We start from the raw sequence: 223,895 nt of genomic DNA, 5'->3' as shown, positions 1-223,895 counted from the left end.
GTCTTTAGCGTCCTTGTTTTCCCTATTCTATTCCTCACCATAATCCTTAGGAGAAAATGGTTATCTTCTCAAAGGAGCTCTTCCCCTACCCCTACCCCTGGAACCTGGGGCCTGGGGCCCTGACCTTGACCGGAAGGGCAGTTTTCACTCTCCCTTTGACATAAATGCGTCCAGGCCCACCAGGGCCAGAGACGGCTCAGCACTTGAGGTTGGCCAGAAACTAGGTGGACAAATTTCCTGTGCTTGTGGTGTAGCCGGGGAGAACCAATCAGCTAGTGTTAGGCCCCGCACCAAACACTAGACGTGCTTTACCGGACTTGTCCTTGCGGTAACCCTCATGTGACTATTACTGTTCTTCCCACTTCCCGGTATGAAAAGTACAGCCTTCAGAAGTTTGGCAATCAACCCAAGTCACACACCTAATGTACTCCTTTCCTATTGCTGCTGCAACATACTACCCCACACATAGTGACTTAATCCAAATTTATTGTCTTAGGGTCCTGGAGGTCAGAAGGTAAAACAGGTTGGTGGGGCTGTGTTCCTTCTGAAGGCTCTAGGGGACAATCCATTTCTTGCCTTTTCTAGCTTCTTGTGGCCACACACATTCCTTTATTCATTCCAGTCTCTGCTTCCATCCTCATGTCCTCTCTTAAAAGGACCCCTGTGATTACATTGGCCCACAGGATGATCTCGCCATCAGAATCCTTAGTGACATCCACAAAGTCCTTTTGCAGCATAAGGTAACATATTTGCTCAAGGTTCCAGGGATTAGGATGAAAACATCTTTGCGGGGCCATGATGCTGCCAACTGTACCCAGAGTGGCCAGAGAAGCCGGAACTACGACCCAGGCATTCAGATCCCAGAGCCCTTGACCACCATATTGTAGGGTCTCCTGTCCTGGGTCCCCTTCTCATACCTTACAATGCCTCCGTCCCATTCTAAGATCTCAGATCCCCGTTGCAGAGACAGGGTAGTTTCGAAACAACTGGAGTGTTATTGCAAAAATGGGGATCCCACCACTGTGAAGAGCAGTCAGGTAGTTCCTTTAAAAGTTACATGTGGGGACACCTGGGTGGCTCAGTGGTTGAGCACCTGCCTTTGGCCCAAGGCGTGATACTTCAGTTCCGGGATCGAGTCCCACATCGGGCTCCCTGCATGGAGCCTGCTCCTCCCTCTGCCTGTGTCTCTGCCTCTCTCTCTCTCTCTCTCTCTCTCTCTCTCTCTCTCTGTCTCTGTGTCTCTCATGAATAAAATATTTAAAAAAAATAATTTAAAAAATGTTTTAAAAAGAGGGATGGGGTTCTCAACTGTGGCCCCGTCCCCCACCACTTGGCCTGGCTGAGTGGGCAGGAGGCCCTCAGTCTGCTCCTCTCCCTGCTGACTCTCAGCCTTTCTGTCCAGACCCCTGGGTGCCTTATTTCTTGTTTTTCATTCCCATTATGAAAGTAAGACTCTCCCCTGGTGGGGAGGGGGAGGCGAAACTTCCTCATTAAAGAAAATCTGGCGGGGATCCCTGGGTGGCACAGTGGTTTGGCGCCTGCCTTTGGCCCAGGGCACGATCCTGGAGACCCGGGATCGAATCCCACGTCGGGCTCCCGGTGCATGGAGCCTGCTTATCCCTCTGCCTGTGTCTCTGCCTCTCTCTCTTTCTCTCTCTCTCTCTCTCTCTCTCTCTCTCTCTCTCTGTGTGACTATCATAAAAAAAAAAAAGAAAGAAAATCTGGGAAATTCCAAGCCACTAAAACACAAAAACCACCATTAGAGCCCTCAAACCCAAGCAGAGCAATGATGGGGAGGCCATGGCCAGGCGTATTTCAGGTGGGTCAGACCCCTGAGACTCGGATCCTGCTCCCAGCCCTGAACACCCACCAGTGTGTGACCTTGGGGCACAATCCCTGACCCTCTGTGCCTCAGTATCCTCTTCTGTAAAATGGGTGTATACATAGTATGCCCCTTCTCAGGGCAGACTGAATGGAATAATTCATATAAGCACTTCCTTGGCCCAATGAGGTGTTCTAGAAGCATGCACTGGCTGGCCGTGTATCACTCACCCAGTTTGTGGGTAGGATTGCCTCCAGCCTTCTGTGTATACATTTGGCTCACCTGCCATGCTTGCACTGCTTAGATCACTTTACCCTGGGCTTTTCCCAATCAACATGGGCCAAGAGCACCTTGCAGATGACCCCTGATTTCTGCAAACCTGATCATCATCCCGCTTGCAATGCTAGTGGCCACTCACTGAGGCTTGCTTTTTTTTTCTTTTCTTCGCCAATTGTTCAGAATCCTACCACCACTCACATGCAATGGCCTTGGGGGCTGTGTGTGTTGGGGGGGTGTTTTCTCCTCAGAGAGGCTTATTTTTTCTTAGGGGACATTTCCAGGGGACGAATCTCCTTCAGCCTAAGGCCAGTCCACAAATCACCAATACTGTCTGGTCATCCATGCATAACCTTCCCTTTTGCTTTTTTTTATTTATTTAAATTCAACTAATTAGCATACCATATATTACTGGTTTCAGAGGTAGAGCTCAGTGATTCATCAGTCTCATAACACCCAGTGCTCGTCGCATCATGTGCCTTCATTAATGCCTGTCACCCAGTTACCCTGTGTCCCTAGTTGCCACATTCTCATCTGCATTGATGAGGAGCCCAGACTCCTATATCCCTCAAGAGCTGTGGACTCATGGCTTGAGAGATTTCTTTTTGGGAATGGAAGCATGTTCCAGGGCAGCCCCACTCCCAGCTTCAAGTCTTGGAGGTAAAATTTGAGCCTCTGTTATCAAATGTGCAGGAGCTGAGGGGGAGGATAGCAGGGCATGGGTAGAGAGGGACAGAAGGCTAGTTCAGGGCTCAGGAGGGTGGAGGTAAGTGGGTTGGGGCGCACTTAGTGGGTTCCAGTGGGCAGAGCAGGGACAGCAAGCCACCTCCTGCTTTGGTGAATAGTTTTACAGACACACAGCCGCACCCCTTACCTGTCTGTGGCTGCTTTCCCACTAGGACAGCAGGGCTGGACGGTAAGGGGCAATAGAGACGTTATGACCCACAAAGCTCAACATCTTTACTATCTGGGCTTTCAAAGAAAATATTTGCCAACATCTGGGACCGAGGACAGCTTCCGTGCCAGGAAACAGGTGAGGAAAGAACTAGGTAAGCAGAATGTGGAATATGAAATGTCTTGTCAGGGACACTAGGGAGGGGTGAGGACTATGGCAAGCTGGCAAGCTCATGGCAGATAACGGGCTCATCAGCCATGGGCTAGGCCCAGAATTGCCAGGGCTTACGTTCTATAAGACACACTGGAAATCTAGATGCTCCTGCGAACAAGAAAAGAAGCGTTAGAGGGTGAGCACGTGGACTCAGATCCCACCCTGCCTTTTCCTCACTAGGTGACCGTGCACACCTGGCTCAGGCTCTCTCTGTAAACAGAAGGTAGTAACCGCACTGCCTTCGTAGCACTGGGATGATTATTAAATAAGCTACCATCCCAGGGCCCCAAGAGCAATGTTAAGCACAGACTATGCATGGGGTAAATATGTCCTAAATCAATCTTTTGATTTTTCAATGCTAGCGATTTAAAACTGTGGCACCAGCAATGGGCGGACCAAAGACCATGCACGGATGTTCTGCTTTCCAGCTATGGGTCACAGGTTGGCTTCTCCACACAGAGGGGTTAAGGGATATGATGAGTTTGGAAGTCAGAGGGACCAGCTGAAGCCCGCTTGGCCCAGTTAGGTGACCTTGGGCAAAGGAACTGCCCAGAGGCCCTGGGCTCTTTCTGTAACATGCGACCAGGGTCACTGTAAGGATTTAGGCTAAGGTTCAGAGAGGACCCCCGGGGAGCTTACCTGTCCCTGCCCTCAGCTCCCTGCTGGAGAGGAGCCCACCCCAGCCCCCGTGAGGGGAGAGGGGTGGAGTTCAGATTCTTCAGTTAACTGTCAGCCTGTGCCTCCCCCTCACCACACGGACAGCGTCAGTCAGGACAGGGCAGCCCCCCGAAGCTCCCACAGAGACCCAAGGCCATCAGGTGCCACACAGAAGTTGCTTCTGTCTTTCTGTCTGTCCCCGTGGGTGCAGACCCTGGGTTTTGCCAGGCTGGCCACATTCTGCGGGGGGTGCAGGGAGGGGAGTATCTGAGCAAGGATCCTGCCTGGGCCATGGGTGGGGATGGGGAGGAACAGATGCGTGGGCTTGTGCATCTCAGGAGGGGGTTCAGGCTCCCCTGAAAGGCAGCTCCTCCAGGTACCTCACACCAAGGCCCACGAGCCACGGAGCCGCGGAGGATGGGTAGATCAGAGGGTATAACGTGTGACAGTGCCCGGAAGCAGAGCTCAGGAGCCAGAGTCCAGAGATGAGAATTCAGGGGGGGCCCCCTCTGGAGCTCCAGTGACCCCCTTCTCCCCACTCACCTGAATGACAGGCATTGCTGTGCCCTTGGCCCCATGGATCCCCTGAGGCAGTCCCCCTCCCCCGGCTCATCAAGACCCTCCAGCCCCAGGACCCCACCCTGCGAGATGTTTGATTATGTGGGCATCGAAGCTGTGCTGGACCAGTTGAAGATCAAGGCCATGAAGATGGGGTTTGAGTTCAACATCATGGTGGTGGGTGAGTGAGGGGTAGGGCCTCACAGGAAGGACCAGAGGATGGAACCTTGGGGGCCTGGGCATGTCACTTCACTCTTCCCATCTGTAAAGTGGGTCTGATAACAGTCACAGTTGAAAATCTGTAAAATGCTGAGGCATTAAAAGACAAAAATCACCTGTGAAGCCCCAGCCAAACCCAGACCGAGCAATAAAAGGGGAGACTGTGGCAGGAAGTGGTGAACACCCAGACCCAGATCGTGGTCCCAGCCCTTAACACCTACCACTGCGTGACCTTGGGGCCGGGTTCCTTACCCCTCTCTGTCTCCTCTCCTCATCGGGCTTAGCACAGAGCCTGGCGTTCAGGAGGTTCTCTGGAATTGCATTTTTATAGATGCAAAATTAATTTCACTTAACAAAACACTTTCTTTTCACAAAATAAACTAGATACAACAGAACATGAGATGCCAGAGTGTGTAGCACCAACGAAGAGTATTATTCTGAGGCGGTGCTGTCCAGTAGAAACAGAACAGGAGCCATATAACGTAATTTTAAAAATTTCCAGGAGGGCAGTCCTGGTGGCTCAGTGGTTTAGTGCCGCCTGCAGGCCAGGGTGTGATCCTGGGGACCCCGGATTGAGTCCCACATCAGGCTCCTTGCATGGAGCCTGCTTCTCCCTCTGCCTGTGCCTCTGCTTCTCTCTCTTCTCTCTGTGTGTTCTCATGAATAAATAAATGAAATCTTTATTAAAAAAATAAAATAAAATAAAATAAAAATTTCCAGGAGCCACCTTTTAAAAAGTGAAGAGGAACAGGAGACATTAATTTAATTTTATTTTTTTTAAGATTTTATTTATTTATTCCTGAGAGAGACAGACAGAGAGGCAGAGACACAGGCAGAGGGAGAAGCAGGCTCCATGCAGGGAGCCTGATGTGGGACTTGATCCCAGGACTCCAGGATCACGCCCTGGGCCGAAGGCAGGCGCTAAACCACTGAGCCACCCGGGGATCCCCGAGACATTAATTTTAACCATTTATTGTATTTAACCCAGAATATTCCAAAATACTATCGTGACCGTGACACGTCATCATCCACATAAAAAAATTGTCCATGAGAACCTTTGCTTTCTCTTTGGCACACCCAAGTGTGCAAAATCTGGTTTGTATTTTCCACTGATGGCACGCCTCAATTGAGCTTTGCCGTAGCAGCCACGGCAGAAACCACGTGTGACCCCACTCCCACCCGGTAGTGCACAGCACAGCCCCTGATGTCAGTTTCGCACACAAAGGTGTGTCCTGCATTATGAGGCAGGCCACTCCCTCCTGCCAGGTGTGGTCCACAGAGTTTGAGAAGCTCCTACAGCAGGGAGAGTGGACCATCTACAACCACAGAGAGCCCGGGTATCTGACCACATAGTGTCACGCAAGAGAAGCCAGGTAGGAGAGAGCTGTGTGATTCCCTAGGATGAGGGTGAGCAGAACCACTCCCTGCTGACAGAATTCAGGAAAATGACTGTCCCTGGAGGTGGGGGCTCATAGTTACAGAGCTGGGGCATGAGTGGGCTTGGGGGGACCTCTGTGTTCCATCTCTGATAGGCTGCTGTTTAATTTGTGAAATGTGGGAATCCCTGGGTGGCGCAGCGGTTTAGCGCCTGCCTTTGTCCCAGGGCGCAATCCTGGAGTCCCGGGATCGAGTCCCACATCAGGCTCCCGGCATGGAGCCTGCTTCTCCCTCCTCCTGTGTCTCTTCCTCTCTCTCTCTCTATGTCTATCATGAATAAATAAATACATCTTTAAATAAATAATAATAATTTGTAAAAAATAATAATAATAATAATTCGTGAAATGTGTTGAGCTGCTCATCAGCATGAATGGATAAACACAGCATGGTCTGTTCACACGATGGAACATTCTTCAGCCATGAAGAAGAAACAGGCACCAATGCCTGGTACAATGTGAGTGAACCTTGAAAACATGCTAAGTGGAAGCACCCAGACACAAAAGGACAATTTTTTTTTTTTACAAATTGTTTTTTTAAAGATTTTATTTATTCATGAGAGACACAGAGAGGCAGAGACACAGGCAGAGGGAGAAGCAGGCTCCCTGCAGGGAGCCCGATGTAGGTCTCGATCCCAGGACCCCGGGATCACACCCTGAGCCGAAGGCAGAGCTCAACCACTGAGCCACCCAGGCGTCCCCAGCAAAAGGACAAATATCACATGATTCCATTTATATGAAATGGCCTGAATATTTAAATCTACAGAAACACAAAACATATCTGTGGTTGCCAGGGGTGATAGAGTGAATAGGAGAGAGAATGGGAAGGGACCGCTGATGACCATGAGGTTTCTTTTGGGGTCAACGCAAATGTTTTTGTGTGTTAAAAAACAAAATTCAGGGGCACGTGGGTGGCTCAATCAGGTGCTCAACTCTTGATCTTGGCTCAAGTCTTTTTTTTTTTTTTGGCTCAAGTCTTGATCTCAGGATCATGAGTTCAAGCCCTGAATAAAAATATTTTTTTCTAATTCAAACTAGTAAATTCGAAGATCTAACTGGCTTTATTACATGATTCTTTTTAATATTTATTTATTCATGAGAGAGAGAGAGGCAGAGACACAGGCAGAGGGAGAAGCAGGCTCCATCCTGGGACTCCAGGACCACGCCCTGGGCTGAAGGCGGCACTAAACCGCTGAGCCACCCGGGCTGCCCTATTACATGATTCATAAATCGGGCAGCAACCCATCCAGCAAGAATAGAGGAGTTCCAAGGAGTTGTGCAGCATGGAAGTTATTTTATAAGGGGGTAGGGGGCAAGGAAGTTATTAGCAAAAGGAAAGATTGTTCCAGGCAAGGTTGCTTTCTCTTAGGAGACAAGCAGAGGGTCTTAGGTGGATTAGCTCATCTTCCTTTGAGGGATGCAGAGGCCCAGTTGACATTAACGGTGCTGACCCCAAACTTCCTGAGCTACCAGTTAAGACTGTGTTTCTGGGGGAGGTGGGAACTGCAGCGGGGTAGATGCTAACTAAGCCTTTGTTTGAGGACTTGGCCTAAGTGATGCCATTTGGGGTCTGCGGTCATCTTTATAACAGGAGCTTGACAGAGCTTGTGGGTGCACAGCACTGCAACTATACTAAACAACACTGAATTGTCGGCTTTATTTATTTTTTAAAGATTTTATTATTATTAAAAAAAAAGATTTTATTTATTTATTTATTTATTTATTTATTTATTTATTTATCCATGAGAGACACACAGAGAGAGACACACACACACAGGCAGAGGGAGAAGCAGGCTCCATGCAGGGAGCCTGATGTGGGACTTGATCCCGGGACTCCAGGATCACACCCTGGGCTGAAGGCAGGCGCTAAACCACTGAGCCACCAAGGGATCCCCGAATTGTTGGCTTTAAATGGTTAACGGTTAATTTTTTATCGTGTGAATTTTGCCTCAGTGAAAAGGAGGGGTAAGCCCTGAGGGGGACCCTGAAAAGTGGGGGACCCGCTCTTCTGTAAGTATGTGATGCTTAGAAAACTGTTCACCTTCTAAAATGATGTAAGAGCCTGAAAAGCGTGGCCTCAGATGTCCACCCCCGTGGCTGTCCTCTGGTTACCCCCAGGACAGAGCGTGTCCTCTGGTTACCCCCAGGACAGAGCGGGCTGGGCAAGTCCACGATGGTGAACACCCTCTTCAAGTCCAAGGTGTGGAAGTCCAACATTCCAAACCTGGGGACGCCCACGCCGCAGACGCTGAAGCTGCATTCCGTGACGCACAGTGAGTGGCTTCCACCCCCACCCACTCCTGCCCACCCCACCCCACCTCACCCTGGCCAATATCTCCCACTCTGCTTCCCCCCCACCCCCAACAGTCATCGAGGAGAAAGGCGTGAAGCTCAAGCTGACAGTGACTGACACACCTGGATTCGGAGACCAGATCAACAACGACAAGTGGTGGGTCCCCAAGGGGGTGGGGTGTCGAGCCCGAGGTCGTCCCTCGCCCTGCGCCCACCCCACCCCCCCGGCCTCTGGGAAACAACCTAACCTGGCTGTGGCATCTTTGAGCTTCAGTTTGTTCGTCTGTTTAATGGGTGTGTGCAACCATCCCTCCAAGATTGAGGGGAGTTAAATGTGCAAAGGTCAGCACTTGCTGCCTGGCATGTAGTAGGTGCTCAGTAAAGGCTACGGGATAGCAGGGACTAGAAGCCCAACTCCAGTCAGCACCACGGGGTTCGACCACTTTCCAGCTATGTAACCTGGAAATGCTCGTGGCAGCTCTCTGTGCCTCAGTTTCCATCTTTGTAACTTGGGGATGATGGCACACATCTTGCAGAGTTGTTCTAGGCTCTCAATGAGAGCCAAAACCTGTGAGAGTGGTCAGTAACACACACACACACACACACACACACACACACACACACACAGAGTCAGGACTGGCCGCATAATCTGTGGGGACCCAGTGAGACAAAAAGGTGAAGACCCTTGTTCAAAAAGTATTAAGAATTGTAAAACCACCACCACAGAACATTCAACCAAGTGCAGACCCCTCTAAGCTCGGAGCTCTGTGGGACTGCTCTGCCTGTGTTCCCAGGAAGCCAACCCTGCACACAGTGCCTCACAGAGCACTTACTGTGTGCGAGCTCTGTTCCAGAACCGGGGATACAGCGATGAACAAGGCAGACGGACATCTCTGTCTACATGGAATGTACATCGTCCCGGGAGGGGGGCAACGAACACAAGAAATCCGCTATATACAGCGTGAGCCTAAACTCTATCATCCAAGCGGGACCGTTTCTGAGAGTGAAAGGGGTAGGGAGCTGTAGGGGGATCGCAGTTTTAAACGGAGAGATCAAGGAAGACCTCCCAAATAAGGAGACAGTTGGGCAGACTGCCAGGAAATGAGAGAATAAGCCATGTGGCCATGCAAGGGGAGAGTATTGAAGGCAGAGGAGAATGTGCAAAGGCCCTGAGGTGCGTTTGTTCTCAGAAGGCTGGTATGGCTGGCCATGTGTGAGCGACAGGGAGAGGAAGAGGGGAGGGCAGTCAGGAAGCAGCAGCGGGATGATGTAGGGCCTGGTAGTGCCACGTAAGGACTTCGGCTTTTCTTTAGCCACTGCCCACTGAGCAGAAAAGGGATATGCTCTGACTCCTATTTTTAAAAAGCTCTTTTGGGGTGCTGTGCTGACAATAGCCCATCAGGGGAAGAAGGGACCAAGGGAGAGGACTCATCCTTGTGGCAATGGGGCCGAGCGCCCGCAGTGCTTTGAACCAGGCTGTGACAATTTCTCTTTTAATACCACACCCCTGCAAAGTAGGCACCCTTACTGATCCCATTTTAGGAAGAAGGAAGCTGAGGCGTCAGCTTGAGAATGGTAGGGGCCTCTCTGATGATTCAGGGGAGTAGGAGGAGGGTGCTTGGGAAACCGAGGGCCTTAGGTCGTACAAGACTAGAAGTCCTGCATCCCAGGCCAACTGGGGTGATTAGTCTTCCCAGCAAGGGGCTGGGGCGGGGCTCCTAGGGGTGGTTCTGAGGTCAGCCGGCCGTCTGCTGCCCCAGCTGGGACCCCATCCTAGGCTACATCAATGAACAGTATGAGCGGTACCTGCAAGAGGAGATCCTCATCACGCGCCAGCGCCACATCCCCGACACCCGGGTACACTGCTGTGTGTACTTCGTGCCGCCGACTGGGCACTGGTGAGATGGCAGGGCCAGCTGGGGGAGGGCCACCTGCCTGGAGGAGGGGAGGAGGAGGAGGAGGCCCCAGCTCGGGCTGCAGGCTGCGGCTGGCACCCCCTCGCTCAGACACTCGCCGCCACCGCCACCACCTCTGCCACCCTGCCTGAGCAGCCTGCGGCCCTTGGACATTGAGTTCCTACAGCGGTTGTGCCGGGCCGTGAACGTGGTGCCTGTGATAGCCCGAGCCGACAGCCTGACCATCGAGGAGCGAGAGACCTTCAGGCAAAGGGTGATCTGGGCGCCCAGGGCGATGGGGTCGGTGGGGGCAAGGAGGAGGCACAGTGCCCAGGATGAGATGAGGTCACCCGCGTCCTCAGATCCAGCACAACCTGAGGAGTCACTGCATCGAGGTGTACCCACAGAAGTCCCTCGATGAAGACACCAATGACCGGATCCTTAACAGCAAAATCCGGGTAGGAGGCCATGGTGGGGTGGGCAGGCTGATGGGACTGAGGCTGGGTGATGTTGTTCCCACTCATCCTTTCCATCTCAAGATTCATCTCTCTCTAACAGCTTGGGGCGGGGTGGTGGGGAGTTCACATACTCCCAGCAGGTATGACTCTCCATATAGCCACAAACTTAAAAAGTGAGCAAGAAATAGGTCAAATTGACAACCCACAGAATGGGAGAAAATGCTTGCAATGATATATCTGATGGGGACTTGTATCCTGAACATATAAAGAACTTCTACAAATCAACAACAAAGGATAACCCAATTTTGAAATGGGCAAAAGTGGTTGTGGTTTTTTTGTTTTGTTTTTTCTTTTTTATTTTTGTTCTTTTAATGTAGGTTCCACATCCAGTGTGGAGCCCAGTTCAGGGCTTGAACTCATGACCCTGAGACCCGGAGCTGAGCTGAGATCACTTGTTGGATGCTTAACCAACAGAGCCACCCGGGCACCCCTGGGTAAAGGTTTTGAATGGACGTTCCCTGAAAGAAATTGAACAAATGGCCAATAAGCAGGTGGAAAGATGTTGGTTCGCTATCGCCAGTCCTAAGAGAAACACAAATCCAAACCATGAGATACCATTTCATGCCCACAAGGATGGCTGTTATCAACAGGACAGGCAACCCCACGTGTTGGTGAGGACCTGGAGAAGTTGAACTTGCACAGCGCCGCTGGCGGGAGTGTCAAACAAAATACTCCCACTTTGGAAAATAATCCCGCTGTTCCTGCAAAGGTTAACCGCTAAGTTACCAGAGTACCCAGCAGAAGTTCCACTCCCCAGAGAAAGGAAAACCTATGGTTACCCAAAAACGTGTCCACAGATGTCCGTGAGAGAAATATCTGTGATAGTCAAAGAGTGGAAATGATGCACATGTCGATGTGGATGAACGTTATCTGCTATATCACCGCAATGGAATATTCTTCAGCCTTCAAAAGGAATGAGAACGTGCTACCACCATGAATGGACGTGGAAAATATCAGGCTAAGTGAAAGAAGCCGGATGACAAAAGGATAAATATTACATGATTCTGTTCTGAAGTGTCCCGAATAGGCAAATCCTATAGATTCAGAAAGTAGGTTAGCGGTTGCCAGAAGCAGGGGTGGGGGGTGAGGGAGTGGGGGTGCAGGGGATGGGGAGTGACTGCTCATGAGAATAGGGCTTCATTCCCAGGCAGAGAAAATGCTCTGGAATAAGATGGTGGTGATGGTTGCACAGTCTTGTCAACTGTGCCTTTATTTTATTTATTTTTTTAAAGATTATTTATTCATGATAGACATAGAGAGAGAGAGAGAGAGAGATTGGCAGAGATACAGGAGGAGGGAGAAGCAGGCTCCATGCCGGGAGCCCAATGTGGGACTCGATCCCAGGACTCCAGGATCGCGCCCTGGGCCAAAGGCAGGCACTAAACCACTGAGCCACCCAGGGATCCCCTCAACTGTGCCTTTAAAGCCACTGTACCCTTGAGAGGGTGAGTTTTGTGGCACGTGAATTTAATCTCAACAAAGCTGTTTCAAGACAGGAGAGAGGCAAAAAATAGCTAATGTCTTCTTTTTCTCCAAATCAACTAAATTCCAACTCCAAGCCCCCACCTTGCTGTCCTTGAGGTGCATCCACTGTCATTCTGTCTGTATCCTGCAAAGGACCCTGGTGAGGCCTGGGATTCATCATCCGTTGACCCCAGGCCTTGACTCCCTCCCCAGCAGGTAGATCCTACTAGCCTGTGCTGCAGCCTTACCCCGCCTCATGGCCATTCGCCTTTGTGCAGTGAGCAAACCTCACATCTGGACGTGGAGGCCCAGCTTCCCATTTGGTACCCAATATCTCCACACATTCACTCTTTCCTGTCCCCACTGGTGCAACAAACAGAATTTCCTGTGAAACATTCAGAGAGCCTTGACCTTCACCAACTTCTGCTTTTGGGTCCTGGGGCCTGTGAAGGCAGCCACCCAGCCACAGCTGGAACAGAACTGGAACTACAAGGAAAACCAACCCAACACCTCAAAACCATCCAGATGCCTAACATTCATGGAGGGGTTGCTACAGGCTGATGCATAATAAGCGCACAATAGATATCTGCTGTTGTTAGCATCAACTTTGTTCATCGTTACCAATTAATTCTTGGAAACAAATACAGACCCGGGGTGGCACTTTGGGGTTTAGGAATGTGAGTCTCCAAGTCTGGCCACAAGTGAAGTGAACAACTAGAATTTGCAACAAGGCTCAGCAAACTTTTTTTTTTTTTTCAAATGGCCAGAGGATGGTAAATGTGTTAGACTCTGTGGGCCAGGCAGCCCTGCACGATCCCTGCCGTCTGCTGTGGCAGCACGAAAGCAGTGTAGACAGGCTAAATGAATGGACAGGCTATGTGCCAACATTCAGGAAAACGGGCACGGGCCCGATCTGGCTCATGTGCCGTAGGTTGCCAAGCCCTGGGTTACAAAGTTGTGTCTCTTAACCCTCATGAAAACTGATGATGGTGATTGCAGTTCCTGTTTCACCGGTAAGAGATGGGACACCAGCAAGATGATAAGATTAATGTGATTCAGGGTAACCTTCCCAAACATTTACAAAGCCCTTGTGTATGCTATTCTGACTCCCACTTTACAGATGAGGAAATTGAGCCATTGATCAGATTTGGTGTCTTTTGATTTTTTTTAAGATTTTACTTTTATTTTTAGGGATCCCTGAGTGGCGCAGCGGTTTGGCGCCTGCCTTTGGCCCAGGGCGTGATCCTGGAGACCCGGGATCGAATCCCATATCGGGCTCCTGGTGCATGGAGCCTGCTTCTCCCTCTGCCTGTGTCTCTGCCTCTCTCTCTCTCTGTGTGTGACTATCATAAATAAATAAATTGAAAAAAAAAAGATTTTACTTTTATTTTTAAAAGATTTTATTTATTCATGAGACACAGAGAGAGGAGCAGAGACACAGGCAGAGGGAGAAGCAGGCCCCATACAGGGAGCCTGATGCGGGACTCCATCCCAGGACCCCAGGATCACAACCTGAGCCAAAGGCAGATGCTCAATCACTGAGCCACCCAGGTGTCCTAAAGATATTATTTTTGAGTCATCTCTACACCCAACATGGGCTCAAACTCATGACCCCAAGATCAAGAGTCACACACTCCACCAACTGAGCCAGCCAGGCGCCCCATGTCTTTCGACTTCAGATCTCTGCTCCTACCACTTTCTCTCCCTACAAAAGACAGTGTGCCTCTCCCACCCCACCACAGCGGCTTCTTTCCCCGCCACCCAGGCAGGGCCAACCCTTCTGTTTCATATCCTCCTGCAGGACCGGATCCCCTTTGCCGTGGTTGGGGCTGACCGAGAGCACCTGGTGAATGGGAAGTGTGTCCTGGGCCGGAAGACCAAGTGGGGCATCATTGAAGGTTAGTGCAGGGACCTTGCAGGGAACGTAGGTGAGGGTGGGGTGAAAAGCCAGGCACATCGTACTGCCTTTGGCGCCCTAAGAACCCATCACAGGGCCCAGAGTGGGCAAGCCCACAGTCAGGAAACAGACAGACGTGGGATCACGTCCCTCTTTGCAGCTGGAAGGCCTCGAATAAGTTACCCAACTTTTTGCACCTGTTTCCTTGCAGTAAAATGGGCATCATGATAACAGGAATATCATGGCCAGTCGCCTTGGTGCGGTGAATGAACCACACATCTGCACATGGAAGTGTTTGGACAGGGCAGGCCACCACTTTGCACAATGCCCAGCACCCAGAAGATACCTTGTGCACTCACCAGAATTTACTGTGGGCCTACTATGTGCCAGGCAGCCTATATGTGGTTTCCGAGAGCAGGACTGACAAGTTTCTTGTCCTCATAGAGCTGATGAGACAGTGATAGGTGGGAGAAAGTGGGGTGGGAGACAGGGCCACGTGAGGGAGCTGAGGGGGAGACTGGGAAGTGAAGGAGGAGTAGCCAGGGCTCAAGCCCCCAACTTATCCATATAATTACTAAGAGAATATAATATACACGATGCATACGGTATATAATGTAATACAGTGATTATCAAGTGTACAATACTAAATGATTAGTGGATCATTGACTCAACTATTGGTAGGGAGCCACCTGTTCCAGGCACTGGGGACAAAGCAATGAATGAATGAGTGAATGAATGAATGTGAGGTGAGATCAGAGCGGGGATTGTGGGGAAAGGGTTGTGATGGACCCTGAGGGTGCGCAGCATGCAGTGGGCACTGACTGGGTGCTCATCAGGGGCAGGGCAGGGGGGACAGGGCCAGTGCTCTGTGTCCTGTCTTGCAGTGGAGAACATGGCACACTGTGAGTTTCCCCTCCTGAGAGACCTGCTCATCCGGTGAGGGCGCAGGGAGCCGGGGGGGTGGCATGCAGGGACCCCAGGGGGGCTGCTGTGGCAGCCGGGGCTCAACCACTGCTTGTCTCCCAGCTCCCACCTCCAAGATCTGAAGGACATCACCCACAACGTGCACTACGAGAACTACCGTGTCTGCAGGCTCAATGAGAGCCACCTGCTGCCTCAGGGGCCCGGCTGGGTGAACCTGGCCCCGACCCCAGCAGGCCGCCCGGCCACCCCCCAGTCCTCGAAGGTGTGCCAGCAGGCCCAGGATGATGCCAAGGACGAGGCGTACTGAGCATCAGGGCATCCGGGTCCTCAGGACTCCTGTGTCCTTGGCAGCCCCCAGCACACACCTGTGTACCAGAGCATGTATTAAAGTTCGACGTTGCTTTTTTTTGAAAACCTGTGCTTTGAAAACAAAAGGCATCCTATAAATGATTTCTTTGAGCTATCCTCCAATAAAAGTCTGCTTCTTTTCTTCAATAACTGTGAGACCCCAGGCCTAAGGGGGTCCTGAAGACCTGGGAGCACCTGCCACGGACCACCGGCCCCTTCTGCCCCAGAACCAGAGCCAAGTTCCAAATCAGGCTCTGCCCTTGCTGCCGACCCTCCTTCCTGGCACAGGGTTGGCCCTGTGTCATACACCCTTAAAAAGTCCCCATCTTCAGCTATCTTCCTCACACACTGTGCCTCCCCTTCCTGTATTCCTCTTTGCCCTGTGCTGGCAGACCAGCACAGACCAGCACAGACCAGCACAGACCAGCACGGGGAGGAGATTGCTGTCTCTGCTCAAGCAGGCAGAGGAAATGCATCCTTCCCTCTGCCTCTCTGCTCTTTTAGAGCTCTCAACAGGTGGACGATGCCCACCCCCATTAGGGAGTGTGATCCTCTTTGCTCAGTCTGCGGAATTAAATGCTGATCTCTTCCCGAGGCACCCTCACAGAGGCACCCACAAATAATGTCTTGCCGGCTCCCTGGTCATCTCTTGGCCCGGTCAAGTCGACATCTAAAGCTAACCATCACGGGAGCTAAAAGGTGCCTCCTGCACGATGCCCTCCTTGACTGACATACTCACTGCCCACTCTATATGTATGACATGGTTTGTTTTCAGGCCAGTGTCCCTATCAGGCTGGGAGGTCTTTGTAAGTAAGGATAGAGCTATATCGGCCTCATCCTGCACAGGACGGCTGTTAAATGCACAAACCCTAGAGCGCCTGCCTCAGAGCCATTTACCCTACAAATTCACAAACCTGCCCACCGGCCTTGAGGAACCCCCGGGGACAGTGGGGACCCATACCATCCACACCCAACATCTCAGAGGCGTGTTGCCGCACAGGGACAGAGCACATTCCTAAAGTTAATAGTAGCCACAGGCAATCTGGCGTTATCTGCAACACACACCCTTGGGCTCAGCAATTCACGTTGCTTAGGGGGGTGCCTGGGTGGCTCAGTTGGTTAAGCGTCCAACTCTTGATTTTGGCTCAGGTCATGATCTCAGCATCCTACGCTCCTGGCTCGGTGGGGAGTCTGCTTCTCCCTCTCCTTCTGCCTTTCACCCCTCCCCCGACTTGCACTCTCTCTCAAATTTTTTTTTTGATCAAACAAATTTCATTTTATGAAGAAAAAGAATGAAGTAAAGACAAACACTGGGCAGTCTGGGTGGCTCAGCAGTTTGGTGCCGCCTTCGGCTCAGGGTGTGATCCTGGGGGCCCCGGGATCGAGTCCCACATCGGGCTCCCTGCATGGAGCCTGCTTCTCCCTCTGCCTGTGTCTGTGCCTCTCTCTCAATCTGTGTCTCTCATGAATAAATAAATAAGATAATAATAAAAAAGACAAACACTGTATGATCTCGCGTATACGGGGAGTCTTTTTTTTTAAGATTTTATTTTTTAAAAAATTTTTTTAAAGATTTTATTTATTCATGAGAGACACAGAGAGAGGGGCAGAGATACAGGCAGAGGGAGAAGCAGGCTCCATGCAGGGAGCCTGATGTGAGACTCGATCCCAGGACTCCAGGATCACGCCCTGGGCCGAAGGCAGGTACCAAACCGCTGAGTCACCCAGACGTTCCTTATATGGGGAATCTAAAAGAACTGGATTCATAGAAATGGAGTAGACTGGTGGTTGCCAGGGGCTGGAGTGTGTGTGGGAACGGAGATACAGGTCAAAGGCTACAAACTTTCAGTCATAAGATGAATAATGTCTGGAGATCTACTATATAGCATCGTGATTATACAGTTAACAAGACTGTATTGTATACTTGGAAGTCACTTAAGAACAGATCGTGGGGGCACCTGAGTGGCTCAGTAAGTGAAGCATCTGCCTTTGGCTCAGGTCATGGTCTCGGGGTCATGGGATGGAGCCCCACGTCAGGCTCCTGGCTCACAAGGAGTCCGCTTCTCCCTCTGCCTCTCCTTCTGTGCTTGCTCACTCTCCCTCTGTCAAATAAATATGTATAAAAAATTTAAAAAATAAAAGAACAGATCTTAAATGTTCTCACCACACTCAAAAGAAGATAACTATGTGAGGTGACAGATGTGCTAATTAATCTTATTATGGTGATCATTTCACAATATATATGTGTATCGAATCATTGCGTTGTACATCTTAAACTTATACAATGTTACTTGTCAATTATATCTCAATAAAGCTGGAAGAAGAAAAAAATTGAGACAGCACTATAATCATCCCTGTGTTAATTCTACTAGCAGATCTTGAGACAGCACTATAATCATCCTTGTGTTAATTCTACTAGCAGATCTTTAGGGCCCAATACAGATCTAAGGGTTCAGCAGAGAACAAAAGCAAGTCACTGCCCTCAGGGGCTTGCCTGTAGGTGGGACAAGATCCTAACAAACAAAACAAATACATAATAGGGGCATGTTGAAGAGTGATGGGTACTCTGGCACCAAGTAAGGCATTGAAAGGGTATAGGACAGTCCAGGGTTTACGATCGGAGGAAAGGGTTAGGGAGGCCTCACTGGGAAGAGAACATTGCGTAAAGATGTGAAGGAGTAAAGGAATAAGCCACAGAGATAACTGGCGTCCTAGCATTCCACACAGAGGGAAAAGAAGCCACTGCTAGTGCAAAGGCCCTGGGGCAGGAGTATGCTAGACACGTTCAAGAAATTGCAAGGAGGCCTCTGTGGCTGGAGCAGCATGAACCAGGGGACAGGGAGAGCATGGGAGGACACGAGGACGGGGAGGTGGCAAAGAGCAGGTCCACAGCCTGTCAAATTTGAGCCCCTGACTCTGTGCAGATACAGACTGATTGCCTGAGGACATGATGAGAGGAACACAAGGAGCAACAGAGGGTAGAGCAGATGGCAGCAGAGGAGACATGAACAGCTCTGTGAAGATTCTGATGACCCTGGAACAAATGGTTGCTTCTGGGAAGGTCAGCTGCGCTGGAGGTCAAGAGTGTGAAGAAGAGGGATCCCTGGGTGGCGCAGCGGTTTGGCGCCTGCCTTTGGCCCAGGGCGTGATCCTGGAGACCCGGGATCGAATCCCACATCGGGCTCCCGGTGCATGGAGCCTGCTTCTCCATCTGCCTATGTCTCTGCCTCTCTCTCTTTCTCTCTCTGTGACTATCATAAAAAAAAAAAAAAAAAAAAAAGAGTGTGAAGAAGATACTTAATTTTTACTCTGGTCTCCTTTTGTACTGTGTGAAATATGAGCTCTTGCCCTTCCCCGAAAGTTAGGATCTGCAGCAATCTAGGATCACCAGTGCATGCCAAGTTAGGATCTGCAGCAATCTAGGGTCACTAGTGCATGCCAAGTTAGGATCTGCAGCAATCTAGGGTCACTAGTGCATGCCAAGTTAGGATCTGCAGCAATCTAGGGTCACCAGTGCATGCCGGTGGAGCACTTCCTCTGATGACTTTACCTCCAACTCTGGAAGCTTTGTGCCCAAATCACGGTCAGTGCAGACGCTTAGTTATGTACCCAAGTATGGCCACCAGCTGGGTGAGGGCTGAGGCCTCCCTCATCTGACACCTCATGGGATTTTCCAGGCCCAGCAAGCGAGGGTCCTGCCCCTACCCCCCATTTAAACATTATTTATTTCTTTATTCATGAGAGACACAGAGAGAGGAGCAGAGACACAGGCAGAGGGAGCAGGCGGCTCCATGCAGGGAGCCCACTGATGATATTGTTTAAAAAGCACATTCAAACACAGTTCAGGGGCGTCTGAGTGGCTCATTCCGTTAAGTATCTGCTTTCTGCTCAGGTCATGACCCCAGGATGGATCCCTCGATCCCAGGATCCAGCCCCACGTCAGGTTCACTGCTCCATGGGGAACCTGCTTCCCCCCTCTCCCATTGGCTGCCGCTCCCTCTGCTTGTGCTTTCTCTCCGTTAAATAAATAAAATAAATAAATAAAATAAACAAATCAAATAGATAGAATAAATAAATAAACAAACAAATAAATAAATAAATAAATAAATCTTTCTTAAAAAGATCACCATGCTGGTCATGAAGATCAAGGCAGCCTCTCTTGGTAGAATTTGAATTTCATGAAAACAAGCGTCTCCTGACCTTTTCGGTAACCCCTGCGCCCGGCAGGTGGGAGGACTCAAGAGGCTTTGGAAAATATATATGAACGGTTGTGAACGCGTTACAGCCTCAAACGGCTAACGTCCCCATTCACAGATGTGGAAACTGAGGCTCACTGGTCACGAGGCGCTAGCCAGGCCTCAGGAACCTGGACACTCCACCCTCCAAGGCCCTCGCAGAGTCGTTTCCCACGAAGACACCCCCCCCAAGGAAAGGCAGCACCCCACAGCACCCCAGGGGCACCCAGGTTTCCGCGGGCTCGGCGCGGTGCGGGGCACTCTGGGAAATGTAGTCCGGTCCGCTTTCCGGCTCCGGCGACTTCCGCTTCCGGCAGGCACGAGCTTCGCGCGAGGCTTGGGGGGAAAGACGCGTGGGGACCGCGGGAGGAGCGGCGGGGGACCCGGGGGGCGTTTGCGTGGAGGGACGCTGGGTGCCGAGCTTGCTTAGTCGGCGCCTGCTGTGTGCGGTGGGCGTCGCGGCCGCCGGGGCAGAGGCGGGACTCTAACCTGAGGCCCCTTGCTGGCCTCCCGGGGCGCGCCCCAGGCCGGTGTTCGGCCCCGGAGGACGAGGAGAGAGCGTCCGGTGTGGCCGCTGAGGCCGACTTTAGGCTGCCTGTGGTATAATTCGGGGCTTTCGCGGCTCTGGAGTCAAAGACGCAGGTTCCAGCCCCCTGTCTGCGACTTCCGCTTCCGGTCTGCGTGACCCTTCTCGGGTTCAGTACTTCACTCTGGGGGCTTCGGGGGTCACCTGGAGACACCAAGCTGGCCCTATTGTTACTAAATTAAGAACAGAGCAAACGTACGTTTCCAGGTGCTCAGGCATCGGTGGCCAATGTCTTTATGACAGAAAGAAGCCCGCGGGGCGCCCGGGTGGCACGGTGGGTCATGACCCTGGAGTCCCAGGAGGGAGTGGGCATCGCGCGCCCTGCTCAGCCGGGAGTCCCACCTCTCCCTCTGCCCCTCACCCTACTGGTGCACATGCTCTCTAATGAGTAAAGTCTAGAAAGAAAGAAGGAAGGGAAAAAAGAAAGAGGCAGGACAACCTTGGGGCTCTGCATTGACCTGGAAGGTGGATGGAGGCAGTCTTGGCATCCCTTGAACAGCTTCTGCCTTTGGAAAATGAGAACCCCAAAGGGCACTTCCGGCTTCTGGAAAGCAGTCTTCCTTTTTTTAAATTTTAATTTAAAATTTTAAAGATTTTATTTATTCATGAGAGGCAGAGAGAGAGAGAGAGAGGCAGAGATGCAGGCAGAGGGAGAAGCAGGCTCCACGTCCTCTTGTCTGACAGTGCATTTGCCCTGGAGGTGGTGGCAAAGATTCCTTGACCAAACTCTACTTCGGCTCCTCTGAACCCTTCTCAAGGAGGCCTTGACTTTTAGACTTCTGTATTCACTTCTGGTTTGCCCAATTTTAGCAAGAATCCAGCTAAGTCAGTTCAGCCAGGACTCCCACCGTCATATCTGATGGGGTTGCTCACCGTCCAGCATCCCCCAGCATCTGATCAGGCTGGCCTGCCCTCAGCAAGAGTCCTACTAGGTTAGTTTAGCCACAGTGCCTCCCCTTTCCTCTTACTAATTTTCCATCCTCCCCCAGCTGGGCTATATAAAGCCCCGCTCTTCCTTGTATTTGGAGTGGGGCCTGGTATCTCTCTGTCATCACGCACACCCCCTTGTAGTGTTCCTGGCACCTATCTCTGGTTGGATAAAGCCTGCCATGCCATTGTTTGACAAGTGGCATGAGGAACTTTCTCCTGAACAGTGGCTGAGAAAGAAGTGCATCCCCCAGCTGTACCTTTCTCACTCTCTGTGTCTGACTCTCTCTCTCACACAGGCTGCCTCTCCTCTGCATGGTTGGCTTCAGTCCTCAGTAGGGCTAAATAGATTTTTGAAGGAAGCTGGACATTCTACCTCTCTCTTCCCTTAGCTTTGGCCTCCTGCCCTCTTGGAGAAAGCCATTGAAGAGCATTGAAGCTAAGGAGATTCTGGCTTCCATTATGGCCCAGGTGAACTACTGGTTTTTTGTTTTTTGTTTTTTTTTTTTCATCTACTTTTTTAGAGAGAGAGAATGAGGGGAGGTGCAATGGGAAAGAATCTCAAGCAGACCCTTTGCTGAGCGTGGAGCCAGGTGTGGGGTTTGATCCCACAATCCATGAGATCATGACTCAAGCCAAAATTGATAGTCAGATGCTCAACCAACTGAGCCACCCAGACACCTAGGAACTAATGGTCTTTTTGTAAACACTCTCCACCAAAAAGAACTGCATCACTCTCTCCCCTCCTCCTACTGCATGTTTCTTCATAATATTATTCACCACCTGTGTAATTTTATTTGTGTGTGGGTGCCAGACATAGCCCAGAAACGTGTTGATGTATTTTTTTTAATCTCACAAGATTTACTTACTCATTTTTTTTTAAGATTTTATTTATTCATTCATGAGAGTCACAGAGACATAGGCAGAGGGAGAAGCAGGCTTCCCGAGAGGAGCCTTTACAGGACTCGATTCTAGGACCTGGGGATCATGCCCTGATCCAAAGGCAGACACTCAACCGCTGAGCATCCCTCTCACACAGGATTTAAAACCAACTTGAGTTTACATTCAAAATTAAAGGAGTTTTCATTTGAACATCCAGCTATCAGATGTCTTCAGTCAGACATCTGGTTGGCAGCATGGGGCTCACGTTCCCCTGTACTCCCCATGTCCCTGACCCCAGCTTCCATCAGCAGCTGCCGTTGTGCCAGCACTGTTGTTTCTTGTAGTAGGGAGAAAATCTCCATACTCGTGTCACTTTCCTACATGACAGTACAAAAGATGAGGGACACTTACTTTAAGAAAAATAGGAGAGAACAAGTGTCTTTGTGGATAGCATGAATATTCCAGAATGTTAGGTATGCAAACTGTTGAAAGGCCAGTCTTGCCTCCCTCCGTGGCTCTAGTCTGCAGCGGGTGATGGTCTAAGGACCAAGGAGAATCATGTGTTATTCCAAGGACTGGCAGTGTTTAGGGGTCTGGCTGTGTTCTCTGGACTGAATTGTATCTCCCCAAAACATAGGTTGAAGCCCTAACCCCAATGTGACTATATTTGGAGAGAGGGTCGGTAGGAGGTAATTAAGGTTAAATGAAGTATACGAATGGCACCCTGACCTGATAGGATTGCGGCCTTACTCAAAAGAGGGACCTTATTAAGAGGGATCACTCTCTACCTTGTGAGGACACTGTGAGAAGGTAGCAGTCTGCAGGCTGGAAGAGAGCTCCCATGAAGAACTGAATCCACTAACACCTTGATCGTGAACTTCCAGCCTTCAGAACTATAAGAAATATGGGTGGTCTAAGGCTCCCAGTCTGTGGTGTGCTGTTACAGCAGCCTGAGCAGATGAAGACACTGTTCCCCAAAAGGAGTGTGTGAATCTTCACCCCATTCTGAGTGATGCCTGGGCAGACGACAAGCAGGAGAGTTTAGCAGCTGTCATCCCTAGGAGTAAGGATTTCCAAGCATGCCTGGTGGTCCTTGAATTCCCTTACATCCCCCACACTCCAGCCTCCTTTATCCTGGAGGGAGCTCTTCTCGGAGGGATGGTAACGCTTTTTTTGCAAGGCTGTTCTTACTTTGCCTTTCATTTAAAGGCCTGCTGGCTGTAGAGATAAGACAAAGTTTCAAATGCTGGGTGGTTGAGGGTGTAAACAATGGCTGTCTCCTGCCTCCCGTTCATCTCCTCTGTCTCAAAGTTAATAATGGAACCAAAACACAGGCCAACTCCAAGGAGAGATTTCCCAGCATTCACAGCAAGCACTCTTTGTCCATTATTCTTTGTGTTAGTGAAAATTGTAACAACACTAATGTTTACTAACTGTTCTTAGGTTTCACCCTAGAGTCAAGTGTTTTAATATACTAGATCATTTTTTTTTATTTTTTTTTTATTTATTTATGACAGTCACAGAGAGAGAGAGAGAGACAGAGACACAGGCAGAGGGAGAAGCAGGCTCCATGCACCGGGAGCCCGACGTGGGATTCGATCCTGGGTCTCCAGGATCGCGCCCTGGGCCAAAGGCAGGCGCCAAACCGCTGCGCCACCCAGGGATCCCTATACTAGATCATTTAATCCTAGTAAGAATCCTTTGGGACACAGGTACTGTCCATCTCCATTTATACCGCCATTATGTTTATGAATCAAGTTTGTATAGGGCTGGGCAGCAGAGGTCAGTGTCTGAAGGACAGATTGCTCCCACCCCTTTATTTAGTCATTCAGCAAATATTTACTGAGCAACAACTATGAACCAAGCAGATCTGCCCACTGTGTTTAGAAAGTCAGAGATGGTATTATGGCCCCAAGTGGCCACCTTGAGGCAGGACCAGAGTCATTCTAGAAATCTTTGAGATGTTTGTTCTAAGGCAAGGCTCTGATTACCTGGCTGGTGTTCAGGAGAGTGGTTGGGGCAGCAGGCTCTGCAATGGACCTGCCTGCGTTTGACTTGGCTTTTCCACTTTCCTAGCTGTGTGGCCTTGGGGAGGGCTGTGTACACTTCTAGCCTCAGTTTACTTAACGAAAACTTGGGTCATAATGACATCTATATGGGAGAGTCATTGTGAAGATGTAAGTAGCACAGCAAAAAAGAAAAAAAAAGAAAAATCCCATGGACTTAGGAAGTGCTTAAAAAACATTAGCTTTTATTTTATCAGCTCATGGAAGTCTTAGAAAAAGCATAGGGGTACCAGGGTGGCTCTTGGTTTTTGGTTCAGATCATGATCTCAGGGTCCTGGGATCAAGCCTTAGGCCACAGGCTTGGGCTCTGTGCTCATCAGGCAGTCTGCTTCAGGATTGTCTCTCTCTCTCTCTCTCTCAAAAAAAAAAAAAAAAACAAACAAAAAAATTGTAATAAAATACCCATTATCAGTTTTGGGGCATGGTAGCTCTGATGATTCTCTTAGATAATTTAGTCAAATTACCTAAACTATTTGATTTGTATATTGAGCTTTTATTTTTTTATTTTATTTTTAAAAGATTTTATTTATTTATTCATGAGAATACACAGAGAGGAGAGAGAGAGAGGCAGAGACACAGGCAGAGGGAGAAGCCGACTCCACGTAGGGAGCCCAATGTGGGACTTGATCCCAGGTCTCCAGGATCAGGCCCTGGGCTGAAGGTGGCGCTAAACCGATGAGCCACCCGGGCTGCCCTTTATTTTATTTTCTTTTTAAGATTTTATTCATGAAAGACACAGAAAGAGAGGCAGAGACACAGGCAGAGGGAGGAGAAGCAGGCTCCATGCAAGGAGCCTGACGTGGGACTTGATCCCAGGAATCCGGGATCATGCCCTGAGCCAAAGGCAGATGCCCAACCGCTGAGCCACCCAGGCGTCCCGTATATTGAGCTTGTATTTCTCAGTCATTTGGACATTGAGAAATTGGTACCAAAGATGACAATTTTTGGAGGGCTTGATTGTACACCTTTTCCCCTATCACAATAAGACCAAATGTGAGCTGAATCAATGCCTTGTATGTGGTGATGGAACTGTGTCACCATCTGAAGCCATCTTCCCCTGTCTTCAGAGAAGGGTACATGTGTGCTGCAAGCTTCTGTATGAGACTACAAGCTTCCGTATGAGGCTGCCATTTAACTCAAACTGTTTTGTAGACTCCATAAACACCGTGAAAACAAGTTACAGTTATAAGTATAAATATAAATAGTGGTATGCGTGTATAACTATAAATACTTTAAATACTTTTCATTCAGACTGTGAACAATGCTTGGGGCCCTGGTGGACCTATGGATCTCATACAGGAACTCTGCAGCATCAGGCATCCAAGCCCCACACACTGAGACCCATGTACTGCATCTCAGGGTGGGTGCAACTCATGAAGCTAGAGTTGATGCTTAAGGAGCATTTGTTATGCATTGGATATTGTCACAGGTGCTTTACAAACATAATCTCGGGACGCCTGCGTGGCTCAGCAGTTGAACATCTGCCTTCGGCTCAGAGTGTGATCCTGGAGTGTGATCCGGGATCAAGTCTTGCATAGGGCTCCCTACATGGAGGCTGCTTCTCCCTCTGCCTCTCTGCCTCTCTCTCTCTCTGTGCCTCTCATGAATAAATGAATAAAATCTAAAAAACAAAACAAAAAAGAAAAAAACAAACAAAAAAGCCATAATCTCATCTAATCCTGTCCCTCAACTCTGAAGTTGGAACTATGGCAATCCCCATTTTACAGGTGAGGAAGGTAAGGCATACCTAGTTGATAAGTGGCAGAACCAGGATTTGTATTGGTTTGGGTGTATGTGGAGGCCCAAATTTATCCTGATTTACATTTGTTAGGGACTACATGTTTGTGTATCCCCCAAAATAGAATTATAACCAAAATCCTAGGGGCACCTGAGTGCTCAGTCAGTTAAGCATCCACCTTTGGCTCAGGTCACAATCCCAGGGGCCTTGGATCCAGCCCCACATCAGGCTCCCTGCTCAGTGAGGAGCCTGCTTCTCCCTCCCTCTCTGCCTCTCTTCCTGCTCATGCTCTCTATCTCTCTCTCACTCTCAAATAAATAAAATCTTTTTTTAAAAAAGACTGAAACCCTAAACAAACACAAAATCCTGAGAAAAACAGAAATTCATCCTAACTTAAATCTGTTGGTTGTAGTCACTGAAAATTGCCCAGAGAGGAGAGGGCCACAGCTATGTTAGCCAGACCTTGGTCACTATAGACTCGCTAGCTTCTGTAGATATGGTTCTAAGGAAAGATGCCCGGTCCTCACAGCTAACCAGGGGCAGTCAGAAAGGGGAAGGTGTGGCATGGCTTTGAAAACGCCACTGTCCCCCCCCACCACACACACCTCTTCCGCTCCCCTAGACACAACCCAGCACATTCTGCAAGCATGATTGTCCCGTTCTACAGAACCTGCTGATTTTCCCTCAGATTCCCCACCAGCCTCTTCAACTTTCCTTTTTCCCTCTCTCACTTTATTTGTCCTATCTTCTTGCTCCCCTGCTACATGCTGCCCGTGACTTGTTCCAAGTGCCCCCTTGGAACATTCTCCTCCCAAAGCAAACTGAGTGTCTGGCCTCTTGTTTTGGACTTAAGCACCAGTTCTCTGGAGAGATCTACGCTTCAGTGTTAGTTCAGTCTACCATCCCCGTCTTCCTGTCTAGCAACCCCCTGCTGAAGGAGAAACTGAGGCATAGGTGGTCCTTCCTGTCTTCAGGCTCCACCACAAGGCTGTGGAGACCTGGGACACTCCTGAAATCTGCCCTTACAGATGCCTCCCACCCAGGGAGGGGTAGTGTCCAGAAATTAGTCATAGGCAGCCCAGTGTCTTGTTCTGCTCCATGTGTTCACAATGAACGCTGATGTTGGACGTAGTGGGGGAAATGAAACATGAAAGAGAATGGAGAGTAGGATGGGAAGAAAAGCTAGTGGGAAGACAGGGTAGGGTGCTAGGTCTGGGGATGCCAGAGCTGAAGGACTCAGGAATCTCCTGGTGATGATGTTAACAACAGTGATGATGTAAATGGAACACTCAGGATGTGCTGGGCAGGTAATTAACCCTCACCATGACCCCTTACCTGCTTAGAGGGCCAGGGGCTTAGTGTCCCCCAGACTGGACAGCAACACCAGGGACCATCTGTCTAGGTCACCGCCTGTTCATAGTGCCTGCTTGGTACAAAGCAGAACTCAATAAACATTTTTTGATTAGATTAACAAATAAAAGAGATAACCAATTGGTACCAAAAAAAAATTGGTACCCAAGACGCCCTAAGCAAGTAACTTTCTGGGTCGTTTCCTACTCTCTACAATTAAGGAGGTAGACCAGATGGATGCCTGGGTTCCAACCTCATCCCAGCTCTTCACTTACTGTCTATGTGTGACCTTGACCGAATGTGTGCCTCTTTTCTTCATCTATAAAATATCGCTAACAGCACCTACCTCCTACGGTTGTTGTTGTTGTTGTTTAGATTATTTATTTATTTATTCATGATAGACACACAGAGAGAGGCAGAGACAGAAGCAGGCTCCATGCAGGGAGCCCAGTGTGGGACTCGATCCCGATCCCGGGACTCTAGGATCATGCCTGGACCGAAGGCAGGTGCCAAACCGCTGAGCCACCCAGGGATCCCCTCCTACGGTTGTTTGAAAGATGAACCGTTAATTATCGCAAAGTACTCAAAACAGAGCCTGGTCCATACAAAGTACCATGCAAATAGAAACGTAAATTCACAAGCCCCCTCCCACCGTGTACTTTTCCCAGGCCAGACGGAAAAGAGGAGAAGAGAACCGCCCAGCACCTGCGGAGCCTCGGAACCCCTGGCGTGCTCCCTGCAGGTGCAAGGACTACTTTACCCACAATGCCCCCGCGTGGGCCCGCCCACGCGGTTCAAGGACTACTTTGCTCCAATGCACCGCGTGGGCCCGCCTATCCAGACTCAGTCCCACGCTCGACAGCCAGTTCCGCCAATGGCGCGAGGACTACATTTCCCACAGTGCCCCGGTGGGCCCGCCCACAGCGGGTAGAGCCAGTGGCTCGCGAGGACCCATCTCTGTGGTGCGTTGTGCGGCTCCCGGTTCCGCGCTGTGGGCTGCCTTTCCGCTACGCCCCCGCGCCTGGGGTCCTGCTCTCCGCCTGGCCTGCCGCGCTGCCGGTGAGTGCGGGCGCGGGGCGCGGGATCCCGGGGTCCCGGCCCGAGTTTCCATCCCGCGCCGGCCTGGGCCGCCGCTCACCCTCCAGCGGGGCACGGAGCCGGGAGACGCAGCCCGGCCGGAAGTCCCGGCCCTCCCCGGACCCCCGACCCTGGAGCCTGGACCCTGGAGTTGGAGGGGCCGTCGTGAGCATCCCGGGGGTGCCCGGCGGGCCTTGGGGGCTTGCCGATCCAGTCCGCGTCCCCCTGGGCAGAGGGGGCCCTGGGTGCTCCCATCTCCAGAGGGGCCAAGCGTGATCCTGAAAACCGCGTTCTTCGAGCTCGGGCCCCTCCCGTTCCAGGCAATGAACAAAACCCCTTCCAGATACTCCAGATACCCCCGTTTAGCGCCCTCAGCAGCCTGTGTGTGGGGATAGCATTCTCTCTGCTCCTTGAATGAGGAACCGAGGCCCCGGGACTTTGAGCAACTTGCCCGGGAATCAGCCGCGGGTGAGCAGCCAGGACGCTTTGATTTAGCTCAGCTCTTTTCCTTTTGTCAATGAGGGTGAGTTGGCTCTGGGGCGAGGACAGGGCCTTGTGGGTAGATGCTTATCGGGCGTCACACTTCACTCAGATCATCTTACTGTTTCTCCGCAGAGTCCTGAACACATCATTTCCAGTGTCGCAAGTTTGACCCCTGAGGCACAAGAAAGCAAGGCCTGCCCCGGACAATGGCGGCCACACCCGGTCTCGATCCTCCACCGCCCCTGGAGCAAGACGACATCCTGATCGTGAAGGTGGAGGAGGATTTCTGCTGGGAAGAGGAGCTCTCCCAGGAGTCGGAAGACCCCAGCCCTGAGACCTTCCGCCAGCTGTTCCGGCTCTTTTGTTACCAGGAGGTGGCCGGGCCTCGGGAGGCCCTGAGCCGCCTTTGGGAGCTCTGCTGCCGCTGGCTGCGGCCAGAGCTTCGCACCAAGGAGCAGATCCTGGAGCTGCTGGTGCTGGAGCAGTTCTTGATGGTGCTGCCCGGGGAGATCCAGGCCCGGGTGCGGGAGCAGCAGCCGGAGAGTGGTGAGGAGGCCGTGGTCCTCGTGGAAGGGCTGCAGCGGGAGCCCAGGAAACAGAGGCAGCGGGTGAGGTGGGGGGCAATTTGGCCCTGAGGTGAGGAAATGGGGCCCCAAGATCTCAGGGCCCTGTTCCTGAGGTCTGCATTTGGAGATTCCTTGGGCTCTGGAGCTACAGCCCACCACTGTGAATTGAAAAAGGCAACTGCAGTTTTTCTCAGCCTTGGCTAATGGGTGTAAGCCTGTTGATTGAGCACACACAGCCCCGCTAGCCCTCTCTGAGCTGTGTGATTTAGATCGTTAACATCATCCCAGCATAGCTCAGACACAGGTTTCCATGGGGGCCTGTGGGGTAGGCTGGAGATCTTCCCAGGCAGGGCCCTGGAGGTTGAAGAGATGCCAGAATGAGGAGGAGCACTGGGAAGAAAAAGCTGTGGCCGGTGGATGCCCTGGTCAGAACCCACACATGTCCCCAGCCTCTGTAGAGCTGTGCCATCCCATGCTGGTCGCTACCAGCCACATGTGATTTTTGTAGTTAAAACTAAACAAGGGATCCCTGGGTGGCGCAGCAGTTTGGCGCCTGCCTTTGGCCCAGGGCGCGATCCTGGAGACCCGGGATCGAATCCCACGTTGGGCTCCCGGTGCATGGAGCCTGCTTCTCCCTCTGCCTATGTCTCTGCCTCTCTCTCTCTCTCTGTGTGACTATCATAAATAAATAAAAATTAAAAAAAAAAAAAAACTAAACAAAATAAGGGCAGCCTGGGTGGCTCAGCAGTTTAGCACCGCCTTCAGCCCAGGGCCTGTTCCTGGAGATCCGGGATCAAGTCCTACGTCAGGCTCCCTGCATGGAGCCTGCTTCTCCCTCTGCCTGTGTCTCTGACTCTCTCTTCATGTCTCTCATGAATAAATAAATAAAATCTTTAAAAAAAAAAACAACTAAACAAAACGTCAGATGTAGTTCCTAAGTCACACTGGCTGCATTCCAAGGAGTGGGAAGTCTTATAAATTCCTCTTGTTTAGATTAGATTAGTTTTTGCTGATTAAATATTTAGCAGACATGGACAGTTGATCTTTCTCCCTGTGGTTGTGCCACTGGCTACTCACTGCTTTTCTTTTTGTCCCTCAGGATAGACACCCCCCCCCCAGAGTTGATCACCATGTGAGTTGATTGCAGGAAGCAAACCCTGTTATCATGGTGGCCAGCAAGAACTCGGGATCCCTTCTCAGCCTCTCCAGCCTCGGTGTTCTTGTTTTTGTTTTGTTTTTTAATATTTATTTATTCATGAGAGACAGAGAGAGGCAGACACACAGGCAGAGGGAAAAGCAGGCTCCATTCAGGGAGCCCGACGTGGGACTCGATCCCAGGACCCCGGGATCCCGCCCTGGGCCGAAGGTAGACGCTAAACCACTGAGCCACCCAGGGATCCCCAGCGTTGGTGTTCTTACCATGGCTTCGCTCTGTCTCTGTGCACCTCGTAACCTCTGGGGACTGTCTCCTCTCAGAGGTGTGGAATGTGGAGCCTAGCGTAGGGTTCCCTCACGCTGGTCTCACAGTTCCCTGGGGATGTCTCTTGTCCCAAGTACTGCTGCAGAGCTCAAGTTCATCCTATTCACCTTCTGTGGAATTGGGATATAGATTGTTTCAAAGCACTGGTAGGTGACTTCAAAAAACAGAGCACACACAAAAAAAACAAAACCACAGCACATGTAGTAGCGTAAACTTCCGAAAGGAGACCCGATTCAGGGTGGTGCTGGCCCAGAGTCTGTTGGGAGCACCAAGGAGGGAAGGGTGAATGTGACAATGGCACCAATGCAGTGTGTTGGAGAGAGACCATGGAGACTCAGGGACAGAGCAGGTCTCACTTTGTCCCGCTTGGGAGCCTGAGCTCTTTCCAGCTCACATTCCTTCCCTGCCATGTCTGGAGCGAGGACTCTGGCTTGTGGAGGGCCGTGGGGGTAGGAGGGGGAGGAAGCCCTGGTGGGGAGTGAGGTACAGCTGGGCGGAGCCAGGGAACAGGAGGATGGCCAGGGGTGCTTGAGACGAGAGTGGTTGGGAACCCTGTGGGTTTTCTCCCAACCTTCTGGGAGCTGGTGGGCAGATTCCTCTCTGCATGCAGGGCCTGGAAGTGCTCCCTGATGATGTACTGCCCCACGGAACAGGAGAACAGTGCTTGAAACACCAAGAGGAGGCCAGGCCAGGGGACCTGTCTCTGGAGGAAGGGTCTGGATGCTCCAGCCAGCAGTCCCCAGCCCAGCGGGGCCACAGACCAAAGAGGGACCCCCAGCTCTGGCCAAAGAGGGGTGAGTAGCCATCCCTCTAGGTGAAAGAAGCCCTGTACGGGAATGAGCTGGAGGGAGGGGGGTGTCCTAGGAGGCTGGGCCTCTGCATGTGGGAAGGACAGGTTCCTGCCCGGAAGCTGAGCGGAGGTGGGGAGTAGTTGCGCCTCTGGGCCTTTGCTGCTGTGTGCACAGGTGGGCCGTGCAGCCTTCTCTGGCAACTCTCTGCTCTCTCCCCAGGCCCAGCGGCCTCTCAGCATCAGGAGATGGCAACAGGATCGGCCACGTCCTTTGTTCCATCCCGGTCCCGGGTGAGTGGGCGTTCCCAGTCTGCAGCGTGTGTGTGTCCGGTGCTGGGTCCAGCTTTCATATAGTGGCTCCCTCTGGAATGGCCCTTTTACCCTGACTTTCTCCTCCGAAAGTCTTCTCTTGGATGCCATCTGGGTATGAGGTGTGTCCCGGAGGATTGGGGGGCTTAAGGGTGAGCTGGGGCAGTTGCTTCAAGCCCAGCTGGGCACTAGACTCTTGGGACTTGGGTAAAAATATAGATTCTTCCCCCAGCCCTGGTCTGGAATCAGACTCTCCTCTGCTTGTTTGTTTAAATGACAGCTTTATTGCGGGGCACCTGGGGAGCTCAGTCTTGATTTCAGCTCAGGGCATGATCTCAGGGTCATGAGATCAAGCCCCACGTTAGGCTGTGTGTTCTGCAGGGAGCCTGAGATTCTCTCTCCCCCTCTGCTCCTCCACCTGCTCGTGTTCACTCTCACTCACTCTTTCTAAAACAAACATCTTGGGATCCCTGGGTGGCGCAGCGGTTTGGTGCCTGCCTTTGGCCCAGGGCGCGATCCATAAATAAATAAATAAAAAATTAAAAAAAAATAAAAAAAATAAAACAAACATCTTTAAAAAAATAACAGCTTTATGGAGCTTTAATTCACATACCAGGCGGCTCAGCCATTTAGAGTGCATAACATTTAGCGTATTTATAGTTATATAACCGTCGTCATAGTCCTCAAAACATTATCCTCCCCAGGACACCCCATACCCATTGGCAGCCCCCCCCCCCAACCCTCTTCTCCAGTCTCTGGCAACCTACTTTCTGTCTCTCTGGATTTGCTTCTTCTAGACATTGTTTGCTTGTTTTTTTTTTTTTTTTAATTTTTATTTATTTATGATAGTCACACAGAGAGAGAGAGCGGCAGAGACACAGGCAGAGGGAGAAGCAGGCTCCATGCACCGGAAGCCCAATGTGGGATTCGATCCTGGATTCCCAGGATCGCGCCCTGGGCCAAAGGCAGGCGCTAAACCGCTGTGCCACCCAGGGATCCCAGTTTGCTTGGGTTTTAATATACTCTTCAGGTCGGCCTGATGCTAGATTTGGGAACCACTGACGTAGAGGCATCCCGAAGTTTCCAAGACACCCCACTTGGGTCCCAGGGTTGATTTGAGCTGAGGCAGGGCATGCCTGACTCGTGCCCCTGAGGAGCGTGGGCCCTGGTGGCTGAGCGCACAGCGGAACCAGCTGCTCCATACAGTGAATCTGTCCACACTGTCTTCTGGCCCAGCAGTGACAGTGTTCTCCCTCCCAGTAAGCAAGACTGAGCCATTCTGTGAGCAGAACTTGAGGAGGAGGCATGGAGGACGGCATATGGAAGGAGGGAGTTGGGGGTGGCAGGCAGGACCTGCCATTGTGATACAGGTGGTAGGGGTGGCGAGCGCACCAGGCTGGCCCACGTGAAGGGGCAGCGGCGTGGGGCTGAGTGGGTGCCGTTCCAGCAGGCGCCAGTGACCTTGGAGGACATGGCAGCGTACCTGTCCCAGGAGGAGTGGCAACGCCCGGACCCGACTCCGCGGGACTGCAGCTGGGACGTGCTACCAGAGAAGAGGGGTAATGTGCGGGAAGCCACTGATCCCTGCTCATCCGTGGCATGTCTGACATGGATCAGTCTTGTGGGGGCGGGGGGGGGGGGGCTCCTTCCTAAGGTTGGCTGTGGCTGGCTCAACATTTCCCAGCAGCGGGGTGTGGGCCACAGGGACCCAAGGCCCAGTATCTTCCATGTCTCCCCACAACTGACAAAGCCAGTTCCATAGCGCTCAGACTGCAGTGGCCGAGTGGTCACGGGGAGCATCTTGAAATAGGAACTCAGCCTGTGCCCAGGTTGGTTCGGGGGGGCCAGGGGCACTGCCTGGAGAGTCTGCTCAGCAGCCAGCTGAGTGCAGCCTGCAAAGCCAGGGTTGCTGGTGACCTGCCACTGGCCCAGCCGCAGTGGGGAGGGTATGACCGCTCACCTCCTCCCAGGCAGGTGGGAGTGGACCACACGGTTGGCCCAGTTTCACTGTAGCCTCTGTGCTGCCCAGGGTCCCATGGTTAGAGCTGCTCTGGCAAGGCCTTGGCCATCCACAGCCTCTCCTTCCCCCCACCCCCAGTTCCCCCCACCCAGCACTATTCTGCTCCTCTGCTCAGCTTGTCTTCACGCTCCAGATACCCATTCAGCCCCTGAAATGGGTTCTGAAGGAATTGAGAGTCCTTTTTTTTTTTTTTTTTTTAAAGATTTTATTTATTAGAGAAAGGGCACGAGCAGGGGGAAGAGGGAGATGCAGACTCTGCTGAGCAGGGAGCCCAGTGTGGGGCTGGATCCCAGGCCCTGAGACCATGACCCGAACCGAAGACAGACACTTAATCCACTGAGCACCCCCAGGCGCCCAAGATGTTTCTCTGTATCAGTTGAGTTTCTTCAGAGAAACAGAACCAATAATCGTGTAAGTTAAGATAATTTATTTTAAGGAATTGGCTCATAGGATTGTGGAGGCTGGGAAGCCTAAAAGCTGTAGAACAGGCCCACAGGCTAGAAGAAATTCGAGTGAGAGTTGCTGTTGCAGTCCTGAGTATGCTCTCTGCAGGGCAAGCCAGCTGCCTGGAGACCGGCAGGATTTCTATGTTGCAGTCTTGGGGCAGAATTCTTCTCTGGGGGTGGCTTCCAGGTGGCTCAGTCAGTTAAGCCTCCAACTCTTGATTTCAACTCAGGTCATGATCTCGGGGTTGGGAGATCAAGCTCTGTATTGGGCTCCGTGCCAGGCATGAAGCCTGGTTAGGATTCTTTGTCTTCCTCTGTCCCTCTCTGGGAAATCTCAGTTCTGCTGTTAAGGCTTTCAACTGATTAGACGAGGCCCACCCACAGCATGGAGGGCGATCTGCTTCATTTACAGTCAACTGATTGTAGATGTTAAGCAGATCTAATGGTAACCTCCTCAGAGGTCCCTTACCTGGTGGTGGTGCCATTGTTTGGTTGAACGCCAAAACACTGTTGACATTGGAGCTCCTGTGATTCTGTGATGATGACACCTTGTGAGCCTTAGGATGTTCACCAGCATTCCTGGCATCTACCCTATAGATGCCGGTTGCAACACCTCTCCCCACATGTGATAACTAAAATGTCTTCAGACATTGCCACGTGCCCTCTGACACCCACCATTGCCCCCAAGTGAGCAACTCTGGCCTAGAGCTTACAAGTCCACACTCCAGAGCCCACCTGTGACTTACTAGCCAAGTGACTCTGGGTGAGCTCCTCGTGCCTCAGTTTCCCCCTCTTGTAATGGGGCAGTCACAGCACCCACCTCGCTGGTGTGAGGGCTTCACAAGCTGCTGGCCATGGTTCACGTTCATCTCCATTCAGGGCTGACTGATGCTCCCCTGCTGAGTGCTCTGAGGCTTGCTCTCATGTTTTCCAATGGGGCGGCCGCACGGCCTGTGCCTTCTCTCATTAGAAGTGTCCCTCTCCCCGTGATAGGCCTCAGGCACTGTGCTTTCTCTGTCTCAGGGCTTGGGCTGCAACCTGAGGATGGAGAGGACTCCAGGAAGCATGTGTCGATGAGCAGGGAGCGGGACCGAGAGCCGGTCAGGGGCATGACCAGGCCCGAGCAGCCTCCAGAGAGAGGAGGACCCCGACGAGTTGAAAAGCCCTACACGTGCCCCGAGTGCGGCAAAGGCTTTAGTAAAACGTCCCACTTAACGAAGCACCAGCGCACACACACCGGGGAGAGGCCTTACAAGTGTCAGGTGTGCGGGAAGGGCTTCAGCGACCGCTCCAACTTCAGCACGCACCAGAGAGTCCACACGGGCGAGAAGCCCTACGCATGCGCCGAGTGCGGGAAGCGCTTCAGCCAGAGCTCCAGCCTGGTCATCCACCGCAGGACACACACCGGGGAGCGGCCGTACGCGTGCGCCGAGTGTGGGAAGCGCTTCAGCAACAGCTCCCACTTCAGTGCGCACCGGAGGACACACGCAGGTGAGAAGCCCTTTGTGTGCTCAGCCTGCGGCAGGGGCTTCCGCCGGGGCACCGACCTCCACAAACACCAGCGGATGCACAGTGGGGAGCACCAGCCGGGCCAGCAGAGCCCCCCCACGGCGCGGCTCCAGGAGGCCCCTGGGCCGAGGTCCAGCCACCACTCGTCGAGCTGTCCGCTTCCGAGGTCCCTTTCGGAATATCGAGGTCAGAGTTCATGAAGCTGCTGGAGTTACTGTCTTGGAACTAAAACCCTAATTTGAAGGCATTTCACACCTACCCCACTAGCCCCTGGTGTGGGCCCAGCCCGCAGCTGTGGGATGTTTCAGGTGCCCATGCTGAGGGAAGAATCCAAGCACTGGGTTTGGCAGTGGCAGCTAGACATGGAGCAGGTGGCCCTGGGTCCCGCAGCCTGGGTGGCTCACCACAGGGATGATTCTCAGTTCAGGAGGCCAGAGTCCGAACTCAAGATGTGGGCCGAGCTGCTTCCCTCTGGAGGCCCTGATAGGAGAGACCATCCCATGCCTCCCTCCTGGCTTCGGGTGTTGCCCGTGTTCCTGGTTTGTGGCCGCATCACCCCCATCTCTGCCTCTTCTCTGCTCTGGTGTCCTCTTCGCTTATAAGGGCACCGTCGTTCAGTTTAGGGCCCCCAGTCCAGAATGACCTCATCTTAATTACCTTAATTACATCTGCAAAGAGCTTATTTCCAAACAAGGGCCTATTCTGAGATTGTGGGTGGACATGAAGCTGGGGACACTTGTCAGCCCATTTCACAGAAGCCTCCAGGGCTCCGCTTCTGTTGGCAGCTCCACACCCCAGGCTTCCCTGGTCTCCCACCTTCCCCTCCAGCCTTGCCACACTTTCAGTATATAGGCTGCAGGGGCTGTTTCCGTACCTCTGTGGGGGCAGTGGGGTGAACGGGGGTCACCGTGGATCCATGGCTGTTCTGAAGGGTGAATGCCTGGTGTGGGAACGCTTCCCTGATACCACATCTTTCAATCTCCCCCAGCCCGTGAGGCGGCCTGTGGATTCGACTGGCCTTGCCCTCTGCCCCAGGCAGGAGGCCAGGCTTGCCTTTGCTCCAGCCTCAAGTGGCCAGGACAGAGGCAGCCTTGGCTGCCCCACTTTGTTGTGGACAGGCCTCTGACCTGTTCACATCCACTCTCTCCAGGGAAGCTGAGGGGAGCCGTGTAGAATCCTTGTTCCATTTCATCATTACTGGAGTCTTGGGGCAGCTGCTAAAACCACTCAGTTTTAGTATTCCGTGCAGGGAGTGTGGCAGTTTCCCAAGGTGGGCTGGCCTGGGACCTTGTGCTGTGCTCCGTTCTGTTTGTCACCCAATCACTGTAGATATTTTCTACCTTCCTGCATAACCCAGGTTCCAGGGTACGTGATCTGTTCTCAGTTCCCTTAATAAACAAAGTCAGTCCTCCTGCCCTGTGTGTTTTCTGGGGAAGGGGGCCACTCAGTTGAAGCATGCTTCATACCTCCTAGGGCAGCTTCCAGAGCCCTTGAGCATGCCTGGTGTTGCTGACCACTCACCTTCCCTATGCAGCCGGGAGTCTGCAGGTTCGCCTGTTACGTCCAGGTTGGTGCTGGAGGTGGCTGGCTGCCCGCTTCCTGGCCTGGGACCTGGGCCCATTAGTGCCTCTTCCAGAGTATTCTCTCAGCCAGTCCTAGGACAGGGCTTTTGTGACTCTTACTATAAATGGGAGACTGAGGTCCTGAATGCTTCTAGCACCTTGTCCAGGCGACAGAACTGGCTTTGAACTTGGATCAGAATGCCTCCCACACCATCTTGGCTTGCCTTTAACGGTCATTTACCCACTTGAACTTGGAACAAAAAGTTTATTTTCTGTCACTGTTTTTATCCTAAATGAACTTACTGGCATTAAAAGGGGTAAAGATGGGGAAAATGGGTTTAAAGGGAAAAAACTGGCCATTGCTCTGGACAGGCTGCATGGGGGGCGGTGGGTCCCATTTAGTCTGCCTTTGCCCAGCGCCTGAGCCCCGGCCGTGCTGCACATGCCCTAGAGCAGAGGGTGAGGGGCTTTCACAGATGGGCAAGACCGGGAACCTGGGGGACAGCCTGGCCACCTTCCCTGCAGGTAGGCCCAGCCAGGGCCTCCTGTGGCCTTGGTGGGAGCTGTCTTGGACCTGGCCCCTCATTGTTGGGCGTGGGCGCTGGTGCTCCCATGGCTGCATCAAGTGGGGTCCGTGGCCCGCTTTTGGCTGCCTGTGGCTGAGGCCGAGCAAAACCTGCCTTCCCCGGTGCGGGGATTTGGTGGAGAGAGACCCTTGCCCACCCTCCACTCACGCAGCAGATGGTAACTCCAACTGAATGTCACAGGGCATGTCAGCACGTTAAAGGCTTCTAGGAGCAAAGCCGTGTGATACTTCTCAACTCAAAATTTTTCTTTTTTTCTATTTGCCTAATCATGTACCACTTTAGGAGAAAAGCTGCATTTGACCCTGACATGGATCCTGTCCTTCGGGATCCTATCCGCAGGCTTTGCAAAAACAACAGATCCAGCATATGAGCCTGAGTGACCCCCCTGCACCATCGTGTGGGGCCTCTGCACCGTGGGGAGCGGGCCTTCCCTGAATGTGACACTGCACTTCTTACTTCACTCAGGCCTTTCATCTCAGATGCCAAGGACCCTGCCAAGCTACTGAGCCCATGTCACAGGTGGACTGCTCTTCCCATGGGGCAGGCAGGGTGGAGCAGGGTGGAGACTGAGAAGCAGAATCTCAGAAACGAGAACAGAGGTAGCCACAGATCAGGGCTTCAGTCTGTTGGGGGTGCAGGGCTGAGAACAATAGAAAGGACTCTGAAAATGGAGGGGCGGTGGGGGATAATGCTCGCAAAGGAGCGGGAAGGAGGTCATACACCAGGCGGGCGCCGCCCTGTTCTGTAGGGACAGTTTGGGGTCAGGACACTCAGTAATCTTATCTCTATGTTAAGGTCAACTCCACCCAATGTTTGGGAAGACCCTAAAACAGATGTGTGCCTTTGTATCTTGGTTAAAGAAAAAAAACAACAATCTTCACCCCTTTATCAAAGAGTCTATTTGGGGTGTGTGTGTGTGGGGGGGAGCGTGCGTGGTTTCATTTCAGCCCATGAAACAGCAGGCATCCAGGGACCCAGAAGATGAGGCTCAGTTCTCCAAGATCCTTTCAACCCTGAGATTCTCTAAATATGTTTTACTTAAGTTTTAGTTTTGAAAAAGACCTTGCATGATGGCAATACCAGATGCACACGAAAGAGGAGAATGCAGACGCAGGAGAGGCAAGCACCGGCAGCCCTGGTGTGTCAGCATAGACCACGGTCTCCGTGGGGTCTGCTTCCCGGCACTTTCAGAGGAGCTGTCGTCATGGTCTGTGCACAGCTGTGTTCCGGCCTTCTTGCTCTAAATGCACAGAATGACCTGACCCCCAGCCCGAGGGTCCCTGTGCTGCAGAAGCACCTTCTCACGGGAACGAGGGAGAGCCAGGGGCCTGGGCATGTGGATGGAGAGTGGAGTGATCCCGCCCAGCTCCTCAGATCCCAGTCCTGGAGGCAGCTACAGTTGGCCCAGGGGAGGCACCAGGGTCTCCCTGGCTGTCGTCCCCTAGCACCCTGGGACTGCCCCCTGGGCATCTGGCCTGGGTGCTCTGCTTCTCAGCCCACGGTGGTACATGTGGCTTCCTCTTGGTTCTGGAGGTGGCTGGATCTTCAGGTACCTGAGCCTTCTGGCTACCAGGACCCGCAGCAGTAGGCAAATTGGGCTGAGCCGTCCCCTTTCGAAATTCCCTGAGCTGCTGGAGAAGCTGACTTTTTCCGGTACAGTCCCTGTGACACAAGAGAAACCACCTCAGCCAACACCAAGTGGAGCTAGACCTCCCAACGCGAGGAGGCCAGAGCGCTTCCAGAAGTGTGTTCCCTGGTTCTCAAGACAGGGAGAGATTTAGGCCTCTCAGCTTGTGCTGAGGGCATGTCAGCATGTTGAAGGCTTCTAGGAGCAAAGTGGGGCCTCTGCATCGTGGGGAGCGGGCCTTCTCTGAATGTGACACTGCACTTCCTACCTCACCCAGGCCTTTCATCTCTAGCCAACAACCATCACTACCCGATCCCGACATCGCTTCACTTCCAATGCTATCATTAGTAGGGAGCAAATCAATTTGGGGAACTGTTTTTCAGAAGGCAAGGACTAATCCCCTCTCAGGAGCGAACTAAGGTGTCCTTGGTGTGTTGGGAGGACAGCCGTCCCGGCTGGGCCCCAGGTGGAGTACCACGGGCCACCTCCCAGACCACTCCTAGGCCCACACGTGCTGGCCCCCTGTGGGTCAGACAGAGATGAAACACAAATGTTAAATGTGTCCGGCTGAGGCCTTGCTGTGGAAAGCAGAGATGGGACGTCCCCGGGTGGTGGGATCCCCTTGGTGCTTACCGTAACCCTCGGGAGGAAGGACACTCCCACTTGGCTGGGCTCTGCTGGTCTCTGAGAGCTTCTGTGTCCTCTTCCTCTTCCTCGCTGTCAGAGGAACTGGAGCTGGGGCTGAGGGAAGAGGAAAGCTGGCTTCATGGGATGTTGACACAAGGCCACTGGGACTTTCTGCCAAGTAGAGGGACATACCCCAGGGCAATGTACCCAAGTCCCCACTCTGTTTGCTTAGAGCTCCGCCTGGGTTCTTCCCTGCCTGCAGGGAGAGCCTGCTGGAGGGACCCAGTGGGATTGTTGGCCAGGCTCAGCTCCTGGCCTAAAGTACTTTTCCACTGAGCGGTGCCCTGGGACCGGCCCACACTGGCCTTACTCCCACCTGTCCATGCCCCTGCTCCTCCTGAGGCCAAGGTGACCACTGCAAAGCAGGGCTGTCACCACTCCTAGTACCTTTCCAAGGCCCCAATGTCTGATGGCTCTGAGGGCCGCAGATCAATGAAGATGGTAGGAGGCTCTGCTGGGCTCCTTGGCTGTGTGCCCTTGGCCAGTGTCAGGCCCAGCTCAGCCTGGAAGCCCGGTTCCATCGGAGCAGATCTGAGATGAGAGAGTAAGGCTTTCTGAGTCATTTCTGGGTAATTACCCGGTGTGACCTGAGCTAGGGCCTGTAGGAGCACCTGCTCTCGGGCTCTTCAGAACAGCCCTCCAGAGTGCCAGCACCGTCCATCAGGACTATCTGGTGGGGATTGAAATGTTCTAGAGCTGTGCTTCCCAGTGTGGTGGCCACTAGCCACAAGCAACTATTTAAATTTACTTATAAGCTAATTAAAATTATATTTTATTTTAAAATAAATTTTAGGAATGCCTGGGTGGCTCAGCAGTTGAGCGTCCACCTTCAGCCCAGGGCATGATCCTGGTCCTGGGATTGAGTCCCACACTGGGCTCCCTGCATGGAGCCTGCTTCTCCCTCTGCCTGTGTGTGTGTGTGTGTGTCTCATGAATAAATAAGTAAAATCTTAAAAAATAAAAATGAATTTTAGGGGCGCCTGGGTGGCTCAGTCGGTTAAGCATCTGCCTTCAGCTCAGGTCATGATCTTGGGGTCCTGGGATGGAGCCTGCATTGGGCTTCATGCTCAATGGGGAGCCTGCTTCTCCCTCTGCCTCTGCCTCTCCTCCCACTTGTGTGTGCTCTCAAATAAAGGTCTTAAATTTTTTTAATAAAATAAAAATAAATTTAAAAAATGCATTTCCTCAGTTGCATCCAGCTATGTTTCAAGCATTCAGTAGCCATGGGTGGCCAACCAGTGGCTATCAATTGAACAGTATGGGTCTAGATGTCGCTTTTTTAAAATACTTATTTGAGGGAGAGACAGGGTGTAAGGGGGAGTAGGGAGTGGGGCAAGGGGAGAAGGAGAGGGAGAAGGCAGCGTACTCCCAAGTGTGGAACCCAAGATCATGACCTGAGCCGAAACTAAGCGCTGGTTGCTCAACCACCTGAGCCACCCAGGCACCCTAGATATTTCTGTTGGTCACTGGGTCAGCAGGAACAGAAGCCCATTCATTGGCTCTCAGATTCCTAGAAACGAGTGGAACAACCAAAGTGTGGGAAACTAGGTTTTAAGGGATCCCAGTGCCCTGTGCCCACCTCTGCCCCTCCAGCCTGTCTTTCCCACTACAGATGGGGCCTTTCTTGCCTTCCACTCCCTTCCAGAGGTGGGGAGATTGGAAATTCTCAGAGAAAGGCTCTGATTGGCCTGGCTCAGGCCAGACAGCAGGGCTGGCCTCATTAACAGCCACCAGGGGGGCAGGGCCTGCTCCAGGACGCCAGTGGATGGAGAAGGGAGGGTCCCCATGGGGTGTGCAAAGAGCAGGTGCTTTGGGGCTTGAGTCCCAGCTCTGCCGTGTAAGGCCTGGGTAAGTCTACCTGAGCCTCAGTTTCCCCATCTATACAATGGAGAGAATAGCAGCAGCTGCCCGATCAGAGTCTTGAGATGAAATGAGAAACAGACATCAAGCGCCCCACCCAAAGAGGACCTGAGCCGAGCAGCCCCGGTCAGTTCCACAGAGGAGAGGAGTCTCACCTGCTGCGGGCCTCCTGCGGCTTGGTGTCCTGGGGCGCGTCAGCGGGCACCTTCCAGGCAGAAGCGCCTCTGGACTGTGCGGCACACAGAAGGGTGAGCTGGTCCATGAGTCTGTCCTGGGTGTTGGGCTGGATGCGGTCTGATGGGAGAGACGGCGGGGAGGCTGCTTAGTGGGGACACCCGCTGTTTGCTTACAGCCGCCTGAGCCTTAGGGCCCCTCGGGCTCCCTCGTGTGGCTATAGCTCGCCGTGCGCCCCCCCTGCCACTCACAGCGCTCCCGCTCCTTTTTTTTTTTAAGAAATGTGTTTACACAAATCACTTTTTTTTTTAAGATTTATTTTTATTTATGAGAGAGAGAGAGAGAGAGAGGCAGAGACACAGGAGGAGGGAGAAGCAGGCTCCATACAGGGAGCCCGATGCAGGACTCGATCCCGGGACTCCAGGATCATGCCCTGGGCCAAAGGTGGCACTAAACTACTGAGCCACCCAGGGATCCCCGCTCCCGCTCCTTTACCTCGCTTCCTCACCCCAAGTCCCACGCGGCGGAGGGAACCACAATGAACAGTTTTGCGCTGCCTTCAGCCCAGGGCCTGATCCTGGGGACCTGGGATCAAGTCCCAGGTCAGGCTCCCTGCATGGAGGCTGCTTCTCCCTCTGCCTGTGTCTCTGTCCCCCACCCCCTCTCTCTGTGTCTCATGAATAAATAAATTAAAAAAAAAAAAGTGTTCACTTAAAAAAAAGCAGCAAGATTATCCTCTATAGATTTTTTTTTCCACTGAACAGATTTTCTGTGTCAATACACATAGATTCGCTTCACCGAGCTTGAGAGCCTTCTTCTCCCCAATCGTAAACCGTGCCATAAGGAACGTCCTGGAGTACCCAGCTTTACCCACTGGGGTAAGCTAAGCAGGTAGGGCAGGCCCTGCCTGGAGGAGGGAGGGTTTCTCCACACGCTGTAAGGCGTTAGAGTACAAACCCCTGCTGAAACAGCACCAGGGCTGGTCAGCCAGGTGTGGGGGGGGGTGCTCTGGAATTGGAGGCTGGAACCCCAAACGCTGCTCTTTGCCTCAGGCCAGCCTCCACTTACCTTTGTGGCTGGAGAGGGGAGGAGGAGCTTTCCTTTAATTTACAGAACTGCCCAGAGCAAGGTCAGAATGCAGCCAGTAATCCCAGCCTTGGCTTTCTTTTAAATGGGGAGGGGGGTGGAAGCGGCTCTGCTTCGGGCTGGCTGAAGGAGCACCAGTCACAGAAGAAGGTCCAAGGAGGTGGGCAGGAGGGAAAGGTGTCACTCAAAGGTCGGGACCTGCCTGAAGGTCCCTCTCATATCCCCAGAGCCTCAGAACCTTGTCCACTTCCTTGTAGGGGGTCATATATATAATGGGCGAATGAGTGAATGAATGAATGGATGGATGGAAGTTTCCACGGACTGGCATCGGTGTGTTCGGGGGTGTGAGGGCTGAGCAGTAGAGAGGATGTGGTTGGCTGCAGGGCTGACCCTATTTTATTGAGAGGGCCTAGAAGGAGCTGCTTGTGGGGATGCACTTGGGGCCTGGCGTTCAAGGTCAGACCTCGGCCCAGGCGGTCAGCTGCCCACCACGTGGCTCCGGGTGCGCGATCTCCCCTGTCGCCTTCTTGCCCTGCCAGACTCTGAAGGATGTGATCCAAATCCCACTCTTCAAGTTCCTGAAATAATTAAAGCAGTGATTAAGAGGCAGCCGCAGGGGCCTGGTGGTGGGAGTGCCCGATTCCACAGCTGCCGACCAATGGAGGCCATCGTGGGTTGTCGTGGGTTAGAAGTCAGGGACTGGGTGCCTGCCCACCTGGGCAATCTCTCCCCCACACCTCCGTCACAGTGGGGGAGAGGGGCACAGCACCTCCTGCTGTCTCCTTCCTATGCCTTTTTTGAGCAATACTTTTGTTTTTGGCATAAATGCTGTTTGGCCTGGAAACCCGGTGTTTTCTTAAAGCTCTCTAGGCCCATACAGGTTTAAAGTCTTGGGAAGCTTCAACGTGTTGCTCTCTTAAGGAACTGATTGTTCTGGGCCGGCCCCTATCACCAGCCCTATCACCCTATCATGGGAGGACTTGTAAGAGAGCGCTGGAGGCGCCTGGGTGTGATGAGAGGAGGGAGGAAGTGAATTAGGAGCTTGTGGACTCTCCTGCAGCTCCTTGCAGCCCTAGAGGTGAGTGAAAACAAGTGCCTCAGACCAAACAGGATAGAATGTCTTATTTAAACAGCAATTGGTAAGAATGAAATTGGGGAAAATGACCTTCATGCACAACGTGATGCCAGTTTTCTCTAAATTGTTAAGAAAATCATCAAAATTTGCAAATAAGGCAAAAAAGAATTGTACAAAGTTTAGATGTCATGCTGGAGCTTTTCTGACGAGCCCACCTCCCTGTGGTGGGGAGCGGTAATTTGGTTTCTAGGGTTGGCCAGGGTCCACCCACGGTAGGACTTTGTAAAACTGAGAACACATGCGGTGGTTTTCTCTGTCCCGTAGAGATGATAACTCCAGAGGTAACAAATGGCTTTGTTGACTTGCAGGATGTTGATCAATTGTGTACTTAATGTGCAATTTTATCTCAGCATTCCTTTCTTTCTCCCCAGTGTTTTACAAAATCCCAGTTTTCCATAGTCTCTCTGAACTGGCTTTATCATCCTGCTGGTTCCCTCATTAATGAGCTAAACAGTGTTAACGGGTGCTCACACTATCTGTTTTAACAAAATTTGTTCTAGATCTTATATGTGGTCGTCTGTCTTTATAAGCATGCTTCAGATTGGTGTTCTTTCCTTTTCTTTCTTTCTTTCTTTTTTTTTTTTTTAAAGAAGGCTGGAGTCTCTTTGCTCTTCCTTGTTCTTGTAACCTTTACCTGAGCTGAGGATGGTCTGTCTGCCGGGACCACACCCACCCTGGGACAGGCAGACAGGCATGATCAGCCGCTGGAGGACCTGGAACCTAGGGGCCTAAGGTCATTGCTATAGACTGTGTCCCTCCAAAACTCACAGGTTTAAATTCTAACCCCCAATGTAATGGTGTTTTGGAAGTGGGGCCGCCGTGAGGTGATCAGTAGGTCAGGAAGGTGGAGCTCTTATCAGAGACCCAGAGCCTTCCACCGAGGCCAGGCCAAAGATGCTGACTATGAACCTGGAGAGAGGCTCTCACTGGACATCGAATGTGCTGGGCGTTGTGGTCTTGGGACTCCCCCAGTCTCTAGAACCGTGAGAGATGATTTCTGGGGTTTAAGCGCCCCTAGTCTATGAGAGTTTGGCACAGCAGCCCATAGACTGGGACAGGTGTAGAGGGTGGGCCTCAGGTGGGCCTGTGGAGGACAAGCTCATGGCCACTTCCTCCAGCTTCCTGGAGGAAGCTCAGGCCAGGGGGGATGCCTACCTTGAGGGAGAGCAATGGAGGTCCTTCCCGAGACCCCTCTGGGGGCGTTTCTGGTCTCAGACCTGCTGCTGGCGCGGCACAGGATGCCCCCTCCACTTGACTTTGGCCACTGCAGGCTGAGTCCCGGGTATCCCGGGTAACTTTATAGAGTATGTCCTTCTCAATCATCTTCCTTCTCTCCTTACGGAGGGCTCTGCGGCCTATGGAGTCTGCACCCCAACAGGCCCGTAAGGCAGCGCTGGGGGGCTCTGTTTTCAGGTTGCCTTCCCAGGAAGAGAAGGTGGCTTCTCCCTGGGGCCCCCAGGGATGACTCTGGGCCCCCTGGTTGCCTTTCCGCCACAGGGGGGTGTCCTCAGGCATTCGAAGAAGGGAAGTGGCCTCCTCACAGCTCTCCACAGGCCCTCCAGGATCCCCGCCTTGTAGGGACGCAGAAGCCTTTGTCCTTGTGCCCCACTGCCTCTGGGGTTCTGGAGTGAATCCCACAGGTACCACGCCTGGCTGTGGGAAAACAGGTGTCTTCAGCATCCTCCAAACCTTACTTTAGGGAATTTTTATGTGTGTGGTAAAATATGTAACATAAAACTTGCTATTTTTGCCCCTTGTAAATCCTACAGTGGCACTAAGTGCATTCCTAATGTGTAACCATCACCCTTCTATTTTCAAAGCTTTTTTATCACCCCAAAGAGACTGTACCTTCCCACGCCCCAGCCCTTAGTAACCTCCGTCTACTTTGTCTCTATGGATTTGCCTATTCTAGATCTTCCATGAGTGGAATCCTACACTGTTTGTCCTTTTGTGTCCTTATTAGCTTCGTGTTCCTAAGGTCCACTGAAGTTGTAACATGTGTCAGTACTTGATTCCCTTTCATGGACTGCATGGTGTTCCAGTGTATGGATAGAGCACATTTTGTTGGTCCATTTTGTGTGTTGTGGACATTTGGGTTGTTTCTACCTTTTGGCCATTGCGAATAGGCCACATGGCTATTGAGGGGTGACAAGAAGAAAGCCAGGACCTTTGACTCCAGAGCAAGCCCACAGTCTCTGCCCTCATGAGTTGGTGCAGGCTTTCCTGTCCCAGACGGGGGAAAAAAATTCTCCAGAAGAGTTGCTGAGGTAATTGTAGAAATGAAGAAAACACAAGATGAAGTTGTGTGGACATCGCTGCTCCCAAACTAACCAGAGCTCTCGGCAGCCCTGGGAATTTCTGTTTGGGGTTATACTTCAAGGATGGCTGAGTGAGTGGGTGATGTCTGTCATGGTGATGGGTGGGAGACATGCCCTGACTGGTTCTGTAAGACGACTCTGCGTCCATGCTTCCACTGAGAAGTGCAGGCTGCTTGGCACATAACCACTCTGTCCAAACCAGCACTAAGAGACTTGACCAGACTCTACAAAGGCCTCCAGCAGCAGGCGGCTAGGAGGACCCCAGCCCCCACTGAAATGCCTGCCCGATCAGGGAAGCTCAATGCTGCAGGAGAATTTAGGGTCTCTTCCAGCCAACACCTGACCTCCCTTTCTTAGGGCATTTACAGAAAAGGGTTTATTATTGTAAGCATGTGTCTTACAGCCCAGAAGCATCTGCAGGGGGCCTCGGAGCCATTCCTTTGGAATGTTCCCATCGGGAAGGACCCGGCCTGTCTCCCTTCTCCTGACTTCCATACCTGCTGGGGACACACCTGGCCCAGTCCCACCCACGCTGACCGGCTCTTTGTGATCCTCACGACTCTGACTCTAGCGGGCCCCGCTCTCCCCCTCCCTCCTCCTCCCTGTAAAACCCCAGTCAGCTCTGCACAAACCGGAGCTCAGCTCTGTCCCCTGCTGTCAGCTGTTAGGGAATAAAGTCTGCTTTCACTGCTTTGTCTGGCTGGCTTGGTTCCCCTGGTTAATGCGCCATTCCCCTGGTTAATGAGTGACCCTAGTTAGTCATAAGAGTCACAGAGGAGCCAAGCTAGTCTCCTGGAGCTTTTAAGAAGAGCCCAACAGGCCTAACCGGATGGGACCTGCCCAGTGATGAAAGCCTATTGATGGGTTCTATTTATAAAAGCAGCAATTAATTTTAAGCATCAAACTATTAATTTTAGATAGAATTTTTGGTCTCTGGGAAATGCGAATAGAAGAAGATGGAAAATTTGCCCTGATGGTTGGCAAAAACTAACTAGACTATGATGCTTAGTTACAGAATGTGCTGTGGTGTTTTCTAATTGTTTCTTGTGTTCACCTCATCTCTCAAGCTAGGAGTACCTTCTTACCTCTGAATCCCTACTGTCACCCTTATTAAATCAATAAAATTTTAGGGAATTCTAGGCTTTTAACCTCTTTGCCCCCCACTGCGGTTAGGGTCCAGTGAGCATAGACACCCACACCCATACCCCAGTCTGCCCACAGAGTCCCCAGAGCCTGCTCCCTACAGACCTCAGGAGACCCATCGACCGCAGCAAGCCAGGCCCTGGCAGGGTCTTCAGTCAGCTCCTCTGACAAGTCTGGGATCAGGGCAGTTTGATCTCGCTGGAAGATGAACAGCTCCTCTGTCCCGCAGTCCGACTGTGGACAAACGAGAGGACTTTGGGATTACAGGGCAGCAGGCAGAGCCGAGGGCTTCAGGATCCACCTGCCCTTGCCCTGAGGCTCTGGAGTCATCTGGGGAGATCAGCTTTCTCCCAGGGGCCCTCACCCTGGCTGGTTCCTGCCACTGATTTAGGAAAGGACTCGCCCCTACAGCCTTGTGAAGGGGAGATCCAGGGCTCCCAGTTCTGCATACACCCGCCGCCCCCGAAGACTTTGAATACACCAGGTGCTCAGTTAATGCCCGGCATTGAATGAACAGGGCAGCGAGGAGGTAGCTGAAAGAAGAGCCCAGCTTTCGCTCCGCCCTACAACTTTTAGCCAACACGTAAATGACACAGAAACTTGGTATCTCTAAGGGGAGAGGGGACACTTGGAGTCCTCAGCTCACCGCGAGGATATCTGGAGGTGAGAGCAAATGGAGACATGACAGGGTGTTAGGGTCACGTTATCCACTCTGTTAGCCTTGCCGAGCACTGGAAGATACCCGAGGCCCAGACACCTGTGCTGTGTTCATCTTTGCAGGTATCCCAGGTAGTACCCAAACCCAACAGGCTTCGTCTATCCCCCTTGCGCTTTGCTTAAATGCCTCGTTGCAACCTGTGTTGTGTGGCACCTGCTACTAAGGAGCTCCTGCCTGTGCCTTGTTTACCTTTCACCATCAGTAGGGGCGCAGTGAAGTCCCCAGCATCCACCACGTGGAGACCCTGCTGCACCCATTAAAGGCTGAATTCAGAGTCACTTTTGTCACCCAGTATTCTCCATTAGGTGTTCAATGTTAGAAACTAGAAACACAATTACCATCATAGTGAGGTGGGGACTCCCAGGTCTGTAACGTTACAAAGGGCTTCTTGTTCTTGAAGAAGCAAAGTAGACTCCTTAAATGTTTGTTCAATGAATGCATGCTACCATTTCGATGCATCATGATAAGCTCTTAGAAGAATTCTCTAGTCATGGTTTGGGGTCACTGAAATGGCCTGTGAGGATGCTGAGTACCAGTAAATGTATTCAGAGAACAAAGACTGAGATTATGACCAACACAGAAGCAGACAAGCTCCAAAACTGTTCTTGGGTCAGCATCATGTTGCTATGGGAAGAAAGGGCAGTCGGGGCCCAGGAAGACATAGGAAGAAGGTGGTTGCTTACCAAGGAGGAATCTGAGTCCAGAGATGGGAGCTGCTCCCTGACGGCCTCGAGGATGGCATCCCAAGGCCCTATCTGGGAGGCCCAGGGAGGTGAGGACTCCGTATCTTTGTCCTGGTATGCCATGGGGGCCCAGGCTCGGGGATGCTTCTCAGCATGCCATCATCCAGGCAGCCCTGCAGGGGACACAGGGCGAAATGAGAGGGCCCGGGGTCAAGGGTCAACAGCTCGGCCGGGTAGGGGGAGAGGGCTGCCTTTTCGAAGCATCTACCACATCATGGGGGGTGAAAACAGACTGTGTGTGCATTGCAGGCAGAGCCCACAGCTACACAGCTGACCCTTGAACAACACAGGTTTGAACTGCACCGGTCCACTTGTGTGCACATTTTTTTTCGACAAATACAGTTCAGTACCGTAAATGTATTTTCTCTCATGATTTTCTTTTCTCTAGCTAACTTTGTGTGGGAATACAATATAGAATACACTTACAAAATATGTGCTAATCGACTAATTATGTTACTGATAAGGCTTTTGGTCAATAGTAGCCTATGAGCTAATGTTTTGGGGGGAGTCAAAAGTTGTATGTAGAAGGGTGCTGGCTTGTTCAGTTGGTAGAGCATGTGACTCTTGATCTCAGGGTTGTAAATTTGAGCCCCATATAGAGATTATAGAGATTACTTAAAAATCTTAAAAATAAGATCTTAAAAGAAGTTCTTTTTTTTTAATTTTTTTTTTATTTATGATAGTCACAGAGAGAGAGAAGCAGAGACACAGGCAGAGGGAGAAGCAGGCTCCATGCACCGGGAGCCCGATGTGGGATTCGATCCGGAGTCTCCAGGATCCCGCCCTGGGCCAAAGGCAGGCGCCAAACCGCTGCGCCACCCAGGGATCCCCTTAAAAGAAGTTCTATGTGGATTTTTGACAGTGTGGGGGGTTGGCAATCCTAACCCCTGTGTTGTTCAATGGTCAACTATATGTAGATATATACAGTGATATATAATAATACATATACATATGTAGGTATATGTATATGATAAATAGAATATGTATATATGATATGTAGATTATATTAACTTTATATCCCACAGAACATATACTATTATCTATATTTTACAGACTCAGAGAAGTTATATTGTTAGTAAAAGACAAAGATAGAATTTGTATCAAAGTAAGAGGCGATTTCAAACCTGACACACTTTACTGCCCCCTTACAAAGGAGCAGACATGTTGGAGTCCCCAGGAGATATTTTTGGGGTCACCACTTGAATTAATCCCTAATGCCCGGGGCACTTAATCAGATCCCTCTCTCTTTTGTGTCCCAGAGTCTAACAGGAGAAGGCCTGGTCCCTGAGGGGTCAAGACGGGGGTAAGAAGGTGGGAGGATGGTACTTGAGAGCCAGTGTCTGGACATCCCTTGCAGTGCCAGAGGCTGCTGTGCCCTTGGCCTGTCTTTAACTCGAGGTCAGGGCCCCCATCAGGGTGGCAGCCACAGATGTGAGTGGTGGGGTCCATGCATCTTCTGCACTCCTGGAAGCCGGAGCTGGAGCTTGGTGAACCCTGAACTGTGAACAGCAGGGTGGGGAGGCACCTCACACACACATCAGGGGAGGTTTTTTTGGAAACGGGGAAACCTAGGTGGCTCAGTGGCTGAGCATCTGGGGGGACACGTGGGTGGCTCAGTGGTTGAGCGTCTGCCTTTAGCTCTCAGGTTGTGATCCCAGGGTCCTGGGATCGAGTCCCACGACGGGCTCCCTGCAGGGAGCCTGCTTCTCCCTCTGCCTCTCCTTCTGCCTCTCTCCCTGTGTCTCTCATGAATAAATAGATAGGGACGCCCAGGTGGCTCAGTGGTTGAGCATCTGCCTTTGGCTCAGGGTGTGATCCCAAGGTCCTGGGATCGAGTCCCACATCAGGCTCCCTGCATGGAGTCTGCTTCTCCCTCTGCCTGTGACTCTGCCTCTCTCTGTCTTTTTTTTTTTTTTTTAATTTTCTTAAATTTTTATTTATTTATGATAGTCACAGAGAGAGAAAGAGAGAGAGGCAGAGACACAGGCAGAGGGAGAAGCAGGCTCCATGCACCGGGAGCCCGATGTGGGATTCGATCCCGGGTCTCCAGGATCGCGCCCTGGGCCAAAGGCAGGCGCCAAACCGCTGCGCCACCCAGGGATCCCTCTCTCTGTCTTTAATGAATAAATAAATAAAATCTTTAAAAAAAATGAATGAATGAATGAATGAATAAGATTTTTAAAAAGAAAGAAACGGGACTCTGAAGGACAGATTGTGGGACAACAGAAGCACCAGGTACTACCAGAAAGACTCTAGGTTCTTTGGGCAGACAGAGCAACTAGTGAGGGAAAGGCACTGGGGGCAGCAGGAAGAGCACATATAGCGGCTCAGAGGCTGAAAACTGCCCAGCTTGTTGGCGGAAGGAGGTATCCGTTGCTGGAAAATGCAGTGAAAACTGGCCAGATCGCGCAGGGTCATCCAGCAGCCCGGGGGTTCACGCCTAGAGCTAAGCCCAAGAGCTGGTCCAGCCTCCTCCGAATCCTGGCGCTGCCTCCACATCCGTTTCTTGGCTGCAGCCCGTTGGCCCCGCCCCCAGCCCCGCCCCCGGGCGGGCGCCCCGTCGTTATGACAACGAGACGCCAAAGGCCTCCCGCGTCAGGGTTTTACATTTTATTTTATTTATTTATTTTTAAAATATTTTTTTAAATTTTTATTTATTTATGATAGTCCTAGAGAGAGAGAGAGGGGCAGAGGCACAGGCAGAGGGAGAAGCAGGCTCCACGCACCGGGAGCCCGACGTGGGATTCGATCCCGAGTCTCCAGGATCGCGCCCTGGGCCAAAGGCAGGCGCCAAACCGCTGCGCCACCCAGGGATCCCTATTTATTTATTTTTTTAGATTTTTATTTATGATAGTCACACACACAGAGAGAGAAAGAGACACAGACAGAGGGAGAAGCAGGCTCCATGCACCGGGAGCCCGACGTGGGACTCAATCCCCGATCTCCAGGATCGCGCCCTGGGCCAAAGGCAGGCGCCAAACCGCTGCGCCACCCAGGGATCCCGGGTTTTACATTTTAAAGCTGGGAAACAGAACACGTCGCGCGTATTCCCACCCACTCCCACTCCCCGTTTCCCGCCGTCCTGCCCAAATCCCGACCTGTACCTTCGCAGCCGCGGCAGGCCCGAGGCCGCTCACCTCGGGCCCCCGCCTCCCCTCTCTGAGCGGTCCTGACAGGGCTATAAACAGTCCCCAGTGCGTCCCTCCGGTCGCGTCCGCCCCTCGTGCCGCGGCCCAACTACTGAGGCTGCGGTCGCCTTTGGAATACCCGCCCTCGGCAGAGTTCGATTCCTGGGCTGCCAACCGCACTTTTGCCCCTCCGCTGCTCTTTCGCGACTAGGCGCGTCCTGCCTCTCCTGGGACGGGATTGGCTCCCCCGGCCAGCGGAGGGGCGGGCCAGGGCGAACTCGCCCTGTTCATTGGCTGCCGCGGGCGTCACACAGCGAGCCCGGCGAGCTGACCGGAAGGCTCGGGTGCGGGACGGGAAGAATTCCACGGCGCCGGGAGCTGCTCCGCGGCCCGGCGAGCGTCCCGGCGTGCTCCGCGCCTCCCGCAACCACTTCCGGGGCGGGAGCGGGGCTGCGGGGTCCGGGCGCTGCGGCGGCAGCCGGCGCGGAAGGAGTCCGGGCGTGCGTGGCGGCGAGCGGGCCGGCCCGAGGGAGTGCGAAGGCGGCGGCGGCGCCCCGGGGCCCAGCGCAGGTAGCTCGGGGGCGGCCGAGCCCCCTCCGCCCACCTGGTGCTGCCCCCTGCCGCGCGCCTGCGGGGCCCGGCCGCTTGCTCGCCGCGGGGGCTTCTGGCTGCACTTCCGCTTCTGCAGCCGCGCGGCGGCGACGGCGGAGCCACGTGCGGTGCGGGGTTACCGGACGGGGGCGGCCGGCGACGTGGGTGCAGCAGTCGGGGCTCGGGCTGGGTCCCCGGGTCGCCGCGACGAGACCTCTTCCCCGTGCTTGTCTGGGCTGAAGGAACCCGGCCCCCTGAGTGGGGATCCGGCCCTACGGACGAGCATAAGCGTTCTCCGCAGAGCAGCTACCCGGTCGTTGAGGGTGCGGCGTGGGGCGCGCTGTTGGGGGAGGTGGCATGCGGGTTCGCCCTGCCCGTGCTCCTCTGGCCGGGTCTGGTTGTGATCGCCACCCTGCAGGCTGTCAGCCGCCTGGGCCTCCGATAACGGGAGCGACCTCGTGGGCTCCACCCCGGAGGACGGAGACGCCCACAGGAGGCTTGGAGGGTGTATCGAAAGGGTCCCTGAAGCGCCCAGGCTCTTTGGGCTCTTACCCTGCATCTCCTGACCAGTACTCCTGAGGTTGGAGTTTCTCACCTGCAGAATGAGAAAGCTGGTTGATCTCCGGCTCCGTGCGTGTCGGCAGGTGGTGGTACCAGAAAGCAGAACTTTGCGCTGAGCTTGGTTTCCTACAGGCCCACCTCAGCTGTGTGACCTGGGGCTTGGAAGCGTTCTTTTAGTAGAGACTGAGATCCTAGTGGCACGTGTGAACTGCTGGGGCACCTTTGGGCCGTGGGAATGGATGTGACCTAAGTTTTCTCCTTTTCTCTCTTTTCTATTCTTGCTTTCTTGTTCTTTCCCACCCATAGTACAGTAGGAGACACATGTTGCTCATGGACCAAATATTCTAATAGACTAATGGCTTGGCATGAATTTGGTTCGATATCCCAGGATAAGTGGCTGTCATGATTGTAGGCTCTTCGTCCTGGTGTTGTTGCATCTCTGGGAAAGTTCCATCACCCCAGGAATTTACCAGTCTATCCCCCCCCATCCCTGCCCGCCTTCCTACTTTTTTATTTATTTATTTATTTATTTATTCATTCATTCATTCATTCATTCATTCATTCATGAGAGACACAGAGAGAGACAGAGGCAGAGAGGGAGAAGCAGGCCCCTCACCGGGAGCCCATATGAGACTCACGCCCTGACCCGAAGGCAGACGCTCAACCACTGAGTCCACTTTCAAGGAATGTGTAGGTGGATTCCTACTTTGCTGAATACCACTCACATCCTAGTTTCCGTGCTGGGACTTTCTTTTCTTTCTTTCTTTTTTTTTTTTTTAAGATTTCATTTATTTATTCATGAGAGAGACAGAGCGAGAGCGAGGTAGAGACACAGGCAGAGGGAGAAGCAGGCTCCATGCAGGGAGCCTGATATGGGACTCGATCCTGGGTCTCCAGGATCACACCCTGGGCCGAAGGCAGGCGCCAAACCGCTGAGCCACCCGGGCTGCCCATGGGACTTTCTTTTTAAGATTTATTTGTCTCAAATTTTTATACAGTAAAATTCACTCATTTGGTGTTTGGGTTTATGAGTTTTAATTAACATACAAAGTCAACATACCCCACCAGTCAAGAATCAGAACAAGTATATTACCCCCAAATTCCCTTTTGCTGTCCCTTTGTGGTTTCCCCATTCCTTACCCCTGATACCACCCATCTGTCCTCTTGCCCTTCACTTTTTTTTTTTCCCGGGAATGTCACATAAATGGAATCATACAGTGGGTAGCCTTTGAGTCTGGCTTCTGTTTAGCACATTGTGTTTGAGGTTCTTTTTTTTTTTTTAAGATTTTATTTATTCATGAGACACAGAGAGAGAGAGAGAGAGAGGCAGAGACAGAGGCAGAGGTAGAAGCAGGCTTCCTGCAAGGACCCCGATGTGGGACTCAATCCTGGGACTCCAGGATCATGCCCTGGGCCAAAGGCAGGCACTAAACCATTGAGCAACCCAGGGATCCCTGTGCAGAGCTAAATTTTGATAGAACTCCAAGTCCAGGGTTCTTTCCCACCACACCCAAGAGGTGATTTGGTCCAGTGACCCAATTAGCATTTTTTGACTGCCCATCCAAGAGGTTGTCGGCCTTCCTGAGTTGTGGAGAATTCCCTTTGCAGGACTGGGGCCTGAGGAGTAATGGAGGCAAGTACACAGCCCAGTGCGTGACTCACCATATGTGCTCCTCTTTTTCTGTCTGGTGGCAGTCTCACTAGTCTCAGCAAGATGGAACTGCCCAAACCTGTACTTATATCATGAAAATTTTCTTTTTTCTTTCTCTCTTTCTTTCACTTTTTTAAAGATTTTATTTGAGACAAAGAGCGTGCACAAGTGGGGAGGAAGGTCAGAGGGAGAGGGAGAAACACGACTCTGCTGAGCAGCGAGCTCGATGAGGGGCTTGATCCCAGGACCCTAAAATCATGACCTGAGCTGAAGGCAGATGCTTTACTGGCTGAGCCACCCAGGTTCCCCAGTGAAATTTTTCTAAGTCTGTCCCAGGAGTTTATTGCATTGACAGTTTGCTAGGATAGTGACATAGCTGCCTCCTGCAGGTAGGAGTGTGACCATCCTGTTTCACTCCCTGGAGCCACCAGGAAGGAAAGACCTAACCCCTGGGTTTCCCTCCACAGTAATGTCGGAGCTCAGCGATGAAGCCAGTGAGCCAGAACTCCTGAACCGCAGCTTGTCCATGTGGCATGGGCTGGGTGCTCAGGTCAGCCGGGAGGAGCTGGCCGTCCCCTTGGATCTTCACACAGCTGCTTCCATCGGCCAGTATGAAGTGGTGAAGGAATGTGTGCAGCGGTAAGAGATCTTAGGAAATGTTCCTTCTGCTTAGATTTGAGTACCATCTCTGTGGCTTCAGATCTCAAGTAGAGCTGTCAGTAAGCTAATGGGGCCTCGCACACAGTCGTAGACATTTCATACGCATCAGTCAATCCCCGTGTCTCAGTTGTCAGTAATGATTTATGCAGGACATAATAGGTCAGTTTTTATTCCTCCGAAGAGATGATTTAAATTTTTTTTCATGGGCTTCTGAAACATTTCAGGCTTTCTTTAGAATCATTTTATGGTTTTTACGAATTGCAGAAATGTTCAAACAAAACTAAAATAAAGTTAGAAAGTGAGGTCCTGTGGCCTTCTTTCCCAAGAAAGGTCGTTTTTATCTCTCATGCCTTCCTCTCCCTTCTAGCTTCTACCCTAGAGGAGGAGGTGGTGGTGGGGGTTTCATCTTCCTCTGGGGATTGCCACCTGCAGTCTTATACATGTTAATGTAGTTTTGGGAAAAGGACCAATCTCTTCACCTCCACCCCCCTTGCACCTACCTACCTCCTTGTTTCAGTGTTTCATTGATAACTTGGAGAACCCATCTGTGTCCATACCTTTTTCAGTTCCTAGGGAGCCAAACCAAAGCTTTGTTTAAGCCTCGTGTTTCTGGTTCCCACGTCTTAGCCATCACTTATAAATATCTGGCCAATTGAGTACAAGTGCAACTCCGTAGTAAGGAATAATCTGTCGTACTCCTGTATCAGGTGGTCTTAGGAATGTGTAGCTGGGTACACAGGCACATTCCCAGTTACAACTCTATTCCTCTGACATTGTTGGGCGTTTTAAACCTTTGGGTGTGCTTTTTAAATCCACAGTCCAGAATGGCTCCCCAGGGCAGAGGGGAAGTATTTGTGCCCTGGTTGGGATTGTGGCCCTAGCTGTCACCAAGGCTTGCCCACAGTAAGCAGAGACCGGGGATCTGAGGGGAGAGGAGGCATCGGAAGGAGGATTGGGCCCAATTGGATATGTCAGAGCCTCAGAGATGCTCTACCAGGGACTTGGCCCTTCTCCAAGTGGAATGAGCGCTCCATCAGTGGACCTCATGTGGCCAGAACGAACGGGCTTCTGTGCACTCTCCCAACCAGTGGCTGCCACTCTTTCCTGGGATAAGGACCTTCTGGAATGGCTGCATGGACATCCCAAAGTCAATAGAAGTTGTCAGTGGATGAAAAATAATTGTCTGGTGGGTGTAGCTTCCTGTGTGCATACCTTTGAGAGGCACAGACTGTCATCGATGGCCACTTGTTGCCTCTACTGGAGGCAGGGATTGTGCCTGAGGAAAGGCTGTGGGACATGACCACCTGGAAGTGGATGTTCTTTCCATACCCCAACCCCAAACCCCAGACTCTAGGCTGGGAAACCCACGTTTGTTTGTTTGTTTGTTTGTTTGTTTGTTGTTTGTTTTCCTGTGGGAAACGCTTTTCCAGAATTTTGATGGAAATCAATGAGAAAGATAGGATCCTCTGGTCAATGATTTTCCAGGAATGTTTCTGTAGGATGAGGTGACAAAGGAGAAGTATTGTCCATTCTCTGAATCCCTTCCCCTTTCCACTCAGCCCCAGAAAAGCAGATTCTGGTCTGTTGGTAGAAGACAGTCAAGGCTCCAGGTCACTTACTTGACTCTGGCACTCCTGACAGTCTGAGCCAGATCCTTCTCTGTTGGGGACCTGTGTGTGTGTAGGCTGGTTAGCCACATCCCTGGCCTCCACCCCCAAATGCCAGTAGGTTTTCCTTCCCCAGTTGTGACAACCTGTAATGTCTCCACACTGTGCCAAATGTCTCCTGGGGGGCAAAACCACCCCTGGTTGAGGAGCATCTGTGTAGCTGGGGGTAGGAAAGAATTGCTGACCTAGGGGTAGGAGGAGGGGCCGATGATAATGGGCAATTGGGGGAGGATGACAGCTCTGAGGACTTTTCAGAGGCAGCTGTACAGCAAACAACGGTTTCCCCACCTGCCTCCCCTGCCCTGTGACGTCCAGGGTGGCAGGTAACTTCTGCTTCTGGCTGTATTTCCCGCTTTTTCTCTTGGTTCAGCCTCACTGCTGGCTTTGGTAAACCTCACATGTGAGATGGTTGGACACATCTAGCATATCTTGCGTTTGTTTAGGAGAGAGTTAGATTTGAATAAGAAGAATGGTGGTGGCTGGACCCCACTGATGTACGCCTCCTACATTGGACATGATACCATTGTGCACCTGCTGCTTGAGGCGGGGGTGAACGTGAATGTGCCGACCCCAGAAGGGCAGACTCCGCTGATGCTGGCTTCCAGCTGTGGCAACGAAAGCATTGCCTACTTTCTCCTCCAGGTGAGCTATGAGGGGACTTAGGCCCAGAAACCTGAGGGGCTCCTGGCTGCTCTGGTGGAGCTGTGAACCATTGTAAACATAGTGTGTGTATGGATGCGTGCTCGAGTAATCACTTTGGTTCTTGCAGTGTGACAGCCTGGAGGGCACCTGCCCCACACACGGGAGCTGAGGCTGTAATGAGCATTCTGTGTTTTCTTGAAGCAAGGTGCTGAGCTGGAAATGAAGGACATTCAAGGCTGGACTGCCCTCTTCCACTGCACCAGCGCTGGGCACCAGCAGATGGTCAAGTTCCTGTTGGACAGTGGAGCAAATGCCAACGTGAGGTGATTACCAGGTCTTTAGTGGTCTCTCTGACTCTGAGGAGGGCAGCTGGGGAGGCAGCCATGGGCCAGAGTGCAGGGTAGCCCCTGCCTTGGGCAGAGGGAACAGGTCTGCCTGGGCCAAGTGTGGTAAGCTTGGGGATAGTCCCAGCTTTTTCCTGTATCTGTCAGGGGACACTAGGTGTAGCACTTTCAGTGCCCTGAGCCACATATTCTTTATCTGAAAACTGGGGATAGCAATACGTATGTCATGGAATTGTTAGGGAATTACACGTGCTGTCATATATCACAGCCTGGCATAGTGAATGGCACTTGATTGACGTGCATTAAATGCTAATTCCTTTTTCCTTATGGGCTTCTGTCTATATCGATTGAGGTGATGCTTTGAAAGCAGTCATGAGTTTTATAAGCTGGAAGGGGTGTTGTCTAAAGTGTGTCACGACAATAATCCCCTTTCAACACAGCGAGTACCAACCCAGCATCCAGCTGGCACAGTGCACACCCTGGGGGAAAATCATCCCTTGTAAGATGCACCAGAGTTTCACATGCCACTGAGAAAGAAATGCCACTGATTAAAATGCCACTTGCCAGGGATCCCTGGTTGGCTCAGCGGTTTAGCACCACCTTCAGCCCAGGGCGTGATCCTGGAGTCCCGGGCTTGAGTCCCACATCGGGATCCCTGCATGGAGCCTGCTTCTCCCTCTGCCTGTGTCTCTGCCTCTCTCTCTCTCTCTTTCTCTCTATCTCTGTATCTCTCTGTGTGTCTCATGAATAAATACAATCTTTAAAAAAATAAAAATAAATAAAATGCCATTTGCCTATGGATTTTAAGATAATTTCTGACTTCAGAAAGGTGAAAATGTGAAAATGGTGTGTCTTAGCCTGGATGCAGCCCAGGATTTAGCCTGGTTCCTGTCTTTTAGACCAGCGTGAGAGAAGTGAGGGTCAGGAGGCATCTGCAGACAGCGCTGAGTGAATCGGAACCAAGCACAAAAATAAGTATTAGATACTAGGCAAAGTAAGGACAAGGTAGATGGTTATTCTTGGAGCTTTTGGGAGGATTCCTGGAAGATACTGAACTCAAAAGATTGGATCTGGATAGGTGGACAGGAGACACTGGCTTTCAGTGCTCAGTGAAAGGCAACAGCTGCTTTTTTGCTTGTAATGAAAATGGAGATTTAAGAGATGGCAGGTGGAAGAAGTTTAGAAGGAGTGAAGATCAAGAGACAGATTGTCTTTAGGAAAAAAGACTAGAGCTGATGGTAGAATCAGAAGAATTTATGAACCTGATGTGTTGATGTGAACTTTTCTTCCTGTTTCTGGCAAGAGGGAGACCTCGATGCTTAGGGATGGGTGACAGGCCAGCTTGGTTTTTGGTCTGCAGCAGGAAAGCTGCTGCCTGGCTGAACTCTTCTCCACTAATAGTCTGGCCTGGCCTCTCTCTTGCAGGGAGCCGGTGTATGGATTTACTCCTTTGATGGAAGCAGCTGCTGCTGGCCATGAAATAATTGTGCAGTATTTCCTTAATCACGTAAGTGACCCTGTTTATTACCTTAAAATTTAGTCACAGCGGGTGAGGAATCCTGTCCCTGAAGTATGAGCTAAAACAGAATTTTCTGCTGCATAGAAATAGCTGCTCTACATTTATTCAGCACATTTTCATTGTATCTACTGATGCCAAGTGTTGAGTGGTGCTCAGGGATACAGTGGTGAGTAAAAATAGACACCTTTCCTGTCATAATTTTGAAGATGCTATTATTTGAAAAATATGGAAAAAAAATATATTTTTTAAAATTTTTATTTATTTATGATAGTCACACACACACACAGAGAGAGAGAGAGGCAGAGACACAGGCAGAGGGAGAAGCAGGCTCCATGCACCGGGAGCCCGACGTGGAATTCGATCCCGGGTCTCCAGGATCGCGCCCTGGGCCAAAGGCAGGCGCTAAACCGCTGCCCCACCCAGGGATCCCTGGAAAATATATTTTAAAAAGTAAATAACACTTATGATCCATGACTTGAAAACATGATGTAGAGTAAGAATGCTGAGATTTTCCTTCCTTTTCAACCACCCCCTGTTCCTCCCCAAGATGTCCATGTGGTTTGATAAAGAGACAGCCCAGGACTTCTCTGCATAGGAAGGTCTATCTAGACAGGTGCAAACATGAGTGGGATTCTACTGTGTATTTATTTTCTCCAGCTTTTGGAAAATCGCTTAATATGCCATGGGGTTTTTTTCCTTATATGTTATCCTATGTATAGTCCGAGCCATAATTTAGTCAGTTCCTTATTCGAAATTTAGGTTTCTGACATTATACAGTTATAAACAGTGCTCCAGGGACTTGTCTCTGTAGGGTCAGCTTCAGCATGCATGCTGGTATACCGTATCACTATAGGAGGGATTGCTGGTGTTCACTTGTTACATTTAACAGGCCCTAATAAAAAGACAATTAAAAAATGGTGGGGATCCCTGGGTGGCTCAGCGGTTTACCACCTGCCTTGGTAAATAAATAAATAAATCTTAAAAAAAAAAAAAATGGACAAAGGATCTGAGTAGACATTTCTCCAGAGATAATTTTTAGATGGCCAATAAGCACATGAAGAAATGCTTGACATCATTAGTCATGTGGGAAATGCAAATCAAAACCACTAGGGGCGTCTGTAATATGAAAGGATAGTAATAAGAGTGGGTGAGGAGGTGGAGAGGTTGAAACCCTCACACACTGCTGGTGGGAGTGTAAAATAAAATGATGGAGCCTCTTTGGAAGACAGTCTGACAGTTTCTCAAATAGTTAAACATAAAGCTACTATATAACCCAGCCATTCTCCTAGGTATATACCTGAGAGAACTGAAAATAGGTCCACACAAAACCTTACAAATGTCCACAACAGTGTTATTCGCAGTAGTCAAGAGATGGAAACGCACATGTCCAATAACTGACAGATGGATAGGTGAAATGTGGTATCTCCACACAATGGAATATTATTCAGCCATAAAAAGGAATGGAGTTCCAACACCTACAATATGGAAGAATCTTGAAAATATCATGCTCAGTGGTAGAAGCCAGACACAAAGGACCACATATGATATGGTTCTCTTTATACAAAGTGTCCTGAATAAGCAAATCTGTAGAGATAGAAAGCAGATTAATGGTGGCCTAGGGCTGGCAGCAGAGGATGGGGTGGGAAGGGATGATGAGAGTTGGAAATATTGGGGAGAGAGTGGTGGTTAAGAGGTACAGGATTTCTTTTTAGAGTGAGGAAAGTGTTCTGAAGTTGACTGTGGTGATGGTTGTATGCCATCGAATTATACACTGTGAGTCAGTGAATTGCATGGTATGTGAATTATATCTTAAAGACATTAAAAAGTTTAGTGGGAGAAATAGTAAGTCCTAACAAATTCCCACTGGAAAAGTTGTCTCTTTTGCCTTCCCTCCACCCAGTAATATGCCCACTTTTTCATGTTTTACCAAGCTCTGGAAGTTAGTTGTCTTAAGTCTTTGCCAGTGTGATGGGAGAAAAGTGGCATCTCATTTTGGTTTGTACTTACTAGTGAGGTTGAACATTTAAACTACAAATACATTATTGGCCATTTATGCTTATATTATGATCTGTCTGTATTTTGGGGAGTCAGTTTATTGGATAGTTTAGCATAATAAAATGTTAACATGCTATCTTTCTTTGAAAAAAGAATTTGGAGGGCTCCTGGGCGGCTCAGTCAGTTAAGTGTCTGACTTGGTTTCCACTCAGGTCATGATCTCAGGGTGGTGAGATTGAACTCCGCACCAGGCTCCGTAAGCCCGCTTGATACTTTCTTTCCCCCTCTCCCCATCCCACCCCGTGTGTGCGCTCTCTCTCTCTCTCTCTAAGTAGATACATAAATGAAGCAATATGCCTGGTCATAGACTCTAAGAGAAAGAAGAAGAGAAAGAATTTCGGGATGGTACCTTCACATGGTAAAACTAGGCTCAAGACTGAAGGGGCACAGGGCCTGCCTGCCCGCTTTGCCTTCATCTCCTGATCTCACCCCACAGCTGCTCCCCAGCTCGCTTTTACTTTCTTTCTTTTTTTTTTAACTATCCGTCGGGGAGATTGTTCTATATTAGTGTATGTTAATCTCTTTTCTCTCTCTTTTTCGTGGCTGCACAGCACTTCCATGTAGGGACGAATCAGAGATTTAATAGTGGTCTGCAGATGGAAGTAAGTCATTGTCAGCCACTGGCTGTCACACACAGTGCTGCGGAGACTTTCTGCATATACATCTCTGCACACGGGTGTGACCACCTCTGTCTACTTCAGTACTGAAGGTAGAATTTTGTGTGGAGTGTAAGTGCAGTCTTAACATAGGGTTGCCCACTTGCCATCTGAAGAGTAAATTGTACCAACTTATGCTTTCCACAGCAGCAAGAATTATGAATTTTAAATTTGAAGTACTTTCAATGTATAGAAGATAATACTAATGCAACCCACACGATCCCAAAGTGACCCCTAAACAGATGTTGATCTGCAGCTTTCCTGGCCCTGATTTTATGCTTTCATCACACACTGTGTGTCCTTAAGGAATGAACAGGTTTAATATATTTTAAAGATTTTTTTAAAAATATTTTATTTATTCATGAGACACACAAAGAGAGGCAGAGGGGCAGGCAGAGGGAGAAGCAGGCTCCATGCAAGGAGTCCAATGTGGGACTCGATCTCGGGAATCCGGGATCCAGGCCCTGAGCCAAAGTCAGGCACTCAACTGCTAAGCCACCCAGACATCCCTATTTTAAAGATTTATGTAAATAACGTGTCAGACTGTATGTGTCATTCAGCACAGTGCTGATGCATGGGGCATAGTTCACTCATTTTGACAGCACTCTGTGCATTGAATGTTTGAGTCTTTTATATTTATCCATTCCTCTTTTAGTGTATCAAGTTGTATCCACTTTGCTATTCCTGACAGGGCTGCAGTTCCCATTTTAACTTGTTTTCTCAAGCCTGTGTGAAGGAATTTAAAAGAAATCAGGATGTATTCTGAATCAAAGCAGAAATTTTGGTGTGTAGGGTGGGTGAGTCTTAGCTTACTTTCCTCCATAGTCATCCTGATTTATATCCTGATAGCTCTCTTCTCCCATACTCTCAATAACACTTGGTACCTGGTATCAGATGAGCTGTCTCCTATTGATTTTTGCCTTTCCCTGATTTCTGGTGAGGTTGAGCATCATTTCATTTACTTATCAGTCATTTGTTCTCCTTTGGTGCAAATAATTATTCTTTGAAGTAATTCTACTTACTTGGACCAAGCACCCCTAAGACCTCACATAGGGTCAAGAATAGATAGGTAAGAGCTCAACTCTGTTAAAAGCATAACCTTTGCTTCTGAGTTTAGTATTTATTTATTTATTTATTTATTTATTTATTTATTTATTTATGATTTATTTATTTGAGAGAGAGCATGGGTGGGAGGGAGAGAAAGAATCTTAAGCAGACTCCACTTAGTGTACTCAGTCTCTTGACCCTGGAATCATTACCTGAGCCAAAATCAGGTGTTGGATACTTAACTGACTGAGCCACCCATGTGCCCCTAGAATTTTATTTTATTTTTTTAAGATTGTATTTATTTATTCATGAGAGGAAAGAGAGAGAGGGAGGGAGGCAGAGACACAGAGACACAGGTAGAGGGAGAAGCAGGCTCCACGCAAGGAGCCTGACTTGGGCCTCAATCCCGGGTCTCTAGGATCAGGCCCTGGGCTGAAGGCGGCACTAAACCGCTGAGCCACCGGGGCTGCCCTATATTGGATTTCTTTTGGAAAATTTTTAAAATTTTGGAATAATTTCAGACTTAAAGAAATATCAAAATACCAAGAATTTGCATACCTTTGCTCAACTCCCCGAATATTATCATTTCATCTCATTTTCTTCTGTTAGTCTTTATTTGGATAGTAAGTTGCCGACATAATGCCCTCTTCCTCCCTAAATACTTTTAGTGTGTATTTCCCAAAAACAATTTTCCCTTTTGTGATGACATACAGTGATCAAATTCAGGAAACCAACTCTGAGATCTCCCTGCAGCACTAATCATGAATCGAAGGTGTTGGACAGTTTGCCATGATTGCTTTGGGGTGGGCGTTGGGGGGAGTGGGTGGCTGATGGGCCACGTCCGTCCACTGCTGGGGAGGCCGTGTGGCTAGCTGTGCACAGATGCTCCTCTGCTCCTCATTTCCTGTAGATTTCCTCCTGCTCAGTCAGGGCTAGACCTCAGGAGGCCAGAGGGCTGGATCCACTGGTCTTCCGAGCCTGGTGCCATTCCTGGAGACAGAGCTGCAGGAGGCTGGGCACCCTGTGCTCTGCAAAGGCAGGAGAGGGCTGTAGCTGCCTCCCTTGCACCCCATTCCCTTCTTCCTGGTGGGGCAAAGCTCTGGCAATTCCATGGAGGCAGGATGATCTGGGCATGATTAGGTCTCTTAGGGGAGAGCTGAGCTGATGGTCTGGCCTCCATGTAATGAGTGTGTCTGTCATCCTCTTGGGCCACGGTCTCCAAAGCTTTGATCAAGCTCTCCTGTCAGAATGAGTTTTATGTTATGTACATTATAAAATAGGAAGGAAAAAAAATGTGAAGGATGAATGAACAGAAATTCTAGTATTTTCTTCCCTCACCTCAGGGACCTTGTTCTTGGTTCTGTTTGCTTCCTCATTGACTCACTAAGAAATGGTATTACTGCCCCCCACTCCCCCACCTTTAAAAATTATTTATTTTAGAGAGAGAGAGAAAGGAGCACATGTGGGTAGGGGCATAGGGGGAGAGAGAGAGAGAGAGAGAGAATCTCAAGCAGACTCACTGCTGAGTGCAGAGCTCAACTTGGGGCTTGATCTCATGACACGAAAGATCACGACCTGAGCTGAAATCAGAAGTTGGATGCTCAACCGAGCCACCCAGGTGCCCCTGCTTTTTTCCCCCTTTAACTGTAAGGTCGAGTCTTCTGGACTTAACAGATGACAGTAAAAGATGGTGGTGTTTGCTCTGCTTGAAACCTTTAGGTTCTTTCTCCCAAACTGAAACTAGAAATTCCCCCCTCCCCCACCATCCAGTTTTATCGAGATATAACTGACAGACATCTCTGTACATTGAGAGTGCAGCGAACTGATTTCACTTACATGTGTTGTGTAGTGATTATCACACATCTGGTGAGTGTCCGTCACAGACACAGATGTAGATTGTTTCCTTGTGAGGAGAACTCAGGATTTACTCTCTGAACCACTTCTGTATTTATCACATGGCAGTGTTTACTGCGGTCATCATGTTGTATCTTACAACTGGAGATTTATGCCTTTTTTTTTTTTAAGATTTTATTTATTTATTCATAGAGACACAGAGAGAGAGGCAGAGACACAGGCAGAGGGAGAAGCAGGCACCATACAGAGAGCTTGATATGGGACTCGATCCCGGGTCTCCAGGATCATATCATGCCCTCAGCTGCAGGCGTCGCTAAACCGCTGTGTCACCCGGGCTGCCCAAATTTATGCCTTTTGACTGCCTTCATTCAGTCTCCCCTTTCAGACCCTTCTAGAAATGATTTTTGAAGGCTGAAGGCTTCAGAGCTGATTTCTAACCAGAGCTCTTGAAAGTGGGGTATTATAGAAAGTAAAACTCCATTAATATCTTGTAAAAATGCAGTTTTTCCCCTTTCAGAGGGATGTGTGATAATCACCTTCTGCACAGGCTTAACCAAAATTGTCAGTTGATCATAGGTTTTCAAAATAGGGGAAAAGAGTGCATAAGTAAATATTTATTATACAGTGATATATCTCTGCTATAAAAGAATTAGAAAGTACAATGAAGTAAAAAGAAAGCCACAAACTATTCATAATCCCACCACCCAGAGATCACATGTTAACACCTTGTCTGCTATCCTCCAGGTTTTTTAACAGATATTTTAAATCAAAGTGGAATCCTGTTATACAAAATGTTTTGTAATATGCTTTTTTTTTTTTTTCTCATCGATGTCCTGTGCACCCCCATCCATGTTAATACATACACCTGGGGGTGCCTGGGTGGCTCATATGGTTAAGCGTCTGCCTTTGGCTCAGGTCATGTTCCCAGGGTCCTGGGATCAAGTCCTTCATCGGGCTCTCAGCTCAGCGCCTGTTTCTCCCTTTCTGCCTGCCACTCCCCCTGCTTGTGCACTGGTGCGTGCTCTCTCTCTCTCTCTCTCTGTCAAATAAATTAATTAAATCTTAAAAAAAACAAACAAATATACACTTGGGCCTGTCATATAAATGGGGGAATACAATTCCACTTTAGAAATACGTTCTCTCTTGTTTCATTAATTCCTGATTTTAGGTTCTTGGCTCTCATGATACTAACTGCTGATGGGAAGATACTAAATGTCAGTGTATGTCTTTAGTTATTTCTGAAGGTTAAATCCCTAGAAGTGGAATTGCTGAGTCAAAGGGTATGTGTAATGTTTGCCGGTTTGCCCTCTGGAGCACTGAGACCCGGTGGTCCCTATCAGACCCCAGACTGCTTGGTTGAAGCTTTTAAAATAGAAAGATTATTGTCTTTTCTACCTTCAAAGTAAGCATGCTCATGGTAGAAAGTTTAGAGAATATAGAAGATTAAGAAGATGGGAAAATCCTTTCTTATTGCTTAGATATTATATTAACAGTGTGGGCACATTTGCTTCCAGTGTTGTATACATTTTTGTTTTGTCATGTTTTGCTGTTGCTGTAATATAGGTACAGTTTTGTATCATGGTCCTTTTTTTTTAATCTTTTAAAAATATTTTTTCTAGGCTTTTTTTTTTTTTTAAAGATGTTATTTACTTATTTATGAGGGACACAGAGAGAGAGAGGCAGACATAGGCAGAGGGAGAAGCAGGCTCCATGCAGGGAGCCTGATGTGGGACTTGATCCCAAGACTTCAGGATCACGCCCTGGGCCTAAGGTGGCGCGCTAAAACACTGAGCCACCCAGGGATCCCCTTTTTTAGGCTTCTTGAATACAGTTGACATATATCATTGTATAAGTTTAAGGTACACAACATAATGATTTGCATTTTCCTTACATTGTGAAAAGAATATCACAGTAAGTCTAGTCAACATCTGTCACCTCTCATAGTTACAAATTTTTTCCTTTTTATAGAGCTTTTTAAACAATGATTTAATAAATTCATTGTGCCTTTCCATGAATCTGTAAAAGTGTATATAAGTAAGTTCTGAAGAATATTTTAAAATATAAGTTATCTTAAATCCTTAATAATGGTGATATTGTGGGGAAGTCCTATAACTTTTGAATGTGGACAGGCACCCCTCATTTTATTGTGCTTCACTTTATTGCATTTCACAGATACTGCGCTTTTTACAGGTGGAAGGTTTGTGGAGACCCTGCGTCGAGCAAGTCTGCGGGTACCATTTTTCCAACAGCATTCATTCACTCTGCATCTCTGTGTCTCATTTTGGTAATTCTTGCAATAGTTCAAACCTTTTCATTATTGTCATATATTTTTTTAAATAATTTATTTATTTGAGAGAGAGAGCAGACAGAGAGCATATGAGCAGGGGGAGGGACAGAGGAAGAAACAGACTCCCCACCGAGCAGGGAGCCCAGACTGGTGCTTGATCCTAGGACCCTGGAATCATGGCCTGAGCCAAGGCAGACACTTAACCCACCTGAGCCACCCAGGTGGTGATCTGTGATTGTGACTTGCTGAAATGTCAGATGATAGCATTTTTTAGCAATAAAGTTAATTTTTTTTCTTTAAGCTCTATGCTGAACATGGGGCTTGAACTCGACCCTGAGTTCATGCTTTACTGACAGCCAGGCAGGCGCCCCAATAAAGTATTTTATTGCTTTAAGGTATAGGTATTGGTTTTTTTTTAGACATAATGCTGCTGTACACTTAATAGACTGCAGTAGAGTATAAATATAACTTCTATACACTGGAAAACCAAAAACATTCATTTGTCCTGTTTTATTGCAGTATTCACTTTATTGTGGGGTCTGGAACGAACCTGCAGTGTCTCTGAGGTGTGTTTGTACAGTGTAAATATTTTCATGAAAAAACATATTTAAAAAAAACCCTATGAAAGTAATATAACCTACAGGCTTAAAAAAAGCCAAACACTAAAATTTAGATGCTAATCAACCAAAAATTTAGAAATAAGCATTAAAAAACTTCTAAAGTGGGGGATCCCTGGGTGGCGCAGCGGTTTGGCGCCTGCCTTTGGCCTAGGGCGCGATCCTGGAGACCCGGGATCGAATCCCACATCGGGCTCCTGGTGCATGGAGCCTGCTTCTCCCTCTGCCTGTGTCTCTGCCTCTCTCTCTCTGTGTGACTATCATAAAAAAAAAAAAAAAACTTCTAAGTTTTCTTATATTGCCTCTCTTCCCCCAATATTTTTTTTTAATTCTTTTTTTTTTTTTTTTTTTTTATTTATGATAGTCACACAGAGAGAGAGAGAGAGGCAGAGACACAGGCAGAGGGAGAAGCAGGCTCCATGCACCAGGAGCCCGACGTGGGATTCGATCCCGGGTCTCCAGGATCGCGCCCTGGGCTAAAGGCAGGCGCTAAACCGCTGCGCCACCCAGGGATCCCTCTTCCCCCAATATTAACAACTATGAGTAGTTTTCTACAGAAATGGAATCCTGCTACATAAATGCGTTACATCTACTTCTGCAGTGTGCCTTTTTTTTTTAAGATTATTTAAGACTATTTATTTATTCATGACAGAGAGAGAGAGAGAGAGAGAGAGAGAGAGAGAGAGAGAGGCAGAGGCAGAGGGAGAAGCAGGCTCCATGCAGGGAACCCGACATGGGACTCGATCCCAGGACTCCAGGATCACGCCCTGAGTCAAAGGCAGGCGCCAGACCACTGAGCCACCCAGGCACCCCCCCCCCTTTTATTTTTTTTTTAAAGGTTTTATTTATTTATTCATAGAGACACAGAGAGAGAATGAGAGGCAGAGACACAGGCAGAGGGAGAATCAGGCTCCATGCAGGGAGCCTGACGTGGGACTCGATCCAGGGTCTCCAGGGTCTCCAGGATCACGCCCCGGGCTGCAGGCGGCACTAAACCGCTGCGCCACCAGGGCTGCCCCCCCCTTTTAAAAAATATTTTATTTATTTCTTCATGAGACACACACACAGAGAGAGAATGAGGCAGAGACACAGACAGAGGGAGAAGCAGACTCCATGCAGGGAGCCCGATGTGGGACTCAATCCTGGGAGTCCAGGATCACGCCCCAGGCCGAAGACAGGTGCTAAACCGCTAAGCCACCCGGGGATCCCTGTAGTGTTTCTTTAAATGTTAGCAAAACATCATAGGCATTGCCACATCAGTACAAAGAAACCTGCCTCATTCTTTCTGATCCAGTCCTTTATAGTAATGATATACCTTAGTTTATGCAGCCATTCACACGTCAGTGGGTACATTAGTTTCCCACTACTTTAACAATTTACCATAAAGTTGGGATTAAAACACAGAAATTTATTTTCTCACAGTTGTGGATGCCAGAAGTCTAGAACCAAGGTTATCAGTGGGGCCACACTCCGTCCAGAGGCTTTGAACTCCTGTTGGCTCCTGGTGGTTCTTGCCTTGTGGATGCGTCACTCCAGTCTCCACCTGTCTTCGCATGCTTCACATACTGTTTTCCCCATGTATCCGCGTCGTCTTCTCTTCCTCATAAGGACACCTTATACCTTACATGTCATAAAGACACATATTATGGTCCTTTTAGGAACTTGGTTATACCAGTTATCTGTAAACACCAGCATTTATGGCAGTAGCCTGGCTGGCTCCAGCCCCATTGACACGGTCTCCAGGTTTTCGTTATTGTAGATATGTTCTACTGAACACCTGTGTCATAAAAGCTTTCTCTGTTATTTGGGGTTATTTCCTTAGGAGAGAGTCACAGAAATGGAATTTTTGTGCTGAATAAGTACATTTTAGGGCTTTGGATAAAAATTACCGGACTCTTCTTCAAAAGGATGGTGCTCTCCTCATGGTTATGATTTTTAAAGGTGGCTTCTCTAGTGCATCTTTTGTCTTCAGTGTTCTCTGTGTGGAAAGAAATGGAGCGAGGCGGGCTTGCCCGGGTGCAAGGGGTGAAGGCTGGGCTCTGGCCCTGGCGGCCTGCGGTGTGCCTGCCTCTCCCTTAGCTAGCTGCCGGCCTGGCGCCGAGGCTGGGGAGCTGCCCACAAGCCCCTCCCCAGTGCCCCCCACCTCGTCCTTAAGGAGAGTGGGGGCCCTCCCAGGCTTTTGCCTCTTTCTCACGCAGATGTGGGGTTTCCTGGGCCGTGAGGAGCCCCCTGCACTTCTTAGCTGGGGACCAGAGTCCGCGTCCAGGGAATGAGAGTTCCCACCTCTTGAACTTTCATGACATTTCACAGGGAGTCCGAGTGGACACAAGAGACCACAGTGGGGCCACAGCCCGGATGCTGGCCAAGCAGTATGGACACATGAAGATCGTCGGGTTGATAGATGCTCACTCGCCTTCTCTGCCCAAGAACCTCTATCGGAGCCCAGGTACCTGCTTCTGCGCCGCTGTGCCCTCTGCTGCTGGGAGAGGAGGATGCCCCTGCGGGCTTTAGAGGTGGCCTCCCCGCAGCCTTGCCAGCAGACCTCTGCCTCCCCCGTGACTTCACTGCACAGTCAGGGTTGAGGCTCACGGTCCCCTAGGAGAGAGACACGTTAGGACGTAGAGTGTGCCTTCCAGGCTGAAGGTGTGCACAGGTGGCACCCACGGGGAGGTGGGATGGCTACCTCCCAAAGGGGATTGCTCAGGGTGGTGGTTTCTTGACTTTGCTTGCAGTACTTATTGCCATACAAAATATTTTAATTTTTTATAGTCAAATTCATCAGTCTTTTATTGCCTTTAGATTTGGGGTCACTGATCTTTCCCCATGCCCTAGTTATACAAGAATTTGCCCATTTTCTTCTGGTGCTTCCATGGTTTCATTTTTTTACATTTAGATCTCTGATCCCTTTGTACTTTAGTTTCACGTGTGGTGTGAGGGGTGGTGTTTTCAGATGGCTTCTCTATTGTCCTGGCTTCATTAAATTATTTACCAGTCCATCTTTGACCTAGTGATCTGAGAAGGCTGTCTTTGTCATGTAGTCTGAATTTCCCTCTGTGCCCAGGTCCGTTTCTGGCCTTGCTCTTCTCTTCCCCAGGTCTTTCTTCCCCGGTCCACTCACCGGACCCACTCTGTGCTCAGTTTGCAGAGCCTTTCTGTGGCACGTTGGACTGTCTGGTGAGGCCAGTCCCCCTGCATCTGTCCCTTTTCGGTGTTAGCTAGTACTGCTGGTGAACGTCGACATCACCCGGTCTAGCTGCTTAGAAACTGTGTTCTGGAGACTGGCAGATTTATAAATCAGCTACCCCTTTATGCTGTGGACTCATCCTGGACTCGTCCTCTGTGGCCACAAGGGATGTCTTTTGTTCAAGTGTACTTTTGTGTCTGCTGGAGGGTTTAAAAATTTTCCTCTAGACGTTGTGCCTATAACTTGTTTTTTCTTCCTAAGCATCTGACTTTCTTTGTGGCTGTTGTAAATGCGGTTCCACTGCCTTCACATCCTCTGCCTGCCTGTTGTCTGTGATGTGAAGGCTACTGGCGTCTGCTTGCCACTTTTGTATTCTGCTCTACTGCATTCTTTCATGGCATTTACTGATTCTCCAGGGTTTTCCAGATAGGCTACCATACAGTCTGCCCGTAGACATAGATTTACTGCTTCTTTCTTTTCCTACCTCTGATTTCTTTCCTTTAGTTGCACTGGCTAATACTTCTCCTAAGGTGCCGAGCATGTTGGGGACGGGGCATTCACGTGACCCTGGCGGAGATGCTGTCTTAGCTGGGACGCCGGCGCTAAGGGTGAGGTGTGCATGTGTTCCGCCATTAAGAAGGTATCTGGCATTTTCTGTATTCCAGAGTGTTTTTTACAGGAATACGTGTAGAATTTTGTCAAAGGCTTTATCTGCATCTATGGAGACGGTTGTTAATTTTCTCCTTAGCTCTATCAACAGAGTACATTAGTGAATTTTCTAGTAATGCAACTTTACGTTCCTGATATAAATCCCACGTGGTGTATTGTTTTCTTAGTGTGGTGTTGGATTCTATTTGCCAGTATTTTACTTAGTGTTTCCGTATGGCTATTGCTGACTCATCAGGTGTGAGAGGATGTGCTGGGAGGTTCTGATTTGTGGAGTTGCCTTTGCCTTGGTTACCTGCCCCTCCCCCCCGCCCCACTTGTCCTTTTATTCTTGACAACTCCTCCATCTTCTGCCTGGGCAGGACCACAGTCTCCTCCCAGTAGATCCCCGAGCACATGGGAGCAAGCTGAGTAGGGAATAGAGAGGATAGGTGGCCCAGGGTCACTGGTGGCGTTTGGACCCTGGGTCAGTCACTCCCTTGCTCGCAGGCAGTCACTGACCTGAACTGTCGGTTCCTGCCAGTGAGCTGCTCCCCCTCCATAGCCTGACTCCTTCCTGGCCTCGGGATCGTTTGTTATGGACTCAGCTCACAAGGGGGCAGTGGGAGGAGAGGCACCTTCAGAGTCTGAGCCACAGTGTACCAGCAGGAGAACAAAGTCTCATTAGATGGGAGCCTTATACAAATATATTCACAAATTTTGCCTTCCAGGTATGATGAAATAAGGAAAACTGTGAAAAGCTATAAGATGGTAACAGCTGTGAGCGCACTAAGCTCTTAGGCTATGACAGGTGGTGATGTAAAGTGCTTCCCCAGGCCTGGCCCACAGTTGGTATATGCCCCTTGTTTCCCAGGAAGTGTAGGTGGAGAACACACAGTTGTTAAGAAGCTGTGACTGATGTTGCCATATGTCTATGAGGAGACAGATCTTACTTACCATCTCAACTTAGAACAAAATTTATTTCTTTTTTTAAATATACATACTAGTTATGAAAAGTTCTGGAAGCCAGGCAAAGAGAAGAATAAGAATTAAGACTCTCCACTCATGACAACCTTTTTCAATTGAGACTCATGCTTAGTAAGCTTGCTTTCTCCCTAGATCTCCCCGTGGCCCATCTGAGCAGTGGATTGGCTCCTTATGGCATTTCTTTCTAGTGAGGTCCTGGGAAACACATTTTTTTTCTTCTTAATATGAGAAAGACAATTATGATGATTTCATTCCCATGTACTATGAGGATTAGTAAATTAGTCCATCACTGAACAAAATATCTTAATTCTGGTGTTTGGCCTGCAGAAAAATTTGAAGATCTAAGCTCTTCAGATGAATCCTGCCCTGTTCCCCAGAGACAGAAGCTCTATCGGAAAAAGGGCCTCAGCATCCATGAGGGGCCCCGAGCCTTGGCCAGGATCACAGCTATCGGACTTGGAGGCAAGATCCAGCAGCCTTGCTGTGGTGAGTGCTCCCACGTCCTGCTGGCTCTTCGGTAGTGCTCCCTGAGATGTGGCCTTGATGGGGACTGAACAGTCCTCGATTTCTGAAATGTGGGCTACTGGGTGGGGGCTGCAGCTCACGGATTAAGAATTGATTATGGGGTGGGGGGGCACCTGGGTGGCTCAGTGGTTGGGCATCTGCCTTTGGCTCAGGTCGTGATCCAGGGTCCTGGGATCAAGTTCCACTTCAAGTTTCCCACAGGGAGCCTGCTTCTCCTTCTGCCTGTGTCTCTGCCTCTGTGTGTGTGTGTGTGTGTCTCATGAATAAATAAATAAATCTTAAAAAAAAGAATTGATTACAGAGACTGAAAGACAATCACTGGCTAGCTTCTGGTTCATCCTTTGGTTTTCCTTTCCACGGGTCATGTTGCAAATAGAACTTTTCCTCTAGCAGTGGAAATATATCAAAGCTGCAATTTCATTCATCATGTGGTAGGTCAGCTAGTGCAGGGAAAATGTTGAGGTCTGGTCTCTGTCCCCATCTCCAGCTGGAGTTGGATGTGTCTCGGGCAGGTTGTTGCTCTCTTTTCTCAACGTGCTGGACTTGAGAATTGTCGGATGGTACACTTGGTGGTGGGCTAGAAGTCAGTTTGTTCTCTTATTGTCAGCACTTCACATTGAGTGCAGTGCGCTTGGGGAGTACAGGGGGTGCCAACACTCTTACCCTGGCCTGACCAAATGATCAGTGTTAGGTGTGTTACATTGTCTTTGACATCTGTCACCCATTAGTGGCTGGGTCAATCCTGCCGTCTAGCAAGCCGGGTGGATGGGCCCATCTCGTGAGCAAGTACCCCTGGGCTTAGAAACTGACTTTCCCAGGGTCCTCTTGGTGGCTCAGTCAGTTGAGTGTTTACCTTTGGCTCAGGTCATGATCCTTGGGGTCCTAGAATCAAGCCCCATCTTGGGCTCCCTACTCAGCAGAGTCTTCTCCTCCCTCTGCCCCTCCACCTGCTGGTGCGCTTTCTTGCTGTCATAATTAAGTAAAACCTAAAAAAAGAAAAGAAAAGCAAAAGAAACCAACTTTCCCAGTTAGAGGAGACCGTGCTTTATTCAAGAGTATACAAGTAACTTGATTCCTTCCCATGACCCTTGGAAGGAATCTTAGCTGGGTTGGGAGCTCCAGGCCTACCTTTTCCCATCAGCCACAGAGGGGTGGGCTCCCTGGGCCACTGGGGAAGCAGCTGTGGGCAGGCTGCTGCAGGGTGAGAGCATGGTTGTAAGCACGTAGCTCTGGGGCACTCGGCCGGATGGCTCTATTTTGAGTGGCAGAGTCTGTCTCTTGTGAGGAGTCTGTGCTGCTTGTCCCACCTGAGGCATAGGGGGGGGGGCGAAGGAAGGACAGGTCTACCCAGGGTGAGGGGGGTCATTCACTTGCGTTGCTGTACAACAGCTGCTTTTAAAAATGGAGTTCATGGGATCCCTGGGCGGTGCAGCGGTTTGGCGCTTGCCTTTGGCCCAGGGCACGATCCTGGAGACCGGGGATCGAATCCCACATCGGGCTCCCGGTGCATGGAACCTGCTTCTCCCTCTGCCTATGTCTCTGCCTCTCTCTCTCTCTCTGTCTCTGTGACTATCATAAATAAATAAAAATTAAAAAAAATTTTAAAAAAATGGAGTTCATTCAAGTTACCAAAATAATCTGGTCAAAGCCCATTTATACACAAGTCTTTTTATGTCCCCACAGCGGCAGAAAAAACGTTCACCAAAGAATCATGCTAATTGTTCCTTAGTTGCGCCGTTTCATATTTTTGGTTTTCCTCTTATACCTTGTGATATTTAAATTCTCTATATACGCATATGTTCTCTTTGCCAGCAGTGAAAAAAATTTTTGAATGATAAATAGCATATGCTGATCGTAAATCTTGATAACTTCAGAAAGGTATAAAGAAGAAAATAAGTTCCACGTGAGGCCACAAGCCAGTCTCTTTTATGCAAATAAATGTACTTTCTGTGGGGGAGGCAGGGACAAAGCTGGAATTAAACCCCCCGGTGTGTCTTTTCTCCCTTTCTCTTGCAGGCAGATGCGTTCGGAGGTTATGTCACTTGGTGTTACTGCTGTTCATTTTAGCCCAGGGCCACCCACCTCCCTGCCCAGCCAGGTCTCTGGCTGGGGTTGACTGACCCGAGGAGCAGCGCCCCTCGAAGTCTCTGTGAGAAGTCACAGGGAGCACGGGGGCTGGTGTGTGAGATGTTGCCAGCTACAAGGAACACTTAGTGGTCTGGTTTTCCTTGGGCTCAGGAATCTGCCAATCCAGCTAACCGTTTCCTGCTTTGTCCACTTGGAAAAGCAACAGCATGGTGTGATGTGGGGGCGCCAGGTCAGACTGGGTGCTAGTCCTGACCCCTGGGCCCTTGCTGTGGGACACAGACTGGTCTCCATGCCCCTCAGAGTCCTTTTCCTCACCTGCAGACCGCGTGTGTGTGCCCAGGTTGCCGTGCGAGCAGATGGGGTGACAGCCAGTTAGATCCGATGCCTAAGTCCCAGCCTTCCCTCCTGCTGAAATTCCTTTGGGGCAGTTGAATTTGGAAGGAGGAATTGGCTGCCCCTCTTGTGCTCATGTGGGTTTATGTCCCCCACTCTGTCCACAGAGCAGGTGCCTCCACAGGGCTATGTCACCTTCCACAGCAGCGATGAGAACCCACTGGATGTGGGGGGCCTCTGCTACAGGGATGTCACGTCCCCTATCAACGACCGGGATGGGGACAGCAGCAGCAGCAGCAGCCGGGGTATGTGTGTCCTGCCCGCCTATGCCCCAGCCCTCTACCCCCACAGCGGGAGCCCAGGCCGTGGGAGCCCCACCCCCCCCCCCCCCCCGCTGGAGAACAGGGGCGGGGGGCAGGCTCCAGAGGGAACTGGATTGGAGACTGCTGAGGTGCAGCCTCTGGCCCACGGCGCCTGGGTGCAGGATGTGGGGGGAGTCGTTCCAAACAAGGTTGGCTCCTGGACCGGTAAGCCCTCAGGGAAATGTCTGTTGTGTTACATGTATCATTTATTCACTAGCTGTTTACTGAGTGCCCAGTGTGCCAGGCACTGCTGTAGATCAGTGAAGAAAACAGGCAGAACTCCCGTCCCCGTGTTGGGGCAGGAGGGCCCGCAACGGGAGAGCGCAGTGAGCTGTTGAATATTGACGAATGCAGTAGGTGCAGACTCTGGGGAGTCCTCGCCACTGAGACCTGGGGTCAGGTGCACTTGTCTTCCCCTTGGCAGAAGAGCATGCCTTCTGTGCCAACCTGGGAGCCGTGAGGCGCAGCAGCAGCAGTGAGGGCTTGATGAGAGCCCCAGGAGTCAGCAGTGAGGCCTCTCTGGAGAGCAACGAGGTGAAGCTTCTCTTTTCTTGATCTCCCACCTCCCTCCCCTTTCTGGGTGTTGTGCCCCTCTTCAAGAGGGCAAGTTTGGTGACAGGTACCTCGTGCATGTCACACACAGTCCTTGGCCACCCTCCGTGAGCAGTGCTTGGATCGGGGCCACACAGACCACAGTGCAAATCACCAGGGAAGCCTCTGTGTGGCTGGTGGGGCAGTTTCACAGCAACAGTTTTGTGGCAGAGAATAGAGTGGATGCAGTTACTTTAGCTCTGGGCCCCTTAGTATTAACTTCAGACATCTTTCTCACCACAGGATTCGGATCATGCCTGTAAAAGTTCAGTTCGCAAGCAAACTAAAAGTTATATGAAGACCAAGAATCGTTACAGCAACAGTGACAACCAGTGGCCTACCAGCACCGGGACTTCTGGGGCAGCCTGTTCCCCAGGATGCATTCCTCAGACAGAGAGGGCCCCCTATTCAGGACCTCAGGTAAGGCCGTCTGTGAAACTGGCAGTTACCCAGTGAGAAAGATGACACTCTTCATGCTTCACGAGGCCTTTACGATTCAGAGAAAGCTGTGGTCATGGTTTTTCCCCAATGATCTATGGAAGCTACTTGGGCTGAGAGGATTCCTAAAGGCTAGAAGTGCCAGTTGCAGGCTTTCTGTTCCGTCGCTTTCCATAGGAGGGACCTATCTCTCCCCTTGGTTTCCATACTTGACTCAGCGTCCCTGAGCCTGGGGAGGAGAAAAACAGAACCAGCCTTACAGAGCTGCTTTCAGAAGTCAGTGACAAGATGCACCTGAAGCAGAGATAAAGTGGCATGTAATGGAAATTGCCATGTCTGCCTTCTTCATTTTGGGTCACTCTGGCTAACCAGCTTCTCAGGGATTGCAGGCACGGCACGGTAGCTCAACTGTTTATTGAGTTCTCCTGCCCTCTGTGGGCATAAGTGGTACAAAGATGAAAGAAGTAATTTTTTACCATTTATTTGTTAAAGTCACAGCTCTGCTGTTCACTAAGCCCCTCCACTTTTGCTGGCTTCTTGGCTTCTCCTTGTGGCCCCTCCAGGGAGCTCTGTCCACTGCCTATGTTCCCGGCTCAGTGAACAGCTACACCTTTCATTTCCTTAAACACATGTTGATGGGAGAGTGGGTGGTGGTGGTGGTATCTTAAGGCTGTTTCAGAAAGTAGGTTAAGGAAAATGGCAGAGTCAGAACCTTTGAAAATTTGCCCTTTATTAAAGGCAATAAAAAACCTGGCAGAAATGGTCAGAATAATTTTTTGAAAACTCTGAATCAACCAAAGGCTTGGAGCAAGCTGGAAATGTTTATTTAAGAGAAGTGGCTGAATCAGTAAGAACTGTAAACCTTGTAGTTAACTTGCCTTAGTCCCATCCTCACTCCAGTGCCAGGGAAGCTGTGATAGCCGCTGGAGGAGCAGAATGGAACTGGGTTCTTTTACTGTTTCATTCTCATAGAATTGGCATTATTGGATGCATCTGAGGTTTTCCTAGGAGACCATGCTTACAAAACTATTTGATTTGACTGAGAGCCTGTCTACCCAGTATAACAAAAGCCCTCTCCTTGGAATCTGTGTGTTGAAAATAATTATAGGCACGTGTTTTAACTTTGCAGCTGCCTGAGGTGTTGGATCATAGTTGGGGCAAATAAGATTAACCACAAAGCTTAAAAGGAAGAAGTAGGGAGTGAGATGTCCATAGGAGCTTTGTAAAGCTCTGACATAATCCTAGGAACCTGGGAGGCCACACGCTTGCTCAAGGCTGTGTTCTGTGTATAGTCAAGAAAGAGTTGAAAATACACCTGTGTGAACCCTGAGACTCTAGCAAGTAAAGGCTAAGGGAAGGACTGTCATCTATCTGGCTGAGTGTTAAAGATGTGCCCCCTGAAGCCTACAGAGTTACTCGGCAGAGAAGGGAGACTGACTAGTCTCAGGTGTTTAAGGAAATCTGTCCAGTCCTTAGCTGACCACTAAGCTAGCCAAGGAGAGACTTCTGTGGCCACACGTGAGGGAGAACACAGACTTATAGAAAAGGCACTAAATAAATAACTTCTTTAACAAGCAGCAACGACAGACTGTGGAGGAGGAGAATTGCTTTGGGGGTGCCTGGCTGGCTCAATTGGTGGAACATGTGACTCTTGAACTTGAGCTTGTAAGTTCAAGCCCCCTTTTAGATGTAGAGATTACTTAAAAATCTTTAAAATGTCCAATTTTCAACGAAATGACAAGATGTACAAAGAAACAAGGAGGTATGGCTGTCGACTGTAAAAAGTCAAATAACAGAAGCAGTGCCCGAGGAAGACCAGCTGTGGGACTTCCTGGACACAGACTAGACCGGCTTTTTCAAATATGTTCAGTGAGCCCAAGGAAACCCTGTCTGGATAGAGAATATCAATAAAGTGATAGAAATAAAAACAAACCAAACAGATTCTATAGATGAAAAGTACAATGACTGAAACGATCGTGGCACGAGAGGGCCCAAAAGCAGCTGGAGGATGCAGAAGGACCCACAAACTTGATGTCAGTCAGTTGAGATTATCCCATCTGAGAAGAAGAATGAACAGAAACCCGTGAGACACCATCAAGCAGCCAGCATATGCATAATGTTGTCCAGAGGGAGAGGTGTAGAGAAGGGCAAAAAAATGTTTCAGAAATAGACCTTCCCAGATTTGATCAAAAACATGAATCTGCAGCAGCTGTATGAACCCTAAGTAGGCTAAATGCAGATCCACACCTAGACCTAAAGAAATCAAACTGTCCAGAAACAAAAGGAGAACCTTGAACGGGTGAGAAGAAAGGAGTCTTTACACACCAGGAACCCAGTAAGATTGACAGCTAATTCCCCATTAGAAACCACGGGACCAGGCAGCCCAGATGGCTCAGTGGTTTAGCGCCGCCTTCAGCCCAGGGCCTGATCCTGGAGACTGGGGATCGAGTCCTGCATTGGGCTCCCTGCAGGGATCCTGCTTCTCCCTCGGCCTGTGTCTGTGCCCCCCACCCCCATGAATAAATAAAATCTTTAAAGGAAAAAAAAAAAAAAAAAACGGGACCTAGAGGACATCTGATGACCTAGTCAAAGGAATGAGAAAAAATGAGATACAGAATGCTGTATCCAAGTAAGAACTATCCTTCAGAAGTAAAGGAGAAACTAAGATGTCGCACTGTCGCAGGCTAACAAAGCCAAGAGAGTTTGTGGCCACCGGACTCGCCCTCCAAGAAACTGACGCTGTCCAAGCTGAAGTGAAGACACAGGCTCAGAGAGCCTCCGGGCTACCCATGCCGCCTGAGGGCACAGAGAGGGGGTGGCCGGGGCTCTGGGGGCCACCAGCACTGTCCCACTGCGGAGCTTGGGGGCTGGCCGGGTTCACCCGGACGGGGCCGCCCGTCCTCTGACCTGTCCCCGCCCCTGTACCCTCCAGGACCTCGCCACGCTGCTGGAGCAGATTGGGTGTCTGAAGTACCTGCAGCTGTTTGAGGAACAGGATGTGGACCTCCGCATCTTCCTGACCCTCACTGAGAGCGACCTGAAGGAGATTGGCATCACGTGAGTGCAGAGGGGCCCTTCGTGGCCGCACCCCCATCTCTGGCGTGAAGCTGAGCCCGCAGCTTCCCCTTGTGTGGGTGGAACTAGCTGCCCTGTCTTGTCTGAGGTTCCGCTTGCTTCCTATAGCAGCGTCCGCTCCAGCCCTCCAGCTGCCCCTGGCTTAGGTGCTGGAGGGCTGGGTCCTGTGGCTTCCCCAGGCTGGCCTGAGCCCCCTGTTCAGTGAGAACAGCAGCTGGGCAGGGGAGGCCAACCCTAGCTGGGGTCACTTCTTAGAACTGTTTGTCTTCTGCCCTAGGATCCTGGGGGCCACTCTCCCCCTTCCAAGCTGGGCCCTTTCTTAAGGGACCGTCTTGGTATAAGGACAGTCCGTGGCATCTCTACGCACACAGCAGACGTATATACTTCTCTCTATCCTCCTCGCAGGTTATTTGGGCCTAAGAGGAAGATGACCTCTGCCATTGCCCGCTGGCACAGCAGTGCCCGTCCCCCCAGCGATGCCCTGGAGTTGGCCTATGCTGACCGGCTCGAAGCTGAGATGCAGGAGCTTGCCATCCAGCTGCACAAAGTATGAGGGGGCGTGCAAGAGAGGGGTGTGGAGACGCCTGCAGTAAAGGACAGCATAGGGGGTGAGCAGGGAGAAGCAGCCAGGACAGTTAACGGCAGAGAGCATTACTGCTGTGCAGGAGGGGAGACACACGGGCATCTGCCTGCGAAGAAGGCTCAGGAAGGGATGGGGACTCGGGGCAGGAGCTTAGATGGACACAGAAGATCAAGGGAGAGGGCAGAGAACAAGCAGCAGGCATGGATGCTACAGGGCTTGAGGGAAGGGGCCCAAAGCAGAGGCGGCTCCGTCTGGAGACACGCATCCCCTTCCTCCGGCCCAGGAGAGCGGGAGTTGAGAGCCAGTGGGGATGGCAGAGCCGACTGGGGCTGGCAGGACCCAACCGAGGTGGCCCTGGCCTTGAATCCCCCTGGCTCACTCATCCGCCCCATCTCCTCTCAGCGCTGTGAGGAGGTGGAGGCCATGCGAGGCCAGGTGTCGCAGGAGCAGGAGCTGCGGGCGGTGGTGGAGACCTGCCTCCTGGAGCAGGACGGTGCCCGTGAGGACGTGCGTGCCCAGCTGCAGGAGACGTGGGCCCTGGCCCAGGACGCTGCTCTCATCTTGGACCAGCTGCGGTGAGTGGGCACCTGAGCTGCCCCGGGCCTGACCCTGAGCCACTGCTGCATCCAGATGCTTCAGCCAAGGGTTGGTTTTAGGGCCTTCTGGGGCCACTCGCTGCCATCCTCTGTTTCATTCTGGCTTTTCCTTTCTGCAGGGCAGACCCAGGCAGCAGATAGGGCCCCGCACATCTGCACACTGGTCTCCAAAGGCGCCTGGTGTGCTTGCCCTGAAGGCAGGGCCCCCTGACAGTCAGGGAGATGGGGTATCTGTGTCCCGCTGGGGCTGTGGGAGGCACTATTGTCCAGCCTCTCCCCTCACCAGCGCTTGGCCTTGTGTCTGGCAGAGCCTGTCAAGCCGAGCTGTCAGCCAGAGTGAAGCAGGAGGTGTCCACCCGAGGGCTCCCCCTGGCCGCTGCCCTCCCCACAGCTGGTAAGAACCGTGTTCTTGCCCTGGATCACGTAGGTGCTGTCCTAGGCCTCCAGTTCCAGCTCCTTCCTCCACACAATCGCAGATCCCAGAGCGAGGGTGCCCTCTCTCGCCCATGTCCTCCCCGTGGTGGGGGGCAAAAGCCCTTGAGCCCTGGCTGACGCTGCTGTCCACAATCTCAAGTGATTTCTGCAGCCTATAGTTGGGGCCGCCCCAGGACAAAGCCTCCCTGTAGGCCAGGGCCCCCCCCCACTTCCACTCCCGGGGCTGGACCCTGACTGGCAGCCAGTGCTTTGGAAAAACAGCTGGGAGGACACACTTTGGTGTAGTGAGTCACGCAGGAAGCAACAGCTGGGTGGGTCCCCTGGTCGCGGCAGCTCAGGACAGAGGGGCAGGACCTATGGTGACCACATGTACTCCAGGCCCACCTGGCTTTCTGTCCCACAGACTCCAAAGGCTGGCAGGCCTCCCTGCAGGCTCTGAGCCTCCCTGAGCTGTCAGGAACACTGGAGGATCGAGTTCAGGAAATGGGTGAGTGTCCAGGAGGGCAGCCAGAGGCCTCACGCCCACTGGGGGCCACAAGCGGGGGAACAGGGGGAGCCCTGCCTGGTCAGCTCCGACCCTGGGGGGGCTCTTGCTGTGTAGCCCGCTTCCCCTCACCGCCAGGCATCCCTAGGACCTTCCCTTCTCACGCTGGCAAAGCAGGAACTAACTGTTCCCATCCTCAGGGCGAGTGCTATGCTCAGTGACCCAGAGCTTGGAGAAGCTGCAGGTGCTGAACGGGAAGGAGAACTGGCGGGAGCCTTAGCTGGGAGGGACGGTGAGTGTCCCCCGGGCCCCAGGCCGGGAGAGCAGGGCACCCTGGGCAGCGGTGAGCGCCCCCTTCAGGCTTCTCTTTCCCTTCTCAGACTCCGACGTTGGGTGACTGATCCACCCTGAAGCTGTGCCTGGAAGACAGGAGGGCAGAGTGTGGGCGCTGCCGTAGGCCGGGCCCCACTGGGCCAGAGGATCAGGCCCCAGGAGCAGCCGGCAGAAGCAGGACAGGGCTGGGGCCGGGGCAGCAAGGCCCACACGGAGGCAGGACGAGGGCCTCCAGCCCAGAATCTGGGGGTGAGTCCCAGAGCGGGCAGGGCCCTGTGGAGAGAGAGGATCCCCATACACCGCAGGTGCCCCACGGAAAGGACTGGGCGCCTGGGCAGCATATTGTCATTTGCTGGAAAATAAAATGTGAGATTTGCTGGTGAGGGGCTCCGTTCTGGTCCCATGACACAGATACTGGCTGACAGACCAAGGGGCAAGCCATGCCGCGACCCCCACTTCAGGAACCTGGAACCTAGGCCCCTCCGTCAGGAGACCACCATGCTCAGAGCAGGGCCGACAGGGTGACCCCCTCCTGCCCGGTCTGGCCCCGCAGCTAGGGCTGCCTGTGCTCCGATTCTACAAAAGCAACTGAAGAGTGGCACACACCGCAGCCCCAAGGAAGGAAGAGAGGAACAAGGTACAGCTATTTTATTTACAGAATGAAGCGCCTTTGCCCGCACGTGCTGGCCACTTCATCGAGGCTCTAAGGTGGAACAGACGCTCAGGCAGGGCCGGAGCACAGCTTTCCTTACCAGGCCAAGCAGGTATTGTGGAAACTCTGTTAGCTTTCCAGACATATAGGGCCACAGGAGAGAGACTGCCAGTGCTGACCTTCCTGTCCGTGGCGGCTCTGCTGACGTCATTCTCCACACTCGGCCAGTGCTTCCCCATGTCCTGGAGCTGCCTGCAGACTGTGCTGGGAATGGAGAAAGGGAGGCTTTCAAAGCCGAGGAAAGCAGTGACTAGCTGGGCTCAGCGCAGGTGCAGCCAGAAGCCCCAGAGGCCTGTGCTGGCGGCACCACAGCCACCCCAGGGAAGTGACGGCACGTCCACCTGGGCTGGGAGGCCTGTGTCCGCTCCATGCCAAAAGGAGCTCTTGGGCCTGGCTCCCACCCTTAAGGCCCCGGGGTGGGGGTGGGGGGGAGAAGAGGACCTCCTGCCCCCATACACCCAGCCCCAGGCCTGTGACCAGGACCAGAGATCACACAGAGCAGCCAAGAAGGGCCTTTCCTGTCCTCTTTCAACAACTCCAGCTACATACAGCTGGGCCTTATGGCCCCAACTAACCCTGGGGACCAAGCCCCAGTGAGGTGAAGGGGCCTTGAAACCTCACACTCAGGTCACACACCATAGAAAAAATTAACCAAGTAAGGCTAACAAGCACCAATATTAACAGTAGGACATCCTGAGCTGAGCCAGCTTCTCGGCCGCGAGGCTGGCTGGTGACAGGACTCCGGGCAGCTCCACAAGAATAAACCGACTTCTCAGGGGTCTGTGTCCATCTACCCACCCCGATAAATGGGTGATACCTCCACCAACCCGACTCCTGTGGAGGAGAGTTTGAGCCTTAGGATAGGAGAGGATGTCCTGAGCCACAACTGACCAGGGTGGCTTCCCGGTAATCTGGCTGCCACCCTGTGGCTGCTCCGGGCAGTGGAGGATGAGATGCCCCCTTGCCCGGCGCAGCCAGGATATGGTGTGAGCGCATGCACGGGAGACACTCTCCCAGGAGTTTAGGGCAAGAGACACGCCACATAGACTCAACCTCAGGAGGAAGACGGGAGGAGCTTCTCCAGGGCTTTCTTCTGCTTCTCGGTGGCAGCAGCCAAGGCCTCAGCCAGCTTCTCCTCGGGCATCATGTTGAGCACCTTGAGAGCGAAGAGCAGCTGGTACTTGGCGGTGCTGGTAAAGGCGTTGCTCAGGAAGTTGGGAAAGCCACCGACTCGGTCCTTCTGGGTGTAAAGGGGGACTCGCACAAGCCCCAGCACCTGCACGGAGAGGAGACCGGAGTGGGACCGGGACCCCCACCCATGGTTCGGCCCTAGCAGAGGGGCAGCCAGGTTGCAGAGGCTGTAATGAGAGGCCCTGCAGGGTCTGGTGAGGCGGCAGCCAGCGGGGCCCTGGGAGCGGTGCGGCCCCTCTGCCCCAGGCGAGTGTCAGAGCCGACCCCATGCACCTTCCGCCCTCTGCTGCACTCCAGTCCCAGCCCCCGTCCGCTGGCAGCCGCTGGCAGGAGGCCCCCGGCTCACCCCCATGCTCCCCCCTTCACAGGTGCCTCCCGCCCCCCCCCCCCCCCGAACCATAACAACCATGAGATCCCGGCCCAGGAACCCGGCCCGTCCCCCCGCCCCCCGCAGGCACCACCCGGCCCATCCCCCCACCGATCCCACTCCCCACTCCCAGGATTGGCAATGGCAGGCAGCAAGGCAGATGGAACACAGCCCCGAGGGAACCCCAGCCCCGGTCCCCCGCCCCGGCCCCCCGGCCCTCTGCCCGCCCTGAGGCTGCACAGCGACACCCCGCCCAGCCCGGCCAGGGGACCCTCCGGGGGACGTGTTACCCATCGGTGCCTTCCGCGGGGCCAGAGCCAAACCCCGGGGCGGGGGGCGGGGCCCGGGCGGCGGCCCCACCTCCAGGCCGTGGTCGCGCGAGTGCACCGCGCTGATCTCCACGGCGTGCAGCTGCTCCAGCGTCAGCTGCCGTGCGTACAGGTGCGCCACGACGCGGTGCGGGCCCTCGGTCAGGTGGGAGCTCAGGTAGTCGGCCTCGGTGAGGCGCAGGCAGCCCAGGCCCAGGCCCAGCACCCGGTTCAAACCGTCCTCCAGAGACCAGAAGCGCCGGTCCACGAAGCCCCCGGGGAAGCCCAGCAGCCCGTCGAAGCGCATCTGCATCTGCAAGGAGCGCGGGGTCACGGGCGCGGGGGGAGCGGCGCCCCGTCCCCGCCGCCCGCCCGCCGCCCGCCCGCGTCCTCACCAGCACCGAGAAGCGCATGGGGATGCGGCCGAACAGCTGCCCGGGGTTGGCGGCGTACAGCATGGCGTGGCACGAGTGGCTCCAGCCCGGCCCCAGGCGCATGGCCTCCACCCGGCTGATCTGCTTCAGCTCCGGCACCGCCGCCGACATCTTGACACGACCCCGCCGCGGCCGGAGCGCCGCCGCTTAAGTGCATGCGCGGCCCCGCCCCCGCCGCGCCCGGCCAATCCGCGGGCCGCCGCGCCCCGGCCCCGCCCCCGCCCCCCGCCGCGCCGGCGCGTCGTTGCGGCGCCGAAGGGGCGTGTGCAAAGGGCGGGGCCGCGCTCGCCCCCGGCCCGGGGACCGCGGCGCCCGAGCTCCGCCCAGGCCAGCGGGGCCCGCGCATCCTCCCAGTCGGACCAAGTGCGGTGCAGGTGTCAGGGCGCCCCGCGCCGCGGCAGGACCGGGGCGGGGCCGGGGCGCCAGCCTGCAGCCCCGTCCCGGCGTGCACAGCAGGAAGCCCCGCGGGCGCCGCCCATGTGGGGGGGGGGCAGCGTCCCCGAGGGGGCCCGCTCAGGGCCGGCCCAGACCTCTGCTTCCGGCGCCCAAGGCCGGGCAGGGGCCGGGCGAGCGCTGCGGGGACCCACGGGCCCCGTGGTCAGGCCTCCCACGGGCGGCTGCGGCTGGCGGGGGCAGGAGGCAGAGGGGAGGCTCCGCACGCCCCAGCCCCACGCAGCTCTGGCCCGTTGGCGGGAGCGCAGAGGGCTGAGCACCTGCCTTGGGCTCTTGGGCTCCCGGCTCAGTCCTGGGGTCCGGTCCTGGTCCCGGGTCCAGGATCAAGTCCCGCATCAGGCTCCTTGCAGGAGCGGCCTTCCCCCTCCGCCTGTGTCTCTTCCTGTGTCTTTCCTGAATAATATATACAATCTTAGGGAAAGAAGTGCCGAGGGAGCCGCTGCGATGCAGGGCAGAGGATGGCAGCCTGCTTCGGGGCATTATGGACCAGCTAGCAGAGGACAGCGGTGTCCCCACTGAGGCCCTGAGTCGGGGAGACAGTGCGGCCCAGGCCTCGGGCACCAGCTACTTTCCCTCCTGGGGGCCGCTCACTGGGCCGGGGCCTCTAATCCATTCCGCACGACAGCCGGAGAGAGCCGGACAAAAACCGCTGACTGTACCCAGAATAAAACTCCGTCCCCACGAGGCCCTGCGGCACCTGCACCCCCACCCCTCTATTCTGACACTCCAGCGACCAGAGCCACCAGGGCTCAGCGGTCACACAGGCTCACTCTGGCCCCAGGGCCTCTTTGTGCACTGGCTGTGCCGGCTGCCCAGGCACCCTTCAGTGCCCAGCTGAAACGCCTCCTTGGAGAAGCCCTCCTCCACCACCTGGGAAGCACCCCATGTAGCTCCAGCATGTCACCAGCTGACTTCCCCAGTCACCAAGCCTGGGGCGGCTCGGATTACCTGCTCAGTGTCACTGCCTAGGACACAGACTCGCAGTGGCCTGCACCTTGCCTGGGTGGGCCCTCCCGTGCCCCAGCACAGCGGGTGCCCAGTAAGGATCTGCGGGAGGGATCAGCGACCAAGACGAGGAGCCCGTTGCTCAGAGGGCGGGCCGCGTCCCCAGAGTGCGCTTCGCCCCGACCCAGAGTCGGCACAATGACCACCACAGCTGTGATAAGCAGCAGCTCGCGTGCCTCACATACCATGTCATGCACGCTCGCCCTCTTCAAGTCACGTGTCACTGACCTCACACCCAGAAGTGGGGGCCGCGGCCACACGTCAGAGCTGCCGTGAGCCACTCGCTGTCCCGCCTCCAGACCAAGGAACTGCAGACGTCCCTTGGTGCAATGCGCAGAGGAAAGAGCGGACAAGATATTGCTGCAGGATTTTATTACTATAAATATACAGTAAAAACGAACAAAAACTAGCCAATCAGAGTACGTCAAATGATAGCACATGTAGTCCAAGACGGGCCAGTCTGCATCCCGGCCTTCAAACAGATTACCGGCACCAATACCAAGGGCGAGAGGCCGGGGTTGGCGGGGGAGGAGCTGGGGGGGGGGGGCGCGGGCACGGTCAGCCCACGCATGGGCCTGCACTTGGGGCGTGCACTCGGGCGTGTGCCCCCAGCATATACGCAGGCGGGGAGGTGGGGTACGAGTGGTGGGGAAGAGCTGGCCTGAGCCCGGAGAGCTGCGGGTAGGCAGCGCTCTGCTCCCAGGCTCCCCTGGAGAGAAGACGAGTCCTCTCCTGCTGGTTTCTCCCTGGCACCCAGCCGGACGAGCCACAGGGAGGGTGCTGGGGCGGGGCACAGGACCCCGCGGACTGCTGGCTGCCCCAAACCTGTCCTTCCCAGGGAGGCTCCTGAGGAAGTGGCCCTCTGCATCCCCGCCCCAGGGAGCTGTGCAGCCCCAACCACCCGGCCAAGGTCCCTGCGGGGCAGCTGCTCACCCGCTGCGCCAGGCTGGCTGCCCCCTTCACCTGTCTGTTGCCCAAGAAGTTTTGCTTTAAAAACAAAAGCGAGGTCACCTCAGATGGGATGTGCCATGTGCCTCCCCCAGGCAGGTCCACCAAGGGGACCCCAGACAGGCTAGGTCAAAGAGAAACCAAGTAACGTTCCAGGGGTAAAGAGGGAGCGGGGACTGCTCAGATCCCTCCCTGGGGCACTAGCCCAGCAGAGGGACCTGCCACGTGGGCACTGCCGCTTCAGAGAAGGTGCGGGAAAGAGAGGGTCGGGCGCTCTGCCACCGACGGCGGCAGACGGCCTGTGTTCAGCGCCTGTGCCCCTGGGTCGGGGGGTGGGGGAGTTTGGGGGGCAGCCCCGCCCCCGACTGGCCTGGGAAGGGGAAGCAGCAGCAGAGGGCACAGACAGGCTGCCAAGGACACAGGCGCGCGCAGGGGGTTGGGGACAGGCACTGTTTCCTTCACTGAGTGTGACTCAGCCCCCACTTCCTTCCGTCTTCCAGCAACAAGGCCCCTGTGACATCTCCCGGGAGGATAACTCCTCACCCACCAATACACTTTTCTTCTGAGAATTTGGGTTGAGTTCTTGGGATGTCAGGGCCCCAACAGCTGGGGTGCTCGGAGAAGCTGATCCAGGCTGCAGGTGGGTGGTCAGCCCCCAGGCCCGGCCACTCAGCCAACGGGGCGGGCAGGGGAGACCCCAGAACAGAAAGCTGCTGTCCTTCATCTTGTACCATTTACAAATACATCGACTGTAGAAAAAGGAATTTGTCAGAGGAGACCGTCCAAGGTGCTCTTCAATCAAGGGTCGGATGGCCCCTTGGAGCCAGTGGCCACGCAGAGCGTGCAAGACTGGAGAGGCCAGGGGTCACGTTGGAATCTGGTGGCCCCTCAGCAGAGTCTGGGGAGCTAGGCGCTCCACGCCGCCAGCCTGGCCAGGCTCTCAGAGTGGGGTCAGCTCAGTGGCCCCAGGGTCAGGACTGGGGCCACCAAGCACAGGCCGGGGTGGGCCAGTGGTACGGAGGCTGTGGGGCAGCTCCATGGAGGTGGACCATCCTGCAGGCAGGAGCAAAGGGAGAAGCGGTCACGCTGGGCCAAGTCGCCCACCTCATCCGTCCCGCTCAGTGTCTGCCGACTGTGCCCCCTCTTCCCGGGGGCAGGGCCACCCAGAGCCCCGGAAGCGCAGCCCCAGCGGAGTAAGGGCGGCCTGTCTCTCTGGGAGCACATCCAGGGCACTGGCACCAGCCAATGCCCCAGAGCAGAATGTAACAGGGTGCCGCACGTCCTGTCCCTGGGTCTCCCCCTTGCCTGGTCCGGGCTTCTGGGGACGCGACCAGCGCTGTGGTCACCACTGAGGCCGGGACGCAGGCCCTGCGTGCGCGTCATGCTCAGAGGGCCCCCGGAGCCCCTCCCGCCTTCTTCAGAGGCCCCTTCCGCCACGATCGCACTGCTGCCGATGCCTCGGGGCGCTCTGTCCCTGGACCCAGCGTGCACCCCAGGGCGTGGGTGCGGCTGTGACACAGGCCTGCAGCGGCGAGCAACCAGCACAACTGTCAGGGCTGCAGAGGGACGGCTGCCGGCCGCCCGCCCCTGGACACGGGCTCCGTCACATAGCAAGCCAAGGAGCGGAGCCCTCTGCCACCTGTCACCTGTGACACAGACCCTGAGGGGGACGAACTGTTTTCTTAGGGTCTGTGGCTTCGTGCAGGGCGTCAGCTGTGCTATGCAGCCCGCAGGCAAAACCGCTCTCTGCAGCTCAGCCTGACCTCTGTGTACTGTCTACCTCTGGAAGTTTCACCTAGATCACAACACTCAACATCCACTCACATGGAGGTCAGGCCGACTTTATAAAAGCATTGGGCCGTATTTGAACAGAGGGGAAGATTCGTCAGATGAAACATTCAAGGAGGACAGGAGAGGTTTGTGCGGGGACACAAGAACAGCTGTCATGAGTGGACAGACACCGAAGCTCAGGACGGCTGGCCTACAGGAGGGCCACACAGCAGCCTGGGGCGCGTCTCCCAGCAGGGCTGCCAGGACGGCCGGAGTCCGGCTGCAGCGGCCCAGCCCACACGCGTCTGGGAAAGCACGGGCCACCGAAGGCACCAGGTCCTCCATGGCCAGACTTCCTAGAGCCGCTACCGTCATACGAAGAAGGGAAGAGGGTCTTAAACACACTGGCCGGTTTTGCTGGTGCTCTTGGAACCACCTGCCAAGGTCACCCAGGTGGAGGGCATCTCCTGCTCAGGCCAAGGGTCAACCTCACATGGCCTCCTAACAGACTGATTTCAGCATGTGCTGGTGTTCTGGAAGGTTCCACAAGCAGGCTGGGGAACAGGCTAATCAGCAACGGGGGGGGGGGGGGTCTCGGCAAGGGCTAAGTCACCATTCCTGGGACTCTAAAGGCTAGAATAGAAAAGTGTGGCTGGGCCACTGAATCCAGACAGAAAAAGTCCACCGATGTCAGATCCCCCAGGACCACCTCTTCGGGGTGAAGGTGTAGCACGTTTGGAGAGCTCTGGATTCAGAATCCAGGACCCCAGGGAAGACATGGATGTGGAAGAAACCCAGAAAAGGGGCAGGAACCCCCAGGAAGGGAGTAGGAGAGGGAGAGGCAGCTGGTCCTGCTCCAGCATGGTCAGGGACGCCCCTCAGAGCCACCCACAACACGTATGAAGGCGATCACGTACCAGCTTACTCCTCTATACCAACAGAGCAGGAGTCAGGCCCCAGGGCTGTGCGGAGGAGGAGAGAAGCTCAGTTAGCAAAGCACTCACACAGACAGCACATCCCGCAGCAAATGCACTGCTTCAGGACGAGATGCCCCGGGGGGACACGTGAGACACAATGCCCACACAGACCAATGTGCCGAAACAAAGGAGAACTGGGCCACGGTGCAATGCAGAGGCGCTCAGCCCCAAGAAGCACTCACAGGGTAGGGCCTGGGGTGGGCGGGGCTCACCTGGCGGAGGGTGGACCCAGGGAGGGGCCCCCGCCCCCCAGGCTCGCCGCTTCCAGCATCCAGGTTCCCTCGCCAGACCTCCTTATCCCCCCATCCACAGTAAGGACGGACCTAATGTTCGCTCAACTGTGCCCATCCACCAGGGACAGCCGTGCAACTGTTACCAAGAATGAACACACCCGTGTGCTCGTTCCCGCTCTTGAACACATGCATGTGGGAAAGACGTTTAGGATCTCTGCTGAGCAAGAGCCAGTAGCAGGAGAAAAGGTTCTGGCACGGGAATAAAGGAAGACAGGTACACATATGCTTGTAAAGGTGTGCACATCTGTGAGGACCCCGGCCTCCCCCTGCCCCGCCAGGTAAAGTCGGCAGCGCTCGTGAGGACCAGGCTCTGGATGCTAACCCACGGGGCACCCGTGCAGGGGGCACAACCAGGTGAGTCGCAGGCCCCGGAGCTGCCTCCTTATGCCCCGTGGCTGGACACTGCCTTCTGCTGCCCCCGAACACGGATTTCCGCCTCTCTTTTATCACCTGCACAGCCAACGTGCTTCCCGCCCCCTCCGTGGAGCTGAAGGTGGCCACGTCACTGGCCTAGGGTAGGGGTGACAGAGCCAGAGAGCCTGGTGTCACCTGTGGGCAGAGTCCAGCGGCTGCGGCCTGTCCTGACCTGCAGACACGCCGGCAGCGTGGGGGTAGCACTGCCGGGGGGCGGGGGGGTCCAAGGTGCCTCCTCAACCATAGAACCACAACTCCCACTCGTGGTTCTAGGAAGTCCGTCCTATGGGCTCTCCCCATCCCCCCAAGCTTGTAATTATAAGGAAATCCTTGAAGTTCCTTGAAAGAACTTACTGGAATTGTGTTACTCTATGGAATACTGGTCCTAGGCATGGCTTTCACCCATGGGTCTCTCTGAGTAGGCCCCCGAGTGCGGATGAACATATGACCCCGCCTTCCTACACCTGGTGACGGGCCACCCTCTGGGCTATAGGGACCCTGTCTGCACAGGCCACTGCTTGTCCAGCTGGGGCGGGTGGGACAAGAGACACCTTCACACCAAAGCACATCACAGCCAGGCCCGAGGCCCAGGTCAGGTCACCGGGAACTGAGCAGCAGTGAGTCCTGGGGCAGGCGGGGGGCAAAAGTCTTCCTAGCCACGAGGCAGGAGCCTGACTTTCTGAGGGCACCGTGGCTATTTATCTTGATATCGGACCTTAGACGGTATCTTAACAGGCAGCAGGCACAAGTCTCAGAGCCCCAAGTCCTGTCCCCCATCTCTGGAGCCTAGTACTTCAAGCTGAGGATCTTGACCCTGAGGAGCAGAGCGAGGAGCTGGGGGCGGGGGACAGAGGCCTCTGGAAATTGGGCCAGAGGGACAACTGGGTGGCTCAGTGGTTGAGCATCTGCCTTCAGCCCAGGGTGTGATCCCAGGGTCCTGGGATCGAGTCCCGCATCGGGTTCCCCGCAGGGAGCCTGCTTCTCCCTCTGCCTGTGTCTCTCCCTCTTCCTCTGTGTCTCTCATGAATAGACAAATACATCTTTAAAAACAAAAAGAAAAAAAAAAGGGAAAGGGGGCAGAGCAATAAGACCTCTCCCCATTGCCCTTGGGCCTTGCAGGCGCCTGGCCCCACCCGTCCTCACAGCACCGGCCTGGGATGCGTGGCTTCACCTGCACCCTGTGAGTGCTCATCGGCCCCCCAGGCAGGTGGTAGAGGGCTGGGGGCCAGCGTCAGGCCCTGGAGTGCAGCTTTCTGTCTGTAGCTCCCTGGGCAGAGGCCCTGCTGCTGGGGCACCCAAACAGGGCCTGCTGTACCCACGGACGAAGGAAGAGTGGGAGATTCCAGTGGGACTAGGTCTGCCCACCGGGCCCAAGCAGGAGATGGAGAGAAGGACCAGCCTCTCCTGCCTTCCCAACACAGACCTGGCTCCGGGGTGCAAAGGGGCCTCAGACGCAGGCTCTTCACCAAAGAGCCTCAGCGGAGGGTGGGGGGGCTGTAGAGCCAGGGCCTGGCTGTGCTTTGGGGTTGACAGAAGGAATATGGGCAAAGCCAGGGAGACACCTGGGCTCCCGACAGGCCAGCCCCTCCCTAAGCAGTCAGAGCAGACCCCTAGCTCCACGGGGACAGTCACCGCACTGCCCCCTGGCCCAGTGGGCCCCAAGGTCCATGCGGATGGTGACAGTACACCACGCTCCACCCAGTTCAGCTGCCGAATGCTGTTACCTGGCAGGTAGATATCAGCTGGCAGGCGGGGCTGGCCATGGCTGCAGGGCTCAGGGCTGCCGTCCTGTAGGACATTCTCGATGGACGGCACTCGGCTCCCTGCAGAGGAGAGGGCAGGTCAGAGGCCCAGAGGCAAAAGGTGGCCACTGACCCTCTGGTCAGGACCCCCAGGAGCCTGTCTTTCCTGCCTAAGGGCTCTGCAGCCACTGGGGGCCAGACCCTACCCTGACACCCTCCTCCGCCCTCTAGGCCTGAGAGGCAAAGGTTTGCTCTTCTTTACTACCCTTCTCTCCCAACTCCAGCTCGGGGCTTCTGTTTTTCATTATAAACACATTATATACCCGAGAAATGGTAATAAGTTTAATATCTCCTGTTTATCCTTATCCTTCCAGCTGGGCCACACACCCTGCAGGGGGCAGCTAGCGTGGCCACCTCACTCTCACACAGCTGTGCCCAGGGCTGCCCAGGGTATCCTCAGGGGGAGGTCCCCTCCGCAGAAGCGGGGCCTATGCCCCGTGACAGGCACAGTGGGGAGCCACGCAGTCTGGGCACGTGCTCTGCACAGGGAGGCAGGCAGGAGTGTCGGGAGAGGCTCAGGCCCAGGCTGAGGTGGGGGAGCTCAGGCCTAAGAGGCAGGATGTGAGGATACCCAGACCAGGCACCCTGCCCTGGGCACCAACACTCACACCCAGACCCAAGGCCCCAAGGCCCAGCAACCTGCAGGCAGGCCCCACATGCTGGGGGCAGGGAGCCACTCCCAGGGTGGACGCAGGTCACCTCGGTACAATGCTGACTGGGGAACCTCCTGGCAAGGGAGTGGCTGCAGGTTACTTTGGGGTCCTTACCATGCTGCAGGCCTGGGAGCCAGCCAGCCAGCCAGCCAGGGCTACTTCCTGCCTCTGTCACCTCCCAATTAAATGGCTTTGGGCCTCCTGCCACCCCAACCTGGAGGAATGACTGGGTCGGTGGTGGGATGACACCTCCCCAGCCGGGAGACGGAGCACCTCATCATATCCCACAACCACTGTGAGGTCAGGTGGGGGTCACGCCCCACACAGCCCAGTGCCCACCAATGGTAGCTGGACTCAGGCCCCAGCAGGCTACTCTGTGCTAAACTCTCCACTCTCCACGGAGAGGTGCACGGCCCCCTCCACGGGACACAGGGACACACGGAGGAGGGGCCTGACTGAGCTAGGCACCTGCACCCCACTGTCTAGCCTCTGGCCTTAGGAGGAACCCTGGGTCTCTCCAGGTGCCAGCTGGGCAGCCCGTAGGGGACGTGCATGAGCAGCTAACCGCCACTACTACGTGCTGGCTGGGTGTGGAAGGAAAACCAGGAAGGCCGGGGGCTGTCCTCTGGGAGGTCCTGCAGTAAGGAACTCATGACCCCCAGGAGGGGAGCCAGTGCGCTCTGAAGAGCTACCCTCCAGAAGCCTCTGGCAGAGCCGCCTGAGGCTCTGCTCCTGAGGAGAGGGCTTACCTTGCTTTAATGCCGCTGCCTCGTCCGCCTCCTCCGTTACGAAGCTCTGGGAAACAAGGACAATGTGTGGCTGCAGCTCTGGTGCTGCTGGCCCAGGACTTCCCTCACAGCAGGAGCCCCAGCAGCCCCCGAAACAGGACCCATCCCACAGATGAGGAAACCAGCCAAGGTTGCTGCCATGCGAGCGAGCGGTGGAGGGGGGCCCGGGGCACACCTGGCCACAGGTCTGGGGGCCCACAGACAGGCGGCGGGGCCAGGGTGACGGTGGGCCTCACCTCGGGGGAGCTGCTGAGCGCCAGGCCCGCCCCACTCAGCGGGGGAGGGGCATCCGAGTCCTGGGACAGCTTCTCTTCATCCTCTTCATGGATGGGGGACGACGGAGACCGCAGGGTGCTGGGGACAAACAAGACGGGGTGGAGGGCATGTGGATGATAAACGCCAACCCACCAAAGCCAGTGCCACCTGTGGGGAGGCGGGTGCACAGCAGGACGCCAGCAGGCACAGCGGCGGGCTGGACCTGGAGGCCGTCCCCGGTGCGTGCTTGCACGGGCCTGCACACTGCTCCGTGTTTCCAGAGGAGAGCATCACGATGGTACCCCTGGGGTGGGGGGCAGCAGGAGACACCCCACACTTCTTTCTCTATCTGGAGCGGCCCTGCCACATGTGTAATCACAGGGGCCAGGCCTGTTTTACAGAACGTCCGCCTTTACTTTTCTTAAAACCAGAGCACACAAGAGAGAACTAGAGAATATTAACCTAAACAAAATAAGTCAGAGAAAGACAATTATCCTATGATTTCCTTTATGTGTGCAATTTAAGAAACAAAACAGATGAATGTAGAAGAAGGGAGAGGAAAAATAAGATAAAATCAGAGAGGAAAAGAAACTCTAAACCCTAGGAAACCAGCTGCAGGTTGCTGGAGGGAAGGGAGTGGGGGGACAGGGTAACTGGGTGACGGGCATTAAAGGCACGTGACGGAACGTGCACTGGGTGTTACAGGCAATGGGTGAGTCATCGACCTCTACCCTGAACCTAATAACACACTATAGGTTAACTAACTTAGATTTAAATTTAAAAAAAAAAATAAACAGCACATGTGAAAAGAGGCTTAACACAGAAGGCTGGTCACCTGTCTCGCACTGTCCAGGGGGATCGTGACTGGACCCTCTGCTTCTCAGGCATAACTAGGGCAACATCATGCACCTGGTTTCGTGGCGGCCCAGGTTTGACTGCCACTGGTGCTCACAGCAGGATGTGCCCACGTGACCAGCCCCCAGAAAATCCTGGGACCCTGAGACTCCAGGGGCTCCCGCCATGTCCAGTGTGGCCTGGGACGGGGTGGGACTCTGGGCACCTCTGGGCTCCACCAGCGCATCTTTCCAGCTGCTTTGCTCTCTCTACTTTGCTATAACTTTTATCCATAACCTAACCTGCTACTAATTCTGTGAGTCATTCTAGTGAAATCACCCAAAAAAAGTTCTAAAACTAAACCCACACATACACCTGCTTTGCACTTTTTCAAAAAATCAATCAATCAATCTATGGGGGGGGGGAGATCGCATGAATGCATGCAAATAGAGAGGGATGGGGAGGGGCAGAGGGGGGACAGAGGAAGAGGGAGAGAATCTCAAACCAACTCCCCACTGAGCCCAGAGCCCAATCCTAGGACTCAGAGACCATGACCTGAACCGAAGTCAGACGACAAACTGAGCCACCCCAGCGCCCCCCGGCTTTGCCCTGCCTCCGTGACACCACACACTTCCCCAAGCCCCGCCACAGAGCGGGTGGGTGGTTCCCACGTACCACCCTCAGAGGGAATCCTGGCATCAGCCTCACCTGTCAGGGGATCTGCTCCTCGGCTTGCCCTTCTGGTGGCTGCTTTCCAGGATTCGATCGATCCCAGCAAGTGGACAACTGGCCTGGGACAGGCCATCCGAGACGCCTGAGTAGGTGATCTCCTCATAGAGGGGGGCTGACGGGATGGCTGGGGAGATGGCCCGAAGGCCGTTGAGCGCCTCCAGCAGGGAGATGGGCTCGTAGCCAGGTGGGACGCTGTCAGAACTCTGCGGGGACAAGGGTGGGTGAGGGACAGGCCGGCCACACTCCCTGCCCGCTGCCCTGGGCCACAAAGCCCCAGACGCTGGGCTTGTGCCCCAGGGACGTTCTACTCCCCAGAACCTGCCTTCTGACCATCTCCTGTCCACTCCACCTTCCAGGGATCTAAATCCCCGTCCCTCAGAGGGGCGCCAAGAACACCGCAGCAGCATCAGACACCCTCCCCGGGTTCCCTCGGCCATCAGCCGCAGCACGCAGCCTTGGATGCCCACTCTGTGCCCCAGATGAAGGCAAGAGGGCACCTGGGAGCCGTCCCCACCCCTGGTCTCAGCCAGCCCCTACCTGGCTTTCTGTTCCTGCCTGGCACAGGTGGAGAGTGAGGGGTCAGAGAGAGAGAGGAGGCTCAGGAGCAGGTGGAGAGCAAAGCCATGCCGAAGGCGGGAGAGGCCAGTGGAGCAGCGTGTGTTCTAGACCAGGGAGGGCTTGGCCCCGCGGGGAGCTTTGCCCAGCACAGGCATCTGGCCCAACTTGAGACCCTGTGTGTGCCTGAAACAAGTGTCCACTGGAGGTGACGTGTGTTTCAGGCGCTTCTAATGGGCACCTCTGGTTCAGACCCAGTCTTCCCCTTGCTGGGAGTGGAGCAAATCAACAGACTGAGTCCTGCTTTAAAGTTAAGGTGGGGAGACGCCCGGGTGCTGAAGACGTGAGGCCCCCAGGCCACTGCGCAGGCGGGACAGCCCCCCCCCCCCCGCCTCGCTCTCACTAGACAAGGCAAGGGACCAATGCCCGGCAGCGCTCCCACTGTGAACCCCCGCCCGCCTGCCCGCTCTGCTGGGAGGAGGGGAGAGCTGCCTTTCAGGTACGACGGAACAGCCTTGCGGACCAGGAAAGGCAGAAGAGCCAGGCAGAGCTTCCCCGAGTGCCCTGGCCACCTGGCCCGTGCTGCCCTGCATCCGCTCCCAGCCTGCCTTCCACTGAAAGGTCAGTAATTTCTTTGAACCTCCTCATCCTCCAAAGAGGAAAAAAGCCTCTCTCTGGGTTAGCCCTCCCGTGACCTCCACCTCTCTAAGTTCTGCTGAGGGGCCATGGGGATCAGTAGAGGCTCCAGGCAGAGTCCCCCGCCTGCTCCCTGAGATGCAGGGAAAATGCAAGGAAACCAAGTCCTTGGCCCAAAGAGCTAACATCCAAGGTGGACAGAGCAGGGGATGCAGGATGACAAGCAAGCGCGAGGAAGACTGTTTGCAAAAACTAGCAGCAAGGTGAGTGAGTTCCACCTCCAACATCATTCCACTGCCAGCAAGAAAAAAAAGGGAAACGAGGCCATTGGGGACCACGGGCAGAAGCAGAGCTGGCGAGAAGGGGCGGCCCGAGGCCGGCGCTGTTGCCGCCTGGCAGCGGGGATCCAAGACACTGGCTTTTTGCCGACAGACCTTGAGCTTTGCTTGTTCCACAAAACTCCCTTCCTGGGCAGGGACGCCGGGACTGGGGAGAGTGGATTTGACAGATTAAATTAACCAAACACGTTAGCCTGGGGTGAAAATGATTTCCCATACTTGTCATTGGTTTAATCATCAGGGTGCAGGACAAAGATGTGGCCACAGGGCCAAACACACTTACTGTTTCCCTTTTAGGTTTCTTGCTGGCCAGTGAGGCGGGGTGCGCCTTTGATTTTTTAAAGGGACACTGTCAAGATAAAAATCATATGTTTTACAACTGCCATCCCCCAAACCGCACTGGAGCTGGCTGGCTGGGGAGTGTCTCGGGCTTGCTGGCCTCTGGGTATGCCGTGAGCCTGTGCCTGGCAAACTGAACCTGCACATGAGGTCTGGGGACCTGGCCAAGTGCACATTCTGTAGGGCCTGGACCTGGGCATCTTTGCAACTCCCAGAAGTGATGCCGCTCGTAGAGCCCATCCCTGTCCCACTGGCCACCATCGTCTGGGTTACCCCGAGAAGGAGGTCCTGGCCAGCACAGGCAGGAGGCTAGCCAGGTGCTCCTCACAAGTGGGCCCCGCTGGGCACGAGAAAGGGACACCCCACCCCGTACTTCTATGAGGTCTGCCACTGTCTCATAAACTCATCACCAATGTCCAACTCCTAAAGGAAGCTGGGGAGAAAAATCAGCCCTAAATCACCCCCATTCCTCAATGACCGTAAAGGTCTCACTGAAGAAAATTTGGGTTGTCCACGCCACTAGGTGCAAATTGCTCATTCAGGAAACATGGTGGAGAACCAGAGCCCGTTATTTGGCTATCTTAACCCTCTGGAGGGGAAGGCGCCGGCCCTCTGGAGCATGGGAAGCTCACAACCCAAACCCAGGGCCGCCCTGTAGTGTGAGAGCCATCTTGGCACTCTCTGGATAAGAGGGACAGACATGGGAAGGTCAGGCCAGACGCTCAGACTCCAGGGCAGAGCCTGGGAAGGGCACACACAGGCAACAAGAAAACCCACCGTCCACCCCTGAGCACCCCTCCTCTCCCAGGAACAAATCACATCTCACTGCTAACTTCTCTCTCTACTAAAACTGCATGGCTGGAGAAAATGTTCCGTGTTCCTCAGTCAAGCCCAACATTAAATACACTGGAGGGCCGTTTCGGGAGTAGTAAGCCCTGAGGCCAACAGGGGCCCAGCAGGCAAAATACACAGTGTGGCTGGCCTGGAAAAGTGGGGTGATGGGGACCCCACCTCCGAGGCAGCCTTGCATCAGCTTGAGCTGCAAGACCAGACCTTCAGATTTTGAAAGAGAAGCCAGAAATCTGAGTCTTATGGAAAATTTCCAGCCTTTTAACACTGGCCCAATATTCACACACACTGCACAGGCCCAACACGGGACACTCACCGGCTCAGCGCAGAAGCCCATCTTGCGGGTGTGCGAACCACAGGGTTTGGGTCCTTTCCTTCTGAGAATCACTGAATCCCAACATCGGACTCACCGGCAGACAATGGCTGTGGCCGGTGGGGGGGGGGGGGGGCTGGGAGCTCAAGACCTGGGCCAGCCCCTCCTGTCTCTGCTGTGCCTCTCTGCCGTGTCTCAGCACCTACTTTTCTAGTCCCATCCCCGTCTGTGTCTCCTCTGTGTCTCTCCTAGTGCCTCTCTGCATGTGTCTCTCCCCATGTCTCTGTGACTATGTCTCTGCTCATCTCTCTACATGTCTGTCTTTGCTTCTCTTTCTGTGTCTCTACATCTCTCTCCATCTTCTGCCAATGTCTTGACCCAGACAGCCGTCTCTCTCCCTGAAGCCTGAGTCTGTCTCCCCTCCTTTGCCTGCAACAAGCTCACCTCGCGGTTTCCCAGGAAGCAAGTGAGGTGGGTGGCTACCAAGGCGCTCTCCTGTGTCCAGGCTGGGCAGCCCCCCTCAGTGGACAGAGAGGACAGGTCATAGTCACCCACTGGGTGAGACCTCACCTCCTAGGACCCATACGGTGGCCCTGGCTATCTGGCCTGGTAGAATGATGGTGACAGACATTCAAACTCAATGGAGGGTTGCGTGCCGTCAGATGGCCTTTGCTCTCGGGAAAAACAACAATACTCTTAGGACCCGGGGCTCCCTGGGCCCAGCCTGGGTCACCCCATTCGGCCAGATGAGGACGGAGGCCCAGAGAGCCGGCAGGCAGTGAGAAGCAGACAGCCTGGGCATGCCCTTCCTTCTGGCCACAGGCCCAGGGCCTCTGACCAATGCAGCCCCACTGGGAAGCCGAAGCTGTCCTAACACCAAGGGTAAAGCCTGAGGGCGTCCGGACTGAGAGACTGAAAATGGGCAGGGGCTTCCTGCAGAAACCCCCCGTTCTCTGGCCTCCACCCCACAGCACAGAAGAAAGAGGCACTTACTGAATGCTCATCGTGGTCCATGCTCTGGGCCAGGACAGGGCTGAAGGAGACGGGGGACAGGGCTCCCGGCTTCTTCCTCACTGCCCGGATCTGCAGAAGGGCCCGGAAAGCTGTGGCAGAGGGAAGGGCTCCCATCAGGCAAGGGGCAGCCAGTTCCGGAACCACGGAGGCCGGCCACCCACCCACCCACAGTGGTCCTAGAACAAGCCACATTTCCAAATCAGAGGCAAAACAGAGTGATCACCAAACTGCCCCAGAGGGGAGACAGGGGAGCCCAGGAGTGCACTACCCAGTTCAGGTGGAGCTTCCAGGGCAGCAGGGAGGGTGCCACCAGCCTCGCACATGCCAAACCCGGGACTACACCCTTGACTGTGGTGGCGGCATCACTCCTGGCGACCGGGTATTTCCTCCCAGAAGTTACACCAAGGACAGGTAAACATACGTATGCGAATGTCCCTGACGGCACAATCTCTACACCACAAAACCAGAAGCAGCAAGAATTGGGAAAATAAATTAGGACCAAGCTACTGGTCACCCTGATCAGTGTCCCTAATAAGAGTGTAATGCTAGGGTACCTGGGGGGCTCAGCGGTTGAGCATCTGCCTTTGGCTCACTGCATGATCCCAGGGTACTGGGATCGAGTCCCACATCAGGCTCCTTGCAGGGAGCCTGCTTCTCCCTCTGCCTGTGTCTCTGCCTCTCTCTCTCTGTGTATCTCATGAATAAATAAATAAAATATTAAAGACAAAACAAAACAGCGTAACGTTTATGAAAAGCACAAGGTCACACACGGTAAACAGCTGCACACTGTCCCAGCACCTGCTAGTGACACCCACATCTCTAGCGCTGATGGTGGCTGCCCCAGGCTGCAGGCCTCAGAGACAAGGGCCCTGGCCCAGCTCACCCAGCCCAAGTGCCCCCCACACCTGCCAGGGGCCCATGCCCTAGCCCATCTGGGCCCCTGGGCCGTCACACCATGCCGCACCCGAGAACACCAGACACAGAGCCCCTGGGGAAGGCTGGCATTCAGCTCCTGCTCCCAGCCTGTTCCTCACCCAGGAGAGGCTACCCGGCCTGCTGCCTGTCCCTCCAGGGCCAGCACACAGGCCCTCTGCGGCCTCCCCTGCAAGCCCTGAGGTCTCATCAGGGCTGGACTCTGGACCGCCCAAACCCCACGGCCTCCCCCTCCACTTCCACACGCTCGGCCTACCCTGCAACCCCTGCACACAGCTCACCACTAGTTTAGACCCAACCCTGCCCCTTACCAGCTGTGACCCTGGACAGGCTCCCTCTGAGCCCCAAGATACTGACGAGACAAGCCATCCGGCCACACAGCCGGATGCTGGTACAGGAGCGCGGGCTGAGGCACGGGTACCCCCAGGCCGCCCCCGGAGGCTGACAGGCACACCAAGGTGTGAAACAGCATGAAGACTTTCTCCAAAAAGCCGTCAGCATCCGACAACTGAAAACCCCTGGAGTCCAGGGCGGGCTCTCCCCCCCACAGCCCGGCCCTTCCCACTGAGACCTGCCCACTGGCTGGACGCTAATTTCGATCCAGCGGGATCTTCTGCCCCGAGAATGTCTGGATTCCTTCCACTGGAGGACGAACACCTGATTCAGAATTAACTTTGAGAAAACATCTGGAGTGCTCCTGGAAACGAACTCCTGTCGGCTGTCCACCTCACCAGGACTGGTTTTTTACATCAAAATATTGTCCATGTAACACTTAAAGGTGTGATTCACAGGCCACTTTCTGTCCCGTTCCAAGTTCATGGCAAGCACCTGCCCTGGCACCGTTCCCGCCGTTAACTCCCGAAGTCTAATGTTCGGGGATGTGAGCCGCACACGTGCCAGCGCGGTTGCCAGGGGTACCGACCACCTGCGCCAAGTACACGTCCCACTTGCTATGCCCGGGGCGGGAGGCGACAGCCCGCAGCCCCCTACCTAGCCCTGGCCCCACTCACGCAGCCGGCAGATGGGGCAGTTGCTGGCCTGGTAGCGCAGCGTGTCCGCACACGAGTTACACAGGCAGAGGTGCCGGCAGGGCAGGATCAGCGTGTCCCGCAGGTCCGACAGGCACACCACACACTCGTTGCTGTTGTCGCTATTCTCCTCGTCCGAGGGCTGTGGGGACACGGAGGGTCCAAGTGTCAGCGGGCTCCCCAGGGCCACAGGCAGAGGCCGGGGCAGGGAGGTATTCCCATCTTCAGGGGACACGGCACAGAGCTCAGACCCGGCTTGTGCCTGCCCCCAACACACACACCAAACCAAGAAAACCCACGTTTCCTCCTATTCCCCAGAACCATAGAGCAGCATGGAAAGGCCCACAGTACAGGCATGTCTTACAGAGGGCGCCCACATACTGGGTTGAAACTGAAAAAAAAATCAGACAAGTCCACCTTGTCTAATCAAAATGAGTGTCTGGATCAAGAGACGACAACCCTGTAAAAGAGCAAACTACAGCCCCACCAGCTGTTTCTGTAAATCAAGTTTTACCGGAACCCAGCCTTGCCCCTTGGTTTCCAAACGGCAACGCTGCTTGTGTGCAATCTGTAAAATCAGGGCACTGAACAGGCATGACAGACGCCACACGGCCACTGAAGGTGACAACACATACCACCAGGCTGTTTGTGGAAGGGGGTGCTGACACATGAAGCACACAGAGAACACGCCGAGACTAAGGGCCTGACCAAAGTGCCCTGACTTCCGGCTTTCAGCCGGTCCCAGCTGTCACAGAGGCTTGCGTGTAAGACTTCCAGAAACTTTTAAGAGATGGCAGTGTCACTCGTGCCTTTCAAATGATGACAAAGGCACAGGCCGATGCTCGCCAGACCACAGCTCCGTCAGCCACGCGCTTTGGCCACAGGTGTGCAGAGGGCTCGGGGCTGGGGGGCTGGGGGGCGGGCCGCTGGCGGGGGCCACTAGAGCTCACCCTGAGGGGGTGGGAAGGGGCCCCACACACCAGGCTGTCCCTGCCCACGCAATGGCTGGCAACCCAATGATGCTAACAAGCCAGGGAATTTGTTGGAAAAAGAATAAAAGGCCCCATAGGCTCTGTTAACTCTTCTATTTATTCATTTATTACTATTATTATGATCTTTAAGTAATCTCTACAGCCAACGTGGGGCTCAAACCTACAATCCCAAGATCAAGGGCCGCACACTCACCGACCCAGCCACCCAGGTTGCCCTTCTCTGTGAAAGCCTTTGAAAAGTTAAAGAAACCTGGAGTCTGGGGTCCTGGGGTCCCCTGGGGAGGGCACACAGGGGACTAGCCCACGGGGCCAGGGCCAGGGCTGGGGGTTTCAGGCAAGCCCCTCCAGGAGTCGGCTCCCGGGCAGGTGGAAGGGAAGATGAGAGTGAGGTCCACCCACAGTCCCAGCCGAGGTCACCACCAGCGCAAACCTTGGTCTCCTGGTTGTTCTTGTTCTCGATGCCGTAGATCTCCTGCAGCAGGTAGCTGACCCGGTCCACCTGGAGAACACAGAGGTATCCGGGCACTGGCCGGCCCCACTTGGGAGCCCCGCTGCACCCCCCTGGCCCAACACCATTTCCCAGGGGCCAGGCCTGGGTCCCAGAGCAGGTGTGGTTTGAAATTCTGCCCACCTGCACCTCAGCGAGTGGGCCCGGGGCCAGGAGGTGCGTACCCGGGCCAGCCCAGCCCAGCAAGTGACACAGGCAGAAGGGCAGGGGCTGGGGGCCCAAGGTTCTGCTCACCGAGGGGCATGGAGCCAACCTCCACTCGGGCCAGGCAAGCACACCCTCTCCACCTACCCTCCCCCTCCCCAGGGAAAAGTCACTTTGAACCACCCATCACAGCTGCACGAGAGTGACCAGTGACCACACATCACCGTGCTCAAAAGTGGTCTGAGCTGCATTTCCCACCTAGCCCTAAGGAGGTCGAACCCTCCTCACTGAGCTGGGCGAAACTTGGGGCTACGAGTCAATACTGGGACGTGGCGGGCGCACGCATGCACAGAGGGGCAGATCCGGACTTTCCAGAGCCCAGATGACGACTCTGGACAGTAAGTGTGTTTGAGGGTCTTTAATATCAAAAGGGGTCACAATGTTTCTCCTACCAGACTTACAATTTGCTTCTGCTTTAAAGGTTTCACAGAGAAGCTGCCATCGACGTGCTACCAGGGAGAAAGACACAGAGTTATAAGCTGGTACCACTTAGCAGCCCTGCCTGGCAGGCTGAAGGCCCTTCCTCAGGCATTCCACATCCACAGCGGAAGGACGGGGCCCGGCCAGGTCTCTCCAAACGTGGCCCTCTGACTGGGCCTTGAAACTACCGGGAGCACCACCTGACCCAGGTAACCCAACTCTTCGGGCAGTTCTCAAGCTCAGTCAGGTTTATGACCACTGGGCAAGTTCTGACAGGGACCAGAGCCCCCCAACAGCAAGCAGCAGTACCTGGACAGCAAGAAGTGACACAGCCCACTTCTAACCCCAAACGGCTTGGCTTCACTGAGAAGACTGTGCACACGCATATGTATAATGAAAGCCCAAAGTCCTAAAAAGTCTGAGAACTAAAGAAGGTAAACGGTGAATGTGCTGGGTGGCATCTGGGGAGACACACCGTCCGAAAGCAGTTTCTCACTGGGCTCTAAACTGGAAGTGCAGACGGAGTTTGCCATCACCCGCCCGCCCCGCTCACCACAGAAGCACACAGTACAGTTACCACCTCTTCCGACAAGGCCGGGCTTGGGGAGCGCAGCTGGCGAGGGAGACGCCCAACCTCTACCCTGGGCACTCAGCACCACCACAGCCCAGGGGCCAGGGGAGCACGGGACACATGTGCCAAAGGGGCCTTGGGCCCAGCTGTCCTCACTCCCTGGGAAGTCTGGAAAGATCCAGATCACAGGCAGGAGCTGGGCACTGCCCTCAACACGCTCCAGGCTGCGCGTGGACACACCGGGCTGAGGAAACGAGGGGTCAGCAGGATGCCCACGTGTGGTGCTAAGTCCAGAAGAAGCAGCCTGAGCCTGGTTTCCTCCTGGGGTCCCTGATCCTCGTCCAGCCAGGCCACACGCTGGTGCTGGAAACACTTTACAATCTGCAGAGTGCAGGCCAAGGTCAAAGGGCCTTGGGGAGTGGGGCTGTCAGTCATGACATTCTCAAGCAGGGGATGTACCCCACCACCTCCAGCAAGGGGCTCGGTGAGCAGGGGATCTGTTCCCAACACAGCCAGGCACTCGCTTGCTGCATGAACACACAACTGCCTGGCCCCATGAACAGCAGTGACTGGCAAATGGGACCGTCCCCAGGCCCCACGACATCCTAACGCAGAGACAACGGTGGGGATGACCATTCTCATTGCACCCCATGTAACATGGCCACGAGCAAGAACAGCTGGGGAGACTGGGGACTCGGGTCTGCGTGGAAGAAAGGGCAAACACCCAAGTTCAAATACGCATCAGGCTGAAGGTAATGTGAATTCTTGCATGTAAACGACCTTCTAGTATGTGAGGCACCCCCAACTCAGGGACTCCAGGAGGGCCTGGAGGTCTTTTCTCTCTGCCCCTCTGGGCACACCAGATACCCTTTGAAAAGCCTTCCTCAAGGCACAGCCCCTTGGAACCCAGAGTAACTGGAGAGCCCGCCACGTGCCCTGAGCCCCTGGCACTAAGCCCACCTGGCCCAGCCTGGACCCCAAGTTCAGACTTCTAGTCTCAAAACACCACCCCTCTGCCCATGCTCCCTGGTCACAGGCACAGTAAGGGGCAGGACGGCACTTACCTTTTCAAAGGCGGCCAAGAGCACGTGGGCGTGGCCAGTCACTTCCACAACTACCGGAAGAGAGAGGAGGGAGCGGTCAGAACTGGCCTCAACCCCTCTTCTGCCCCCTACCCTGAGCTTCTCTCTTTCTTAGCTGCTACTTCCCAATACTCTCAGCTGGAGAGCCCAAAACCCATGGGGGGATCGTCCTCAGCTTGCCTTCCTCTGCCTGGGGGGACATTCAGACACAGTTGAGAAGCCAGGACTCGGCTGGGAGGGGTCCTATGCCCTAGGCCGGGGGGCCCGCAGCCTACAGTAGCAGCAACAGAGAGACCCAGCAAGCCTGGCAGGAGAAAAGGCCTTGAGCCAGCCCATCAGCGTGGCCTGACGTGCTGACAGCCACAGCTCCCGGCCCGCCCTGCTCTGTGCCCTTCTCTGCTGTCTTCCATCATCCCACGGGGGGTGGACGCCAGAACCCAGCAGCCGGCCGGCTCCGGGCTTGAACCCATGGCCCCAAATGCGCTAAGTGGGCTGAGTCAACGTCTTTCATCACTTTGGGAATAAAGTCCTCCCTGCTGAATGAGGTGAGAAGGGTCCACACCCAGAAGGGAGATGGACGAGGAAAGGCCGCTCACCGTCTCCTTCATCCACCACGGCCTGGATGACCACTGGAAACACACCTCGGTCCAGGTCAAAGTTCAACTGAGGAGAAAAGGAGGCGAGAACAGTCAGACTGAGCTGGAGGGAGGAGGTGCCGTGAGGATGGCATCACGGCAGAGCTCACGAAGACAGACGAAACGGCGAGGGAGGATAGCCAGCTGCACCTTTTTTTTTTCTCTTTTGGCAAAATAGGTAAAAGTGATTAAAATGGCAATTTGTGTAACTGAGCGGCATCAAGTACATCTGTAAGGCCAGGTTAACCATCACCACCATCCAGAGCACTCTCCTCATGCCCATGGGAACCCCAACCCCATCACCCCAGCCCTCCCCACGGGGTCAGCCCCACTCTACTTTGTGTCCACGGATTCACCTGGTCTGCACATTTCACAGGAGCAGGACCTCCCAGCACCTACCTTTCCTGTCTGGCTTCCTTCATCATGTACCATGTTTCCAAGGCTGCCCTCGCTGCACCCCTCTGCTGCCCATCCAGACCCCACTCTCCAACCTGCCTGCCAAGGGATGCCTGGGCTGCCCCGCTTCAGGTTTCCACGCACACCAATGGACGGCATCTGAGCTCCGGGCGACCCGGTGTTCAGCCTTGCGAAGAAACATGCCTGGCTTGTCCCCACCAAGAGCAGAAGGCAAGTGGCCACAATGTGGCGCGCAGGTGAGCACAAGAAGAAACCTGCTCGCACTTTTCCTACTCTGTGGCTCCAGGCTGCTCCCCGGCCAAAGGCCGCTCTCCTCCCCACATCTGTCTACCTGGGCACAATCTCCACATCCGCCTCCCAGCAGGGGTCACAAGCCAGGACAGGACCCACAGGGCAGAGGAGACCAGCTGAGGACACCCCAGGCAGGGCTGCAAGAGGAGGCCCAGAAACTGCCTCTGGGTCCCAGATTGTCAGTGGGAGGAGGGACCAGGAGGGGCCAGGTACTGGGATGGAATCTGACTCCACCACCCAAGCCTCAGTTTCTCTGTCTGTGAGATGGGGTAAAAGCGGTACGTTGTGCACGTGGTAGCTGGGAAGACACACAGTGAGCACCAGCCACGCAAAGCTCCGCACTTTCAGGCGGCAGAGCTGAGGAGGAAGGTGGTCTGGGAGGGCCTCACAGAGACGCACAAGGCATGGATTCCCAGGAACGCAGGACTCTGCATGCAGGGAGGCGGACGATGTGTTTAGGCCCTCCAGGCCCCTGCCAGGCCTCATGCTTGCTGCAGCCTCAGGGTAGAGGGCTATAGTACAGAAATCCAAACTCTGAAGAGGGAGGGGTCCCTCACTGCACTCCTGCCTTGTTCTGGGGTGACCCGTGGGGCGTGGGAGAAGTGACCACCTGAAACAGGAGATACGGTCATCCACAGCTACCCAGGGGACAGGGGCCCCTCTGTGAGCCTGTTTCTGCCCTCCCCACCCTAATTCGGGGCACGGGGGGGCATCTTGCCACTACTGCCCTAAAGTTATCCTGATAATGTCAACGCTGGGGGACGTGCAGGCACTGCCCTTATGAGGGCTGTAATTCAGCCCAGGAAAGGGAGGGTTCAGGTAAGAGCCTGACGGGGAGCAGAGCTGTGTGCACAGAGCCCACCCCACGCCTGCACTTCTGGCCAGTTGCTGGACCACAATCCCCAGTGCTGCTGGGGGGTGGAGGGCACAACGGAGTGCCCTGAGAAGCCACAAGTGACTTGCATTTTCTTCCTCCCTTGCACCCTGAGTGCAGCCTCAGCACCAGCTGCCGGTTGGTGTTTTGCTGGTGCTTGGATAATAGACACCGGTCTGAGGAGGCATGCGCGGTGGCTCCACCAGCAGGCAGTGACCCCAGCCCTCCTCTTCTGTCCTGCTGGCACACGGGGCTCACAAAAGACAGACCGTGTTCAGTGAGCACTCTGCACACCTGACCTCATGCACCTGCAGCCACCCTACAGAGAGGGACTGTTTCTACCTCCAGTGGGCAGATGGGAAACCAAGGCCCACAGAGGTGGCACAACTTGCCCAATGCTTCATGGAGACAGAGCAACGGGCCAGGGTCACCTCCAGGCCTTGCCCGCCTATGTGCTCCCCGCTCCTGGGAAAGGCCATGCTATTGCCCCAGACACTCTTGGTGCTTCTAATCTCGAGACTGCTCTTTTTTTTTTTTAATTTTTATTTATTTATGATAGTCACATACACACACACAGAGAGAGAGAGAGGCAGAGACACAGGCAGAGGGAGAAGCAGGCTCCATGCACCGGGAGCCCGACGTGGGACTCGATCCCGGGTCTCCAGGATCGCGCCCTGGGCCAAAGGCAGGCGCCAAACCGCTGCGCCACCCAGGGATCCCCCTCGAGACTGCTCTTAACCAAGTCTGAGCAAAGGTGCAGATGGCTAATGTCTAGCATCCAGGAACCCTCTTCAGGTGGCAGCACCCCAACTTTCCTTGGGGAAAAATTTGGGAGCGACCTCAGTCCTACCTGGATCCGTGTGGTCTGGCCAGAGGACAGAGTGCACCTGCCTCAACTGGGAGCCAGAGCGAGAGAGGAGAGTACGCAGCCTAGGACAGACCCAGGGGACCCAGGCCAAGACTACCTCGCACCCCGAGGTCTGCAGAGCGCCAGCCTGAGGCCAGCAGTGATGGAGCGACTCTGTCCTGACAACTTGGGCCTCAGGAGGAAAGCCCAAGGCATCCATCCGGCCTTTTCAGAATCTATGCCAATAAATTCCTGGTTTTCCTTTCTAAGTCATACTGAGGTGTGTTTTTTTCTGTCACTCAACCAAAAGTCCTGACACAGATGCCATTTGAAGGCTCTGCGGCAGCAGGCTCACTCGCACCTCCCTCTAACAGCTCAGTGACCATGTCCAGGGAGCCCAGGGCAGCGTCCTACCTTCCGTATTCCTTCAACTGACTCAGCAAAGCCTGAGAGAAGATCAGCCCTGGCTGGCCCAGTTTGAGGCCAGAAGACCATGACAGACAAGAAGGGTAAATGACCCCAACCTCCCTGGGCACCAGGGCCCAGGCTCTGCACTGCCCTGGAATGTCCAGGCACGCCAAGCCTCCACCCAAGGAGCTGTCACCCCTCACCTGCCACCCGGTGACCCTGCCCGTGCACCCGCAGCTGGTGCCACAGCTGCATCCCACAGGAAGAAGCAGGGAGTGTGGGGACTCAGGGAGCAAGGAGCATCTCCCCTAAGATTCCTGCTCCCCAGAGCTCAGCACCCAGGTCACTCGTTGAGCTAAGTACACTGGGGGAGGACAGAGACTTCGCCTACCCCACAGTCTGAGGGAGGCATTCATTTTTAATACGGGAAGAGAGGCTTTTCTTTTTTTTTCTTTTTTACAGATTTATCTGTTTGACAGAAAGAAAGAGTGAGAGGGCGTGCACACAAGCAGGGGGAGCTGCAGCAGGAGAGGGAGCAGCAGACTCCAAGCTGAGCAGGGGACCTGATGTAGGACTCGATCCCAGGACCTGGGATCATGACCTGAGCTGAAGGCAGACATTTAACCGACTGGGCCATCCAGGAGCCTTTAGATAGGCTTTTCTTAGGGAAAAGTGGCTGCCCAGGTCAGGAGAAAGACTGGCAACAGCCACACCCAGGCTTTCCAGCTCAGACCTCACTCTGCCCCGACACGAGCACGAGTGGGAGCCTCGTGTCACGGGACCCTCGGGCTCTCCCGCTACAAGGAGCTTCCAGACGAGGATCTTTGCAAGCCATAGGCCAGATGGACACCAGGAAATAGGGAAAAGGCAAAGGACAGAAGAGGAGGGGGATGTGGTTCTCACTAAAATAAATGTAAGCTTGTGATGGGTTTGGTAGGGAAAACCAGCAAAGAAGCCACTCCAGCCACTAGGACATCTCTAAGATGTCCACAGCATGATTTAGTAAATAAGTTATGCACCTGTGGGGACAGGTGGTATATGGGAAATCTCTGCTTTCATCTCAATTGTGCTGCAAACCCGAAACTACTATTAAAAAGTCTTTAAAAAATAAAATTAAAGTGGGGGGGGGGGGCAGCCCGGGTGGCTCAGCTATTTAGCGCCGGCCTTCGGCCGAGGACATAATCCTGGAGACCCGGGATCGAGGAATCTAGTCCCGCATCGGGCTTCCTGCATGGAGCCTGTTTCTCCCTCTGCTTGTGTCTCTGCCTCTCTCTCTCTCTTTCTCTCTCTCTCTCTCTCTCGTGAATAAATAAAATCTTAAAAAAAAAAATTAAAGTGTGGGGGGGTGGGTAGCTCAGTTGGCCACTCAGTTAAGTAGCTGACGCATGATTTCAGCTCAGGTTGTGATCTCAGGGTCCTGAGGGCTCAGCAGGGAGTCTGCTTTTCTCCTTCTCCCTCCTAGTCTGCTCCTGCCCCACTCTAAAATAAATAATTTTAAAAAATAAGTTAATTAGAGCAGGCTGGGTAGCTCAGCGGTTTAAGCACCCAGGGCGTGATCCTGGAGTCCCTGGATCGAGTCCCACGTCGGGCTCCCTGCATGGAGCCTGCCTCCCTCTGCCTGTGTCTCTGCCTCCCTCTCTCTCTCTCTATCATGAATAAATAAATAAAATCTTAAAAAAACATAAGTTAATTAAATTAAAAAGCAAATCACAGCCAAAAGAAATGAAAACATACATCCACGCAAGAATTTGTAGACAAAAATTTGTACAGCGCTATTTGTAACCACCCAAAGCTGGAGACAACCTGAATGCCCATCCCACTGACAGACATACACAAAATGTGGTCCAACCACACAGTGAACTATTATGAGACACAAAATGGAACAAAGTACCAGCACCTGCTACAACACAGATGAAGACACGGTGCTCAGTGACAGAAGCCAACCACAAAAGGCCACATATTGTACAACCCTGTTGCTATGAAACATCCAGAACAGGCAAATCCAAAGTGGGCGATAAAGGAGATGAGCAGCGGCCAGGGGCTGGATCCAGGGAGGGCTGGGGAGTGCCTGCTGATGGGCACGGCGGTTCTTCTGGGGGTGATAAAAATGTCCTGGAGTTCAGTGATGGTGATGGCTGCACAAGTCTGAATACAGATCTTCTTCAACTTACAATAAGGTTACATCTTGAGAAACCCCTTGTAAGTTAAAAACATCAGATGTAGAAAATGCATTTAAGGCACATGCTCAGAACACTTACAGCAGCCTGCGGCTGGGCAAAATCACCTCACACAAAGCCTATTCCGTAAAAGAGCGCTGAGCAACTCATGGAATGTACTGGACACCGTACTGAGAGGGAAAAACAGAATGGCAGGAGAGACGGCCCTGGTCAGTCTGCCAGTCGCCGATGCTCGTGACCGCGGGGCCAACCAAGCCATGCACCGCCAGCCCAGCAGAGGAGGCAGCTTCAAAATTCGAAGTACAGTTTCTACTGAGTGCCTGTCACTTTTATACCATCGTGAAGTTGAAAAATCACATAAGTCGAACCATCTTAAGTCAGGGATCATCTATCTGGTAAATAACCCCAAACTGTGCAGTTTAAAGGGTAAATTGCAAAAACAAACAAACAAACAAATAAATAAATAAAAATAAAAATAAATAAAGGGTAAATTTTGCAGTACGGGAATTCTATCTTGGTGAGATGCTTAAAATAACTACAGGATAATATTTGTACAGCACGACCACATCTTTACAACAAACAAATGCATGTGGGGAAAAAGTCTGGAATATATACTCTAAATTGTCAGAAGCGGTACCTCTGGAGAAGGAGATTCAACTGGGGGGTGTTCTGCCTCACAAATTCTGTATAGTTTGCACATTTACCACAAGCAGGCATTACCACTGTGCATCTTTAAATAGGCAAGTCCATCACTTCTCGGCCTTTTGGCTAAGATCAAGTGTAAATAGGCAAGTCCAGGGGAAATGGCTAAAGGGTGGCTGGCCTGGGGACACCTAGTTGTGTCTGGAGATGTCCCTGGTTCTCACACGGGGGAGGGGGAGCTCCTGACACCTGGCAGGTAGAGGCCAGGGGTCCTCGACATCCCACAGTGCATGGGATGGCCCTCACCACGGAGATGGCCCGGGCACCAAGGGTCGACAGCACTGAGCCTGAGAAGCCCTGGTTGAGGAAAAATCTGGGTTTGGTGCCTGACGTCTGTCAGGCCTCTAACACCTGCCAACGTCCGCTTTAGCACCTCTAGCAGGCAGCAACACCGTGAGAGGATGGAATGACACCTCGTTCTCCAGAAAGCTTAACTTCCGGGACCTTGTATCTATGGCAAGGCTTAGCAGTTTCCCAACTACAGTATAACTGATAAAATTTCCATTTAAAAATACATGTAACAGGGTGTCTGGCTATCTGTATTGGTAGAGTACGTGATTCCTGATCTCAGGGTCGTGAGTTAAGCCCCGACTAGAGCCTACTTTTAAAAAAAAAAAAGAAAGGAAAGAAACAAGCAAATAAACAAACATACACGTAATAGGGGTGCCTGGGTAGTACAGTCAGGTGAGTGACCCACTCCTGATTTCAGCTCAGGTCATGATCTCAGGGTCGTGGGATGGAGCACGGAGTCAGGCTCCATGCTGAAAACTGAGCAGGGTTTCTGCTTGGGATTCTCTCTCCCTCTCCTTCTGCCCCTCTCCTACTCGCACTCTCTCTCCTTCTCTAAAAAAAAAAAAAAAAAAAAAATGTTTAAGATTTAAAAAATTTATTCATGAGAGACACAGAGACACAGGCAGAAGGAGAAGCAGGCTCCCTGTGCATAGCCCAGTGTGGGACTCGATCCCAGGACCCTGGGATCACGCCCAGAGCCAAAGGCAGATGCTCAACCACTGAACCATCGAGGTGTCCTAAAAGATTTTTTTTAATTTAAAAAAAAAAAAAAACATGTAACAGAAGGGAAAATGGGAGTGATCTCTTAATGGGTGCAGAATTTCCTGCTATGAGTGACAAAAATGTTCTGGAACTACAGAGATAGGCTTTCAGGACAATGCTAAATGTCATAATGCTAAATTTTACGTGTATTCTATTGCATTAAAAAAAAAAAAAGAAACATAAAAGACGAAGTGAGCTGATTTTGAGAACACACAAGCTGAGGTGATAATCAGAGAAGGCAAAGACAAGGAAGGAGTCCCAGGATAAGTCCATACCAGACAGGCCCGAGTGGCCACCTACCACACCCTCTGCGCCTGCCACCACTCCTGCCATGCCCACTGTGCCACACGCTGACAAGCTGGAATGTAGGCTCCTGATGCTCTAAGGGAGGACAGGGTATGCCCCATGTGGTACTTCAGACTGGCAGAGGAGCCAAGTGTGCCCCCAGGACAACTGACCTCACTGGGAGTTGGGAACCCAAACTGCAGGCCTGATTCAGCACATCTGCAAATTTGCAAAATGCCAGCCAAGGGACTATACTATGAACAGAGGTCACCAAACGGAAGTGCAGCCTCAGCCCAACCCTCCCCACAAGTGACCACAGGATGGGGGCACCCATTTGTCTGCTCAACCCCCTTCTGCCCACCCAGCCCCCTCCTTTGGAGAGCACCTTTCCCCCATTCCAGGATGGGGGCAGGACCACATGCACATGCTGGGTATCCCAACCGGGAGCGTGTACACACAGGGATGGAACCATCTCATGGAATGGACTGGGGGCGAGGGGTCCCCAGGGACTGGCTGCTCGGCTTTTCCTGTGACTCTAACGGCCCCATCCTTCTTTCAGAAGGCTTTCTGACGTGACACAGAGGCAGCTTCTGCTGCTTGCCATCGAAGCACCCTGACAAGCAAGCACACACACGGCCAAGAGCAAACACCATGGCGTGGACTTCACCTCCCAACACAGTCCACGATCTTTCTTGTCGCATATGTGAAATACAGTATCTGTCTGCAACAACTCTTCCAAGCGCAGAGGGGGCTTTCCACGTCAGTCTGCACAGTATACACAGATGGCTTTCACCTGCTCCAAGGCTGCGTGGCATCCCGTCATAGAAATGAGCCACGGGGGGATCCCTGGGTGGCGCAGCGGTTTAGCGCCTGCCTTTGGCCCAGGGCGTGATCCTGGAGACCCGGAATCAAATCCCACATTGGGCTCCCGGTGCATGCAGCCTGCTTCTCCCTCTGCCTATGTCTCTGCTTCTCTCTCTCTCTCTCTCTGTGTGACTATCATAAATAAATAAAAAATAAAAAAGATTAAAAAAAAAAAAAGAAATGAGCCACGGTGCCTCACTTTATATACACATGTATGTGGTTCCCTAACACAAGGGAATAAGCAATCCCCTCATCGTGACATACAGGTTGTTTCCATTTCTTTTGCTACTACAGACAAAGCTTCGATCACCATCCTTCATGTGACATAACTACCGTCCCCAGTGACAGAACCACAGGCTGGAAGGGATCCTGCCCCACTGCAGTCTTGTGGCCCTCCCAGGGCCCCGAGGCCGGGTACAGGAGCCTGTAACTGCTGCTACCACGGGACCCAGACCCCGCTCTCCGGTCCAGGCTCCACCGAGCCACCCCCGATGCTCGTCCAAGCAGACAGGCCACAAGCGGAAGGGAATTCGGGAAAGGGGTTCCTGGCAGAAGGTTACCTCGTCATCTTTCCACTCGGAGAAGTCAATCTTGAAGGAGGGCAGAGAGAACTGCTGGCTCACCCCTCTCTTGTAGTGGACGGTCTCGGACTGCAGGGCGGGGCTCCTGGGGCTGTACCTGGAGGGGCAGCAGGGAGAAAGGCGCTGACACTCTGCGGGAGCAAACAGCCACCGCGCCCGGGCCTCGGGGCGACCCCGAGCACAGGGGCCTCTGACACAGGGGCTGCCAGCACTGGCCCTTGGGGACCGAGCAGAAATTGGACATGCGGGACCCACACTTCCCATCTCTTCCCGCAAGACTGAGGTGCCCCGTGGCAGGGCAGGGCCCTGAGCCCACCCCTGGCCTCGGGGGCCTCATTCTGCTCGCTACCTGCCCTGCCCGGGCATGCCTGGTTACAAGTCCTCTGGAGCCCACCCCTGCCCCATAACGCCTTTCCAGATCTGGCTACATCTCCCCCTCTGAACAAACACGGTGTAATAAACCTGTACGCAAAGTGCAGTGTCCCCCAAAACTCACCCTCAAGTCTGCTCCCTGCCGCCTGCTTCTCTGCACCAGCCACAACCCACGCCTGAAAGCACGGGAGTCTGCTCTCCAATATTTGAGCGGCAGGCCACCCACGCCTGCTCCCTCACTGCTGACGGGCAAGTCGTCCCAACTGCCACATGCAGAGGTGCATGTAGGGGCTTCACTGTGGGGCTACACTAACTGATTCCATCAGGCCCCCCACTGGTGAACACCAGTCTCCAGCATCTTGCTATTCCAAATACTGCTCCCAGGACTCTGTTCTACATACATCTTTGCCACATATACAAGCACATTCCCAAGATAAATTCCCAGAAAAGGAACAGCTGGGTCAAAGAGTGCTCACTCTTTGAGAATTTTCAATTCTGAGCAACTCTGGCTTCTCACCATTGGAGAGACCATTGGACACGACCCTGACAAAGCTCCCCCCACCCACCCCACACCCACCATTCCCGGGGCTTCTCTTAGACAAAAGACTCTGGAGAGCCTGATGAGAGACTGGGGGGATGGGGGTGGGGATGCTCTTGTAGGCACAAAGAGAGAGGGCCCCTCCACCTGCCAGAGGCCAGAGGCCCTTCCTTCCCCATGAGAATCCAGGCCTCAGCCTGCAGTAAAGGCAAAGGCTAGGCCTCTGCTGCCCTGCAGACCTGGGCTTTTTCTCTGGGACCTCAGATCTGCCCCCTTTTTCACTTGTCAGGTAGTAGGGAGGGGATCAGGGAAGGGGCAGAAGGGTCACCTCCCCTGCAGCTCAAGCACAAACAGAATTTCCAGGCTAAGGCAAACGGGCCTGGGCACAGGCTTCTGGGACCCAGAGCCTTCCTGCTTCTCTCTGTTCTGGTGACTTCTGTGCTCAAACCACCCAATTCCAGCAAACTCAGAAAGGAAGCAGGCTCCCAGCCACTCCTGCCAGGTCTCAGGAAGGGGACAGAGCAGCATCTTCCCACCGCCCGCCCCAAGGATCCAAGACAAAGTCTTCAGGGACAGCCATGTCCTTTGCTCATGTGTCCTCTCAAGCATAGGGCACCTCTTACAAGCCCAAGTGTGACAGAGACAAAAGCTGGGGGAGTGTGGGGTGGGTAGGCTGCTCGCCCGCACCTGCCTGCCTGCCTGCCTGTCCCGTGCCCCTCTCTGCGGCAGCCCCAGGCCTTCCCCACAAGCCAGGACCCCTCCCCTGCGGCAGCCAAACTAGAGGCAGAGGCCACAGAAACTTTACCCCAACTGCTGTGGCACTGTGGCCTTGCCACATGTGTCCTCCCACCTCCTGGTCAGGGGCCAGAGCAAGTGAGCATGGCCGAGGACAAAGGGCAGGGTCACAAGGAAAGAGCCAAAGGGCACTGGGAGGGTTGGGGAGGGACCTGGGCACCCACACCAGTGACAGCACCAGCAGGGTATCGCCTCACCTCTGGGAGGCAGGCCCCTGGATACTCCTGGATCTTCTAACTCTTGGCTTATGGTAAGGACACATTTGTAAATGGCTTGCATCATTGAAAAAACAAAAGTAATCCAACGTTTGGGCTAGTGTGGAGCCTCACAGAAGAAAGTGTAGGAAAAGGAACTTTGTCCTCTGAGTGCTGCTGGGAAGGGTGCGAGTAGTGGGGGGATGGTAAGGGCAGCCCCTAAGGGGCCCAGGCCTCCAGCCCAGGGAGCCCCATGGAGACCAAAGTGTTCCCTCCTGCAGGGAGTGCTCCCCACAAAGCCCCACCTCTGAGTCTCCTCCAGTAGCAGCAGCAAAGTCCTCAAAGGAATCCCTAGGGGGCCGCTTTAGTCCCCCAACCCCAGCTCAGGAAATTAAGGTACAACCAGGCCAGGGCCAGCACCCGAAGCCTGAGCTTGGACCCCAGATCCAATTTGGCCCTCAGGTGGCTCTCTCCCCAACAGGACCCGAGTGGGCGCATTGCTGCTGGCCTGAGTCTCTGGTGGTCCTGAGGTTGTGGATTTCAAACTTTTGAGGTCAGCAGGATGCTTGTCGCAAATCAAACATCCGGAAGCTCAAACGCACAACACAGACAACAGAAGCGCAGAAGCACGGCTGCCAGGGCCAGCCCCAGCCCCCCAGCCCCAGAGACTCACACGGCCGTCCCGTTTAGGAACTCCTCCGCCGCCTGGCAGTATATGGTGATGGCCACCCGGGCGTCGGCATCAAAGGTGAACTCCAGGCTGTAGAGGACGCGGGGCTTCTCGCTGTCCTCGGAGGGGCTGTCGGCACCATCTTTGTACCTATCAGGGAGGCGGAGGGACAGGCAGTAGGTCACTGGCCATGCCTGTACGTGTACACCGGGCACAGCATGCGCATCCCCGCACCCAGGGCCCTTGGAGGTGGTTGCCTGGAAATGTAAGGCCCACTGCCTGGTAGACAATAAAGCCCAACACGGCAGAGCTCTCCTTCCCTCATTGTCCGCCCACAGACAGGGAGGAGTCCTCCTGGTCTAGAGACAGCCCAGACATCTCAAGCCTCCCAGGTTAGAGCAGTTTCTCAGGCTGCTGACATTCGAGACTGGATCATTCTTGGCAGCAGGGCCGTCCTGTGCGCTGAAGGGTGTTGAGCGGCATCCCTGGTCTCTGCCCACCACAGGCCAGCAGTACCCAATCCCCTAGCTGTGACACCTAAAAGCATCTGCAGACTGGGACCAGTGTCCCTGGGGGCACAGTTGCCAGCTGAGAATCCCTGGTTTAAAAAACAGAGTTTTGGGGCTCCTGGGGGCTCAGTTGGTTAAGTGTCTGCCCTCAGCTCAAGTCATGATCCCAGGATCCTTTGGTTGAGCCCTGCATGGGGCTCCCTGCTCAGAGGGGAGCCTGCTTCTCCCTCTCCTCCTTATGTTCTCTCTCACCATCTCTCAAACAAATAAATAAAATCTGTTTTTTTAAGATTTTATTTATTTATTCATGAGAGACAGAGACAGAGAGAGAGAGAGAGAGAGAGGCAGAGACACAGGCAGAGGGAGAAGCAGGCTCCATGCAGGGAGCCCGATGTGGGACTCGATCCCGAGTCTCCAGTATCAGGCCCTGGGCTGAATGCGGTGCTAAACCTCTGAGCCACCCAGGCTGCCCTAAATAAATAAAATCTTAAAAAAAAAAAAACCACAAAAAACAAAAACTGGAGTTTTACAAGCAGAGCCCTGCTGGCCCTTTCTCCCTCTACACCCCATACTAGGAGCAACTCTGAGACTTGAGAGCTGCCTGTGGCCTCTGGCTCTCCACCCGAAGTTAGAGACTGGGGTCCCTCACCACTGCCCCCTCTCCCAGGTATCAGGGGCCCTAAGCAGGCTGGGGCAAAGCCTTACCTTACAAGCCGCAGGGAGTCTTTTCGGATGTTCACCAGGCTCCTAAGTGTCTTCACAGGCTCATGCGGGGCGGGGGTGACGTACGGAAACTAGGAGGGAAAAACCCAAAGCAAAGCCAGGTGACTCCCTAAGGTGTGGCAGGGATAGAAAACGGGGATAATCAGAGCAACAGTCACAGCTCTGTACTCCCCGGGCCTTGTGCTCATTCACAAAGGAAACCACAGGCCTAGAGCCATCTGAAAAGTTCCTGCCTGTGATAGCGCCCTGAATGGAGCTTTATCAGATGCTATCACTGGGAAAACAGAGGGGAGGGCCTAGGGGATCTCTCTGCATCACTTCTCACCACTTCAGGGGAGTCTACGAAGGTCTCAAAGTAAAAGTTTGAAAAATAACAGATTTATGGAACGTTTGTTAGGGCCGGGCCCTGCATGCAAGCTGAGGCCTCAAAGACGAAAGGTGAGGTTGCTTTCTTGCTCTCAGGGACTCGGGAGGCTGGGGAGGGCAGCACGCCAGGCCCTAGCTCCTTGCTTCCCACCCACTAAAGGATCAAGATGTCATGTCAACCAGTTGCTCTGTTGCTAAAACAGCCTAAAGACTGGTCCACCCTACCCCCTGCCAGGCCCATGGACTCCCCAGGACTCAGCAGCCTTAGGGAACAGAGTCCCACGTCTCCTGAAAGACAGGGCCTTCTGCTGGCCCCTCACCCACACTGGAGACCATCATTTTGAAGTACAAAACCCAATCCTTTGCTTAGCATCCCCCTCTCCATGGGCCCTCACTCAACCCCTGCTCTTTAGCCTCCATTTACAAAATGTTCTCTTCTTCATTGTCGGCACTCCCTGCAAGAATGGGATGGGATCTGTCCTCCACCCTCAGCCCCTGGAAGAGTCCTAGGCACACAGCAGGTGCCAAATGTGTGTTGAACAAATGGACAGCAGTGTGTAAGCGTGCACTTCTCTGACGTGACTAGTGAAAGCAAACACGTTAAAATGTTTTACTAGCCATCTGCAGGTCTCCTTTGGGTCATAATTCTTGCCCATTGTTCTACAGAACATGGATTTTGTTTTTTCTTTTTAAATAAAGTCACCCAAGAGGCCTGGGATCAAATCCATAAACTTCCATAAGCCCATAGCCTGGATGCACTGGGTTCTGCAGCAGCAGCCCTGTCTCCAGTGACACCTGCAGCCATCCTACCTCTCTGGGGGAAGTGCCAGGACATGTCCCTGTACACACATGCACATGTCCTGCCAGCAGCTCTGTCTGGGACTCAGTGTCTGCTTGTCCTCAAAGCTGGCTATAGACAGCGGAGGGAAGGCACCTCACTGCCGCCACCCCACAACCCTAGCCCCAGCAAGACCCACCTGGACCCACCTGTACTGGACGATTGCCCAGGAAATTCAGATCCATGTTTTCTCCAAAGAGGTAACCTTCAGGGTGGGGAGTGTCAAATTTCTCGCCTCCCATGAAAAAGTGCGAGGCAAAGTAGTTTCCTGGTAAAGAAAGGAAACACGGTTATAGATTATGAGGCTCGACACACCCCAGGGGAAGTGTGTGATGGCCAAGAGGCTCAGCCCTGAGAACAGCTTCACTTGGAGAGAAGCCTCACAGGCAGTCCCTCCCACTCTCAGCTCTAGGCTAGGCCTCAGCCCTGAAACATTGTCAAACTCTGCACCCCAATACCCGTCCTGCTCCCAGACTTCCCCTCCCTGCTTAGGTGTGCATCCCGTCCTCTGTTCCATTATCTTTCCCTTCTGTACCAGCCTGAGTTGCATCCTCCTCAAGGATTTGTCTCCATTCCTCCCTACGCCTACATGTGTGACCTTAGTTGGAAACAGGGTCTTTATACATGTAAGCAAGAAGTCAGAATAAAGTACAAAACCAGTAAAAATATAGATACCTATAAAAGTTGGTCAACTAACCCACAAAATAGAAGGATGTAAAGTATGACACCGTATACCTAAAACGTGGGGAGCAGAGGAGTAAGGAGTGAGTTCAAACTTCAGTGACTGTCAACCTCATACACACTGCTATGTGCAGAGGATATCACATACAAACCAAATAGTATCCACAAATCACAAACCACTAATAGATACGCAAAAAATCAAGAGGAATCCAAGTATCTCATTAAAGAAAGCCAATTAATCATGAGAGAAGAGAGCAAGAGAAAGAAGGAATGGAGAAAAATAATAAATCAAGTAACAAAATGGCAATACATACACACCCATCAACAATTACTTAAATGTAAATGGACTAAACACTCCAATCAAAAGACAAGGTGTGATGGGATGATGGATAAGAAAACATGACCAAGCTGTATGCTGAGCCTCCAAGAGACTCATTTCAGACCTAAAGACACATGCAGATTGAAAGTGAAGGGGTAGGGATCCCTGGGTGGCGCAGCGGTTTGGCGCCTGCCTTTGGCCCAGGGCGCGATCCTGGAGACCCAGGATCGAATCCCACATCGGGCTCCCAGTGCATGGAGCCTGCTTCTCCCTCTGCCTATGTCTCTGCGCCTCTCTCTCTCTCTGTGACTATTATAAATAAATAAAAAAAAATTAAAAAAAAAAAAAAAGAAAGTGAAGGGGTAGAGAAGAGTTCATCATGCAAATGGTGTGAAAAGAAAGCCCAGGTAGCAATATTCACGTGGAACAAAACAGACTTTTAAACAAAGACTGTGAAAAGAGATAAAGGACACTGTATCACCCAAGATGGGAGCACCCAAATACACAATAACAAACATAAGGGAAGTAATTAATAGTGATTAACCCACTTACATCAATGGGCAGATCATACAAACAGAATATCAACAAGGAAACAGTGGCTTTGAATGACACACCGGACCAGATTAATCTGACAGATATATTCAGAACATTCCATCTTACAACAACAGAATACACATTCTTTTCAAGTGCACGTGCAACATTCTCCAGAATAGATCACGTTAGACCACAAAACAAGTCTCAACAAAGTCAGTAAGATCAAAATCATTCCATGCATCTTTTCTGACATTATGAAACTAGAAGTCAACAAGAAAAAAATCTGGGAAGAACAAATACATGCTACTAAACAATGAATGGGTCAACCAAGAAATCAAAGAGGAAAAAAAATACATGGAGACAAGCGAAAATGAAAGCACAATGGTCCAAAATTTTTGAGATGCGGCAAAAGCAGGCCTAGGAGGGAAGTTTATGGCAATACAGGCCTACCTCAAGAAGCAAGAAAAATCTCAAATGAGCAACCTACCCTCATGCCTTAAAGAGCAAGGAAAAGAACAAATAAAACCCAAAACCAACAACAGAACAAAGGAAATAAGATTAGAGCAGAAACAAATGTAATAGTAACTTTCAAAATAGAACAGATTAATGAAACCAGGAGCTGGTTCTTTGAAATGATGGACAAAATTGATAAACCTTTAGCCAGACTCATCAAAAAAAAGCGGGGGGGCAGCCCGGGTGGCTCAGCGGTTTAGGGCCACCTGCAGCCCGGGGTGTGATCCTGAAGACCCGGGTTCGACTCCCACATCAGGCTCCCTGCATGGAGCCTGCTTCTCCCTCTCCGTGTCTCTGCTTCTCTCTCTCTCTCTCTCTCTCTCTCTCTCTGTCTCTCATGAATAAATAAATAAAATCTTTTTTTTTTAAATTATTTATTTATGATATTCACAGAGAGAGAGAGAGAGAGAGAAGCAGAGACACAGGCAGAGGGAGAAGCAGGCTCCACGCACCGAGAGCCCGATATGGGATTCGATCCCAGGTCTCCAGGATCGTGCCCTGAGCCAAAGGCAGGCGCCAAACCACTGCGCCACCCAGGGATCCCAATAAATAAAATCTTTAAAAAAAAGAAAGAAAAAGGAGAAATAACAACCAATACCAAAGTATATGATAGATTATGAGAGAATATTTTTTAAAATTATATGCCAACAACTTGGACCACCTGGAAGAAATGGATAAATTCCTAGCAACATACAACATCCCAAAATTGAATCAGGAAAAAACACAACATTTGAATAGACAATTACCAGCAATGAAATTGAATCAGTCATCAAAAAACTCCCAACAAACAAGTCCAGGACCAGAAGCTTCACAGGTGAATTCTACTAAGTATTTAAAAAAGATGGGACGCCTGGGTGGCTCAGTGGTTGAGCATCTACCTTTGGCTCAGGGCTTGATCCTGGGGTCTCAAGATCAAGTTCCATATTGGGCTTCCTGCATGGAGCCTGCTTCTCCCTCTGCTTGTGTCTATGCCTCTCTCTGTCTCTCATGAATAAATAAGTAAAATCTATAAATAAATAAATAAACGTCTATTCTTCTCAAACTACTACAAAAACATAGAAAAGGAAGAAAGCCTTCCAAATTCATTCTATGAGACCAGCATTGCCCTGATAGCAAAACCAGGTACAATGCAAAAAAAAGAGAACTACAAGCCAATAGCTCTGATGAACACAGATGCAAAAAAATCTTCAGCAAACCAAATCTAACAACATTAAAAAAAATTATTCACCATGATTAAGTGAATTTATTCCTGGGATGCAAAGATGGTTCAATATTCACAAATCAATCAATATGATACATCACATCAAAAAGAGAAAGGATAGAGCAGCCCCGGTGGCGCAGCGGTTTAGTGCCGCCTGCAGCCCGGGGTGTGATCCTGGAGACCCAGGATCGAATCCCGCATCGGGTTCCCTGCATGGAGCCTGCTTCTCCCTCTGCCTGTGTCTCTGCCTCTCCCTCTCTCTCTCTGTGTCTCTATGAATAAATAAATAAAAATATTTTTAAAAAAGAGAAAGGATAAAAACCATATGATCATCTTAATAGAAGCAGAAAAAGCATTCGACAAAGTACAACATACATTCATGATAAAAGCCCTCAACAAAGTAGGCTTAGAGGGAATATACCTCAGCATAATAAAAGCCATATATGAAAAACTACAGCTAACATCATCTTCAATGGGGAAAACAGAGCTTTCCCCAAAGATCAGGATTAAGACAAAGATGTCCATGCTCACCACTGCTATTCAATAGAGTACAGGAAGCTCCAGCCACAGCAGTCAGGCAAGAGGAAGGAAGAAAAGGCAGCCAAATTGGTAAGAAGTAAAACTTCCACTATTTGCAGATGACACGATCTTATATATAAATGCCTAAAACTCCACCAAAAGCTACTAGAACTGATAAATGAATTCAGTAAGGCTGCAGGATACAAAATCAATGTAGAATATCCACTGCATTTCTATATACTAACAATGAAGCAACAGAAAGAAAAATTTGAAAAATAATCCCATTTACAATTGCACCAAAAATAATAAAATACTTAGGAATAAACTTAACCAAGGAGGTGAAAGGCCTGCACTCTGAAAACTGTAAAACATTGATTAAAGAAACTGAAGATGTCACAAACAAATGGAAAAATATCCCAGGGATCCCTGGGTGGCTCAGTGGTTTGGCGCCTGCCTTCAGCCCAGGGCGTGATCCTGGAGTGGAGTCTTGGGATTGAGTCCCACATCAGGCTCCCCTCATGGAGCCTGCTTCTTCCTCTGCCTGTGTCTCTGCCCCTCTCTCTCTCTCTCTCTCTCTCATGAATAAATAAATAAAATCTTAAAAAAAAAAGTTCTTTCACACTGTCAGCTTCTTTACACTTGAAAAAAAAAGAAAAAAAGAAAAATATTGGAGAGATTCAGATTGGAGAGATTTGGGAGAACAAATAATGTTAAAATATCCATATTACCCAAAGCAATCTACAGATTTAATGCAATCCCATCAAAATACCAACAACATTTTTCATAGAACTAGAACAAAAAATCCTAAAATTGGTATGAAACCATAAGAGATCCTGAATAGCCAGAACAATCTTGAAAAAGAAAAAGAAAACAGAAAGTATCACACTTCCAGATTTGAAGATACTAGAAAACCACTGTAATCAAAACTGTCTGGTATGGCACAAAAATAGATGTGAAGATCAATGGAACATAACAGAAAGCCCAGAAACATATCCATGATTATATGGTTAATTAATCTTTAGCAAAAGAGGCAAGAATATGCGGTGGGAAAGAGAGAGTCTCCTTAACAAATGGTGTTGGGAAAACTGGGCGGCTACATGCAAAATAATGAAACTGGACCACTTTCTTATACCTACACAAAAATAAACTAAAAATGGATTAAGGACCTAAATGTGAGACCTAAAACCATAAAAATCCTAGAAGAGAACACAGGCAGTAATTTCTCTGACATCAGCTATAGCAACATTTTTCTAGATATGTCTGAGGCAAAAGAATAAAAGCAAAAAAAACTCTATTAGAACTAGACCGAAATAAAAAGCTTCTGCATAGCACAGGAAACAATCAACAAGGGATGCCTGGGTGGCTCAGCGGTAGAGCTTCTGCGTTTGGCCCAGGGCGTGATCCTGGAGACCTGGGATCAAGTCCCACATGGGGCTCCCCGCATGGAGCCTGCTTCTCCCTCTGCCTGTGTCTCTGCCTCTCTCTCTCTGTGTCTCTCATGAATAAATAAATAAAATCTTAAAAAAAAAAAAAAGACAATCAACAAAACTAAACGACAACCTAACAAATGGGAGAAGATATTTGTAAATGATATATCTGATAAGGGCTTAATACCCAGAATATATAAAGAACTTACACAATCCAACACCAAACAAAACCAAATAATCCAATTTAAAAATAGAAGACATGAGCAGACGTTTCTTTAAAGAAGACATCCAGATGGCCAACAGTCACATGAAAAATGCTCATCATCACTCATCATCAGGGAAATGCGAATCAACACTACCATGAGCTATTACCTCATACTTGTCCGAACTGCTAAAATCAACAACACAAGAAACAACAGGTGTGGATGAGGATGAAGAGAAAAAGGAACACTCGTGCACTGTTGGTGCGGCCCCTGTGGAAAACAGTACGGAGGCTCCTCAAAAAGTTAAAAATAGAACTACCCAATGATTCAGTAATTACAGTACTGAGTCTTTACCCAAAGAACACAAGAACACTAATTCAAAGGGATACATGCTCCCCGATGTTTAGGGCAGCATTATCTACAACAGCCAAGTATGGAAGCAGCCCAAGTGCCCATCGACTGATGAAAGGACAAAGGTTATATATATATATGTGTGTATGCACATGTGTGCACACACACACACACACACACACACACACACTGGAATATTACTCAGCCATAAAAAATAATGAAATCTTGCCATTTGCAATGACACGGATGGATTTAGAGTATAATGCTAAGCAAAGTAAGTCAGTCAGAGAAAGACAAATACCACGTGAAAAAGAAAAACAAAACAGAAGGTATCACACTTCCTGATTTGAAGATACTAGGAAACCACTGTAATCAAAACAGTCTGGTACTGGCACAAAAATAGATGTGAAGATCAATGGAACCGAACAGAAAGCCCAGAAACATATAATCAAATAATCTTTAGCAAAAGAGGCAAGAATATGCAGTGGGAGTTAACCACGTGAGTTAATTCATGTGGAATTTAAGAAACAAAACAAATGAACAAAGAAAAAAATAGACAAATCAAGAAAAAGACTCCTAACTGCAGAGAACAAACGACCAGAGGGGAGGTGGGTAGGGGTATGGGGATGACAGAGCACACTTGTCACAATGAGCCCAGGGTCACATATGGAAGTGCTGAAATCACTATATTCTGTACCTGTAACTAATAGAACACTGAGGATTAAGTAACTGGAATTTAAATTTTGAAAAAAAGAGGAGGTCAGACTACTAGGGGACACTAAATCCAGTGACCAATGTCTTCACTTGAGAAAGGGATTCAGACACAGACACACACAGGGAAGAAGGCAGGGTGACGACTACACGGTGAGGCGAGCCTGGAGCCCCAGAGGCTGGGAGGCAGGAAGGACCACCCCCTAGAGCCCTCAGAGGGAACCAACCCCTGGGACACCTTCACCTGGGACTTCCACCCTCCAGAACAGTGAGAATAAACTCTGTTGTTCTAAGCCACTCACTTCGTGGTGCTCCAGCAGCCGTGGGACACGAACGCGGTTCCCCGTCCCCAGACTAAGTCCCGCGACCCCACACCTGAGCCCTGAGTACTTTCTCACTGTGTGGAGCTGAGTATCTGACACCCCCACCATGACAAATGAGGCTCTAGGCGGTTCCCCATTATGTCCCTGGCACACTTAGGCACTAAATGCACATTTTTTATAAAAATAAACGAATAAAACATTCAAAGAAGAGAGCTCACAGCCTTGCTAGGGAAACGTTAGAGTAACGCCTCTCCCAAGATTCCTAATCTGACACTCACCCCCATTTCTCTCTGGCACGGAGAACCCCAAGAAAAGTCAGGTGGCCATGGGACCCTGTGAATTTTGTGGACACCTAGGCCATGCATCCCTCAGGCACAGCAGGGCACACCTGGGCACCTGAGCCCACAGGGGTCCTTCCTGGAGCCCCCAGAGGGAATTCTGGGCCCTTTAGACTACAGTGCACGCCCTGCCTGGATGCGTGTGCCCTTTCCGCAAACCACAGCCCTGGGTACGGTGCACACGGCCACAGCTGCCCAGGCAAACAGGCCCAGAACCAGGAGTCCAGCCCGGTGACTCTGGCTTGCAGGGAACATAAGCAGGAAACACTAGGCAAGGGCATAACCCCAGCGCCGCACACATGTGGCCAGGAATCAGACAGAGCCAACCGCAGTGAGAGAAAAAGAATAAAGTGGTGACTAGTTAAATACTCCTGATTTTATGGGACACCAAGCAGCTGCAAAAGAGAGTCAAACACACTTGGATACTCATGTAGGAAGATGGTCACGGAATATCTGTTATTAAAAAAACAAGCTGAAGTGTTCAGGATCCCACCTGAGAGGTAAGTGCACAAAGTCAGATGTTGTGAGTACACACAGAGCGGTCAGCCTGGACACACACAAACCACAGCCGAGAAGTCAGTCGGGGCTGGAGGCAGCAGGGACAAGAGTACAGACATGCTGCCTAATGCTAGGTCTTTCTATGGTACATGCACCTGGGCCAACGTGGAGCTCTTAATAAAAAGACTGAGAGGGATGCCTGGGTGGCTCAGTGGTTAAGCGTCTGCCTTTGGCCCAGTTCGTGATCCCGGCGTGCTGGGATCGAGTCCCACATCAGGCTCCCTGTGGGGAGCCTGCTTCTTCCTCTGCCTTTGTCTCTGCCTCTCTCTGTGTCTCTCATGAATAAATAAATAAAATCTTTTCTTTTAAATAAATAAAATCTTTAAAAAAAAAAAGATTGAGATGTGGGGAAGCACAGGGACCCCTCCAAATTCACCTAGGATCTGCACTCAGGGCTGCTGCCCTGGAAGCATCAGTGCAGTTTAATATGCAAAGACTTTGAAGATGACCTTTCCTGCCTGTGGAGCAGGAACAAGGTGCCCACGGCCTGGCATGCAGTCGGTCCCTGGTCTCTGGATCCTGGCTTTTTTTTTAAGATTTTATTTATTTATTCATGAAAGACACGGGGGGAGAGAGAGAGAGAGAGAGAGGGAGGCAGAGACACAAGCAGGCTCTATGCAGGGAGCCCGACGTGGGACTAGATCCCGGGTCTCCAGGATCACACCCTGGGCTGAAGGCGGCGCTAAACTGCTGAGCCACCCGGGGTGCCCTGGATCCTGGCTTTAATCTTGGTTGGCGTGTGGCCCACCCAACCTCGAGCCCAAGTCACAGGGCAGGCAAGAGGGGCCCTAGCTGGCAGCTCGAGGGAGAACCCAGCTCAGAGCCACCTGGTCTGCTAAGATCGTGGTGAAGCCACACACCACCACGCACAGCACAGCCACTGGGGAAAGCCACGTGCCCTGGCTGCTGTGCAACAAGTCAGGACACAATGGCACAAAGAGAGGGGACAAAGAAAACCAGTGACCGCCCACACTGGTCAATGAGGTCCAAATGTGGATGGTGCCTGGGCCCCTGCCCTGTCCAAGCAGACTCTGAGGCAGGATCCAAAGTTGGCACAGCCTTGGTCTAGAGACAAGGTTCAGGAAAAGGCAGGATCTGGCAGGGGAGCCACCCCCCACCCCCCACCCCAGGCCTTCCAGGCAGCAGGCAGGACCCTAGCCTGGGACTCCTAACCTCCTCCTGGGGGCTCTTCAAGGACCAAAGTACATTATGTCCAAGTTCCCCCAAAGCTTCCTCCCTTCAGGCAGAAAGTGGATGCAGCAGCTCTCCTCCAAGATGGTACTGGTGTCTCTGGGCGGCCCTTCCCATGACCACCTCAGGCTGACCTGTAATTGGCAGCGTACAGCAGGAATGACCCAGCAGGGCTTCTGCGGGGGGTGGGGGGGGGCTGCCATGCTGTGAGGACACTCAAGCGGCCCTACGGGGAGGTCCTCGTGCCAGGCTGCAGGGAGACCCTCCGGGGAGATCCTATGTGCCAGGCTGCAGGGAGACCCTCCGGGGAGATCCTAAGTGAGGCCCGCTCAGCTAAGCTGTCCCCAAATTCCAGGAACACAGAAACTGGGAGAAAACAAGCACTGAGTGTTAAAAATGCTAAATGTTGTTATCAGCAGGAGACAACTCGCAGAGTGGGCTTCTGAAATCCAATCTGAGCTGAGTAACCCTTCTCTTTCTCAGTTCCTGACCCTGACAGCTTCTGTCACCATGCTGGTCAAAGCCACCAGCATCTGCTGCCTAATTACTGCGATCCCCCCCATCCCGGCTCCCCACACTCCCACGGCCCCAGCCTGCCTCCCACATCCCTCTGCTAGAAGGCTTCTCCTCCCTCCTCATCATACTCAAGAAAGTTCCAAACTCCTCCTCATGGCCTGCACAGCCCCCACACAATGCAGACTGGCCAACCCTGTTCATGCCCCAGGGCCTTTGCACTTCCAGTTTCCTCAGGGTTTGAAATTCTTTCCCAAGAGCTGTGCCCATATCCTTCATCCACGAACTTCCTTCTCAGCAAGGTCTTTTTTGATCACTCCTTTTTAAATGTGTAATCCTCAACCCTCCATTCTGCTTGCTGACCAACCTCTCCACATTTTCTCTTCTCTGCTTTACATTCCCCTACAGAATATTTTTTGGCAAAAATCTTAGAATTAGATGCTTCTGCTCTATCAAAACCGTTAACTTCTATCTCCCCCACAGCACAGCATGATCCGATGGGCTATGCACAGGAGGCCCCCACGTCTTAGCTTTAAGCTTCTCTGACTGCAGAGGTATAAATGCTACAATCTAAAGCCTCCTGATGAAGAGGCAATAGTGAGTACTTTTTTTTGGGGGGGGGGCAGGCTTTACCTGTATCATTTACATTTTCTATAATTAGCATTACTTTTGAAACAAGAAAAATAAATTTAAAAATATGAGAAATACGGTAACATCACAAAACTGGAAGCAAGTTCTGGAAAGGCCACGGTATTGTCCACCTTAAAAGAGTGGACTCTAGGTGTGTGGGTTATACCTCCATAAAGCTGTTCTTAGGGAGTGGGGGCACTTGAGTTGTCAGATGGGAATTCATTACTAAGTTTTTTGATATTAGACCTTTATGTGAAATTTTTTTGGCAAAAAAACTTGGAATTAGATGCTATTGCTATATCAAAACCCTGTTAATTCCCACCTAGTTATTTACATGACTCGGTTTCTCAATGTCAAATGGAAACTAGAACCAGAGCTCCTGCTGACCTGATCTCACGCTAGCCGTGCGTTATATTCTACTGTGACGACAGGAACCAACCGGGGAGGAACGGAGTCCACTCACCTAACACACACACCTTTTCAGTATGTTTTATGTTCAATGTGTATTGATGTTTTCTATTTATAAAAACTGAATGGGCACATGGGTGGCTCAGTGGGTTGAGCATCTGACTCTTGGTTTCAGCTCAGGTCACTGATCTCAGGGTCATGAGATGGAGCCCTGTGTAGGACTCCACACTGGGAGTGGAGCTGCTTAAGATTTTCCCTCTCCCTCCATCCACCCCCTAGCTCCTGTATGCACGCTCTCTCACTAAAAACAAAACCCCTCCCCCCCAAAAAACTGTAATATTTGTTTTGATTAATATTATTTTACAATGGCCACAAACCAGAAGAAAAATTCTCATTTAAAGCTCCATGGTCATGAGATGTTTCTTTTCTTAGGTTTTTTTTTTTTTTTTAATGATTTTTTGAAAGAGAGTGAGCAGGGATTCCTGGGTGGCTCAGCAGTTCAACACTGCCTTCAGCCCAGGGTGTGATCCTGGAGTCCCAGATCTGACTCCATGCATGGAGCCTGCTTCTCCTTCTCCCTCTGCCTGTGTCTCTGCCTCTGTCTCTCATGAATAAATAAATAATAAAATCTTAAAAAAAAAAAAAATGAAAGAGAGTGAGAAGGAGGGAGGAAGCTGGGGGAAATGGAGAGAGAGAATCTAAAGTAGGGATCCCTGGGTGGCGCAGCGGTTTGGCACCTGCCTTTGGCCCAGGGCACGATCCTGGAGACCCGGGATCGAATCCCACGTCGGGCTCCCGGTGCATGGAGCCTGCTTCTCCCTCTGCCTGTGTCTCTGCCTCTCTCTCTCTCTCTCTCTCTCTGTGACTATCATAAATAAATAAATAAATAAATAATAAATTTAAAAAGAAAAAAGAATCTAAAGTAGACTCCCCGATGAATGTGGAGCACAATGTGGAGCCCAATCCCAGGATCCCGAGATCATGACCTGAGCTGAAATCAAGACTTGGACACTTAACTGACTAAGCCGCCCAGGCATCCCCCACCCACCTCTTAAAGTTTTATTTATTTAACTCATCTCTGCACCCAACCTGAGGCTTGAACTCACGACCCTGAGATCAAGGAAGTCATGACCCTCCTCCAACTGAGCCAGCCAGGTGCCCCGAGAGATGGCTCGAGCTCTAATTTCAGTTTACATGCACAGTTTGGTTACACAGACATATAGGAGGGTGATTATCAACGGGCATCCACACCTCCCATCTCACTAGGTAATGACGTAGCAAGCAGACGGTGACAGTCACCAGGTGGGACCACACGGCAGTTAGAGGAGTGAGCCAGTCTCCACGTCCCAGCACGGAGCAGACGCACCACGAACCAGACTCACACGGGGCGGCGGGAGACCAAACCACACGTAAGGAGAGGCAACGTGGAGGGCAGCACAGGGGCCACGGGGACAGAAGGGTCACGGAGGCGCCACCTGAGAGACACAACATGGGCATGGGAAGCGAGGGCTCTGAATGGAGGGTGTTGGCGCTATTCTCTGGCCTTTCCTAAGGTTTTTCAAACGCTCACATTTTTTAAAAGGGAACTTTTAAAAGGAGGAATGTGTGCAACAGAGGACCAGGGAGAGGCGTGTGTGCGGTGCGTGCATGCGTACCTGGGGGCATCTGTGTGCGTACACACAGGTCGGGACCAAGAGGAGCAGCCAAGCTCTGACGAGGCCGGAGGGGAAGAGCGAGAAAACACGGCGAAGGGCAGGCACAGAAGGCAGGCGGGCAGGGAGGGGGAAGAGAACCCCCACCTCTGAACCCCAGATACGGAAGACATCGAGGGGCACAGATCCTAGCCCTATTCTCCGCGGGTGGCAGGACACTCCGAGGTCACCTGAAGGCTGCCAATCCCGAGCCCCCTACGTTAACCCCATGCGGGGCCTCCCCCTCCAGTCACAGAGGGAGGGCAGCCCGTGTCACCTCCCAGCAGACCACAAAGGGCGGCTGTTCGCACACAATGAACGAGCCGTGAGGGATCCCGATCGGACCCAGACTGGCTGAAAATCCTTCTAAGGCCACATTCAGAAGGCCTGCCAGAGGCCACAGTTTTGGCCTCCCAGTCCTGGCCTCGCAGCACAGACACTCGAGGACCTCGTGACCTCAGAAGGTTCACCCTCCTCTGTGCCGGAAGGATTCAGACTCTGCCCTACTTACAGGCATCCAGGTGACCCAGATAACCAACAGGTGGCCAGCCACCAAAATAAAGACCAAGGGAAGGCACCTCCCTTGGAGGCCTCCCTGTGTCCCCACACATGGCTCGGTTTCCTCTACACATGTGCATCAGATGCAGATGGACACGTGTGCTCGTCATCCTTTACAGACGAGGAAAACTGAAACCATGAGGCTCCAGTTAGAGGCTGCTCCAGCGACGGCCGGTGGCGGTGGTAAGGCCCCGTCCCTTCCTCACAGGCCACACAGCGAGCCAAGCAGGCTTCTGGGGTGGTTCCATCCGTTCCACTTTCCAACGTCTGGTAGTATACACGGTGTACCTCAATCATCACTGACAACCCCCAAATGCAAACACTCTCCATTATTTAAATGAACTAACCCTGCTAAAGAGCGAGGCCCCAGGACATGCAAGCTCTCCAAAGCACAGAATGATCCACACCCAAATCCTCAGACTCCCCCCAGAGGAGGACTGAGGGGAAGAATAAAAATGGGACCTCGAAGCTCTCCCAGAAGACACCTGCTCCACTTACTCCCTCCTTAGCTACACATTCACAAAACCCAAGTTTCATCAAGAGACAAAAGTTTGGGATCCCTGGGTGGCTCAGCGGTTGAGCGCCCGCCTTCAGCCCAGGGCCTGATCCTGGAGTCCTGGGATCAAGTCCCACATCAGGCTCCCTGCATGGAGCCTGCTTTTTCCCTCTGCCTATGTCTTTGTTCCTTTCTTTCTTTATGTCTCTCATGAATAAATAAATAAAATCTTAAAAAAAAAAAAAAGAGAGAGAGAGAGACAAAAGTTTGGGACCCTGCTACAGATCAGATGTTTATGTCTCCTCCAAACTCACACAGAAATCTCACCCCCAATGAGATAGTACTGGGACCTGAGGCCTTTGGGAGGTGACCAGGTCATGAAGAGGTGCTCTGGAGTCCCCTAACCCAGCCATGTAAGGACAGTGAGAGACAGCTGTCTATGAACCAGGAAGAGGCTCTGGCCAGACACTGAGCAGGCACCTTCATCTCGGACTTTCCCGCCTCCAGAACTGTGAGAAATAAAGGTCTGTTGTTTATAAGCCACCCAGACTGTGGTGTTGCCACAACAGTGCACTAGAACACACCCCCTGAGTCTGAGGTCCCAGGTCTGAACCTTTGAGAAGCATGTGCACCAAACCAACCAACCTATGGGACACCCACAACAGAAAGAAGCTGGGTGGGCTCCAGCCGCCTACACCACCAGGATAGCCACCACCATCACCGCCAGGGCTGTGGGGGCAGCTCTGTGGCTTCATCAACTCCTGGTGTCACCCAAGACCTAAGTGAAAAGCCATCACCAGGTGGTGCAGCCTACAGCAGGGGCTCTTCAGACTGCTATTCTGGGGGGAGGGGGGGTCCCTGAAGGACCTCCTTACAATCCTGGAGTGATAGGATTAAAACACAAATTGGGATGTTTGTACTCAACCCCTGACCCCTTCAGAACCCCTGACTCCTTGTGGGGACTCAGGCCTGGCACACAGCAGCCCACCGTCCTTCCAGCCTCGAGTCTGTGTGTGCTTGTAGATGATGCAACATACGCAAAATCGGTTCTAGGTGATACAGCCTCCCTCCCTGGATTCCAGATACTTCAGGCCAGGGACATTGATGCCATCCCCAGCAACAAACATCCCCATGCCTCAACCTAAGGGCCAGGCACCACTCACCGCCCAGCAGACTAGTGACTCTGCTCTGTGCTGCCCACCTCGCCTAGCACCACCCTCCTGGCCCATCTCTCAGGATTCAGGAGCTTGATAAAAACTGGCTGAATGAACAGAGGTGGAGAGTGGATGACATACCTATTATTATTTGGTAGTTGAGGGAATGGGAGCACAGAGAGGTCACATGACCCGCTCAAGCCCCAGCATCAGCCAGAGGTGGCATTCTCCCTGAAAATCCGTGCTGACCCCAGAGTTGCACACTCAAGTACACAGTCCACTGTGTGTTCTTCCCACACCACCAAGCAAGTCTCCAACTCTCAGTGCACACTGACCATGTGGCCTAAATTTAGCTCAATCCTGACACTATCTACCTGGGGACAGCATCAGATCCCACAGATTAAGGGCTCAGCCCCACACCACTGCCCTCTCCCTTCAGATGCCAATGGCCAAGTGGCCAATTGGCTATAAACTGGACATTTCCATGACCCCCAATTAATTTGCTAGCGCAGTAGGGGCACCTGGGTGGCTTGGCTGGTTCAGCATCTCCCTTCAGCTCCAGTCATAATCCCGGGTTTATGGGAGGAGTCCTGCATTGGGCTCCCTGCTCTGCCGGGGGAGGGCTACTGCTCCCTCTGCCCCTCCCCCCTGCTTGTCTGCAATAAACAAAATCTTTTTTTAAAAAATTGCTAGGGCAGCCCTAGTGGCTCAGCAGTTTAGCGCCACTTTCAGCCCAGGGCCTGATCCTGGAGACCCGGGATCGAGTCCCACATCAGGATCCCTGCATGGAGGCTGCTTCTCCCTCTGCCTGTGTCTCTGCTTCTCTCTCAGCATGTCTCTCATGAATGAATAAATAAAATCTTTCAAAAAAACTGCTAGACCAGCTCACAAAACTCAGGAAAACAGTTCACTTACTAGTTCTCCAGTTCATCATAAAAGGTAAGACTCAGGATTAGCCAGATGGAGGAGATGCCCAGGACAAGGCACATGGGAAGGGCGCAGGGACTTCTAAACCCCCTCTGAGTGCTCCACCCTCCTGGCCTCTGCTGTGGAGGGTGGAGCCTCAACACCACCCCAGAAGCTCTCTGAACCGAGTCCTGTGGGTTTTTATGGAGGCTTTGTCATATAGGCATGGGTGATTAAATCGCTGGTTGCTGGTGACCCTCTCAACCTCCAGCCTCTGTACAGGCTGGGTCCAAAGGCAGCCAGGACCCATCCGTAGGTGCTTTCCAGAATCTCATTAACATAAACTCAGGTGTGGCGGAAAGGGGCTTCTGAGCACCAAGACTCAATTTCACTCCTACCACTCATCGCCAGGAAATTCCAAGGCTTCTAGGAGCACTGTGACAGTAACGGGTGAAAACCAAACATTTATTTCTTACTTTATAAATCCCAACATCCCTGCTGGGTAAACCATGACGTGACTAAAGACCCTGCACAATCCCAACCCCACCCCTGCTAGGACACACCACTGGTCCTGGGACACTGGGTGTGCGTCCCGCTCAGCCACCCGAGTTACCCATGCTCCAGTGGAGGGGAAGGGGAGAGCTGGGCAGACGTGTGCAATGGCTGGGGACAGTTCACTGGCGCCACAGGATGAAAATTCTTCTCATTCTCTAACAGGACAGATGTTCCCGGTTACCAGCTTCCTGAAATCCAGCTTCTCACTAAGCCCCAGCTGGGCCTGACCAATGTGAGATGAGAACATCACAGTCCCCAAAGAGTGATCTCAGGGAAGAATCTTCAAGCTCATGAAACTCCCAGCCAAGTGGGAGGCCTCCGCCTGGGAGCAGGTTCCAAGTCAGAGAGAAAAAGCAGACACTAAGGGGGTCCCCCTACCTCTAATTACCCTGCGCCCTGACTCCCCCTGGGCCGAGGTCCTGCAGGTATACAGCACAGTGCTTCCAGGCGCAGCCTAGGTGACCTAGTGCAGCCTAACCTCTGTGGGCCTCAGCGTCTCATCTGCAGCATGGACACCTCAGAGAAGAACACTGACCAGGACAGCTCAGGATGTCCTGGGGATAAAAGGATAACACAAAGGAGCCTTGCACAGGTGAAAAGACACCTGATAACCATTTGATTCCCAGCCCTGCTCCAGCGTGAAAGTCTGACCACAGTGGGACCCTATTAAACAAAAAGCCTCAGTCCCCAACACGATGGAGGGAAGAACTTTAAGCAAAGATTCTGGTTCACTGAGTTCCAAAGAGGCTGCAGTCACCTTTCTGGGGGGTGGAGGGGGTCCTTCCCTTTCCTGGGAACAGCCTCCAGTACCCACAGGGATGGGCCCCAGCTGCTAGTGGACCATGCAGCTCCCATCCCCTGGACACAGCTGGCTGGCCAAGGTGGACACCTGACTGTGGCTGGACAAACACCTGGATTCTTTCTCCAATGGATCTGGACCAGAGACCAAAGGACTTGGTGCTTGAGGGCCCCAGATGGGTGACAGTCAGCTCTGGGCAAGTCACAGCAGAAAGATGCTGAGCCCAGAGGGGACAAGGGGCTTTTGTGTTCTGATGGCGGCTTCCACTTCTTGGCTCCCCACCCTTGGGTTCCAGAGACCCACCCTGCACCAGCCTTCCAGTACATCCTATCTCCTGCTTAAGCTAGTCTGCATAAATGCCATAGCGACAGCCAATTTCCAAAGAATTAATAATGTAATAAAAAGCACTTAGAAAAGAACTCCTGCAAATCAGTGAGAAAGGAGACAATCCAGAATGAAAAATATGCAAATGATTTCCAGACAGCTTAGAAAAAGAGGGAGAAAAATGAATGGTAATTTAAATATGAAAAGGTGCCCAACCTCACCGGTCATCAGGGAAAAGTAAATTAAAACTCAAAGAGAAAAAAATAAATAAATAAATAAATAAAACTCAAAGAGATTTCCATGGCTAAAGTTAGAAGAAAACAAAAAAAAAAAAAAAAAAAGGAGAAGAAAACAACAAAACAAAACATCCACACCTGACATTCCCAGGTGCTGGTGAGAGCACACAGGCAATCAGAGCTCTGCTCTGTGGATGGCAGTGGCCGGGGATTGGCTCCACAGCTCCAAAACACTGTCTGCAAAATCTGCTGTAGCCCAACACATGCCCCCGAGGGCCCCAACACCACTGCCAGGTGCGAACGTGGACCCAAAGAGACAGGTACATATGGGAGCCCAAAGCCACTAACAACTGAGAGTGGTGGCTGCCAGGCGCCGGGAGCAGGGGGGACGGGGGGCGGGGAGCAGTCAGTGTTTAAAGGGCACAAAGTTCCAGTTGTGCAAGAGGGAAAGAGTCCTATAGAAATGACGGTGGATGGCTGCACGAGGTGAAGGTACTTTATGTCACTGAACTGCATGCTTAAAATGGTTAGGATGGGGGGATCCCTGGGTGGCGCAGCGGTTTGGCGCCTGCCTTTGGCCCAGGGCGCGATCCTGGAGACCCGGGATCGAGTCCCATATCGGGCTCCCGGTGCATAGAGCCTGCTTCTCCCTCTGCCTGTGTCTCTGTCTCTCTCTCTCTCTCTCTCTCTATCATAAATAAATAAATTAAAAAAAAATAAAATGGTTAGGATAGATGGTCATTGTTATGTGTATTTGATCACAATTTGGAAAAACAGAGACTCAGAGAAATCTGACTCAGGAGCACCAGAGCAGTCACGGGAGGGTCCATGGCAGCATTTTCCGGAAGAGCCCAAACTGGAAATTCGCCCGCCACCCCTCGACGTGAATGGATGAAGACACACGGCATCAACAGAAACTGGATATAAAAGCAGAGACCAAATCGACTGACTACTGCCCCCAAGAACAGCATCAGGGCCTCCCATCACCGAATGTGCAGCAAACAGCAGCCATTTATATCAAATTCAGAAACAGGCAAAATCACCTCTGGTGGAGTGGGAGGGGGTCTCCCATGGAGGAAGGAGGCAGAGATTGGGAAGAGGCACCAAGGGGCTTGGGGGGCTGCTACTGTTCTATTCCTCCAATATATTCACTTTGTGATCATCCATCAAGCTTATGCTTTGCACATTTTCTAAATCCATGCTACACTTCGGGGATCCCGGGGTGGCTCAGCGGTTTGGTGCCTGTCTTTGGCTCAGGGCGTGATCCTGGAGTCCTGGGATCGAGCCCCGCATCAGGCTCCCTGCATGGAGCCTGCTTCTCCCTTTGCCTCTGTCTCTGCCTCTCTCTCTGTGTCTCTCATGAATAAATAAATAAAATCATAAATCAATCAATCAATCCATGCTACACTTCAATTTTATTTTACTTTCACGTAGATAGTAAATATATATACATATAATCCCTGACTTCTAATGGTTCAACACACAAGTTTTAGACTAATGATGGTACAAAAGCAATATGCATTGGGGATCCCTGGGTGGCTCAGCAGTTTAGGGCCTGCTTTTGGCCAGGGCGTGATCCTAGAGTCCTGGGATCGAGTACCACATCAGGCTCCCTGCATGGAGCCTGCTTCTCCCTCTGCCTGTCTCTGCCTCTCTCTCTCTCTCTCTCTGCATCTCTCATGAATGAATAAATAAAATCTTTAAAGAAAAAAAAAAAAGCAATATGTATTCATTAGAACCCATACTTCAAATTTTGAATGTGGATCTTTCCCCAGGCCAATGATCCGTGGCAGGATCCTCTCGGGATGCTGGGCAGTGACCAGAGCCCCAGGGCCCAGTCGGCAATGCAGTCACCAGGATAAACAATTCCTACCACCATTCTGCACCCAAACAACAACCATTATGTTTTTCACTTTCAGTACAGTATTCAATAAATTACACGAGATATTGAACACTATTATAAAGTAGGCTTTGTGTTAGATGATTCTGCCTACCTGTAGGCTAAGTGTTCTGAGTACATTTAAGGTAGGTGAAATTAGGTTACAATGTTTAGTAGGTTAGGTGTGTGTGTTCAATGCATTTTCAACTTCTAAATTTTTTTTTAAGATTTTATTTATTTATTCATGAAAGACACAGAGAGAGAGAGAGGTAGAGACACAGGCAGAGGGAGAAGCAGGCTCCATGCAGGGAACCCGATGCGGGACTCGATCCCAGGACTCCAGGATAACGCCCTGGGCCAAAAGCAGGCACTAAACCGCTGAGCCACCCAGGCATCCCCCAATATTTTCAACTTAAAATAGGTTTATGGGCACACAGTCCCGTCCTAAATTGAGGAAGATCTGTGTAGGTGTGTACACACACACACATTTCTTAAACCATGAACCGAACACGATTCCGTCTTCTGATTTCCCCCAGAGGTACCCAGGGAGTGTGGTCACTTGGGGTATCATCTGGGGCAGGAGCTCTGGATGGCAGACGCTGCAGTTATCAGAACAGGGGCCACTGGGGCCACCTGGAGGGGGCCAGCAAGGTGGTCTGCCCACCCTGCAGGCGCCCAGCACCCAGGACCAAGCAGGAGGGTCCAGGACCAGACAGGAGGAAAAGATGGAAGAAACAGCCTCAAGACTTCCTTCAGACACAGAGGTAGGAAGATGTCCCAACAGCCACTCCCCAATCCTTGTGCCTCATCACCTGGCTCAAGGACTAAGCAAATCAACTGATTTTGTGTTAGCACACACTTCCACCCCATGCACTTTTCTGCAAAAGGCAGAGGGCATGGGCCTCTCTCCTGCCCCCCACTCCTGTCCAGGCGGGATGGCCACCCCCCCAGGTACAGCCAGGGGCTCACCCGGCTCCTCCCCATTCCTGAGGAGCCGGGCAGCACAGGAGCAGTTGCCAGAAGTCAACAAGTGCGTGGTATGTACTGAGGCTGAATGCGGGTGCCTGTGACACCATCCGTCCTTTCATGGGACGCCACTTATGGAACAGCACAGAGCCGTGAGGCTGGGTGACTACACACCACACAGAAACGCGCACAGGAAACGCCAAATGGAACACGGCCCCATGCAAACGTCTGGTACGGCAGCACTGGGTTTGGGAGGAGAGGCAGGCAGCAGTGGTCTCTGCCCGCCAGGGTCATCCAGGAAATACAGGACATCCTCCAGGAAACTTCTGGGCCTGCTGAAAAACAAAAGTTGGGCAGGGCGTGGTCCCACCCGCCAGTTCTCAGGGACTCCAGGAGTCGGAACTGGAAAGAGGCCTGAGGAACCAGAGGTTAACCCCAGTGAGTCAGGGAAATGGGGCCAGAGAACAAGCTCCTGGCTCAAGGCCACAGAGCAGGGCCAGACCCCGGCCTCAGGGCTGGGGATCCACCATGCCTCTACCAGCTGGGGTAGGGGGCACAGGACTCTCCCCGGCCCACCTCCTGTGCTCAAGCAATCCTCAGCTTTCCATGTCTGCGGATGGGTGGGTCGTAAACACAGTAAAGGTCACCCCAGCCATGAGAAAGACGATGCACACACACTTGCACACACACCTACAAGCACCTGCGCCCCCTTTACCCTGGGCCCCTGGGCCCTGGCTGACTGGAAGGCAGCAGCCACCTCCCAGGGGGCGACACGAGGCCCTGGGGCCCTGCGGCCTGACCCGCACGAGCCCAGGCTTCCTTCCCTGCGGCGCCAGGCCCGCGGTGGGCAAGCCCGACAGCACCCAGGGCGGGCGGCACCAGCTGGCTGGCAGCCAGGTTACTTTCACGTCAACAAAAAGTTATGGTTTCTCCACGATCCCCAGAGAAACCATGAAAAGTCCCCAGGGTCCCTGGGCCCTGACACTCGCCCAGAACTGAGTAAATGATGCTGCAACTCCAGAAACAAGCACACAGCTCCCGCCCCGTCACAGGAGCTCCACAGGGAGAGCCACAGGCCTGAGCACCCCGCGGCCCCCAGCCCGGCCCCAGGGGCAGGCTCCTACACCCCGAGACCCAGGGCTGCCACTTTGGGGTGGGGGGCTCAGATGCCCACCCTGCGCAGCCCACTCAACAGGCTTCTTGTTGCTTTTGTTTTTACAAGACGTGCAACAATAGAAGCTCGGAAAACACAGCTTACCTATGCAGCAATTACAATAAACCCTAAACCAACTTAACAAGAGCAGAAGCACAGAACGAGTTCTCACATGTGAACAGCACAGGTGACACGGGAAGCTGAGTGGCACACGCTGGCAATGAGGGTGCAGGTCTCCCAGCCTTTGTGCAGGAGGAGCCCCTTTTCCCCACCCCCCCATCCTATTGCCAACCCCCCGGCTCAGCACCAGCTCACACCCTTGGGACAGGGATGCCCCAGGGACCTGGAATCCCCCCGGTGATAGAGAATGTTCTCTCTCACCTGGAACACCAGCCTCAGCTCTTTCCCTCAGATGCCAAAGAAATCAGGGAGCGAGGCCCTACTCTGCAAAGGGTAAACCCCAGCACAAGTGTTCCTGAGATGCCCCTGGACTGCCAGCGACACAAAAGCACACACCAGAAGTCCTGCACATGGCAGGAGAGCCAGGAGTCCTCAGACCCCCACCTGGCACCCCAAGGACAAGATGCAGCCCAGTCTGAGCAGCCCATACACTCGGGAGATGCACTCGGTCTCCTCCAAGGCCTGCTGCACAAGCATTTGTTAAAAGGCTACTACTGTACACCAGGCTCAGTTGCTGCGTGACAAAAGGCTGTCTGATTTCCAGTTCCTCTACCAGAGGACAAAAGTTTTGGTGTCACAAGTATATGGCAAGGCTCTGATAAGATAAAGGAGGGGAACATACTCTGAAACGCACACATGCAAGTACAAAAGGTTGAGGCCTGGGCATATTTCCCCACCCCACCCTTCCCTGCCTGGGCTGGTAGGTCACATGTCTGATTGCCTCTCCTTCTGACACTTCTCCTGGGTGACATGGGCCCAGCATGACCCCCTCAAACACCAGGGCAGCCAGCGTCGCTCCGAGACGCACAATTAACAGTAATAACAGCACAGCAGTAGGAGGTTTAAGTGTGGAGCAGCTGCCCAAGGCCAGGGTCTCTGTGCAGGCACCTACTGCACTCCAGGCTCCCCCTGCATGTCCGCACCTTCTCTTTATGAGCTCAGCCATGGTGGCCCCGCTCGTGCTTGGACCCTCGGCTGAAAACTGGCCAGCTGTGTGATCAGGGCAACGGAGTACAGAAATCAACCCTCACATTTACAGTGAGCTGATTTTTTTTTTTTTTTTACAAAGGTGCAGCAGCAGCTGGATGGGACGAGAATAACAAATGCTATTGAAAAAAAAAACTAAATATCCACAGGAAAAAAAAGACCTCATAGTTTTACCTGAAACTATACCTGAAAACATTACCTCAATACGGCTCACAGCACTTGCTTTAGCAGCACATATATGAAAATTGGAACAAAATGGATCACAGACCTAAACGCATTAGCCGAAACTATAAAACTTCTAAGGAAAAAAACATAGAGGGGCGCCTGGGTGGTTCAGCCAGTTAAGCATCTGCCTTCGGCTCAGGTCATGATCTCAGGGTCCCAGGATGGAGCCCCACGTCAGGCTTCCTGCTCAGCAGAGTCTGCTTCTCCCTCCCCCTCTCCCTCCCCTTGCTTATGTGCTCACTTTCACTTGCTCTCTCTCTCTCATGCATGTACTCGCTCTCTCTCAAATAAATAAATAATATCTTAAAAAAAACAAAAAACAAAAATTCTGGGACCTTGGCCTAGACAAAAATCTCCTAGCTAGAACTCCAAAAACATCAAGCACTAAAAAAATGAATAAACTGAACCTCACCAAAATTTAAAACCTTTGATCCTCAAAAGCCACCATTAAGAAAAATGAGGACAAGCCACAGACTAGGAAAATATATTAGCAAGTCACAGAGCTGATAAAGGAACTGTATCATTGCACCCAGAATAAGGAACTATTATAACTCAGTAAGACAATCTAATCTTTAAAAAATGAACAAAAGACAAAAAGAGAAGTCTAGCAGTTGTGCTCATGCTTCTCTCTCCCCATCGTGTGTGCGCAAACATACATACATACACACACACACACAGTATACAAAAGGCTAATAAGCACGTGAAAACATGTTCAATATCATCAGGGAGGATGCCTGGGTGGCTCAGCGGTTAAACGTCTGCCTTCAGGTTGGGCTGGGATCCTGGAGTCCCAGGATCAAGTCCTGCATCGGGCTCCCTGCATGGAGCCTGCTTCTCCCTCTGTCTGTGTCTCTGCCTCTCTCTCTCTTTCTCTGTGTCTCTCATGAATAAATAAATAAAATCTTAAAAAAAAAATCATCAGGGAAATGAAAATCAAAACCACAATGAGATACCGCTTCACACCCATGAGAGAACAGCTGTAACAAAACAGACAACAGCCAGGGGCACCTGGCTGGTTCCGTCAGTAGAGCACGCAGCTCTTGATCTCAGGGTCATGAATTCAATCCCCATTGTGGGTGTAGAGACTATTTCTTTAAAAAAGGTAGACAAGGAATCCCTGGGTGGCTCAGTGGTTTAGTGCCGCCTTCAGCCCAGGGTGTGATCCTGGAGTCCCTGGATCGAGTCCCACATCGGCTCCGTGCATGGAGCCTGCTTCTCCCTCTGCCTGTCTCTCTCTCTCTCTCTCTCTCTCTCTCTCTGTCTTTCATGAATAAGAAATAAATAAAATAAAATAAAATAAAATAAAATAAATAAAATAAAATAAAATAAAATAAAATAAAATAAAATAAAAGGTAGACAATAATAAGTGTTGGCAAGGATGTGGAGCACTGGAATCCTCACACATTGCTGATGGGAATGTAAAATTGAAGCAGCCATGATGGAAACAGTCCGGCAGTTTGTCGTAAGGCCAAACATAGGGACGCCTGGGTAGTTCAGCGGTTGAGCATCTGCCTTCAGCTCAGGGAGTGATCCTGGGATCGAGTCCCGCATCAGGCTCCTCGCAGGGAGCCTGCATCTGTCTCTGCCTATGTCTCTGCCTCGCTGTGTCTCTCTCATGAATAAATAAAATCTTAAAAGAAAAAAAAAAAAAGGTTAAACATAGAGTCACCATATAACCCAGCAATTCCCTTCCTGGATATATACTAAAGAGAATTGAAACTGGCCACACAAATGTTCATGAACGTTCATAACAGCATTACTCATTATAGCCAAAAAGTGGAAATAACTCAAATGTTAAGCAGTAAATAAATAAAATGTACTCTATTGTACAATAAGGTACAGACACCTGTTACAACATGGATGAACTTCCAAGACATTGTTCCAAGGGCAAGAAGCCAGACACAAAAGAGACCATGTGTTATATGATTCCTTTTACATGAAGTATCAAGATTGGGCACATTTTAAAGACAGAAAGCTGATGAGTGTAATGGGGTGAGGGTGGGGCACTGACTCACTGCAAATAGGCACAAGGAAATTTTGCAGGGTGATGGAAAGGTCTAAAACCCGATTGTGGGGATGGCTGCACAGCTCTACAAATTTACTGAAAGTGTTTACAATGGATGAGTTGTATGGCACACAATTTCTATCTTGAGAAAGCTGCTTAAAAAATAAAACGAATAGGGATCCCTGGGTGGCGCAGCGGTTTAGCGCCTGACTTTAGCCCAGGGCGTGATCCTGGAGACCCGGGATCGAATCCCACGTCCGGCTCCCGGTGCATGGAGCCTGCTTCTCTGCCTCTCTCTCTCTCTCTCTCTGTGTGTGTGTGACTATCATAAATAAATAAAAATTAAAAAAAAAAAAAAGAAACTGGATATTTTAAAAAAAAAATAAAAAAAAATAAAACGAATAAACACAATAAAAACAAAGCAAAAGCTATTAAATTTGAACTAGGTACTGTTGGCAGTACATGCTCAAAGTTCCACAAGCAAAAGAAATTTGGACAGGAGATTTTAAAAGTTCTCACCACCAAAAAAAAAAAAAAAAAAAAAGAAAAAGAAGAAAAAAGAAAAGTGAGGTGATGAGAGTGTTAACTCACCATATTGTGGTAATCATCTCCCCATGTGTACAGGTATCCAATCATTAGCCTGTACACCTTAAATTTATATAACGTTACATGTCAATTATGTCTAGACAAAGCTGGAAGGGACAGTGTAAAAAATGTGTTTAAAAAGTCAGCATCCATTTTTTTTTCTCTTCTTGATATCATCAACATTAACAGAGATCTGAAAAGATAACTTTCTCATAAAGTGCTTGAATGGTCCATGGGCCATCCCCTAAAAATCATCTGAAACTCCCCTGGGGTCCCCAGTCCACTCTTGGGTACCCACAGGAAAGTACTGCTAAGGTCATTTCTGCCTGGACTGACCCTCCCCCCTCCCTGAGCAAGGTGGCCTGAAGCACAAGGAAGCCAAGAGGACACCTGTTGGACTGGACGGGTCCAGGAGAGCCCTGTCATGGTGCTCTAAGGTAGCCCATGACATTCACCTTGGGTGTCAGTCTCAATCGATTAGTTGTAGCTGACCGGGGTGTTTATTAATGGATTCTGAAACCAAGTCTGGGCTTGATGACAAAGAGTGTCCTGAATGATCAGCAAGGTCTACCACACAAGGATCTGAAAGCAGTGTCATAACAGCCTTGCAATTGTGGTTTCGTCAAAATGCCCAAGTGAAGGGACATCAAGTTTGCCCTAGTCCCGGGTTATATAGGAGATGCCACATTAAACTTTGTTATCTCAGCCGTGTCACTGCTAGCTATTATGTCTGAACTGGCCACCTAATTTCCTTTTTAACCATCGTGATACCAATTACTATTTTATGAGGACTTTCCATCCCACGTACTGTTCTGAGTACTGCATAAGGATCGACGCATTGTACACATGAGGAAACTGTGGCCCAGGGGGCAAAGCAACCTGCCTAGAGTCACTCAGCCAAAGACAAAGCGGGAGAACATCAGAGATGGAAGAGGATGAATTCGAACAACCGCTTCAACCAGATGTGGGGATGTCAGCCCACTGGCCTCCAGGGGATCCCCACGCCAGGCTGGGCTGCCCTGCACTTATGCCTGGGACACGGGTGGGGCGACAGTGCCTTCTGACTGCATTGTCTTCTGACAGTTCCAAAAGCCCGGCTAGTCTCCACCCCTCTATCCTCCCAGATATTCCCCTTATTGGGCTTCCAAGATCAGGACAGAGCAGTTCTCAAATTCGAGTGGATATCAGACTTGCTGGAGAAATGGGTTTAAATGCAGGTTCCCAGGCCCCAGTAGGTCTGTGGCAGGGCCTGGGGAACGAATGTTTAACAAGCTTCCCCACGGGACACCTGGGTGGCTCAGCAGTTGAGCATCTGCCTTCGGCTCAGGGCATGATCCCATGGTCCCCAGATCCAGTCCCACATTGGGCTCCCTGCACGGAGCCTGTTTCTCCCTCTGCCTATGTCTCTGCCTGCCTCTCTGTCTCTCATGAATAAATAAATAACATCTATAAAAAAGAAAAAAACAAGCTTCCCCACTAGTGGGAGTGGGCGGTCCTGGACTTCCCCTGATGGGTGTCCCAAGGCCTCCCTATCAGACCAAATTCTTCAAAAGCCAGGATCAGGAGACCCAATCAGAGAGTCCCCCTGATGTCCAGACTCCCTGTCCTTTTTCTTCTTTTCTTTCCATGGCAGTGACCCCGTGAGCTGGAGAGGGAGAAACTCAAGCTAAAGTTCTGGGTCAAGCCACACTCTTTAGAGGCGCCCAAGCTGAGCAGCGAACAAGCCAAGGAGGAGCAGCGGCGGGAGTCGGATTCCTGCTCCCAGATGCGCCTCCAGCCAGCTCTGAGACCTTGGGAAAGTCACTCCCTTGCTGCTCAGGGTCCCCCCCTGCCACAAAATACAAGACCGGAGAACCAGGTGGGTCTCCTGTTCTCCAGCAAGGGCTCCCAGCCTCTCCCCCCACGGATACGGTCTCCTTGGGCCCAGCGCCTCTCCCCCCACCCCCCACCTACCCACCCAGCATTCACATGCACCAGGAGGTCACAAGAAAGCTAAGCCTGTGTCCAGATGGCGCGGCGGGGCTTCACACTGAGCCACCAAAGAAAACCCCAACTGGCGACGGGGCGATGTCAACCCCTTTGACAATGGCCACTTTGTAAGCGCAGGCGAAGCGCCGGGCACCGGGCTAACTCCTTGCCCCCCCCCCGGGGGGGGGCTTCCTGCTGAGTCTCTCCGGGTGCGGCCGAGGGAGCCGGCGCGCAGGAGCGAAGTGACTGCCCCAAGGTCACCCCAGCGGGACGGGGCCGACAGCCCGGGGCCCACCCACGGAGCGGGCGGGGGGGGGTCGCGGGGAGCCCCGGGCCCAGCAGAGGCCCCCCGCCCCCCGCGGGCGCGCCCTGCCCCCGCGCCCCGACCTCGCCCCGCCGCCCCGCCGCCCCGGGGCCGCGCCGGCCGCTCACCGGACTTCGGGGGATAGCGATAGGCCGAGTTGGCCTGGATATCGATGTCCTCCACGCCCGCGATGCGGCGGCTGAGGATGGAGCCCATGGTGCGCGGCGGGCCGGGCCGGGCCGGGGCCGGGACGCGGGGGGCGGCGGCGTCCTCACGCGGACATGGCCCGGACCAGGCCACACGGACGCTCGCCCACGGCCGCGGGCTCCTCGGCCTCGGAGCCCCAACCCCCAGCTCGGCCGGGGGCCCGACGCCACGGCGGCCCTCCGCCCCCCACCCCGGGCACGGGGCACTTCGGGAAATGGAGTCCTCTCGCCACGGAGGGCGGCGGGCTGCGGCGCAGGAAGCCCGCCTGGGAACTACATGTCCCAGAATGCCCTGTGCCGCGGCCCTGGGAAATTGCTGACCAGCGCTCCGGGACAAACCAAGTGGACCTGAATCACGAGGGGGAGGAGCCGTCCCCCGCGCCGCAAACTGGCTTTCCCTCTGCGTTCCAAGCACGGCACTAATGATCGTGATTCCTTAGCTTCCTAATCATCTGTTCATGTGTAGGCTCTTAGAGGAACCCAGCGCCTTTCGTTTACCGTCTCTATGAAATATCTCCCTGAGCCACCGCGGTTCCCCCCCGCTTCCCAGGGGTTATCTCCTGCCCCAGCCAGGAGAGGGCACACCTTTACCTGCCACCTGGTAATTGCTGGGGTGGAACCCAAGCGGACCTGGAGTTGGGGTTTAGAGGAGCTAGGCGCTTCTTTTAGACTTTTCCAGAACTCGGGGCTTTAAATTAAATTATTAATTTAAATTAGAGACATAATTTTAAAGGGACACCTGCGTGGCTCAGTGGTTGAGCCTCTGTCTTTGGCTCAGGTCGCGACCCCGGGGTCATGGGATCGAGTCCCGCATGGGGCTCCCTGCATGGAGCCTGCTTCTCCCTCTGCCAATGTCTCTGCCTCTCTGTGTGTGTCTCTCGTGAATAAATAAATCCTTTAAATCTTAAAAAAAAAAAAATACAAAAACACACACAAACATAAATTTACAGCCCCACCGACCTCTCCCCATTTTGCATATAGAGAAACCGAGACACAAAGAAGGGACAGCTGCACGTCAGGTGCTGAAGGCAAGTTTTATTTTTTTTTATTTTTTTAAAAGATTTTATTTATTTATTCATGATAGACATAGAGATAGAGGCAGGCTCCACGCAGGGAACCGGATGTGGGACTCCACCCCGGGTCTCCAGGATCACACCCGGCCAAAGGCAGGCGCCAAACCGCTGAGCCACCCAGGGATCCCTGAAGGCAAGTTTTAAAAATTGGCCAGGGGGATCCCTGGGTGGCTCAGCGGTTTGGCGCCTGCCTTTGGCCCAGGGTGTGATCCTGGAGTCCAGCGTCAGGCTCCCGGCATGGAGCCTGCTTCTCTCTATGTCAATCATGAATAAATAAATAAATCTTTAAAAATAAATAAAAAAATAAACATTGGTCAGGATTATAGGCTTGGAGGTTGCAATGTACTTTCCTGGCTTTTGGCTCATAAAATTCTGAGCAGGCCAAGTGGAGATTGTTTTTACCTGGTCTTCAGTTGAGAAACTGCGGTTCTGAGAAGATAGTGGCTTCCCAGGGGATCCCTGGGTGGCGCAGCGGTTTGGCGCCTGCCTTTGGCCCGGGGCGCGATCCTGGAGACCCGGGATCGAATCCCACGTCGGGCTCCCGGTGCATGGAGCCTGCTTCTCCCTCTGCCTATGTCTCTGCCTCTCTCTCTTTCTCTCTCTGTGACTATCATAAATAAATAGAAATAAAAAAAAAAAAAGAGATAGTGGCTTCCCAAGGCAAGCTTGCTGTATCAAAAAAGCAGTCAGAGAGGGCAGCACCTGGCCAAGGGTCTCAAGTGGTAAATGAACCACATTCCACATTAAAATGAGTCCTGTGCCACTCTGGGGGCCAGAGTCCAGAATACAACCTTCTGTTGTCAGGGAACCTGGGAAGCCAAAATTAATAAAAGAGGTGAAAGATTTATGTGATGATGAGTAGAGTCCAGGTCTTGGAGGAGCCCGATTAAATCTCTGCTTCACAACCAAGATCCCCATTTGCTGAGCACCTACTATGTGCAGGACATCATGTTGAGGGCTTTATACATAGTCTCATTTAATTTTCTTTTTTTTTTAAGATTTTATTTATTCATGAGAGACACACACACAGAGAGAGAGAGAGAGAGAGAGAGAGAGAGAGAGAGGCAGAGACACAGGCAGAGGGAAAAGCAGGCTCCACACAGGGAGCCAGAAATGGGACTCGATTCCAGGTCTCCAGGATCACACCCTGGGCCGAAGGTGGCGCTAAACCGCTGAGCCACCCGGGGATCCCTAATTTAATTTTCCGATGTAGCTTTTATTTTCATTCCCAATTCACAGAAAAGGAAAGTGAAGCTGTGAGAGGTGAAGTACCCTACGTAGACTGCATAGGAGATAAATGGTAATAAAGCTGAAACTTGCACCAAGCCATTCCTTTTACTGTTATACTGCCTTCCCACCCCAGAAGCAGAAACATTCCCATGAGCTAGATTTCATGTCTCTTGCCACCAGAGGGGCCTAAACACTCCCCCCACCCTGCATGATCCTTCTTCTCTTATCTTTCTGTTAAATCACGTAATACTTGCATGTATACACACATACATATACCAACACTGAATTCAATTTACTGACCTCCCTGCTTGGGGGGAGGCAAGGATAGTAGAGACTCTGATGTTCTCGTTGAAAAACAACCCTAGGAGCGTGTCCTTCCTATAGATCCTGGGGCAGGGCAGTTGTTTCCATGGGCTGGATGTTTGATTAAACATTCCTCTTAACAGAGCTCTGGACTTGTTCTTCTGTGCTTGTCCAAGTCCCGCTGGGAGACAGGCCCTTTCTGATTTGTTATTAGTTCTACTGTCAACATTTGTGCTGATTCATTTATTTATTCAACAAATATTTATCATGCAGCTACTATGTAACAGGCAATGAGCCAGGCTGCGAGCCAGGCAACTGGGATCAAATGGAAGAACCTTAGATGTGGATCATGCAGGCTAGTGAGGAAGGACACTAAAAATGGTAACAGGTGCATAAATACCAAATGTAGTGGCTACTATAGGACAACAGAGGTGCAGTGAAGTAATAGGAGAAACTTAACTATTGATAGGGGGGTGTCAGGGAAGAGGTGACTTCTTCCGAAGAGGTGACATTTAAGCCAGGGTTTTTTTTTTTTTCTTTAAGATTTTATTTATTTATTCATGAGAGACACAGAAAGAGAGAGAGAGAGGCAGAGACACAGGCAGAGGGAGAAGCAGGCTCCATGCAGGGAGCCTGATGTGGGAATCAATCCCTGGTCTCCAGGATCACACCCCGGGCCGAAGATGGTGCTAAACCGCTGAGCCACCAGGGCTGTCCTAAGCCAGGATTTGAAATAGAAATAAGAGCAAACCAGGGGGCAAGCAAACTCTGAGGGGCTAAGCCAGTGGAGGTTCCAAGCAGGGGAAACACTATGTGCCAAGGCCCTAAGGCTGCAAGGAGCTCAGGAAGATCCAGGGGCTCAAAGGCCAGTGTGGTTAAAACCAAATGGGGGAGGCGGGTGAGTATAGGAACAGAGGTCAGGAGTGACATAGTGGCCAGATTTCAAGTCCTCTCAGTTAGCCAGCATTGGCCTAGACACTAGGCCCAGTTCATGGGTATCTGGGGTGAGTCCTTTGGGTCCAGACTTCTTCCTGAAGCTCCAGAACGGCTAGGATCCTTGCCTAGTTATTTTTGTGCTCCCAGAATCAGACACCCAATGATCTATGGAGTATTTGAAAGAATGGAGGTGGAAGGGCGCCCGGTTGACTGTCAGCAGAGCATGCAACTCTTGATCACAGAATTGTGGGTTTGAGCCCCAGGCTGGGTGTGAATATAACTTAAAATCTTAAAAAAAAAAAAAAAGGAAAAAAAATGGAGGTGGGAAGGAAGAGCCAGGGCATCCTGGGAACACTGTGTTATGGCCCCCAACTTTCCTGAACTTCAGGTAAGATGTGAGCACTGCTAGAAATACCTTTTTGTCTCTGCCCCCATCTCCTGGTCCCAGCTGTCAGGCCCTATCTGAGCTTGCTAAGAAATCCAAAGTCCACTCTCTAGCCAGGCTGATCCTGGCTAAAAACAAGATTGTTTTTTTCTTCCCTGCTGCCCCTGGGAAAACAATCAGGCTAGGGGTGCCATGGGGGCCAGAGGAATAACCTTTGCTCCTGCCAGCCTCGTCTGCCCCAACCCAGCCAACCTGCCGGCTTGAGAGTGCTCCTTCTGAGCTGGACAAGCCTGGGCAGGTAACCGAATGTTGCTGGATCAAGGCAGGGGGAAGGGGCAAGGGACTTCCTGTTTCCCTGAACCAGAAAATCCCCTAGTGGGCCCTGCCAGGACAATGCCCTCTCTCACTGGCCAGAAACACCCTCATGGCCTACGAGTGAGTGCCCATTCTCCACTGGCTCTGAACACTGGCAAGAGCATAAGGGGGATTGGATTCCAGCCTGTTTCTTCATCAGTCAAATGGGGCTTGGGTTCCCTAGAGTGGTCCAGATGGAGGCAAAGAGGTGAGTACTAGAAATGGTACACGGAGTGCTAGGCCCATGCTGAGCACTGCGTGCCTATTAATCCCCTCACTGGTCCTGGGATTGTGGGATTGTTCCACGCTCCTACCTCGGCTTCTACAAATGAAACAAGGCTCAGGGCTGCAGTAGCTTATCCAACATTAGTCATTAAGCAGCAGAGTCAAGACTCATACACAGCCTTGTCTGGTTCCAGAACCCACTTCCCTTCCAGGACGCCCTGATGCTGTCCCAGTGTAACAGTACCTCTTTCAGGGCCACCAAAGCAGCGGGCTCATACTAATCCATGCTTATGATGCTTTGCTAAGGAGAAGAACCATTCTTTTTTTTTTTTTTTTTTAATATTTTATTTGACACAGCGAGTGCACAAGCAGGGGGACTCGCAGATGGAAGGCAAACCAGCTTCTGGCTGAGCAGGGAGCCCGAATGCAGGCTGGATCCAGGACGGCGGGATCATGGCCTGAGCCGAAGGTGGACACTTCACCCACCGAGACACCTAGGTGCCCCTGGAGGAGCCATTCCTGACAAGACCAGAAATCTCCTGACACTATCAGCATTTGCAAAAAATGGCAGAGCCTACATGATCCCAGGTGGCTTAAGAGACACCAAAACCTGACTTCCTGAGTGGACAGGTTACTTCTGCCCCGGCTGGCCGAGGCACCCACCTGCAAGAGAACAATGGAATCTGCTGCCTGCCAACAGGACAGGCCTCGGGGACTCTCGCCCTCAGAGGCTGCTTTAGGGTCTCACTGCGCAGGGTCCCCCCTCCCATCTGCGTGCCCCAGCCCTGCTCCACCATCCTGGGACTCCTCAGGCCCTGTCCACCAACCAGTCTCCCATTATCCTCCTCCCACTCGCCAAAGCCAGAACCTCTGGAAGGGTTAAAGGAGCCAGGAAGGGCTTCCCACACACCCCTCCAGTGTGGCACCAGGCCCTCCATCCAGGGCAATTCTAGTGTGGCGCAGGGTGGGGGGCACTCCACTAGAATCAGACACAGACCAAACATCTCCGGATCCGGATTGGCCCCCTGGGCCACCTCCTGGACCCCACACTAACCCTAAAGCCAACAAACGACCGGAAGACAAAGACCTCCCAATGAGTTTTCACCCCAACCCCCAGGGCCAGTGTCAGCTTCCAGAGGGCACTTCCCCTATTTCTACCTGGGATTCGCCACACATGGTCCCAAACCACCCCGCCCCGCCTGCGCCCCCCAGCCAACCCTTCTCGGTGAGCTCTCCGCAGTAACCCCGGCCGGGCCAGGGCAGGGCAAGAGAAGGGGCCCAAAGAACAGTTGCCCAACGGATGAAACCGGAGCTCAGGGAGCTCGAGGAACCAGGCCAAGGTCGTTCGGATGGGGGGGGGGGGGTGACGGAGCCAAACCTCTCCCCGCCTCCCCGCCCAGGATCCCGCTCCCAGCCCGCCCCGGCCCCGAACTCCAGACCGGCGACGTCACCCGGAAGCGGCGCGTGCGGAGCTGTAAACACAACCCGCGACCCCCCCCTCCCCCGCCCCGAGCTCCCCGGTCCCGCCCCCGCCCGCCACGTGACGCGCCCCCGCCGGCCCGGACCCAGCGCCCGCCCCCGCTGCGGCCTCATTGGGCGGCCAGCTTTGTTTACCTTATATGGCCAGGTCCTAACACTCTGCGGCCACCCATTGGCCGTGGCGCGGCCTCACTCACTTGACGTCATTCGGGACCGAACGATGCAAATAAACCGGGGCATTCTGGGAATGGGAGTTCGGGGGGCCCCGCCGGAACTGGCTCCGCCAGGTCCTGGCGCCCGCACCCGCAAGCCAAGCCTTCCGGCCGAGCGCACGGGAATGTGCGTGGGAAAGTGGGAGCCCCGCGGGGAGGGGACCCCCTCGCCGGCTTGTTCCGGACACCGGCCTGTCCCCAAACGCTTCTCGCGCCTATTGAGTGCCCAGCGCCAGGCCCGCATGACGAGTGGGCCAAGTGAGCTTGTGCTCGGGGCGTTGGGGAACCCGGAAGGCTTCCTGGAGGCGGTGATATTTTGCAGAGCCCTAAGGGGCACATTCATCCATCCATCCATCCATCCATCCATCCATTCATTCATTCATTCATTCAGTGCAGGAGTGTTTACTGGCGCCTACTGTGTGCCAGGGCTCTGGGGCCGTGCGCCCTCGTGCTCACGATGCATGCCAGGACTGCCAGGGCCCCCCGCCCCTAAGTGTGCGCCCGTCCAACGCGGAGGCCCGGCGCAGACCCCGCGGACCACCGCCCGCTGGCGCCGCCGGCCGGGGCCGCATCCCGACACACCTCCCTGCGCCCCCCGGCCGGCCGCGGCGCGGGACTACATCTCCCAGCATGCCCCCGCGGCCCCGAGCCAGGCGAGGCTCGGTGAGTCAGAGCCGCACAGTAAATATTTGTATTAGCCGGAGCCGGCTCGCTAATGGTGGACGCGTGAGGCGGAGGAGCGCGGCGGCGGGAGGCAGCGGGCATCGCGGCGGCGGCGCCATGTCCGTGAACATGGACGAGCTCAAGCACCAGGTCATGATCAACCAGTTCGTGCTGACGGCGGGCTGCGCGGCCGACCAGGCGAAGCAGCTGCTGCAGGCGGCCCACTGGCAGTTCGAGGTGCGCGGCCGCGCCGGGCCGGGGCCGGGGCCGGGGCCGGGGTCGGGGCCGGGGTCCGTGCCGCCCGCCGCGCGTGTGCGGGCCGGTGTGGACACGTGCCGGGCGCCCTCGGCCCGGGGTCCCCGCGCGCACACGCGGCTTGCGGGGCCGGCCGGGCGTCTACGCGGCCCCCGGAAACGCCGCCTGCGCGGGGTGGGCGGGAGGGGCGCCCCGAATCCCCGCCCCCCGCCCGCTCTCCCCGCGGCCGGGATGCGCGGACCCCCCCGCCCCGCTTTTGTTCGGGTAACGGCCAGGGTGGGGCGGCGCCGCGGCCCGGACGGACAGCCTGCGGGCGGGCGGCCGGAAGGAGGACGCCCGGGGCCGCCCCCGCCTCGGGAGCCGGGGCCGGCGGAGGGCAGCCCGGCGGCGCCTGTGTCCACGTACATGTGCACTTGTATTTACGCACGCGCCACGCTACGTGTGGGCATGTTGGCGTGTGTGTAAACACGCAGTCCACCCGCGCGGGTGCGGGCCGAGCGTGTCCCCCGGACGCACGCGTCGCCGTTCTGCAGATGGGGCCCACGCGGGTACACACCCGGGTGTACGGCTGTGTGTGGGAGCCCCGCGCTCCCGCTACGGCCGTGCGTCTGTGCACCCCGCCCCAGAGGCGTGCCCGGCTGGCGCCTCCGGTGCTGGCGGGGGAATCTGCCTGCACGGTGCGCGGTACGCGGTGCAGGGTGGCGTTCACACGGGCGGGAGGTGCGGCCGCCGCGGTCAGGACCCCACCCACTGGGCCTCCCTGACCCGTAGGCCACTAGTGCCCACAGCCTGTGCTGCCAAGCGGCCACCTGGCTTTGCCCAGCTCAACTGCCCCAGAAATAACCCAGGGTGGCATCTAGGGAAGAGGCCAGAGTCCTTGAGCTCCACCCCTCGCAGGTGTAAGGTCACTGCCCCGCCAGGGCCCCGGAGTCTGGTTTCCTGATGGGGAGCCATCCCAGCGAAGGTGTTTGGGCCTGCTGGGGGGGGTTGGCGGGGGAGAGGAGTGAGCCAGGGGCCTCTAGGGCGCAGTTACCGTGACTGGGATGGGGATCAGAATTCCAGCCCAAAGGTTTGGACAGCCTGGGGAAGCAGTGGCCTGCCCAGCCAGGGGGATCTTTGCTCACCAACTTCTACCCAAGCTCTTAGGAGGGCTCGCTGGCCCTACGTGGCCCTCACACCACAACATGGGAGGCTGCTTCCCCCGACCCTCCACCGGCCTCCCCTCCTCCTGGCCTGTTTTCTCTACACCTCCAGTGTGGGAGTTGACCTCTAAAGAGTGAGTGGCCACTCCCACATGCCCCCCCTCCCCAGGGCCTGCAGCCCCACCCTGCAGGAAGCTCCCTAATCAGCCTGTTTGTCTCAAGGGCTAGATGTAGCAAAACTTGTAAAACCACATTCATGGCCGTTTGCTTGAGTCCCGCATCTGCATGCATGGCTCCCTCCCAGCCTGGGCTGGGCAGCCGGTGTCGTGTTGGGTGGGAAGAGCCTAGCCTCTCAGGGCTCTCAGCCTGGCACCTGCTGGGCTGTCTCTCAGTGTGGGTTAGTGTCACTTTGTCATGGGAATTAAAAATGTAGCTTTGAGGATTGAAATACCTGGGGGAAGACTCTGTCCGCAAGAGGGGCAGGAGCTGCCTGCAGACTTAGGGGCTCTGGTGGCCCCCTGGGGTAGGAGCCATACAGCTCTGGGCTCCCTGAGTCTCCGTCTCACATCTGTAAAATGAGGGACATATGGGTACTAGGGAGGTTCACTTAAGGTAAAAATGGAGTGTGAACCCCCAAACCCTAGGTCCTTGTGTGAGAGTGAGTGACTGGTTCCTCAGGGCTGCCCTGCCCTCTGTGGCCTCCGTCCCCCACCCCCCAAGGCTCACAATATACAGGTTGAGGGTTGACCCAGCCAAAGGCCGAGTTTTTGGGTCAGAGCTCTGTGATTCAGGTGTTAATGAGGACAGGGCTGCAGGGGAAGGGGGGCCTGTGTGTTTTAAGTGGTGGTGCTTTAAGGCAGCAGAAGGTGCTCACTGGGGTGCTCATTCAGGTGGCCTTTGGATCTGCACTTGGGAAGGAACGGTTTGGGTGTGTCCCCTGGGGCTCCCAGGTGGGAGGGAGTCCTGAGGAGTTACTTAGACTAGCACCCACCCCACCACATTCCCACACCCATTCAGGGACACTGGGGTAGGGCATCTCCAGCAGGAAATTCCCAGAAAAATTCATTTGAATGTAAAAAAAATAACAAAATCCCAGGGCAAGCTCTGGGAGCCAGTGTGGGTGTCTGTGCTGGGGGCAGGGTGGGGAGTGGGGGAGGGATTGGGCAGGGAGCCTAAAGGGATGGCAGTGGAGGGGGCCGGGGCCAGGGCCTGGCAGGGCCAGCAGACCCTTCACACACTCTCACCCAGCACTTTCGCAAGAGCAGCTGGCTCCCTTACTTTCCTCAGCACCCTTCCTGTAGCCTCCTTGCCAGGACAGACCAGATGCAGCCCCTCCCTGGCTCCCCGAGCCCCCTCTTGCCGGTCCCCCCGGGGCCTCCAGACCAGCTTGTCTGACACGGGCCTTCTCAGCACCCTGGGTGCAGACCCCTTCCATCCTCCTCCCGCTCTGTACCTTAGGGACATTCCGGGGGAGGCTTGGGTGAGTGGGGCACCCAGTGCCAGACCCAGACCATCCTTCTTAGTTCTGGCTCTCCCAGCTGGAGCGTGGATCTTAGGTTATCCCGGCAAGGGATGGGTATCTGGAAACCACTGAGGCCCTTCCCTGGCAGGCCCCTGTGGCAAGCCAGGGAGGGGGGCAGGCGGGTCACAGACTTAGCATCTGGGAGTCTTTGCTGTGCCCTGGCTCATGGAGGAGGAAATTGAGGCTCGGGGAATTGCCACCCATGGAGTTGGTGACAGTCCCGCTAGGATCTCAATCAGAGGCTGGCATCTGCTAAAGGCCTTTCCCTGTGAGAGCAGGAGAGGGTGCTGCCTGTCGCCTCCTGATGTCACGGTGACTGCATCAGGTGTGTGCGGTCTGGAGGCAGGCAGCTTTGTGAGCGGCTTTACCACCCTCCACACCTGCCCGGGAGTCTGGTGCCTCCTTAAGGGGTGGCAGGCGTCAAGGGGCACGTCCAGGGGCATGCTGCCTCCACTCCCTTCTCCCACTCGTAGCCAGGCCCAGGGCCTCATTGAGCCCCAGAGACTCTGGAAACAAGGGAGGCCCTGGGCCCCAGGGGGCCTGAGGGTAATGACATCTGGCCTTCTTTCCACAGACAGCCCTCAGCGCCTTTTTCCAGGAGACCAACATCCCCTACAGCCATCACCACCACCAGATGGTAAGTGTCCCTGCAGCCCCCCGGGGCAGCTCTAGGGGGCACTCCCGGTTCAGAGGTTCGGGTGGGGGGGGCAGCCGGGCTCCCCGGAGGGAGGAAGCCCAGTGGCTCTGTGCAGCAGGGGCGGGGCCTGGGGGGGGTCCTCCTGGGACACTGCCCGTGGGTGTGCTGGGCCCGACCGTCGCAGCTGGCCTATCCTCCGGGAGCCCCAGCTAGTGGACTGTCTGTGTCTGGAGCCAGGGTGCAGCCGGGAAGAAGAACAGAAGCTTCCGTCCTGGGAGGCAGCAGGAGGCGGGGCCCTCCCGGAAAGGGGGCTCACCCCCCCTCTCTGTTTCCCCCCCCACAGATGTGCACTCCTGCCAACACCCCCGCCACGCCCCCCAACTTCCCTGATGCCCTCACCATGTTTTCCCGTCTCAAGGCTTCCGAGAGCTTCCATGGTGGCGGCAGTGGCAGCCCCATGGCCACCACGGCCACATCCCCCCCACCGCACTTCCCCCACGCCGCCACCGCCAGCTTCGCCACCCCGAGCTGGCCCGCTGCCTCGCCCCCGGGGGGCCCGCAGCACCACCAGCCGCAGCAGCCGCCCCTGTGGACTCCGGCACCCCCCTCCCCGGTGTCAGACTGGCCACCCTTGGCCCCCCAACAGGCCGCTTCAGAACCGAGGGCCCACCCTGCAATGGAGGCTGAGAGATAAGGGAGGCCCCTCCCCCCCTCCCGGAGGCCAGGACCCTGTGGGGCGGGGGAGAGGATGTCTCCGCGGGCCCCCTTCACCCTCTGTCTGCACCCCTGTTCCCCGGAGCCCTGGAGGGGAGAGACTGGACCCTGGTGCCAGCACACAGGCTGCCCGCGCGCTAACGTGGAAGCGCAGGCCCGGGGCACCCGCCGTGCATGGATTTGGTTCAGAGTCGTCTTGGTGCTGGTGGACAGAACTTCAGAGAACAAGCAGCCTTCCCCAGAGGACTTGCTCGCCCTGCCCCACCCCAGGGGGCTCCGGAGGAGAATCGCCACAGCAGCGGAGACTTGGCTGGCTCCTGCCTTGGAGCTCCTTGGGGGCCCTCAGGCCTAGATCCCCACCCTCGGGAATGCAGAGCCTTCTCCGCATGTGTGTGTGTAGCTGTGTCTGTATTTATATGTATGTCGCTCTTCAAGAAGCAACCTAGTTCATGGGGCAGCTGGACTTTGCATGTTAGAGTGTGCCCCCAAGCCCCTTGCCCTCCACCCCTCTCCCCAGGGCCCTGTCCCTCTCTCCTACCCCCTTGTCAGCCAGCCTCGCTGTTCCCTGCAGAGAAAAGAATTGTGGGAAACTCCAGGACTCTTCCCACCCATCCCCCAGCGCCTGCCTGCTGGGGCTGCCTGCATGCCTCCCCCAGAGCCCAGGGGTACCTCACACCCTTTCCCTTCCCCCTTTTAACAAAAGAGAAGAAAGAGTTCAAACCACCACCAGGCTCTGTGGTCTTGCCTCGCATCCTGAGCTTTGCTGCCAGCTGGCTCCATGGGGAGAGGCAGGGCACCCCCCAGTCCCACCTGGCTCCACACTACACTGCTTCTGTGTGCTGCTGTCTTTTCAACCACAACATGGCTCTGGAATCTTCCTGCCCATCCAAGGCTCTACCCGTGAAGTTAGTTTCTGGCCCGTGTTCCCAGAATCCCTCACTCCTGCCCATGCTTCCCCCCGTCCACCTGGACTGATCCTGACCTTCAGGGCTAACAGTTGCCTTCAGTTTGCTAGGACCTTTCTTTGTGTCTTAGGGTCCCCATGGCTGGCTGCAGGCTGGACTCCCCAAGCCCAGCCTCCCAACAAACACGCCCGGTTGAGCAGGGCCCTCCCCCAGGGAGGCACAGATAGCCCGCCTCTGTGCAGAGCCAGCGAGGGCTCATGACAGGAACAGGACGAGCCCAGGGCAGAGTCCAACCTGTGGCTCAAGCCTTTGGTCACTAAGGAGACTGGCAACCCAGGGGCGATAAGACCCTGGGCTGCTCCCGACCTGGGCTGGGGCAGACACCTGCTCTCACCCCAAGGGAGGAGCCAGGGGTGCTCCACTCTGAGTCCCCTCCCCTTGGCTGCCCTTGATGGGGAAGGGGCTTCCTGTGGCAGTCTCAGCCTTGTACCCCTTGTGAGGGGCTGAGCTTTGGAGAAGGGGGGAGGCCAAGGTCTCGGCCCAACCCTCAGAACCAGCAGACCTGACAGGAGCCCACCCGGGCACCCAGCCCATCAGTCAGCACCTTGATCTTTTGCAGGTGGTGCCTGGATCAGAGAGTTTCTTGTTTCAGAAGGTCTGCTTAATGTGTCTGCGCTCCCCACAGGCAGCCGTGCCCTTGCTCCTAGGGATGGGGCCTTCTGACGAGGATACTCCAGTGGTGTTGGGCACCCGGGCCGTTACCTGGCTTCCCCAGCTCAGTCTCCACCCTGCTGGACCCTGCATGGCTCCGGGGGCCACTCTGCTCTCTGGCTATTACTGAAGACCCCCCTGCCAGGCCCCTGCTGCAGCTGCTGCTTCTGGAATTGTGTGCTCACCTTGAAATCCCCCTTCTAGTGGCCTCCCCGAGGAGGTCCAGAGGGGGAGCACAGCCCTGTGTGTGCTCCTCATGGAGAGGGGAGGGAGTGAAGAGGGGCAGGGTAAGGGGGAGGGTATCTTGGGCCTCCTGACTCTTCACCACAGTCTTCTGATGGGAGAAAATGCTGAGGTAACTGCCACACAGCCCCGTCAAGGGGCAGGAGAGATGCAGAGGCAAGTATGCGGGGGGCGGTTATCTGCCCTGTAGGGGTGCATGTGCCTGGGCTATCCCAGGGAGCCCATGCCTGGGATGGCTGTATGTGTCAGAGACTGGAGACTACCATCGAGAATCTGCACTCGTGGAGAATGAGGCTCACCCCTGGGCAGACCACTGGGTGGCCTGTAAATGAACCACAGTCTTGCTACTCAGGCATTTGTCAGAGGGGCAGGTCCTCAAGCTCCACATTGAGCAGTGTTCCTGCACAACATCTCTGCTGAGTGCTGATCTGATGGGGGTGAGGTGCATTTCTGTTTCCAGGGGGCCACCGGGCTGGCTTGGAAGTGTCAGGTGGTCACATCAGGCTGGAAGGACTTGGGGTTCCTATAGGTCCTGGTTTTCTAGCCTGGGCACTGGACATTTGAAGCTGGATTACTGTCTGCTGTGGGGAGTCCTATGCACTGTGGGATGTCGGCCAGCCTCCTGGCCTTCCCACGAGATGCCAGTGCATCCCCTAGTTGTGACAATGGAAAGTATCTGGACATGGCAAAATGTCCTCTAAACCCGGGGTTCCCATAGTTGGCTGCACAGTAGAGCCCCCAGGGAGCTCCGTAAAAAGACAAACCACAGACTCCCAGATCCCACAGCATCAGAGTCCCTGGGGAGAAGCCTTGATGGTATTATTTTGAACGTCCCCCAGGATATTGGTGGATCATTAAAATAAAAACCACTTAATCATTTACCTTGAAGGGTAAACAAGAGAATATCAACTGTATGTCAAAGCTGTTGCGCAAACAGCTCCCAAGTGATTGTGATTCAAGACCCCCTAACCTGTAGAGTATAAAGGACCCCTGGGTGCTTGAGGCAACTGCTCTGGAGGAGGGCGCAGGAATCGGGCTTTTCATCAGTGCCCCAAGCAAGGTGGGAACCAGAGCAAGAGGGGTAGAGGGCAGGGCTGGGGCCTCCTAGTACTTTCCAGCAAATGCAGAGGCCCTGCCTGGTGTGCTGGAAGCCCCTGGTCTGCGCATCTCACCAGCAAGGGAAAGGCTGCAGAAGCGGGCCAGGTGAACTGGAGGGGAAGCCAGAGGTGAGAACGGAACCTGGAACCTTCCTCCACTTCTCTAAGATCAGGAGCAAAGCTGAAGGAGTCCATAACTGTTACACGTTCAAATGTAAACTGGCTGGAAAGCAAAGGTGCTGGTGCATGAACAGAAGGGAACAGACCCAGCTGTCTTCTGCTGTCCTTCATCGCGCCTCCTGGGAGCTGCCCCAGCAGCACACATGGGAAACTGGCTTGGTTACCTCAAAGCCCAGCCTCTTCTGGGCACGGTCACCCCTACCTACCTGCCAGACTGCAGCTCAAATGACTGTTTCCAAAGTTCTGTTATAAAAACCTTCGCATTCATGACACTGCTTGGAAGGATGATTGGAGCTCCAACAGTCTCCTTTCTGAAGAGCGGATGTGGCAGCCCATGGGGTGAAGGTCTGGCCACCCCAGGTGACAGGCAGTGGGGGTTTCTTTCCAGTCTGCCGTGAAAGCACCTGGGCGCACTAACTTAGGGGTCTGCTGCTTGGCTTCCGTGATGTTCCATGTCTTTCTGAATGGCCTGCCAATACGTTAAAGTTGGGAGAGTTTGCACCAAAAGTCTCGCTTCTGGCTTCTCTTGGACATTCATGAACCAGATGGCCCAGGTTCCTTCCAGGCCGTAACTGGCTGAAGCCGACTGTCAGTAACTGGCTGAAGCCGACTGTCACAGTGGGGACGCAGCCAGCCTGCCCCTGGTCGGCCAACCCACTCCAGTGGCCACAGACGTGTGTCGGGTTCCTGTCTCCTAATTGGTTGAAATCTGGAGGGGATCTTGTTTTGCACCAGGAAGAGCTTCCAAAGTGAAAGGCCTGCGGGGGGGGGGGGGGGGGGGGTTGGAGGGACAGCTGGTGGATGAATGGAGACCCTGAAGTGCTTTCTGTGGGCAGGCAGGGCTCCTCCTTCAGACAGCTTCGAGAAGGGAAGTGCTTGTTCTCCCAGATTCTCTCGGATGAAGGGTCCCCAGGGTCCATCCAGGGTTCTCTGAGAACACATTGTGGCTGGCCCCCAAGCCCAGCAGTGGGCGGGGCTGCCTTGGGCCTGGAAGCCTCTGAGGGGCCTTTATAGCAGGACTCATCTGAGGACAGATGAGTGCTTTGAGTCTGGTTGCTTCCCGGGGTCAGTGCTGGGGAGGCCGCCTGGGCTGGACAAAAGGAGATCTTTTGAGGCAAGGCTATTTCCAATTCCTGCGTTTGGAAAGGTCTTCGGTTGCTTAGCCACAGCTTCTGTTTGGGCAACGTACGTGTTTCAAATGAGCCTTAGAATAACTGCACTCCTTTAGGGGAGCCCCAGGATGGCCGAGGCTGTGTCACTGGCTCAGCACAAGGTGCTGGGAGCCTGTTGGCGGGGTTCTGCTCTGCCTTCCAGGGCCACTTCTCGGCTTCTGGGGGGCAACAGCTGCACATGTTGCTGGAATGGTTTTCTGTGGCTCCTGGTGAAGCCATGAGCAAGAGGAGAAGGGGGACTGAGAAGAAAGGCCTTACTTTGGCTCTCTGTGTGTGGTATGTGTTTGGTGGTTCTCTACGCAGACCCCCCAGGACCGGGGATAGTCAGGGGTCCAGCCAGGGAGGCGGGTGTGCGCTGATTTTAGTGTCTGTAAGAGGTCACAGAAAGAGGGACTCTTTCCTCCACTGCCAGTGCCTCAACTTCCCTCTTCTGGTGACTTGTCCTGGGCACTGGCAGTGCATTTTTCCCAGGGCAGATCATCTTGTTTAGGATACACATTGCTGTCATTGGTTGTTTATACCTTAGAGTTAAGGAGTTCACGGTCTTTGAAAGGGAGAAATGGTCAGTGACCCTTTGACCTGTGTTGGTGGGTTGTAGGGCCACGTATGAGGGTGCAGGGGGGTCACCACTCAGCAACTCCATTCCAGCAGCACCTCAAAGCAGGACCCTCTGCTTGGCGAGAGGCGTCTCTCTCCCCTTCCTGCCCAACTCATTTGCGCAGCGCCACACCAGGCCAGGCTGTGCGCCTCCCTCCCCACATGACCGGCTCGTCCCTGTCTGTCCCAGGCAGACGGGGACCTTATTGCCCAACCTGGCACTGCCACTGCCTCCCAGGCCAGGAGCCATGTCCCCCTGACAGAGGAGGAGGCTGGGCCCAGGACCCTGTGAGGTTCCCACTCTGCTGACCCCATCCTCATTCTTTCTGCTCCCCAAGCACCTTTGCCTGCAGGGATGGGGTGGGCTCCCCCTCTGAGACACCTGCCCTCGAAGCTTCCTGCAGGCTCCAGCCTTAGAGAGGCGAGCATTCTCCCTGCAGCTCCCACCTGCCACCAGGCCAAAGGCCAGCCAGCTTATTTCCCCACAACCTCTGAGGGAGACAGGACTGTTGTCCTCTGGCATTGCTCCTGGCTGGCTGCATTGGTGTCCCCACCTTCCGAAACACCAAGGAGCCTGTTGGAATGTGAATGGTTATGAATGGTTATGCGGCGACCCACCTGGACCTCACTCCTTGATGCCTGGGCTACAGGAACCAGCTGAAGCACAGATTCCTTTTGTAAAACTGAGAAATGGCTGGGGAGGCAGCTTTCAGGGGACAGTGGGATGGATAGGAAGGTCTGAGCCTGGGTGTGTGGGGTGCCTGAGGGCCAGGGCCGCAGGGGACAAGCCTGGCACAGGATGCTTTGCCTGAGCCCGGGCCACGCCTCCCTCCCTGCCTGGAAGGCTGGAGAGCCAAGGCCTCCCTGAGCAAACCTGGGCAGGTCACATCACCACCCCTGCCCTCAACCCCCCTGTCTTCCCAGAATGCAGGGCTAGGGCACCTTAGGACTTTTGCCACGACGGAAAATGTAGCAGAGGCAAGGTTTGCTATTGATTCTCTGCTGGGACTCGGCCACGGTGGTTCTGGCCGGTGCCTCCGAGAGACTGACCCTGGGGTGGGGGCCTGAGAAGGGACCAGCAGGTCTCCCCCACCCACGTGGGACAGACAAGACCACCCTCTAAAGAGGGCACCAGGCCAGTCACCCTCACCCACAGTCAAAAAAGTGAAAGATTTTATTCTGGGGAGAAGTTGCCAAAAATACTCATCTGTGTGTGACATGGGGGTGGGTGCAGGGTCTAGGTCGGCCCCAGGAATAGCTTGGCCTCATTTAGACGCAGTCCTTGAAGAAAGAAAAGAGAAGTCAGGGTCTGGAAGTGGGCACAGATAAGGAGCCGGGGAACATTAGGAAGGAGCGGCATGCTGTGTGCCCAGACTGATGGCCGCCAGGCTCGGGCGTCCTGCAGCCCCGGCTCCTCCGTGGGACCCCTGGGCAGCACACCGCCCCCCAACTCCCTTACCCGCTCAGGGGCCCTGGGGTCCTCTGGTGGATGTTGGTGAGAGGGAGAGTCGTGCCCCAAAGCGACACAGAGGGAAGTTTTTTTTACTTTGTGTAATGCGGTAGACATGTCAGAAGTACAGAGGCACAGAGGGCACAGAGAGCCGGGGAGCGGAAAGGAGGAGGGAGAGGAGTCGGGAGGGAGAAGGAAGGATGAGCTGCCTGAGGGGGGGTTCAAGCCCTGTGCACAGTGGCAGAGGCAGGTGCGCAGTCTGCGCTCCGGAGCTGCCCGCTAACCCGCCAGTGGGACACTGTGGCCTGGTCTGTGTGGCTTCCACTGAGTGTACGGGCCGTTAGCACGGGGCCCAGGACGTCAGGCCTGTGCGATTCCGGCCCTCGGTGGGAGAGAGCAGTCCCAGAATATTCCAGGGCCGCTGCTCTAAGCTCCTCACGGACTGGCCAGAAAGTAAATATAAACAGGTTTTAAAAATATCCAATTCATAACCGTAATTACTGGTGGGAATAATCAACATGAAATAAAAAAAAGGATGCACTCAGTAAAACTTGGTTCCCGTGAGAAACTTGGTCTTGTTAGAAATAATAGCCCCCAACGAAAACGTGCACGGGCAGTAGCTGTAATTGGAACAGACTCTGATGGAGCCATTTCAGCAAAATAAAAAGGAAAGTGACTGTATTTAAAAGCACGTTAGCTGGTGTGTTGAAAACTGGTCAAGAAATTATGTTGGCTTACTGGAAAATTCAATCTAGAAAGCTGTGTTCTCCACGAAGTGTAGGATAAGGAGGATTGTATTGTGTGGACTTCTATGCATAGAGTTAAAATGGCCAGTGGGTCAAAAGGAGTCCCTTATGGAGGCTCCCAGGCCAGGCTCAGAGCCAGGCTCTTCGGGCAGGGAAGGGGAGGGGAGGTAGGGGTGCGGCGCGCGGGGCTCACGGATTGGTGGGCTCCTCGGAGGGCTGCATGCTGGCTCAGGGCCGTGGGTGCCGGACGGGCCCTGGAGCCTGCTGGGCGGCCCGCAGGGAGGGTGTCAGTGGCGGGAGCAGTGGCAGGGGCAGCAGCGACGGAGGCCGAGCTGGCATCGTAGGCAGGGGGCCCGGGGCAGCCGAGCGCACACTGCTGTGGGGGTGCAGGGCTGGGAGGGGCAGGAGAGTCGTGATGTCCCAGGAGCATTCCCAGGGGTGGGGGTGAGGCTGGCCTGATGGGATCATGCCCGATAAAGAAACGAGAAGCCACGACATGGCTCACCCAGTCCCAGGCACCCTAAGCCTCCCCGGGGTGGGGCGGTTTGACCCCGGATAAATGACACCAGGACAGATGCTGCCCTGGCCATGGACTTGGAGCCGAGGATCAGGGTTGCTGTGCCTCAGCTCCACGCCTAAGCCGGGGGAGCCGTGCCCACCTCCCGAGCTTGGCTGAGGGCCGCAGGGGAAGACGAGGGAGCTGTTGGGCACGCACGATGCTGGTGCAGGGGAGAGGCTTCAGGGGAGCCCCCACGGCCTGGCTCATGGGGCCCCAGCAGAGAGGCCCAGGACCACGAACGGGCTCCTTATCCCACCCTGGCAGCTAGCTAGAGACCCGCGGGCCCTGGGACGGCCTGGGCAGGAAGCCCCGTGGAAGGTCAGCTACGAGCCCAGGAGGGCTGCAGGCCACGGCCAGGAGCTGGGTGTGTGTGTGGGGGTACCCATGGGGCCTTCCTGTGCCCTGGCGAGGCAGGACAGGGGAGAGAGGCCTGAGGTGGGGCAGCGATCCCCGGGCTGGGCTGGGATTGGGAGGGCTGGTACTCACGCGGGTAGATGGCACTATATAAGCTACTGGAGCTTTCCCGCTCGTAGGGGTTCCGAGCTGGGGGGTGCGGAACCTTCACAGCTGAAAAGGAAGAGGCAGGACCAGGTGAGTGTCCTGCGGAGCCCCCCCCACGCCTGCCCCATAGTTTCCCAGGCCTGCCCGCCTCCCCCACACACCTGCCCCTCAGCCTTTGGGGAACACCCCTCCTCACACCTCCTGGGGTCTAGAGTTTCTCGGGCCATAGACGTTCCCACTGGGTCCAGGTGGCCGCGGTGTCTCCACCCCCACCTTCCTGTCCCTCATCATGTGCGTGTGTGAATTTTTTTTTTTGAGATAAAATTCACAAGCCACATTAACCATTTATTTAAAAAAAATTTTTAAGTGATCTCTACAATCCCAAGATCAAGAGTCACATGCTCCACCAACTGAGCCAGCCGGGCGCCACACGAAATAACCATTTGAAGCCAGCACTTGAGTGACATTAAGTTCATTCCCAGTGGTGTGCAACCACTGCCTCTGCTAGTTCCAGAACAGCCCGCGCCCCACAAAGGAAACCGGGTGCTCACAAGGCACTCACTCCCTTTGCTGCCTCCCCCAGGCCCTGGCGGCCAGGAGTCTGCTTCTTGTCCCAGCCCTATGCCTGTTCCCAACCGACAGACCCACAGACCGGGGATCACACAATATTTGGCCTCTTGGGTTCTGGCTCCGTCCTTCACCCAAGGCATCCCTTTCTCGGTGTCCAGTCAAGAATCTCCACAACTGGCCGCCCAGACCAAAGGCTGCACCAGAAGAGGTGGGACCATGGGAGTGGGGGAGGCGGTGAGAGTGAGGAAAGATGCAGGGAGGGCCTGGAGGGCCCAGGCCTGGCCCTCAGGACGAGTCACGGGGGCACTGAGCTCCTTCCTGTGAAGGACACCAGACTGTTCCTCTGTCCTTCCCTGGGTGTCCTGACAATTTCTGCTTCGAATGTCCTTTCTTCGAAGAATCCTCAGCTCAATAGGAAACACCTCTCCCCAGCCATTCCCTCCCCCACTCCCATGTTTCATCTTACTGAACTTCTTGTTTATTTATACTTATGATCCTCCATGGGGTAGAAACTCTAAGGGAGCAGTGACTTTATCTTGTCCACATTGAGTCTTCCCAGTGGTATCTAAGAGACCCCTGGCACCAGTAAGGGCTCGGGAACAACCAGCTGAATGACCAGGGCCAGGTGGCAGCAGGGTGTGTTGTGTGGATCTCCCTTTTATGGACAAACTCACTGTTCCAGCTGCAGGAGCAAAGGGAGCCACGAGCCTCCACCTGTTAGCCCCTCAGGGGTTGTTAGCAGCTCTGGTCACTGAGGGGGCCCAGGGCCTGGCTCAGGGCAGTGCAGCGCAGCATTTGTTCAGAAGCTCCCCATCGGGCTGGCCTGGACCTTCTCCGGTCTGCTTATTATCTGAGGGTCTCTGCTTGCTCCCCCTCCCCCATCCCTCTGCTAACCACCCCCACCACCAAACCCAAACTACTCTCATTCCTCACTCAAGGTCTGCATCAGCTGTTCCTTTAGCCTGAACTAACCCCAGTGTGCTTTGTGGGTTCTGCGTACAGCAAATGTCCAGTTCAGGGGTACTCTCTGGCCCCCTGCTCTGACCCCCCACTTGGAACCTGGATCCCTCCACAGATCTGAGGCAGGACCAGCCAACCTGCTGACCAGTGAGACTGTCACACTGCTTCCCTTCCAGGTGAAGGACAGGGGACCAGGGCCCAGTTTCAAAATTGAGACTCAGTGAGGCTTGGAAACCCAGCTCTGACCTAGCACCCCCCTTGAGGTCCCGCTGATGCCCTGGGCTCTATAGGTCAGAGCCTGAACTCACCACCTGACCCCCACACCCGCTCCTCCTGGACCCTCCCAACTTCCCAACTCTGGGACAGCCAGAAGCTGAGGAGTGGGGAGGCTCTCAAGAGGAGGGGACCCTAAGCTCCGGCAGATGAGAAAGGTTCTCCAGGGCTTCGGGGCAGGCACACAACCTGGGCAGAGGCCCACGAGTGGGAGACAGCCGGGCTCACTGAGAGACGAGCAAACAGTTCTGAGACGCTAGAGGGAGGGGCAGAGGGGGGACAGGGAGCCCCCTCCAGATTGGCCGAGGAGCCTGGACTCTGATAGCAATGCCCCTGAAATGTGCCCGTCTTAATCCCCAAAACCTGTCACTGTGTCACCTGACTTGGCAGAGGGGGCTTTGCAGATGGCGTCAAGTTAAGGAGCCCGAGACAGAGAGGATCCTGAAGTATCTAGATGGCCCAACGTAATCGCAAGGCTCTGGAGGGAGGCCAGAGGGTGAGAGTCAGAGGAGGGGAGGGGAGCACGGAAGAGAGGCTGGAGGAGCACATCTTGAGATAGAGGAAGGGGCCGTGAGACCAGGAACGCAGCAGGCCCCTGGCAGGTGGAAACGGGGCAGAAACAGAGTCTCCCCAGGGCCTCAGAGGGAACCGGCCCTGCTGACACCTTGATTTTAGCCCTTGTAAGACTCATTTCAGATTTCTGACCTCCAGAACTAAGATAAAATAAATTTGGGTTAAGCCACTGGGTTTGCGGAAACTGGTTACAGCAGCCATAGGGAACTCATACTGACGGTTCTGAGCTGGGGAGCGGCCGGGTCACAGGGTCGTGGTGCGTGTTTTAGGTGAGGAGGTTTGAGGCTGGCACCCCGCCCCTGCCGCCGCCTCCTCTGTCCTCCCTGATCCTGCCTGAACTTAGCCTTCCTTCCAGGGCACTCCTCTGAAAGTCCAGCCTGCTGACCACCAGCCTCAGTGCGTCCACCCCCCTCCTGTGGGGGCACCGGTGTTCCTCTGCCCTGGCCTGAGCTCCTGACTCAGTGCAAGCGTCTGGAGGGCACAGGCCGGCCAGGTGCCCCTCAGTGTCTCCTGTGGCTTGGCAAAGGGCTGAGTGAGTACAGGGCAGGGCACGTTGGACGGTGATCTGAATGGACGAACACATCCGGGGCCAACCTGGACCTGGGCGGGGCTCACGCTGGCTCGTTTGGGTTTAGATTTTGAGAGTGTTTTGGATTAGAATGTTCTTTTGAGTAAATAAATGAGGGATAAGAGCAATCCTGTTGACAGATCTGACCACAGGCAGATTTCTGATGGATCCCTGATGCCAGTTAGACTTTGGTGCTTGTAGCAGGACAAAGCAGTTGAGGTGCTGTGATTCAGTCCTGCTTTGCTGCATGGGTCTCAGAATGAATGGGCCATGGGGACAGAAGCCCCCCCCCCCAGGTGACAGCCCAGGGGAGGTGGGCAGAGGGCCCTGTCCCATGCATGAGCGGGTAAGGGCCCCTCCACCAAGGGTGCATGCGGCCCTCACCTGCCCGTTTGCAAAATGCCTCAGCATGTTGCTGCCGGCTGAAAAGAGGCAGTGCAGGCAAGAAATCGGGACTCATTAAATATTAGCCACCGTTGTTATTACCCTGCCTGGTGACCCAGCTTTCCCTGAGCCTCCTCCTAACAGCAGCTGCTGCCAGGGGCCGAGCCTTGTCCGGGGGCAGCCATTAATGCCACGTGGGCCAGATCCGTGCTAGAGGACTGCAGGCCTCAGGCGGTGTCCCACCCACTTGGGCCAGGGCAGGGAGCTGCAGAGGGTTGACCAGCGGCCCTCAAAAAGATATGTCCCCAGAACCTATGAACATAACCTTACTTGGACAAAGGGTCTTCTCGGATGTAATTAAGGATCCTGAGATGAGCTCATCCCAGGTTAAGCTGGGCCCTAAACCCAATGACAAGTGTCCTTAAAGGAGACAGAAGAGAAGACCCAAGGGAAAGACCACGGGAAGACAGAGGCGGAGACTGGAGGGACAGGACAACAAGCCAAGGACTGCGTGGTACCGCCACAAGCTGGAAGAGGCAGGAAGGAGCCTTCCCTAGAGCCCCGGGAGTGAGCACAGCCCGGGGACACCTAGATTTTGGACTGCAGGCCTCCGGAACTGTGAGAACATCTGTCGTCTCCAGCTCCCCAGTCTGTGGCCATTTGTTGCGGTCGCGCCAGGACACTAACGTGGGCTCTTTGTCCTTTGACCAGCACCCCAATTAAACAGTCCCCTTTGCTTTCCTTATGTGTCTGGTATTTCGTCCTCAGGTCAATGGGAACAATATGGGGCGAGAACAAATACTGTGGGCAGAACTTAACCCTCTCGCCACCTTGGGGCTCCAGGGTCACCCCCCACCCTGCCATGGGGCAGTGTATGGCTCCCAGCCAGGCAAAACTGAGAATTCCTCTTCCCCGAAGAACATCCCCAAAGGCTGTGCAGAGAAGGTACCCTTCTGGGACCGCTGGCCCACGGCTGGAGCCGAGGCCTTGGGTCCCTGGTAGGAGCCAGCTGGAGTTGGGGTAACAGAGGAACTGATTCCATGTGTCCCCTCCACCCCCCTCACCGACCCAACCCTCACATGCCTGGGACCTAAGACACAGGCCTCCAGGGTCTGTCCACGTCTCTTCATCATGCCCAACCCCTTCCCAACCCCCACCCCACCTTCCTGAGTTCCAGCTGTGCCTGCCTTCCAGCCACCACGGGATCTTTGGACCCGCTATGTCCTCCACCTGGACTGCTCTCTTCCCACCGTACCCAGCTAACCCCTTCCTTCATCAGTCCTTCTCACAATTCTCCTGTCCCCAGCCCAGGATCCCTCTTTTGTGAGGCCACCTGGCACTCCTCCCTAGGCCAGCATCCTTTGTCACCAGGGTCCTGGCCTTGGGTCAGCTATTCACTGCTGTTCTAAACAATAGATCTTAGCCCTCAGGTTATTTGCTTACAGTCTGCTTCTCCCACTCACTGTGGAAACCCGGGGGCCACAGCCCATCTTTCTTTCCCCTGCCCTCTCCCCACCTCCCCAGTGCCTGATGCAGTGCCTGGCATACAGAACCCCATTTTTGCAAATGGCTGTGTCAGGACCCCCCACTCCGGGATGGGGCCAGCTCTGAGCCCTGCCTGCATCCCCCCTACTCCCCAGCAAAGCCAGGGCACCCAGGACAGGGGCTCCCAGGAAGCCCTGACACCTCTCACCTGCCAGCTCCTTCTCAACACTGGTCAGAGGCCGTGGCCCATCCTGGCTGCTCATTCGGCCCTTGTACAGGATCCCATCCACTCCCAGAATGTCCACCTCGGCCTGTTGGATGGCCCAGGCTCAGGTCAGGGAGTGTCCTTGCCTGCCCCTCTCAGACACACAGAGGCCCAGAGGCCCAGCAGACAGAGCACAGCCACCCCCGCCTCCCCCCCACATCCCGAGCTTCCCTCACCCAGGGCGTTGGCCACACTCACGGTGTCATAGTCCAACATCTCGGGGTCCCCGTAGGGGTAGAGTGTTGACAAGTCATATGAGTTGAACTTGAGGTTGGTATCTTTGCCGGGGCCATCACCCCAGTCCTGCTGGGACCTCAGCAGATCCAGACTCCTGTTCTGGTCTCCAAGGTCCTGGAGACGCTGTAGCCGCCGCTGTTCCCTGGGTTCAGGTGGGTAAGACAGCAGTCACTGGGAGGACCCTCTGCCCCAGAGGAGCATCAGGATGGGCCCAAGGGCCTGCGCAGTAGCAAGGCCAGACTGGAATTTCTTCCAGCTTGGGTTTGGGGGTCCTTGGGGCTGCTGGGTGGGTATGGACAAACACAGTCGGGGCAGAGGGGAGAAACAAAGGCCTCTGCTCCCCCAGACTCAGCCATCCCCGGGGGCTCTGGTCTGGGCCACCAACAGAAGGCTTTTCATCCTTGATCTCAAGGAGTCAGGCACAAGAAGGTGGGAGTGTCGAGCACAGGCCTCCACAGCCATCTCCTCTCCGCAGCTTCATTGTTGGTCAGCCCTCACGTCCCCACCTCAGCCCAGGGTGCAGTGGGATGTCAGGAGGTTGAAGGGGGCTGGGATCCAAGGAGCCTGCCAGGTGTGATGGGACTCACAGGTCTAGGTGCCAGCTCTGCCACTTACTAGCTATGACCAGGAGCAGGTGGCTGAAGTTCCCTGAACCTCATTTCCTTCAACCATGAGGCGTGATGAGGACAGAATGCACCCCAAAGGGAAGGCCCAAGGACCCGCAGAGGCCAGGCAGGGCAAGGCGCTTAGCACAGCCTGCGTGCAGCCACAGCCGGGCCTCCTCCTGGTGGCGGCGGCAATCCTAGCTCAGGGAGCCCGTGGGATCCAGACCAGACTCCTTCCCCCACGGTCCCTGTCCATTAAGGGTGCCGAATGAATGTGCCCATTCCTCTGGGCCACGATGCCCTCGGGCCGTTTGCTGCCCAGCCACCTCCACAAATGGCTCCCCTGCAGACGGCTGGCGGGGCCCGGGGCCCGGGGCCGGGGTCTCCCGGGTGCCTCTGTGCAGCAGACCCCAGCCCACCCACCTCAGCTGTTGCCACTGCAGGTACTCATAGGTGTTGGCGCTGGCTGGCCGCAGCCGCGACAGCAGGTGGCCTTTGCGGATGGTGATGAGCTGCCTGTAGGAGGACAAGTGTTCAGCGGGAGGCCCGAGCGGCCAGCAGACGGCCCCAGGCTCCCTCCTCCTCCAGGAAGTCCACCCTTAAACCCAGCCTTCGGGCTAGAGACATGCACCACTGTGCTAGGGCCCCAGTCATCTTTGACAGTCATAAAGGACAGCTGTTCTGGGCATCTCAGTGGCTCAGTGGTTGAGAGTCTGCCTCTGGCTCAGGTTGTGACCCCGGGGTCCTGGGATCGAGTCCCACATTGGGCTCCCGGCAGGGAGCCTGCTTCTCCCTCTGCCTGTGTCTCTGCCTCTCTCTTTGTGCCTCTCATGAATAAATAATTGAAATCTTAAAAAAAAAAAAAGAACAACTTTTCTCATTATAAAACTAATGCCAGAACAGGTAAATCCTAGAAACAGAATGCAGATTGGAGGTTGCCAGGGGCTGGGGTCTGGGATGGGGAGTGGTCACAAATGGGGCTGGGGTTTCCTTCTGGAAAGTTGGTGGTAATGTTCTGGCACGAAGAGCGGTGGTTACACGATATTGTTGATGTACTAAATGCCACTGACCTGTCCACTTTAACGTGGTTAATCTGTGTTATGTGTAATTTACCTCAACAACGACAAAAAAAAAAATATCAGTTTTCTGAGCAGCGGAACTGTTCTACATGTTGATCTGTGCACACATGCAAAAATTCATCAGGTTGTATCACATTTATATGCTTTACTGTATTATTTAAGCCACAATAACATTTTTTAAGGTTTTATTTATTTAAAAAAAAGATTTTATTTATTCATGAGAGACACACAGGAAGAGAGGCAGAGACATAGGCAGAGGGAGAAGCAGGCTCTCACAGGGGGCTGCTGTGGGACTCAATCCCAGGACGCCAGGATCACGCCCTGAGCCAAAGGCAGACACTCAACTACTGAGCCACCCAGGTGCCCCTCACAATGACATTTTATTTTTATTTTTTATTTTTTTTTTAATTTTTATTTATTTATGATAGTCACAGAGAGAGAGAGAGAGGCAGAGACACAGGCAGAGGGAGAAGCAGGCTCCATGCACCGGGAGCCCGACGTGGGATTCGATCCCGGGTCTCCAGGATCGCGCCCTGGGCCAAAGGCAGGCGCCAAACCGCTGCGCCACCCAGGGATCCCTGCAGTGACATTTTAAAGTAATACATATTGTCAGCATTTTAGAAAGGATACAAAGAATAAACACAAAAAGCTCTGTAACCACATGACAAATATTTTGATGTGTCCTTCCAGTAATTTTCCCTATCTATGTATTTTTTTTTAACAAAAATAGGATCATAACACACAAACTACTTGATTTTCTCATTTAAGGTATTGTAAACATTTTTCCAGGCCCCTAAATAATTCACAACTGTGTTATCCAATATGACAACCACTGGCCACAGGAGGCTATTTAAATTTATGGTTAAATTTAAATAAAATTTAAATCCCATTCTCAGGTGCATGTGGCCAGCGGCTACTGCCTTGGACAGTGAGCTATAACCATTTCCGCATCTCAGAAGCTTCCATTAGTCCTCCTCCTACAACATGACTTATATTGGCTGACATAAATGTACTGTAACTCATTTACCACTTCAGATTGTTTCCTTTTCTTCTTTGAAAAACACGATAAATAGGGCAGCCTGGATAGCTCAGCGGTTTAGCGCCGCCTTCAGCCTAGGGTGTGATCCTGGAGTCCCAGGATTGAGTCCTGCATCCGGCTCCCTGCGTGGAGCTTGCTTCTCCCTCTGCCTGTGTATGTGCCTCTCTCTCTCTCTCTCTTTCTCTCTCTCTCGAATAAAATCTTTAAAAAAAGATTTAAAAAATACCATAAATAATGCTCAGCTAGGTATATCTGTGGCTTTAACCAAAAACTCTGGGGATAGGCTCAAAGCCCCTCCACAAACCGGACTGGTGTAGGGTGGTGAGCTTCACGGGTCAAGGGGGCCAGGCTAATACCTGGAGGAAGCGGGGGCCTACAAGATTCGGGCTCTTAAACCCTATTAGAGTGTTGTTTGGTGGTTCTTCAAAGAGTTAACCATTGAGGGACCATGTGACCCAGCACTTCCACCTCCAGGTTTATACCCAAAATAACTGAAAGCAGGTGTTGGAACAGATCTACATAACATGCATGTTCACAGCAGCACTAATCACAAGAGCCAAAGGGATGAATCAACCCAAATGTCCATCAGCATGTAAGTAGATAAACAAAATGTGGGCTGCTCATATAGTGTGATAGGATTCAGCCATAAAACTGGGATGAACACAGACATCCACCACACTGTGCATGAACCTCGAGAACATGATGCTCAGTGAGGGAAGCCAGAACAGAAAGGCACATGTTGTGGGACCTCATTCATATGAAATGTCCAGAATAGGCAAATCCATGAAACACAGCTTATTAGTTGTTGTCAGAGACCAAAGGGAGGAGGCAATGGGGGTGGCTGCTAATGAGTTTGGGGGTTCCTTTTAGGGAGAGGAAAATGGTTTGGAATTAGAGGTGACAGTTGCATACCATTGTGAATGCGCATCAAATGCCACTGAATTGTTCACTTTACCTATTTTTTAAATGAATTTACCTATTTTTTAAAAGATTTTATTTATTTATTTATAAGAGACACAGAGAGAGAGGCAGAGACACAGGCAGAGGGAGAAGCAGGCTCCCTGCAGGGAGCCCGATGTGGGACTTGATCCCAGGACCCCGGGGTCACAACCTGAGCCAAAGGCAGACGTCAACCCCTGAGCCACCCAGATGCCCCAGAATTGTTCACCTTAAAGTGGTTTGTGTAGGGACGCCTGGGTGGCTCATTCCATCATGTGTTGGCCTTCGGGTTAGGTTATGATCCTAGAGTTTGAGGATCCAGCCGGGCATGGGGCTCCCTGCCTGCTTCTCCCTCTGCCCCCGCCCCCAAATAAATAAATAAAATGGTATATGTGAATTTCACCTAAATATATAGAAGTTTTAGACTCTAAAAATATGCGCGAGGAGCTCCCACAAAGTTCAGCTCTTCCCCAGTTTCCTTCTATCCTTGTGCTTTTGGAGATGCAGCGGGCACCAGGCAGGGCTGGCCAAGGAGGGGATCCCAGTGCCCCTGCCCAGGAGCAAATGGAATGAAGGGTACAGACTGCTGTATATGGAGGGATGAACATGGGAATGCTGGACCTAGAGCCCTGGCAGGCCTGCCGGGCTAGGGCAGCCCCCCTGCAGGGGAACCCGGGGTGGGGGTGGGGGGCCTGGGCACCTCCTGGCGGCGGTACTCACGGGCCAGTCATCAGCTCCACCTGCCGGTCGCAGGAGATGCACTTCACCCGCTCAAACAGTTTCCTGGAAGACAGGCGGCCCTCAGCTGCGGGCTCGGTGGGGGCGGGTCTGCGCCCCAGGGTCAGGACTCCCCTCCACACCCTACTCCCCTGCTGCCCCGGCCCAGCTCAGCGCAAGTCAGCTCTGCTAGTTCTGCTGGTGCCTATCCTGCGGCTGCCCGGGGCACAGGTGGGGCTATAGTGGGTGCAGTTTGTGTTCCTGCCCCAAGCACGATGGACTAAGTCTTTAACATCAGGGGCCTTCTGGAAAGCTGCCCTTCACAGGCGACATTGGGAAGCATGAGGGGTCATCTGAGGACGGACGACCTCTCCCCCCTCCAACACTGAAACTATCTGGATGGGGTGGGGGACATAGCAACAGGGCTCCAGTCTCAGATCCCCAGGCTCCCAGGGAGATCTTGCATGGCCCCTACCGTCCATGAGGCTTGGTGTCTTTCAAGGCAAGAGGGCTTGGGAGCAGATGTGTTCCTGGGTTCCTCTGAGCCCCTGGGTGCCCTCTGCCTCCTCCCCCAAGCTGGGAAGCCCCATCCCCTCTCCCTGGGTCCACAGCTCTGCAATTCTTCCTCCCAGAATCCACAGGGACACCACTCTGGTTCCCCCTCTGGAGAGAGGGTCTCCCTTCCCAGAGGGTCTTTGGGAACTACACCCCTACCCAGGAGAGGCTCACTTCCTAAAGCCGGCGGCACTATCGGGGTCAAATCTGAGGCCTTCGATCAGGAGCTTCCCGACTATTTTCCAGATCTCATCCACATCCTTCTTCAGATGGTCCAAATCACTGTGGACAAGCTGTAAACAGCCAGAGGGAAGAAAGGAACGTTAGTCAACTGATTCACACCCCTTGTGGCTCCAGAAAAGGATCTGCAGCAAAATTCCACGGAATCTTACCAAGATTAAACAGGAACAGTGTGAGGAGGTCAAGGAAAGGGGAGAAAGCTAACCTAAGCCTAAAAAGCTTCGGTTAAGGTCACACCCCTAATTCATGCCATTGCTAGAGTGGAGTGGCCAAGTGAGCTCTTGGCCCCCGGTGAAGGCAACCTCTAACCCAGTTCTTGTTTATGGATTTGCCTGTTTATATAATGGAATCACACAAGCTGTGGCCTTTGGGGTCTGGCTTCTTTCACTCAGCATCATGTTTGTAAGGTTCACCCAGGTTGCAGAATGAATCAGTTTTATTTCTCTTTATGGTTGGATAATATTCCATTGCATGGATAGACCACATTTTGTTTGTCCACCCATCAGTTGGTGGACATTTGGGTTGCCTCCACCTTTTTCTATTGGAAATAGCGCTGTTACAAACATTTGTGAACAAGTTTTTGCATGGACCTGTTTTCATTTTTTTTGGGTATATACCCAGGACTGGAAGCGCTGGGTTGTGTGGTGACTCCAACTTTTTGAGAAACTGCCAGACTGTTTTTCACGGTGGGATTTGTGAATTTTTAAAGTGTTCCTTCTTGGGGCAACTGGCTGGCTCAGTTAGTAGAGCATGCAACTCTTGATCTCTGGGTCCTGAGTTCGAGCCCCACATTGGGTATAATCTAAAGTGTTCCTTCCAGGGCCCACATTCTGATCTCTAAATACCACTACCCATTAAAAGGAACCAGGACTCTAGAGAAATGATAGAATCATGTCTGAGGAAGGGAATGTTGAAGATGAGCCTGGAACATCTTGTCATTTAAAGGAGCAAAATGGGGACACCTGGGTGGTTCAGCGATTACGCACCTGCCTTCAGCTCAGGGCATGATCCTGGGGTCCCGGGATCGAGTCCCACATCAGGCTCCTTGCATAGAGCCTGCTTCTCCCTCTGCCCGTGTCTCTGCCTCTGTCTCTCTGTGTCTCTCATGAATAAATAAATAAAACCTTTTTAAAAAATAAATGAAAGATCAAGATGGCTTTCTGAGACAGATGGCCAGCTCACAGGCCGAAGAGGACACCACGGGGGCAACCAAATAAATAGTAACCTAGCTGATTGAATGAACTGAATTTATGAAAATCCACGATTCACAGTGACAGTCACAAAAAAGAAATAAAAAACAACAGAAACTGCCATTTGCCACCATAATTGGAGAAATCTATAGCAGCGATATCATTCCTGAACACCGGGAATCATTGTTCTCGTCTTCCCTGTAAGAACCATATTTCAGGGTAATCTGCTCAAGCTGATGAAGGGGAGTACTTCCTTAAGGATTTCCAGCTAGTAAATGGAGTAGCAGTGCTATAATTACAGAACTCATCACCTTGCAACCCGTGAAATAACAAGTTCAGGCAACAATCCTCAATTTATGAGGAAAGTACTAGGAGAATGGCCAATGAAGCAAAAGACATTTCCAGGGTGCCAAAGGGTCACCCCCAAATCACTTAGTGCATATAAGAGGGGAATGGACCTTTACCCTGGTGACATCAGCCTAGCATTGCTGGGCTCTGATGAATCTTTGCCTCAGCACCAAAGGGACCACCAGCCAGTGTGACCTATCTGCCAATCCCAGGCTACACAAAGTGCATGGCACCCCAAGAAGAATCTTTCCTTCAACTTCCTATTTTTTTTTTTGTTGTTGTTGTTTTAAAGATTTCCATCCATTTATTCATGAGAAACAGACAGAGAGGCAGAGACACAGGCAGAAGGAGAAGCAGGCTCCACATAGGGAGCCTGATGCAGGACTTGATCCCGGGACTGGGATCACACCCTGAGCTGAAGGCAGATGCTCAACCACTGAGCCACCCAGGTGTCCCCCAACTTCCTATTTTGAAAACCTCCAACTCTACAGGAAAGTTGCAAGGATAGTCCAAAGGACACTCATACATCCATTTAATCAACTTTTCACATTTGACCACATTTTCTTTATCTACACGTGTGTGCATCTGTTTGTTTCCTGAATCACTTCAGAGTGAACTGCAGACATCATGATATATCGCCCCTACCTTAAACAGAGGATTATCCCATGATCCAGCAATTCCACCCCTGGCTATCTACCCCAAAGAACTGAGAACAGGCGTTCAAACAAAGACGTGTACAGGTATGTTCGCAGTGGCTGTATTCATCACAGTCAAGGGTGGGAACAACCCAAGTGTCCACGAACAGATGAACAAATAAACAGAATGTGGTCTACTCTAGCCAAAAGAATATTTTTCAGCTGTAAAAAAAGAATAGAGATCTGATCCATAAACGAACTTTGAAAATGCGATGCTAAGTGCAAGGAACCAGTCACAAAAGGTCACAGATTGTATGATTCCACTTACATGCAATGTCCAGGACAGGCAAACTCACAGGGACAAAAAGTAGTCCAGGGGCTGGGTGGAGGAGGGAGTGGGGAGGGCCTGCAGACGTGGGTATGGGTCTCTTTTCGGGGATGAAAATGTCTCACCCCTAGACAGAGGTAGTGCTAGCATAACACTGTAAATGTACGAAATGGCCTGGATTTAGTCACTTTAAAATGGTTAATGGGGGGATCCCTGGGTGGCTCAGTGGTTTGGCGCCTGCCTTTGGCCCAGGGCGTGATCCTGGAGTCCCGGGATTGAGTCCCGTGTCAGGCTCCTGGCATGGAGCCTGCTTCTCCCTCTGCCTGTGTCTCTGCCTCTCTCTCTCTCTCTCTCTCTCTCTCTCTCTCTCTCTCTCTATGTCTATCATGAATAAATAAATAAAATCTTTAAAAAAATAAAATGGTTAATGGTTAGTTTTAAGTTGTGTGAATTTTGCCACAATTAAAAATAAAGAAAGACAAGAAAAAGCATTTATTACAACACCAAAGGGGATCCCTGGTGACTCAGAGGTTTGGCAGCTGCCTTTGGCTCAGGGCGTGATCCTGGAGTCCTGGGATGGAGTCCTGCATTGGGCTCCCTGCGTGGAGCCTGCTTCTCCCTCTGCCTGTGTCTCTACCTCTCTCTGTGTGTCTCTCATGAATAAATAAATACAATCTTTAAAAAAAATAAAACAGGGATCCCTGGGTGGCTCAGCGGTTTAGTGCCTGCCTTTGGCCCAGGGCGCGATCCTGGAGACCCGGGATCGAATCCCACGTCGGGCTCCCGGTGCATGGAGCCTGCTTCTCCCTCTGCCTGTTTCTCTGCCTCTCTCTCTCTCTCTCTCTCTCTCTCTGTGTGTGATTATCATAAATAAATTAATTAATTAAAAAATAAAAATAAATAAAAAAATAAAACAACACCAAAAATTTACAAAACTTTCTATTAGGAAAAAAAATTCAAACACACAGAAAAGTGAAAAGACTAGAATCATTAACCCCCATATATCCACTGTCTGGAATTCATCGCTATTAACAGGTTGCTATATTGGCCATATATATTTTTTAAATTTTAAAAAATATTTATTTATTTGAGAGAGAGAGAATTTGAGCCAGTGAGGGGAGGTGTAGAGGAAGAGGGAGAGAGGATCTTCAAGCAGACTCCTTGCTAAGTAAGTGAGGAACACAATGCAGGGCTCCATCTCCTGACCATGAGATCATGACCTGAGCTGAAACCAAGAGTTGGACGTTTAACAACGGAGCCATCCAGGCACCCCATCTGCCTTATTTTTTCGATGGAGATTGATTGATTAGTTTTAAAGATTTTATTTTTAAGTAATCTCTATACCCAACGTGGGGCTTGAACTCACAACTCAAGATCAAGAGTCACAGGCTCCCCCGACCGAGCCACCCAGGCAACCCTGATGGAGGATCTTTTTTATTTATTTATTTTTATTTTTTAAAATTTATTTATGATAGTCACACACAGAGAGAGAGAGAGAAAGAGGCAGAGACACAAGCAGAGGGAGAAGCAGGCTCCATATACTGGGAGCCCGACGTGGGATTTGAACCCGGGTCTCCAGGATCACGCCCTGGGCCAAAGGCAGGCGCTAAACCCGCTGCGCCACCCAGGGATCCCTGGAGGATCTTTTAAAAACCTACAGAGACCAGGGGCGCCTGGGTGGCTTAGTTGGTTGAGAGTCTGACTCTTGATTTTGGGTCAGATGATTATCTCAGGGTCTTGAGATCAAGCCCCATGTTGGCTTCCATGCTGGGTGTGGAGTCTGCTTGAGATTCTCTCTGCCTCTCCCTCCCCCGGTACCCCGCTCACCCAGTGCTCTCTAAATACATGACAACCCTACAGAAGTCATGATACCTCACACATAAATACTGTCATACTCGTGAGGACCTTTTCTTTTCTTTTTAAGATTTATTTATTTTTAGAGAAAGAGAGAGCTCAAGAGTGGGGAGAGCGGCAGTGTGGGAGGGAGAAATCCTTAGGCAGACTCCCTGCTGAGCACGGAGCACAATGTGGGGTTTGATCTCATGACCTGAGCTGAAACCAAGTGTCAGATGCTTAACCAACTGAGCCACCTCAGCGTCCCTCATGAGGACATTTTCTTAATGACTGCAATGCTGTCATGACACCTAACACACGAACAGTAATTCCTGACTTTGCTCTAATTCCCAGCCTGTTTATAGAGTTGGCACAACTGAACCAGGACACAGGTCAGGTCTCCTCATGAGCTCCATTTGGTTGTTTTGTCTCTGGAGACACTTTTAATCTAGAACAGTCTCTCTGTCTCCACTTTTTCCCCCACCCTATCATTGAATTATTGAAGAAAAATAGGTCAGTTGTTCTGTAGATAACCAGAGTCACCTGGGCTGAAAATTCTGCATTGATTTTTGTGATTTTTATGTTGAATGTGTCTCCAAGAGAAACATGTCCTGTGTCTGTTGTGCTTGTTGTGACCCACAATGACCAGAGTCATAGGTGCCCAGTGCATAGCCGATGAATGAAGAAATCCTCGTTTTGTGGATGAGAAGGCTGAGGCTCAGTGAGGTTACATAACTTGCAGCACATGGCTGCTTGGGCAGAGCTTGGGCTCCCACCAGGGCTGCTGGATTCGGAACCCAAGCTGCGGGAGCCCCACAGCACTGTAACTGTGCTGGTCTGACAGTTCCTGTCTCTAGGGGATGGTACAAATCAAGACAGGGGCTGTGACTCATTCTCGCCATTTCTCCAAAGTCTGGCTTATCACAGGTGGTCAGTAAATAATGAAAGAATAAATAAATGATCAGCAGCCCTCCCACCCGTCCCCACAATCCTACCATGCCTCTTTGCTCACCCAGGAGGGACAGTTCTGGTAGTCAGCCTCCAAGATGCTCCCTGCCCACACCTCTTGGTACTCACACCCTCTCACATGGAGTAGGGCTGGTCTATGGAAGCACAAGATGCTACAGGAACGATGCAGTGTGGCTAAGTCAGAGACAACAAGGCAGCTTCCATTGGGCTATCCTGGGTCGCTCACTCTGGGGAAGCCATGATGTGAGGCTGCTCAAGCAGCCTTAAGGGGAAGTTTGAGTGGCAAGGAAGTGAGGCATCTTGCTGATGGCCACTGGAGGGTGCTATCTTGGAAGTGGCACTTCAGAGGACCACAACCCCAGATGGCATCTTGACTACAACCTCATGGGAGAATCCAAGTTACTCAGCTAAGCTGCTCCCCAATTCCTGACCCTCAGTACCCCCGAGCATTTGTTGTTTCAAGTTGCCACATCTCAGGGTTACTTGTTACACAGCAGGTGATGGCTGCTACAGGGTACTCACCTTGGTGCTCACATCCTTGCTCAGCTGCTCCAGAGCCTTCTTCCAGTCATCCTCGTGGGTCACGACCCTGAAGAGCATGCCCTGAATCATCTCGTTCAGCTCTGTTGCCACCGTCTCCAGGTCAGCCCGGCTCGCCTTGCTTGCCAGGGTGCTCCTGTCAGCTTTCTAGAGACAGAGGGGACTCAGGGAGCCAGGGCTGCTGGGCTGGGAGCAGGAGGAAGCTGGGGGATCTGACCACTCTGATCTGTATTTTTTAGTCTGGGACCCTGAATGCCTGGCCTTGGGTTAAATTCAACCCTAGAATGGTTCAAGCATGACTGTCAGGTCTCAGTTGAGGTCTTCCTGTGATGGAGAAGCTGGTGTTTGATTTTTAGGTTCACGTAATAAATTGTCATTAATCCTGAGTCACAGAAAATAGGAGTTGATAGGATAACTTTGGGGTGGCTCCCCGAGCCCTCCTATATGAGAAAAGTGGAAGGAAACTGTGGGAAGTTCTCTGTTTTGTCTTGGCTGGATGACTCCATTGCCCTGGGATGGAGAGCTTGTGGGAGGATCCTCTGCTCACTCACCTCTTTCAACTCCTGCTCCAGCTCACTTTTGTCCACCTTGTGCATTTCGAGGTTTTTAATTTGAGCATGGACAATCTAAGGACAGAAGCAAAGGGTATGTTCCCCATCCCCGGACCCCTTGGGAATCATATCTCCCTCCCATGTCCACCCCCCACAACGTGCCAGGGAGGGACGACGGGGCCAGGTGGATAGCAGGGAGGGTGGGCACGTCAGAAGGTATGGCCTCCAGGTGCCCAGATCCAAAGGGAAGGAAGCCTTGGGACAAGCTGTTCCGGAGGACATGGCATCACAAGGACTTGGCTGCACAGGGAGGCAGATCCAAGGAAAGAAAACACAAACCAACATTAACACTTTGGTTCCCTGGATGTTTAAGGCAAGTACAGCTCTTCTGATCTATAATGGGGTCCTGGTGAGAACTGGAGTCTGTTTATCTTCCAAGCACTTATATGCCACATACACTGCGCGCTGGCGTATTTCCCATCCCCTTCACTCCGTAGAGTGCCTGCTCTCCACCTCCTGGGCCCTCGCTGTGACAGCAGCAGCAGCTCACCTGCCTTGGGAAGAGCCTCAGAGCCTTACACCTTCTGAGCAATGTCCCCAGAGGGTGGGGCCAGGTTTCCTCCAAAGCTAGAAACAGGCTTCTGCTTCTCCCTTCATATCTGGCTTCCCTCTCACCCTTAGGAAAGAGAGCCCCCAAACTTTTAGCTGGTACCTGGCAGCTCAGAATCATAAATTCATCTCACATCCTCCCTTACAGCTCAGTATGATAATGGGGGTGTAAATGGAAGTGGATAGGAAGTAGGTAGGGAAAAAAAGAAATACTTAATGAAGTATGTCCTCTTTGCTGCTGACTTGAATGCAGAGGTAATGACTGGAGTGCCCGCAGCCATGTTGTACCTTGAGGTGAGCTTGAGAATGGAAATCACACACCACAGAGCTCTATACCAGTTCTGGACCAACCATCTCTGAGTTTCTTGAATGTGAAATGGAAATATACTTAACCCATGCTTAAGTCAGTTTATGTGATCTGAAGTTGAACCTAATTCTAATAAATGGCAAATACCATCACAACCACCTTGCCTGGAGATGGGTCCCAAGGTCTACAATGGGAAGTGGAAGTATGGAAGGAAGGCCCTGTTGTGGCTCAAGTCAAGTTACTTCCTCCAACCCCATGTCAGCAGGAATCCCGGACCTTTTGGAGTCCCAGGCCCAACATTAATACTCAGATCTCCACTTGGCTCCTTCTAGTTAAAATCTAGAAATAAAGGGGAGTAATTATCTGGGAACTTCTAACTTCTCTTTTTTAAAATATTTTATTTATTTATTCATAAGGGACACACAGAGAGAGGCAGAGACACAGGCAGAGGGAGAAGCAGGGCTCGATCCCAGGACCCCAGGACCACAGGCCTGACCTAAAGGCTGACGCTCAACCACTGAGCCACCCAGGTGTCCCTGGGAATTTCTAACTTCTATTGCTAGGGTTATGAGCACTGCGTTGATTACATGTCTTCCCCAAGATTCACGCCTGCCCAGAACCTGTGAATGTGGCCTTATTTGGAAACAGGGTCTTTGCAGATTATTAGTTATGATGAGGCTGTACGGGATCAGGGCAGACCCTAAATCCACTGACTGGTGTCCTTATTAGGAGGCGATGTGAAGACAGACTCAGAGGGAAGAGTACATGTGACCACGGAAGCAGAGACTGGAGCAATGCGGCCACAAGCCAAGGAATACCTGGAGCCACCAGAAACTGGAAGAGGCAAGAACCCTCCCCTGGAGACTTCAGTCGGAGCAATGCCCTGCCAACAATGATTTCAGGCTTTTGGCCTCCAGAATAGTGAGGGAACAGGTCCCTAGTGCTTCAAGCAGTTTGCAATAATCTGCAATAATTTCTTATGTTAGCCACAGGAAGCAAATACACCCAGTGGCAGAACTGGGGTTCAAACCCAGGCCCATCTAACCCAATGCCAGTGCTCTGAACCCCAACACCATGCCACCCCCCAACCGGGTGAGCTCGGTAAGCTTCTTTGCCTGGATCTGTTCCCTGCTCTTTTCCATGGCACCGATCCCCCTCCTCTCCCGCAGCGTGGAGGGATGAGAAGTGGTGTCTTCTGGCTAAGTCTGGCAGAGTTAGCACTCCATACCCCCTGGCCACCCCATCGGTGTCCTCCCGCACCCAGCCAGAACTCTGAGTGTCACAGCTTGTCCCAAGAGTGGTTTGGGAATGGAGTCTCTGGCTTGTAGAAGACCCTTGTCCACTTGCAAAAGGCAACTCCTGTTTTCCACAAAGTCCACAAGAAAGAGTTCTCCCCCCAACTTATTTTCTCGCTGGGCTCTCAGTAGGGAAGCTCTCTGAGAGAAGCGCGCCAAGGGGATGGAAGCACTTCATCTTGACTGGATGGTGGCAGCGTGGCTGCACAATCGGCTCTTAGGCTTAAGGCTTGGGCATTTTACTGTGTGTACATTACACTCTGCTTAAAAACAAACCAATGCCACCACTGCCCCCTGCACACACACACACACACACACACACACACACACACACACATGCACGAAAGGGCCTGGAGGGTCCGGCTTGCTGACTGTGGCATCGCCAGCTGCTAGCAGAGTGCCTGGCGCAAAGTGGAGGCTGGTAGCACTGGCTCAGTGGGTGGGTAAGAGGATTTCTTGTGCTACCTGCTATGTTTCTGATATTTCTCACGGACATACAGGGAAAGCCGTAGCAGCCCCGTTTCTTCCCTGCTCCAGATGTTGCGGGTGAGAACCGCGGCAGATGTGCCTGTCCTCCCCCATTTCTCCAGGCAGGGCTCCACAGGGCTGCTGGCTTCCTGTGGCTTGCATTCACTTGAGAAATATTTAACGAAGCACATGCTGTATACGAAACCCTGCCCCAGGTCTTTCCAGGGTTAACTTTTATAAGCAACAACTTCCCCTCGGCACAGGGGCAGGAAGCCCAAAGGCTGACTTGCAGTTTCCCTCGACAAACAACGCTACTTGGAGGCAGACGCCCAGCAATACCACCCCCCTCCGCCCCCCCCCTCCCCCCCGCTCCCCGGTGCTGGGCACATATCACACGTGCCTGGTGTGCAGGCTCCAGTCTCCTTGGGGGAAGGCACTTGTTCCCCCGCAGGGCAGTGACAGCGAGGGCCCAGAGCTGGCCCCAGACAAGGCAATTCCTGATCTCGGCATTCACAAAGGCCTGAGCTGGCAAGCCCGTCACCCTCCGCCCACACACTCCACCCTCGCTCAGGCTGGGAACTGGTTCCCTTTTCAGGAGACCTTTCCCCGCCACATTGCCATGTCTGTGTCCTAGCCTGATGCCTCTGTGTGACAGTCTCTGGAGGGGGAGATAGGCCTTCCCCCTGTGTCTCCTTCATCCTAAAGCATCCCATCAAGCCCGCTGACTTGGAATCAGAAGTCCCCATGGGAACCATCTGCAATGAATCTGCTTGGAGTTTTGTGTCTTATGCTCTGGGGGAAGGTCACATCCTCCTGTTGGGCATGACCGTGAGTCGTCCTCCAAGTGGGTATGCCTCTGAGACAAGGCACAGACCAGACTGGTCCTGAGGACCATCAGGCCAGCTGGGTCAGACCCTCCGGGCCCATGGGAGAAGGTGTCGGCAAGTGAGCCCCAGCTAGGCACTCTGTGTCTGCACAATTGTGGTGTCAGCAAATCTGCCATTCCGGAAAGACGTTCCTCCACCCCCGCCCCGATGCTGAGAACTCACAAACGAGCTGGGTTTAAGGGAAAATGTTATAAACCTAACACTTGGTGCAAGAAATCTTTGTATTCATTCACTGATTCATCCAGCACATTTTGAGCCGTTTGCTCTGAGCCAGGCACCCTTCTGGGGGCGGGTAACCCCACCATTCACAACACAGACGTTGCTCAGGCCCTCATTTATATGTTTGGGGGTGGGGGGCTGGGGGGTGGGATTTGTTTATTTTAACTGAAGTGGAATTCACACAAAGTAAAATACCAGGGCACTGTCCCTGGTTCCCTCCATCTATGTGAAACTTTTGGGAAGGGTCCAAATGTCCAAGTGGTGAATCCTCCCCCCAGTTGGCTACTGAAACCCCCAGACCTTTAAGTCATCTAGGCGAATCTGGAGCTTTTCCACTGCCCTGTCCAGCACGAGGTGGTGATCCTTTATTATCTCTATTTGGTGGCCCCAAATTCTCTCGAGTTCCTCTTCCTAAAAAGGGGAGACACAGACACAAAAGCCTCAGCTTCTAAGGTCACAAAAGCCAGGAAGGGGCTTGATGAGCATACCAGGCCAGCACGTCTCCAATATGCCCCATGGGTGGCCCCCTACAACCCTTGCCAGGGGGAACCACATGCGCATGACCCACTGGGACCCCTGCACCTGCAAGGTCTGCCTCCTTGGCCCCACTCACTCCCCCGGGCTACCTTTCAGCTACACAACAAATACTGTCCTGGGTCAGGGACTCTGACATTGAGGTGCCTCAAGCCACCATCTCAGAAACTCCTTCTGCCTGTGGCACTGACCTTCATTCTGGATCTCTGGAGGCTCCCAATCTTTTCCTGTAGTGTGTCCACTGTCGTCCCAAGCTTGGAAGAAGCTCCCAAATTAGCTGAAAGCAAAGGAGGGGGTAGCTGTTGACGGCAGGGACAGGGAAAGATGCTCCATCTAGAACTCCACTTGCTTCTGAAATAAGTCATCTGACTTGGTGCTGTCCAGCAACGAGAGACTGAGTCTGTGTGGCCTTTGCTGTCATCTAAAATTTTCTAGCAGCTGCGTTCTTAAAAAAAAAAAAAAGAAAAAAAAAAGAAAGAAATAATAAAAAGGGGCCCCTGGTGGCTCAGTAGTTGATACTCTGCCTTTGGTAGGGATCCTGGGATTGAGTTCTGCATCAAGCTCCCTGAGAGGAGCCTGCTTCTCCCTCTGCCTGTGTTTCTGTCTCTCTCTGTGTGTCTCTCATGAATAAATAAATAAAATCCTTAAAAATCTTTCAAAAAAGGAGGGGTACCTGGGTGCCTCAGTCAATTAAGCATCTGACTCTTGATTTCAGCTCAGGTCATGATCTCAGGGTTGTGGGATTGAGCCCCCTACTAGGCTCCACCCTCAACGGGGAGTCTCCTGGAGATTCTCTCTCTTTTTCCCTCTGCCCCTCATCCTTGCTTATGCATGTACGCTCTCTCTCTCTCTCAAATAAATAAATAAATAAAATCTTTAAAAAGAATATGAAAAAAAATAAAAAGAATATGAAAGTAATAAATTTAAATTTATTATTATTATTATTAATATTAATAAATTTAAATTTAAAATGTGATACCATAATGGCCCAAATTCTACTTCTGACAAGCTGCCATTTTTGTTAAGAAGTTTGTAAACATATCTTGGCTCTGATTTCTCATACCTTCCTAGGTGTGTCCTGTACATTAGCTTTTAACTTCTTGTCTGGAACTTGATATAGGTTACTTTTTTTTTTTTAAACCCCTCTCGTTCTTTGTTAAAAACCTCTTTCTATCTTGTGATGAGATAATGCACTCCATATACTCTCATAAATAAGGTGCTTTGTAGTTTCATTCAGGACCTTTTTTTTTTTTCAAGTATTCTGTATTCCCAACATGGGGCTCAAGCTGACAATGCTGAGATCAAGAGTCATATGCTCCACTGACTGAGCCACCCAGCCACCCCAGCTTAAGGGCCTTTTCTGAGAAGGGAGTAAATTCCAGAAAGGCCTTCCTAGACCTGTGGTATCTAATAGGATAACCAGGAGGTACATGTGGCTGTTGGGCACTTGACATGGGGTGAGTTCCAGTGGAGATATGCTCTAAGTGTGAAGCGCATGTTGGAAATGGAAAGCTTAGTAAGGAGATAGGAACATAAAACATCTCAATTTTTTTTATCACATATTGAAATCATACTATTTTGAATATATTGGGTTAAATAAAATATCAAAATTAAGTTTCCCTGCTTAAAAATTTTTTTCAAAGATTTTACTTATTTATTTGAGAGAAAGTGAGAGAGAGAGGCAGAGGGAGAAGCAAGCTCCCCGCTGAGCAGGGAGTCTGACACAGGACTCAATACCAGGACCCCAGGATCATGACCTGAGCCGAAGGCAGATGCTTCACTGATGGAGCCCCCCAGGCACCCATTTCTCTCATATGCTTAGCTGCACACCAGTCCTCATAGATGGTTTATCTAAGCTGGCTGAAATCCTACAATTTCTTTTCACAATGTGTAGAACAGCACTGCCAATTAGGGGTACCTCCACATAGGGATTTGACTTAATCCAACCACTGTGCTGGGCAGAGAGCAAAAAAAAGCAAGATAATGATGCAAACAGTGTAGGGCAATGGGTTCACAGTGGATCCCCTGGGCCAGCTGCTGGAATGAGAAAGAGATGTAAATTCTTGGGCCCTGCCCAGACCGACCAAGTCAGAAACCCTGGGCTGGGGCCCCTGCAGTCTGTGTTTTCCCCAGCCCTCTGCGGACGGGATGCCGAGGGGAGCACAGGGTTGAGGACTACTAGACTAGGCTATCCTGCCCTCCACTCGCCTCAGCGAGCATTTGCCCATCGTGGGCATAAAATGGGAGCATAAATCTACTTGTTCTGCTGCCACCCAGAAAACTTCTGTGGTCTTTAAGGATGCACGGGTTTGCCAGGCAGTTGCTCCTAATCCCAAACTGACCACTTTGGGGTCTGTCTAGAGCCGTGGGACATTCTGGCAGAACCAGACTTACCGAAACTGTACAGCAGTGCTGTGTTGTACAGGCTGTGGAAAGAGAGTTTTCCTTTTTTATTTTTATTTTTTAAGATTTATCCATTCATTCATGAGACACACAGAGAGAGAGAGGCAGAGACACAGGCAGAGGGAGAAGCAGGCTCCATGCAGGGGTCCTGATGTGGGACTCCATCCCGGGTCTCCAGGATCAGGCCCTGGGCCTGAAGGCGGCGCTAAACCGCTGAGCCACCAGGGCTGCCCGAGAGTTTTCCAAGGTAATTTTGACATGCAATCTTCCTTCTTCAGTGCCAATTTTAGGCCCTAACCCCCTAACCACCCCTGTGAGAAGCCCTCACTGTAACACTCACTGTAAAAGAATAGACTAGCGAGAGACTAATGTGGAGGCCAGAGGAATGAATGTCTAATGGTTAATACAGGTTTTGTTGAGGGAGCTAAATGGAGACGAGGGACTTGGAGGCTGCAGGGAGGGCCTGAGCCAGGCTGGACCTACCTAGATAAGTCAGGCGCTGTTGGAGGTTGGACGACAGCTGGGCAAACTCTTCTTTGAGGGAGTCGTGTCTCAGGGGCATCTGGGCTATGTGGCCCATGGAGTACCTGACGGCCGTCTTCTTGTCTTCAGGGGTCAAGGCCTTTTGGGCAGCCAGCATGGCCTGGGACAGGGTGCTTTCGGGAGGGAGGCCAGCAGCAACATACAGGGAAGAGAGGTCGTCTTCGAACACCTGCAAGTCTTCTATCTCTGTATCCTCACTGAAAGAGAAGGCTCCACGGGAAGAGCCTGCACCCAGGATGTCTGCCAAGACCCCTAAGGGCCCCGAGGCAGCCGCGGCCGTTGCTACAGTGGCCAACTTGGTGGCAGGGGCATCCATGATGGCCTTGGCAACAGCCTCGGCTTTCCGGGCTGCTGAGGTGGCAGTGGCTGCATAGGCAGTGGCAGCAGCAGCTGCCATGCCAGCAGTGGTCTTCAACCGCTGGAGGGCAGTCCAGGGAGTTTTAGCAGATGCTCTGTTGGGGGCCTCAGCCCTGGGGGCCCTGTCCCGAGGGACTGGTATGTCATGAGATAAAAATTCTTCCTCATTTTCTAAGACGGCTGGGAGCAGGTTCATCTCTGCCTGGCCAGACTGTGGCCACAGTGAACGGGGCCACGCTGAGCCAAACTCCGTGGCAGGTGGTGGAGCTCTGAAGACCTGGGACTTTGCAGGCAGGGGGCCTGATGGGCCCGGGCTAGGCTGCAAGGAGCCTAAGCCCCAGAAAGGCCAAGCGCTACCCCTGGACAAGCTTCTTGGAGGAGGCCAGCTTCTTGGTGGTATAGGCTGAAGCTCTGGGGCAGGTGCAGGCCCGGAGGCAGGCCAAGGAGAAGGGCCAGGCCCAGACCCAGGGGCAGGTCCAGTTCCAAGGGCAGGCCAAGGTGGTACAGTGAACCCAGGTGTCAGGCTGGGCCCCAGCACAGGCCCCAGTGCAGGAACAGACTCAGGCCACGGCCCCTGTGTGGGCACAGACCGGGGCTCCAGCCCCTGAGGCTGCCCTGGCCCCTCGGCCCCGAGTAGAACAGCTTGGGCAGATTCCTCCTCCTCCAGCTGCTCTGGGACCTCATAATGCCAGACAGTCTCCAGTAACCTGGGCTGCAGGATGGCCTCTGAGATCTGGACATGACCAGCAGCTTCCAGGGAGCTGCTAGGGGTCTGGGGCTGCTCGGTGTCTGGGAGCCGCTCTGCAAACTTCCACAGCTCCGAATCCTCAAACTGTGATAGACTAGTTCCCCTTGCAGAAGTCCCCTGAGGAAAAGGGGGCGAGGCTGGCCAGGGATGCTCCAGGCCAGCTCAGTGGGCACCTGCCTGCTCCCCCACCCTGCCTTCCCCGGCCCTCCGCTGCTGCCCCCCCACCCCCTCATTCCTCCTTCACTCACAGGGGTGAACATGGCCTCATGGAGGCCGCTCCAGAGTACCATGTCCTCGGCTTTGGGGATGGTGAGGATTTTGCTCTGGAGAGAAACCTTGGGGGGCAGGAGAGAGTTTGGGAGTGAGGGGCAATGCCCTTGGGTGGCTCCTTGTCCACACTTGCCTTTCTAGATTATGTTCTCCTCCTTACTCCTCCCTGCCCCCAGCACCCCCAGCCTGGAGGTCAGGGGACTGGGAAGGGAAGCCAAGGCTCTCACCACATCCCGCTGCAGCGCAGTCACCTTCCTGTTCTGTCCTTTCAGGTCTTCGGCCAAATCATTTACTCTTTCTGGGTTCATCTGTCAAATAAGCCGAGGCCATGGGCCAGGGGTGTAAGTTCTGATCCTGGCCCTGCTTCTCCCACAGCTCAAAGACAAGAACTTAGCTCTAGGTGACTAAGTTAGAGAAGGAAGACCCAATTCCAAAGCAAGTGTTTCTCAGTGAGTGGGAAAGGAGTAGAAGAGGGTTCCCTGGGAAAATAAGTCTGGAAAATGCTAGGCTTAAGAAGTATTCAATGGGCTTTGATACTGCAGGACTTCTCAGAGCCTTTAATGGGCAAAAATACATTAAGAATCTCTAGGGAAAAAAAAAAAGAATCTCTAAGAGGGGGCGCCTGGGTGGCTCAGTTGGTTAAGTGTCTGCCTTCAGCTCAGGTCATGATCCCAGGGTCCTGGGATTGAGCCCCACGTTGGACTCCCTGCTCAATAGGGAGCCTGCTTCTTCCTCTCCCTCTGCTTGTGCTCTCTCATTCTCTGTGTCAGATAAAATCTTAAAAAAGAAGAAGAAGAAAAAAGACTAAGAGGTAGATTGAGGGGCATTTTTTTTTCTCCGACATATTTGTTGAAGGAATCTTTTTAGTGTTTTGTGATGTCCTTTCTTCTCAGATGGGAGCTACCCAGACTGAGTTCTCACAGTTACCATGACAATCAAATGCCTACACTGACTGTGGATTGGGGATGATACCCTAAACCACACAATCTGGAGGCAAGCTGTAAAACCTCAGCCTTAATACCAGCCTCTGAGCCTAGCTCTGACTCACCCACTGTGAACTCATGCTTCAGGGATTCTGTGTACTTCCACATCATGATAAAGAGTGATTATGCACCTGGGTTGATGTCCTGGTGACTACAAAGGGAGATAGACTGTATGCCTGTGCTAGGTTTATTGCTCTTTTCAGTGTGGACAGAGCTGTATAGAATAGGAAAAGCTGTTCTCTTTCTGCTAAGTTGGTGGAATGTGAGCCTAGAGTCTTAGGGAGTACCAGCCTGAGAATAAAGCCAACCCACAGGAAAACATCATTGAGAGAGATTGATGCAGTATGAGCACCTAGATCTGGTTGTACCTGAAGGCAACCATGGACGTTTTAGTAAATGAGACACTAAACTCTCTCACTTTTCTAAGCCAGGATAAACGAGGTTTCTGTCACTTACAAATGATGTCCTAATACAGAAGGGTGAAAAGCATGGTGGAAGCCATGGAGAGATGGTTGGGATGGACCAAGTCGCTGTGTAATGTCAAACCCCTTTTTTTGCTCTCATAGCTGTGTTCTCTTACTAAGAACAGGCTCCCTATGTACCCTGTCACCCCAACCATCTAAGGTCCAAGCAGTATGACCAGCACAGAGGATGCTAGAGTGGGTCTACCTTGTCAAATATTTCCTTCAGTTTGTCCACATCCTTTCTGAGAGTTTCAGCGGTGATCTTGAGGGCATAAATGTCAGTAAGCAAATCCTGCAGAGTCTTCATGGACTAAAGGAGAAGAAGAGGGGAAAATGTGAAGTTGGGTGTGGCTGAAGGAAAAGGTATGTCAAGTGCAGAAACTCTCTGGTGGTGGCTATGGTCTAAGAGGTCCTCTTGGTTCTACCAAGGCCTAGACTGGAACATACTCAGAGGCCAGCAAATGACACCAAAGTAAACAGTGCTGAGCTCTCAGGTGGCCTGGGTGGGAAGGAGGCAACCCCTGTATCTGAACGTATTCACTAACCAGGAGTAGTTCATTATGAAGCGTCTCAGGACTTCCAAAGAGAGTCACTGGAACATCAGCAAGGGGGCTATGATCAGTTACATGTATAAAAGGTCCCCCTGGCTGCACATGTAGATTGGCCCTGGGAGGGTAAGGGAAGAGGCCAGAAGACCAACGAGGAAATCTCCAGACAAGAGCCAATGAGCTGATGGCTCACACCTCAGCTCCACCACTGACTAGGATTGTTATTGCATCTTCCAGGCTTTAGATTCCTTAATCATAAAATGAGTATACAAAATGTGAATGATGTATATGAAGGGACCAGTGCATAGTTAGGCATTCAGCTAACAAAAATAACAAACAGTAGCAGGGTGATGAAGGATGGGGTGACTGGATGATGGACATTAAGGAGGGCACATGATGTAATAAGCATGGGGTATTATAATAATAAAGACCTCTATCTCTGAAACCAATAATACATTATGTGTTAATTAACTGGATTTATATTATACTTTATTTTTTAAAGGCTTATTTATTTATTCATGAGAGACAGAGAGAGAATGAGAAGCAGAGACATAGGCAGGGGAGAAGCAGGCTCCATGCAGGAAGCCCGATACGGAACTCGATCCTGGGACTCCAGGATTATGACCTGAGCCAAAGGCAGACGCTCTACTGTTGAGCCACCTAGGTGTCCCTGAATTTATATTTTTAAAAATGTACACTACCTCCTCAAGAAGTAAAAAACAGCAAAATGACAGAAGTTCTTCTTATCAGTAATTATATTACATGTAAATGGATTAAGCTTTCAGTTAAAAGGCAGACACTAGCAAAATGGATAAGAAAACATGATCCAACCTCGTGCTGTCTACAAAAGATACAATATATAGTCAAAAATAGAAATAGGTCAAAAACAAAAGGATAATAAAAGATATACCTTGCAAGCAGTCATCAAAAGGGAACTGAAGAGGGGGCACCTGGGTGGCTCAGTGGTGGAGCATCTGCCTTTGGCTCAGGTTATGGTCCTGGAGTCCCAGAATAGAGTCCCTCATTGGGCTCCTCATAGGGATCCTGCTTCTCCCTCTCCCTATGTCCCTGCTTCTCTCTGTGTTTTTCATGAGTAAATAAATAAGATCTTTATTTTTTTTTAAATTTTTATTTATTTATGATAGTCACAGAGAGAGAGAGAGGCAGAGACACAGGCAGAGGGAGAAGCAGGCTCCATGCACTGGGAGCCCGACGTGGGATTTGATCCCAGGTCTCCAGGATCGCGCCCTGGGCCAAAGGCAGGCGCCAAACCGCTGCGCCACCCAGGGATCCCTTTATTTTTTTTAAAGAGGGGAGTACTGGAGGGGCACCTGGATAGCTCAATGGGTTAAGCATCTGCCTTTGGCTCAGGTCATGATCTCAGCATTCTGGGATTGAGCTCCATGTCAGGATCCCTGCTCACCAGGGAGTCTGGTTTTCTCTCTCCCTCTGCCCTACCCACTCATACTCTCTCAAATAAATAAATAAAATCTTAAAAAAAAACTGAATTGGAATGGCTATCGGACTAATATTGGATAAAATAGACTCCAAGACAAAAATTATTACTAGAGACAGAGAGAGACATTTATAATAATAAGATTGTCAATCCATCAGGAAGATACAATAATTATAAACACATATGCACCTAACAACATAACCCCCAAATATATGAAGCAAAAGTGGACATAACTAAAAGAAATAGGCAATTCAACAAGAATAGTTGGAGACTTCAATATTTCATTTTCAATAATAAATAATAGAAGATAAATAAAATAGAAGATAAATAAAATAGAAGATCAGCACAAAAATAGATTTGCACATTATTTTTTTAAGATTTTATTTATTTGAGAAAGAGAGAGAGAGAGTAGGAGGAGGGGCAAAGGGAGAGGAGGAAGCCGACTCATCCATTGAGCAGGGAGCCCAACTTGGGGCTCAATCTCAGAACCCTGAGATCATGATCTGAGCTTAAGGCAGACATTTAACTGGCTGAGCCATCCAGGCACCCCTAGATTTGCACAACATTATAAACCAACTAGACATAACAGACATCTACAGAACGCTCCACTTAACAATGGCAGAATACACATTCTTCTCAAGCACACACAGAACATTCTACAGGACAGACCATATGCCAGTCCATAAAACAAGTCTCAATACATTTTAAAAGGACTGAAATCATGCAAAATGTGTACTCGCCAAAGGCAGGCACCAAACTGCTGAGCCACCCAGGGATCCCCTTGAGATGAATTAAAATGAAAACATAACACCAGAACTTATAGGATGCAGCTAAACATAACCTTAAGACACTGGGAAAAAGCAGAGCAAACTAAACCTGAAGCAAGTAGAAAAACTAAAGCAAGAAAGAGTAAAAAGGGAACTAACAAAATAAAGTACAGAAATATAAGAGGAAATCAATTTAGCTACAAGCTGGTTCTTTGAAAACATCAACCAAGTTAGCATATCTTTACTGAGACTGACCAAGAAAAAAAAAAGAGAAGAATCAGAAATGTAGGAGGGGACATTACCATTGACTCTACAAAATAAAAGGACTTATGAAGGAATACTATGAACAATTGTAGGCCAATAAATTATTAAGTTGGATGAAATAGACAAATTCCTAGAAAGAATAAACTACCAAAACTGACTCAAGAAGAAATAGAAAATCTGAATAGATCTAAGACAAGTGAAGACATTGAAACAATAATTTAAAAAAATATGACAAAAAATATGACAAAGAGAAGCCTAGCCCCAGATGACATCACCAATGACTCCTAGCTCTTTATTTTTAAGTAATCTCTACATACAACATGGGGCTTGAACTTATAACCCCAAATTCAAGAATTGTCTGCTCTACCAACAGAGCCAGCCAAATGTCCCTTTTATCAAAAATTTAAAGGACACTTAATACCAATTTTTCACAGCTTTTCCAAAAAATAAAAGAATTCCAAACTTAGTCTATGAGCCCAGTATTACCCTGATACCAAAATCAGACAAAGCGTCTACAACAAAACTAAAATACAGATGCAAAAATATCAACACAATACTAGCAAAATTAATCCAGCAACAAAAAAAAAGAAAAATAACCCAATTAAAATGGGCAAAAATCTGAATAGGCATTCCTCCAAAGATAATATTCAAGTGGCCAATAAGCACATGGGAAGATACTCAACATTATTAGTCATTAGGGAAACATAAATTAAAACCACAATGAGATACCACTTTATATCCATGAAGATGGTTAGACTCAGAAGTCAGATAATAGTAAGTGTTGGTGAGGATGCAGAGAAATTAGAAACTTTCAGACACACTGCTGGTGGGAATGCAAAATGGCACAGCCATTTTAGGAAAGAATATGGCAGTTCCTCATAAGATTAAACATAGAGTTACCAAATGACCTGGCAAGTCTATTACTAGGTATATATCTAAGAGAAATAAAAACATGGGTTCACAAACTTGCATATGAATATTCATAGCCAAATGTCAACCAACTGGCAGATGGATAAGCAAAACATTATATGTTCGCTATATGGAGTATTATTCAGTCATAAAAAGGAATGAAGTGCTGATTCCAGAAAGATGAATCTCAGAAATATGATGCTAAGCAAAATAATCCAAACACAAAAGACAACATCTTTTTCTGGATATCGCATCACTCCATTTATATGAAAGCATCTAGAATAAACAAATCTATAGAGACAGAAGGCAAATTAGTGGTTGGCTAGAGCTAGGGGTAAGTTGGAATGAGGACTGAGGGAATAAAGTGGTGATAAAGGGTACAAAGTTTCTTTTGGGGGTAAATATTTAATATTGACTGCGGAGATGGCTGTACAATTCTGTGTATAGACTAGAAATATTAAAAAAAGACTAGAAATGTTGAATTGTACATCCTATTAATGGGTGAATTATATGGTATGTGAATTACATCTCAATAAAGCTGATAGATAGATAGATAGATAGATAGATAGATAGATAGATAAACAGCACCCTGTGTTCTTGGACTGGTAGATTTACTTCCCAAACTGACTTACAGGTTAATAAGCTTAATCCCAATAAACATGCCACTGTGTTCTTTTTCATATAAATGGATAGCCTGATCCCAAAATTCATATGATAATACAAAGGACTCATAATAGCCAATCTTAAAAAAGAAGAACAAAGCTAGAAGATTCATACTTCCTGACTTCAAAACTTTCTGCAAAGCTACGGTAATCAAGAGAGTGTGGTACTGGCATAAGGAAATATACGTAGATCAACGGAAGAGAACTGAAAGTCCAGAAATAGACACTCATGTCTACAGTCAGTTTATTTTCAATAAAAGTACCAAAACAAATTAATAGGGGAAGAGTTGTCTTTAACAAATGGTACTGAGCAGCTGGATAACCACATGAATGAAGTTGGACTCCTACCTCACACCCTATAAAAAAACTAAATGAAAATGGCTCTTTTTTTTTTAAAGATTTCATTTATTTATTCATAGAGACAGAGAGAGAGAGGCAGAGACAGGCAGAGGGAGAAGCAGGCTCCATGCAAGGAGCCCGGCATGGGACTCGATCCAGGGTCTCCAGGATCATGCCCTGGGCTGCAGGCCGCACTAAACCGCTGCACCACTGGGGCTGCCCGAAAATGGCTAGTAGACCTAAATGTAAGACATGGTCACTGCGATAATTTTGGTATTCAAAATTATCAAAATTAATAAAAGGGAAAGTATTGGAGGACTTTGGGCAAATATGGTCTGGCATATTTTTTTTTTAGAGTCAAAGGTTTTTAAAGATTTTTACTTATTCATTTGAGAGAGAGAGAGAGAGAGAAAGTGCAGGAGTTGAAACTATAAGCCATTTACTCCTATGTTGTAGAAGGAAACATAGAGGTAAATATTCATGACCTTGTTCAGGCAATGGTTTCTTAGGTATGCCATCAAAAGCATACCACACCAAAAAAAAAAAAGTGACAAATGAAAGATGTACACATTATACTTCAGCAAAATGTAAAACTGCATATCAAAGGATACCGTCAATAACGTGAAAAGACAACTCACAATGATAGAAATATTTACAAATCACATACCTGGCATCATATATCCAGACTATAAATTAGTCTCTTATTGTAAAGATTTATTTGAGAGAGAGAAAGTGAGCATGTGCACATGAGCAGGGAAAAGGGCAGAGGAAGAGAGAATCCTCAAGCAGACTCCCCACTGAGCATGGAGTCTGACATGGGACTCAATCCCAGGACCCTGAGATCATGACCTGAGCCAAAACCAAGACTCAACAGACTGAGCCATCCAGTCGCCCCATATATAATTAACTCTTACAACTTAATAATAAAAAGACAACCCAATTAAAATGGGGCAAATAATCTGAACAGACATTACTCTAGGCACATGAAAAGGTGCTCTACACGACTAGTCACCAGGAAAATGCAAATCAAAACCACAATAAGGTAGACTTCCTACCCATACCCTTTGGCTAGATAAAAACTAAGAATTGTTGGTGAGGAGGTAGAGAAATTGGAGGTCTCACACACTGCACTATAGTGGGAACATAAAATGCTGTGGAAAACACCCTGGCAGTTCCTCAAACCTAAAACATAGAGTTATCACACGATCCAGCAATTCCTCCTTGAGGTATATGCCCAAGAGAAACGAAAACATACGTCCACAGGAAAATGCATATCCCATTGTTCATAGTGGCTAGGAGTCTACAGGCGGAAACAGCTATATGTTCACCAACTGATAAACAAGAGTAGTCTATCCATCCAGGGAAATAGCATTTGGCAATGAAAAGAATAAAGTACTGATACAAGTGACAGCATGGATTATCCTTAAAGATATCATGGTAAAAAAAAAAAAAAAAGATACCGTAGTAAGTGCAAGAGTGGGGTTCAAGGAGGAACAGAAAGGAGACTGATAGCTAATGGTTAAGGGGTTTGGGATGGCTGTTGAAAATGTCCTAAACTTGACTGTAATAGTTACAGAACTCTGTGACTACACTAAAATACCTGAACTAGGGCACCTGGGTAGCTCAATTGGTTAAGCAACTGCCTTTAGCTCAGGTCCAAGCTGGGTCAGGCTACTCCCTCTCTCTCTGCCTCCCAGGCTTCCCCTGCTTGTGTTCTATCAAATAAATAAATAAAATCTTAAGAAAAAAATAAAGTGTACAGTTCAGGGGCACCTGGCTGATTCAGTTTGTAGAGCATATGACTCATCTCAGGGTCATGAATTCACGTTAGACGTGGAGCCTACTTAAATAAATAGATAGATAGATAGATAGATAGATAGAGCATATAGTTCAGGGATTTTATTTTTTTAAGATTTGTTTATTTATTTATTTGACACATACACACAGAGCATGAGAAGGGGAGGAGCAAGAAGATCCATCCATTTAAATGGATGAATATTCTGGTATGCACGTGAACATATGTATGAATATATCTAAACAAAGTTGTAAAATATCTCATTTTTGTTTTAGGAAAAATTGGGGGAAGTTCAACACAGTCTATTGGATGGGTATTTGGGAGTTGTTAGTTTTGTTGGGAGTGGTTATGGTATTTATGGGAAGGGTTTTATAAGTCCTTATCTGTTGTAGATGGAAAATGCTTTTGGGGAAATCTGTGAAGTCCAGATCCTTCACCTGTGCACAGATGTTTCCCTCTCCCCCGTCTCACTGGGGGCAACCACAGGATCAAGTTACCTGAGTAGGAATGACTTCCCAAGGGGATCCCTGGGTGGCTCAGTGGTTTAGCGCCTGTCTTTGGCCCAGGGTGCGATCCTGGAGTCCCGGGATCTAGTCCCGCGTCGGGCTCCCTGCACAGAGCCTGCTTATTCCTCTGCCTGTGTCTCTGCACCCCCCCCCATGTCTAGAATAAGTAAGTAAGTAAGTAAGTAAATAAATAAATAAATAAACCTTAAAAAAAAAAAAGAGTGACTTCCCCAACACACACACATATACACAGGTAGTCCAGGGAAAACTCAAAAAAAGAGAGGAAACCTTACAGGCAGACTGCTCCTTGGGTAATGTATGCACACAGAACAGAGAGACCATTTTCTCACTGGGGAACACTCTCCTCAGATGCACAGTTAATGGTTTCCCTTCCCAGACCCAGCCTGCCAAGCATAAGCTTGGGGACATGCCCTGAGCTCCAGGCCTAGGGAGGAAGAAGGGTCAAGGTCTGGACCACGCTGGTGGGAGACTAAGTGGGTAATACCCACATGGGCCCCCAGCCTGCAAGCAGGGCTTGGATGGAGCCAAGTTCAGAGGAAGAGAGTCCTGGAATCTGCCATCCCAGAAATGAATCCCAAGATGTCTGGATCCTGTGCAGGCACCAGCAGTGGGGGCTTGCCCTGTCTGTCTCTCTGAAGGAGCTTCAGGGATATAGGCTCGGGATGGGGACCCAGCACTTACAGAAGTTTGTAGGGGGTGGATAAGGAGGTCCAAGGCACCTTCCCCCTCAGGTGCCTGGGGAGAGTGGTCTACATGGCAGGAGCCCCAGAGCTTTGGGAAATGGGAATGCTAACACCATTTCCTCCCAGGGAACAGGAAGGCAACTGCACTTGGCACTCGCCAGCATGGTGAAGACATGCTGCAACGCAGAAAGTTCATTACCATTATTGGAGCAACCTTGACTCCAGTCTCTAAAACCCTAAAGTGTCTTTCATGCATTTCAGCTTTGTTATGAAGTTCTCAAAAATTAATTTAAATTTAAAATCATTTTAATTTGCAGGATCAAAAAAAATTTCAGGATCTACAGCAGGAGTTTTTTTGGTTGGAGAGTAAAATGGAAAGGGAGTTTTGAAGTCAGAAAAAACAACAGGTTGTTACAACCCCCTCAGGAGGCTGAGGCTTTATTTATGGAAACAGGGTCAGCCAGAACTTTTTTTTTTTTTTAAGTAGGCTCCTTGCCCAACGTGGGGCTTGAACGCATGACCCACAGATCAAGAGTCGCACGCTCTACTGACCGAACCAGGCAGGTGCCCCCAGAACAATGTAAACAAACAGCAGATGCAGTCTCTGGTTTTCTCCTGTGAGGCCAGCGGCCAGGACTCATCACATCGGAGATAACCGACGTCTCGAGGAGACAGACACGGACTTCCAGGAGCAGCTTTCTAGAATCTGGCTGGGCTCCTGACCACTGTGGCGCGTTAGCTTATTCCAGATGGCCACTTCCTAAAACTCGCTACGGTGGCGGGGCCTGGGGGATGAGGGCGGGGCCTGGGAGCTGTGGGCGGGACCCGGGAGGGGGTGGGGCCTGGGAGTCATGGGCCGGGCCTGGGAGGGTGGGGCGTGGGAAATGAAGGAGGGGCCCGGGTGAGGAGAGCGGGGCCTGGGAGGTGAGGGACGGGCGTGGGGAGGAGGGCGGGGCCTGGGAGATGAGGGAAGGGCCCAGGTGGGGAGGGCGGGGCCTGGGATGAGGGCGGGGCCTGGGAGCTGTGGGCGGGACCCGGGAGGAGGCGGGGCCTGGGAGTCATGGGCCGGGCCTGGGAGGGTGGGGCGTGGGAAATGAAGGAGGGGCCCGGGTGAGGAGAGCGGGGCCTGGGAGGTGAGGGACGGGCGTGGGGAGGAGGGCGGGGCCTGGGAGATGAGGGAAGGGCCCAGGTGGGGAGGGCGGGGCCTAGTAGCCGTGGGCGGGACTCGGGAGGGGGCGGGGCCGGGGATGAGGGAAGGGCCCAGGTGAGGAGGGCGGGGCCTGGGATGAGGGCGGGCTGGAGCTGTGGCGGGATCGGAGGGCGGGGCCTGGGTAGGGTGGCTGGCGCGTGGCGGACTCGGGAGGAGGGTGGGGCTTCGGATCTGTGGGCGAGGCCTGGGAGATGAGGGACGGGCCTGGGGATGAGGGCGGGGCCTCGGAGCTGTGGGCGGGGCCACAGATGAGGGTGGGGCCCGGGTGGGGAAGGCGGGGCCTGGGAGTCCTAGGCCGGGCCTAGGAGGTGAGGCCAGGGCATGGGAGCCTGCCATTCTGGGAGAGCTCTCCAGGTGGAGCTCGTGCTCCAGCTGGCTCGGGAGCCCTGGGTGGCAGCCGCCCCGGAGTCTGCAGGGACAAGTACACACTGCGCTCAAGGGGCACCTAGTTTTCCTCGCTCAACGGGGGCGACTTAGCTCCCGGCGGGCATATGGCAAAGTCTGCAGACACTTTTGGTTGTCACCGCTACGGGTGGATCCTGGCACCTGGAGAGTAGAGGCCCGGATGCTGCCCAATATCCCACAGGGCACAACACAGTCCTCACCACAGAGAATTATCCGTGAGGGTGAGGGACGCTGCAATCTCAGCCCCAGATCTGGTGGTGTGCTAACCATGCCTGTGGAGCGTCTCAAACCTTCTCTCAAGAGCCCTCTTGTTGCCAGCTCTAGTTTTCTGGGCACTATTTACCCTGTCAGGGGTGAGTGCTAGGGTTGGCAGGCTAGTCTTTCCCCACTTTGAGCCTTCACACCTTGACAGGGGCTTGTAAAGGATGGCAGAGGACTCTAACCCAACCAGCCCCAGAGGAAGGGCAGGCGAGGTGACATGACATTTGGTCTGGCCAGCCTGACTGGCTAGTTGGTGCAGACACTTAGCTAAGCAGCTTGTACCAATCCCAGAGCTAGCTACCATGGCAACCCCCTGGGGGGGGTAGTGGGAGGGAGCTGGTCATTGTGGTAACCCCCAGCAACCTCAGCCAGGGTTTGGGGGGGTACATTCTCTAATCCTAGGTGCACAAACAGGCCTCTGAGGGCTTCACAGCCATGTCCGAGCCTGTCTGCCAGCCCCCCTTCACAAGCCAGCTGGGTCACTCAGTACTGTGCACTCTGGAAGACTTCATCCATCAAGGCAGGCTGGGGGCAGGCTGCTCTGACACTGTGCCCACGTTTCCAGCCTCCAAGGCCTCCGTAACCTCAACTGGGCCACACATGCAGCCTTCTCTGTCTCTAGCAACAAATCTCAAAGTCTGGTCTTGTCTGACACGTGCACTGTGGCCTCTCCAGCTCTCTTCTGATTACTGCCTATATGGAATATCTTTTGTCATCCTTTTACTTTCAACCTATTTGTTTTTGAATCTAGAATGTGTGTGTTGTGTCTTTTTTTTTAAGATGTTATTTATTGATGAGACACACACAGAGAGGCAGAGACACAGGCAGAGGGAGAAGCAGGGTCCCTGTGGGGAACCTGATGCTGGACTCGATCCCAGGACTCCGGGATCACGACCTGAACCAAAGGAAGATGCTCAACCACTGAACCACACAGGCGTCCCTAAAATGTGTCTCTTGTAGAGGGTATAGTGAGATGGTACCTTTTTTTCTTTTACTCGATTCTGCCAATTCTGCTTTGTGCGCGTGTGTGCCTGTGCGTGCATACGTGTGCATGGTAACACGAAGAATTCAGTGGCATTCAGTACATTCACACGGTTGGCAGCTGTTATCACTATCCAGTTTCCAAACACTTTCATCACCCCAAAGAGAAATGCTGTACCCGTCAGCAAGCACTCCCATTGCCGCCACCTCCTAGCCCCTGGCAACCACTAATCCACTTTCTATCTCCACCAATTTGCCTGTTCTGGATGTTTCATAGAAACTGAAGCATAGGCATCCTGGGTGGCTCAGTGGTTTAGCAACGCCTTTGGCCTAGGGTGTGATCCTGGAGACCTAGGATCGAGTCCCATGTTGGGCTCCCTGCATGGAGCCTGCTTCTCTCTCTGCCTGCATCTCTGCCCCTCTCTCTCTCTGTGTGTGTCTCTCATGAATAAATAAATAAAATCTTAAAAAAAAAAAGAAAAGAAATAGAAGCTTGCAGTACGTGGTCCTTTGTGTCTGGCTGCTTCACTTAGTGCTTGATTTAGCACTGGGCCATGCCACCTTCCCTCTCAGCCCACCTTGGCCAGACTGATCCCTCTCCCTGTCCCTCAGGGCTCCAGGGGCCCGACTTTGCTGAGGTCCTGGTCTTCCAAGGTTCAAGTCTCTGGATAATATTAACGGTGACCACGGACTGGACGACCAGAATACCTGAGCTCTGTGCTGAGCACTTCCCACACATTATCTTGTTTAGTATCAATCTCGAGGCAATCCTGGGAGGAGGAAACCATGATCATCCCCCTACCGGTTCCAGTTGGTAAGTGGACCACACTCAGCACACCACATTCCTATGCCTCTCCTCCGATCTTCTTGGCGCAGGTTTGCACCAGCTCTCCGTTTTCTGCCACTGTATTACCCCAAGTGGGTTAACATTTCAGTGCTTCAATTGCTCACCTGTCTCACAGAGGTGCTGTGAAGATCAAAGAGGCTAAGCCTCCAGCTCACCTGGAGCATAATGAGCACTCCTTCTAGTGGTTGTTTTCCTGGGGAGGGAGCCCACCAGAGTTGCAAGGGTGAAGGGGACAGTGAGGAGATAAAGGAATGAGGGAATGGTGAACTTTGGTCTGTGTTTCCAACTTCTTTTCATCACCAGAAAAGCAGACCTCAAAACCACTAGGTTGGGCAGCCCGGGTGGCTCAGCAGTTTAGTGCCGCCTTCAGCCCAGGGCGTGATCCTGGAAACCCGGGATCAAGTCCCACGTCAGGCACCCTGCATGGAGCCTGCTTCTCCCTCTGCCCGTGTCTCTGCCTCTCTCTCTCTCTCTCTCTCTCTCTCTCTCTCTCATGAATAAATAAAATCTTAAAAAAAAAAAACCACTAGGTTAACTTTCCCTCTGCCCCTCCTTCCCTGGGCCCTGGCAACCACTAGTCTGCTTCATGTCTCCATGGAGTTGTCTGTTTCATACCAATGGAACCATACCACATGTGGCCTTTTGTGTCTGGCTTCTTTCCTCAACACTTGACAAAGAATGCAAGCTTGGAGCTTTGGTTATGCCTGACTTCAAAGCCCCATTCCTGCCCCTGTTTGGGGGGTGGGGAAGCCCATCACAAGGGGCATAAGGGAATGGGGGCTAAGATGCCTGGGAAGACAGCATAGAGGGCAGGAAGCTTCTGGAAGCCAGGTGGTTTACCTTTGCTGTGGCTTCTTCATTGCCCTCTACCATCTTCCGGAGCTTTATCAGGTGCCATAGATCCTGAGCGGGCTGGCCTGTGCCCTGGCTGCCCTCCAGCAGCTGGGAAGTGGTAGGGAGGTCCTGCAGCGTGGCCAGCTGGCTCTCCATCTTGTCTATGCGGCTCACGACATGGTCAAAGACATTGCTGAGCCTCTTCATGGGGTTGAGGATGGGCTGGGCGTCTGCTTCCCGGGGCATGAACACAGTAGGCGAGGTTTGGAGAAAGTCTTCATCTCCTGAGAGGACTTTCTTGAGCTCAGCCATGTGGATGTGCTCCAAGATGCCCTGGAGCAGGAGGTGCAGCGCCTTGAAGTTCACAACCCCGCACTGCGGGATGGCGATGTTGACCAGCTCGGAGAACGTGAGCGAGAAGCTCATCCTGCAAGGAGGGCCGGCTGGGCTGGCGTTCTGGGAGTCCTTGGGGACAAGCGGTGGCCTTCACAGAACCCACAACCTGTGCGGACAGGTCCTTAGAGGCCTAGGGAGGCTGCAGGTCATGGCAGTCAGGGAGAAAATGACCTCTGTCCTGGCCGGAGCTTGGATGAGAGGTTCTGGTTGCTAGGACACCAAAGAACATGGGCAAGTGGGCGTGGAGCCTGGCATGGGGCAGGGTGGGTGCTCAATTAAAACTTGCTGAGTGTTTGAACAAAGGGTCCTTCAGTTATGTCAGAGCGATGACCCCTTCCAAGAGGCATGCAGCAAAGGTAATGGGGAAGCAGCTCGCTTCTCTGAAGCCTCTAGGGTCAGGACAGGAGAGAGTTCTTGGAGTTAGGAGAGCCTTGCTTTTGAGAAAAGAGAATGTAGAGAAAAGAGACTGAAGAGCTAATCTGGTCTCCAGACCCACACCTAATGTGCCACAGGTGTTAGGGTTTCTGGTGGGGTTGGAGGTGGGGGTGGAGAGCGGGGGTAAATAGGGCAAGAGGCAGCTGGCTTCCCACAGGTCTGAACCCTGCATGGCCCTGCCCACCCAGGGGCCCCAGTGAGGACGCCCTTGCCAAACCTTGCTCTCCTTCCTGCTAGAGCCGGGGCTCGTGAACGCCCCAGTGCCCAGGACGCAGCTGTGAGCCAGCTGCTGCAGGACCGGGAAATGATTTGGGCCCCTCTGTGGTCAGGCCCCACTTGTGTCAATTCTTGGACAAGACAATGGCAGCCTCCTCGTCCTGGTCTCCTAGGGAAGTCTGCAGGGAAGGTCCTTGGCTTAACCCCCTGGAGCCCCCACTCCTGGCCCACCCCACCCTTCTAGACATGATACACACTGCCTCTATGCAGTCCACAGCAAGAGCCCCGCTCAGGGGTGTCGTTGGCTAAAGAGCAATCTCCCCCAGCTTCCCCACAGAAGGTGGAGCACCTGTCCTCTCTGGGTTTATGGAGATGGTGCGTGACTCTTCCAGAACAGCTGTGTGACCTTGTGCAAATGACTTAACCTCTCTGAGTCTTAGCTTCCCTGCCTGCTAAATTGGAAATGAAACTTTCCATTTGAGGTTCCCGCAGGGAGGGGAAGTATGCATATGTGCGTGTGCCTACACAGAAATAACACATGCAAAGTGCCAGGCCAGTATGACTCAAAAAAATTCCTTTCTCCAGAACTGACCTGATATCCCACTCTTGCCAATGGTCATGGCCCGGGAGACTTGTTATGAATTTAACGTGTGTATTTTCAGGGGTGTTGTTTATTTATTTTAATTTTTTATTTATTTTTAAGATTTTATTAATTCATGAGAGACAGAGAGGCAGAGACACAGGCAGAGGGAGCAGCAGGCTCTATGCAGGGAGCCGGACGCGGGACTCGATCCCTGGTCTCCAGGGTCACGCCCTGGGCTGAGGGCGGCGCTAAACCACTGAGCCACCCGAGCTGCCCTATTTTTACTTATTTTCCTATTTTTATTTATTTATTTTTTAAGATTTTATTTATTCATGAGTGAGAGAGACAGAGAGACAGAGAGACAGGCAGAGGGAGAAGCAGGCTCCATGCTGGGAGTCCGACGTGGGACTTGATCCCAGGACTCCAGTATCACACCCTGGGCCAAAGGCAGGCGCTGAACTGCTGAGCCACCCAGGGATCCTCCCTATTTTTAAAAAAGATTTTATTTGTTTGAGAGAGATGGCCAGCAAGAGCAGGGGGAGGGGCACAAGGAGAAGCAGACTCCCTGCTGAGCAAGGAGCCCAATGATGTGGGGCTCCATTCTCCATCCCAGGACCCTGAGATTATGACCTGAGCTGGAAGTAGATGCTTAACCAACTGAGCCATTGGATGACGCCTGAGTGGCTCAGCGGTTAAGCGTGCCTTTGGCTCAGGGTGTGGTCCTGGCATCAAGTCCTGGATCAGGCTCCTCGCAGGGAGCCTGCTTCTCCCTTTGCCTGTGTCTCTGTCTCTCTTTCTGTGTGTCTCTCATGAATAAATAAAATCTTTTAAAAAAAATAACCGACTGAGCCACGCAGGTGCCCCTGGGATGTTGCTTATTAATTACATGTTTTTGACCTCACGTTAGCAGATGCTTCTGCTGAGGCCATCACTGCTCTATCCACAAACACTAGTTCTTCAGGAACAGTGGGCACTCATGTTGGGACCCTCCATGCTACAACAGCCACTACTCTTCACACACGCCAACCTGCTTTGAAAGAATTGCTTAATTACATTAAAGAAGTTTTACCACCTCAAGTGACAAGAAAAAACAATACAAACCCCACAGAAATAAAACAAGAACAAAACATACAAAGACCCACTCCTGTTGTGATAAATGATACTTATACGTGCAGTTCAGTCTGCGTCCCACTTGGATATTCCTTTTTCTTTCTTTTTTGATAACAGCTTTATTGAGATATAATTCCCATTCCACACAATTCACTCATTTAAAGTCTACAATCCAGTAACTTGTAGCATCACAGAGCTGTGCACCCATCACTGCAATCAGCTTTATTTAGCACATCACCCTAACAAGAAATGCCATCTGCAGGAGCACTCACTCCCCGTTCCCATCCTCTTGCCCCCCAGTGCCTGGCATTCACTAACCTACTTTTTGCCTCTATAGGTTTGCCTATTTTGGACATTTCATATAAATGAAATTCTATAATATGTGACCTTTTGTAACCGCTTCCTTTCACTGAGCATCATATTTTCAAGGCTCACCCACACTGTAGCAGGTGTCACTACTTCATTCCCGTTTCATGGCTGAGTCATTCCATTGTAGAGATCAGTTTTTTTTTTTTTTTTGAGATAGATCAGTTTTTTTTTTTTTGATAGATCAGTTTTTAATCCGTCCAGCCACAGATGGATATTTGGGCCAATCCTACCTTCTTACTATTGTGGACAATGCTGCTATGAGCAGTTGTGTACAGGTTTTCAATTATTTGGTGTTTATGGCTAGAGGTGGAACTGCCAGGTCAGACGGTGACTCCGTGTTAACACTCTGAGGAACTGTCACACTTTTCCACAGTGGCTACAGTCTTTTACATTCCTACCCCTAGCTGTGGGGCTTCCCATTTCTCTCCATTGTCATAAACACTTGTGACTGTTCATCTTTCTTTATTATAGCTATGGATGCTACTTGCTATGTGACCATCAGGCTTAAGCCACCTGCCATATGCTCACTTACCCGGGGTACTCAGCATGGTTGTTTGAGACTTTCAGATGTTTAAAATGACCACCGCTCCAGTGGATCACGTTTCCCTGAGAAAGAATACCCAGAAACCTTGAAAAAGATGCAAGCACAGGCTACCTGGGGGAGTGCCCAGAGAGATGACCACTCTCTTCAAGAACAAGATGCCAGCTGTAGTACCTACGCAGGGGTAACATGGGTGGATGAACATTCTCATCCCAAACTTGTCCCTGACCCTAGCAGATGTCATAAGTGGCTCAACTGCCATTCCCACCAACCAGGTGAATGTCCATTCATTAGTGGATCATGAAGCCCTGAATGTCTTGTTGGTGAGCCCAGGGGGAATTTATGCTCAGATGGACATTCTTGCTGCACCTATGTAAACACCACATAAATATGATGGGTCAAGTAGAATAGTTTGTGGCTGGCTAGGCTTTAAAAAGAAAAAGCCACCTGGTCCTCCAGGGAAAGCCAGTTGGACCCTAGGGCAGGTTTTCACAGCCTGGGTTTGGCCATCGAGGTCCTCGTCTTCAGGATCTGGTACCAGAGCCAGTAGCCAGGTTTGTTTCTGATAACGACCTGTGCAGCAGGTGGCTGACAGATTCTGTGTGACTTCGGTGTAGCAACCGTTCTGTGAGACGCTGCAGGGCAGTGGGAGGGTGTGTAACCAGAGCCCAGCTGCAATGTCTTTCTCTAAGCAAACCCCTGAGCAGCACAGTTGGCCATGTCAGAGCTCTCCATGCCGCAGACCCAGGTTCTGAGGACCAACTGTGCAGGCCTCTGGTTCCGCAGGGTACGGAAGGGAGAGAAGAAGAGCCCCTGAATCAGGAAGTGGCCTGGCACCGTGAGTCCTGGGGCTGCTGGGAGGGCCTCAGTGTGCTCCTGTGAACATAAACAACTTCATAGCACACCAGCATCTGATAGCGCGGCTCTGCCTCAGTGATAGGCCAACACAAAACAGGACCAGCTGTAGTCATGTTCGAGCTCAAAAACAGGAACATTGTCCAGACCACAAACATGACCCAACAGCCCCCTATCCTGGCTGATATGAGTGACTGTTGCTTCTTGACCAGCTAGGGCGTTAGTTCTGTTTCGTTCCTCTTTCCTTCTAGATAAGATGGATTGAGAGACCTAATCACAGAATTACCTTATGTCCTGTCAGTGCCAGTCCAAAACACTCCCCCTCTCCCTAACGCGGACCAGATCCTGTGATCCCTTCTAAGTTAACCCACCCAGAGATGCCGGTGGGCTCCTCACAGGGCTGTGAGACCTAACCATTCAAGGGCCGCCCTGATATCTTTGAGCCTTCTGGGGCTTCCTGGGTCCCCTGCTCTCTCCAGATGTGTCTCCACCACTCTCGTTGTTGAGAAAGGCTCCTTACCCAGCAAGTTCTTCACCAGTCAGACCAGCCACACTGCACCCCATCCTCAGTCCGTGGGGGGCTCAGCTTTCCTGCAAGCCTGGAAGCCAATAACATCCCCCTGTAGGAACCAGGGGGCACCCCATCCCGTTATTATAGAGTTTATTTTTTTTTATTTATTTACGATAGTCATACAGAGAGAGAGAGAGGGGCAGAGACACAGGCAGAGGGAGAAGCAGGCTCCATGCACCGGGAGCCCGACGTGGGACTCGATCCCGGGTCTCCAGGATCGCGCCCTGGGCCAAAGGCAGGCGCTAAACCGCTGCGCCACCCAGGGATCCCCCATCCTATTATTATAAAGGGCAGCCCACAGCTCTTGCTGATTCGCTCCCCTCCTGACTGCAACCCTGAGTGGCCCCATGTGGTGGGCAGTGTCCTCCTTCCCCCAGCAGTGAGTCTATGTGGCTAATCATTGCTGTCCATCTCACCTGGCCAGTGCCAGGCGTCATATCATTGAGGGCAGGGGTACCGTCATCCTGTGGCGAGTAGGAGGTAATCAGAACACCAGCTGTGCGGGTTCACCCCTGTGGCAACAAGTCAATGAGCCCAACTTTGCTCAACACAATGGGTTCTTGGCTGGAGAAGCTGATCCTGCAAACTTAATGAAAAACCTTGCAGTGGGGCAGAGCTTTGTGGATTTTGGAATTGCAGGCAAGAGACTGAGGAGCTGTATTATTGCAGAACTATGAGCAAGACTTTCCCCAGTGGGCAAGGGAGCAGAAGGGGAGAGGAGGAGGTTAGCCCAGAAACAAGGCTGGAGAGGGAAGCCCGGGGCCAGACCAGGGGCTCCCCGTGGGCCTTACGAAGAAGTGTGAGCGATAGAATCTGAAGCAATCCTTGGTCATTGGGGGTAAGTGGGTATGAGTATAATGGGGTGTGGGTAAGTGGGTGTAATGTTTGTCACTGGCTCAGGTGATGATCCCAGGGTCCTGGGATTGAGTCTTCCATCAGGCTCCCTGCTCAGGGGGGAGTCTGCTTCTCCTTCTCCTCCCATACATGCGCTCTGTCTGTCTCTATGAAATAAATGAATAACATTTTTTTAAGCTAATGTGTTAAACTTGAGAGGATTCATAAACCTTAAAGATCATGTCATTTTAGGTCTGGAAATAAAACAGTTGTTATAAAAACAAAAGACCCAAAGATCTGGCCTTTTGAGTGGAAGAGGACACATGCCACTCCAAAGGGTGTTCCTTGCTTCCCAGAGGATTTACTGTCTCCTGGAAGCGACCCTGCCCTTCGGTCACCAGGCAGTACCTGAGATTTGGCACTGCTGAGTTCTGATGGCGGAACTCTCAGTCAGATGATTTCAGGACAAACTTGTCACTGGACATTCTCTGAATGGCTCATTGGAGCCAGAAGTCAATTAACATGATTGGAAATGACCGTTAGCATTTTTTCCCCTCTCAAATAAACTGGCGTCAATGATTAAATCAGTTTTGTAAAGTGCCATTCACCCACTTTGCCCAGACAAATCATTTTCCATGCTGCATAAATAGCTGAGAAGGATAACCAGGTCACCTTTCCTCTCTAGCTTTAGGAAGGACCAGGCGCTATTTGTCTCTGTGTCTGGTTTACTGACTTAGCAGAGTGTCCTCAAGGTTCATCCAAGGCAGAGCAGATGTCAGAATTCCCTTCCTTCTCAAGGCTGAATAATAATTCTGTTGTGTGTACATACACATTTTGCTCATCCATTCCTCTGCTGATGGACGCTGGACACTGAGGTTGCGTTCGCATTTTGGCTATTGTGAATAACGCTGCTGTGCATATGGCAGTAGAAATGTCAGTTCCAGCGCCTGCTGTCAGTTCTCTAACCCAGGCATGCACTGCTGAATCATATAGTAATCCAAGGTTAATTTTTTGAGCACCTGCCATATGGCTTTCCATGGTGGTGGCACCATTCCCACCAGCAAAGCACAAGGGCTCTGGTTTCTCCATGTGTTTACCAGAACTTGCTATGTTCTGTTTTTCTGATAATAGTCACCCCAATAGGTGTGAGGTGATAGTTTGTGGTTTTCACATGTATTTCCCTAATCATCGGTGAGGCTGAGCATCTTTTCATGTGTTTATTGGCCATTTGTATATCTTTGGAGAAATGTTTATTCAAGTCCTTTGCACATTTAAAATTTTGTTGTTGTTGAGTTGTAGGAGATCTTTACACATTCTGGATATTAAGCACTTGTCAGACATAATTTTCCAGTTAACTTTCTTTTAGTCCCTGTTAGGGAATGTGATTAAAAAAAAAAAAACAAAAAACAAACCGTGACCACCGATTGACCTGTGAGCGGGGCCCAGGCACTGGAAGCTCCTCAGCCCTTCCCCTGTCCTTGGAATGTGGGTTCCACTTCTCCTTCCTGCTCCAAGGACATAGTCTTGAGATGGTGTTGTGATGCTGAGAACACCTGCATGATTATGTGACTGAGCCCAGTTAGGGCCTCTATGTTTTTTTAAAAAACAAAACAGGATCCCTGGGTGGCGCAGCGGTTTAGCGCCTGCCTTTGGCCCAGGGCGCGATCCTGGAGACCCGGGATCGAATCCCACATTGGGCTCCTGGTGCATGGAGCCTGCTTCACCCTCTGCCTATGTCTCTGCCTCTCTCTCTCTCACTGTGTGCCTATCATAAATAAATAAAAATTAAAAAAATTATTAAAAAAAACAATTTATTTATTTATTTATTTGAGAGAAAGAGAGAGTGTACATGAGCAGGGGAAGGGAGGGGCAGAGGGTGAGGGACAAGCAGACTCCCTGCTGAGTGTAGAGCCCCATGTGGGGCTTGATCCCACAACCCTGAGATCATGACCTGAGTCAAAATTAAGAGTTGGATGCCCTACAAGCTGAGCCACCCAGATGTCCTTTTAAGCTTTTAAGGGATGCCTGGGTGGCTCAGTGGTTGAGCGTCTGCCTTTGGCTCAGGGCTTGATCCTGGAGTCTCAGAATCGAGTTCCACATCAGGCTTCCCGTGGGGAGCCTGCTTCTTCCTCTGCCTATGTTTCTACCTCTCTCTGTGTGTATCTCTCATGAATAAATAAATAAAATCTTAAAAAAAAGTGATCTGGTGGGTGGGTCTGGGGATCCATTCATCTTGCTGCCACCCAAGACAAGACTCATATATAAGTTCCCTTTGCCATCTACCACTCAGAGTGGCCTGCCTCTTTGGTCTCTCCCTGTTCTCTGTTCCAGGCGCAGTTTCAGATTACACCATGAAAGCTTCCAAGAGGGTTGTGAACCTACAGTCCTCTTGTCCCTGTTGTGTTACCTCCAGCCACAGGCCCTTTGCACATGTCTCCTTGGCTGAAACAGTTTTTTCTGCCTACATTTATGAGGGAACAGAAAGTTCTACTCATAATTCAGACCTTAGCTCAACCATCACTTTCCAAGGGAAGGCTTCTCCACTTCCTTGATTGGGATAAACATTCCCTATTCTGAGATCTTAGTACTTATCATGTCCTTCCTTTAAATGCTTGTCATGGTCATTTGTGTGACTATTTAGTTAGTGCCATTCTTCCTCGCTACTCTGAGTTCCTGCAGGTAGATGTTGAGTTCCACGGGAGTATGGCTCCTAGCAAGCACACTGTAGATGCTTAATATATACATACTAATTGAATGAATAAAACAGAGTCATTTGGGTTTTATTTTCATTAAAAAATTTTTTAAAAAAGTTTTACATATTTATTGACAGAGAGAATGAGAGCGAGCACAAGCAGGGATAGCTGCAGGCAGAGGGAGAGGCAGCCTCCCCACTGAACAGGGAGCCCGATGCAGCACTTAATCCCAGGACCCTGAGAACTGAAGGCAGATGCTTCACGGGCTGAGCCACCCAGGCACCCCCAGAGTCATTTGTGGAAATCCTTTTTCCTAGGAAAGACCACAAATGGAGACATTTGCTTCTTTTAGCTAAACCTCCAGATGAGTATAGAAAGGGTGATTTTTACCTTCTACCACAATAATATTGAGCTGCTGCTGTCAACTCATGTAGGGTGGATTAAATAACACAAAAGGGGCAATCAGGGACACCTGGGTGGCTCAGTGGCAGAGTGTCTGCTTTTGGCTCGGCTTATGATCCCGGGGTCCTGGGATTGAGTCCTGTATCGGGATCCCCACGGGGAGCCTGCTTCTCCCTCTGCCTTTGTCTCTGCCTCTCTCTCTGTATCTCATGAATAAATAAATAAAATAATTTTAAAAAGAGGCAATCGGAAACTACACTGTATGATCCCTAATAATGTGTTCAGGGAATTGTAGTGGTCAGACACTGAACACATAGCACCTGAATAGAAACAATATCAATTTATTATTATTATTATTATTTATAAAATATTTATTATAACTTTTTTTTGCACGTGGAATGTATCATCTCACTGCCTTGCAGCCTCTGTTGTTTCCAAGGATAAGTTAGCTGTTAATCTTATTTGGGTTCCCGGGGGCACCTGGAGGTGCAGCCAGTTGAGCATCTGACTCTTAGTTTTGGCTCAGGTCATGATATCAGGGCTGTGAGACTGAGCCCCAGGTTGGGCTCCCCACCCAGCACAGAGTCTGGTTGAATTTCATTCTCCCTCCCTGATCCCCCACTCTCTTAAATAAATAAAACAAATCTTTTTTAAAAATCTCATTTGGGTTCCCTTCTAGGTGATGAGTCATTTTCCTCTCGCCCTTTACAAAATTTTTTTTTGTCTTGTCTTTTAACTATGATGTATCTGGGTATGGATCTCTTTGCAAACTCCTCTTTAGAGTTTAAGATGCTTGGATACGGGGATCCCTGGGTGGCGCAGCGGTTTGGCGCCTGCCTTTGGCCCAGGGCGCGATCCTGGAGACCCGGGATCGAATCCCACGTCAGGTTCCCGGTGCATGGAGCCTGCTTCTCCCTCTGCCTGTGTCTCTGCCTCTCTCTCTCTCTCTGTGTGTGTGTGTGTGTGTGTGTGTGTGTGACTATCTTAAATAAATTAAAAATAAAATAAACATTTAAAGATGCTTGGATACGTAGATCAATGTAGGGTTTTTTTTTTTTCTCTTTGATTTATTTGGAATTTTTATTATTTATTTATATGTTTTTTTCTGCTCCTTTCTCTCTCATCTTTCATTGTGAAATTCCTGTCACACATATGTTGGTGCACTCAAAAGTATCCCACATTTCTCTGAGGCTCTGTTCATTTTTCCTCATTCTATTTTTCTGTTTTTCAGATTATGTAATTTTTCTTAATCTAGCTTTAAGATCATTTGCTCTTTCTTTGGCCAGTTCAAGCACTCTTATTTTATAGATGAGGAAATGAGGATCAGAAAACTTAAATAATTTACTGAAGGTCTCACACAGCAGCTGATGAGTGGCAGAGTCAGGACTTGAACCAGAGATCTCAGGTCTCACCCTGCCTATCACTTATTCAATCGTTTGCTCACCCAATAAATATTTACTGAATGTTGACTATGTGCCAGAAACTATGTTGGAGGATAGAGAATACCGAGCGAGAGACGAGATTCTTGCCCTCGTGAGAGCAGCAAACACGTCAACAAACAGATAAACAAGGTACCTTCGGTGATGTGCGTGCCACAAAGAAGATGAAACAGACAATGGGGTGATGCGGGCAGGTGCTCATGGAGGACCATCTGCAGAGGTGACATCTGAGCTGCTACCTGAAGAGAGGATATCTCTGGAGCTCCTTCAGGACAGAGATCTTTCTGCTTTTTACCGTCTCTCTAGCACCAGCATACAGGAGGGGCTAAGTAAATGTTCATTAAATGGACGATAGCTCCAATAGAGTGGTCCATTCTGATGAGCTGTGCGAACAACAGAAATGTTACAAAATATTTGTTAACACTGAAATCATTCATGTTTCCATTTAGAATCATTTAGCATTTAAAATGGAGGGTCTGGCTATGCAAATATTGGTGGAGATATGATGAGCAGAACTCCCAGCCTCTGGTAGAGTGTAAATCGGAAGAACCACTTAGGGAAAGTCCGTGGCAGGGTCTGCAAAGGTGAACACAGGCAGACCCTATGACCCAGGCACTCTACCCCTCAGTGGGCAGCCAAAAGTAATGTACTCATCCCACGCACGACACTGTCTATGACAGCAATACCATAATAGCTAAGAATTCAGGGCACCTGGGTGGCTCAGTGGTTGAGCGTCTGCCTTCAGCTCAGGTTGTGATCCTGGGGTCCTGGGATTGAGTCCCCCATTGGGCTCCCTGCAGGGAACCTGCTTCTCCCTCTGCCTATGTCTCTCTGTGTCTCTCATGAATAAATAAGTAAAATCTTTTAAAAAGTAGCTAAGTATTCCCATTTGGGAATTACCCAGAAGCCCAAGAATGGCATAACAGATAAACCACACTGTATTCACATAACGGACTGTCACATGGCAATAGATGAACATGAGCAGCCATGTGCACCAGTATATAATTTACTGATATAAAATTGAGCAAAATAAGCCATATTCAAAAGAGCTCATACTGTATGAATCCATTTCTATAAAAAGTATATAGTAATGGAGAAAACTAGTCTTTGCTGTTAGAAGTCAAGAGCATGGTGACGGTGGGGTGAGCTCACGCTTGAAAGGCAGCGCGAGGTAGGGTGCTGGGAAGTGAGCACACCAGCGTGTTTGGTTCGTGAAAATGCATCACGCTGTGCACTTCTGATAAGACTCTTTTTCTGTATCAAAGGTCGGAGAAGCCGCAACCATTCAAACAGATCAGTGCTCTAACAAGGTGGGTTCCACAGGGGTGGCAGGCTCCCTGCCCGTACCATGTTGGGTGTAAAGACAGATTTTTACAAGGAACAGGCCTGTGTGAGACAGTTTCCTGGTGCGCACCACCTCTGGAGACCAGCTTAGGTAGTAAGGAGACCACTGGTCTAGAGGCACAAGATCTAGGGTCTGCCAGCCTCTGGCTCTGTAACTCTGAGCATGTTACATTCTCTGCTCAGGTTTAGGCAAATGTGCACAGGCTCGGGCAGCCCGGGTGGCTCAGCAGTTTAGCGCCGCCTTCAGCCCAGGGCATGATCCGGGAATTGAGTCCCACGTCGGGCTCCCTGCATGGAGCCTGCTTCTCCCTCTGCCTGTGTCTCTCATGAATAAATAAAAATAATCTTAAAAAAATGTGCACAGGCTCGTTGTGGGGATGAAGATTGCTGTACATGCAGAGAGCTTAGCACAGTAATTAGTGCAAAATAAGTGCTCGGTGATGTTGGCTGAGTCTCCGAAAATGACCACATGATTTTGTTTGAGGCTTTTAAGCCAATGACGCGTCAGCTTGATGGAGGACAGGGTGAAGGCGGAAGTAGAGGGTTGTGGCAGGAGACGAGGGAGGTGCCCCTGGAGGTACCTGGGCTTTGCTCCGTTGAAGAGAACTGTACTGAAGATGCCCTTTGTCACCTGGAGTGTTTGCTGCATCACAACAACTGCACACTGCGTGCTCCAAGTGGCTCCAATTTATAATGAAGATACAAAGGCAGGCAAATGAATCTGTTCTTCGGAGCTGGGCTAGTGACTTCCTTGCGGGCGATGGTGAGTGGAAGGGGGCACAGAGGAGGTTGCCAGGTGTCTCTACCTGGTGCCTGCTGTACCAACAGTGAGGCTCGTGAAACCGCACATCAAGCTCAACATGTAAGACACGGGCACTTTTCTCATGGGACTCAATGGAAGGAAAAGGTCTGGTTTAAACTCTGGCCTATGACAACTAAGAGGGATGAGCATTATCCCTGGCACTCTGTGACACAGGCTCAAAGTCTGGGAAGGGAAGGCCAGCAGAGAAGCCACCGTGTCCCCTGTACCACCGTTTGGCCAGCAGATGGCACTGCTGCAGATTAGAGGAAGGAGCTCCCACTTCTCCCACCTTGGGGCTGTTTTCTGTAAAACCTGGGAATCTGGGGTCCAGCCCCGTGGAAAGCAGACAGGTGTTCTTCCGGGGGCAGTAGGATGATCTGGGGGTAGGGGCCAGCAGAAGGACCGCTGAGGCTGTGCTGGGCCCACAACACTCCAGCTGACCCAGTTAGAGTATAATCCGGACTAAAAATAAAGAAGCAGCCAGCTTTGCAGCACACGTATGAGGCTCGGAGGCTGGAGGAGGAGGCAGGTGCTGTGGAAGGAGCCTCGTGTGTGCGTCTGTGAGAAGGGCAGGTGTCAGCAGAAAGCAAACGCTCCTGGGAACAAGTGAATTCATCAGTTACACTGCAAGACCACAAGTGACAGCTCCCGACAACCTCCTGGGACAGTCACAGGGCTCCTGGTCTCAGAGGCGCTCCGTGAGGATTCTACAGCAAACAGCACAGGTACCATCACCCTACCTCTAACAGGCGTGTCTGTCTCATCCTGTGTCTGATTCTCTGGATATACTCTCTCTCTGGTTGTTTGTTTTGGTAACTGCTTTAAGATCTAATCCACATCCACCCATTTAACTGTACAAATTCAATGGCTTTTAGTATATTCGCCATGCTGTGCAGCCATCATGACAGTCGATCTTAGATTGTTTTCATCACCCTAAAAAGAAAGTTGTGCCCATTAGCAGTCACCTCCCCGTGTCTCCCCTGAACTCCCTCAGCCCTAGGCAACCACTAATCTGCCCATCTCTGTGGATCTTCCTGTTCTGAATGTGTCATACAAATGGAATCATACAACATGTGGTCTCATGTGACTGGCTTCTTTCACTCAAGCACGGTGTTTTCAAGGTTTCACCCACGTCATAGCCCGGGTCAGCCACGGTTTATTTATTTATTTGTTGGTGGGTTGTTTCCACTTTTTTGGCTCACATAGTGATTGTGAGCATTTGTGCTATGAATATGAACAAATGCTATGGACATTTGTGTACAGGTTTGTGTGTGGCCATATGTTTTCATTTTTCTTGGCCATAGTCCTAGGAATATAATTGTTAAGTGACTCTGTTTTCTGTTTAATCTTTTCAGGAATACTTGGCCTTTTTTTTTTTTTCTAAGTAAACTGTATGCCAATGCGGGGCTCAAACTTACAACCCCGAGATCAAGAGTTGCATGCTCCACTCACTGAGCCTACCAGGCACCACTGCCCTCAGTTTTAGTGCAAATGCAATTCAATTATCTCTTTTTTATTCCTTGATTCCTCTAACAGCAAGTGAGATATGGCATTTCCTCTTTGTGAATGGGGGAACTGAGGCCCAGGGTATTCTGCCTGGATACTCCCTAGAGCCCCTTCCCTTCCTGCTGGAACTTCTGGCCACAATTCCCAGCCCTTCCACATTGCCAGAATGATTTATCTAAAATGTATGTCTGGTCATATTACTTAAGATACAATTCTTGGGACGCTTGGGTGGCGCAGCAGTTTAGCACCTCCCTTCAGCCCAGGGCGTGATCCTGGAGACCTGGGATTGAGTCCCACGTTGGGCTCCCTGCATGGAGCCTGCTTCTCCCTCTGCCTGTGTGTCTGCTTCTCTTTGTGTCTCTCATGAATAAATACATAAAATCTTAAAAAAAAAAAAGATACAATTCTTCACATGTGGGCAGCCTGGGTGGCTCAGCGGTTTAGCGCCACCTTCAGCTCAGGGCGTGATCCTCGAGACCCGGGATCAAGTCCCACGTCCGGCTCCCTACATGGAGCCTGCTTCTCCCTCTGCCTGTGTCTGTGCCTCTTTCTCTCTGTGTGTGTCTCATGAGCAAATAAATAAAAATCTTTTTTTAAGATTGGGGATCCCTGGGTGGCGCAGCGGTTTAGCGCCTGCCTTTGGCCCAGGGCGCGATCCTGGAGACCCGGGATCGAATCCCACGTCGGGCTCCCGGTGCATGGAGCCTGCTTCTCCCTCTGCCTGTGTCTCTGCCTCTCTCTCCCTCTCTCTCTGTGTGACTATCATAAATAAATAAAAATTTAAAAAAAAAATCTTTTTTTAAGATTGATTTCTTTTTTTTAAGATTTTATTCATTTGTTCATGAGAGACACACACACACACACACACACACAGAGAGAGAGAGAGAGAGAGGCAGAGACACAGGCAGAGGGAGAAGCAGGCTCCATGCAGGGAGCCCGATGCGGGACTCAATCCCAGGTCTCCAGGATCACGCCCTGGGCCCAAGGGAGGCGCCAAACCGCTGAGTCACCCAGGGATCCCTAAATAAAAATCTTAAAAAATAAAGGCAGAAACTATTAGGGCTATTAAAAAAAAAAAAAAAACCCAACAATTCTTCACATGTCCCATTACTACTGAAGAGGATCAAGTTCTAGATTCCATCTGGTCTATAAGACCTTCCTCATCTTTTCCTACTCACTATTCTCCCATTTCATACCCTAAAATCCAGTTATAAAGAACTGCTTGCAGGGGCACCTGGGTGGCTCAGTGGTTGAACGTCTGTCTTTGGGTCAAGTTGTGATCCCAGAGTCCTGGGATGGAGTCCCGCATTGGGCTCCCCGCAGGGAACCTGCTTCTCCCTCTGCCTATGTGTCTGCCTCTCTTTCTGGGTCTCTCATGAATAATTAAATAAAAACTTAAAAAAAAACTGCTTGCATTTCCCCAGTAGCACCATATGTCATCTCTCTGGGATTTTGCATAAGCAGCTCTCACTGCTGCAAGTGCCCTTCTTCCACTTCTTTCACCTGGTGGACTCTTACACATCCTTCAAGCCCCATCTTAAATGTCTCTCTTTTCTCTGAAGCTTTCCTCATCTAAGTGCTCCCTCATTGACCTCTCAAAGCACCTTGTTTTGATGCCTTCAACACAGACTATTCTATTAGTCTCCCTAGCTGGACTGTGTGCACTTTGAGAACAGAGACTGGGCTTTATTTCATTCTGTATATTTTCAGGCATAGAACAAAACCTTGCAGAGTAAATGAATAAATGTTCTATATCTGCAATGTCTGATATGGTATCTACAAGCCACATATAGCTACTGAGCCCTTGAGATGTAGCTGATCCAAACTAAGATCTGCTTCAAGTCTACAATACACACTGAGGGACGCCTGGGTGGCTCAGTGGTTGTGCATCTGCCTTTGACTCAGGTCGTGATCTCTGGGGTCCTGGGATCCAGTTCTGTGTCAGGCTCCCCATGGGAGCCTGATTCTCCCTCTGCCTATGTCTCTGCCTCTCTCTGTGTATCTCATGAACAAATAAATACAATCTTTAAGAAAGAAATAAATAAAACAAAATATGCACTGTATTTCAAAGTGTGGAACAAATAAAAGTAAAATATCTTAGATAATTTTTTACATTCATTAAATATTGTAAAAATTATTGTAA

At 52.1% G+C, this 223,895-nt stretch overlaps 8 protein-coding genes and 1 long non-coding RNA gene across 25 annotated transcripts; 5 read left to right on the top strand and 4 right to left on the bottom strand.

The window, feature by feature from the left end:
- Positions 1 to 4,511: 4,511 nt before the first annotated feature.
- SEPTIN12 (septin 12) lies at positions 4,512 to 15,475 on the top strand. Its single transcript, XM_055340676.1, has 9 exons — positions 4,512 to 4,602; positions 8,221 to 8,346; positions 8,441 to 8,522; positions 10,126 to 10,263; positions 10,417 to 10,534; positions 10,623 to 10,718; positions 14,044 to 14,140; positions 15,024 to 15,075; positions 15,166 to 15,475. Exons 1-9 carry the CDS (start codon positions 4,512 to 4,514, stop codon positions 15,368 to 15,370), a joined length of 1,005 nt encoding a protein of 334 aa, XP_055196651.1. The 3' UTR covers positions 15,371 to 15,475.
- A 12,666-nt stretch (positions 15,476 to 28,141) lies between these two features.
- On the top strand, positions 28,142 to 39,122 carry ZNF500 (zinc finger protein 500). 5 transcript variants are annotated; one of them, XR_008666504.1, is made up of 7 exons: positions 28,142 to 28,795; positions 28,888 to 29,363; positions 31,412 to 31,595; positions 31,812 to 31,882; positions 33,348 to 33,459; positions 35,390 to 38,543; positions 39,068 to 39,122. XR_008666504.1 is itself a non-coding variant. In XM_055341224.1 (7 exons), the coding sequence occupies exons 3-7, from the start codon at positions 28,962 to 28,964 to the stop codon at positions 36,073 to 36,075; spliced, it is 1,455 nt and encodes a 484-aa protein (XP_055197199.1). In that variant the 5' UTR covers positions 28,142 to 28,254; positions 28,593 to 28,795; positions 28,888 to 28,961; the 3' UTR covers positions 36,076 to 37,278. The 5 variants fall into 5 exon arrangements, 4 of the variants coding, with proteins under 4 accessions (XP_055197199.1, XP_055197200.1, XP_055197198.1 ...); XM_055341224.1 differs by lacking the exon at positions 39,068 to 39,122 and having other exon boundaries at positions 28,142 to 28,254; positions 28,593 to 28,795; positions 35,390 to 37,278; XM_055341225.1 differs by lacking the exon at positions 39,068 to 39,122 and having other exon boundaries at positions 28,142 to 28,254; positions 35,390 to 37,278.
- Positions 39,123 to 39,320: 198 nt separating this feature from the next.
- On the bottom strand, positions 39,321 to 52,839 carry DNAAF8 (dynein axonemal assembly factor 8). 3 transcript variants are annotated; one of them, XM_055341219.1, is made up of 9 exons: positions 52,620 to 52,839; positions 49,456 to 49,628; positions 48,160 to 48,288; positions 45,749 to 46,246; positions 43,922 to 44,036; positions 42,354 to 42,492; positions 40,726 to 40,869; positions 40,285 to 40,392; positions 39,321 to 39,686 (listed from the first exon to the last, which is right to left on the bottom strand). In XM_055341219.1, exons 2-9 carry the CDS (start codon positions 49,576 to 49,578, stop codon positions 39,395 to 39,397), a joined length of 1,548 nt encoding a protein of 515 aa, XP_055197194.1. In that variant the 5' UTR covers positions 49,579 to 49,628; positions 52,620 to 52,839; the 3' UTR covers positions 39,321 to 39,394. The 3 variants fall into 3 exon arrangements, with proteins under 3 accessions (XP_055197194.1, XP_055197196.1, XP_055197197.1); XM_055341221.1 differs by having other exon boundaries at positions 52,653 to 52,839; XM_055341222.1 differs by lacking the exon at positions 40,726 to 40,869 and having other exon boundaries at positions 52,620 to 52,836.
- On the top strand, positions 42,365 to 47,602 carry LOC129520190 (uncharacterized). 3 transcript variants are annotated; one of them, XR_008666507.1, is made up of 3 exons: positions 42,365 to 42,446; positions 43,160 to 43,250; positions 47,315 to 47,602. It is a non-coding gene; the product is annotated as an uncharacterized LOC129520190 (long non-coding RNA). The 3 variants fall into 3 exon arrangements; XR_008666506.1 differs by having other exon boundaries at positions 43,160 to 43,263; XR_008666505.1 differs by having other exon boundaries at positions 43,160 to 44,536.
- A 225-nt stretch (positions 52,840 to 53,064) lies between the features above and the next one.
- On the top strand, positions 53,065 to 83,979 carry ANKS3 (ankyrin repeat and sterile alpha motif domain containing 3). Of its 4 annotated transcripts, none has more exons than XM_055341216.1 (19): positions 53,065 to 53,213; positions 55,914 to 56,085; positions 58,217 to 58,415; positions 58,617 to 58,738; positions 60,185 to 60,266; positions 68,081 to 68,174; positions 68,697 to 68,743; positions 71,105 to 71,240; positions 73,938 to 74,096; positions 76,724 to 76,861; positions 77,343 to 77,452; positions 77,753 to 77,929; positions 80,880 to 81,004; positions 81,428 to 81,569; positions 82,008 to 82,180; positions 82,510 to 82,595; positions 83,040 to 83,123; positions 83,321 to 83,412; positions 83,501 to 83,979. In XM_055341216.1, exons 2-18 carry the CDS (start codon positions 55,916 to 55,918, stop codon positions 83,398 to 83,400), a joined length of 2,124 nt encoding a protein of 707 aa, XP_055197191.1. In that variant the 5' UTR covers positions 53,065 to 53,213; positions 55,914 to 55,915; the 3' UTR covers positions 83,401 to 83,412; positions 83,501 to 83,979. The 4 variants fall into 4 exon arrangements, with proteins under 4 accessions (XP_055197191.1, XP_055197190.1, XP_055197193.1 ...); XM_055341215.1 differs by having other exon boundaries at positions 83,481 to 83,979; XM_055341217.1 differs by lacking the exon at positions 53,065 to 53,213 and adding an exon at positions 53,261 to 53,557 and having other exon boundaries at positions 83,481 to 83,979.
- A 107-nt stretch (positions 83,980 to 84,086) lies between these two features.
- Positions 84,087 to 86,614, bottom strand: NUDT16L1 (nudix hydrolase 16 like 1). 2 transcript variants are annotated; one of them, XM_055341227.1, is made up of 4 exons: positions 86,427 to 86,614; positions 86,084 to 86,344; positions 85,219 to 85,441; positions 84,087 to 84,369 (listed from the first exon to the last, which is right to left on the bottom strand). In XM_055341227.1, the coding sequence occupies exons 1-3, from the start codon at positions 86,574 to 86,576 to the stop codon at positions 85,220 to 85,222; spliced, it is 633 nt and encodes a 210-aa protein (XP_055197202.1). In that variant the 5' UTR covers positions 86,577 to 86,614; the 3' UTR covers positions 84,087 to 84,369; position 85,219. The 2 variants fall into 2 exon arrangements, with proteins under 2 accessions (XP_055197202.1, XP_055197203.1); XM_055341228.1 differs by lacking the exon at positions 84,087 to 84,369 and having other exon boundaries at positions 86,014 to 86,344.
- A 1,664-nt stretch (positions 86,615 to 88,278) lies between these two features.
- MGRN1 (mahogunin ring finger 1) lies at positions 88,279 to 149,092 on the bottom strand. 5 transcript variants are annotated; one of them, XM_055339731.1, is made up of 18 exons: positions 148,830 to 149,091; positions 121,460 to 121,578; positions 120,089 to 120,177; positions 118,878 to 119,024; positions 116,285 to 116,402; positions 107,768 to 107,834; positions 107,154 to 107,203; positions 105,500 to 105,547; positions 104,817 to 104,885; positions 103,377 to 103,536; positions 101,413 to 101,522; positions 99,202 to 99,267; positions 97,366 to 97,592; positions 95,805 to 95,922; positions 95,530 to 95,575; positions 94,050 to 94,148; positions 91,559 to 91,603; positions 88,279 to 89,924 (listed from the first exon to the last, which is right to left on the bottom strand). In XM_055339731.1, exons 1-17 carry the CDS (start codon positions 148,915 to 148,917, stop codon positions 91,563 to 91,565), a joined length of 1,662 nt encoding a protein of 553 aa, XP_055195706.1. In that variant the 5' UTR covers positions 148,918 to 149,091; the 3' UTR covers positions 88,279 to 89,924; positions 91,559 to 91,562. The 5 variants fall into 5 exon arrangements, with proteins under 5 accessions (XP_055195706.1, XP_055195708.1, XP_055195704.1 ...); XM_055339733.1 differs by lacking the exon at positions 99,202 to 99,267 and having other exon boundaries at positions 148,830 to 149,092; XM_055339729.1 differs by lacking the exon at positions 91,559 to 91,603.
- Positions 149,093 to 155,790: 6,698 nt separating this feature from the next.
- UBALD1 (UBA like domain containing 1) lies at positions 155,791 to 160,763 on the top strand. Its single transcript, XM_055341270.1, has 3 exons — positions 155,791 to 156,004; positions 159,261 to 159,323; positions 159,667 to 160,763. Exons 1-3 carry the CDS (start codon positions 155,885 to 155,887, stop codon positions 160,015 to 160,017), a joined length of 534 nt encoding a protein of 177 aa, XP_055197245.1. The 5' UTR covers positions 155,791 to 155,884; the 3' UTR covers positions 160,018 to 160,763.
- A 3,204-nt stretch (positions 160,764 to 163,967) lies between these two features.
- On the bottom strand, positions 163,968 to 208,082 carry CUNH16orf96 (chromosome unknown C16orf96 homolog). The gene is made up of 16 exons (XM_055340675.1): positions 207,663 to 208,082; positions 195,374 to 195,478; positions 193,949 to 194,029; positions 193,700 to 193,786; positions 192,287 to 193,529; positions 189,592 to 189,677; positions 189,167 to 189,277; positions 185,082 to 185,156; positions 184,513 to 184,677; positions 178,622 to 178,740; positions 177,896 to 177,958; positions 174,542 to 174,634; positions 173,475 to 173,655; positions 173,220 to 173,322; positions 168,184 to 168,264; positions 163,968 to 167,530 (listed from the first exon to the last, which is right to left on the bottom strand). The coding sequence occupies exons 1-16, from the start codon at positions 208,080 to 208,082 to the stop codon at positions 167,367 to 167,369; spliced, it is 3,177 nt and encodes a 1,058-aa protein (XP_055196650.1). The 3' UTR covers positions 163,968 to 167,366.
- Between the last annotated feature and the right edge of the window lie 15,813 nt (positions 208,083 to 223,895).

Source organism: Nyctereutes procyonoides, unplaced genomic scaffold (assembly GCF_905146905.1).
Source record: "Nyctereutes procyonoides isolate TBG_1078 unplaced genomic scaffold, NYPRO_anot_genome, whole genome shotgun sequence".
Taxonomy (NCBI): Eukaryota; Metazoa; Chordata; class Mammalia; order Carnivora; family Canidae; genus Nyctereutes; species Nyctereutes procyonoides.
Note: the sequence above shows the minus strand (reverse complement) of the source record. Positions and strands in the feature narration are given on the sequence as shown.

Excerpts from the sequence above, each read along its gene's own strand:
- NUDT16L1 (XM_055341228.1), bottom strand. The coding sequence starts at position 86,576 with ATGTCGGCGGCGGTGCCGGAGCTGAAGCAGATCAGCCGGGTGGAGGCC. Across the intron at positions 86,345-86,426 it reads CCATGCGCTTCTCGGTGCTG|ATGCAGATGCGCTTCGACGG; the intron begins GTGAGGACGCGG and ends CGCTCCTTGCAG. Across the intron at positions 85,442-86,013 it reads CCCGCGGAAGGCACCGATGG|GTGCTGGGGCTTGTGCGAGT; the intron begins GTAACACGTCCC and ends CTCTCCGTGCAG.
- UBALD1 (XM_055341270.1), top strand. The coding sequence starts at position 155,885 with ATGTCCGTGAACATGGACGAGCTCAAGCACCAGGTCATGATCAACCAG. Across the intron at positions 156,005-159,260 it reads CGGCCCACTGGCAGTTCGAG|ACAGCCCTCAGCGCCTTTTT; the intron begins GTGCGCGGCCGC and ends TTCTTTCCACAG. Across the intron at positions 159,324-159,666 it reads GCCATCACCACCACCAGATG|ATGTGCACTCCTGCCAACAC; the intron begins GTAAGTGTCCCT and ends CCCCCCCCACAG.
- ZNF500 (XM_055341225.1), top strand. The coding sequence starts at position 28,962 with ATGGCGGCCACACCCGGTCTCGATCCTCCACCGCCCCTGGAGCAAGAC. Across the intron at positions 29,364-31,411 it reads CCAGGAAACAGAGGCAGCGG|GGCCTGGAAGTGCTCCCTGA; the intron begins GTGAGGTGGGGG and ends CTCTGCATGCAG. Across the intron at positions 33,460-35,389 it reads CGTGCTACCAGAGAAGAGGG|GGCTTGGGCTGCAACCTGAG; the intron begins GTAATGTGCGGG and ends TCTCTGTCTCAG.
- ANKS3 (XM_055341216.1), top strand. The coding sequence starts at position 55,916 with ATGTCGGAGCTCAGCGATGAAGCCAGTGAGCCAGAACTCCTGAACCGC. Across the intron at positions 77,453-77,752 it reads CCTCTCTGGAGAGCAACGAG|GATTCGGATCATGCCTGTAA; the intron begins GTGAAGCTTCTC and ends TTCTCACCACAG. Across the intron at positions 82,596-83,039 it reads CGCTGCCCTCCCCACAGCTG|ACTCCAAAGGCTGGCAGGCC; the intron begins GTAAGAACCGTG and ends TCTGTCCCACAG.
- CUNH16orf96 (XM_055340675.1), bottom strand. The coding sequence starts at position 208,082 with ATGAGCTTCTCGCTCACGTTCTCCGAGCTGGTCAACATCGCCATCCCG. Across the intron at positions 185,157-189,166 it reads TTCGCCTAGATGACTTAAAG|ATTGTCCATGCTCAAATTAA; the intron begins GTCTGGGGGTTT and ends TTCTGTCCTTAG. Across the intron at positions 168,265-173,219 it reads TGTTGAGAAGGAGCTGGCAG|CTGTGAAGGTTCCGCACCCC; the intron begins GTGAGAGGTGTC and ends CTTCCTTTTCAG.
- SEPTIN12 (XM_055340676.1), top strand. The coding sequence starts at position 4,512 with ATGTTTGATTATGTGGGCATCGAAGCTGTGCTGGACCAGTTGAAGATC. Across the intron at positions 8,523-10,125 it reads CAGATCAACAACGACAAGTG|CTGGGACCCCATCCTAGGCT; the intron begins GTGGGTCCCCAA and ends CTGCTGCCCCAG. Across the intron at positions 10,535-10,622 it reads GAGAGACCTTCAGGCAAAGG|ATCCAGCACAACCTGAGGAG; the intron begins GTGATCTGGGCG and ends CCGCGTCCTCAG.
- MGRN1 (XM_055339729.1), bottom strand. The coding sequence starts at position 148,917 with ATGGGCTCCATCCTCAGCCGCCGCATCGCGGGCGTGGAGGACATCGAT. Across the intron at positions 105,548-107,153 it reads TCTTGGCCGCCTTTGAAAAG|CACGTCGATGGCAGCTTCTC; the intron begins GTAAGTGCCGTC and ends TCTCCCTGGTAG. Across the intron at positions 89,925-94,049 it reads AGCTGATATCTACCTGCCAG|GATGGTCCACCTCCATGGAG; the intron begins GTAACAGCATTC and ends TCCTGCCTGCAG.
- DNAAF8 (XM_055341219.1), bottom strand. The coding sequence starts at position 49,578 with ATGGCATACCAGGACAAAGATACGGAGTCCTCACCTCCCTGGGCCTCC. Across the intron at positions 44,037-45,748 it reads CTCCATTGCTCTCCCTCAAG|GAACTTGAAGAGTGGGATTT; the intron begins GTAGGCATCCCC and ends TAATTATTTCAG. Across the intron at positions 42,493-43,921 it reads AGCTGACCGCCTGGGCCGAG|ACCGCATCCAGCCCAACACC; the intron begins GTCTGACCTTGA and ends CTCTCCCATCAG.